Raw genomic sequence first — 288,358 nt, forward strand, 5'->3', positions numbered from 1 at the left:
TTTGAAGTGTCTTGGAGATGAGTATTGGAAGATTACAAAGAATGTCTACAATGTTCCTCAGAATGGACCGGTTACTACTGTTGAGATCAAGGATGTTGAACATAATATAAGAGCTAAGGAAGCATTGTTGAGTGCCTTGACCGATTCAAAGATGACTAATGTGATGGGTTTGAAGACTGCACATGAGATATGGAAGAAGCTAGAGACCTTGTATGAAGGAGATGCGCAAGTTAAAGTTGGTAAGTTACAGAGTTTGGAAGGGAAGTATGAAGCATTGAAGATGGGAGAAGATGAAAATATAACATCCTTTGTGGCTAAGGTGAATGAGCTTATCATTAACATCAGATGTGTCGGTGGAACCCTTGAAGAAGATGAGATTGTTGCAAAGGTGTTGAGATCATTGCCTCCTTCTTACAAGCATAAAGTAGTTGTTATTGATGAAATCCAGAGTGTGACTACAGTGACTAGAGACATGTTGGTTGGAAATCTTGTTGCATTTGAGTTGAGAGAATTTGGAGAATCACATGGTAACTCTGAGACTGCATTCAAAGCCTCTATCTCCGGGAAGCAAAAGTATGATTTGGGAGAAAGTTCATGTTGGGTATCCATATATGAAAGAGAAAAGAGAGAGATGGAAGAGAAAGAAAGAGAATTAGATGAGCTTAAATTCCTTATTGCTCAGAGATTGCCTAAGGGAGCTGGTAAGTATGATGTAAAGTTACCTTTGAAATTTTTCTCTTGTAACAAGATAGGACATTTTGCTTCTAGGTGCCCTTAGAGAATGTCTAGATATGATAAGCATGATAAATTTTAAAGGCATGATAGATATGATAAGTATGATAGGTATGAGAAGCATGATAAGAATGATAATCCCTATAAGCCCTATCAGAAATTCAGAATTCAGAAGAGATTTTATCATGCGGTTGATGAAGGTGTGACAGCTAAAGAATAAGAGAATGGGAATTCAGAAGATGAGTTTGTATTTATTGCTATCAAGGAAGATGATTCGGTGCCAGTGAATCCTACAAGCTGCATTATTAAGGAGAAAACTTTAGATGCTAAGATTGAAGAGAAAGATGAATGGGTAAATGATAGTGGTTGTTTACATCATGTGACAGGTGATAAAAGAAAATTTATGAGCATGGAAAGGTATGATGGTGGAATAGTGAGATTTGGAGATGACAACGCTTGTGTGATTCATGGTAGAGGTTCTATATCTTTCAATGGTAAGCATAATACTGATGATGTCTTGTATGTTAAAAGATTGAAGCATAATCTTTTGAGTGTTGGACAAATGGTTGACAAGGGATATGATTTGCAATTCAAGAATGGTAAATGCAAGATCCTAAATGCCTTCGGTGTAAATATTGCTTCGGGTACCAAGACAAAAGTTAATATCTTTCACTTGAATGTTGGTGAGAAAAGTTGTTTGATTTCTTAGATTGATGAAAGTTGGTTATGGCATAGGAGAATGTGTCATGTTAATTTTGATTGCATGATAAGGATAAGTTCTACTCAAGCTCTTAGAGATTTGCCTAAGATTGTAAAGCCTGCTAATCTGGTATGTAGGGAATGTAAGATGGGAAAGCAAACAAGAACTTCATTTAAGAGTAAGTTGTCTTCATCTAATGGATTGTTAGATCTAGTGCATACTGACTTATGTGGTCATACTAGAGTGAGAAGCATGCAGGGTGACAAATATTTCATGTTTTTGATTGATGATCATTCTAGGATGATGTGGGTTACTTTCTAAGGCAGAAATTAGAAGCATTGGATAAATTCAAGATATTCAAAGCTAGAGTAGAGACTGAAATAGGGTTGAAGCTGAAGTGCCTGAGATCTGATAGAGGAGGAGAATTTACATCAGGAGAGTTTGATACATTCTGTGAGAGGAACGACATTAGAAGATAGTTATTTGTTCCTAGAATAGAACCCCTCAACAGAATGGAGTTGTTGAAAGAAAGAACATAACTATCTTGGATGCTGCCAGGACTATGTTGATTGAAGGAAATGTTGCGTAGACTTTTTGGAGAGAAGTTGTCAGCACTGTTGTTTACACATTCAACCAGGTGCATATTAAAGGTGATTCCAGTAAGATTCCTTATGAGTTATGGTTTGGTCATGTTCCTATAGCTAGATATTTCAGAGTTTTTGGAAGTAAATGTTATATCAAGAGAGATGAGGATATAGGAAAGTTTGATGCAAGATGTGATGAAGGAATCTTCTTGGGATATTCTACTAAGAGCGAGGCCTACCAGTGTTACAAAAAGAGACTGAGAAAGATAGTGGAGAGTGCAAATGTGAAGGTGGATGAATGTCTTGGAAAGCATATCAGAGCATGTGGTTATAATTTTGATCATGAAGATGTTGTTCCTAAGCTTGTACCGATTGAGATCCTAAAGCAAAATGATCTAGTGGAGACAGTCAATTCGGATATTGTTGTTGTCGGTGAAGAAGTGCAAGAGCCTGAGAATCGGAACAATCAAAAGACTCTGAGGTATGTAAGATTGAATCATTCAGAAAATCAAATTATTGGTGATAAGAATAAAGGTGTGATGACTAGGAGAAGGATTGTTGCTGAAGAGATATGCTTGATTTCAAAGATTGAGCCTAAAGATGTTGTAGAAGCATGTAAAGATGAGAATTGGATAAAAGCAATGGAAGAAGAGGCGAATCAGATTGAGAAGAATAATACTTGGGAGCTTGTTCTGAGACCTAAAGGTAAAAATGTGATTGGCACTAAATGGGTGTTCCAGAATAAACTAAATGAAGCTGGTGAAGTGGTCAGAAACAAAGAAAGATTGGTATGTAAAGCATGTTCTCAGATGGAAGGTATTGATTATGAGGAGACTTTTGCTCCTGTAGCTAGAATTGAAGTTGGTAGATTGTTGCTTGCATATGCTGCTTATAAGAATTTCAAGGTATATCAAATGGATGTCAAGTCAACCTTTTTGAATGGAGATTTGGAAGAAGTCTACATTGAGCAACCAGATGGATTTTCATTATCAGATGAAGGAGACATGGTATGCAAATTGAAGAAAGCACTATATAAACTTAAGCAAGCCCCTAGAGCCTGATATGCTAGATTAGGCAAATACTTGATGAAGTTGGGATTTTGTAAACGTACTACTGACAGTAATTTATACTTTAAGGTTGAAAATTATAACATTTTGATTATTGAAGTCTTTGTTGATGATATCATTTTTGGAGGAGATGATGATTCGAGTACGAAGTTTGTTGATGATATGCAAAAGGAATTTGAGATATCTATGATAGGTGAAATGCAATTCTTCTTAGGATTGTAGATTACTTAGACTGGTAAAGGTATTTTCATTTCTCAATCTAAGGATGTGAAGAAATTGTTGAAGAAGTTTGGGTTAGCTGATTCCAAACCTGTTGGAACTCCTATGGTGACTAGATGCAAATTGTCTAAGAATGATGAATCTCAAAAAGTTAATCAGACTTTGTATAGATCTATGGTTGGTGGATTATTGTACTTAACTCAGATTAGACCAGATATTATGCATGTTGTTTTTCTTTGTGCTACATTTCAAGCAGATCCTAAAGAGACTCATGTTACTACTGTGAAGAAGATTTTTCAAATATTTGAAGGGGACTGTTGACTATGGTTTGTGGTATCCGAAGAATGATGATTTCCTGCTATGTGCCTACACTGATGTTAATTGGGCAGGTGATGTTGATGACCGTAAGAGCACTATCGGTGGAGCATTCTTTTTGGGAAAGAAGTTGATTTCATGGTCCAGTAAGAAGCAAGATTTTGTATCTCTATCTATTGTTGAAGATGAATACATTGTTGTTCCTAGCAACTGTACTCAGGTAGTTTGGATGAAGCAGATGTTGAAGGATATCAGAGTGATTTATGATGAGCCTACTATTATTTATTGTGATAATTCAAGTGCTATCAATATTTCAAAGAATTTGGTGTTGCATTCTAGAATAAAGCACGTGTCCATAAAGTATCATTTCTCGAGGGAGAATGTCACTGATGAGGAAGTCAGATTGGAATATGTATCTACAAAGGATCAGATTGCAGGTATTTTCACTAAGCCTTTGCCTATAGATACATTTGTCTATTTGAGAGACAAGCTAGGGGTCTCTGCCCCTCCCGATGAGAACTAGATGCATGAAGTTGCATCAATCTGGTGGATTTCAGAGTCTTATCCTTTTATCCGGGTTAATGAGTCGGTGCTGCTACTTAGCCAGAGTAGTCAGTGTGTGATTTTGATGATTAGTTGTGATTTTATCCTAAGGGGGAGATTGTCCTTCTTAAAGGACGAGTTATTGGGGGAGAGAAGCATAATCTGTATTCAACCTTTGGCATTGTTGTCAAAGGGGGGGAGAGGGATGTGAAAAAATGCTTTATCTTTGAAGCTTTGTGTGCATGATCTTAGGGGGCGTTTGTTGTAGATTGTTGGTGTTGATTCATTCCTTTGCATTAATTATTTTTCACATTTATATGTTGCCATCAATGCCAAAGGGGGATATTGTTGGATATTATTGCTTCTAGGATATGTTGTTGTCATTGATGTCAACATATTCATGTGTTTTGGTGTTCTAGCATTTGAATTGGGTTGATATGGTTGGTTTATCTATTTGGGATGTTGGAATACTTCATTCCTCATTGGTTTCAGTGATCCGAAAGTTTACTTGATCATATTAATTGATCCGATTTGAAGTTTAGTCTTTATGTTCAGTGGTTGGCAGATCTTGGTATTTGATCTATTGTTCTCTGGTATGATCATATCTTTGGTTGCTCATTTGGGAGAACGTTTTTGATTATCATGTGTATCTTCATTTCAAATGGTTCATGATTTGGTGCTTCGCAAGTCATCTTTCTAGTCCGAATTGTTGTTGTTTGGTGTTCCTGAGAGTTAATGTGTTGATCGATGAAGATTTGATTAAGTAGTGTTGGTGTAACTATTATGGATGATTATAATGTGCATGTTGGTGTTTCTTGATTGTGTCCTGTTTGTTTTGTTGGTCCACATTGATCCTTGTGCGCGGTATTGGTGAGTTTGTTGATCCGGTTATATTCTTCGTGTTATGCGGTGTTTTTGGTGGTGTAGCATGTTGTGGTTGATCTTGGCAAGATTTCGGATGGTGATGCGTGTTTGGAGATTTGGTTTAGGTCCATGCTATGTCATCTATGACCTTATATTGCTTCGGTGGTTTGTTTATGTATCGTGTGATGTAATTTTGTAATTAAGGCTTGAGGGTTTGGCCGACCTTGTAGTCAAGGTTGACGAATTGTATAAATAGGTGTTAGATTCATGTAATTTGGGTATGGTGGTTGTGGTGTCTTCATTATCAGAGAGTTGTGTATGTGCACATAAGCGAATTTATCTTTCGGTATGATGTATTGAGCAAAGATTGTTGCAGGGCAGATAAATGAGCTTAACCGAAACTGTCATCAAGCATTAGCATATGCTATTTTTGCAGTTGATGTAATCCTGATTGTAGTCTGATCATTATTGTAAGGTAGTGAACCTTCCCTGAGGGTTGGAGCCTTTTAGGTCATTATATCTTAAGCAGTGAGCTCTAGGTGGTGTGTCTGAATGCATGTGCATTCCCCATTATAATATTTATACATACTACTGCAGAGTATCATCTTATTGTGGGTAGGTTCCCACCGTGGTTTTTTCCTTAACCGGGTTTTCCACGTCAAAATCTTGGTGTTGTTGTCTTTATCTTTATTCTTACTGCAGTTGGTTGAAATTTGAGATTGTACTTAATTGGTTTAATCTGGTGAAAACTGATTCACCCCCCCTGTCAGTTTTCCTTCATTGTTGTTGCCAATAGGGTTTTATGTTTTTTTCTTTGCCTATTAGTTTTTTGTGTTAGCCTTGTGTCATACCACATTTACTATGAGATTTTTTGGGTCTTTAAACCATGGTCGACATCAGTCCAATAGTTGATGCTACTATTGATACGTTGGAAACTGGCGTGAATGGATCCTTCGCATAAGCGACCCCAAAAATTTGTTCTGAAATTTTTTCACGAGGTAAATCTTTTGATACCCCCCCGGATGTCATTTTGCTAGCACAACATTTTGATTCTACATGTCAATGGATTAAGAAACATACACTTATTAGGTTTTTTTTTAGGAGGACCCCCCTTCAAAACATGCTCTAGGACTAGGTTTCCAAGGCATGGGACCCTCATAGGATCTGCCTTGTTGGCATCCAAAACATTACCAAAGGGTTTTTTCTTTTTTCATTTTTTCTGAGATTAACCATGTTTAGATAATTTTTCAAAATGGCCCCTAGTATGTTAGGTCTTTTTACTTGTTTCCTTGCCTTGGTCCTTTGATTTCTCTATCTTTGATGACAAGAAACTCTGGGTCCCAATTTGGGTTGAAGTTTTGGGTCTTCCTCTGCCTTTTGGCATTTTTTATTCTCTATTGTTGCTTCCATAAGGAAGGTTGTTTGTGTTGAACAAGATCGGTTCTATCACACACACCTTCAGAAGAGGGTTTGCGTAGAGGTTGATTTGTCTCAAGATTTAAAAGAGACCATTGATAATCAAATTGGAGGCCTTTTCCATTCTCAACAAGTCCTCTATCTAAATTTGCCTAACACTTGTTTCCATTGCTAGTCGGTGGATCACAAGATTAAGGATTGTCATGTGGCAGCTCCCAAAGCTACTACCTTGCCCAAGGTTGCAGAGCCTTCTTGACCTGTTCTTGAGGTGACAAAAAATGAAGAAAAATTTACTACTGTTACTCGCAAGGGCAAGGTCCCCTTTGCTAGTAACACAACTCATAAAATACAAGAGCCTCCTTCAATGCTACCTCTAGTTTCAAACCCTATGGAGAAGGGGATAGATAATTTTGTTAAGGCTTCTATTCGCCAACCTTTGGTGCGAACCCCTTAGCTATCCTATGTTATTTCAGCTCCAATTAATAAAATTCATCATTCTCACAACCCTCCTAGGCATATAGAGGAAGGCGAGATTGTTCCAAAGTAATGACAGAGTGGGTTGCGTAGCTTTCAATCTGCGACCTCTTTCTTGCATAACCAATTCTTTTCTCTTGAGGATGAGGATGGCATGTGAGAGTGTTATACATGAATTTCCTCTCATGGAATGTCTGAGGTCTCACTAATCTTGCCAGGAAGTATTTTGTGCGAGATACTCATTAGAATTATCCTAGCATTGATGTGTCATGTCTGCAAGAAATTAAAATTTCCTCTTTCACGCTTTTTGTTGCATGGTGTTTTATTTGGCTAGATGGCCTTGTTTTTTCTTTTCAACATGAGGGGGGATGTGGTGGTGTTGTGACTCTCCTTGCTCCATGTTGGCATTCCTACATTGTTGACAATGGATCTGATCCTACTCACCAACTGGTGTGGATCCATGTCAATCAAAAACCATTATTTTGGGATCATTAATGTTTATGCTCCTAATGATGTTGTTGAAGGATCTAGCCTTTGGAAATGGATTGTGGATTCTATGCCTCTTGCCACTTGGGTCTTATGCAGGGACTTTAATATGATTGTAGTGGTGGCTGATAAAGAAGGAATAGTGGCTTTCCATTACACAGTTGGTGAGCGAGATGTGTGGTTTTACATGTGCAATAAATTGGGGCTTTTTGATCCCAACTCTTATTGCCTTCACAAGTAGTTTGGTATACATGGAGTAATTTATAGGTGGGAAATGACAGAGTCCTTGAATGGTTGGATCATTCCATTATTTTGGCTCAATCCTTCTTTTCCTTCATGTCTTGTCAAGATCTTTCAGTTGTTCCTCCCCCTAAGGACACCTTGTTTGACCACTTTCCCATTAAATTTGGTATTGAATGGCATGTGGGCCCAACTCATCCTTTCAAGACTCATTTTTTAATGAATACCTCTTTGCTGAGTCATCAACCTATGGTGGCTCATATCCAAGGGGTGTGGAATCTTGAATGCCATCCATCTCATTAGTTTGGGTAGATTGCATAGTGGAACCGTGCTATCCAACTCATGACATGTTTCTTACACATTTGTGGCACATGGGAGGTCCAAAGTGGTGTCCTCATAAGATCACCAACGAAAGAGAGAAAGTTTCATTCTTTGCGGATCTGCAAAATTAGGTGGCTCGGTTTTGTCAACAAAAGTAGGTTGCTACTACCCACTTTGCTCGTGGTGCCTATATCAAGGCCAAAATTCACTGGTAAAAAGTGTGAGATCATGCTTCTAAAGAATTTTTTTTTTTGCTCTTTGAGCACACCACTCCTCCTTGAGTATCAAGAAAATCAAAGAAGGCTAGATGGTGCTCTCACTAGAAATTCCCCAAGCGTTTGTCTGCCATTATGAGAAAGTTTTCACAACTCAAGATTCTTCCCCTAAGCAAGATCAAGCCCTTCAAGACTGCCTTCGGATGGTTCCCCATCAGCTCTCAAAGGCTCAATATAAATTATATGAGAAGCTACTCACTTTAGATGACCTTGAGGAGACCCTTAGCTCTCTGGTGGTTGATAAGGCTCCCGATTGTGATGGGTTTCCATGTAAATTTTATCAAGCCCTTTGGCGCTGTGAGGGCTCCAATCTTCACAAGGTTTATCATGAAGATTTTCACATTAAATTTATTCCCAAACCTAGTGATTCAGAGGATATTTGCAACTAGCGTCTTATCACTTTGTTGAATGTTTCTTACAAGATTATTGCTAAAGCTTTAGCCTTGAAAATCTGCTATTTTCTCTCACTCATTGTTTGTCCTAAACAAATTGGGTTCATCAAATCCAAATTTATCCTAGATAACATCATTGCGGTCTAGGAAGGAATGGAATGGGCTTCACATTCCAGACAACTTGCTCTTTTTCTAAAGATTTACTTTGCCAAAGCTTATGATCACATAGAGTGGCCCTTTATTCTTATAATGATTGGATCTCCTGGGTTTGGCCCACAATTTATTCAATTTGTTAAGATGTTGTTTGGGGATGCTTCTGCTTGCATCACCAAATTAACAACCGACAATCTTCTACCTTCGAGCTCTTTTGGTCCATTCGTCAAGGGTGTCCTCTTGCACCTTCTCTGTATGTGCTTGCAGTAGAAGGGTTTGGGTATTTGTTGGTAGATGCCATTTGTAAAGGGATTGTTTAAGGCATTGCCCTACTTGAGTCATCACACCAAGTTGCTAATGGTCATTTTGCTAATGACTCTTTTCTCACACTCCTTAAAGAGGAGCAAAATATCAAAGAAGCTCTTAAGCGCTTGGATACCTTTTGCCTGGCTTCAAACTCCACCATATAGTGGATCAAGACTCAATACTACTGTCAATCCTAACTTCCTAAGCCTCTTTGGCTTTGTGATTTTGGGTGGAAGTGGATTGGGCATGGGGAATTTTTTTTTATTCTTGGGCATCTCCTTTGCTTTTCAGGCTTCTCCTGTTGATCTTTGGAATATTGTTCTTGCCAGAATTAAGAAAAAACTTTCATATTGGATAACCAAGGCTATTTATTTGGTTGGTGAATTTCAGGTCTCCTAAATTTTTTAGTAGCCACTCATGTGTATTACTCTTCTTGTTAGGCGCCTTCAAATGCTTCTAATCTCAATTTGGAGAAGCTTCTTCGTGATTTCCTTTGGGTTTATCCTGAGGATCACAAAGGTTTCCACTGAGTTGCTTGGGATTTTTGTTGTCTCCTGTGAGAATATGGCGGGCTTGGTCTCCTCTTAGAGACAAGAATTATCCCTTTGTGCTAAATGGATTGTTCGTGCCATCTCTGGTAATGAAGCCTAGAAAATCTTTCTCAAACATTGTATTTCTTTCGGTTTTCCTGCCCACTAGCCATCTTGGAAGGGGATTGGTTTTCAAACCCTTTTTTTCATGCAAAAGCCCATCCATATCGAAGGAAATTTTGTGGAAAAAAGTATTGGTGTACTTGGGAAGCTATTTAGCCCTAACTTTAGTGGGATGGCTTTGGTTTTAGGGATGGTTTGTCTTTTGATAAACACAATCGCGGTGGTCTCTACTTATCCGTCTTTAAAGGCTTCCTCTAGCTCGCATACCCTGGGTACATGCCTCGCGGTTCCACAAAAAAGGGCATACACACCCCAAGGGACTTGTTTTCCAAAGCCACTATGAATCTTTGCATTTGGGAAGATTTAAGGGTCCAATATCGTCTCATTCGACCAAATCAATAGACATTTGACACGTCCGTGTCTTCTCTGCCTCTGGATATGTTATACAAGTTGAGCATTCATTCTATCAAGCCCAGGTGGAAGGATTGGCCTTGGCATCCCAACACGACCTTCTAATTATAAATTGTGGTTAGGTTACTGTTGGCTTTCTCTACATTTGCCTATGGCTCAGGTCCTCAATTTAAGTTGGCATTTGCAGTCACCTCTATTTGTTTGGCAACACCATTTTTAGACTGTTTGGTCTACCATCACAAAACCTAAGCTGACCCATTTTGCTTGGTGTATTCTTTTCCAAGGCATGCCTTTGGGCTTTCAACTTCAACATATGGGGGGTTTGGACCCTTAATGCCCTTTTTGCGGTCAACTAGAAACTTTGAAACATCTTTTTTGGTTTTGTCGCCATGCTTAACATCTCTGGAATTAGATTCATGATTTTTTCCACCCCTTTCAACTTGAGCCTTTTTCTTGGAACTTGGTGCTCTTGGGGGATTAGCCTCATATTCCCTTCAAGTATACCCAAATTTGACATGCTTTTAGGCTCGAGATCCTCTTTAATTTATGGAAAGATAGAAATGTTATTCTCTTTGCTCACTTTTCTATTAACAGTTCTACTACTATTTGTAATAATGTCATGTTGTAGATCCAGGTCCAAGCAAATAAAGTTGCTTTGGAGATGGCTCACCTCTAGGAGCTACTTGATCACTAGGGTAATTCCCTAGGGCTGCACTATGGCTGGAGTTCCTCTTGATGCCTCCACTTCTCGCACTCATTTACCTTCACATGGTTGACGATGGGGAAGTTTTTCAGCTCGTTGCTCTAGTTCTCCCAAATCATAGGCCCCTCATTTCCACTCTCTAGTGGCAGGGGTGGTATGGTTTGGTGGTGCTCTTCTTCTCCACCCTGCGGTGGCTATGCCTTCGCCTAGCCTTCGCCTAGCCTTCGGGTGGTGCAGGGCCAACTTTTGGAGGTGACAATGGTTGGCTTGATAATTACAAGTGGCTCCCTTGGTTGGATCTGGCCATTTCACTTAAAATGTTTGAAGATAAAAAGGAAGGAGAAGCAAATGTTGACAATAGGTGGTCTTTGCTTGACATCACCTCAGACCCCGCTGATGTATGGGGTAAGTCGGATGACTGGGATCCCCCTCTGCTTTCTGTTGGGTGTGTGTTAGTTGCTTAAGTTTGTTGTTGTTTTTTGGGCTGGACCTTTAGTTAGTTTGTTTATGTTTCATGTTTTTTGGGCTATGCTCTTTTAGACTTTGATTTCCAAGCATTGCCCATGTGATTCTGAGGGTTGACCTTGTGTCCCTCTACCTTTTTTTTGTGGATATGTGTATTATATTTTTATATTAATAGATTTTGACGCATGTATTCTTGAAAATAGGCTGTGAAAAAAACTTAAAAACTAAAAATAAGATGTGACAAAAAGGAGTTATTGGACATAAACAATAACACTTGTTGTCGAGAATGTCATGTAGATGCAAAATTTTCTTTCCCTCTTTTTAAACTTAACCTCTATTTTTTTTTTCAAATTTTAAGTAAAAATATTATTATTGTTTTTATAATACAAATTTAATCAAATATGACCTCTAAAAAAAATAAAAAAATAAAAAATCATATTACAGCTCCACAAATAATACTTAAATATTTATTGGGACATTGGAAATTTGCCTGGGAAAAAATTATGTTGAATAATGACTGTTCACCAAACAAAACTAAGTGGATGTGGACCTTACCTATTCATAAAATAAAATATTCTCTCAAGTTCAAATTTTCGTATCTTTTATCACGATAGGCAGTTTGTCAAATCAGCTGAGTACAAGAGCCTGCGCAGATTTTGTAATCCAAGCCAGCTTGATCGCCGCTTGGGTAGTTTCAAGTGGTCTGTATAGGAGCTCGTTTGCTCTTCTTCCCTGCAACAAATAATACAGACAAACATGACGGATGCTCCTCTTAACACTAATACAGATGCGGTTCGTTTGTTTTTACCACTCACGAATTTTTTCCTTTTAATGTTTTATCTTGAAATTCCTTTCTAGGGTTTTGAAACAACTGGTAATTGTGAGTGCATATTGAATTTTTGACCTAAATATTTCCCAGTGAAGTAAAGGGTTTACACAAGGGACCACCGCTTAGTACTACGTGCATGCAGGATGCTTCACTCTCCGCTTTTCTTCACTATGCGTATGAGGGATGGTTCACTTCGCGGGGCGTACATACCTTACTTCCCTTTGGATTCGAACATGTGACCTACCCCACACTACTCTATATAGGCACGCTGCCTCACCCTGTACTTCTATGCGTAGGCAGGGCGCAGGGGCATTATTGACAATGCAGAACTGTTAGTATGTGTGCATGTTTCTAGGATATGAAAACGAGGCTTCAGGTGCTGCTAGGAATTATTACTACGTGGACCAAACTTTGGCATTAGCTGGAACTAGCAGAAAATTACTATAGCATCAAATTGACTTACTGGGATGCGGGGCATCTATACCCTATCCCACTTGTTGTGGCCATGGAGTAGATATTTTATTACCGTTGTGTTCATTCAGATTGCAATGGAAGGGATTAGGCCTGCAGATGACGGTGCAATGAATCGGTTCATGTAAGACACTCTTTCTATTTCGTTAGAGTTCAAGCTTGTATAATAGATAGTGAATGAAAGAGAACGTTAGGAAGAAATTGTGTATAAAATCAATTTTTAAATCAATGATTCTCACTTAATGTGGTCTAGCACTAATGGAGCACAAAGAGTGGGTGACCGTGATGCAGACGGGTCAGTGGTCTTATCAGACAGTCCGACCTCACAGACAAAAGAACACCAACTCTTAATAAAAAGAATAACAATCTCAACTTTATTCGATTTCAAAAACTACAAACATGCTATTGGGAGTATAAATTTACTCTCTCCCTTCCTTCTTCCTTCCTCAACCGTGCATCCTCTTGGCATCCTATTTTTCCTCTAAACCTTTGCCATTTTCCTTGGCAGTCATGTGTCTCCCACATGCTTCATTACCTGGCCTATATCTCCTATAGTACAGTAGCAACTTGATGTCAGCTTCTTTGCTCCTGCACCCCCTCTCTCTCAACGTTCAAAATCCTTTTAGTCTCCACCTCTCTCTTGGCCAAAAGACTCTTTTTGCAGCATATGATCTTTCTTTTATACTTACATGTGTGGCAGTTCAACTGTCACTGTAACGGTTCAATCAAAGTCTGCCATGTGTCAAGATCTGCCGAATGATCTTCTAGATCAATTGAATGCTCATCAAAGCCTTTCCACCTAATTGGAGCTCTATCGCTTCATTAATTTTAACCCATCAGCTCTTTGTCAAGTATTTGAAACTTGTTCCGGTATTGGGAGTTCTTATTCTGTTAGAAATTGCCTTATCAGCGTTTCCTCTCTTTTTAGAATTGCAAGGTTCCAATTTTGTTTCTCTTATCATCGGACCGTATGGTAGGAGCAGGAACCAATGTTGGGTTTATGGGCTTCTTCAGGAACTCAAGCACCTTTCTCCTCGGTCATCAGGGTTATACGATGAGAATGGGAACCTTACCGGAAGGTTCTGATGTTCTAGGAACTACCCAAGGTTCCTATTTGCTTTATACACAAGCCTTTACGTGGTCTTTTAGTCCATCAGGAACTCCTCAAAGTCTTGTGTGTAGTAAGTTGAACCAATATAAAAAAAAGAAACCTCTTTTCGGCAATTTTCTCAAGTTTTTAGTGCACAGGCATTTCATTAAACAGTTTGCATACCAGCTGTTGTGAGTTTGTTTTCAATTGTTTTGGAAGGATATTGTAAACAATTTTCATAGCAATAAATTTCCAATCTTACATATTGACAACACTTCATTTAGACAAAGAATTATTGCACAATATTGTCATAGAGAATTTCTTTACAATTCTCTTGTATAGCTGTTACAAAAATAAGATATACAGAAATTTCATGCAGCAGTTAAATTTAAATATTATAAACCAAAAAAGAGTGCTGACCTGAAGCTAAATCCAAACACCAATTAACAACTATTTATACATTCCCAAATATTAACAAGTCCTTTCACTACAAGTACAACCCCCAAGGTGAAGTATGAAAGCATTATATTTAGTGCGACTCCATTCAAGAAGGTTGTGCTGACCATAAAAACTCCAAAAAGCTGTGGCTAGTATGCTTTAGGGCTTTTAAGCTTCCTCTCAACCATTCGAATCCATTATGAGGAGTTCTTAAAGTGTACAACGCCTTACTTTGTGAGATTAGAGAGAAAGGGGTAAACTTGGCAAACTCTCAGCAACTTGTAAAATATTAAATATTCAATTAATATCCTCCACAATGCACACACCGGAGTAATTTTTGATTGATATTCATTGGCGCACTCCACACTTATAATCTCTACTGTTTCACCACTTGCACACACCACAATAACAAATTTATTAGTTGCCTGCAAATCTCAATACATTTGTACCTGGGAATCCAAAGATGGCAGTTGTAAATAAATCCCTTGTTCCTCAGTTTAAGCACAATTGTGAATTTTGTGTGAATCCACCATAAATTTGACTAGGAAGAAATATTTCATCTTAGAAGCCAAATACCTTTAAGGTTTTCGTTCTAGGGTTTGATGTTGAACTTCTCTGTCCAAAATTTGTGACGAGAGAAATAAAATGTCCAAGATATGAAAATGATCTCCTTTTTTCCTCTTTTATAACTTCCTCGGGAACTTTCAAGCAGTTATAATTTTGAATTCACTTTTATTAAAATAATACTTTTGGCTCTGTAATGTTATTTTATTATATTATGTAATGTTTCCATTTTCAGGTTCTCTTGTAGTGTGGCTGGTGTTGGCTATCTAGGTTAGTGTCAATATGATCAAAGGAGTATTTCGATGACGCTAGTGTGTTTAGACAGATTGATGCAGATGAATGATACTTTCTGGAGTGATTTTAGATAACTTGTCTGTACTTACTATTTTTAGTAAGTGTTAGTTTGGGCATCGATTAGGGTAGTTGAGAGTTTTGGTTGACTTACTATATTTAGCTATTACAATTTTTAGTAACTTCTAATTTTGCCAACTGGTCATAGCTTCAGTTTCCTCTCAACTTCAACATGCAACATCTTCAATCTTAGGGTTTGGATAGTTTTGGTTATTTTTAGCATATTACTATTTATAGTAAATGCTATTATGGGTGACTGGTCTAAGTGTCGACCTTTCCTCAGTTTTAGAGTGCAGAGTCTTCAGTTTTAGGGCTTGGTAAATTTCCTAGGTTGCCGGTTCGGGTTCGAAGAACCGGTATGCCGGTGCGGCAAATTTTGAAAAGGGGTTTGGGTTCGTTAGTACAAAAACATGTAAATTATATATATATGCAGCCTATAAGCATGAATTAAGATTAGCATGTCACATAGCATCATATAAACAACAAAACCAACATAAACTTGTAATCATAGCATCATGATCATACCATAACAGCATCATATACATCAAGTTTAATATCAAAATGATAAAATATTCAAGTATCATTGTTTCAACTTTCAACAATTTAAAGTTTGATCATCAAATGGATTCTGTAATTCGTCATCCTCATTCTACTCCTCCTCATCATTGACATTGACATTAGATGAATCAATGCCAATGCCAATGACACTTGCACTTGCACTTTAAGTTTGCTCGCTATTTGAGTCATCAAATGTAACAACCTGAGAAGTGAAATCATCTAAATCGGTATGTTTTGGCTCCATATCCCACATCTTCGTTTCCCCTTGCTTGTAGTCATGTTGCTTGTGTGAAATGAGCCAAGTTAATGTTTTAAAACTCACTTTTAGGGTCATACTTTAATTTTTTATGTGGTGGAATTAAAAAAAAAAAAAATTTGGCAAAAAAAAAATCATTTTTTGGGCTATTAGACCCCTGGGTTCGACCTGGGTCCTCTTGGGTTTGACGCTGGGTCCTCTTGGGTTCGACTTGGGTCCTCTTGGGTTCGAACCAGGCCTGTGAATCATGAATCCTGTCCGAACCACAGGCGAACCGGACCCAAACCCCGAACCGGGACCGGACTGGACCAGTACCAGGGGTCTAGGGGGCCGAACCCGGTAACTCAGTAAATTTCCTAAGGTTGGGAAATATTATTCTATTATTTCACTTAAATATTTTATAAAGTGACTATGATTTTAGTGAAATAGTGTCCAATGACCCCCTTGGCTATGCCTAGGCAAATAACAACTTCAAGTTTTTTTTAAAAGGTGCCTAGTTGGGCCCCAATGTTGGATATGGGGACTTTAGTTGGGAAAATTTAAATATTAAAAGTGAAATTGATAAAGGCATAAGTAGATGTTGGGTTTGAGGAGAAAATAAAGGAATTGAAAAGTATTATATTTAATGTGCAAAGTGGATGTCCACTTGAGGTGAGGAAATGAAATATTTTAAAGTGCAAATATTATTATATTTTAATTTGTTGAGTTGCCTTAACTTGTGTTGGCCTATTTTCTCATTGAGTTTCTTTCTATTGGGGTGTGGCCTTCATTTTGATTATGTTAAAGATAATTATTTCTGATATTTTCTCTGATGAGAAGAAAATCTTGCATGGTTTCTGGAGTTGGTTCAACTCAGCCTTCCCGTGGACAAAATCCTTCTTAAGAAGACTAGCTACAATAGTGAGAGACCTACAAGCATTTGACCCAAGCCTTTTGATGACCATCTACATAATTCCTTAAGTATCCTCCAACCCACTTGTGTACTATTTCGTTTTGTCCATTTGTCTGTGGGTGATAACTTGTGCTCAGAGTCAATTCTATACTTGCCAATTTGAAGAGCTCATACCAAAACGCATTGAAGAATTTTCTGTTTTAATCATCGACAATGTTTTTGGGCAATCTATGGAGCCTAAATACCTCTCTAAAAAACAAATCTGCCACTTGTGGTGCCTTATATTTTGATGATATGACAAAGAAATGCATATACTTAATCAACCTATCCACCTCCACATAAATGCAATCTCTACCTTGCACCCTAGGATGTCTTGTGATGAAATTCATTGATATACTATCCCACTTTTGTTTAGGGATCTGTAGGGGTTGCAATAAACTTGCTAAAAAAGTTTTTAAAGCTTTTTTCTACGTTACCCCAAGTTTCCGGGACGGCAAATGTTTTTGCCAAATTTGGGGAGGGGGGGAGGGGGGGACGACAAAGGGGACGGCTATATAAAATATAGGGAAAATTTAAAATATATAGGAAAATTCTAAATGTTCATATGAAAACATGGATAAAACATGCATCTATACATTATATTCATATGAAAACATGGATATAGCATGTGTATGATACTATGAAAACATTTTAGAATGCAAACATCGAACATACAACATTGTCAATAGACTCTATACTCAATATGCACTCATAATTCAGAATTTCAATTCATTCACATTGTCAATATGCATATCATAATAGATATTAAAGAAATAACATACAAAATGCCCAAAGGGTACACTACTGCCATATTGTTTCATTGTCAATTGCGATATGGAAATCAAAATAGTACTAAGTAAATACTAAAAAGCAAAGTATAATGCTGCCCCTAATCTGCATCTCCTAACATTGCATCAAAATCAGAGTCCTCTGAGTCTATGCCACTGTCCTGGTCAACGTCCACCTCGTCCAATGGAATCCCAACCAATCCCTGTGGTGTCTCCTCCTCATCAACCTGGGCCACATCTTCGGGATTAACATCCCATCGTAAAGCTAGAGTCTGTCGATACTCTGGAGTCTGACGATCCTGAAGTTGAAGAGCACTATGCACGGCCACTATCTTCTCCGCTCATTTAGAGGTAAGTCTATTCCTCTTGATAGAGTGGATAAAGCCATATGTGGACCAATTCCTCTCTGCAGTAGAGGAACTAGCAACTTGTGAAAGTAAGTGAGTGGCAAGCAATTTCAATTGTGGTGTATCCCTCCCATGCTATGTCCACCATTCAATGGGGTCTCTCTGGGCTAATATAGCTATGTCCAACCTCGCCTGTGGTTTACTCAATGTAGGACCACGAAGATTTGTGAAGTCAAGGAATTGTGCACGAAGTATGGAAGCTTGCTCCTCTGTATATATCTTATCAATGGCTCGCGTGAACCCATCTAAAACCTCATCATCGTCACATGGAGGCACCCTTCCATCCTTTGGTGCATACCATTTGGGATTCAATGCATAGGCTGCCATATGAAGCGGGGTGTTCATTATGTTCCACCTCCGTGTCACAATGGGCCTAATATGTTGCTCATAGAACCCCAAAGTAGGATCCTTAGCCAAAATTGTTTGCCTGATCTTCTCAAGCATACTGTCAAATGTCTCATATATCTCTCCAAGATTGGGAGAGTCTGTATCAGCATATCTAATGACATCTACAATAGGTGAGATGACAGAGCAAACATATTTGCAAGTGCAAGTTCAAAATATTAAAATTAGAATATGAAAATCAGCAATCTAATATTTAATTTTTAAAACAATCAACAATTTGATAATAAAATCAGTGATGTCTTACCTCACAGTGGACCACCAATTGTCATCAAGAATCTTTTGTTTGGCAGATTTTCCTTCAGTAGAGTTTGATTCCTGCCATCTACCCCACTCAGGATTCACCACCATCAACTGTAGAGGATCATGCGCCTCAAGCATCCTCTCCAACAAGATGAAGTAAGTGGCATACCTACATTCATTAAAATAATAAAAAAATAAAGTGGCATATCTATATTTTATTCAATTTGAATTAAATTAAAAAATTGGAAGTTTGATACAAAATTAAGTGGCATTAGCAATTTAGCATACCTTGTTTCAACGGGCTTAAGGGACTCCTTTGAAAATGATCTAAAGAGAGCAAGTGAGATGTGGTGGTTGCAAATGAACATTTGAATGTCTCTAGCTTCTGCCACCACTTGCTTCACCCACTCTATTTTTCCTATGTCTTTTAATGCATTGTTCAATGCATGAACACAACATGGGGTCCAAAAGATGTATTTGTAAGCACCCTCCACCATCAAACTTGCTGATTTGTACACACCTGCCTGTACAACATTAGCAGCCTCAACCTCCTCTATGGCATCTCTCAAAATGCCAAACTGGAACTCTGCATCCTTACGCTTCCCTGAACAATCCACAACTTTCAAAAAATAAGAACTAGCAAGGCATGTGACAATGACATTGATGAGTGGCCGATGTCTAACATCAGTCCACCCATCCATCACAATAGAGCAACCTGTCCTCATCCAAGTTCGTTTCATATCCTCCATTAACACATTAACCTTGGAATACTCTTTGTCTAAGAGAGTAGTCCGTAGCTTATGATTTCCAGGGGGTGTGAATGTGGGACCAGAAGTGGCTATATCCATAACCATTTGTTTGAAGTAAGAGGAATGTGCCACATGAAATGGGATGGCATTAGCATAATAGAATCTACCAACTGATGACTTTGTAGCTTCACGTCCTTTTATATTAAACAAAGCTTCTACCGACCTTCCCTTATCACTACTCACCTTCCTCTTTCCTCTTGTCTCAGTTTGACTACTGCCAATAGTGGATGTCATAGGCCCAGATGCTTGTGAAGATGCAAAAGAAGGTGTCAGGGCTGCCCCACCTTGTTTCCCCATTTCTACGTCCATATGCAATCTATGACACTCTATCCTCTCCCCTTCTGTTAACTTTGGACAAGCTATGACTCCATGACCTGAAACACCCAAGAAGTGAGACTTTACCCTTGTGTAGCTGCCCCTAAATTCTTTCAAACAAACATGACAATCCCACACCCTACTCCCTCCATATTTTTTTTTCCCTTCATCTCTAGGCCTAGGTGTAGCAAATTGGAGAAGAGGTTTGTCTTTATTAAAAGGGCCCTTTGCATATGTGCTCATAATTTTTGAAGGGCATTTAAATATGTTAGGTTGCTGCCCACTACTTCTCTCAGTCTCAGAACTCCCCATTGTATTTCCACCAACCACTTCCACTTCATTGTCACTACTACTGTCACTCCCACTGCTGCTCATTGTTTTTTATTTTGATTCTTTGAATGAACTGATAAAATAAAAAAAAATCAGACATTTATCTCATACTATATCAGATTCTAAAAGATTCTCAGAAATTTTTGAAGTTTGATTAAAAATTTAAAATAGATAATCATAAAACTTAAAACGATAAATAAAAATAATAAATTTCAACTCTTTATCCACTGGGAATGACAATGGTGAATAAACAGAAAACTTAAAACTAAAAGCCTTAAAAAAAATTACATACCTTGCCAAACGTTGCCGACTTGTAGCAGCCTGAAGACCAAAAAGAACGTTGAAATCCTCCTTAACCCTAGGCGATGCAACCACAAAATCTCAGACTTGCCTTGCCAACATAGAATCTCCGACCAGCTGGAATGTTTTCGGTGCCCTGCAGACTGCAAATCGGCGCCCTGCGTTTTTTTTTTTTTAATCTATTATTTATTTATTTATTCTTTCTTTTATTTATTTCTTTTGTTTTCTGCGGAATCGCCCAATGTTCACAGCGACGAAATAATACACGATATTATGATTATATCATACGATATAATCATATAAGTAATAACTCTAAGTCTTTAAGACTTGTGAATTAAATTTATAAATTATGAATATTTTATTATTTTTATTTTCTATTTATAATTTTAAAATTTAGTATTTATTAATTTTAAATTTTTTAATGTTTGATATGAATTATGAAACAATAAAACATAGATATAAAAATTCAAAACCATTAACATTTAACAATTAATTTAACAATTTATTATTTAATTTATTTTCTATTTATAAATTTTAAAATTTATAATATGAATTAATTTAAAATTATAAATATTTGATATGAATTAATAAATTTAATGTTGTCTTTTAATTTTTGATAGAGGGCCCATGTTAGAAAAATAGAGATAGTTGTATTTTGATTTCATAACTATTCAAATTCAATAATAAAAAAATTGATAGTCATTTTTTATATTTTTTCAATATAGAGGGCCCATGTTAGAAAAATATAGAGTCATATTTTCAATAATTTTTGATAACTATTTTGAAAAATTTGAATTGATAGAGGGCCCATGTTAGAAAAATTAAAACAAAATTTGAAAATACAACTTTTTTTTTATTTTTAAAATATTTTTCCCTAGCCCTAGATGTGGGGGACGTCTAGTCGTCCTCGGGATGGCTGGGACGTCCCCAATTCGTCCCCAGTTGTCCTCGAGACGTACGGACGTCCCCCACAGATTGTCCCCCCGTTTCGGGGACATCCCCTCAAAATTATGATAGTTTGGGGATGGGGGGATGTCCCCTGGTTGTCCCCAAGTCCTCAAAATTTCCTTGGGACTGGGACGGGGGTTTTCAGGTAGGGGACGCGTCCCTGGGTTTTGCAGGCTTTTTTTGTTGGTAGACAAGACACTCTCGAATGTGCTTGACAACATCTTTTAACCGCTTCCAAGCAAACCTCTCTCTATCCTACCTATAAGTTTTGAAGTGTCCTTGATGGCTTGCTAGTGGAGTATCATAAAATTGCACTCCTTAATTGTGAGCCCAACTTCACATTCTCCTTAGCACTTGTTTTAGTTTCCACTCCCCTAGACAATTTTAGGACCATTTCTAGCCTTGAATTTAACCCCCAACTCAACGAGATGTGTCCTATCCCATTTCAAAACCTAATTATCTTATTCCACATTTAATCGTCGTCAAAATAAAAAAATTAGGACCAGATCTAATATCACGGGCCTTGACTCGTTCACTCCGCTTTCAGAAGCCTATTTTGGTGGCACTAAATCACCTTGCTCCAGTGTTCTGCCAAAATCTCTTGAAATTGCAAATTTTAAGTGTCATCTTTGACATTACGGAATCTGGTCTCTATTTTTGTTTATGATTGTTTTATGCCAACTTTTTATCAAAATTTAACTTTATGGCTCATATAAAAGCTAGTAACTTTCCTCTTTTGGATATATAATCACAATGGAAGCTTTATGATAGCGAAGCTCTGCCAAATTGATCACATAGATCTACAAAATCGAGTCTTCATCAATTATTCATCCATCATTATTGCAAAGATTATTGAAGCTTCAAGGAATGATGGAGGATGATAGGGAATTACTAATTGAGGATTTGCTTGTACCTCTTCTCAAGGGTTTGGTTCGATTTTATGTCATTCTTGCATTTCCAAGTCTTAGCTTCATATCTTGTCTTTAGTATTCACTTACAAATATTTTACATGATTAATATATTCTTGAGTTGGTTTGTACACCACCTTTTGATTGCCTCACCTAGGGTTCTCTTTAACTCTCTTGAGTAGGACTCGTGTTTATGTTTATGTACATTATTGCTTGTCACAATCTTAGACACGCTTAAGATTCAGAGCACACACTTTTATCTTAGATCCAACTTGACTATTTGTTGAGGTGCAAGCACCAAAATGGGGGTTTGACTAAGGCAAGCCCCTATATAGCCACAACAACCTTTTTCCCTCTTTGTGCTTGTGTAGGTTCATATTTGAAGAGGGGAAAACAGATTTGAAAGGTAAACTGATCAAAACATAACGAAATAAACATGCAGAATGCTAAAATATCATTAAAAGACCATTTCACCCTGCTATTTTACCTTCTCCTTCGGATTGAGCTTGATGAAGTGAAGGCGCCCCTTGATAATGCTCCACTTGATGTGCTCCTTTGATTGCTGGATGTGGATGACTCTCCAATATTGTGCACAAATGATTAGGATGAATGATAAGGATGAGATGATCAAGTTGCCAAGATGATTTCCTGGGCTCAAAAGGGCAGCATAAGCTTACTAGATTGCAAGATGTTTTGAATGAAGGGATGGAACCTTATTTTATAGGAAGAGGAGAGGAAAACGAATGGCTAGGATGAATTCGAGATGAAGGGCTACGATTTACTTGTGAGCTCACACAAGCTCCAAGAGCGGGTGTGGAGACCAAGAAATATGCCCTAAAGGCATTTTGTATCTCCACACTCTACAAGATGCATTGGAGGAATTAAAAACTCTCCAAAAACGAATATATTGGGGATTAGAAGAATAAAAAGGAATTAAAAATTCCTTGGGAGAGGGAAATGCCTAGAGGAATGTGAGATTTCAAAAATCTTATATTCATCTAGAAAAAGAGCATTTAAAGCTAGTGGCTGGATGAAAGGACAAAGAGTTGACTTTGTGGCTAATCATGATGATTAGCCATTGACGACTCATTAGGAGGGGGATTAGAGGAAATGTTAGGTGGGATTTATATTTGTAGGAGAATTTGACTAGGAGAGAGAATGAGTGGAGGGAATAAAAAATTAGAAGAATAATGTTAAGTGAGTTTAGGGAGTTTCTAGAAGAATTTATTAGGTTAATGATGAATTAAGAAGATGATTTGTAGGAATCATGTAGGTTAACTAATTAATTGAAATTAATTAGCTAAGAGGAAGATTTGTGAGGATTTGATTTTTTAGAAGAATAAAGAAAGGGATTGATTTATTAAATAAATCAATCATATGCTATAGTGACAATATTAATTATATTTAATTAATATTGAGAAGAATTTTAATTAACATAATTAATTAATTAATTATGTGAGGAATTAAAAATAATTAAAATAATTATTTTTAAGTGTCTACAATATTCAACAACAGTGAAGACTACATAGTGTAGAGTAGACTGAGACAAACATTTCTACATTTCGAATGAGCAAAAAAATTGCCCTGCTCCAGTGTTCAAGACTTTTTGGCTGGAATTCTAGGAAACATGCCTACAAGGCCTCTTGGTTGCATTTCTGAAACCCTTTGTCAGTTTGGACACCCTCAAGAATAGGGCACCCTGCTCTAGTATCTTGCAATTTCAAGCTTTGCTCGCTGTCATTGGTGCACCTTTGTAATCCTGTTCCGATTTGTGGCTTTCCGTGTCTCCATAATTTTGTTTCAACAGTTATCTTTTATGCATGCTTTTAGACCCAATTAGCTCATATCAAAATCAATCAATCTATCTTCTATACAACAAAGGAATAGAACCTAGGTTGCTTTGGCTCTCTTTGACTAGAGTTAGTCAAGCATAACACCTTTGGTCTATACATATTCCAATGTTTTGTGGAAGGAAGGTTGGTTCTGGTTAAATTACTAGCTAGATTTGTCTATCTATTTTCTATATCAAACAAATAAACCTTGAGAATCTTTTCCTTCATTTTTAATTTAGGAGCCAAATAAATTGTCTTTCTAATAGATGATGTCATCAATTGCCTTTTATAGATCATCCTGAATATCCCCATCCATATTTTCACATGCAAAAGTGTTCTTAGAGTACTCAATTAAAAGATGAGACTTCCAATCTGCTGAAATCTTAGACATAGCACACAAAGTGGGTTTCCTAGATAAGCTATTTCCTACTACATATTACTTCCCTTTTATATATTTAATATCAAAATCATAAGCATGAAACTTCCTTACCCACTTTTCCACTTTTATTGCCTCTCATTTATGTCCTTTTTCCTGAGGAAGTATTTCAAACTGTTGTGATCAATACTTACCACAAACTTCCCACCAACTAGATACTATCTAAATTCGGCCAAGGTGTGCATGATTGCAAGCATTTCCTTATCATAGGTGGAATAGTGTCTTTCAACATCCTTGAGTTTCTTGTTCTCATAGGCTATAGGGTGCTTATTTTACTTAAGTGCACCTAAGTTTGTGAGAAATCAAGAAGAGCCAAAATAGGATAAGTGCTCATTACCTCTTCAAGATGGTCAAACACCTACTATGCTGAAGTTGACCAAGAGAATGATTCCTTTTTCTTCATGTCTGTGACAGGTGTGGTGAGTTGAGAAAACCCCTTAATGAATCTCTTGTAAAGACTACACAATCCAAGGAAATCTCTTAAGTTTGACACATTCTTAGTAGGGGCCAATCGAGAATAGCCTAAATCTTCCCTTGATTCACCTTAACTCCATTAGCATTAATTACATATGACCTAGATAGAGCACCTTGTCATACCAAATCACACCTAGATGCCTTAGCAAACAAAGATTGAGCTTGCATGATACCCAATACCTCGTCGATGTGCTAAAGGTGGTCTTCTTGACAAGAACACTAGCACAAACTTTCACATTTACCTATTTAACACATGGTTCATGGAGGATTGGATAGTAGGAAGAGCATTAATCAAACCAAATGGCATAACTAGAAATTCATAATGTCCATAGTGGCATCTGAAAGCTGTCTTGTGTATGCCCTCCTATATTCTAATTTCATGATATCCAGATTGAAGATCAATCTTAAAGAAGTAGATTGCCTCATGAAGTTTGTTAATGAGTTTGTTGATCTTGGGAATCAAATACTTGTTCTTAACTGTCTTCTTGTTGAGTGTTTGGTAGTCAATGCACGTCCTCATTGTCCCATCCTTCTTGAATGGCACCACAAAAGAAGTGAAAGGACTCGAGCTAGGCTTAATGTGCCCCATGTCTAGCAGCTCTTGGATGGCTTATTTTATCTCATCTTTGTGCCTCGTAGGATGACATTAAGGAGTAGTAATTACTAGCTTAGCTCCCCCCTCAAGTTCAATCACATGCTCAAATTCTCTCTTTGGTGGCCTATTTGGAGGAATACCCTTGAAAACAACACTGTGCTTATCTAGAATAGATTGAATATCTAAATGGTTTGTCTTCCTTTTATTCGAAGGATCCTTAGAAGAAATGAAGCATTAGGTTGCCCAAGCAACATCGCCATGTCGAAAAATGCTTTCCATCCTCTTTGCTGGAATGATCTTGGGTGCACTATTTGACATGCTACGAAGAACAACTTTCTTCCCATCAACTCTAAATTTTAGCTCTATGGTTTGAAAGTTCTGAGAATACTCGCTCAATGAACTCCCGAAACAACATTGCTCTCCCCAAAACCGACCACATAAAAATCATTTGTCATTGTATAATTACCCAAGACAATGCTCGATTGGGGAAGCCTTTGAAGTCCTCTACCTGCAATCTCCTCTTAGCTACCAAAGTCTCATCTCTAAAGTTGTGAGTTGCCCCATTGTTTACTAGGATTGTAACTCGTTGCCCATTTAGGACACTTCTTCTAACTCTGAAAGAGTTGTACTTGGGAGTATTCGAGAGTGTAGAAAGGGTACCTTCTTTCACTCCCCTTGAAGAGTGCTCCTTTGAATTGATTTATTCCTTCTTTGAGTCACTCTAATCATTGCTTGACCCATTACCAACTTCTTCCTCCTCGCTATCAAAAACCACCTCTATGTAATGAACTTTGCCTTTTCGTAGGCACCTATGACCTGGCTCCCATGGTTCCTTATAGGAAAGGCATAACTTCTTTCTCCTTAACTCATTCTCGGCCTCATTTGACAAGCTTGGCTTTTTAGGACACTCCTCCTTGAAAGGTCTCTCATCTTTCTTAGATGGAGGAAACTTAGACTGAAATTTTGCCTTTGGAGTAGAGAATTCCATGTTTGTAGCCCTCTTAATAGCATCTTGAAGGGAGGCAGGATCATTAGCCTTAACCCAACCCTAGAGAGGTTCTGATTACAAGTGAATGAAGAACACAGTTGATCTCCTCTTTGATACATCTGGAACCATAACAGCAAGCCTGTTGAAGTCTACAATGTATGCATCAATGGTACCACTTTGCTTCAATTGTGCCAACTGCCAACTCCCTGAAGTGTGGCTTTGGATCTTTCTTATTAAATTTGTCTATAAGCCTCTGGCTGAACTTTGCATAGGAATTAATTAAATTATATCCGAGTCACTAATCTGTGATACCACCATTCATGAGCCTCACCATCCAGATGCAAGGTAGTGTACTTGATAGCCTCATTTTTGAACATAGGGTTCAATGAGGAGGTGTCCAATTTTTGAACCCATGATCTAGCAGTGAATTTGCTGGAGCTATCAAACATGGAATTGGAGAGCTTTCCCAACTTCTTCTGTAAATCATGGCTATTAGGGCTCTTGTCTCTCCTAGGTCTGTTCCTTAACTAGAGTTGACAAAACTCCTGTAGAGACATATCAACATGGAACTCACCATGTAATGCCTCATGTAACTAATCTATAAAACGGAAACCTTCTTCTGCAGCTTGTTGGTTTCCTTTGTTGTAGCATTATTTGGCAAAAATGTCAGCATCAACGGTCTAGAATTTGGTCCACGAGTAGCTTTGGAATGGTATTAATAGGTATATTTGTGTTACTAACCTCGCCATTTTTCCTCCATTGTTTTGGTTGCCATTATTATGTCCATCATTTTGATTTGCATTTATGTTCTGCATCATCTGTGTCATCAGTTGTACTAACTACTGTTGCCTCCTTGCAAGATCATTCAAAATTTTCATGGTACTACCCTCGTTGTTGTCTCTTTTGCCCCCATATTACTTTTAGCTCCTTCATTGAACAAATTTGCAGTAGAAACTTCCTCTTCCATCTCCGGTTTCACTGGTGGATTGTTGGGTTTTCTTCTAAAACAATATCTTTGAGAACTCCCTGGCTGCATAAGAAAATTCTGCTGACAAAAAGTGTCTCAAATTCCCACAGGCTGGCAGGATACTTTGCTCTGATACCATTGTAGTTAGCTGGACCAATATTTAAAACCAATTTTTGGCAATTTTCTAATGTTTTAGTGCATAGGCATTTCGTCAAATAGTATGCATACCAGCTGTTTTGAGTCTGTTTTCATTTGTTTTGGAAGGGTATTGTAAATAATTTTCATAGCAATAAATCCCCAGTCTTACATATTGTCAACACTTAATTTACACAAAGAATACCCAGACTTGCATATTGTCAACACTTAATTTACACAAAGAATTGTTGCACACTATTGTCACATAGAATTTCTCTACAATATTTTGTATATTTTATACAAAAATAAGATGTACAAAAATTACATGCTGTAGCTAAATTTAAATGTTAAAAACAAAAAAAAAGTGCTGATAAAAACAAAAAGAAAGTGCTGACCTGAAGCTAACCCCTAGCACCAATCAGCAGCTATTCAAACATTCCCAAATATTAAAATGATTCCTTCCACCACAAGTACGACCCCCAAGGTGAAGTACGACAGCATTATCTACAGTGGTAACTCCCTTTAAGAAGGCTGCATTGATCATTTTGTTTTTTCTACCCTTGCTATTGTGCGAGGTCACAATATTTGTTGTTGTTTTACTCTTGTGATAGAGTAATTTCAATACAACCGGTGTCAAAACTTCAATTTGGGCAAAGATTCCATGGTGTTATCTATCTTCATTGTGAGAGAGTTCAATAGTTTGGGTAAATTTGTTAGTTGTGTGCATTCTTTGTTTCAAATTTATTGTTGTTCAGTTAGGCATTTGCTACAAATTCCTTTCCACTATATGTTTCCAAGACCAAATTGAAAACTTTTCGTTCAAGGAGGAATTAAGGGTTTTTAGTTGCACCAAACAGGCTAGGTTTAGAAAGTCTAGATTTAGGTTTTCTCACATGGTGCAGTATAGTGATTGTTGGGTTTGTCTAAGAGATGTGATCTCAACAGTGTGTGGTCACCAACACCATTTCTGGGATTGTATTTTACCTTGCACATGTATACAGCATAGCAGTCATTAGATTCGTCAGCAACGCAAGCAGAATAAGTGGCTAAAAAGTCTATTTTGATGCCCAACCACCCTGGGGGCCCATTTTAGGTGAGGCAAGTGTAAGTCTGTTACAACACTAGGGAAGAGCCCTTCCAAGGAGGATACCGATTTAGAGGTATAGGTGATCCATTGTTAGGAGGATCGTGTAAATTCTATAGATCAATCTGTGAATGAGCTTCAATAGAAGATGGAGAACATGAATCTGTTAGAGACATAATAATAACCAAGGAGAGTTAGTGATGAATAGATGACAACATATCCTGTCTCAACAAATAGAGAACACCAATGCTACATTAGGACAAATGAACTTCGCTTGGAAGATAATTGCTGCTTCATTGAAGGATTAATCCTGTTTTTAGTAGTAATGGGTTCGATATTTCATTCAGGCTCTAGGAGGTTTGTTTCCGAACTTGATATAACAAATTCAATGGCTATGATTTGATGACATGGACATGTTATATGTAGCATTTTTCGAGTTGAACCAAATACCATTCCAAGAAAAGGTAACATTTGCATCTCTTTGTTTGGAACTTGAGAATTTCTTATGGTATGTTTGGTTGTGCGAACAGATAATGAAATCTATGATCACATGGATTGGTTTTGTAGAAGAACTCAGAGTTGGCCAAGCTTCTACAAAGAGATATGGTCAAGGATTATTCATTATAGTTATCAGTTTTAAACCTTGAGTCAAACCAAAAGTTGCACTCGTTTTTATAAGATTAAAGGTATTACATTTAACATCAATTAAGGCTTTATAATCCCCATTTGAGGGATGTTGTGCATAGGACATGAGGAATGGCATATAGTTATCAGGACGCAGTTATTCACTGGTTTTAAGGACTGGCACTCCGACATCTTCTATTTCTGGACCAACTAGATTGATACCTCAATGAATAGAATAGAAAAGGGTCAAACTACTGTGCTTAAATTGTGACATCAAAGACAGCAAAGGATGTTTAAGTGTGTAGAAAAAAGGTTATTCTACATTGAAGGAGTATCAGACAAGTAGAGGAGGATTTAAAAACTTGTGATGTACAGGAGGAAGTATTAGCTGAGCTGCAAACAACCATTTAATTGTAGCATGTATCATCATGCTACAAACCCTCAAAGTCAGAAGATTTTTGATGAAGCAAAGGGTGACAATTTTAATTGATTCTAGCAATACTCATAACTTTATAAAATACAAACTGAATTGTGCATGAATTTCATTGTATGTCCAGATCCTGCATTTTAAGTCATGATAGTAGATGCTAGTACTGCCAATTGTTCAGGCAAATGCCATAGCATTAAAATAGCTATGGGCGATTATTTGTTATGCTTGCCATTTTCATGGGATGAGCAGATGTGATATTGTGAGTCTAATTGTTCACTACTCTAGGGACAATAGAGATGAACTTCCAGGAGCTTTTCATGAAGTTCCTTTCAGAAGGCAAAACATTTGACCTTTTCAGGTTGCAGATAAAGCCTCTAGAAATTGGGAGTTCCTATGAGATGACAAAATTGTTCAGTAAGGGATCTTTCTGATCCATGGTATGATTGTTTCTATTAAAGGCTCAGTGTCTATGTTCACCACCACCACTGTATCTCCAATCTATTATTGACAAACACTCTAGGGTGTTGACATATTCCCAAGTGCATACTTCCAATGAGGGATCACGATCATGCTGGTCAACTCATTCTGGGTTGGCATTGACCCAATATCAGGACCTATCCATACCTTTGTGTACAATAAATTGAGTTTGACTGCATGGTCAAAGGAATGCTCCAGGTTAGTATCGTTTGTTCTATTCAATTTGCACACACTTCTCCTATGATGACAGCTCCTTCTGATATGTGTGGCATTTCTGCTTGTTTCAAACAAGGAGACAACACAATGACAAGAAATGGTGTCTCTAGTTCTTTGCCATTGATAGGTTCCTTAGTGCATGCCTCCAAAATCTCTATTTGTAAGGCATAAGCATAGTTATAAAACAAGAGAGAGAATTTAGCGAATTCTAGTTCGTCTAAGGAGTAGAGTTGGTTGGTGCAGGAAGAAGCTAAGTGAGTATAGCAGAAGGATTGCTTTATAATATTGTATGTTCTAATTGAGCTCTTTGTAACTGGCTTGGCAAAAGGAAGGAGATTAAACTAAACTTTGCCATTTCCGGCTGGTTTTCTCCACATTGAAATTTCCAGTTTACAAATCTCTATGTCATTTGTTTTGTGGTTGCCGTTCTTTGTTGTTTTATCTTTGTTTTGGGCAACTATAGTACTTTTTTCATAACAATAACTTGAATACACTAACTCCAACACTAAATTAAAGTCTACCTCTTTCAACTTGAAGTTTGATTCAAGTAGGTTTGTTTAAGTACCTGTAAGTTTCCAGTAAACGTTGGAACTTGGAGAGACTACAAATCCAGATGGATATATTAGTAGAAAATAATACACATGTACACTTTCTGTAGTTCATCTCAGTGACAAATAATTGATGCACAATCCATTATTTATTGCACTGATGAATATATTAATAGTACTGAATATCAATTTAATATATAATAAAAGTTTATGGAGGATTATGCAAGAAAGCAAGGGGATGTTTGTAAGCATGGTTAACTGATGGTAAAGGGATTGCATATGTGGATGGTTGAATGGATGGGAGATGGACTCTGTTACTGGTGTGATATGTGTGTCAGTGGGTATGTGTGGTCTGTACTCCAGATGATTTAATGACATCCAAACATAGTGTTTTTCTAATGCTGATTTGCATTTGTTCGGTTGGGTGGGTTCAGTTTTAGTCTCCTACAATCTTATTCTTTATAATTTATTGTTCATTTTTAATCAGTAGTCTTTCTATGGTTGCAGGATGATGGGTTGCATGTGCAGAAGGATTATAATCTTTTGGGAGAAGATAACGGCACAAGAATGAAATATGATGTTGGGTGCAATGTACTCTGTCTCTCAAAATGGGATAATATATATCGTATGTCATTAAATAAGTTTTTATTTTTCAGCGTTTAAACATTTTGCAGTTATACATGATTCTATTTTTATAGACATTGGACCCATTTGGTATCATTCTTATTTTGCAATGTATTCTTGTCTCTCAAAATGGGGTAATGTATATCGTATGTCATTAAATAAGTTTTTATTTTTCAGCATTTAAACATTTTGCAGTTATACATGATCGATGATTCTATTTTTATAGACATTGGACCCATTTGGTATTATTCTTATTTTGCAATGTACTCTTGTCTCTCAAAATGGGGTAATGTATATACTATATCGTATGTCATTAAATTAAGATCACTGTTTAAACATTTTGCAGTTATTCATTATTCTATTTTTATAGACCTGGGACCCATTTGGTATTATTCTTATCTTTTTTTTTATTGGATTATATTATTCTTATCTTACAATGATATTTTTTTAGGGAACTTATCTAAGCACTTTATTTATGTACAGTCATTGCAGGTGTTAGTGTTTATGTAATGCCATTAACAAATTGTTGTCTGGATAACTCCTTGCTGCTAACTATATTTCCAACATTTCATTCTATAGAAAAATGAAGGGTGTGAGTATTGGAGTACAAGAAACACAAAATTACCACCTTGTAGCCCTTTTTTTTGGGCTGCTGGTTTTAACATATTTTCATTTATATTTTATCATATAAATATAATATTGATCATTATCCAGCACTCTTTGTCTCATGTAGACAATTATGGGCTTGATTGTTCTATGCATTCTTTTATGCTCTACAATTTCCACTCTTCTTTCCTGATGTCCTAGTTTCTAGGTTCTGCTTGTGTTAGCATGCCTTTTTGTGATGTGCTTCATTGATGGCCTATTGGCTATCAACGTCTCATCCAATATCACTCACTTATTTGTTAATTTTTGAACCATAGTATATAGAGTCTTGTTGTGACCTTTTCACACATTGCCCCATTGCAAATGGGGAATCCCCTGTTTTTGCTTTCTGGGGTTTTGCCTTGGTGTCACAATTGCAAATCACCAGTCTTTTTGCAATGAGGAGTTAGAGTTAGTTTGAGCAAGCCATGGTCAGAACAGAGTCTTGGCACCCTCAATGTGCTTAGAGGGCCCAAGGGACGAAGATTGCAAATTTGCAATTGATTTGGGTCAATTTGGACAACTTTCTATTTTTGGTCAATTGATGTGTGTTCTGAGCCTTCTAAAACCCGACGTCGCAGTCATCTGAAATCGTGCAAGTATTCACAGTGCCAAAGGAATGTCAAAAGAAAGCAAGAGTTCACGTTTTGACCCTAGACGCTGGAAATATCTTGAGTTGGCCTAGGGTGAATGACGAGGAGTGTGTCTCTAAAATCGCACATTTTCTCTGAAATGCGCGAGGTTAATACCGAGCATAATGTCTCTGTATTAGCCAAATATGCCGAAAAGTGAGAAGTAAAAACACCAAAGCTAAAATCGTTCTAAAAGCCAAAAATATTAGACAAAATTCTCAAATTGGTTTGGTAGGCCGAAATATAAAGTGAAATCAGAACCTTGCAAAATCGGCTTGCAAGCCGAAAATTACAAAAGTGTAAACTCGCAAAGTAATGTTTTTAGGTCGAGAGGCTCTAAACTCCAAAATTGATCATTCTGAGTTGAGCCCGAAGTTGCCTGTGAACTCAAAAATCGCACAATACCTTCAATATCCCCGAGAATTGCGCGATTAAAGCTGAGTACGAAATAAAGGATCGATGTTGGCAAATGTTGGGGGTTTGCAATATAAAGTCGACTCAACCCCGACCTTCCAAAAACGTCTCATTTGGCCGATGAACTTAGAGGACAAAACGAAGTCGCGCGAAATCGGCTTAGGGGCCGAAATTTTCAAAGCAACACAAGCTTGTAGAGTAAGCATTTAAGCCGGGAATAAAGTTGGAAACTCGAAAACGCGCAAAAGGTCTAATTTGGCCAAAAACAACTCAAAAGGTTTAGAATTGGGTTAATAAGCTGAAATAAAGAACAAGCTTGCAAATTTGGTCTTTTAGGCCGAAAAATAGAACAAAGTTTGAACTTACAAATGGATCTTTTTAGCCGAAAATACCTTAAGTTTGTAAAGTCGGCTTCCAGGCCAGAATTGGCTAAGAAACAAAATCGCACAATTCATCTAAGTAGCCTGAAAGTCTTCAAAGGGCGTTTCAAACCAAATTCGTGCAAAAGGCCGAAGTTTGATAAAAGGGGCACTTAAAAGAGAGAAATCAAAAACAAAATCTCACAAAAGGCCTCAAAAGGCCGAATCATGTGAAAGGCATAAGGCATAAAGTTCAAATTCGTGCATTTCACCAATTAGGTCCAAAATCTCACATTTCGACCTGAAGGCCCAAAATTCTAAAGAGCGTTTTTAACAAAAGTCTCTCAAAATGATCCAAAGGGCCGAAAATTTAAAAGGCTCCTTTTTAAACTTAGAACGAAATCTTCTTCAAAGGCTGAGTCACTCAAATGTTCACGTTGTCTCCCCGAAGCCGAAATTTCTTCTCCAAGGACCCGAATTGGACGTATAAAGCAAAGCTCGACATTACTTAAATAGATTTAATTTTTGTTAAATTAATTTATTTAATTTTTCAAAATGATTAATTCGGGTTGAAATTCACTATTTGCAGATTGATGACAACCTGAAGCGCAAAGTGAAGCCTTGATCACAATCAACACCGAGAGGCGAAGATGCAGAAGGGCGGGATCAAAACGACAGCCAGGCGCTGCTAATGAAGAACGTGCTGCGGAGCACAAGGTCGAAGCAATGAAGCATGGAGATGCGCGCCACCATTGGACGACAAAGTCGAAGTCTATCTTCAAGACCAAAAATGAAAGAACACTAAAATGTGCAAAGTTAGAAATGCAAGGCTGGAAGTAATTCCGGAAAATCAGTTTAAATGCTGAAATATATTGTACATGACTGCCTGTGGGTCCTACCTAATGAATTCAAAATGAGGGGACACAGGTCAGTTATTTCCAACTACTGGATTGACGTGAATTAAAGCCAAACAATTGTCGGTAGTTGAGAAAGTGGTTGGAAGGATAACTGAGGATTAAATGGGCATGGGTTAAAGTTGCCAAGTTCTAGAAGGCAGATCAGGGCCCTTGGGTGTAGTCAATCCTGGCCATCGATTCTAATTGTAAAATCTATAAAAGGCAGGATGGTTAGAGTTTTTGTAGAGGGTTAGATTTTCTTAGAGTTAGACAGTTAGAATTTTTGTAGAGGGTTAGATTTTTTAGAGTTTGGTTAGATTCTAGTTAGATTTTTAGAGTTAGATGGTTAGAGTTTTTGTAGAGGGTTAGATTTTCTTAGAGTTAGACAGTTTTCAGATTAGGAGTAGCATAGACATGCTACAAAAATTGTTGTAATAGCAGCTGAAATCAATATATGGACGTTGATTTGATGTTTATCATCTTGGTTTTATTTTGTTTGCATGGTTTCCTTCAGCAGGTTTAGATAGATTCTTTCTGGTGTGCAGGTATTTGATGGATTCGGGTTCATACCATTGGGGATATGCTGATTGTGTATCCCTTTGTATGGTTAGTCTGAGCCTTTAAAATTGTGTTTAGTTCAATTGCAAGTGTCCGTCTGAGCTGTGCCAGAATTGGGTGCTTAGGTATGCACCTGCAATCTGAAAATCTTCGAAGTCCCCTCGAAGATTGCATCGTTCTTGTGAGGTTGTGAGTTATTCTAGCCAAGCAGGGATTGGCTATGTTGTATCCGTCTACTCACACACCAGTCTTGTTAATTTTAGGTCTCCTAAACCCTTCTCCTTTCCTTTTTTTTCCAGTTTGAGAGTCAGATGCAGGCCAACTTGTCGCAAACGTAAGGCCCCTTGTGCTCCCAACAAAACACATCAACCGTTGAGCTATCCCGTAGTCAAGAACTGACATTTGGAACCTTGAGGTTGCCCCCTTTGATCAATAAAAAACAACATTAGGGCTTCCTTATACAAGATAGGATAGGATACTCATCGAGAACATTCTATTCTGCGTTGACGGGATAGAGTTGTAGCAATACGATTTTAGCCACTTCAATAGAGTTTACTTGGGGCTCCCCCTCATTGTTAAAGGTGTTTCCTCCTCCTTTTGGAACTCTGTTGTGGAGCCCCTCTGAAAGAAACTGGCCGGTTGCAAAAGCAAACTCCTGAGTAACTCAGGTAAACTACAACTCCTTGCAGCCTCTCTTGAAGGTACCCCACTCTACTTCCTCTCTCTTTTCAAAATCCCTATCTACATTGAAAAAATTGAAAAACTTCAAGAACTTCTCGTGGTCTGACACTGAGGAAGGGAAAAGATTGGCTTTGGCAAGTTGGGATAAAGTCCGTTTCCCAAGAAAATAGGGTGGACTAAGAATTAGGAGAGTCCACCTAAATAGAGCCCTAATGTCAAAACTAGGTTGGAACCTAATGCTAAACAACAAAGATTGTTGTACTATTATGATTGCTAAATATCTGAATCATACCAGTTTTCACAAGGTTCTTTCTAAAGTAGGCTTCTCGTGTAACTCTTATATTTGGAACAACATTCTCAAAAGTCGTAGTTCGATCTCCTTGGGCCTCAAATGAAAGTTTGGTAATGGCCATCGCATTCGTTTCTAAGAAGACAACAGGTTGATTGACCAACCCCTCATTGTGCACCCAACTTATAAGGATCTTCATGACTTGGCTGTACATTTCTTTGGCCATTTTGGCTTTAGACTACCTATTGCATGACAGTTCTTGGAAGAATCTTTAGATGTGCTGCTCTTGAAAGGTTCTGTCCCTTTCAAAGGGCATAAATAATGAAGAGTTGCACTCTTTCAAAGGGTACTACTAGTGAAAGGGCGTCTTTTGCCAAAGTGATGCAGTCAAGGTAGGGAGATCCAATGAAGGACAGCCCATCCTTGCAACCTAACACAAAAAACATGCAAGATATACCAGTAGCCGATAACACAATGCCAGAAATAGCAGAAAGAACAACCGCTAACAAGACAGAATACATAACCGGTAAACAGTATGAATAAATCTTATTACAGTCTGAAGAATTACACATGCCACATGCTGGATCGCAGTCCAGGATACAAACAATGCTTACAACACAATTACAAGATCCGTAGATCATCCACATATCAGATCGGCCTCTGGAAACAGTCTGCCAGTTCTACCTAATCCGGACCTCAGCCTTTCGGCCTCAATCCACCGGATCAGAATCTTGCCGGATCTACATCTTCGCTCGATCTCTAAACTCTGTCTTCGATCTTCTATCTTCTGTCTTCTTAAATGATTCGCAAACTTCCATTTATACCGTTCGCAAATAATAACAGCTTAATCAAGTCGGCCCAAAGACCAACCGGTTCATGAAACGTGCAACGGTAACATGTCGGCTCAAATCACTAAGAACAACTTCCAAAATGCATAAAACAATGCGTGGTCCTCCAGGAGCATCAGACATGACACAAGGAACATAAATCAACGATCCGCAAGTCACGGAGATCAACCGTAACCCGATCCAACTTCGCTCAACACGCTGCCAGAGTAACCAGTAAGAACATATCAACCGGGCCAATACTGGAATCGATAACTCACCGGGATTAAATCCAAATGCCATGAAACTCGAACATGACAAAGACTGCAAACACAAGGGAATAAACCCAAAACCACAACGCTAGACACTCAAACACGAATAAATGCCACGATCTCCAAGCAATTCCACTGAAAACTGCTCAACTGGTAAGAACTAGACTGGTGCTCTTGCATCTCAAAGGGCATACATGATGAAGAGGTGTGACCTCTCCCTCACATTTGAGGATATAAAAAAGAGAAAGTCTCAATTGAGGAGGACATCCAAGGGAGATCAATTTGGAGAATAATTTATTATTGTCAAAGAGCAGCAATGAAGAGTGATGACTCATTTCTTATAAAGAGGTGTGACTTCCCACAAATGAAGATATAAAGAAGAGATTAATTCAATTGAGAAGGGGGAATTGGAGGAATCATTCATAAGATCAAAGAAGACAAGAAATTCAATGGGTCAATATCTAATATCAGAATTAATAAGGGTGAAAATTAGCAAACTTTGATATTTACAAGGGCAAGATTTAGGGCAATCCCAAAAGGGGATATTACAAAAAAGATTCGTTGCTCCAACAAGATCTTCAAAGGATTAGGTTCCCTCTATTTCCTGACGTGGATCGCTTCTTTTTGGCCCAAGTGTCATAAGGGAAATTTTTCTGTCAAATCTGCTCATAATATGCTGATAAATGGTGACAATTATAGTGCTATCTGGAGGACTCTGGAACAATCAACTTCTCCCCCAAATTAACTTTTTTGGGTGGACAACTATGCATAACAAAATTGTAACGTAGGACAATCTCTCATTCATGGCATTCGGTTATTGAATAGATGTGCCCTTTGTAGAATGAATGAAGAAATGATCCCCCACATTTTGTTACATTGCTCCTTTCTCACAAAATTTGGTGTTTGTGTTGTAGAATCTCGAGATTAGATGGTCCACGAACAATGTGTTGTCTACCTTAATGGATGATTGGGTAAGTCCCTTCCATCACCCCCTCCCTCGACACCTGTGTTGGAGTTTGTAGAAGGATAGAAATAATCGGATCTTTAGGGACAAAGAAAAAATCTTGGAGGAGGTTTTCTTGGCCTTTTCTAAGCTCCTACGGGAAAACATCTTTGTTTGTCATTAATCTTACCCAAATTTCCCCCCCCCCCCCCCTTTGCTTCACTTGTGAAGATAACATAGCTTCACAATGGGGCTTACTTGAGACCTTTTATAAGGTTAATAACACGTAAAAGATTTCTTGCCTGAATACTAAAAGGTTGTCACCCCGTGTTAGTTGGTGCAAGCTTAATTTTGATGGTGTGACCAAAGGTAATCCGGGCATTGCATGTGTGTGGGGGATGTTGAGATCTCCTTCGCGGGTAGTTATGGTTGGTTATGCGGGAGGCCTTGGTGTTAACACTAATAATTTTGTGTAGGGTATGCCCCTACACAAGGGTGTCAAGATTGCCCTTTCCATTGGTTTTAGAACTTGTCATTGAAGGGGACTCCAAATTTATCATTGATGTGGTTAAAGGTTCTATCCACCTGGGTTGGGCTTTGGATGACATTATTAATGACCTCTAGAAACTCCTCTTGGGCTTGGACCTGTTTGAGCTAAAGCACACTTACAAAGAAGGTACAGGGTTGTAGATGCTATGGCTAGCTTGGGAATGGATCAAGGTCTTTTAAGGTGCTGACGAAGCTTCACATGCTTCCTTGAACATATCAAGGGACTCCTTTCTTCAGAGTGGCAATTCCTCCCCTTTTAACGATGTTGGAGGTTGGGATGTTTGGCACCTTTCCCTCTTCATTAGTTTTCTGGTGTCTAGGAGTGGTTGGGGCTGGCCCATTTTAAATCTACATCTGTTGTTTTTTGAATGCTGGCTCGGTTAGTATATGACTTGTATACCGTCTCAAGCTTGGAGTTATGTCATGCTAACTAGGATGCAACATCGTGTTGCACAGTGGACCTTGTTGCTGATTGACATGGTCTTCCTATACTTGTCTCGACAACATGGTGCTCAATCAGATTTGGGCTTCATTACACAAGTCGACTCATCCTTGCGACCCTTTTACTCCCTATATCCCTATCTAGATTCTTGCTATTAACGATCTTTCATTAGGAAAAGCCTTATTTCTCAATGATGTGTTGATTTTGATGGTTGGTGCAAGGATTTTCACCCCCATTTCATGATTTGTACTATTGGCGCAAGGATTACTACGACACACATCTCAATTTATTAATCTCCTTCTGGTTGTCTTTTCAAATGTTCTTGACTTTCTTGTGTTCTAATTCCAAGTATTGCTTGGGGTTTGCTAAGTCTTTCGTAGTATTTGTTGGCTTACTGGTTAAGAGTGGGAGGAGACAAAGTTAGAATTGAGCTTAGATCCTCTGAGGAGGAATTCAGTGTGGATGTCATTGTTTGGCATATATGTAGCGAAGGAGGGGTGTTCCCTTTCTTGGAATGCCTTAAAGGGCATGATGAAAGTCTATTATCCATTCAATTTGCCTACTCCTGGGATAATTGGAGGGTGAGTGTTGGAGGAATTTCTTTTGAAATTGATGATGAAGTCATTGCACAAGTAATAGGGATGAACACCAGAGGAAGGAAATGGAAAAAACATAGTAAAGTGGCTGATAATGAAAGTTTGTCTCTATTTTTCAAAGGCGGCAAAAACACCATCAAGCTCCATGATGGGTTCGACAAAAAGGAGTTACCAAAGGCATATGACAAGGTATTCTTAATGCTCATGAAATTTTTCACACTTGAAAAGGGAGGTTTAAATACTGTTAACTTTTATCACTTTCTCCTCATTAATTGTATTCACAACTCCCTGATTAGCTTTCCCTTTTACCTCCTGACCTCTTTGAAAAGCTCCATCAAGGATGCTATGGAATTGGCCTCAAAAAACCTAGATAAACTTTCCATCCCTCGTCATTAGCGGCTAATCCTTTGCATCTACCAATTCCATCTTGCTCTGTGTCCCCCAAAACAAATCAAAGTTGTTTTTGTTGAAGACACCCCCTGCATACTGACTACCCTCCAGTTGCTACAATCTTGGATGCTCCGGGTAGCTCCAAAGGAAAAAAGGTCATCTAGTATCCGGGCTCTACCCAAGACTCCCCTCTGCTACTAAATTGCTCAGTAAATCTTCCTCCCTGCATGCCCCTCATGGCACCAGTAGACTTCCCAGCTCCCACTGTGGTAAATCCACCCCCAAAACTCCCCCCACTGGCCATAGCATGGTGGTTCAAGGTCTCTATGACCCTAAAAACAAGCCTTCTCCTCAATATCTGGGTAAAAGAGGTCAGTCAAGGAATCATGAAATGCCTCTTGCTAAGAAATTGAAGAAAGCCTCTACTCAACTTATTGAGAACGTTACTCATAAGGGTGAGAATGCGGAGGACATCAGAGAAGAGGAGGTGATGGACGTCACTGGTACTCATCCTAGAAGGTCTAATAGGCTTGCAGGCGGACCGAAGATTGATAACAAGGAGGTTGTGGCTGAAAAGCTCGGAAAATACCATTGACAACCACTGCAAGGGAACCGATATGCAGGACTCTGACAGCACAGAGACAGCTCTGATGGACTTGCTTGGAGATACCCACACCTGCACTAAGTGCGAAACTACAACAACGGAAGTTCTCAAAGAGTAAGTTATGGAAATAAATAAGAATATGGTGAACATTTTAAAATACGGTTCCAACCTTATGCATAGATTGGCCACCACGCTCTGGATGCTGCAAGAAAAGGAGTTCAGCAAATTGCGGCAAAGAAGGAAATCATTTTTTTTTTAAAGGAGGAAATCATAAGGAACTTCACAAGTTCCTCTGTGAAGATTGGGGCCAACTCTTTGCCTAGCTCCCTGCTGTCTGCTTAGCTTTGCTACTGGTTGTTTTTGATTACTATGTGCTGTTAGTGTGCTGCTTCTGGTCTGTTGACTGGCTGCCTCAGGGGTTTTTGTTTAAAGGGCCAGCACCCTGGTTCTGCTGCTTTTATATATCAAAATTAAAAACATTATGGCTCAGAGTGTAATAATAAGTAGGCCCCCTTTCAGCATGTTTCATCACTAAAAACTACAAGAATATGACCCAGGTTGTAATTATTATTAGCATTAGCAGAAGTACGTGCCAGCATTTCACAGATAGGAAGGTGTGCAGACAGGCTTTCATTCTACCCGCTTCGTGTTCAGTTTATCTACTCTACACCTGTCTTCCATGGCGTACATGAAAAGTTTTGGCTGGACAGAAAATGTTTCCCATTTGTCATTCAGCTTATCCTGGGGTTTTAAATTTTATCCTGTAATATATGTGCAGTGTGCATTCTAAATACATAGCACATTTTTGCAGTTATGTTTTTTGTATTTGTAATTATTGTTTGGAGATAACTGGAGAAATCACGAATAAGAAATGCTTTTTGGTCTGTTGTGCATTAAAAATCAATATTTAGCTGCTATGCCTGTGGACTTTATTGCATTTTTTTCCTTTTCTTTCATCCTCTATAAAAATGTAACTCCATATTACTATTCATCTCACTTGAGAAGTTTTGTATGTGTTGTATTAGTCAAAGGAATTTCACTACACTAATATCGTTTTGTCTGGAGATGCCTTGGATTTTTAATGGTAGTATGTGCCATGTGGAAATGTATTCAAACTGGTACTGACATATTATATGCATATGCATTAAACTTGTAACATATGTGGGTCCAAGTTTTTCTTTTTCAAATTACAGTTTAAGCATATTTGATTTCTTTATGAGATGTTTTCCGACTGTTACAGATTCAGCTGAGATTATGGATCGACGAGACAGCAGAGCTGGAATTGAATATTACGTTCATTACTTGGATCGTAAGTAACTTTATCTTTTACTGATTTTTTGGTTTTATAATTTTAATAAATTTCTTCAGAAAAACAAATAACTTTGTATTTTCTTTTCAAGTAAATTGACACCTCCAATTTGCAACATTTATAGACACCTTATAATAAATTAGGAGACCTATGAGCATAATTCAGATCTGTTGTGTGTGATTTCTAACTATGGTGTCATGAAGGCCCCTGCAATATTCTAGTACACCTTCTAGAAGGTTTATGTCTGTACTTTCCAATATGGTATCATGATAAATTTCAAAGAAATTTACACGCTGTGTGCACTGACATTGTGTCTGTATAATTTCCTTGATTGGCATCACAACTACACAATAAACTAGAATAATTTTAAAAAACTTAAAATGGAGAACATAGCCAAGAGTGCCGTTGAAACTGATAATCAGGTAATTTTCCTGGATAAACTTTGAAGTGGAACGTAGCCAAGTGTACCTCATGGCCTAACTGCCAAGAATGCAGGCCCATGTAAGATCATTAAGCAGGTTAGACTTAAACGAATCTTTTGATCATGCTAATGAACCTTTAATTACAGTAAAAACTCCCGCAGAGAATGCAGGTTGAGAGAGAAAGGAAAATGAAGTGATAATAATACCCACATGTAATGAAATTAGGTCAAAGGAATTTTGAAGTATAACTATTTATGATAGCAAGAGTAAGTCAACGTAAATGAATAGGAAGATTATTTTCTGATGACTCAGCAGAAGGCATTGCGCACAGAAGATACTATTGCTGCAGATGTTGTTGCAATAAGAAACAAAGAATCTAAGTTACCGGTTTGTGTTTAGGGTTTGAGTACAGCAGTTTGTGGAATTTTTTTTGCCCCAGCTATTTGTGTGGCCAGATAGTCATAAAATATCTTTTAGTGTATATATAAAAAAATATTAACAACCATAATTTGTACAACATATACAAAATGATTTTCTCAACAGAAGAACACTGATAATTGATATTTCAATGTCAAATGTTAAAGGTGAATGAAAAAGGTTTATATTAAAGCAACTGCATATGTAAAATCAATGCAAATCAGTTTGTCTAGCAAGAAATTGAAGTGCATCATTGAGATATAAAAAATTCTCAACACTCTTACGTACAAATACTGTCCTGATCAATAAGAACCTTTAAGCCAGTCAATAAGAACTTTTGGTTTCATTTGCAATGACTCAACTGCCAAACTATTTTGGAACCTCAGAATATTCAACATACCTCCCTCTGTGAACCTTTAATGTTCAAATGACTTGTCAGAGACCACTTGTATCTACCCAACCCCACAAATTTGTTAATTTTAGCAATCAGATATAACAGAACTCAGAAATAAAGAAATGCAAGAATACATAACACAGTTTACCCTGGGAAAACCTCCCTCTTGGAGAAAAACCCAGCATTAATTCTCAGATCTTATTAAGCAATTTATCAAGTGTATCTTTACAATGAGAAGCAATCAGCAAACTATGCACAGTAGTGTAATGTCTGCAATGATGAACTTATCTGCAATAGGATGTTGCCACAGGGAGAGTTGCAGTCACTGAGATGAAGGTTGCTGATCCTAGGATGAGGTTCGCTGCCCAGAACAGTTCGCTGTCCCTCCAATGATGTTCTCTGTCCTTCCAATGAAGATCTCTGTCACTGGAAACTAGTTCGCAATCCTTAAGTTATTGTTTGCTGACTCAGTGAACAGTCTGCTGAATGAAGGAGATAATTCGCTGATTGAGGACAATTCACTGTGTGTGAATGAATGTGAATAATGCCATACAATTTACTTGTTTATATTGCTTGACTTGAGGTGTCAAGTTAGCAAGTCGGCTTGCTTACATATTTTATACTTTACAATTAACCAATCAATAGGTCCTGCCTCATTACACGTTACATTATGTTTGCTTAACCACCCAATTTGGGTCCTGCCTTAGAACATGTTACATTATGCTTATACGCCCAAAAGGGCCAGCCTTCTATGAGTTTAAGTGTGTGTAATAAAACTTTAATTGCTTTTAGCAATATTAAAGTATGACGATCTGGGTTAGCATAATCCGAGCTAGCTACTAATTTCAACACTCCCTCTTAGCTAGGGAGGATAATACCAAGTAACCATAACACGTCATGGACCTTCCATGACATCCATCTTGCATTGCCCGAAGAGGATGGATCCACCTTGCATTGCCCGCAGAGGGTGGAAGAGATCTTACACCTCAACCTTCTCCTAGAGAAGGACACAATGTCACCTTGCATTGCCCGCAGAGGGTGACTCCACCTTGCATTGCCCGCAGAGGGTGACTCCACCTTGCATTGCATCACTGAGATTGAGACTCCCTCTCAATCAAGGCTGCGTTCTCCACAACTGCAAGCCTCTCTCTGAAGTATTCAAACTTCACTCGAGCTAGAGGTTTGGTGAGAACATCTGCAATCTGCTCATCAGTGTTGACATATTTCAGCTGAATGGCACCTCTGTACCATATCACGAACATAGTGATAATGAGTTTCCACATGTTTGGACCTGTCATGAAACACTGGATTAGCAAACATTTTAATGCAACTCTGATTGTCACAATGAATAATTGTGGGTTCCCAAGGTTGTCCAAACAACCCAGCAAGAAGCTTTCAAAGCCACACTGCTTCTCTCGATGCAACACTCGATGCAATATGCTTAGCTTCTGCAGTACTCAAGGCTACTGAGGACTGTTTTCTGCTAGCCTAGGAAATCACAACAGAACCTAAACTGAAGCAGATACCTGAAGTGCTCTTCCTATCGGTAACACTTCCTGCCTAATCAGAATCTGAGTAACCTTCCAAGGTAACGGTAGTGTTGATTGGATACTTTAGCTCATAGCCAACAGTTCCACGTAAGTATCTCAGAATATGTTTGGCTGCAACAAGGTGAACATGCTTTGGCTTGTTCATAAACTGGCTGAGTGCACTCACTGCATAATAAATGTCTGGTCTAGTGTTAACTAGATACATCAATGATCCAATCAACTGCCTGTACTCAGAATGTTATGCAAAATCAGAGTTAGCTACAGATAAACTCAATTTCTTCAAGTTAGTTTCCATAGGAGTAGACATAGATTTTCAATTCAACATTCCAAATCGTTTCAAAATATCAACAGTATATTTTTCTTGACTTAGAATGATTTCATTAGGTCGTTGCCACACTTCTAACCCTAGAAAGTAATGCATTAGACCTAGATCCTTCATTTCAAATTCAGTAGCTAATTCTTTCTTACACCTAATGATGAGACTATCTTCGCCAGTTAGAAATAAATCAGCCACATATAAAACCAGAATTAACATTTCACCATTAAATACTTTAAAGTAAAGGTCAAGATCAACACCATCCTTACAAAACCCTAAACTAACCAAGTACTTATCAATTCTTTCATACCAAGCTCGATGAGCTTGCTTGAGGCCATAAAGAGCTTTCTTTAATTTGCATACATGAGATTCTCTATTATGAATCTCATATCCTTCTGGTTGCTCAATATAGACTTCTTCCTCAATGACACCATTAAGGAAGGCAGTCTTTACATCCATCTGATGTAACTTCCAACCCTTAGCTGCAGCAATGGCTATGATAGTTCTAATAGAAGTATATCTAGCAACAGGAGCAAATGTTTTTTCATAATCTATGCCTTCCTTTTGAGAAAAAACATGAGCTACAAATCTAGCTTTATATTTTTCTATACTACCATCAACAACATGTTTAATTTTAAACAACCATTTAGAAGAAACAACAGACTTACCTTTAGGTCTAGGCACAATATCCCAGACATCATTTTTGATGATGGATTGGTACTCTTCGTCCATAGCTAGTTTCCATGCTTGCTGGTTCATAGCTTCTTCTATGTTGGATGGTTCAGTCCCAATGATGTTGCACATCATTGCAACATAGTTGGAGAACTTTTGAGGTCTCCTACTTTCTCTGAAAGTACCACTGGGAGCTGCAAACTTTTCTGCTTCTTGAATTGTGCTCCTAAACCAAAGTGGCATTTTCTTCTAACTGCAATATCTCTAGGTCCGTCAATTGCATCCAGAGGCTCAGGAGGATCACCATGCTTAATAGGTTCGAGAGGTTCAATAGATTCCCTTTGAATCTCAGGGTTAGTATCAATATCCATGTTTTGATTATCATTAACTTCTCTATCATCATTGACAAGGGAACCTTTAGATTTCTTAAAAGCAATAGTTTTTTCAAACGTAACATCTCTACTTACCTCAATATACCTTTGTCTTGAAATGTAGATACGAAATGCTTTGGAGGATTCACTGTATCCAACAAGGATACGTTTTTTCTCGGATGGCTCTAGCTTAGTTCTCTTTTCCTTTGGCACATGAATATAGACAGGACTTCCAAAAATCCTTAGGTGGCTGATATCCGGTTTGACTTCAGTGAAGGCTTTTTCAGGAATCATGTTCTTCAAGACACGGTGAGGGCATCTGTTCTAAATGTATACTGCAGTTTTGGATGCTTCGGCCCATAAGAAGGTCTGCAGGTCCTGACCATGAATCATTGCTTTAGCTGCTTTAACAATGGCCCTATTCTTTCGTTCAACCACACCATTTTGTTGAGGATTGTAGGGAACGCAAAACTCTCTCTTAATTCCTGTCTCTACACAGAAGTCATTGAAACTACTTGAGGTGTATTCACCTCCATTGTCAGATCTTAACACTTTGTTGGCGGCAATATTGTACATGAAAATAAAACTAGTTAATTAAGTTTTAATTGTCTTGGTTAGTTGGCAACTGAGGGGTGGTCGTTGCGGTGCGACGGTTGGCGCTCGCACCCCCTTGGTATTTTTATATACTTCGCACCCCCTTGGTATTTTTATATACTTCCGAATGTAACTTGTGAGGGGAAAAAAAACGATTAGGAAGGGAATAACATCTCTTATATTATATCTGATACCTATGGCATTATTATTCTGCATTATGTGTTTTATCTGTGTGCTTTAAGTTATTCACCCGAGAGGGTAAACATTTGGCGCTGTTGCCTAGATGTACTCGGGAACGGAAGACGCGGATGGCGCATGGACATGATGGGCCTACCTGTCGGTGAGATTAACCCAGAGGCCGACGACACGCAAACGGAACAATCATCGTGGGAAGCAGAGCGTGATGGCAAGAGGCGAAGGGGAAATTGAACCCTGTAATAATCCCGACACAATGTTGAGATAAATTGTGGCTGAAAGGAAAAATAATAAATTTTTTTTTTGTACATGGCGTGTGCTTGCTATGTACGGAAGTGATTTATGCCCAATATATTAAATAAAGATAGAAATAAAAAAGCAAAAATGGACGAGTGGGAGGCCGCGCAGAGGGCCTTGATTTTGGAGCAGCAAGTAGAACGTAGACGGAGGCTGAGGCAACTTGCCGAAGGACGACCTACCGAAGGGTGGCCCGAGGGGAACCAAGGAGGTGTCATGGAGGGTGTAGAAGCCGACAGAAATTTCTACGCGTCGCCAGAACACCGTAGCGTGCGGAGCCACAAAGTGTTTCTGGAGGAAACAAAGTTAAGGAGAGATCTAGTCGAAAAGACTTGGGATCGGTTCAGAAACTTATCCCTTACACCACAAAGTGAGGATCACCAAAGGGAGCCAGGAGTGGGCGCGGGTGACAACGAAGGGGAGGATAATCGTACGGTAGGTGCCACACTCGGCAGGCAAAACACCGTACCTCCAGTCACCCACGCAGGACACACCACCGACACCGGAGGGAGCGGCGCAAGGGCCCAGACACAGCCACAACCACCTCCAGGAAGACGACCCCCATCGATGGGGAGTAAACATAAACTGCTGAAGTTCAATGGCGACGGGAAGGAAGATCCCGTCCGCCATTGTCGAACGTGCGAAACCATATGGTTAGCGAACGGTGTTACCGACCAAGAATGGGTAACACAATTCCCAGCAACCTTGAGAGGAGTGGCCATAGACTGGTACTTAGATATGGACAAGGCCAAAGTTGGCACATGGCTCGACCTGAAGGAGTTTGGGATAGAGTTCCGCCTCCTGAGAGATGACAACAAAATAGTTGCGGAGATCTGTGGAACGAAGCAGAACAAGAATGAGACTGTCCGAGCCTACAGTCGGCGGCTGAAGGAACTATTGGGAAAAATGGAGAGTCAACTAGCAGATGGGTTGAAAAAGCGATGGTTCGTGGAGGGACTAAAGCATTCCCTCCGAAAGAAGATGAAAATCATTCCACCTACATCGTACGAAGACGCATACAATAGAGCGATGGATCTCGAGAGTGAGACCAAGACATCGAAGAAAAAGAAGAAGAAGGATAGCTCGTCCGAGGGGGATGACTTGTCATAGGAAAGCAGTAGTGACAGCGAGGCTGGCAAACGGGTGCAAGCGCTCCAGAAAGACATGGAGTGAATGAGGAGGGAATTCAAAACAATGAGAAGTACCGGTCGGACCGAAGGGGACATATGGTGCATTGAGTGCAAAGAGGAGGGGCACACAAAGGGTACTTGCTCGAAGAAGGCATTCTGCGAGATTTGCCAAGTGATGGGACGCTCCACCAAGGAGTGCCCATACAACATGAAAACCTGGAATATGCAAATGAACTAGCTGTTGTTCACGGAGCAGGCCACAACGTCCGCACCAGCGGGTACGGGCCAACAAGCGAACAACAATGCAACCTCAGGAGGCTACCGAGATAACCGGTGGGGAGGACAAAACAACATTAACAACAATAACAACACAAGGAGCCAGATCCAATATGACTCCAAAGGTCGACCGATGGTACAATGCAGAGCGTGCAGCCAGTGGGGGCACTTCGCTCGAGACTGCCCGAAGGGAGAGGCCACACAATATTTGTGCAAATGGTGCAAGCCGGGAGACCACGAAGACACCACCTGCCCGAAGTCCAACGTCTACTTGCTTAATGTCGAGGAAACCAAAGAAGAGGAAGTGCTGGCCGTAACCCACGCCCAAGCCAGACACGCAATGTGCCCAGACCTGAAGATGGAGAAGCGAAGGGCATGGGAAGCACGGGAAGAAATTGAGAAAGAGATACGAGAAAGGGTGAAGGCGAAGGGTACGGCGAGTACTTCCAGCCGACCGGAGGCGGAGGATGCTATACTAAATCAAATTTTAAAATTAAAACTGGAGGTGCCTATGAAGGTACACGACCTCCTCCAGACGATGCCTCAATTACGAACGACGTTGCTGAATAATCTCTCCCAACCACACACCAATACCAACCACCGCATAGATGTTCCTGGGGGGTCTGCAATAGACCCCATGCTGCTAGTAGTTAACACTGGAAGGAACCCGACCATTGTGGAGATGGGTATCCTTGGCACCATTCTAACCGATACCATCGTCAATGGTGGATCAGGAGCGAATGTTCTTCCAGAAGAAACCTGGCAAAAGCTGGGGAAGTCGACGTTGTGGCCATCTACATTCAATATGCTTGGAGCAGATCAACATGGAATCAAACCCATCGGGACATTGATGGGCCAACAAGTTACCATCGGGACGCAACCCTTCATACTGGACTTCGTGGTAATCCCACTAAAGAAAAAAGGGTATGATGCGATCTTAGGGAGAGGCTGGCTGGTGGCAGCCAAGGCCACCCACAATTGGAAGAAGAACACTCTGTCTATGGAGAATGGAGGAAGGAAGTTTATCATAGACCTCGGGACATAGTTGGTTAGTGAGGAATTGGCATCATCTTCGGAATTAGAGGGCGAAGGAGAAGGCAACCTGAGGAACGAAGGACAAGGCTGCAGGGAGCCCAACGACGAAGGGATTTTCAAACTAGGAGAGTGCTCCGAGGATGAGACAGGGTCATTGAACGGGCTCTTCCACTGGCAGATGGAGGATTATGAAATGTTCCAGAGCTACAGGCTCGAAGTAGAGGAACCAGAGCAAGTAACAGAGGAGGTGTACCTGCCAGAATACATAGAATATTGGAAGGGAGACGCCCCAAACCTTGGTGACATAGATAATCCGAAGATCAATTGTGTCGGCAACGATTGGAACCCTGTGTGGAAGGTCGCAGCTTTCAAAATCTTTATTATTCTTCTTCTTCTTATGTATGGGAAGGAGACCGTGGTCCCTGTAGAATTTGTGGTTCTAGGTCTTCGGATGGCCATTGAAAATAGACTTGCCACCAACGGATCCAAATTGAAACCCTACCACGCGAAGCGCGCAGGGGACCCGAGAGGCCCAAAGGACACCCGAGAGGCCGGAGGGGGACCCGAGAGGATGGAAGGGGACTTGAGAGGCCGGAGGGGGACTCGAGAGGATGGAAGGGGACTCGAGAGGCTGGGCAGGCGACTTGAGAGGCATGGGACCAACGCGGGAGACTCTTGGGCGAGGAAAATCGAGAAGGATGAAGGGCGATCCCAGAGACAAGGGACCTAAGCCGAAGACTCTCTAGACAACTAAATTAGGAAATTGAAAAAAATAAAAAAATAAATAAAATTTTTATGGCCTTTTACGGGTACGTACGACTTGAAAAAAAAATTAAAAAAATAAAAAATAAAAAAAAAGGAAAAAAAAAGAGAAGAAAGCCATGGTGGAACCACCGTACGGTAGCACCACCGTGCGGTGGCAACACTGGCGGTGGGACCACCGTACGGTAGCACCACCGTGCGGTGGCAACATCGGCGGAGGAACCACCGTGTGGTGGCAACATCGGCGGAGGAACCACCGTGCGGTGGCAACATCGGCGGTGGCAACATCATACGGTAGCACCACCGTGCGGTGGCAACACCGGCGGTGGAACCATCGTACGGTAGCACCACCGTGCGGTGGAAACCACCGCTGCCGCAAGGAATAAAGGCGCGGAGCGCGGAGACATAAACGCAGCCCCCGCACAAACAAACACAGCCCTACGGTGGAGGGGTGTTGACCGCACGGGAAGGTGGCTGTACGATTGGAGGTGCCAGTGCCGTTGTTGACCGTACGGGGAGGTTGTAAGGCCGGGGGACCATCAGGGACATTACAGGAAGAAGAAAAAAAACAAAAAACGACGACCAGATTTAAAATCATTCGATGGAGTCTGGAGCAATGCTGCCCCAGACCCCTAGTTTATTTTTGAGCTACAATACACTTGTTGGAGTTGGGCGAAGGGCATTAGAGATGTCACGGTAAGTGTTGTGGTTGTCCGTACTGTGAGAAAGAAGCCTGCAGCTAAGCATTGGCGGGGAAGCCATAAGCCGTAGAGGGAGACGGATTTGGAGGTTGCGAACAAATAGAGTCTGAGGGAAGGCATTGCTGACACGCGAAGTCATACGACACCAGAGAGTTATGCAGCTCAGTTATCATCCTTTGGGGAGTGTGATGGAGGATTTGAGGTGTCTCGTAGCCTTTGTGATAGAGGGTTGTGGCCACCTCCAGGCATGAATGGTACGCTTTGAGGAACTCGGAGTATGTCTTGGCTGGACGTGAGGTTGCCTTGGTGGATGCATAGAGGGCTTGGGAGGAGCTGACCACCAGGTTGGAGGCAGTAGTAGCGTGAGACTTAGCTCAGCGTACCCAGGAGTTGGATGCCGAGAGGGCAACGTCGGTGGCTATCGAGGACAAATTGGCTAGGGAGACAGTGTCATTTGAGTAGCAGTTGGTGGAGGCTGAGACCGAAAAGCATGTTTTGCAGACAAGTTTGGTTTAGGCACAGGAGGATTGTGATGTCAAAGGAAGCACTAATGGTGAAATCCTCACTTGAGCATCGGATGGTAGCGGAAAAGGGTTTTCAGGCGAGGACGTAGCAGGTGTATAAGTTCCGGGCTCGACTGGCGTTAGCAGTTCTGTTTAATGTCATCTCTATTTTGTATTAAGTCGTTTGGAGACGACTTCTTTTCTTTTGGGGGGAATGATGTTGGCGGCAATATTGTACATGAAAATAAAACTAGTTAATTAAGTTGTAATTGTCTTCGTTAGTTGGCAACCGAGGGGTGGTCGTTGTGGTGCGACGGTTGGCGCTCGCACCCCCTCGGTATCTTTATATACTTCCGAATGTAACTTGTGAGGGGAAAAAAAGACGATTAGGAACGGAATAACATCTCTTATATTACATCTGATACCTATGGCATTATTATTCTGCATTACGTGTTTTATTTGTGTGCTTTAAGTTATTCACCCGAGAGGGTAAACACACTTTAATCCTTTTACCAGACATGTTTTCAGCTAGGGCTTTAAATTCTTTAAACCTACTTAGCACTTCATCAGATTCTTTAGATTTTAGAAATTAAATCCAATTCTTTCTAGAAAAATCATCTATAAATGTAACTTAGTATAGAAATCCGCTAGGTGAAGGAACAGACATGGGTCCACATAAATGAGAATGAACAAGTGCTAATTTTTCTTTAGCTCTACTTTCACTTTTATGAAATGGACTTTTAGTGTTCTTACCTAATAAACAACCTTAGCAAGTATCATCATGAAAATGACCAAGTTTAGGCATACCTTTAACCATCTTTTCAAGTGAGGGAAGTGCTTGAAAGTGAAGGTGGCCAAGCCTTCTATGCCATAGCTTGCTAGATTCGGGAACTTCATGAATGAGTGCTCGAATAGGATTAGCTGAAAGCTTATACAAACTATCATATCTATTTCCAATAACACGAGCAGATTTAAAACTAGATTTCTTAGGCCAAGCAAGTATTTTACCTTCAGAAAATGCTACTTGATAACCTTTATCTTCTTGGGCAGAAATGGAGATTAAATTTCTTTTAATTCCAAGAACAAATAAAATATCACTAAGATGCAAGGAGATACCAGATTCTAAATTTAAAGAAGTATTGCCAAAACCTCTTACCGAATACTGAGCATCATCACCAATTACCACATGAAGATTGGACTCTTTCTCCATTAAGTCTGAGAGGTGCTCTCGGTATCCCGTGACATGCCTGGATGCACCACTGTCTATCAACCAAGTGTTGCTGTCAGTTGGCACATTGCTGGATAAGGCAGAAATGAAGAGGAAGTCTTCGTTATCCTTCGAATCTGCAACTTCATTCAGGTTCGCTTCTCCTTGCTTGGGCAGATTCTGACATTCTTTAGCATAGTGTCCAAACTTATCACATTTGAAGCAACGGATACGTGAAAGATCCCTTGGCTTCTTCCTTGAATCGTAAGCAGCAGGAGGTCTGAAGTCTCTATCTCTTTTGAAGTTGTTCTTCTTCCAATGATCACCCTTTCTTTTGACATTTAGAGATGCAAGCACATGATGGTCACCTCCATGAGTGCCCTTGAGCATTCCTCTTGCGGCTAGGCGAGATTCCTGTTGAATGCAATCAGACCGAAGGCAATCAAATGAGGGAAATTCAGCTCTTCCACTTATGCTTTGAATGAATGGATCCTAAGAATCAGGGAGACCATTTAATGCAATCATGACAATATCCTTGTCCACTACTTCACTTCCAATGGAGTTGAGTTAGTCCTTCAATTCTGAAATTTTCATGAAGAAGGACATGACTGAATCTCCCTTGCTCATCTTGATTTGAAGAAGTTGCTGCCTCAGAGTAAGTGCTCGGCTGATGTTATTGATTTTGTACATTCCTTCTAGGTTTTTGAACATCTCCTTGGCTGAAGGTAACTTGGAGATGACTGGAACAAGACGATCCTTCACAGAATCAATTAGAAACTTCTTTGCCTTAAGAGCATTCTTCTTGAATTGCTTTAACTCATCTGGATCGGAGGGTTCAGGCAGATCCTTGTCTTCCACAAACTGTAACAGCTCAACCTCTTCAAGGGCAAGAAGAACATGAACTTTCCAAGATGTAAAGTTGAGAGCACCATCAAGTCTATCCTCTACCTTCAGTCCTGTAACCATCTTGCAAAAACTAAAACAACAAACTGAAAGTGAAGGATAACTGATAATCTGATTACTTTATAATGAACCTAAAGCTCTGATACCATGTTAATTTTAGCAATCAGATATAATAGAACTCAGAAATAAAGAAATGCAAGAACACATAACGCAGTTTACCCTGGGAAAACCTCCCTCTTGGAGGAAAAACTCAGCATTAATTCTCAGATCTTATTTAACAATTTATCAAGTGTATCTTTACAATGAGAAGCAATGAGCAAACTATGCACAGTAGTGTAATGTCTGCAATGATGAACTTATCTGCAATAGGATATTGCTGCCACAGGGAGAGTTGCAGTCACTGAGATTAAGGTTGCTGATCCTAGGATGAGGTTCGCTGCCCAGAACAGTTCGCTGTCACTTAAATGATGATCGCTGTCCCTCCAATGATGTTCGCTGTCCTTCCAATGAAGATCGCTGTCACTGGAAATCAGTTCACTATCCATAAGTTATTGTTTGCTGACTCAGTGAACAGTCTGCTGAATGAAGGAGATAATTTGCTGATTGAGGACAATTCGCTGTGTGTGAATGAATGTGAATAATGCCATACAATTTACTTGTTTATATACTTGACTTGAGGTGTCAAGTTAGCAAGTCGGCTTGCTTACATATTTTATATTTTAAAATTAACCGATCAATAGGTCCTGCCTCATTACACGTTACATTATGTTTGCTTAACCACCCAATTTGGGTCCTGCCTTAGAACACGTTACATTATGCTTATACTGCCCAAATAGGGCCAGCCTTATTTAATTGCTTTTAGCCACATTAAAGTTTGACGATCTGGGCTAGCATAATCCGAGCTAGCTACTAATTTCAACAAAATTTGTCTTTCTATGTGAAAAGTTGGCCAACCATTTGGTAATGTTTGCAATGATGATATTTCATTGACTCAGAAATTCTTCTCAGGTCATAAAACCAGTTTCCTTGATATTCTCTTCGCTCAACTCCCTGCAGCATTATCTCATCTTTGATTCAATCGTTTTTCTGCCTTAGTAAACTAATACTCCCACAACTATTTTGTCAGAAAGCAAACATGGAAAACTCTCACTGTTCAGTGTCATCTCACAGTCTGTTTGACATTTTTTTGATTTAGTTTTTTTTTTTTCGGTTTTGTTTTGTTTTATACCACGGATACAGCAAGGTTTGTCAATCTGTGGGTCTGCTGTACCCAGTACTAACCTTGTCTGGGTACACTATGAACCCTGTAACACAGCAAGGAATTTGGTTAATATGGAAAATATTTTTTTTAATGTCTTGCTAAGGTCCGCAATACTTTAGATGGTAAATAACAAGATGACCATTGTGATTGAAGGTACAGAAAGGAGAGACAGTGACATATGTGATAGTTATTACTTTAACTAGTGGTTCTGGAGGATGCAATCGCAGAAAAATCTGAGTCAACAAAGAATGCCACTCACACAAAAACTGTTTGTACATGAGTGACAAATGTTACAGAAGAAACATACCCAAGGGAGTTTCTGTCAGAACTCAACAATGAAGAAAATGTAAACAGTCACGATAATACTCAGTCCTACAATGGCATACCACAAGCTGTTCTGAACCAACAATACGACAGAAAAAAATGTGTTGATGTAAGGGAAATGCCCACATCAACACACTTTCTCTTGAAAGCTTCTCAGATTACAATACAGAATATATGAAATATAACAAGTTGGGAACAATTAAGAAAAAAAATTGATCGGAAATTTAATCCATAACAGATAAATACTGAGAGGTCCATGCCCTCAACTTACCTTAGCTTACAGGAAAGCCAAATTTCAATCTGCTAGAAGGCCAAAGAAAAGAATGCTCCAGTGGTATGCTTGGTGATGACAGACTCTTTCTGTCCTGATTAGAGGATCAAAGCAGTTCATTTTTTTGCAGGAATCACTTCAGCAACACCACTAAGCACTCTTTTGTACAAACTGATGGTGAGTGAGGTTGTCATCATTGATTCGATAGTGATGGACTGACAAAAATGTGTAAAGCGCATTCACTTATGATTTGCAGAGTGGAATAGCTTTCTATAGGCTAGAACTATTTAGAATAAATGCATGGATGGAATAACTGAAATAATAATATTAGAAACAGCCTGAGGTAAATTTTCAAGGATCAAAACTTAGATGTTTGGAGTAAGTGAGACAGGATTTAGGGACTGATTTAATATGATAGAATTAAGTGAAAAGGAGAATTGAAGACAGGACATTTGTGGAGGACTATTTGGAGGAAGCAGATAAAGATCATAACTTTCATCATTATGCTCCCTTTGTATAGTATCTCATTAATGACCATCTTGCAAAACATACTCATTAGCAAAGTTTGTCCTAAGCTCTAACAATTGGAATCAGACAAGAAGTATAAGGAATAATTTAAATAGACTACCGCTGGACAGTTTCAGGGCAGCATGTATATATTCCAGCCGTTTCACCATCCAAGTAATGTTGTTAAGCTAGGAAACCATGAAGCAAAAGTGCATGTTAAGATTTCAGATTCACCAGATCACATGTTTTTGGATTCTTTGGTACATATAAGGGTTCTGTTCCAAATTTTTGGTTGATTTGCATGGACTGGGAAAAAAGGAAAAGGAAGAAATCTTATTTATCTTGGGAGGTGATCAAATTTGATCAGTTGGAGTTGAAACTAAATCCAGGAACAATAGAAAAGTGCTAAAATGACAAGAAGCTTAGGTTCTAGACAGTAACTAATTACAAATCTCATAAATAAAGGGTTTAAACTTTAAGTGGTTAACACACAGATTATATGACCAACATATGAGTACAAATAGTCATATGAGGGAAAGGCCTTTAAATGAAATGAAACAAAGAGACGAAGGAGGAGCTAGAAAGTCCTCTGGATTCAAGAAGCAATATGTCATAATATAAGAAGTCTTGACAATTAGTTACAATAATCTGTTTTTTATGTCATTTTATTACTATCCAAAGATTTTACTAATGCTTTATATTTTTCTGCTTTCCATTTGAGGTAGATCAAATATGGTGGTGATAATCCAAGTTCTTAAATTATGGTGGCAATGCTGAAAGTGTATTGCTTGTGCAATATTGATGTAGAAAACAAGAGACTTGATGAATGGGTTCCATTTACAAGGATCATGGATCCAGTTTCAGAAGATGGGCGTGGAGTTCAGTTAGAAGCTGGAAAAAGGCTTGCCCCAGTGGCTGCCATGGGCATATCAATTACTGGGGGCCCATGTTCAGCTGATTGCAAGCTGGATAATTCAGGTACATTGGATCGAAAGCTGACTCGAAATCTAAAAAGGCGCTATGATGAAATACACAATGTACAAAAGGTATGTGTCCAGAGTATTGGGTTCAAGTATAATTCCATGTAAAATAAATTTATGTATATTTTTTGTAATATTCTGGTGTAGATGGTTGGAGATTAAATTGTTATTATGTGAGTGAAGACAGAGTTTCATATGAATTAGTTTTCTACCTGGTTTGGTATAACCATGCACTAGTTGGCTTGCTGCTCAGAGTACAGAAGAACTCACACCCATGGACCAAACACTTGAAAAAGAGCACGGAGAGAAGACAAAAGTAAAGAACATTCAGGTTTTTTTAATCTTCTCCTATTGAATTCTGAGATAGAGTTGTTTGATATTAGTTTGTGTGATTTTTACATTGCATATGCTTGGGAGAAATGTATTACTAATTATCTCCTAGCTACACATATGCTCTGAATTCATGGCTAATGCTAACTACAGATCTCTTGTTTTGGTTCTACCTATTCTTCGTCCTGTCCGACTCTCTGCATGTTACAGATTTTTTTTGCTTACAGTCGAGAAATGGTGATTACAAAATTGTTGAGATTTATGTAATGATTGACAAGTTACTTCCTGAATGTGTGGTGGGTCTTCCCCATAGAGTTGCATGAGATAGCACAGGTCCTTTTGTGTGGAGCTGTACGGTAGTAACACATATGGTGATGACAAGGCATCTGCAAGTCTAGGTGCAATGTGGCTTTCTGAGGGGCTGCACAACATGTCAAATATCGTGAGGGTGATGGCATGACTTGGTATGGATCACATGGTGCTTATGGTATCCCTTTAAGTGCAAAATATTCCATCTCATGGGTTTTGTTGTTTGATTGGAGGAAAAACAATCAACACTAAAAGAAAAACATGCAACTCTTATATATCTTACTGGTTATTTTGAATTCCAAATGATTGGAAGGCAGCTTACCCTTGTTGGCACAACACCTGAGCCACCCATGGGAGATATGAGCCATAGCAGGTGTGATGTAGACAGTGAAGCAGGATTTATCTCTTTAGGTGTGTATATGCAAAGCTTTCCTAACAAACTACTGGAACAATGGATAATTTTGGATAGGAACTCTCAAATGATGAATCTAACAGGTGGATGTGTAGTGAGTAATGAAAAATTGAGCAAATGAAGGATGAATATATTTTGTGTAGTGTCTCCATAGGGTTGAGGCAATCAATGCCATTGACCTTAAGATAGTGAAGAACTTAGCATGCATGGCCAAGGTGGCTAGGTGATTTTTCATATGGTACTCCACCTTGGTATTATAATAAAATATATTTCCATATATTTGATTTTTACATAATTCAACTTCACCTGATTTATTTTTTAAAATCTCTTTTGTATACCCTGGTCAAGACTTATGGTTTACCCACATTTACTTGATATAAAAGATATGTGATAATGTTAAAATTTTATATATTCATATTTATTTGATATAAAAGATATATGGTAATGTTAAAATATTATATATTTAATTCATATGGACAGGTCAAAAAAGCTTCAATGTATTGGTTTGTACCCTACAAAATGTCTATACGTCCTCTAGATTCTTATTATCGACCTATTTTAATTTATGCTTTGGATGTGGCGAGAGAGACCAATAATCAAGTTAAAGTGACACTGACAACCTTATTAAATTGTCTTCAATTTGCGATATCGAAAGGTTGGAAATAGATAATGATAGAATTTGACATTAGATAATCATTATTCCATTGAAAGTCTTGAAGGCATGAAAGCTTGAATCTATCAATGGTGTAGCTAATTAGTTAGCCAACAAGGTTGAGTCCATCTCTTTCCAGCACATCATGAGGGAAATAAATAAAGTGGTGGATTTCAGAATGAGTAAGGGATTTGCAACGAAGTTATGTTATGGATGCTTCCCCCACTTCATGTAGGTCCTAGTCTATTCCCTCTTCCCTCAACCCTCCTTTTAGGATAGGAGGTCCTCTAAGTGACCCAAGTCTCTAGGGAGTGTTGGCAATGAAGGCAAAACTTTCCCTTTGATAGTTGGTGGTTGCATGAGGAGCCACAATATGGGATTGAATGCTACCAACCACTTGGAGGATTTCGGTGACCTAATCAATCTGATAATTTTTTTTTTATGAGGGAATCATTAAAATTCTATAGAAATCTTAACAAATCTACTATAGAGGAGCATAATATAGTAGGCATCTTTTTAGAGTGAATATCGAAGTTTGGAGTGGATGGTGATTGTTTTTTGATCTACCAATTTTTTTGTAATTCAGAAACGAAATTTTCCTATCAACATATAAATTATGGTGGTACAACTCATCAATTTCTTGCCAAAGGATAACTTGTAAACAAAGACATTAAAATGGTGATGAGTTTAGCAAATAAAACGATAGCCTCTAATAAGTTGGAGTGATTATGGCCCATATTTTTATATAGAATGACATGATTTATATGCATTCAAAACAATTGAAAGTTTAAAGCTGATGTCATTTTGTGTTGAGATCAACAAAAATCCATAAAATATGGGCAAATGCACTTGTGAAGAAACTAAAAGTTGCTAATTTTGGGAGATAGAAATATAAAAAATAACCAAATGGTGACATATAGCCACAAAAAATGTCTGTGGAGGGCATGGACCAACAAATGCATCAATGTGGGGCTGCAAGTAGAGTCTGGTGCAAAGGACTATATATGATATAACCTGCAAAAGCTCTCATGTCTGTAGTTTGAAGTGGTGGTAGATCCTTCCAAACAAACTGCAATGTGTTTGTCCATGATAGCAGCAGTCTCCTCAACCATGGGAAGAGCAGAGGCAAAGTGAATGAGGTGAATATGGGGATTAAGCATCTTAAGTTGTTTGTTGGCAAAGGGTTTGAGCACCCCTCTACCTGCTGCCCCTGCAGTTAGGGCAGATTGTGATGAAGAAGAACCTGATGGTTCAGTTTGAACTGAGCATATAAAGATGGAAAAAGAGCTTGACTGCCTCCTTTTTGAATTGTTTTTTGTTAGTTGCTTTTCTATTTCTCATGGACCCATTTCTAAGATTGATTCTCTAACTTAACCGTAGCAACCTTTTTTGTCAATGATCAATTTGTATGGATCATACACTTTTTTAAAAGGTCAAAAACCTTTTGTGTGTGTGTATATATATCTATATACAGCATGAGTGGGTTTGATAAATTAATTGTGAATTTGTGTGTACGCCATAGAGGAGGCATGTGTTTGAATTTAGAGGAGCATAAGGTATGTGAAGCTGCTTGAACAGTATATAAGGTAAATAGAAAATTAATCTCATTGTGGGCTTGGGAAGGGAGGTTTCATATACCAAATGGATTTCAACTTGGTGGTGATCAGAAAAGCTACCTTTATCATTACCTTCAAGTATAGCATCTATGGATGGTTTTATATACTGTTCGATTGGGACATGACCTTGGGGTCTTGGTGATATATTGGGACTCTGGGAGTCGAAGGGAACATCCCATCTTCATGACTGGACATCCTGCTGCATTTGGTTCATAAGATTGAAAAAAAGTTGAGTGTTTAAGGAAGAAATTGCTAAAACCCCTTAACCTAAAATGGGGAGGAATGTCATTGCAAATACAGCATACTGTATATGCTTTTATAATTTTAGCTGTTTTTAGTTCGTTTAATGTATTTATATAGTTGTTCCCTCTCCCTCTCCTTGCCACCCCAGAAATTTGGGAAAATTTTGTTGTCTTTGATTTTTGCCCCAATGTTCCCCACTCCCAGAAACTTGGAGAAACACTAGTTTTATACTGCATCTTTCAATAAATACTCCCCTACTCTCTGTTTTGAAAAACGGCTTACCTGTACCATTATCCCCTGCACTTGTTTTCATACTAATTTTAATTTTGGTTATGATTGGACCACATTATGTTTAAATGAATTTTTTCCAAAATGTCAGACAAACACTATTAATTTCAACTTTTTGTACACTAAAAGAATAACTCTAGTCATTATATATGCAAAAAGTCAAAATCAATGTTCCAGGGACATGTCCCAGAGGTTTAGTTGATATCTCTGATGTGGACTTGGGGACTTGGAAGGGATCCTCTTTTGGAGCCTGCTTCATTTGGTGCATAAACTTATAAAAATTAACTTTAAGGATAAAATGCTGAAAAATCTTGAAAAGCCAACAAGGGGAGGATTATTATTGTAAATTCAGTTTGTTATATATATATATTTTTAAAATTTCATCTGTTTTAAGCTTCTTTTTTTTTATATTAAAGATTGCAGAACAACAAAATACATCTATTGAGAGTTAGGTCAGCATGATCCCAATACCAGAAGGATAAGTTTCAAAAGTCTGAACTACTATACCACTCAGGGCCGCCAGCTAGACACTCCATACAAATCAGATCTAGACATTAATAACAGTAATCCTTGAGATCTCTTCTTATATACATGCTTCAGCTGATAGAGATCTGCCTATCATACCAAAAACAATATAAATGGTTGTATAACATATACAAAAAAATCTGAGTCTATCATCTGCATCTAAAAGTTTACACTTTCACTTTACTGATCAATATTTCCCGAGCCAATGGAGGGGTCAATAGGTGACCTGTCGCTGTTGGATCTCATAACTTCTACCCCCATGCTGTCTGTTTCGTTTACATGCGTTCTGACTTCACCCTTACCCTTTTTCTTCTTCTTTGTATCTTCTCTGGGTTCATCGTCATTATACCTTTGTAGGAATCAGCCCTTGCAGAAATAGTTTGTTCTCCTCTTCATTAAATGTCCATGTCTGGCCGTATATGACTTCTGAAACATTTACAGCTAATATTCCGTTTTCCAGCAGTTTCATGAATTTGTGTATTGATATTTCCATTGTAACAGTGACCTGCACAGCAATGTTATAAAGAGTGAGTCTTTTGAAAGGCTCTGTAAGAGCCCTTATAATCACTTGGAACTTATCCTTATTTCTTGAGACCCAAATATACCAAAGTATTTCATTTGATAAAACCAGCCAAAGTAAGCTACAACTTTTATCCAATTTATTTACTTGACCAAAGAGAATTTCAGTCCAGATAATGTTAGCTTTCCATCCTTTTAAATCAAAGCAAAAAATGTTCCATGTTTCTTTTGCAAAGAAACATTCAAAGAATATACATTTAATCATTTCTGGCTGTCTGCATATTCTGCACAGATCAATGTCAGTGTGATTCATTTTATAAGGTAATCTTTGTAATTAGTAACCATTTGAAACATGTTTTCTTTGGTTCAGAAACATTAATCCAAATGCCTGTTAAAAATGTCCTGCCATTGCTTATGTGTGAAAGAAAGATTCCAATTTTGGTTAAGATAATCAATTAAAGAATCATTATTACACAAAGTTTTATATACCTTTTTAGCATTTACTTTTTGAATATTAGAGCCATCAGCCCACAAATACTGATTGAAAAAATTATTTTCTTAGAAGTAGTTCTTAGGTAAGTGCAGAATAGTACATGCCTTTCTGAGAATGGAGTAAGTGCGCCAATTGAAAGCAGGGAGGTTAAATTTTACGCTTAAAGCAGCCCAAGACTACTTCAATCTTCTTTAAGTTATAATCATGCAAAAACTTAAAATCAGTGTTCCATGGGAACATGGCCCAGCGGTGTAGGAGATGTGTTTAAGTGGAATTGGGGACATGCAAGAGAAATCCTCCTTTTCATTGCTGGACAGGTTGCTCAATTTGGAACAGAAAAATAGAAAAGGTAAGTTTTAAGGAAAAAATACTAAAAACCCTTAAAAAGCTTACAGGGGGAGGATTATCATTGTAAATTCGGTATATTGTATATATCTCTTAAAATTTCAGCTGCTTTTAGTTTGTTTAAGATATTTTAGTAGCTGCTGCCCCGATCCTCAGAATTGAGAAATGTTTTTTGCTTTCCCCAAAGCCATGCCCCATGTCCTTGTGTTTTTGTGTCCCAGAATCTTAGTGAAAGAATCTTGAAAACTATAAATGGAGAATATGGTAAGCAAAGACAATTTTCAATTACACTAATAATGGATGACTTTCTCTGATAAGGAAATCAATGCAATATACTTTCAATATAATACAATTTAAGATAACATTAATTAGTTAAGAGCCAACAGTGGTATGTTCTACCAGTTGGTACTCATTTATATTTATAGTTACAAATTTACAATCACATGTTTTGAACATTTGTATTTGATATATCTTGTTTTGCTTGGAAATTGCATATTTACTCCCTAGATTATTGCACGGTTCGAGAAATATTTTTGGGATGTAACATTGCTCACTTTGGGCATTAAAAATAGTTTATTTTTTCTGTTGTTCATTTGTTTCTGTGAATATGTTTGGTCACTTTTATCTTTATCTGCTTTAGTGCTCATTCTCTTTGCATGGGTAAGAACAAATAAAACACACTATTTTAGTGACATTAGAATCTTCCATGATTGTTTCAAACTAAGCAATTTTATTGTGCTAAAGAAATGTTTTTTGAAGTTAAAGTAATTATAAGTGTGTTCCAATTACACAGGTTGTGGAGCTTGGCAAATATGAGGTTGATACCTGGTATGTTATTGTTGTGAATACGATTTTTCTATTTAGTTTTTGCTTATTTAGGAATGAAAGCTAAGAGTTGCAATTGAATAAAACAATTCATAAACCATTCTATAAATTTTGAAAAATAATGAATTGATATTATAGTTGGGATTAGGATATTTGTGCTATTTGTTTGACAAAAAGAAAAGAAAACAATTGAATTATTAAGTTTGATATATCTATATTGCCATGTTTCAATTTATGTTCAAGTTCAGCAATGATAAAAAGCAGGAAACTGTAATGTTTGGGATCATGTTTGAAAAAATCGAAATACACATTTTTTAACAAATTATGTTTCTTTATGAACATTGCATTTTTCTCAAAAACTTAAACATTATTTGTAAAATTATGTATTATTTAAATAGCTCTGAAATATAGATATTTAATTTTTGTGTGATATGTTCTTTGTGTGTTTTAAGTTGTTAGAACATATTGTTTGTTAGGGGATCACACTTTTAGAAAGTTGTCCTAATAACATTTATAAGGCTTAACTAGAAGGTAGAGACCTTATAGTATTAAAATGCATATAGCATATTATAAAACTTTAAAAGATATTTAATTTATTAGTTAAATACAAATGTCTGTTTCAAATAGGTATGGTGACTTCCAAACACGTGTTTCTACCTTCTCACCCTATAATTTAGGGAATCTCATTGAAGGATAGAGAGCAATTTTTTTTTGAATGAGTGAATGCCTAAATATTTACTTTGCACAAGAGAGGTTTGTAAATCCATTTGGAAGAAGAGGAAGAAGAATTGTGAAACCCTAGGCCCTTGTGTTTGTAATAGTATAGACAAAATTATATGTTTTTATCATTAATGATGCTTGCATGGTTTTTCTCATTATGTTTTTCCCCACCATAAATTTGTATTTTTTGAATAATGGTTCAGTAATTAATTTATTTCTTGTTTTACATGTTTTATTCACTATATAATTTATAATGTTTTAATTATCATATCGAAATTTCATTGTCAAACACGGTATCGGAGCCACCTTTAGGGTGTTAATTTATATGTAGAGAAATTATGAAACTCAAAAGCATTACATAAAAGAATTTTTTGAAAATAATCTATGTTCCACGGCGTTTTAGGGACGCAAATGGGGAGACAATAGGGGATGTGTTTCAAGGATGACAATCCGAGGGCCATTTTTTGGGGACGATGGGGGGAAGATGATGTATATCAATATGTAAATAAATCTTGAGAGGAGTAGTTAATATCTTAATAAACTTCAATCATGTAGTATAACAATAGTCTCAAACATCAAAGTACCATGTTCTATCAATATCCAAAAGTCTAAAACATCAAAATACAACAATGTTTGAAACTAAGCCTCATTCGGGCTATCTATATACAAAAGAGTAAAAACCATTTGTGTCACTGTCACTCTCTGCCTGAATTGGATCATCCAATTGTAGCCTGACCATTCTTGGTTGCACCTCCTCCTTGTCAATCTGCCTAACTTCTTTAGGATCAATATCCCATTGCGCTATTGGAGTCTGTCGATACTCAGTATTTTGTCGGTCCTGAAGTCTCAAGGCACTATGAACTGCAACTAGTTTTTTAGCTTGTTTTGAGGTAAGCTTGTTTCTCTTAATGGAGTGGATGAAGCTATAGGTGGACCAATTCTTGTGTACAGTAGCAGAACTAGCAATCATATGAGAGCATATGAATGTCAAGTTGTTTCAACTCCGTTGTGTCCTTTGCATGAAATTTCCACCATCCAATGGGTTTTTTTGTGCAATAGTGGCCCTATCCATCCTAGCCTCTAGTTCGCTGAATGTACGCCTTGAAGATTGACAAACTGAGCCACTGCTCTCATAGAATGGTTGCATTCTCATTGCTATACATTTTACTAAAGGCTGCTGTAAGCCCCTCCATCATCTCATCATCCTCAAAAGGAAGCATTCAGCCAGGTCTAGGTGCATACCACTTCAGATTAAGAGCATAGGCAAGCATATGAAGAGGAGTGTTAATTTTGTTCCACCTCTTTGGGACAATAGGTTTAACATGTTCTCATAGAATTGCGATCTAGGATCCTTATTACAAATTTCTTGCTTTGTTTGATCAAACATGCTATCAAAAGTCTCATTAATCTCCAAGGCTAGGAGAGTTTGTATTTTCATACTGGATTGCCCCCACAATTGGTGATATGATAGAGCAAATATACTTGCAATCAACATTTATAATAACTTTTAAATATACAAAGTAAAACCTAGTACAGATTAATTTTAAAAAAAAACATTCTTATCTAATATTGGATCACCAAGTGTCATTAAGTACTCTTTCTCTCACCACCTTCCCTTCTTTTGTCTTTTATTGAGCCCACTTTTTCTAGTTCCCACAAACAACCATGGATTGTAGAGCATCCTGTGTTAATTTAATTGTTTTGTCATTGATGTCAAAGGTCATTTTTATGAGCTTGAGAATTTGTAATGCAATTTGTTTGAGTTGTTTGGTTGTCTTCATGTTCGAGGTGCTTACTTGGCTGTGTGTGCTTTTTGGTCATAGGTTAGCTGCTCTTTTAGATTATTGTGCCACATCATCAGCTAAACACGTGCTCTTCTTTTCTGTGGTTGGTGCTGTTTGACTCGGTGTATGTTCATCGAACTGCTGTTAGTTTGTGGTATTTCAGTGGTTGTTGAATATATCCTAAGGGGAGCGTTTAAATTTTTTTTGGTGTCATATTTGAAAAATATGAATATGAATTGTTTGAAGATGGTGTAATTTGATTTTAGAAAGGGAGCATATGGCAAATTCAATAAAAAGGAAAACACCCGGGTACGTATCTTCAGCAAATTAGGGAATATGTGTTTAAAAAAAAAATGTGTTACATCTCTCTTTGATGCGTTTTTTTTCCAGATGAAAGTATTGGCGGCAAATATTTTGGCATTGACAATCGTTTCTTTTTCATTATGTGTCGACTTGCAATTTTTTTAAAAGTTTGGTGCATGAGCTGCTCGTGTGGGTGTTAGCCCGATAAAATTGAATGCAGTTTGTGTGTCTGGGATAGATGTCCAATTCTGTGTGGGCCTTCTGAAGAATCGTTGCCAAGTGTGTCTACAGGTTGCATTTTGAAGAAATTGTGTGGAGTTATGCTTGTTTTTAAAAATTGATTCGACTGTAAAAAAGACGATCTTTAAACAGTGACAATAAAAAGTCAAATGTAACAGTTTGTATGATTGAAAAATACAGGTGGACCATTGCATGTCGACAAGCTGGATGTGTGCTTGTTTTTCTTCAATATGGTTGAAAAAGTCTTATGGAGTTTTTTGGAGTAACATACTTAAAAAAAATATTGGAACTGTCAGAGTTGATAGCTCAACCCCACAACTCCCGAAGATCACTGCAATCAAACACCTGTCACTAAGAAAAATAGAAGAAAATAGCTATGGAGGTCAAATGACAATTGATCCAAAAAGATAAATCATATTGATTATCTAATGACTGAATGAATATATAACGTACAATGAGGTGCTTATAAAGAAAGCACTGTGTTAAATTTAGGAGAACTAAAGTGCAAGCATGAGGCGCTAAATAAAGCTCAACTGTAGCTAACTAGGTGCACAACTAAAATAAGCACTCCTAAGTGAACTTAAGCAAAAAAGCATAACTAGTTGAACAAAAGCAACTAATAGCTAAATATGCTCTAACACCCCCACTTAAGTGAAACTTAGGTTGAGTATAAAAGCTATGAATGCAGAAATGGGTCCTAGCAACAAAAGGCCTAAGTAGGTACCTGGTGGTGTACGTTTTATCATTCACCGAACATTAGAATAAAATGTCAAGGACACTCTACCCTCTCTTGAACAAAATCACTACGTGTGCCAAGATTGCAAAGAAAGACCACACGACGACTCCAAGGTTTATATGTGTGAACAGGCGACTTTATGTGGGATAGCTTCCTTGGTTATGTATGCTGAATTACAAGGGGGACTTACGCTTGGCTCGTTCAATTCACAATGAAGGTCTAGACAATGAAGCTCTATCGTTTGGGTCTTGGATCATGGACTTCAAGAAAACTGAAAAGGAGATAAGGGTTTAGAAGTTCTAATCTATTCTTAAGAATTCAAGACATGGTATTGATTAGGTGAAACCAATAACCATACTTTGCTTCGCCACGCTGGGACAACTACACAAAGTGGGTGCAATCTTCAAGGAATGTGCTTATTGTTTTCACATCATGAATAACTACCATCAAATTGAACAATAATCATCTAGACAGAAAATAAGCATCCACAAAGTAAGCTCAGACTAACTTTACACAATGAACAAAAATCATCTATTCATCGAAAGTATGAGCGAAAGATTCACCATAAATCAATACTTATCAGATCTTGCATTCATCTAACATACATGAAATAAAATCTAAACTATGATGAGGGATAAGAACCATGCAAACTCCAAAATAAGAGAAGTAATCACCATCAATTTGAACAATGCATTACTTATTACTTTGGTAGTCATAAACAACAATTTGCTTATCTCAACATGTTTTGCAACATGCTCCCATGTTTTACAGATGAGGGGCGAGCTCAATTTATAGGCTCTTCAATTACAATTCAATGGCTAGGATTGATTTCAAATCAACGACCAAGATTACAAAAGAAAACCCTAATTAGGGTTGGTTATAACTAACTATCCCTCGACCAATGAGAAAATTACATTTGGGGACACTTGTCCTTCTAGTAAATATAAAGCAATTATAAAATAGAAAGTTCTTGTATTGTGGTGTATGCCTTCTAGAAGCCTCTGTGGATAAGTCAAGTTCATTGAACCTGGACATGTTGACTCGGAACAATCTGATTGGTTGGAAGATGACGAGGCGCCACCTCAGCGTGTTGGATGCGTTCCTTGGTCACTTTGTTCTTCCTCCACGTACTTGCCTTGGAATATATTTCCTTGCCGATGCTTGCTTCTTCCTAGCTTTGATCTTAGATTCCTTTCGAGATTTTGATCTCTTCTTGCCTGCATTTGAACCTTTGAGGTCTGGAAATCTCCTCTTGGAGCAAATATCTGGACTTGAAGTTATTAAAATTTTCTTTCTTGATTGCTTTGAAATTCCTCTTGCTTGAACTAGACTGACGGTATTCCTTTGAATTCTCCAATGTGTCAATAAATTGCCTAAGTATGGAAATTTGTGTGGAATACTCTTCTTGTCACCATCTGATTCTGATTGGGAGCTTGTCTTCGATTCTTCAGGAGATGAAATCCTTCAAGAAGTTGCTTTGATTGTTTCAATAGGTCTGGGATTGTAGATGAAATCCCTCAAGAAGTCCGAATTTCTCCTATAATTTCACCATGTCTGAGGACTTTTTTTTCTTGATGCCTTGAAATTCTTTCAAGTGCCTTGAATTTGGAGAAGAACTCCCCTGTGCTTTCGCCACAATGGACGAAATTGGAATTTTCTCTCTGAAGTATTTTCCATACTTCGCCAAATTTTGGCTATTCAATTTCATTTTGTAACACCTTCATGTGGACCTTTCAACACTTAGCTAAGATTTTGGCCATCTCTATGCTCGAATGATAATGTTCTGGCAAGTGGATAGAAACTACTTTGCCGCTGTCGCTGCAGGAACAGACACAGGAACTGCTTCCAATGGCTGCAGGAACAGTTGAATCCTGAAACAACAACTATTGCAAGATGGGAAATTTACTGAAAAAAACACAAAGGACTACTCACCAAGTGGGCCCCCTTGAGTGAGTATATCCATAATTCTTAGATTGCAACTGATAAGCTCAAAATAATATTGATCTCTTTATTCCAAATTGATTGTAAAGATACATAAGTCTAAAAGCTGCTTATTACAAATTCTATGGTTGTGCTCTGTCCTCGAGAGGAGATAGAGACCTTTTATTTATATGGAAACTTATAACAGATTCCTAATTGATCAACCCACATTCCAACGAAATAGGTGAACAGGTTTTATTATACTAAAGAAGAAGATAGTGCAGGAAAACAGAACAAATCTGTCGTGCAGCTGAGAAGATATAGCATGACTCGCTTCTTAGATCTAAGCTCCACTAAGAACAACTATAAATGTCTCATAAACCATTCTGTTGAAGAAGCGGTCAAGCGGCTTCGATCTTCTTCAATGCTGCTTTTTTTTGACTGGGTTTGCATCGTGGCGGTATGTTTGATGTTCCTTTAAACCGCCAGCTTAGTCTTTCCTCCTTCTTGGCCGACCCTGCATCATGATGTTAACGTGCACAAAAAGCATATGTATATACCAATGTTAATATGATATAAATTAAACCATACTTAAGATTGATTTAGATATTTTGCATAGATAAACTATTTAGAAACCATTATATGACAACCTTTAAGTATCAGACAAATCAGTTCCATAAACACTTAAAAAGGCATCAACTAGGAGAGTATCCAGATCCAAATATTGTCTAAACACAAGACCTAGGCAAGAATACTATGACAAAAATCTATTAAAACAGAGCCATTATTTAGGCTCGTCATCTCTCCCTAACCTAACTTCTTGCTGATCCTCCAACAACAGGAAAATTCCGAATTTTGGCATTGATTCCAAAATTGCCAGGGGTAACCTGCCCAAAACCTCCTATAGAGAAACTCCAGTAGAATCCTTTCATCTTTTCCAATCGTGTCCACCTGGATTGTTTTGTTGCTTCACTATATGGTGGGTCACTATCTTTGCATCCCATTAGTGGCCATAGGAGGAGTGGAGTGTTCTTCCCAAGTGTATATATTTGGGTGCTCTCTTCACTGCTGCATGATAGTTTGGCAAGGAGTGTGGCTCGGATTGCTTCGACTCATCCGGCAGGCTATTCCAACACTGGACCAAATGTCCTATTGCTACTTCTCCTTCTCCTGTAGCCATTTGCTCATATTCCTTATATATTTCTTAAGGGCAGAATGTCTTTTCCGAAATCTAGCTGATATACAATCTTCTGCCAGTCAAAATAAAGTCTTCTTGGCTCTTTTGATTCAGCCCTTAATGGTAGTGAAACGTCAAGTTCTTCCTTTCTATGTATCTGGAATTGCTCTCTTGCAATTTCATTTTGCACCCATGATATGAGAGCTCTCAGTTGGATATCTCCAATGTAGAGGAGAGGGTTCTAATCAACATCATTAGGAACAACGTAATTATGTAAATAAAATTCACAGAGTAGATCTTGATGGCTGTAGGAGATGTTTGATAAACATGATAGAATTCCTCAGGTGTCTGCAAAGAGGGACTTAGATCCCTGACAATTCTCATCAGCTGGAAACAAATATGTTGTTCCTTTAAATACAGAGAGTAAACCCGAGGAGGTGCTCGGCATTGCATTAGCTGCGGTACAATAGTGGCTACCGTTTCCACCTTAGTTTTAAGTTGAGCAATCTCCTCATCTTTTTGTTCAATGATCTTCTTCTGTTGGTTAATTATCCTCTGCATTTCTGCTTTTTCCAATTACCATTCCTAGTAAAGGGCAAGTGTCACTGCATGACTGGTAAGAGACGTTGGTGGTCTATGAATAAGTGCTTTAGGCTTCGTCTTTTCAACCCTGCTTCCTGCTTCAACAACCTGCTTTGTGGCGGATGCTATATTGTCAAGACCATCAAAACATACTTCTTCCTGCAGCTGCTCATGAAGGTTCTGCAACTCTTCTTCTTCATGTTTTTCTTCTTCCCTTCGGAGTTCCTTAGGTGGAGAAGAAGGAACATCACTTTGGGGTGGACTGTGTGGCTCTTGTTCTTGAGAATCAACCAATATGGTGACATTCTGCTCCTCGGATTGTTCTTGATCTTTAGGCTTTTTTCGGAGCCTACCGCTTCTTCTCCAAGATTTTTCTTTAGTGGCTGCAAGACTGCTTCCTGTAGCTAATTCCTCAGCTATTTTAGCGGTTGCAAGAGAAACCGTTTTTGCGACTTTCCTTTTCTTGGCAACAGGAGAGGGTAAATTCCCACTTTTATTTTTCTCCTCCGTTTCTATGTCAATTTGTTTTCCTTTGCCTTTTTCCCTTTGTGCAGCAGCCCTAGTTTTCATTAGGCTTTGTGAAGGAACCCCTGCTGAGGCTTTTTCTTGTAAGGGTTCCTCTGCTTCTGGAACATTTTGCTCTCGCGATATCCTGGAGGATGAGGGTTCAATAGGGGAACCAGGTCTTTCAAAATTTTCAAAATTTACCCGCTCTTGAGATGGAAGCGGTTCCACTAGACCCACATTATCTACCCTAAATCTTCTAATTTCCACAAATTCATTCCAAGACATCAGAGAGACATCTCTTAAAGATCTTTCAACCAACAACTTAATCAGACAATGATGAGAAACAAAGTGAGGCCTACCTTTTTGCGTTTCTGCTGCGCTTATGGAAAGAAGATTGTACAATATGTTCGGAACATTCATCCTTCTCCCATGGCGTAGATGACGTAGAAGCTTGAAATGATGGGAATGTAGACACGAGAATCTTCCTTCACAAGTTAAATACTTCAAGACATACAATGGTACTGCTCTCCATTCAAGTGGAAGAGATTCTTGTCTAGCTCCCTGTCTATCTATTACCAAAGGTGGGTCTCCCTGTCGTGTAAACTTTGCTCTCACACTATGTGCGTCCTTAGATTCAAGGTATTTTTCTCTGTCTGTTGGCAACCCAATTACTTCCGCAATCCGTTCCTCTGTCACCACAACTCTCAACCCTTTTACCTGGGCTTCTCCATCTAAAAATGTGCGGGTAAATTCGCTTGCAATTTCCTCATTAAACTCAATCAAGTTCAGAAAATAATCTAGCCACCCACTATTGCGGAATACTGGCTCACAATCTTGGTCTTGGAGAAGGATTTCATGAACTGTCGGTTCATGACGAATAGGTGGACCACCCATTGCAACAATAATACTTTCAACTCACCAATGGCATAAATATGCCCAATTCTGCAACTGAAATATGCTCTTGTTTGGTTGGAAACCAACTGCAATTCTAAAATAACTCAAGCCAGACAAAAGGACAGAGTAAATAATATCACATCAAACCAAAAATTTGAAAAATTTAAACTCAATTTGAGATGACATAAGAATTATCTGCTAGAATAATTCACATCGTACTCCTCCCCCCCCAACCTAAGGTTTAACAGGTGTCCACACATGTGGAGGATGACTGAAAAGGACACTATGCAAATATCATGATGATAGAAAATATGGTTTAATTATATATGTAACAAGAATAAATACACACGAGCGTACCTGACATCGTGCTATAATGACTGCAACTGAAGAAATTTATTATGTAGGAAGTAGAATTGCCATGCACAGAAAGCGAGGTGGAAATGAATGAAGGAAGCAGAAGGAAATGAGTGAATGTGGAAATGGAATATTTATTGCGCAGAAATGTACTTCCACTAGATATGGAAGTATTTATTATGAGCATGCAACAAAGATTTAGGATGAAGACATAACGGCAAAGCCGCCGCCTGTTGCTGCAGGAATCTTGGGATTTTCTGGTGTGGAGAACTGCTGCCGGAATTCGTCCTTGGAAAGAGGCTTGTGGTAGAGGCGCAGGCGATGACCATTTACTAACAATTTGAATTTGACAGGATCAATTGTGGATAATCGTACGACACCATTAGAGAATGTTTCAATCACCTCATAAGGCCCTAACCAGCGTGTCTGCAATTTTCCCAAGTTGTCTTTATACCTTGAATCATAGATAAGGGCCCAATCACCTGGTTTTGAATGTTTTGTCTCTTATATATCGATCATGCCACTTCATGCGTTGAATTTGAATTGTTTCTGTGTGCTGCAGGGCTGACTTTCTGATTTCATCTAATGCATTAAGTTGTAGGAGCCTTTCTTGTTGTGCTGCAGAAAGAGTCATATCCAAGCCCATGGCTGTTCTCAGGGTTTAATGCTCAAATTCCACAGGCATCATAGCTTTTGTCCCATACACCATTACAAAGGGCGTAAACTCTGTTGTGGTTTTCCAAGTGGTTCGATAAGCCCATACTGCTTCAAATAACCTGCTAGACCAATCCTTATGATTAATAGCTACTGTCTTGGTCAATATAGATTCAAGTTCCCTATTAGTGATTTCTGCTTGTCCATTCGCTTGAGGATGGTAGGGAGTGGACTTTCTATGCCTTATATTATATTCATTAACCAGGGCGGTGATCAAAGTGGAAGTGAATTGTGCCCCTTGATCTGTCACAATCTCTCTGGGAACTTCATACTGAGTAAAGATCTCTTCATATAAAAATTCTGCTACCTTATTATCCCTGACATGCTTGAATGCCTTGACCTCAACCCACTTTGTGACATAGTCGGTACATACAAGAATGTATGACCGACCATTTGATGATGGATCAATTGGCCCAACAAAGTCTAACCTCCATTTGTCAAATGGTGTAACAACCACTTGTGGATGTAAAGGCATTTCATCAGATCGAGTTGGTCTTCCCATTTGCTGACATCTATCACATTTCCTGGTATATTTGACCGCATCCTTGTGTAAAGTTGGCCAATAATATCCTGTTGTCAGTATCTTGATAGTTGTTCTCTTGGCAGCAAAGTGAGCTCCACAAGGCTCATCATGACAGGCATGAAGGATATCATAAGTTTCATCTTCTGTAACACATCACCTCATAATTTGATTTGGCCCTGTATAGAATAAGCAATCCGCTATCCATGAAAAGTTGAAACTCTTTTCTACCAACAATCTTCTTTCCTTTGGCGAGAAATGAGGAGGGATCTTGTTAGCTGCTAAGTAGTTAGCTCCGTCAGCATACCATGGAATGTTCACATTAATTGAAAACAAATGCTCATCTGGAAAAGAATCATCAATGGCTTCAGGACTATCTTGTGTTTGAATTCTGGACAGAAAGTCTGGCACTACATTTGTTTTACCTGGCTTGTCTATGATAATGATGTCAAATTCCCGCATTAACAACAACCATTGTGCCAACCTACCTGTAATGGAACTTTTATTCATAAGGTACCTGATGGCTGTATGATCAGTATGCACAAAGATTTGGTAACTAGTGATATAGTGTCTGAACTTATTGAGGACATAGATAACAACTAACATTTCCTTTTCAGTGACATTATAATTTAGCTCAGGTCTTTGCAAATTTTTGCTAATATAGTAAATTGCATTCTCCAAAACTCCTTGCTTTTGCCCCAAGACTGCTCCAATTGCAAAATCTGATGCATTTGTATGAATGTGAAAAGGAAGATACCAATCAGGTCCTTTAAGCACAGGGGCTTGGGTTAAGGCTCCCTTGAGTTTAGAAAATGCCTCTTCACATGTTGGTGTCCATTCAAACTCAACATCTTTTGTTAAGAGAATACAAAGGTCCTGCCATCTTACTGAAGTCCTTGATAAATATCCTATAGTACCCTGCATGGCCTGAAAAAACTTCTTACATCCTTTTGTTTTGCAGGGGTAGGAAGGTCAAGTATTACCTCAATTTTGGCTGGATCAACTTGAATACCTGATTGAGAAATACAGCGCCCCAACACTATTCCTTCTTGCATCATCATGAAGCATTTTTCACTGTTTAGGGACAAATTATGATCCTCACACCGCTGCAACACTTTGGCAAGATTTTGCAATGCTTCCTTAAAGGTGGCTCCATAAGCAGTAAAATCATCCATGTAAATTTCCATACAATCATGGGATATATCTGAGAATATACTGAGGACAGCCCTTTGAAATGTTGCAGGAGCATTGCATAGACCAAAAGGGAGAACTGAATAGGCATATGTTCCCCAAGGGCAAGTAAAGGTGGTCTTTTCCTGGTCTTTGAGAGCTATCCTGATCTGATTATAACCACTAAACCCATTCAAAAATGAAAAGTATTGCTTACCTACTAGAGAATCTAATACTTGATCGATGAATGGAAGTGGAAAGTAATCCTTTTTAGTAGCAGTGTTGAGCTCGCTATATTCCCAACAAACTCTCCATTTTCCTCCTTTCTTTGGAACTATAACCAGGGGAGAGACCCATTGACTGTTTGAAATAGGGTAAATGAATCCTATATTAAGCAACTTTTGTAGTTCTTCCTTAACTATTTCCCTTAGTGCAGGATTAATCCTTCGTTGAGGTTGTCTAATTGGTTTACAATTTTCTTTGATATAAATTTTGTGGGTACACAATGTAGGATTTAGTCCCTTTATGTCATGATAATCTCATGCGAAGAGCTTGTTTTTGGGCTTTGAGTAGTTCTATTAATGACAACCTTTGGTCTACTGTAAGTTGACTGTTGACATTTAGATTCCTTCCTAGAGCAACCTCTACTTGAGTGACTGACTTAACATTAGATATTTCAGATAAACAAGAGGTTTGGATTTCCTATGGTAATAAGGTATGAAATATGTTTGTGGCTGCAAGAGAATCTAAAGAACTTGCAGACGGAAGAAGAGTATGCAAAGGACTTGCTAGTATACCAAATGATTGTTGAGCTGTTCCATAATGATTTCCTATGATGTTTGAGAGTACCTTATCATCTTCTTGGAGTTCTATAAATGGTTCCCTAGTTAACATCATTAGTTGCTGAACATAATTAATTTCCTCTGCTTCTCCTATATATGGCCATACTACTTGCTCTTGATCAAGTTGTGGTTGTGCTGGAGAATGAAGTGCAAGAGTTTTAGTAGTGATACCATCTGAAATGGTCATGTCCCCTGATCTCCAACCTATGTATGCATCAGCTGTAGCAAGCCAAGGTCTTCCCAAAATGATTGGATATCCACCCAATGTTGCCTTAGGAGAGAGTATTATAAAATCAGCTGGATATTCCCAAGAATCTAGTGTGACAACAATATCTTCAACCATCCCTTCAGGTCGGACAGTAGAGCTATCAGCAAGCTGCAGGACCGTTGGGGTAGATCTAAGACTAGTAATACTGAGTTGCTGCATGATATCCTTGGTCATCACATTTATGGCTGCTCCTAAGTCTATCAAGGCATTTTTAATTTGAGTTCCATTAATAACTACATTCACAATAGGGCTACTCGTGTCAGAATATTTAGGGACAACAACTTTTCCTAACATAATATTAGCCGATTGCCCTACCGCATCTACTGTTTTTGGGTCTTTTTTCGTTTGTCCAGGTTTTTTAAGACATGCCTCTTTAATAGCTTTTCCATATATGGGAATATCCTTAATATCTTGAAACAGTGGAATCTTTACACATATATGTTTTAATTAATCAATAAGATCAAAAGCTATGTTATCCTGCCTCCTAGACACTTCTACCTGTAATCTTTGAAGAAATGGGGGAGTTCTAACAGGTGTGCTTGGAGTCTTAGATTGATGTACTTGCTCAGGGTTTCCAGGTTGATCAAGTGTAGTATCCTGAGCAATTTCCTCATATGGTAATTCTGTTATAACTGGAGGAGATGGGGTAGGCAAAGTTGTTCCTGACTGTAAGTGAATATCACTTATATCGAGAGAATATGCAAGATACTGATTAGGATCAACTGAATAAACCTGCTGTTGTTGTTGAGGTTTGTTATTTGGATTTGGCACAGGCTGTGTTGGCAGTTGAGTTGGCTTGGGTGGAGTAGCATTAGGAGCTGGTGGCATTAAAGCTAACTATCGGGACTGTTGCTGTGGCTGCAGGAAACCTGATGGTTGGTTTGCCCATTGCTGACCTCCCCTCCATTGTGGTGACTATTGCCAGTTACCTTGAGGAGGTGACCAATTCCCTTGTGGCTGCTGCCACTGAGAGGAAGGACTCTAATAATTGGGCCAAGGGTTTTGAGAGCTATTCCAAGACCGAGGAGTATAATTTCCAAAATTTTCGGTGTATGGAGGTTGCCACTAATTATTTTGTGCATTTGAGTTCATATAAGGACTAGAAAAAGACAATGGATCTTGTGGCATACGTTGTCTTGGAGGCCAATGCCTTCGTTGTGCAACATAAAAGAGTTGTTCATCATCTCCATCGATTGGCTTGAAATCTGGGGGAGCTTGCTGGCTGTCGATTTTAGCTAAGAGTTTACATTTGCAGTCCCTCTTCTTTTGCCGACAGTGAGGACAAAACTCAACAAGCATGGCTTCTGCTTCCTCATGTTTTTTTCTTGCTTGAAGTGTATCCAACTGAGTAGCCATATTGTTAATAATATCCTCTTTAAAGTCCTTTAACAAATGAGTTATCTCCCTCCTTGAAACTGTTGTAGATGCCTTTGCAATTGAAGAACCAGGGCTATAGTGTCTTCCCTTCTTGGCTTAAGCTCTGGAATATTTTTGACAGATTTGCTTGATGTCATCCCATTGAACTTGAGTAATGTCTCCTCCCATGAGGTCTAATGAGTCAACATAGTCTTCATTGATTCCCCTTAGAAAAATCAACTTCATGTATTCTTCACTCAAGGTGCTATGCTTGGATTTTCTGACACTAATCAAAAACCTCTCCAGATAATCTTCTAGACTCTCATCTTCTTTTTGTGTGATCTGAAACAACAACTATTGCAAGATGGAAATTAACTAAAAAAAACACAAAGGACTACTCACCAAGTGGGCCCCCTTGAGTGAGTATATCCAGAATTCTTAGATTGCAACTGATAAGCTCAAAATAACATTGATCTCTTTATTCCAAATTGACTGTAAAAATACATAAGTCTAAAAGCTGGGTATTACAAATTCTATGGTTGTTCTCTGTCCTCGAGAGGAGATAGAGACCTTTTATTTATATGGAAACTTATAACAGATTCCTAACTGATCAATCCACATTCCAACGGAATAGGCGAATAGGTTTTATTATACTAAAGAAGAAATCAGCGCAAGAAAACATAACAACATCTGTCGTGCAGCTGAGAAGAGATAGCATGACTCGCTTCCTAGATCTAAGCTCCACTAAGAACAACTATAAATGTCTCATAAACCATTCTGCTGAAGATGTGGTCAAGTGGCTTCGATCTTCTTCAATGCTGCTTTTCTTTGACTAGGTCTGCATCGTGGCGGTATGTTTGATGTTCCTTTAAACCGCTAGCTTAGTCTTTCCTCCTTCTTGGCCAACCCTGCATCATGATGTTAATGTGCACAAAAAGCATGTGTATATACCAATGTTAACATGATATAAATTAAACCATACTTAAGATTGATTTAGATATTTTGCATAGATAAACCATTATATGACAACCTTAAGTATCAGACAAATCAATTCCAGAAACACTTAAAAAGGCATCAACTAGGAGAGTATCTTGATCCAAATATGGTCTAAACACAAGACCTAGGAAGGAATACTATGACAAAAATCTATCAAAACAGAGCCATTATTTAGGTTCATCACCCTATCTGGAGATTTTCCCTTGCTTTTTGTACTTGGAGACACAAATTTTTGATTTCAAAGATTGGAACCTTGCTGCCAAGGCCTGAGTGACCCAAGCCCAAGTCAATTTTCAAAAAAGCTGAAAAAAGCAAAAAAGCAGGCGAACAAGTTGCTTCCTGGATTGGTCCTAAAGGTCCAAAAATCAAAAAATCAAAAAGCAAAAAACCAAAACAAAATCCCACAGAAATAGGAAGGTGTTAGAATTGACTGTAAGCAATTTTGTTTTTTGTCCTTTGGGCCTTCTAAGGGCTTTGATGGTGTCCAGACAATGTTCTGAGCATGATTTCCTTAACTGACTTAGATGACCATCTAAAAACTCTAACTCATTGCAAAAAGACTGGTGATTTAGCGGTTGCGATGTTAAGGCAAAACCCTAAAAAGCAAAAACAAGGGGTCCCCATTTTCAATGGGGTGATGTGTGAAAAAGGTCACAACAATACCCATGAACAAAGCAATGAAGTCTCTCTAAATGGAGAAAAGGAGAAAAACCACATGGGAAAAAACCCCTCTCCAAAAGCAAGAGATGCAATGAAAAAGGTACTACATGTGACTAAGACGAAGGACTCCAAGTGGTCCCCCAAGTTCAAAATTGTCACATAAGTACAATGAATATCCCTCCCATAAGAGAGAGAATGAGGATAATAATCCCCCCAATGTAGAAGTAGCTCTCATGGCAATGACGGATGCCTGAAGACCGAACATGATCCACTCCCTACAAACAACACGTCTCCCCTTTGGAAGAAACCAATCCATTGGAGATAGGTGAAGCCACTCCCATAAATTGGAAGATATAGGAATCTAAATCCAAACTGTATGTGCCTCTAGAAACTGCTCAAATGCTGCTATGTCCATGATGATGCCACAAACGAATCAAGTACATGCCCAATCACAATAGGAGGTGACAAATCAGGACTCTGCAAAGGCTGATGAAGAACAAGTTCCATGGGCAACAAAGATGAGATGACAACACTGATGTGTCTATCAACAAAGTGCAGATGAATGTCCTCAAAATAGTCCTCCAGATCTGCAATATGAGACTCCACAAACAAGGATGATATGTCTGCTAGATACGAATCCCAAATAGCTGTGTCTAGAAGAATAATGTCTTGCTACACTGAATCAATGGGGGCTATGCATGAGCCAATGCCAATCTGATCAGGAACAACATAAGATGAAGATGATTGAGATGGGATCTCAATGTGAGGAGTAGGAACATGAAGATAGGCCTTTGATCCATCAAAACATGCAAGACCTCTGATATACTCAAGCTCCTCTATAATATCATCATCATAGGGCGTTAAATCTGCACGTGCAAGGGGAAGAAGACAATCTGTTGCAGGATCCTTTGGAAATGGAGAGATATGAGGATCTCCAAAGATCTCCCAAAGGCGAGTCCAAAGTTCACGAGGACACACATAGTGTCATAAGCAACACTAGAACAAATCACTCCTACAACATGGTCTGTAAGCTTACCCCAAGTTGATTTATCTCTGAAGTTGCTGGTTCAGGTATGAGTCCATACAAATAAGGCAACATATCTAGCCATCTGTGATGTGTCAGGATGCCCTGTCGCCAAGACTCATAATTGCCCTTAGCCAGTAAGACAATTGAAGGATGAACAAAAAAACCAAGGATACCTCCTCAAATGAAATTATCAGACCCCAATAATCTCAGCATGTGTGAAGCACATCAAATATAACCCGTTCCAACTAACAAATCCATTCAAAGTGCCAAAATATCCAAGTAATTGAGCATATAGTGAAAACACAAAAATCTCAATAAAATGTACCTGGAGCACAATATGGAAAAATAGACGTAATATATGGATAGAGGACTTGGAGAGATTTCCGACCATGTATAGAAGTCAAAAAACGGAGTCTGAATATGCAAGATGCTTCGGAAGCACGAAATTGAAGGCTGACTTTGGAGGCTTGGTATAGAAAATTGGTCCAGAATCTGATCAAACCACCTATAGAATAAGATCAGCGCTGGAACCAGCTTTCCATTGATATCTCGTTTGCCCGATTTCGACTCTGTATGACAAAGTTATGGACAAAAAACCACACGCTTCTTTTTAAGACTTGGAGGGCTAAAAATAGAAAAATCAACAAAATGTAGTTGAATGCCAAATTTGGAGGGGCCACCAAAAATAGAGGACTGTGATGATGACGTCAGCGCTGAGCATAAAGTACTTTTGCAGGAAAAATCAAGTACGTACAAGCTCTTTTTTTTTCAAATAAAAAATTAATCCTTAAAAAATTTTAACAAAAAGATTTATGCATGAAACTTTTTTTTTTTAATTGTTACCAAATCTGTGATTTTTTTTCGAAAAAATTTCTGATGCAGGTATTGACGCGTGTGCAAGTGGTACGGCTGTACGAAGTTCCGTGCCTTGTAAAGCGTGCCAATAAAAAATCACCAAATTTTTTTTCGACCTTCAATTTTGATAGTTTGACATGTGATTTAGGGGTTTTTGGGCCTTCTAAGTGCGATGGCGACCTGCGTTTTGTGCCAAAGTGCCTAGATTTTTCAGATACCCACAAATTTTGCCTCGCTTTGTGTGCACTCACTAATTGACTTGATTTTTCAACTGCTCAGATTTTGATGAAACAACAGTCAATCTTGGGGTTTTTCAATGCTGCGGATGCAATGGTGACCTCTGTTTGGACCCAATGTGCACAAGAAATTACCTTAGGTTGGATTCCTCGTGCATGCAGATAGGAACTTGTTAGATCTGAAGCTCTGATACCATGTAGAAGTTGATGATCAACCGCAAGCGCCAAGAATCATCTGCAAGAAAAATACCTATCACACAAAAGAGATCAAGCATTGTATGCTCTATAACAACCAAAGAATTCTGTATAATGCACACAAGAACAAAAGAAATAATATTGAAGGTACAATTACAATGAATGAATGACTTGCTTTATAGAGAGCAAGATATGCCCTAATCCAAAATTAGAAGAACTAAAGCAATGCAAAGTAGGTGCATAAAAGCTAAACCAGGTGCACAACTAAAATAAGAACTCCTAAGTGAACTTACGCAAAAAAGTATAACTAGTTCTAAAAAGCAACTAATAGCTAAATATGCTCTAACAGGAACAATGCTGATAAGTTAGAAGTGGTCGTCAAAGTTCCGTGATGGGCGATATAGAGTGAAATTTTTTCAAAGGGCAGAGTATATGGTTCAAATACGTCTTTTTGAAGAGTGTGGGATAGCTGGAATCTTCGGTCACTATTTTGAAGGAATTTGAAGATTAGTGCTTCTATTTACTGTGAGAAATATGTTCAGATTGTGTGAATGGATTTCTTGAAGATGAAGATAGTATTAAGGAATTTTAGAAATTTGTTTGATATTAAATGGAAGGTGCTTTCACGTGGTATGAGCATTGACATTAAATTGTGATGAAGACGATGTTTCTTATGAGAAGTTAGTCAAATTTTCAGAGGGGTTGTATGTTCAAGTTTTTAATTAGAGGTTGGAGCCTTAGTGGTATTTTATTTGCTGGAATTTCTCTTGAAGTTGGAGCCTCTTTTGTCAAGAGTTGGCGCTCTTTGTGTGAGTTGAAGCTTACTTTTGTATTAGGCTTGGTGCCCATTTTATTTATGATAGCCATTTGTACCGTGTTTTTTACCCGAAAGGGTTTTCCATGAGATAATCGCTGTTGTCATCTTGTCATTTGTTTGGTTTGCTTCGTTTATTTGGTTTAATCTGTTTATGTTACTAAAAATACCGATTCACCCGCCCCTTTCAGTATTGTTTGTTTTGGCTTTCATCCTACACCTCCAACATCCTCTCCAATAAAATAAAATAGCTAGCATATCTAGTCTCAAGTGGTTTGAGGAATGTCATGTCCCCTCCCTAACCATTATATATATAAAGCCTAATTGAAATAATTATTTTTAATTAGTATAATAATTATTTGAAATTTATTAAATATTATTATTTAATTAATATTTATTATTAAATATGAATAAATAAGTTTTAATTGAAGTTGAAACTTATAAGCATCCACCGTTTATTCACTTAGTAACGTCTACTGAAATCAAAGACAATCAAGTTGATGAATATAAAAGGAGTTCATTGAGACCTTTTCCGAGCTTGCTCCTCCGTTTGGAATTATGTTAACCATTCAATAGAGGGCAAGTTCGTATAAAACATGATCAAAGAGCAATAAGATATATTACCAGCAATGTAAACAATGATTTGTCAAAGTCCAAAAGAAAGGGCCACATGTCGAGGGAAAAATGTAGAATGATTCAGACTTGATGCATACAAATTCATTAAGAATCACATAAGGTGAAAGACTCATAATCTCTTATTACTATGTGAGACCAAACTAGTATCGAGTGTTCAAAATCAGGCATTCATGCTAACCAAACACTAAAGAAGAATACCAAAAAGGAGATCGCTATAGGCCGAATTCAGTATTCCAATATGGACGATGGTTTTACTCATATTCATCTTTTGGGGCGAATGCGCTAGAGGTGTTTTCGATCATGTCAAACAAATATTATAAGATTGATTTCAAACTAAGTCAATGACATTTCGTAGATTGGGAGCATAACGTGCCATTAGTGCTTAGTACTGTGATGACCTGGCAACAGGAGATTATCGTTTGAGTGAAAACCAATGATTAATTATTCAAAGGGGTGTGATGGAGAGAAGAGACACATCCTTCATACTGTTAGATTAGTCAAACAATTATCAATTCATCTTATAATAAGCAAATAACTAATATTTATGGAGGAGTGTGATTTGGATAACAAGTTAATTAGTATGAGTAATGGAAGGGTGTGATTAGGGAAGGGATTTATCTATTCCAATCAAGTGTTGCAACTATTCCATACCAAAGGTATTTAAGGAGGGGCAACCATCAACAAAAGAAGGGAGGGATTCCAGTTTGGGAAAGAACACATGGACATTATCTGACAACATCGATCAAATCAGGTCAGAACTGTTATTAAGTTACAGGCAGTGACAACCTTGTCCTGAGTGGTATGCATAGGGGATGTGTTTAATAAAGACTGCTTAATATATAGCCCGATAATGTTTGTATGCAGATTTTAATAATAATAATATTAACATAAACTACAATATTTATAATAGTAATACTAATATAAAGGGATTCAAGCTTAATTTCACATACTGTGGCATGCCAGATCTGTCTGCCACTACAGCTACTAGGTGGAATAATGATTGGTGTTTAGTAAATGGGCAGTGTAGTAATTTATATTATAGGGAATATAATCTGTTTTATGCATTTATATATATACATATAAGGGTTGTTCAGTCAAATACAAAGAACTACTCTCCAATAAAATTTATAGTGTAATACTATTTGAACTTAGATAAATAAATATATATAGAAACCGTAATTTGAATGACAAGTAAATGTGAGATTATAAATCTGATTGAATTATCGATTCAATATCAGGAAGAAGATTATGTTATCACTGATTGAATTCCGGTTAAGATGGTTTTGTCTCCTAATCAACGTAGTTTAAGTCATAAGTATGTTGTGATGGATTAATTATGGTTAAAACAGGCCTAAACCTAGTAGGGGACATTACAAGGAATATTTTCTTTGAATAAGACCGGAATAGTGCAGGTGAAGTGTGATGGTTACATACAAACATTTGTATATCTCTAGCCTTCACCATTGCTACCTTCACACAATCTATTTTGCCAATGTCTTTCAAAGCATTATTCAAAACATGTGCTCAACATGGAGTCCAAAAAATATGTTTCTAAGCGCTCTCAATCATCAAACCAGCTAACTTACAAACACCCACAACTTGCACAACGTGAGAAGGCCAACCTCCTCTTTGGCCTCCTTCAATTTGGCAAATTGGAAATTAGTATCCCTAAGTTTTCTAGAACAATCAGTAACTCGAAGAAAGTATGAACCAATAGGGCATATAACAATAACATAAATGAGTGGTCTACATCGAATATTGGTCCACTCATCCATGACATTGGAACAGCCAGTCCTAATCCATGTTTACCTCATCTCCTCCATCAACATGTTCGCTTTTGAATATTGTTTGTCAAGGAGGGAGGTACGTGTCATGCCCTTACGGCAAGAATCAGAGATAACAAAAATATAATAACATAACTAATCACAGCTTTTATATATACTAAAACCAGGAATTAAAAATTAAGAGGGCCAACCTAGGTTAAACCCATGTTTAGGGCAGACTTGAGGAATAAATAGATAAATAAATAATAATATTATAATATGAAGGCCGACCAGATTAAGGGCTGAGCAAGTGATTGAATTTATTTCAACCTATTAAATTAGATAAGGGCCGACCTAACGAAGGGACATGGCTCTCCACCATGGAACATATATAAGGAAGAGAATAGGAATGAAAATGGGAAATAAGAGCATCGGTAATTTAATAAAAGGAAGCAGAATATAATAATGCAGCAAGATGGCCAGGTTAGCAATAAAAAGGGCAGCGATTAGTATATCACAATAAAGCAATGATTAGGAATGAGCAAGGTGGCGATTTCAATTTTGGCAGACTAACTTGTGGACAAGAGGCAGCAATGGGGAATAATTAATAATTGTCTATTAAGCAGCATGAAGGAGTGTAAGCCTTCAAATGTTATTATAGGTGGAAGGGTGTGACACCCTACATAGAAAGGAAGATATAAAGAGGAGGACTCCATTTGGAGGAATGGCATTGAAGGAGATCAGCAGATTCGAGAGTAACAATCAGGCAGAGAGAGATCAGATAAGAAATCCTTACTTGTTACAGGCTGTAGCATAGCTGTGTTATGCATAGATATGTGTGTGATATGTATGCTTGATGTGTGGGCCATAATATATGTATAAGGATGTATTTGATGGATAATCCTTAATAAAATGATATAGGTAATTATATGCATGTAATGTCTTTTTGAACTTGATTCCTGTTTTTAGGCTGTAAATATGTATATATCAAAGTTGCATGGACACAGATACGGATACACATACGGATATCAATACAAATCTGGATATGATATCGGATACGGATATGGCCATTTTTTAAGACCCCCAATATGGATACGGCTAGATACGACATTCATAAAACACACATACACATATAATTAACACAATTTTCTAAGTTATTAGAGGTGATTTTCATTACTTCAAAATCAATTTAGACACATAACTGCTACATAAATAATTATAAGTTGATTTAACAATTTACAATATGCAAAAATAGTAGAGTTGCATTGGAAGATAATCCAAAAAAATGGGTCGTTGAAATAGACAAACATTTCATTTGTCTTTCTCATTTGGTGTAGCTTTTGTTTACACCAATTCTTTTTTTTTTAAATTGCATGAATGAAGTTTTTTTTAAATTAAATTTTGAAAGATTTATGTCAAATTAAAAAAAAAATCAAAACACACAATATGTGGCTTGATTGGAAAATCAAGGGTTTTGGGTACACGTGGGTACAGTAGCCGAGGTGTATCCGGACTGTATCGGATATAGGATATGTGCGCCCAGGGAGGGAGAAAGGAGTATCTGGCTACTGTGGTATATATATTTTTTAATTTTTATATGTTCTTTGTATGGACAAACCCAAAATGAACCCGATTCACTCCAAAAAATTTTTGTACCAGCATTCCTAAACCTATACCTCAATATGAACCTGAAACTGAACCAGTAACTTAGTTCTAAGGTTAACCTTATCTAATAGATCCATGCTATTGGATTATGTCAAAAGCTTACAATTGACATACTCTAGTTGTGCCTTGGGACAAGAGTACATCATTGACCTATTGTCATTTTATCTCATATTCATTGTTGCCTCATGATGACTCTCATATAATTTTTTTTCTGTGGTGATATCGAATTTGCTTCGACCTTCTATATTCCATGAGTCATCATTCCCTATATGAAGTGTTTTTCTGTTGCTTGCAATTTGCAGGTACTACTCACCATATCCTGAAGAATATACTAATATAGACAAGCTTTATATATGTGAATTCTGCTTGAAATATATGAAGAAGAGAATGACATATATGCGACACATGGTAAGTAGGTCCCTATTGACTGTTTTGATTCAGGTTATAGAAGATAAACCTCCATTGTCTTTCTTCCTAAACATTGTATTAAGCACATTGAATAACATATGCATATGTTGATTTTAGAGAAAATGTGGCTACAGACACCCACCTGGGGATGAGATTTACAGGACTGTTGTTGTGGAGCAATCTGTAGTGCCATCAGAGTGTAAACGAGTTGATGAGTCTACAAGTCAGCAAATTAAAGTGTCTGAAAAGGGAGGGATGCAGCAGATTCTTTCTGTATTTGAAGTAGATGGTGAAAAGAACAAATTATACTGTCAAGTATGGTCTTTTTCTTATTTTTATTTGCAAACTTTGTTTCTGCTGATGTTGTCATTCATTCTGAAACTTAGAATCTTTCATTTATACAACTGCTTTTATTTATTTGAAATTTATGGTCATTCTTGCTTAAAGTTCTAAAATGTCAGATTAATATTACTGTAGCAATCCATTTTTGGCATTAAGTTTAAATGTTATATCCATATATAATATTTAATGTTGATTTTAGAGAACAATGGGAAACTGATATCCAATTCCTATTGCATATCCAAATTGTTTGGAATATTTTTATATGGTTTCTTTTGTACTTATTAATTTTTAAAAATTGCTGCAATTTTCCAACACTTGCTGTAGGTTTTGCGAACGGGGTAGCAAGCTAAGTGGGCTTGATCTTGGGGAAAACTCCATGGTAATGGGCGCTTGAGTTGGAGTTGTATTGGGATGGGTGACCTCTTGGGAACTACAGATGCTTCACTCTAACGAGCATCACCTAGATTCTGTGAATGCTAAGAAGAGCATTCATGCTCATGAGAGATGGGAACTTGTGACTGACTACTCATGAAATTTAGGTCAATACATATTGATTCAAAACTGTGTGGCTGAATCCTGATAAAAACATCATGTAAACTGCTGTAATTTTCTATCATGCATTTTTTTATGAAATAATTATTTGTAATAAAATCAGCAACATATTATCTAACACAATGCTAGATGCAAGAAAATGTATACTGACATCATAGATATGGCGAGCCATGTTCTTTATACTTACAGCTTATTTAGGAAAAGTACAGTCAGCAGTACAACAGAAGAAAATAATTACAGACCTAAACAACAAAGAATTGACTATACATGCTAATAGCACAATAGTTGCAACCAAATGATGTATTTGCATTGTCAAAACTTAAACAGTGAATATAAATAGGATTCAAAGGTTTGAAGCTTTGCTGATTCTATTTCAAAATGATTAACTCAATCAAGTAATTTAATTAACTACATAAAATGTCTTTGGTTGCTTCATAACAAGGTTGGTGTTACTTGGACTGAATCCAAGTACCTTCTAAGCTTCTTATACTATCCCTGAACAAAAGAATGTAGTGTTGTAAATTGCACCCCGGGTGATTGTACGCTACATAAGCGCCTTTGTTTTACGCCGATTGAAGAACACCTTCATCTCATTTGTCTTTTTGTCCACTTGGCCTACCTTGTCCACCTTGGTTTTAGCCTCTTCCGGACTTCATTAAGTTATAAGTAAAATGTTCAAGAGAGTGAGAGAAAGCAATTCGAATGCTCTTGACCTTAATGCAAGATCCTAGAGAATGAAAATGAAGCTCTAAGGGCAAAATATGCATCCAGGACATGTAACTGATGTCGGCGAGTGCAGGAAGAGGGGTTACGAGCTTTGCCAATCGCAGGTGTAACGGTCAAATCATTATTTGATATTTAAATTGTTATTGAGAATAGATAGGCGCCTCGAGAGTGATTTTTGTTGGCCAATAAAAAAATTAGCATTTACACTTTCTAATTGAATTAACAAAAAAAAAAGCTAAGAACAATTAGGGTTTGCAGCAAAAAACTTGAGGGGAAAAACTAAAATCAGCTAGGGTTTGATTATTTAATAGCTAGGGTTTCTTGTTTTTTCATTAACCCAAAATGAAATAAAATAAAACAAATGTACAACAAAATGAAAATCTGAAATTAAAAAAACAATAAACAACAAAAAATACTAACTTAGTGGTGACCTCCTCCAAATCCTTCTTTTGATGCTCCTCTAGATAAGTCTCAGGTCCTTGGGGCTTGGCAAGCTTTGCTCGCCTCGGGACTCAATGAGTCAGGGCGAGTCCAAGTGAGTCTTGTAACTATGGTATCTATGATCTGAAAATGGATTGGTTAAACTCAAAATTATAGTGCTTGTTGAAAACTTGCCAAAGATGAGACTTAGCAATATTTGGTTGTCTGAGTGTGTAATATCCCTTGCCAAATCTGATTGAAAATTTCTGATTTAAATGCTCAAGGAATATTGTCAAACACTTGTCATGAAACTTTTGTATTTGCTGATTGTGGTTTCTTTTTGATATTCTGATTTATGAGATGACAATATGCATTCATTGAACTGAAAAGGTCATATATCAAAGTTTGAAACTAAATGAGAATGCAATGTAACACCTACCACTAACCTTTCAATGACAATGTGTGACTGAAATCATATGAAATATGCATCTACAGCTGTGAGACATTTCTACGAACATTTGGCATGCATTCTAAGAGACCAAAATGCACTTACAGCAGATTGTCATTAACACAAACACTTGTCATACATACATGTAATTCCCACGTGCCAATGAGTGGTACTAACAGCAATAAATGTAGCCTCCAACAATCTGAAAACGCTCTTCAAACCCCTTTGAATTTATGTAGATTAACTCTTCTAAAATGCATTAGTACTGTAGAGTTTACTATTCACGGGTACTGTAACGATGTACTATTCATGGGTACTGTAGCGCACTGTTCAGGGGCACTGTACCAGCAAATAAATCTCTGAATATAATCCCTTTCAATCTGCAAACAAACTCTGAAATAAACCCTCCAATCAGCTCAATATTGACTCCTAAATGAAGCCAACTCTCACAAGCATAATCAGATGATATTGCACACCCTCTATATGCTGTTACAATGAAGAAGCCATGCTCTCCAATGCCGACGAGCCTTGAATCCTGCAGAAACCCTTGGTATTCTACACTTCAATGCTCTAGAGAAACTTCAATCAAAAACTCCAATCACATAATGAAGTTTGATTCCTTTTGCACACTTATATTTCCTCAAGGAGTTCGACTTCAAAAACCTCTTAATTAACATTAAAATATTATAATATTTCATTGGCATCAATAATGTAATTAAACCTTGGGTTATGTGCTCATAAATTATTAATAAACTTGGCCCCCTTCTCATGATAAATAGACCCTCATTTAAGTGCTTTATGATATAAAGTCATTTTATAACTTAATAATATAATCTCCGAATAATTAATGTGTAATTGAGCCAATTAAACATTAATGTCTCCATGAATACTCTGTATGTTCGAATGCCGTCTGAGCTAGGAGCTAACATGAGGAGACTGCATATGACCATACCCCCTTTACTAAAAATAGCATGGGTCCATCTCTAACATCCCAAGACTTACTAAAAATAGTAAGTGGAGCAAATGATGTCCGAATGATGCCAAACGAAGACCAAACTGAATTACTTTGAACACTGGGGATGATACCAATCCTCAAAAGACCCTCTAACCAATCCCATTAGCCTAAGAGGGTCAGGCTAATAGGCTAATCCTCACTAAAGAACTGATGTCAACAAAAAGGGGACATCATAGAGTGTAGTGATAAAACAAAAAAAATGATCAACATGTGCATGCTTGACTGCAAATTGCGAATTGGCAATTATTGAAAAATAATTGGATAGATTAATTGAACGATATACAAACGTATATAGAGTTTACAAGATGATGTTCTATAAAAAGAACAAATAGTTAAAGTGAACGACTAAAAAGCTAAATACTAAATAAAACTTAAAAGCTAATTAAATAAAAAGCTAACTACGCGTCTTTAATAAAGAAGCAATAGTTTACACTTAACGAGCTAAAAACTTAAAAGCTAAATGACCATTAAACAAGGAACTAAATATAGGTGACTAAAATACAATTAATTATTCTAATACCCTCCCTTAATGGTCATTCTATCTATCACACCAAGTTGCCCTCTAAACTTGACAAACTTTGCTGGGCTCAGAGACTTGGTGAAGATATTTGCAGTCTGATCTTCCGTCGGAATGTACTGCAATATCATTGATCCATCTTCAACATGCTTGTGGATGAAATGACAATGTAGTTCCACATGTTTGGTCCGCTCATGGAAGATTGGATTCTTGGCTAATTTTAGAACCCCTTGATTATCACAAAACAAGGAAGTAGGTCCTGGTTGAGACATTTGCATGTTTGCAAGCATCGTACATAGCCAAATTGCCTCACATGCTGCCTTAATAGTTCCCCGATACTTTGCTTCAGTCGAGGAAAGAGCTATTGTCTATTGCTTCTTACTGGTCCATGTGATTGCACCTGTACCCAAGCTGAAAACATAACCAAAGGTTGACTTTCTGTCATCAACACAACCTGCCCAATCCGAGTCTATAAAACCAACCAGCCTAGGATCTCTGCTTCTGCTATATAGAATGCCAAAATCAGGAGTGCCCTTCACATATCTTAGCACACGCTTCGGTGCAACCCAATGTTCAGCTTTTGGGGCTGACATGAAGCGAGAAATATAGCTCACAGCATAACTTATGTCAGGTCTAGTGGCGGTGTGATAGATGAGGCTGCCTACTAGTTGCTTGAATGAAGATTCATCTACCACAGGTGAATCTGATTTGGTTGATAATTTCAGCCCTATCTCCATAGGTGTAGATGCAGATTTGCAATCTTGCATTCAAAATTTATCCAGCAGGCTCTTGGCACACTTTGACTGAGAAATGAATATGTGGCTTTAAGTTTGCCAAATCTCTACACCGAAACAATAATGGAGAAGTTCCAAATCTGTCATGTCAAAATTCTTGCAAAAATTTTGTTTGACCTGCTTGATCAAATGTGTTGCACTGTCAGTAATGATGAGATCATCAACATAGATGACTAGAAATAGAATATCATCACCTGTTTGCTTGACATACAAATTGGGATCGGACGGACTCCTCTAAAAGCATTGATCAATCAAGTACTTATCAATTTTTATGTACCATGCATGAGGAGTTTGTTTGAGGCCATAAAGCGCTTTGACTAGTCTACATACCTGGTGTTCTTTACCGACAACCTTGAAACCTAGAGGTTGCGTCAGGTAGACTTCTTCCTGCAAATCACCATTGAGGAAGGCACTCTTGACATCCATTTGATGGACTTTCCATCCAAACTGAGCTAAGAGAGTGAGGACAAGCCGAATGGTACTCATCTTGGCTGTGGGAGCAAATGTCTCCTCATAGTCGATGCCCTCCTTCTATTAAAACCCTTTTGGTACTAACCGAGCCTTGTTCTTATCAAGGGTTCCATCAGCTTTATACTTGACTTTAAACAAGCCATTTGCAGGCAAATGGCTTGTTCCCTAGTGGAAGATCTAACGACACCCAAGTGTTGCTTTTCAGAATACTATGTTGCTCAGCTGCCATAGCTTGTTCCCACTCAAGTACACCTTTAGCCTCTGTATATGTCTAAGGCTCATAAATACTATGAATGTTGGCCATAAGAGAAAAATTAACTGTGTTCTGCTTGCTCTTACCTCTATCTGATCTACCCTCAATGAGCTCATCATCATGAAGATCACCAATGGTCTTGGCCCACCATTTAGGCCAGAGAGTAGAAGTACCAACATCTGTTGTAGGATGAAGAAGAATACCTGGAATATCTGGAGCAAGCTCATCTGGATGTGGATCCGGATGTTCCTGAGGAAAGTCAAGTGGCGCAAGGTCATGCCTGGGAGACCCCACAACTGTAGAGTCAACTTAATCCCTCCCATCTAGTGGAGCTAAGGGAAGGCAAACACCCATACTTGTAGCCTTTGGAGGCTGATCCTCAGTGCTCAAATCAGGAGAAGAAGGCTGAAAAGGCCCTCGTTCTTCATCAAATACTACATCTCGATTGAATATGAGACAATCAGTGTCTACATCAATCAGCCGATAAGCCTTATGGTTGTCACTGTTAATCCATGGTAGCTTATGCAAGATAAGATCTTCCTAACCTTCCTTGTTCTGTTATTTACATGCTTCATGTCAGATTTATATTGCATATGATTATCGGATTGTACAAACATCACTTATCATTATGCTATCGGGCTAACAACCCGATAGCATATTAATGTCAATTATTAATTGGCATTAATATGCTATCGGGGTATTAACCCGATAGCATATTAAATGCTATAAGTCATCGGGTTATTAGCCGATACATACTTGCTATCGGGTGCATAACCATTGGCACCGGTTCACATCTGTTATCAGGCGTAATTATATCGGGCATATTTGTTATCGGGTTTAATGAATACACCGCTTCATTTGGAATTAACATTAGTTAACAACTGCACCGGTTGGATTGCATACATCGTGCACTTTGAATCATCGGTGTTTATATGAACCGATTCATTACATTGATCAGTCATATATATTATGATATTACAATATGCTATCGGGTGTTTTGAACCGATAATCAGCATTGTGTTAATGGTATAATTACAAAGGCACCGATCAATGGGTGCATTGATCGGTCATGCCTAAAAGGCATGACCGGTCAATACACCAATTGACCGGTTGCCTAAATGATATATATGCCAATTGAATTCATTTGGAGTAGACATAGAAAATATTAAATGATCTCTCTCCTTCAGACCTGCAGATAAAATCAGAATTATCAGACATTGACATAATTCCTCATATCCATTTATAGCATACATAGTTCATAACTTGTTCTTTAATTGAAATTGAAATAACTTTACATGGTATCAGAGCCAAGGTAATCGAACCTAAGGCTATTCAATTTTGATAAAATTCAAGGACTAAGTTACAAACTACATCACATTTCCATAATGGCCAACGCTATCAGATTCGAAGATAGACTCGGAGGTAGCGAAGATTTTTCAGCTTGGAAGTTTAGAATCAAAATGATTTTAAGAGAAAACAAAGTTGATTCATATGTCCAAACTGAAAGTGCACAACCAGAAGATGAAACTGAGAAATCCACATGGATCGAGGGAAATGATAAGGCCATTAAAATAATAGTGGATGGGGTAAGAAATAATATAATGCCCATCATTAGAAAGCAGGAGACGGCTTATAAAATGTTCAAGGCACTTGAAAAGACATTTGAGATATCAAATGCAAGTCGTACTCTAGCACTAAAACGAGAAATAAATCATATCACCATGAACAAAGGGGAGACAATCAACGCCTACTTCATGCGGATATCGGTTCTAAAAGATGAACTTGCAACTCTGGACTACGAGATCCGAGGCAAAGAACTAACACTCATTGCTTTAGATGGGTTGCCTAGTGGATGGAGCACATTCGTCCAAGGCATCAGTGCAAGGTCTAAATATCCTAAGTTTGAGAGACTAAGAGATGACTGTCTACAAGAAGAATCCCGATTGAACAAGGTAGGAATGAAGACTTGCAAGTCCTAAATACAAACATCAATAAAAAATACAAAAAGAAGCAATTCAGGAAAAGAAAAGCTAAACAAGGCAAGAACACTTCTAAGAAAGACCTATCACATGTTCAATGTTATAGGTGTGACAAATTCGGACACTATGTTGCAAACTGTCCGGAGAAAGGGAAGCAAGCCACATTTGCAAAAGTGAAGAAATCTAGAAAAGAAAATGACTCCGAGAACTATGTCCTCTACGCAGCACTTACAAGCCATACTTCAAACAAATCTAACTCATGGGTGATCGACAGTGGTTCATCCAGACACATCACCGGCTTTAGAGAAATACTAGACTCCATGATAGAGAAAGATGATGAGGAAGTAACCATCGGAGACGATTCTTCACATCCAGTCAGAGGAATTGGAACCTGCACCATCAAACTGAAGTCAGGCATGTCACTACTACTTGAAGAAGTACTATATGTTCCAGGCATCAAAAGAAATCTAATCTCCATATCAGCACTAGAAGATCAAGGATACAGAGTGACCTTCATGGAAAACAAGGTGTTGGCTTGGCCAAAGAGATCCTCCATCAAAGATGCTAAGGTCATTGGTCGAAGACAAGGTTATTTGTATGAGCTATGTATAGAGCCCAATCTAGCATTGATCCATGAAGCAACTAATGCAAATGAAGTATGGCACAGGAGATTAGGTCATCTGAATTATAGAGCTTTGTCAACCATGGGAAACCTTGTCACAGGTCTACCTAAGTTGAAGCAATATCATTCAGAGGCATGCAAAGGGTGTGCCTTAGGTAAAAATACCAAAAATGCATTTCAAAATAGTACTAGGAAAACTAGCAAAGTTTTGGAGTTAATTCATTCTGATGTATATGGACCTATGTCCGTACCCTCGCTAGGGGGATTTTTGTACTATGTAATTTTTGTTGATGACTACTCTAGGAAGACATGGATCTACTTTCTGAAATATAAAGAATCAGAAGAGATCCTAAGTAGGTTCAAAGAGTTTAAAACATTAACAGAAAATCTCTTTGAAAACAAAATTAAAACCTTAAGAACTGACAATGGGGGGGAATACACATCAGAACTATTTAAAGACTTTTGTAAAAATTCTGGGATTAAGAGGGAGTTGACAATACCTTATAATCCACAACAAAATGGAGTAGCTAAAAGGAAAAATAGGACCATAGTAGAAGCTGCCAAAGCCATGATACTAGATCAAAATCTAAACTTGAACCTTTGGGCAGAAGCAACTAACACTGCTGTGTACATACAAAATAGATGTCCTCATTCACACCTTGAAGATAAAACTCCTGAGGAAGTCTTTACCAAGACAAAACCAGATATCAGCCATCTTAGGATATTTGGGTGTCCGGTCTATATTCATGTACCTAAAGAGAAAAGACTAAAACTAGAACCCTCTGGAAAAAGGGGAATACTTGTAGGATACAGTGAAACTTCTAAAGCCTACAGAATCTATGTACAAGGGCAGAGAAATATTGAACTCAGTAGGGATGTAATCTTCGAAGAAGATTTAGCCTTCAAAAGGGCCCAAAATACAATAGAACCTGAAATTCATAATCCTACTCCTAACCTAGAAGAAGAACCTACTCCTGAGCTTCAGAGGGAGTATCTTGAGGAAACTATAAGTGAAACACAAGACCCACCTATAGATAATTGCAAGAAAAGACCACTATGGGCCACCAAAACTATAGTAGAAGCTCATAAGTTCGCTGCTCCTTCAGGAACCTTCAGGGAGACTTATGAATGATCTATCTAAAGCTGAACCTAACAATGTTTCAGATGCACTCAAACATCAAGTATGGATAGATGCCATGACTGAAGAATATCAGTCCATTATGAAGAATGATGTTTGGGAGATTGTTCCTAGGCCAACCAAGAAGTCTGTCGTGTCTTCTAAATGGTTGTTTAAAATCAAGCATGCTGCAGATGGCAGTATTGAAAAACACAAGGCCAGATTTGTAGCTAGAGGGTTCTCACAGAAGGAAGGAATAGATTACGAAGAAACATTTGCACTTGTTGCCAGGTACACATCAGTAAGGGCTGTCCTAGCCATTGCAGCAGCAAAGGGGTGGAAGGTACATCAGATGGATGTTAAGACAACATTCCTAAATGGCGAGATCGTGGAAGAAGTCTACTTAGAGCAACCTGAAGGGTTTGAAATTCATGATGCAAAGTCTCATGTGTGTAGACTCAAGAAAGCTCTTTATGGGCTCAAACAGGCTCCCAGAGTTTGGTATGAAAGAATTGAGACCTATCTCTCAAAGCTGGGTTTCTCTAAGAATGATGCAGATCCTAATCTCTATCTCAAAAGAAATAAAGGTGATATGTTAATATTAATTTTATATGTTGATGACTTATTAATTACAGGAGATAATCACCTAATAGATCAATGCAAGAAAGATCTATCCACAGAATTTGATATGAAAGACTTGGGGCTTCTTCATTACTTCCTAGGATTGGAAGTATGGCAGAATTCTGATAATATTGTACTGAACCAAGGGAAGTACACCTTGGACATATTGACAAGATTTAGAATGCTAAACTGCAGACCCATGACCTCTCCTATGGAAACCAACTTCCATAAACTTAAAGAAGCAGCAGCAGAATCAAGACCTACTGACCCCACTCAATACAGGCAGATGATTGGGTCCCTGATGTATCTAGTAAATACAAGGCCAGATATCTGCTATGCTATTAATGCCTTAAGTCAGTTCATGTGTGAACCTAAGGAGATACACCTGGTTGCAGTAAAGCATATAATGAGATATCTACAAGGTACCCTAAAGCTTGGTCTTAAATATGAAAAGGTTGACATAGATCTACATGGATTTACAGATTCAGATTGGGCTGGCAGTGTGACTGACAGAAAGAGCACTTCAGGGTGCTGCTTCAGTTTAGGGTCAGCCATGATATCCTGGATCAGCAGAAAACAATCTTCAGTAGCTCAGAGTTCCACAGAGGCTGAATATATTGCAGCTTCAATGGCTGCCCGAGAAGCAGTATGGCTAAGGAAATTGCTCGTGGGATTATTTGGAGAACCTATGAAACCTACAGTCATTCAGTGTGATAATCAAAGCTGTATAAAACTTTCTATAAATCCAGTATTTCATGACAGGTCCAAACATATTGAGATCCCATATCACCATGTACGAGATATGGTTGACAGGAATGTGATAAAGTTAGAATATGTGTGTACAGGAGATCAGACTGTAGATATTCTAACCAAACCACTTTCCAGAGTGAAGGTTGATCACTTCAGAAAGGGTTTAGGTATGATAGAAAGGTAATCTGCTTTGTAATCTATACTTACATATATTTAAGATGTTTAATGTGTAAACTTCTTTGTCATGTCTGGACTATCTCTTGGCTTCTTGCCACCTGTGTTCATATCTAAGAGATGACGATCTCTTAGACACTGAACACTTGTATATAGACATCATAAGGTGACGATCTTATGATAGTCAAACCAGTAATCATGTTGGATCACTGGTAAGTCATGGATGTGTCATGACTATGTTGTGATACAACATTTGTACAAATGTTATTGCATTATCACAATTTGGATATAATGAGAACTTAAACACTTCTCATATGGTTATCCTTGTATTGCGTGTTAAGCAATACTGATATCACGTGTAGGTGATATCTCAACCATTGATCATGATTGGATCTCTGGTAAGTCATGGATTTGCCATGACTATGTTGTGATAAACATTTATAAATGTTATTGCACTTATCACAACTTGGATATGATGAGAAACTAACCTTTCTCATAGACTTATCCTTAAGTATTGCATGTTAGGCAATACTAATGTCACGTGTTAGGTGATATCTTGATGAATCTTACAGATCACATGTTTTGATGATTTCTCACATGATCAGGTGGTGATTCTCTTACTTTTATCACATGTTAAAATAATACTTTATGTCACATGCTCAGGTGATGTTCTTCTATTTTGTATTATATGTCTTGATGGTACTTCTCATGTATAAATGATTTTTTGCTGACTGACATTATCTTAGTTATGAAAAGGAAATGTGATGCATGTTGCCTTATCTATCTTCCAAAGCTAAGAGGGAGTGTTAATGCATGGTAGCTTATGCAAGATAAGATCTTCCTAACCTTCCTTGTTCTGTTATTTACATGCTTCATGTCAGATTTATATTGCATATGATTATCGGATTGTACAAACATCACTTATCATTATGCTATCGGGCTAACAACCCGATAGCATATTAAATGCTATAAGTCATCGGGTTATTAGCCGATACATACTTGCTATCGGGTGCATAACCATTGGCACCGGTTCACATCTGTTATTGGGCGTAATTATATCGGGCATATTTGTTATCGGGTTTAATGAATACACCGCTTCATTTGGAATTAACATTAGTTAACAACTGCACCGGTTGGATTACATACATCGTGCACTTTGAATCATCGGTGTTTATATGAACCGATTCATTACATTGATCAGTCATATATATTATGATATTACAATATGCTATCGGGTGTTTTGAACCGATAATCAGCATTGTGTTAATGGTATAATTACAAAGGCACCGATCAATGGGTGCATTGATCGGTCATGCCTAAAAGGCATGACCGGTCAATACACCAATTGACCGGTTGCCTAAATGATATATATGCCAATTGAATTCATTTGGAGTAGACATAGAAAATATTAAATGATCTCTCTCCTTCAGACCTGCAGATAAAATCAGAATTATCAGACATTGACATTACTCCTCATATCCATTTATAGCATACATAGTTCATAACTTGTTCTTTAATTGAAATTGAAATAACTTTACAGTCACTGTAGCCAGTGAACATCAATTTCTGACTCTTGGAATCCAATTTTGTGCGCTTGGCATCTGGAATCCAAACAAAAGCTGTAGAGCCAAAAAATTTCTAATGACTGATTTTGGGTTTCCTATTAGACCAAGCTTCCTCTGAAGTCATCTTCCTAACGACCTTTGTGGGAGACCGTTTCAGAAGATAAACTGGAGTGAAGACTGCTTCTGCTCAAAACTGCTTTGGAACATTTCTATGTTCTAACATAGACCAAACCATCTTAGTGACTTTACAGTTCCTGCAGTCAACAACACCGTTCTGCTAAGTGGTGTAAGGTGTGGTAAGCTGATGCTTAATACGATGTGATGCACAAAAGTTGATGAGCTCTATAGAACAAAATTTCCCTCCATTATTTGACCGAAGAGTGACTATGTGACAACCAGACTCTTTTTCCATTAAGGCCTGAAACTTCTGAAACATGCTTAACACCTCTGATTTCTGCTTAAGAAAATACACCCACATGTGTCTGCTGAAGTCATCAACAAATAATAGAAAACACCTGTATCCAGTGACTGATGGAGTGTTCATGGGACCACAGATGTCCGCATCAATGAGCTACAAGACCTTGGATGCTCTTCAAGCGTCTCCATCTGAAAACGGAGTCCTATGCTACTTTCGAACTTGACACGCTCCGCAAACTCCATGATTCTGAGTTTGAATCTCAGGTAATCCTACAACTAGATCCTCTTGAACCAACTGAGATTCTGCTCTGTGTCTGCATTATTTCTCTCTTTTATTTCTTCTCAAAAGCTCTTTTAGATCTGCATATTACCTCTGCTGTTGTATTGAAGTATTCCTTATCATTCCACACATGATGATCTCCACAAATCTCACTCACATCTTATATCTTTATGTCTTCATGAAATGGTGCATCCCATTTGAAAGGACATAACCTTAGTGGAACGGATTGCTGCCTTTTCATATATTTAATTGCTGCCCTTTTAACACATTAATCACTACCTTTATTAATCTGCCTTCTCTTCTTCATTGCTGCTTATTAATCCTTTAATTGTTATTCCTCATATTCTTTAATCTCTGCCATCTTCATTGCTGCTTATTAATCCTTTAATCACTGCTCCTTGTATCCTTTAATCTCTACCTTATATTAACCCTTCACACTTGATCATTGTAACATTGATTTAGATATGCTCTTTGTGGATGCCAGATATGGTCGACTAGTATTGGTCAGCCAGCAACATTTCATATGGTGTCTTGTTTTCTAACACAAAAGTGGGAGACTTATTTTTTAAGTAGCACTTGGTGCTTATTTCTTCAACCCATAACTCTTGTCCTAGATCAACACTATTTAACATACTTCTGGCTTGATTCAATGTTCCATTCAACTTCTTAGCTATCTTGTTTGTTATAGTGTATAAGGAGTTGTCCTCTGCTTCTCTATTTCAGCGTGCTTATGAAATATCTGAAATTCCTTTGAGTAGGTTTCACCACCATTATTTGTCTTGATCACTTTCATTTTAATTTGGTTTGATTCTCAACTAGAGATCTAAACTCTTTAAACTTGAGAAATATGTCAGACCTTCTCCTAGGAAAGTACACCTAAGAGTACCTAGGATAATCATAATCATTGCTGAATGATAATATACAGACTTATTAATGGATATGATATCCATAGGACCAAACACTTTACTATATATCACCTTCAAAATCTCCTTTGGTCTTGTGCTTTTAGAGACAAACCCCACTCTATTCTACCTTCCCAATGCACAATTTTCACAAAAGTCAATACCAATAGAACAACCAACAATTCCATCCACCATATGTTTACTCACCGATGTTTACAAACCTTTTTCAGTTGAATGTCCAATTTTGATGTGGGACAAAAATAAATTAGATCTAGTTACATTGGCACACCTTGACAATGTTGATGCATCCAACCTGAACATATATCCTCGAGTGAAGTCATTTTAGACACATACATAAGGTTCCTAGCCAAACTTGGAATGTGCAGAATATCTGAGTGTCCTGACTCTTTGATTGATGAAGGCTACATTTAGCTTTCCTTGACTTGTTATCTTCAAAGAGTTGTTATCTGTAAGAAAAAGTGATCTTAAGTATACTTTGTGTATTCTGAGCTATGGGGTGTCAGATGATAAGGCCCACTTGAGTCAATCAACCAATAGTCATCACCGAGGACACTAGTGCAGATGAAAGCATCACTTCTGTATTCATCATTGTTAGAGGATTGAAAAGAAGAATCATCCTTCTTTTTGGATTTACAGTCCTTAATGTGATCTTTCTTGCCACAATTTGAATTTTGAACATTTAATTTTTGTTTTACTTGGAGATTTTGACCTGTCCTTACCCTTGGACTTCTTATTTCCATTCTTCTTCTTATCATTTTTCTCCTTAGATTTGCCTAACAACTAGGGCATCAGGAGAAGTTTCATCATCCATGGACTTTCTTTCTAATTTCTTCACTTAACAAAATACACATGCAATGCAATTACGTATATTAGATGATGAATATGCCTACATTGGGATTACCCCTCCATTATGTTATTAGGAGGTCTATATAAAAGAAGTTATTATCATTGTAAGGATATGTGTGTATTATACTTTGATTGGGATCTTTTGGAGATATAGTGCGGAGTGGCCTCCTCAAGGAGTATTATATGGTGTTACCCTACTTCAAGGGTTTATTCTATTTCTGCATATTTTGGATATTAGGGCATCTTGGCCCACAAACATCTGTTATGTTATGAACTTATGTGTAATCTGTCTTCTACATTTGTATAATATATATTATTATATTTGTGGATATTATCATACACTACTTTTAAGTTCTTTTGTGGATACTGTTTTTTTTTCCTCCTGCATATCTTTCTGGTATAACTTTAATTTTTTAAAGCATTCAATTGCATAGTTGTGTAGGATTCCTATGACATATTCAAGTTTGGCCTTGACTTCCATCAATCCTTTTCTTTCCAGTGATGTTCCTAATTTGATGAGTCAGTGGTTGGATCTTCATTTGATTGTATTCTCTGTTTTTCAAGGGTTGTTCGGTAAAATCTGCCATTTTTTTGCTTATCCGGACAGTGAACAGTTCCAATTGATTGGTAGTAATTCTTTCAGCAATTATAGAGGTTTATGTCAAAGCCTTTCTAGAAACTGATGTCACGTCTTGGTCTTGTTACAGTTCAACCTGTGAGACTTCAAATTGTCCAATGAGAGTTGAAAATGGATTGTTTTTTGTTTGGATGTGTTGATAATATGGTAGCTATGGTCGGACTTCTTCACGGCCGACATAGATAACTTAATTGTCTCATTGGCCTATCGGCCTGTTGTGACCATTTCACACATCGCCCCATTGCAAATGGGGACCCTTGCTTTTTTTTGCTTTTTAGGGTTTGTTTTTTGGTTTTTGAGGGTTTTGTTAGTTAGCCTTTGCATTTTGAGTGCTGTCGGGGAGATCAATAGGATAGCAGGTCCTGAAAATTTGGCTAAGTCTGAAAGTCCTGATCCTGAAATTTGGCTAAGTCTGGAATGTCCTGAAAATTTGGCTAAGTCTGGAATGTCCTGATCCTAAAATTTGACAAAGTCTAGAAACTGAAAAACCTCAAAAAACTAGATTTTGCTATATAACTCCTGGAGGTCTGAAACCACTCTCAAACATCCTGAAAGTATATATGGAATATAACTTAAAGTATAAGAAATACTTAAATGTTATATTCCATTAAAATTGTCCTGATAGAGAGTTCGAAAAGTCAAATTTCGCTCCTGTCCTTCACTGAGGATCCAGAGCGAATTTCGCTCCTGTCCCTCTCCAAGGGTCCAAGGCGAATCGCTCATGTCCCTCACCAAGGGTCCAGAGCGAAAAAGCTTAGTGGAGTCATTCCTGACCTTGTTTGGACAAATTGAGACATCAAAGGCATGATGGAGGACAAAATGAACGTGATAGAGCATCCAGACTTGATTAAGGACGATGAAATGATGAAGTATTTGTCTAGAAAGGTAAATTCGCTCCTGTCCCTCACCAAGGGACCAGAGCGATTTTATTCATATACACATTTTTAGACCTTGTTTGGACTCGAACTTTTATTCATGGCGTGTAAAGAGATGATATTTTCCTCAGCGAAGGAAATTTGAAGTGAAAAGTAAAAAGATTTGGCCCTGAGAGCAAAAATGGCTCCTGTCCCTCACTGAAGGACCGGAGCTTGAATTCCAATTTCGCATTATCCTTGCAAGATTTAAGTGGTTTTGCGATTTGAGGAGGTCAAGGGAAGTATGTTTTGCCCGTTGAATATAACTTAAGTACGCCACAATGAAGAAAATCGGCCTAAGTAACAAGTTCGCCCCTTTCCCTCTCCAAGGGACCAAGGTGACTGGCTAGGGCGCTCCTGTCCCTCTCCAAGGGACCAGAGCGATTTTCCCTCAAGACAAGATTCGGGCAAGAGAAAAACAAGTTTTACGTTTGAGGTGGGTGAAGGAAGACGCAATCGATCCGTTGAAGATAATTTTCGAAGCTAGCAAAGGACGAATTGGCTTGTAATTGCAAAAGTGCTCCCGTCCCTCACTGAAGGACCGGAGCTTGAATTTCAAATTTGCACTGTTCTTGCAGGATCAAGACAATTTTATGATTTGAAGAGACCAAGGAAAACATGATTTATCCATTGAATATAATTTGGAAGGCTAACAAAGGACGGATAAGCTTGGATTTGCAAAATAGCTCCTGTCCCTCACCAAGGGACCAGGGCGAAAATGCTTTAAAGTGCACTCATTTCAAAGATAGAATAAATTGAGCTCGAAATTCTAAGTAAAAATGCTATCTTGGACGTCAAAAATGAGGTCTTGGACGTAAAAAACAAGAAGTGTGAGGTCCAAAAGGTATAGGCGCTCCTGTCCCTCTCCAAGGGACCAGAGCGATCTTGTTGATATCTATTATTTTCCCATGCTTGGGCGCCAATATCCTTCAAATTGCATTAAATGCCAAATTCAATAAAACCTTGAAATATTTTGAAATTAAATTGACATTTAATGATGGCGCATGGCATTTAATAATTAATTTTGAGCCTTAAAAATCAAAATTTTTAATTATAAAGGCATTTAAAATTAATTATTATTATTTTAAAAAAATAAAATAAAATTGGAGCGCTTGGGGTATTATTTAATGTTTTTATCAAGTCGGCCTCTTCTTTTATTAATTTTTATTTATCTTTTGGCCTATTTTTCCAAGTCGGCCCATGGAAATAAAATGGTGAGCGCTCTATATATTTGAGGCATGTTTTTCATTATTCAAATCATTCACTCATCATTTCAAGTGCGATTTGGAAGAGCAATTTGAGGAGTGAATTTCTACCAGGAGTGGAGACTAAGAAGGGCGAAATTCATCTTGAAGGCTATTGGAGAGGCGTATTTCTTGCTAGATTGGAGGATAAATTCCAGATGTTTTGAAGGTATTTGAAGGCGAATTTCCAGATCTTGAAGAAGCTAGTGGAAGATGGAGTTCTTTTCCAAGCTAAAGGGGGCGCATTTTGCTAAAGGGAGTTTTGATCTACATTTTGCCTAGCGAATTCTCCTATTTTTGCATCATTTTTTAGAATTAATTCCCAAGTGGAGGTATGGCATAATCACCTTGGCACCATTTTTGAAGATTTAAATTTTGCTTTGAAAATCCTAAATTAGGAAATGATAACTCAAGATTTATCATGAAGTTTCCTAATTAAAATCTTGAATCTTCCTTTTAAAGTTTAATTTTTTCAAAGATATATTACTAATTTTGAAATGTTGTGTAGGTACCAAGATGGCGACTCCCAAGCTCGAAAGATCCACAAGTCGGAAGACTCTCCTCAAGGAAAATCAAGCCAGATCAAGGACGGTCAAGCAAGGACAAGGGCGACCTCCTCCAGCCTAGCATCGACAAGGACGGCCTTCTTTGGACTAACGTCATCAAGGGCGACTTCTCCAATCCAGTATTCCAAGGCAAGGTACATCAATCGTCCTGCACATCAAGGACACAAGAAGTTAGAACAAGGGTTCGTTGAAGAAGCAGATAGTTCCAGATGAATTAATTAAAGCTAGCTTCTCAACAACACCAAGTTGAATATTTACCAAGTTACAAGTGTCAGACGAGGTGGCATCCTAGTCATCACTTCTCCAGTCAGTGTGGTCCACCTCAGCATTTCCAGATTCAATGTACCTAACTCATGGAAGGTGGCACAAACTCCGATGTACCTACCCCAGCTATCCATTGGTGGAATTTTCTAGAGAGGACATGTGTCCAAGCAATACAATTTAATCATTGGTCAAGCATTAAATGTTATGTAATGGTTGTAACAAACCCTAATTAGGGTTTTCATTGTTGAATCTTGGCCATTGATCTCGAATTGATCTAAGTCATCGAATTGTATTGAGGGCACTATATAAGCCCTGGCATTTCATTTTGTAAAGGTAATTAGCAATAGTTAGAATAGTTAGGAATAGTTGGAAGCAGTTAGAAGATAGAGAGAGAATAGCAATTAGAGTAGAGTAGAGAGAGAAGGCAAAGATTGTTGCCAAGATGTTGTTGTAAAAGACTTGTAACTTCATTGAAGAAATGGTGAAATTTATGGGTCGATTCGACAATTTGCATGGTCTTTATACTTCTCATGTTTGATTTTATGATTAGATGAGTGGAAGAAATGTGCTTGATTGATGGTGAAATTCGTATATCCATACTACTAGCAGTTTGTTGATTGCAGACTTGCCTTGCGTAGTCAACTGGAATCATTCAACTTAAGCTTAACTTCAATTGTCGCTTCTTCATCGATATGTATCAACCTAATGGTGTCTATGCCTGCAGTGATGATTTGAACATCATAAAGCTCTCCTTTGAAGATCGCAGTAACCTTGTGGAGATGTTCCTATGATGTCAAAACAAGACTTAGTTAGAATTTCATCAAAGATCATTCATTGCTCTTACATTCTTAGTGTTAGGATTAGATCCTCTCCTCGCCCTCGTCTTTTTTCCTTTTTTCAAATCTAAGCTAGTGAAAATCCTGTGTTCCAGCAATATTCAAAGCAAATCAGAAGTTCAGGCATCAAATGTAAGTCCCCTTGTGATTCCAGCAAATCACATCATACCACAAAGAGCTTATCCACACGTAGAGACCCTACATACAAGAACCTTGAAGTCATCCTGATTGATCCTTTTTCGCGATATCTTCAGCAATCAGAGGCTTTACTCAAGAGAGGATAAGGTACCTTTAGGTATTTTATTCTGTGTTTGATAGTGTACAAAATACACGTCAACACGGCCTTAGAAAATTACACACACCGATTTAATAGAGAATTAAAATGACAAATGAACAAATACGATTTGTGTATATTAATAATTTGCCGACTTTGTACTAACCCGCCAACCTTAAGACGTGTTGATTCAATGTAAATGATCTAATGGAGAGACGTGATGTTTAATATGATGGCCAACTCTTTGAGAAATCGTGCTGGTTGAGGGATCATATGATCGGGTATATATATGGTTTGTCTCTCTCTGTCAAAGGCATCAAATTATTCATACAACAAGCAGATCGAATATACATTATCCTACAGTGGTTCAATAATCAGCAGTTGGTGTTCTTCTCCAGCAGATTGATTTCATTCCTTAGTTGTGTGCTCTCATCTACAAGGCGAATCATTCATACAGAAGTCAGATGGAACAAGTATAGATCATCATTAAGAAGTTCACATTCCTACAGCAGTTCAGATTGCATACAGCAGTCGAGGGTGAATCTATTGCTTCAAATTGTGAAGTAATTCTTTGTAAAGTTACTTGTCATATTTGAAATAATAAAGATATACTTCATTGCTGGGTTTTTCATATTCAAGAGGAAAGTTTTCCTAGGGTACACTCTGTGCAATTGTGTTTGATTTACTGTCTATCTAATCTGATCATAAAATTAACATGGTATCAGAGCAAAGTTAAGTAGATCGTGATCAGATTGTCTGGTAGCAGCGAAGCTCTCCCTCCTTCTTCACCTTCAAGAAGCAATCTCCAGCATCAAAATTGTGTACGGGTTGAAGGTTGAAGATAGACTCGAAGGTGCTTCGAATTTCACTTCATGGAAGTTCAGAGTTCTTGTTACTCTTGAGGAAAATGATCTTCTTCAGTTTGTGGAATGAAAAGATCAGTTTGAGCCTGAAGATCAAGAAGAATGTTGTCAAAGCAAAGAAGATCCTGATTGACTCCAAGAAGGATCACCTTGTGCCCATCATTTCCAAGATGTCAAATGCAAGAGACATGTTCAGAACCTTGGAAGGAATGTATTAGATCAACAACACAAGAAGGGCACTTGCATTGATCCAACAACTTCATCAAGTCAAGATGGCGAAGGGAGAATCAGTCATATCCTTCTTCATGAAGATTTCAGAATTGATAGATCAGCTAAGAGCCATTGGAGATGAAGTTGTGGACAAGGATCTTGTCATGCTAGCATTGAATGGCCCCCCTCATTCTTGGGAGCCCTTTATTCAAGGTATAAGTGGGAGATCCAAATTCCCCAAGTTCGATTGTCTTCGTGTTGACTACATCCAAGAAGAATCAAGACTGGCTGCTAGGGGAATTGTCAAAAGTTCTCAAAATGAAGACACTCATGTTCTTGCCACCCAATCTACTAAGAAGAAAGGGAGAAATTGGAAGAAAGACAACTTCAAGAGGAATAGAGATCAAAGGTCAGACTTTGCACCTGATTCAAAGAAGAAGAAAGATCTCTCCACATCCAATGCTTTAGATGTGACAAGTTTGGTCACTTCGCAAGAGATTGTTTCACAAGGCTTAAGCAACAAGAGGCAAACATTAATGAAGTCTCTACTCAAAATGAAGCTGAAGACAATTCTAATGGATTCCTCTTCATATCAGCCTTATCAAGTAATGTTCCCACGGATAGTGACACCTGGCTAATTGATAGTGGGGCCTGTTATCACATAAGCTTGCACCCTTGCTGAGCTATCAACTTAGCAACCTTGTGAAACATGGAAACAACCCCGAAGTGTGGGACCTTGCGCAAGGAGTTGAATCGTCAGAGAAGGCCGACTTCCTTCTCTATCTCGGTGCAGGTGTTTTACCAAATCAACACTTCAAAGCTAATTCTTGAGCCTACCCTAACAACTTGTAGAGGAAAAGAGAAAAGAGAAATTGCTTGAAATAAGGGAGGTGATGCACCAAGAAGAGATAGTTCCTCTCCCTACCTAAATGACACTAATTAACTGAAACACCCTGAAGATGCACAACTTTCAGTTATATGAGTAACCCCAATGCATAGATGAAGGTTAGAATCCATTGAATGCCAAGAGGGGAGAATAATTCCCACAAGTCACACTCAGAAAGCCAATTAACACAGCATATATGAAGAGAAAGAGCCACAACATGCACCTATGATGAAGGTAAGAAAGCATACACAACATACATAGGTTGAAAGAAGGCAAGAATAGTGTTCTTCAATCAATCATAAGGCCAAATGCCAATCTTACAGTTGCAGAAATTCAAAGATTACAAGTCTTCAAGAGAAGAGGAGAGCATAAGAAAACTCCAGGCAGCAGGGAGAGAACCCTTTACAATGAGGCTTAATAGCCTTTATATAGAAAAAATGGTTACAATGGTGATCATGACCCCTGCATGTCAGTCTGGAAGTGCATGCACTTGGCTTGTACATGCAAGCAACCTAGCCATACCCACAAAGGGCAATCCTTGAGAAGGTGGATTGATTGACCTTCCAAAGTTAGAGTATGCAGTCATGACACAAGTCACCAAGCATGGCCCCGTACCTCTCTTGATGGAAATCCTGCCAAAAACATTAAATATACCCTTGTGGCTCCACAAAAGAAAGTGCATAAGTCGCCAAGTTGTCGGAGCATTAAAAGCCTTGAGTGTCGATCACGCCATCCGGAAGTGTCGCATGTCGGAAGGAAGCCCGGAGACTTCGGAAGTTCGGACTCCCGAAGTGAAGAAGACAAGGGAAGAACCTCGGAACCTCGGGGTTTTGGAGTTCCGGGATAGGAGGAAGGAGGGCTAGGAAAGGAACTAGAGATGGAAAGCAAAAGAGGAAGGAACCTCGGGGTTCTGGAGTTCTGGGATAGGAAGGAAGAAAGGGGAGGAGGGAACGTTGGAACCTCGGGGTTCCGGGAAAGGCAAGGAAGGGAACTTAGGAACCCCAGGGTTTCGGAGTTTCGGAGAACTGCTCAAAGGAATTTTGGAACCTCGGGGTGCCGGAGTTCCGGGAAAGAGAGGAAAAGGAAAAAGAGAGAGAAGGGGAAATTTGTAACCTCGAGGTTCCGGAGTTCCGGGCAAAGGAGAAGCTTAGGAGAAAAGGCGAAGGAAAGGAAGGCTAGGAACTTTAGAACCTCGCGGTTTCGGAGTTCCAGAGAGGGAAAGGGAAAAGAGACAAGGTACTTTGGAACCTCGGGGTTCCGAAGTTTCGGAGAAAAAGAGAGAAAGGCTAAGGGGAGGAGACGGACTTCGGAACCTCGAGGTTCTGGAGTTTTGGAGCAGGAAAGAAAGCGGCTAAGGCAAAGAACTTCGGAATCTTGGGGTTCTGAAGCAGGAAGAAGGAAGAAGACAAGGGCAAAGAACCTCGGAACCTCGAGGTTCTGGAGTTCCGAGAAAAGGGGAAAGAGAGGGCCAAGGGAGGAACTTCCTCCAGACAAGGCAACACTTCACACCTTATGATTCTTCTCTCCTTGATCAACTGGGGCAGCGATGGTCCATGGAACATGCCTCTGATCGGTTCTCACTGATGGACCAAGGGTGTCATAAAATGACAACATTTTTGGCGATTTCTATGGGATGTTTGCCTGCTAAGCACGAAGTCCAGAAGCCTTAAGCATCCATTGGGCACTGAGTCATGGAAGACCCAAACATGTGTGTGCCATCACTTGGAGGAAAACTGAAAACTAGAGCGTACACCCTCTTAAGGAGAACGTGGCATGTGCATAAGCACTTATGAAAGCAAAACAACCTCTAGTCTAATATTTACATAGTCATCAACACCCTCTTTTGAAGCAAGGCTTGAGATGAATTCCATTCACTGGGATTGGAAGAACTTCGCCATCAAGCTTGGAGAGATAAAATGCATTGGCCTCCTTGCAACTAGTGATGACATATGGACCACTCCAGATAGCATCAAATTTGGAGTGTTGCCCAGCTTTTGGCTCTGTCTGCATCCCACTTGAGAACTAGATTCCCTCTTTGAAGACCCTATTAGTAGCCTTTTTGTCAAAAATCTTCTTAACTTGCTCTTGATGAGTCTTAAGTGTATGCATAGCCTGGCTTCTAACCTCCTCCAGCTCCATCAACTCAGCTAGTCTTACTGTCATGGCATCATTCTCTTTTAATTCCAGCTGATGTGCAAGTTCAAGAGAGGGTAACTCTAGGGAAGTTGGGACTCTTGCTTCCTTCCCATATACTAGCATGAAAGGGGACTTACCAATCGCCCTCTTGGGTGTGATCCTGTCATACCATAAGGCTGTCCTCAACTTAGTGTGCCATTCCCTCTGATTGTCTTCAATTGTCATTTTAATTATCCTGATGAGGTTCTTGTTGGAAGATTTAGCTAAGCCGTTACCCGGAGGGTAATAGTTGGATGATGTCTTCAAGTATACACCATGCTTAACTGCCCAAGAACTGATTTGGGTTCCAACAAATGCCTTGGCATTGTCTAATATGATGGTGGAGGGGACACCGAATCTTGTAACAATTCCCTCAAGGAATTCCAACACTGAGGCCTCAGTGGCATCCCTCAATGCGACTGCCTCCATCCACCTAGTGAAGTAATGTGTTGCGGCCAAGATCCACTTATGGCCAGTAGTGAAAGGTGGATTTATCATGCCAATGAAGTCTAATCCCCATTGGGCGAACGGTTGATCTGCTTGGATGGGATGAAGAGGTAGGGCAGCTAGTCTTTGCTTCCCAGAGAAGAGAGCACATTTTTTGCAATTCCTCACCCATGTATGTGAGTCACTGAATAAGGATGGCCAGTAATAACCAGCCCTCATTATTTTGATAGCCGTAGTCTTTGCAGAGAAGTGGCCCTCTAAAAAGCTATCATGAAATTCCTCTAACAATTTGCTTCTTTGGTTTTGCTTGATACATCTTAGTAAGACTCCATTGGAGTCTTTTCGAAAAAGAGTGCCATTCACTAAGACATAGGGAATGGACTGCAACCTGAAATGTCTTCTTTTGGTTAGGTTCAGACCTTGGGGGTATCCACCTTCCATTAAGAAGGTGGTCATGTCACCTACCCACCTGAATTGAGTGTTGTTGACAGTTGGTTGATCTTCTTGTAACACAAGGGCGACCTCTGAAGTAGTCTCAAAAGATGAGACAAGTTGTTCACATAGGCCCCTGCCTCTTACAAGCTTGGTGATCTTGATGTTGATGTCATACTCCATGACCTTGGTTATCCACCCAACCCTCTTCTCACTGATATCCTTGTTTAGAAGGAAATCTTAGACACTTGCATGCGGAACCAAGAGCTGGATCCTTTTGTTGGACAACATGTGCTTGAACTTTTTTAATGCCCTTACAATAGTGTGGACTTGCTTCTCTACATAGCTATATCTAAGTTCATAGTCCTTTAGCCCTTCACTAAAGAAAGCAATAGGTTGCTCCAACTTGTCATCGTTTGGCTGTGTTAGGACAACTGAAATGCTGGATTCTCCTTCGAAGGTATAGAGGATAAAATCCCTTTCATAATTAGGATTGACGAGGGTAGGGGCCTGAGCGATTACTTGTTTGATCTCTTCGAAACCGACCTTTCCTTGGTCCAACTGAAAACAAAGTTTTTCTTCAACATGGAAGTGAGGGGTTTTACCATGGTGGCAAGGTTGGGAATGAACCTCCTCACAAAGTTGATCCTACCAAGGAAACTTTGCAATCCTTTCTTGTGACTAAGGAGTGGAAGAGAAAGAGTAACCTCCACTCGCTCTGGATCAATGGTCAAACCCTCCTTGCATACGATGTGTCCTAGCAATCTTCCTTGATCAGTAGCAAATACACACTTGCTAGGGTTCAAGGACACACCATACTCACTGCATTTCATTAACACTTGCTCAAGATGACCAAGATGGTCAGCTGCATGCTTCGAATAAATAGTTATGTCATCAAGGCATACAAGCACAAACCTTGCTAATACACCCTTGAAAGCCATGTCCATTGCTCTTTGGAACGTGGCACTTGCATTGGTTAGCCCAAAGGGCATTTTACAATAAGCATAGGTGCCCCACTTAGTAGTAAATGCAGTCTTGTATTGGTCTGATTCCTGGACTAAGATCTGATTGTAGCCTGAATACCCATCCAAGAATGAAAATCTTTCTGAGCCACTGACCTTTTGGAGAATCTGCTCCATAGAGGGAAGGGGATAGTGATCCTCGAGGGAGGCTCTATTGAGATCCCTAAAGTCTACACATAGTTTGATTTCCCCATTCTTCTTCCTTACAGAGACAAGGTTGGCCACCTAGGAGGAGTGCTTGATGGGGAAGATGATATTGGCTTCTATTAGCTTGGTCAACTCCTTCCTCATTAGTGGCTCAATCTTGGGGTTTATTGGCCTTTGTTTCTGTCTTACTAGCTTTGCATCCGGGTTTAGCTCTATGGTATGCTGGGCTAAGCTAGGATCAAACCCCTTCAAATCTTCATAGGTCCAAGGAACTATGTCATCATATTCTGGGCAAAGCTCAACGAAGGCGTCTTGCTTGGCTGAGGAACACACCTTGTCCAAGTTCAAGGACCTACCCTCAACAACAACAACTGGCTTGTAATCACCCCTCTTTGCAGCCAGGTTCATCTTCTTCTTCGACTGATCATTTGAGTTGAAAATGCCTTCCAAGGTAACTAGACCTTTAGGCAACTTGTTGGAGTTGAGCTGCATGATTTGATCTCCATACTGGTCTTGCAGCTTGGACTGATTTTTAGCAGAAAACTCTGCTTCATTTTGCAAGAAATTGACGATCTGCTGATCGCTTTCAAACACTTGCCAATTCACTTGGTTCTCCGGGATAGCAGGCCTCACAACAAGTTTGATGTGTTGCTCCCTCTCACTCGTAACATGCGCTGGAATGTCAAATTGAGCGCCAATTGCTGCAAGCCTATCAACATGTTTGTTTTGACCCCTAGGAACGCTCTAGATATTGAAGGCCTCAAATCCTTCATTCAAATCCCAAACCCTGTGCTTGTATGACTTGAGTAGGTTGTTTTTTGCTATACTTTGGGCTCGGATGTGTTTAACAACAAACTCGCTATCTCCAAATACTTGCAAAGATCTGATCTTTCTGCTTTGTGCAAGTTGGAGACCTTGGATCGAGGCTTCATACTCAGCGACATTGTTAGTGCAACCAAACTGAAGCCTAAAGGAAAATAAATATTTCTTCTGCTCAAGAGAAACAAGCATCACCCCGACACCTGCACCATTCTTGTTTCTTGAACCGTCAAAAAATATGTTCCATAACCCCTGTGAATCTCCTTGTGTCTTGATGAGGTTAGGAATAGGAGTATCCTCTTCATGGATACAATAGGTGCCAAGCCCAGTCTCTTCAGTCTCACCTAATGGATCAAATTGAAAAGCATTTGCCCATTCGTCCAGCAAGCAATCAGGAACCTCTTGCAAGAGAGTAGCAAGATCACGGACAACACACTCCTCCCCCTCTTCATGCAAAGTGCAATCCATGTTTATAGGGCTAGGGGTGTAGGGCTCAATGTGGTTTTGGGCAATGGGCTCTGCCCTTATGGTGAACTTGTTACCATACCTTGTTCGAAATAGCATATGGGACCAGTCATAAGTCAGGTACCCACCTATCTTGGCTGTGAAGTCTCTAGACAGGTAGATGGCAAAGAAGGCAGGAAGGTCTATGATTGATATGTTTTGCAAGATAGTGCAACCAGGGCACGCATGCAAGGTTAACTTCAAATTTTCTACCACCCCTACTGTCTTAGTAGAAGTGCCATCTAACTGGACCACCCCTTTGGTCACAGGTTCGTATTCTATGCCAAGAAGATCAGCCACCTTCTTAGGCATGACTGAGCTACTAGCTCCCGAATCTATCATGTAGTTGTGAACCAAGTTGTCTCCTATGATTAAGGAGAGATAGAAAGGGGGAGGCTTTCTGATCTTGCTTGAACCTTCCTCCTCCTTGGGTTGCACCAAACTAGTGGAGATTGCCTTTTCTCTGACTACTACCTCCTCACCTGACTGATTGACTTCCTTCAGTGCCTCCTTAAGCAAATCCCTTTGAGATGGGATTGAAAGGGCCTCCCACATAGTGGCGTTGAGGTTGGCCTTCTTCATTTGATCAACTATATTGAAAGGGACACTAGCTGGTTTTAGAGGCCCCTTTGGGGCTACAAGGTTTACTTTTGCTCTTTGGACGACTTGGGCTTCTTCCTGCCTCTTGCTCGCTTGCATGGTACTTTGGCTTGTATCATGGGCGCCTACATTGGGTGTTGGAGCTTGGGCTGAAGTTGAAGGTGAGGCAGCCTCCATGGCTCTCTTCTTTGACCTTGCATACTGCAGCATGGACTCACCATTTGTTTGGTTCAAACCACAAAATTCTGCCTCTTGCCAATTGACAAAGGTGGAATCCCCTTGCAAGTGAGCCTAAGTGCCAACACTAGGCTGATTTGGGTCATATTGCTAGCCAGAGGTGGTCGGCTTATCTTGCACTACTAAAGTTTGGACAAACCCTCCATTTTGGCATATATCTTGGTTGTGTGGCTAATTATATGGTTGACACCAAACTTGCTCTTGGGCGAGGTTATTTTGCATTGGAACTATCGCCTTTGAGCTGCTTCCGGTTGTGGGGTTCACACTATTGAAAGGCTTGGCATTGCTCCATTGGTTTTGCCCTTGAAAGGGTGGCCTGTTTTGCTGATAATTCTGACCTTGTGCTTGGTAAGGTCTGTTATACTGAGTTTGCTGTCTTTTTAGTGCCACCAATTCATTGTGAAAGTTTTGTAATAGAACCTTGACCTCATGGAGCTCATTCGAGGATATAGATGGTATGGATGGTTGACTTGCAGGTGCCATGGGAATAGGGGCCAAGGTTGGTTGTTGAGTAGGAGCTTCTGGGAAGAGAGGCATTGGAGGCCTTGGAGCTATCTTCCCAGCCTGGATCAAACAATTTTCTGCTCTTATGGCTATGTCGTATGCACCCGGTAGAGAGGCTCCACCCATCGATTGTACCATGACAGCTATATCGTTGTTGAGAGCTCTAAGATAATACATGAAGGCATGATTTGGGGATGGTTTCACTAGAGCAGGAATCCTATTCCATGTCTTATGGAATCTAAAGTTGAAGTCTTCCATGAACTCGTCGGGTGCCCTATTGATTGTAGTCAACTGCTCTACAAGTGATAGGTGATCACTTTTGTCTTCAAAATGGTTGCACAATTTCTCCCCTAATTTGTCCCAATTGTGAATGGAGCTAGACGACAACCCTCTATACCGTTGCAAAGCTTTGCCTTTCAAAGATGTGGCTAAGAGTCTGACAACAACATCATCTTGAGTGATATTATGGACGAAGCAGATGTTTGCAATGTCTTGAATGTGCTCAATGGGTGTTGTAGCTGTTTCACTAGTGAAGTATGGTATACTCTTCAACGCAGCCACCGGTATGTCATTCCATTGAGTCAAAACAAGGGGACTCCCCCCATTGAAGGTAACAAAGACTTGATTTCTTGCCATGTGAAACAATGGTCTATTGATATGAGTGGTGGGAGCCCTTGATAGAAAAGGTCTTGTAAATGGAGGAGTAGAATGAGACCTATGAGATGGAGTGTTTACAACCTCGTCACCCCTGACTGGTGATAATGAAAGTCTACCTCTCCTCCTTCTAGAGCCTGCAGATGGAAGCTCTATGAATTGGAAATCGCCCCTAAAAGATGCCCTTGTATGAATTCTGGGCATGAAATCTGCAACCGCCCTTAGGAGCTCGGAGGTCCGGAGTTGGGGAGTGCGGCCACTTCGGTACCCCGAGAGCTCGGATGTCCGGAGTGAGGAAGTTCAGGAGTTCGGAACCTGGGGGTTCCGAGATTCCGAGCCTAAGCACCTCGAAACTTGGGGGTTTCGGGGTTCCGGTGTAAGCAGAGTTACGATGACTTGGGAACCTAGGGGTTCCGGGGTCCCAGAGTTATGAACTTTGTGTGAGCACGAACTGGTCCTTGAGCAGAGTCGCCAAGTGCTTGAGAGATGACTGCCTCTATAGGCCAAAACACTAAGAATAGCACTAAATCCTTAGCATGTGAATTCAATAAGTCCCACTGGGCGTGCCAAAAAATATTATCACATAAGCTTGCACCCTTACTGAGCTATCAACTCAGCAACCTTGTGAAACATGGAAACAACCCCGAAGTGTGGGACCTTGCGCAAGGGGTTGAATCTCTGGAGAAGGCCAACTTCCTTCTCTATCTAGGTGCAGGTGTTGAACCAACTCAACACTTCAAAGCTAATTCTTGAGCCTACCCTAACAACTTGTAGAGGAAAAGAGAAGAGAGAAATTGCTTGAAACAAGGGAGGTGATGCATCGAGAAGAGATAGTTCCTCTCCCTACCTAAATGACACAAGTAATTAACTGAAACACCCTGAAGATGCAGAACTTTCAGTTTTATGAGTAACCCCAATGCATAGATGAAGGTTAGAATCCATTGAATGCCAAGAGGGGAGAAGGATTCCCACAAGTCACACTCAGAAAACCAGTTAACACAACATATATGAAGAGAAAGAGCCACAACATGCACCTATGATGAAGGTAAGAAAGCATACACACCATACATAGGTTGAAAGAAGGCAAGAATAGTGTTCTTCAATTAATCATAAGGCCAAACGTCAATCTTACAGTTGCAGAAATGCAAAGATTACAAGTCTTCAAGTGAAGAGGAGAGCATAAGAAAACTCCAGGCAGCAGGGAGAGAATCTTTTACAATGAGGCTTAACAACCTTTATATAGAAAAAATGGTTACAATGGTGATCATGACCCCTGCATGTCAGTCTGGAAGTGCAGGGAAGTGCATGCACTTGGCTTGTGCATGCAAGCAACCTAGCCATACCCACAAAGGGCAATCCTTGAAAAGGTGGATTGATTGACCTTTCAAAGTCAGAGTATGCAGTCATGAGACAAGTCACCAAGCATGGCCCTGTACCTCTCTTGATGGAAATCCTGCCAAAAACATTAAATGCATCCCTGTGGCTCCACAAAAGAAGGTGCATAAGTCAACAAGCTGTCGGAGCATTAAAAGCCTTGAGTGGCGATCACGCCATCCGGAAGTGTCGCCTGTCGGAAGGAAGCCCAGAGACTTCGGAAGCTCAAACTCTCGAAGTGAGGAAGACAAGGGAAGAACCTTGGAACCTTGGAGTTCCGAAGGAACTAGAGATGGAAAGCAAAAGGGGAAGGAACTTTGGAACCTCAAGGTTCCGCAATTGCGGGATAGGAAGGAAGAAAGGGGAGGAGGGAACTTCGGAACCTCAGGGTTCTGGAGTTCCGAGAAAGAAAGGAAAAGGAAAAGGAGAGAGAAGGGGAACTTCAGAACCTCGAGGTTCCGGAGTTCCGGGCAAAGGAGAAGCTTAGGAGAAAAGGCGAAGGAAAGGAAGGCTAGGAACTTCGTAACGTCGGGGTTCCGGAGAGGGAAAGGGCAAAGGGACAAGGTACTTCGGAACCTTGGGGTTCCAGAGTTCCGGAGAAAAAGAGAGAAAGGCTAAGGGGAGGAGACGAACTTCAGAACCTTGAGGTTCCGAAGTTCTGGAGCAGGAAAGAAAGCGGTTAAGGCAAAGAACTTCGTAACCTCGGGGTTCCAGAGTTCTGGAGCAGGAAGAAGGAAGAAGACAAGGGCAAATAACCTCAGAACTTCTTGGGTTCCGGAGTTCAGAGAAAAGGGGAAAGAGAGGGCCAAGGGAGGAACTTCCTCCAAACAAGGCAACACTTCACACCTTATGATTCTTCTCTCCTTGATCAACTGGGGCAGTGCTGGTCCATGGAACATGTCTCTAATCGGTTTCTCATTGATGGACCAAGGGTGTCATAAAATGACAACAGGGCCTCTTGACACATCACAAGCTATCGAGATCATCTTTCTGATTTGGTGGAAAGGGAGTCTAACCTTCAAGTAATCATTGGAGATGATGCATGCTATTCAGTAAAAGGATTTGGTGCTACATTACTCAATCTAGAATCTGAATTTTTTTTTCATCTAAGTGATGTTCTATTCGTACGAGGAATCAAGAGGAATCTAATATGTATTTCAGCCTTGGAGGATAAAGGTTATCAAGTAGTATTTTCAGAATGGAGAGTTCTTGCATGGCCAAAGAACTCTAGCATCAAGACTGCTCGTGTGATTGGGAATCGATATGAGAGTTTGTACAAGCTTTCCACTTGTCCAGTTCAAGGTCTTCTACATGACTCTTCAAAATCCAACGAACTATGGTATAGAAGACTTGGACATCTACATTTCAAGGCTCTTCCATCATTGGAGAAGATGCTGAAAGCTTTTCCTAAACTTAGTCATGTTCATGATAATACATGTAAAGGTTGTGCTATGGGTAAAAACACTAAGAGTCTATTTCATGGTAGTCAAAGTAGGTCTAAAGAAATTCTAGATCTTGTACATTCTAATTTATGTAGGCCAATGTCGATGGCATCCCCAAGTGGATTTTTGTATTATAATAACTTTCATAGATGACTACTCTAGCAAGACTTGGATTTATTTCTTAAGGTGTAAAGAGTCTGATGAAGTCCTAGGTAGATTTAAAGAGTTTAAGGTTCAAGTAGAGAACTTATCTAGGAAAAGAATTAAAATTTTAAGATCTGATAATGGAGGTGAATACACCTCGGGTAGCTTTCTTGATTTTTGTATGGAGGCAGGGATCAAGAGTGAGTTTTGTGTCCCTTACAACCCTTAGCAAAATGGGGTTGTACAAAGAAAGAACATATCTATTGTTGAAGCTGCAATAGCCATGATCCATGATCAAGACCTTCCAACCTTTCTCTGGGTAGAAGCTTCTAGAACAACAGTGTATGATCAAAATAGATGTCCTCATTTGATATTGTAGAATGACTGTAGAAGAAGCCTTTTAAGGGATTAAGCCCGATGTCAGTCACTTGAGGATCATTGGGTGTCCAGTATATGTCCATGTACCCAATGACAAAAGGACCAAGTTGGAACCTTCTGGCAAGAGAGGAATATTTGTGGGCTACAGTGAAACCTCTAAAGCCTACCGAATTTACATTCCCGGTCAGAAACAGATAGAAGTGAGTAGAGATGTTACATTTGAGGAAGATGTTGCATTCAGAAAATCCAAAGGTTCATGCATGGAGGCACATTCAAAGATATTAAAAGACCACATAGATTCTCTAGCTATGTTGCATTGATGTGTAATCTTATTGAGACTGGACCTTTCAGTGTTGAGGAAGCATCAAAACAACAAGTATGGAAAGATGCTATGGATGAAGAGTATGAATCCATAATTAAGAATGACATTTGGGATATTGTTCCTGGACCTAAGGGGAAGTCAGTTGTATCTTCCAAGTGGTTGTACAAGATTAAGCATGCAGCTAATGGAAGCGTTGAGAAATACAAGGCTAGATTTGTGGCTCCTAGTTTCTCTCAAAAAGAAGGAATAGACTATGAAGAAACATTTGCTCCTGATGCTCGGAATACTTCCAGCAGGACCATCATTGCCATTGCAGCAGCTAAAGGATGGAAGCTACACCAAATGGATGTGAAGACAACTTTTCTCAATGGTGTGATTGAGGAAGAGGTCTACATTGAGCAACCTAAGGATTTCGTGATTCATGGAAAAGAGTCTCATGTATGTGTTGTGACGTATTCACAAATCGCCCCATTGCAAGTGGGGACCCCCTACTTTTTTTTTTGCTTTCTAGGTTTTTAGGGTTTGTCTGTTAGCCTTTGCATGCTGAGTGTTGCCAGAGGGATCACTAGGATGGCAGACTCTGCTTGAGCCAGGGTGAGTCCACTGGGCCCCAGAATTGGGGTTTCTTTGAGTGTCTTCCTTAGGGCCTGGTTTTGCTCTTGTTGCTAATTGTGTCTTGTTTGGTGAGTGAGTATCATCCTTGAAGGTCTGAGCTAGGTCAAGTTGGTGAGTGATGAAGTCTGGAATGTCATCCTGATCTTCAAATGCCCTGAAATTTGGCTAAGTCTGGAATGTCTTCCAGATCCTGAAATTTGACTAAGTCTGGAAAACTGAAGAATCCTCCAAAAACTAGATTTTGCATTATAACTCCTGGAGGTCCGAAACCACTCTCAAACATCCTGACACACTATATATGGAATATAACTTAAAGTATAAGTCTTATACTTGAATGTTATATTCCCTACATGGATCCTGACGGAGAGACCAAAATGCCAAATTTCGCTCTTGACCCTTCCAAAGGGTCCAGAGCGAAATTCTCCATAAGACATTCTAGTTTGATCCAAACTTAGAACTAACTCATTCCCAGGCATTATTGAGGGCAAAACACTGGTTTGGATGAAGAGATGTGAGAAATGAAATCAAGATTTGAGCCTAAATGTGAATTTCCCTCCTGATCCAGAGCGAAATTCTCCCTAGACACCTTTTTTCTCCTTGTTTGAACTGGAAACCTTGATTCCTTGGGCATAGTAAGGGCAAATTGACATATTCTTGCCTTAGGAAGTGATTTGAGGTGTTTGAAAGTGTGGATTTTGTCTAAAGCATGAATTTCACTCCTAACCCTTCCAAAGGGTTCAGAGCGAAATTCACCTTTTCCTCTATTTTGCTCTTTTATATGGCCAAGTTTTGGATTTTTGAGGCATAGTTGAGGAGGCTTGGATGCATGTTTGCCTTGGAGAGGAGGTTTAAGACTACAAAATGATGGAAATTAGCCTAAAGTAGGAATTTTGCTCTTGACCCTTCTAAAGGATCCAGAGCAAAATCCTCCATTTAGCCTTCTTTTGGCCTTAAAATCCTAGTTTAACCTTGCCTGGTGCCAGTTGGGTGGTGGATTGTCTTGATTGCGAAAGGAGGAAGTTGATTTGATCAAGTTTGAAAGGGAATGAGATGAAAGAAAGTGAGAAACTAGCCAAGAGTGAGGATTTCGCTCCTGACCCTTCCAAAGGGTCCAAAGCGAAAATCCTTATGCACCTCAATTTCTTCTTTGTCCAAACCAATTTCCTAGTTTTTAAGGCATGTTTGGAGGTGTTTTTGAATGTTCTAGCCTTAGGGAGTGAGTAAAGTTAGAAAAGATGAAGGATTCTAGCCTAAAAGGTGAATTTCGCTCCCAACCCTTCCAAAGGGTCCAGAGCGAAATTCTTGAAAACACTCATTTTTTTTTTCCTAGCCAAAGTTAGGATATTGGTGGAGATGCAAGAAGAATGATCTATGTTTGCCTCCCAAGGAGGATTGGAGTTGGAAAAATCAAGAATCAAGCTCAAAACATGATTTTCGCTCCTGACCCTTCCAAAGGGTCTAGAGCGAAAATCCTTATAGCTCTTATTTTCTTCCTTGTTTTGGCTAGGCGTTGGCATGTTGGAGGGTGAATTGGTATGTTCTATCTTTGAGAGGGAGTTGGACGCTTCGAAAGATGAAGATTTTGCCCAAAGTATGAATTTCGCTCGACCCTTCCAAAGGGTCCAGAGCGAAATTCATTATAAACCTCATTTGCTCCCTTGTTTAGGCTTCAAACCTTGTACCTTAGGTGGAGAATGATCTATGTTTGTCTCCCAGAGAAGATTGAAGTTGGAAAAATGAACAATCAAGCCTAGAACATGATTTTTGCTCCTGACCCTTCCAAAGGGTCCAGAGCGAAAATCTACCTAGAACTCATTTCCTTCTTTGTTTGACCAAATTTTGATATCCAAGGCATGTTGAAAGGAAGAATGGACATGTTGTTGCCTTTAGGAATGTTTGAAAGTGATGAAAGGTAGAGATTTTGTCCTAGAAATGGAAATTCGCTCCTGACCCTTCCAAAGGGTCCAGGGCGAAATTTTACTAAACCCCCTTTTTCCCCAATTTTGTGCCAAGTCTAGTGTAGACTAAGGTGAGTTCAAGTTCAAGAAAGAGAAGTCCGTAGGAATGATTTCAAATTGCTAATGATTATCAAATTTGAAGGAATTGAGCCAAATAGTGAATTTCGCTCCTCACCCTTCCAAAGGGTCCAAAGCGAAATTCCTAAACTCACTTATTTTCCTAGCAAAATCAAGTCAAACTTAGGTTTTTATAGCTTCGATGAGTGAGGAGAAGTGTTTTCTTGCCTTTTGAGGTTGATTCAAGATGAAATGATGGAGGAAGAAGCCTAAAACAAGATTTTCGCTCCTGACCCTTCCAAAGGGTCCAGAGCGAAATTCACAAAAAGTCATGTTTTCCTCCAATATAACGTTGAGCCAAGCCAGTGATCAAGGTGAATGGACCTTAGAGATTGCCTTAAAGAAGGTTGTCAATCAAGCAAAGGTGAGTTTTGACCTAAAAAAGGAATTTCGCTCCTGACCCTTCCAAAGGGTCTAGAGCGAAATTCTCATTATCACCTAATTTTGCTCATGATGAAGGTCATTTTGTGGATTCCTAGGCTTTAGAGGAGAGAGGACTAGTGTATGCTTGCATTGGAAGGCATTTTGGAGTGGAAACATGATAGATTTTGTCCTAAAAGGTGAATTTCGCTCCTGACCCTTCCAAAGGGTCCAGGGCGAAATTCTTATAGAGCCTGTCCCTTAAAAGAATCTCGAGCAAATTTCATTTTGATATCTTCTTGTTGATGATTTAAGGTAGAAAATGCTATGTTAGAATAAATGTATTATGTGTCCTTAATCATCTTATGGTTTGTTTTGCAGATGAAAGAAGACCAGTCCAGCATCATCAAGGACGACCTTCTCCAGTCCAGCATCATCAAGGATGACCTCTTCCAGTCCAACATTTCAAGGAAAGGTACACCATCCATCCTGCACATCAAAGACAAAGGAAGTTAAAGCAAGGGTTCGTTGGAGAAGCCAATAGTTTTAGAAGAGTTAATTAAAGTTATCTTCTCAGCATCATCAAATTGAACATCAACCAAGTTGTAAGTGTCAAACAGGGTGGCGTCCCAGTCATTATTCCTCTAGTTGGATTGGTCCACCTCAGCGTGTCCAGATTCAATGTACCTGACTCATCGGGGATGACACAAACTTCAATGTACCTACCCCGGTTATCCATTGGTCGAATATTCCAGAGCAGACATGTGTCCAAATAATGCAATTATTTCATTGGCTAGAATTGAGTTTGTTGTAACAAACCCTAATTAGGGTTTTCATTGTAAAATCTCAGCGATTGATCTCAAATTGATCTGAGCCATTGAAGTATTGAGAGCACTATATAAGCCTTGGCTCCTCATTTGTAATGGCTAATAGCTAGGAGATTAGTAGTTAGTTCATAGAGGTTAGAATAACTAATGATCGATAGTGAATAGAATAGAAATTAGAGTAAAGTAGGAAGAGAAGGCAAGAAATTGTTGCCTTGATTGTAAATGAACCCCTTTTTTATTGAAGATATGGTGAAAAATGTCGTTTCTTTACAATGCGCATGGTCTCTTGTTGAATCTTCATTGTAGATGGTAAATAATTAGATTGAATGAAGAAAATTGTTGAATGCACTTGTGTGGAATCCGTCTAGCCCATACCACTAGCCTCTTATTGATTGTAAGTGTGCCGTGCGTGGTCAACTGGCATAAAATGAGTTTAATCTTAAGTCATTACACGTCTATTGTTCATGCATTATCTTGAATGGTGATCAGTGTCTGGTGGTGTACGATTTGAACGTATTGGAAGCATCCCTTAGAAGATCACACTGAGTTGGTGTCTGATTGTTCAAGCTTGATGGTGAGACCCAGCCCAGTAGGACTCCACCTAGTCATTCATCCATCTTCTCACATTCCAGGTAGTAGAGTAGACTTCCTGAACCCTGCATCTTTTGCCATTTGTTTGTCTTCCAGTTAGTAAATAGGATTTGTGACTCCAGCAAATCAGACGTTCAGGTCATCGAATGTAAGTCCCCTTGTGATTCCAGCAAAATCACATCATACCACGAAGAGCTTATCCACACGTAGAGATCCTACATAACAGAACCTTGAAGCTTCTCCAATTGATCCTTTTGCGACATCTTCAGCATTTCGGAGCTTTATTCAAGAGAGGATAAGGTACCTTTAGGTATTTTATTCTGTGTTTGGTCGTGTACAAAAGACACGTCAACAGTATGCAAATTGAAGAAAGCATTATATGGTCTTAAGTAGGCTCCTCGTGCGTGGTTTGAAAGAATTGACAAATACTTGGTGAGCTTGGGTTTCTGCAAAAATGATGCTGATATGAATCTTTACCTCAAGGTATTCAATGGTGAAATGTTAATCTTGGTACTATATGTTGATGACCTATTTGTTATCGGGGAAGATCATCTCATCCTTAGATGCAAGAAGGAGTTGACTTCAGAATTTGAGATGAAGGACCTAGGACTCATGCATTTCTTTCTAGGTTTGAAAGTATGGCAAAGGCCTAATGAGATAATCCTGAGTCAAGGAAAATACACCATTGACATCTTGAAGAGATTTGGAATGTTAGGTTGCAAGTTTATGTCTACACCGATGGAAACTAAGTTGAAGAAATTGAGGGAATTTGCAGCTAGTTCAAAACTTGTGGATCCTATTATGTACAGGCAGTTGATCGGATCCTTGATGTATCTAGTTAACACTAGACCGGATATTTGCTATGCAATGAGTGCACTTAGTCAGTTTATGTGTGAACCAAAACAGATACATCTAGTTGCAGCCAAGCATATCCTCAGATACTTGCGTGGCACAGTTGGATATGGCTTGAAATACTCTTCCAGTGTGGACCTGAATCTAGAAGGCTATTCTGATTCTAATTGGGCAGGGAGTGTTACTGATCGGAAAAACACCTCTAGTTGTTGCTTCAGCTTGGGATCTGCTATGATTTCTTAGTGTAGCAAGAAGCAGTCTTCAGTGGCACTAAGCACTACAAAAGCAGAATACATTGCAGCTTGTGTGGCAACTCGCGAAGCAGTGTGGCTTCAGGAACTCCTTGCAAGATTGTTTGGACAATCGTTGGAGCCTACCACTATTCATTGTGATAACCAAAGTTGTGTGAAGCTATTGGTTAATCCAGTGTTCCATGACAGAACAAAACATGTTGAGATCCAGCAGCACTACATCAGAGATATGGTATAGAGGAATGTTGTTCAATTAAGATACATTTGTACTGAGGAGCAGACGACTAACATTCTCACCAAGCCCCTTGCCAAAGTGAAGTTTGTGCATTTTCAAGACAAGCTTGGAGTTGTGGAGAATGAAGCCCTTGCTGAGAGGGAGTCTCAGCATCAGTGATTTCTTGAGATGTACTTTAATGCATTCTTTTCTGTGAGAGAGAAGTTTGAGGTGCAAGCCCCTGTTCCACCCTCCGGGAGTAGCCATGGTGGATGTCATGTGAGAGACTCCATGACTTAATACTTGTGTTTATTCACCCTCTGGGAGTAGCCATGGTGAACGTCATGATGAGATGACGACATCACGTTGAGTGATCCGTGATGAGTACTTGTGTTCACTTGCATTTCCATTCATGGGAGTAGCCATGGTGGATGTCACTATGTGACTCAGAGATCGAGAAGAATGCCTCCCTAGCTAAAAGGGATTGTTGATAATATGGTAGCTATGGTTGGACTCCTTCAGGGCCGACACAGATAACTTAATTGTCTAATTGGCCTATCGGCCTTAGACAATTACATATACCGATTTAATAGAGACAATTAAAATGACAAATGAGCAAATACGATTTGTGTATATTAATAATGTGCCGACTTTGTATTAACCCACCAACTTTAAGACGTGTTGATTCAATGTAAATGATCTAATGAAGAGACGTGATGTTTAATATGATGGCCGACTCTTGGAGAAGTCGTGCTGGTTGAGGGATCATATGATCGGGTATATATATGGTTTGTCTCTCTCTCTCAAAGGCATCGAATTATTCATACAACAAGCAGATCGAATATACATTATCCTACAGCGGTTCAATAATTAGCAGTTCGTGTTCTTCTCCAGCAGATCGATTTCATTCGTTAGTTGTGTGCTCTCATCTACAAGGCGAATCATTCATACAGAAGTCAGATCGAACAAGTATAGATCACCATTAAGCAGTCCACATTCCAACAGCAGTTCGGATTGCATACAGTAGTCGAGAGTGAATCTATTGCTTCAAAGTGTGAAGTAATTCTCTATAAAGTTACTTGTCATATTTGAAATAATAAAGATATACTTCATTGCTGGGTTTTTCACCTTCAAGAGGAAGGTTTTTCCCAGGGTACACTCTGTGCAATTGTGTTTGATTTACTGTCTATCTAATCTGATCATAAAATTAACAGGATGTAGGAATTTGACTAGCATTAATATCTGTTAAATGATGTTGGCTCCACAAACAAGTAGGTTGAATTATCTCCCTTACATTTTTCCTTAGTTTACTTGCACTGCAATGCATTATTACATTTTGACACTCAAAATTGCGGTTTACAAACAGTGACAAACTTCTTTACTTGTACTTATTTTGGGGTTACCATGGTAGGTTTACCCCCACTTGTCAGTTTCATTGTTTTCTTGCTTTTCTTTGCTTTATTTAATTTCTTGTGAAGATCAATTCAAGGGCATTTTTTGACATAGCACTTGAGTATTCTAACAATTGTACAGTCCAGTCCCATTGACGTATACATGGTCATTAATGGACATAACACAATTTATTTCTTTCTTATGTTGCTTTGTTGGTCTCATCAACTGTAAGATACACACAGCTTGATTTGTTGTTACTGCTGTGTAAGGGAATGTTCAGTAAGCAATATAATAGCAGGACAATGACAGATATGAAAGCAATGAAAAATTATCCATTTGTGTACATAACAGCAGCAAAAAGCTAGTGAATTTATGTTTCTCTATTATCAAAAGAATGGATACAAATATGAGCCTAACGTTATTAAAAAGGATATGAGCTTTGTTAATACCTTTTCAAAATGATAATACTAATGTTATTAACAGAATAAAATACGTTTGGCAGCTTAATCTAAACAAGATGACATGGTGTTAACTACGTGAAACCCAAGTACCCACTAAGCAGCGTACATACATTATTTTCTAGTCACCATTCTAAACTTTGAATAGTAAAACATGAAAATTATGATTTATGTTGCAATTAAATGTATTCATAGTAAGATTCATAAATCAAATTTTTTATTTTGAATCTTTCACACTGCAATGGAAGAAGTTATGACAAAAATTTATTTCTATTGCAGAATTTGTGCCTTCTTGCAAAACTTTTCCTTGATCACAAGACACTTTATTATGATGTAGATTCTTTCTTATTCTACATTTTGACTGAGAAAGATGAATATGGACATAAGTTGGTTGGATACTTCTCCAAGGTAACTTATTTATATTGAAGGTAGTTCATATTTGTGTATTAACTTTTCTATGTATTTTGTGTTGCCCCTAGCTGAAGGTAAGCTGTATTTTACAGAGTTGTGAACATATGGATTGTGCTTTATGTGCTGTTTTGTAATTGATGGTTGATTTGATTTTGAAATTGATGTGAATATGTTATAATAATTTATGTTTAGCTTTACAGGAAAAATATTCTGTTGAATCTTACAATTTGGCATGTATATTGACACTACCGCCATTTCAGCGAAAAGGATACGGACGATTTCTTATAGCACTTGGTAATTTCTATTTTCTTTTCTAATGGAAGAGTGCATACCATTTTATATTAAGTCTTGAAAGATGTCTTTTTCCTTCCATTGCCATTTTTAGGATCATTCAATCCCTTTAAAAATGGAGAGGGAGTTTTGGAAGTATATCATCTATTTGGGTAGAGTCTTTCTGGGAATTCACAATAAATGACCACTACGAAAGGTGTTTCGGAAGTGTATCATCTATTTGGGTGGCGTCTTTCTGGGAATTCACTATAAATGATCACTACAAAAGGTGTCTTTTTTGTTTTGATCTTTTCACTATAAATGTTTCTGCATATTTAGCAGTTTTTCTTCAAGAATCAAAACAATTTCTCTTGTGGTTCTTGCATTTTTGTAGGTTACAGTTCAACCCAGTGTGCTGTGTGATATTTTATCCATCTCCAAAGAAGGGAATGATTTGGGGTATAGCAGGGGCAAAATGCCCTTTCGCCAGTCTGCCAAAAAAGGGAAAAAGGGGGACTTACTGTTATGTTCCCCCAATTTGGGGGACACCTCTAGGGATGCTTGCTATGCCATATGCATCTTGGTAGGTTAGTTAAATCTAGTGCACCTTGTGTTTTCTTACCCATCTCTGGAAATGAGGATGTTTTGGGGTATGGTGATGACAAAATGCTCTTGCCCCACTCAATCAAAAAGGAAAAAATTGGTGACTTCATATTTGGTTCTCTTAATTTGGGGAACATCTCTTGGTATGTTTGCTATACCATATACATTTAAATTTTTATTTTTAAAAAATACCCTTAAAGTTAAATGGGGGGCCACCAACAACTCACAACCCTTGAATTGTAAACTGGTATGGTCATGCACATAGTGTTCAATTAAGAACCATCCAACCATCGATCCTTAACATAGAACACTCATAAGCCTCACATAGTGGAATGAAAACACACAAGGAATATGTGGAACAATAATTTTATTTGATTCACAGTTTGAAATATATTAATACTCTTTTTCACAAAGGCCTACATAAGACCTTAGTCTTGAATTACAATGGAATACAATCACAACTTGTGTGTGGCTTCTCCGATTACTATTTTCTAAATTGATATGTAATATATTCGTATCTCTTGTCTACTAACCTATTGATGTACTACCAAACTCAGATTACTCTCTTGAGTAATCTTTTTATAGCAAACAAGGATTATATGGCTTTGTGTTGACCAGAAAAGTGGAAATATTGCTGCATGAACATAATATAAGGATCATGGGTCCAGTATTGAATGATTTGACTTTTGAAAATGTGTAGATGATCCCTCTTAAGATGGGTTTGGCAAGATATATGATATACAATTCAATGCAGCCTTAACCATGAACCTCCTTGGGATCAATGATGTTTTATATGTCATTACAAGTTGGCATGGACACGGTTTAATTAGGTTGCATGATAGAGATATTGGCAGAAACTTTGTGTGCTTAAAATGATGACTGTGACAAAACTGGACCTTGCAGTATGAATTAACCTCTCTGGTAAGAATAAGATGATTACAACATTCCTAGGTACTTGCAAAACAAAGAAAAGGTGAAAGAAATTATTTTTGGTTGATGGAAGATTGCTCTTATACCCTGAATGTGCTTGCATCATAAAGCCATTTATGAAGACACACACTCACCAAGGGCTGCTTTTTCCAATAGACATACAACGTAAGGAGACATATATATACTACTCTTCTTGGTTATGAGACACACACTCACGAAGGGCTGCTTTCAAAAATGGGGAATGAACCCCAACAACAATACTTTAAGATGACTCATTCCCACAACACTAATGGCATTTAGAGATAGAGGAACAAATAAACTCCCAAAGGCCAGATTTCAAATAGACACATCTAAAGGAATTCCCTTAGCCAAGAAGAGTAAACTGCATATCACTCAAAATGACAACTTTTTCCTTTTTCTTAATCACACTTGGCCTACTTTTTCCTCTCCGATCTAGTACTACTGTAGGGTTTTTCTTTCAAACCTAGGATGCTGTTGCCTCTTGATACTCAAGGATGGAGCATTCACATCTAATTTCAGCTTTAAAACATTTCAACTATTGTGATCCTCAAATTTTGGAAGCTTTGTAGACTATTTTCATGTTCAAGTGTTATTGGTATTTCTAGAGTTTGGTTGAGTTTCTGTCAGGTCAGATTTTAGAAGTAATTAGCTAAGGTCAATTAGGTTGCCCAGTTACATAATAATGGTATGGTTATCTGTATAGTTTAGTTATAAAGGGTTTTATAGTTTATACCTTAACTGGATTGGTAAATGGAATGCAATTGGCTGAATCTACTTCGTTTTTGTTATATTTGAATTCTGGTTGAGAGAAATCTTGTATCATTACAATAGTCATATAATTGATTGATAACTGATAGCGGCCATTTGTTTATTGGTGCTACATATACGGTCTGCTAAATAAGGTCTACCCTGCTGATTATGGTTTTGCAAATCTTGAGAGTTGTTTTTTCTGTAACAATTTCTGGTTCTAGTTAAAATGATTTTGATTGTCCTCTACTTGAAATGATTGATAGAAGTAATTACATGCTCATGCATAATTTAGTCTAACACAGACAATTACTCTGTCAATTATCTGGTTCATTGACGCAGCTTATGAGCTCTCTAAGAAGGAAGGAACAGTGGGTACCCCAGAGCGTCCACTTTCTGACCTTGGTCAGGTAGCATTTATTCTCCAAATAAATTTTAATATAATATAATCTTTTTATAATGTCATGCTCTTGTTTTCTCTAGGAAGAGTATGCTGTTTGTAAAGGAAAGTGAATTTTAAGGAAATTCAATAGGAATTTAATTTTAGCAATTACATGTAATAAATAATTTATACATTTTAGAAATGCCTATATATTTTAAGGCTTGACAACATTATCATCTCTTAGAATTGAAACATTATATGTCTGTCTAGTGTTTGCTTGCTTATCAATTTTAAAGTATAGTTTAAATGTATTTTGTCATGGTCGTGTAATGAGATAAGCTGTTTGTTTCCTAGTAGTAAATTATGTTTTTCCTCTTAATAATTTTCTATCATGTAAGCATATAATCATATTATTATTACATGAATGATGAAAGACTCTCTAAATTATAGAGATACCTTGGTGGCATTTCACATGTTCTGTATTGAAATTAATTCAGAATGCTTTACAAGTGTCACATGAGTCTTCCATAGGGGTAGTGCCCCAATACTCCCCTTTCCTCTCATTTCAGTACTCATCACTTTGTCCCTTGGGTTTTTGTATGTTGGGTTTTTCTTATTTTTATTAGCCATATAAAGTATTTATCTTTATTAGTAGGTCAAAGTGTAAGGTGGCAACCTCTTTTGTCTTATTCTTCTAGTGAAAATTGTCTATGCTATTATGTTTTTGGATTTTGCTTTATTAGCCACTCTTTATTGCTATATTTGATAATTTAAATACATGAAGTAATAATAAAGATGCAATTCATACCGGATATAGAAGTAAAATATATCTTTATATTATAGAGAAGACCAGAGATGGTTAGCAAAGGATTATAGTTAATCTGTCTCCCTCATACTACTTTCCTTGATGATACACAATATATTTAAATGACCCAACTAGATTAACAAGAGGAACACCACTGCCAACCAACGCTTATAACTACTCGAGAATGACAAACAAACAATTAAGACATAGTTGGATAACCAATATTATTGAAACATAATAATAACATATTTTGTATGTTGACTATATCATCCCCCCAAAAGAAAAAGTCATCTTCCAGATGACAAGCATCAAGTAATATTTGGGAAGATTAATTACAATAGTGTAGACAATGACCTGTATGGTGCACACCCAAACTTGTGTATTTGCAAAATAAAATGGGGGTCTAGGAGCAATGCCCCCAGGGGGGTTTGCAGGTAGCACCCCTTGCGGGGGTCTAGGGGCAATGCCCCTAGCTGGGTCAACGGGCAGTGCCCCTAGCAAGGTCAAGGGGCAGTGCTCCTAGCGGTGTCGAGGGGTAGAGCCCCCGTTGTGAAGCCCAAATTAAGACCTTCAGAACCACACAAATCATCATGGCACACTTTATTTTCATGATATTTTAAGAGGCTAAAAACAATGCTGACGAAGCCAAAAAATAGAAATTTTAGTGTGTTTAGCCCACGTATGCAATAGGTAAGCCAGTTTCTTTGTGAAGAATCCACTTTGTCGTACTATTAAGTAAGGAGGTTGCGAATTTGTTTGCTACCGGATGATGGAATTGGTGTGATTGGAAGTGGTTTGCCATCATGCCAAAAAGCATTTTTTTGTCATAAAGTGCCAAAGGCAACTTACCATATGGTGTGCAATGATATTGGTAGAGGAAGTTGTCTGATATTGCTGAATCGTACGATGGTGATTAATTGTAAATGTTGTACATCCAACCACTCTAGCCAGTTGCGACACCACACTTGCCATATGATGTGATGTCGTACCCTCGACTGCAAAGTCTTTTGTACACTGCCACTCTAGTTTGTTGTATGGTGATGAAAAAGCTTGCCAACTATCATACCATGAGAATGAGTCTATTGATCAAATTGTACGATTCGTACGCTTTGAGGTAGAATGCATTGATGATGTCAATGCTTGGAGGCAGAGATTATACGCTTAGAACAAGTTGCTGTATGGTATAAGTGTGGGTCCAAGGACATTGTACGTTCGGAACTAGGAACAGTCCGTTCTGTGTGGGGACAACGAATTGCCAAGAGTGAAATGTTTGTACGGTACATCGTCATGTGGGCAGTAATAGTAAAGTTCGTACAATGTGGTAATGTTGTTGAATAAGTTAAGATGGTTGTCGTACTGTGATTTGAATGAATGAAAGTGGTCTCTGATAGTGTTGTACAATGTGGTTGGCCAAGTGAAGCTTTATTTTATATTGCCTACAACTTGATATTTTTTGCCTTTTCCGCTTAATTCCATCATCATTTTCTAAGTTTCTTTTCCTTTATAATATTTTTGTGAAGTTGTTCTCCCTTCCGCATTAAATATTTTTCTCTTCGTACTCTCAGATGTGTTGTCTAGGTGCACTTCACTGAGAGTTACAACTCTCAAGAAAATTACAAGTCTATGGAAATACTTCATAATCCTCCATTTGCTAGTGAAATAGACCACATAGAGAATTTGTTTCATCCTCTATCCATGACCATAGCTCCAAAATGCTTTTGTCGTTCAGTTCTAACTAGCTTTGACTCTATCCATTCTTCTCCAGAGTCTGATACTGAAGAATCATAGAAAGCTGCTTCCTTACAAATGGCTTGGTTCTTTAAATCGATTACATACTCTTTACAAAGCATCTAAATATAGAATTCGATTGTGGAGTCTAAACTCTTGACTATAGTAGAATTGCTATAGCTACATATTTGTACAATATATATTGCATGAAGGCTTGAAAAGGATCTCTTCATTCAAATAGATACTGTAACAAAATGAATGACAATTTTTTAGTCCATTCTCATAAATAATGTAAGCTAATAGGAAACCTGCTATTGTAACATTAGCTTCACTTTTAACTAGATTGGCTACATGGGAATTTCCCATTTTTCTTTTCGTTTTATAGATCTATCTTTTTGTTGAAAGGAGATACATTATAGAGAAGGAAAGGCATAGTATGGAGTTGTGATATTTTTCAAAGGAACATGCAATATGTGTTTAATAAATGAAAACTAAAAGATATATAGGTGAAGGCTTGAAAGTAATCTGTTCGTTCAATCAGATGTTGTAACAAAATGGATGGCTATTTTTCAGTCCATACTCATATATAATCTATGTCAATGGGAAACATGCTGTCATGACATTAACTTCATTTTTTAACTAGATTGGCAACTTGGGAATTTCTTGTTTTGCCGGTTCATGATTTCCTTTTATAAATCTATTTTGTGGTTCAAAATAGTTACAATACACAAAAGGCAAGGCACAATTTGGAATTGCTAGAGTTTTTTACTTTGTTTCAATTACAAAGATGTTTCAAGAGAGATTCTGATTCCAAGGGTTTTGTATTATTTTTTTCGAAACAATATTTCCAAATAGTTTCTGTACCCGTGCAATATTGTCTATGACGCTTCAATTCTAGGTGTCTTTTTAAAAAATAAAATTAAAAGCAGCAAAACCCTAAAACGGAACATTTACGAAATGCAAATAGGGTGGGTTTTTTCTTTGCAAACAACAAATATTTCAGCTACAGAATTTGCAGCAATGAAATTTTTGTTTCCTTGTGAACAACGAATGGATGTCAACATATTTTGAATTTATATGGTCCACACTCTTCTTCATCACCAATCGTTTGGCTCGAGTTGCAGTATAACATTTGATAAATGAGGATAGTCTTTATCTTCGTTTTCATTTTGTTCTGATAAATGAGAATGGGCTGGAAAAAGGGGCAAGTAGCTGATAAAAGGCAATAGAGTGGGAGACATGAGTGCTATTTGTGGGCCAAGTGATGTGTGGGCTTGAAGACAATGCTTGACAAAAAAGAGGTAAGTCCCTATTTGCCTCCATCCTTCAATGATAGGTCTTATCAACAATTTGGCTTTTTTTCCTTATTTTCAGAACATACCAAACTCTAGCAACAATAAAGCAATCTCTGTTGATAATTTTTTCATTGATGTCAATTGCATGCCTTTGAGTTTCATATCGTGTAATTCTTCAGTCAGCTGCTTGATGTGTTTATGATCAGTTATCGGTCAGCTGCTTCATTGTAATAACTTGCCATATTGTCAATGTATGTTCAAGAGTTTTTGTTTCGTGGCATATCCAGTTGCAATATTTCAGCAGATGTTGTCATTTGCGGGAGTTATGTGTTTCAGGAAGAATTGTTTTTTTTTCTTCTCTGTTTAGTTGTCTTTATGTGGCTGATTTGGAGCCAATCAAATGCAAACTTGAACTGTGATATATATCCAATGTCACGTATTGGTGTTGGATATTTTCTTGGCACTGTGGCTGCATATGTGTAAAGCATTTGCAGAAGAGGAGTCAGAATCGTTTCTTGCATCGAACTAATATTCTCTCAAGTTGGTGGCTTGATCTTAACTTTTTTTTTTTTAAGCTTGGCAGATAGTCATCTTCTGATTCGAATAAGAGTATCTGCGTGTCGTTTTTTTTTAAAAACGAAAATGGATTAATGATTTGAGCCATGTGGTGTAGCTGCATCAGAGTTTGATGGTCACCATTTCAGCTTCTTGAAATTTTGATATGATGTATTTGTGTGCTCTTTTGTAAAAAGAGTGAATTCGCTTCTTAAAAAATACGAAGATATACGATATCTGCTGAAGTTTTGATAGTGGTTTTCAATATGTCGGGTTTGGGTGTATATGAGAATTGAAGTGCGTCACACATTTTTCTGTGCGTAAAAATCCATTGTTTATGTGTGATGTTGTAATCGAATTTTTAGATGAAGCCGGTTTTTGTGAAGCGGGAATTTATCATTGAGATGAGTCGTGCCAAGATATTAAGCTGAAGACGTATATTTTTGGTGTGTGTGGAATTTGTAGCAAAAGAGTTCAATGCCAATGAATTTCTGGGTCAGTTCGTGGTGTTCTTAAAAAACATATATAAAGCAAAGTTGTGATAGAACTCTTTTGAATCTGTTCTGATATTTAAGATGTGTTATGATAGAGAGATTATTCAGAAATTTGAGGGGCTGCGTTCATAGAAGATAACATTTTTACAGGTCTGAGAGCACACTGCAGATATACTGTGTCTTTGTTTAACTGAAAGACTGGAGATAATCGATCTTCTGATTATTAAAGATGTCAAAGCCTTCTGCAGATGATAATTTACTGGTTTTGTTGCAATTTGACAGAGTTGTATAAGTCAGATATTTCTTTTTGATTTATGCTTTCAATTTGTTAATTGTATCAATAGAGATGGTGCTCAGAAAGAGGTTGGAGCCTCTGGTGTTTTGAGTCGGTGCTCTATTTTGTAATTGGGTTGGTGCCCAATTTTCGGAGATATTGTAAGCCATGGTTTTTTAACCCGAAAGGGTTTTCCACGTGATAAAACTTGTGTCTCTGTCTTTGTTTTAAGGTCTTAAGCTGTTTTATCATTTAAAATACTGATTCACCCCTCCCCCCCTCTCAGTATTTTCTGGTTTCTTTTCAAACTCTTGAAATAGTAAAACAAATGGTTTATCAATAGATCATTCGAAACACAAAGAGGATACACATGCTATTTCGCTAGGAGAACTTGGGGGAAAGAACGAGAAAGGGAACAAAAAGGAACATGAAATTTTATCTTAGATAGACATGCTAGTACCATGTACCCCATCTTATTCCACAAGGAATTAGGACCCTGTTGACGTGTATTTTGTACACTATCAAACACAGAATAAAATACCCAAGGGTACCTTATCCTCTCTTGAGTAAAGTCTCTGAATGCTGAAGATATCGCGAAAAGGATCAATCAGGGTGACTTCAAGGTTCTTTGTTGTAGGATCTCTACGTGTGGATAAGCTCTCTGTGGTATGATGTGATTTGCTGGAATCACAAGGGGACTTACACTTGATGACTGAACTTCTGATTTGCTTTGAATATTGCTAGAACATAGGCTCTTACTAGCTTTGATTTGAAAAAGGGATAAAGACGAGGGCGAGGAGAGGATCTAATCCTAATACTAAGAATGTAGGAGCAATGAATGATTTTTGACGAAATTCTAACTAAGTCTTGTTTTGACATCGCTGGACCATCTCCACAAGGTTAGTGCGATCTTTGAAGGAAAGCTTTATGATGTTCAAATCATCACTACAGGCATAGACACCATCAGGTTGATGCATATCAATGAAGAAGCGACAATTGAAGTTAAGCTTAAGCTGAATGATTCCAGTTGACTACACAAGGCAAGTCTACAATCAACAAACTGCTAGTAGTATGGATATACGAATTCCACCATCAATCAAGCACATTTCTTCCACTCATCTAATAACATGAAATCAAATATGAGAAGTATAGAGACCATGCAAATTGTCGAATCGACCCATAAATTTCACCATTTCTTCAATGAAGTTTTACAAGTCTCTTGCAACAACATCTTGGCAACAACCTTTGCCTTCTCTCTCTACTCTACTCTAATTGCTATTCTAATCACCTTCTAACTACTCTCTATTCACTAACTCTATTCTATTTCTTTCTATCTATTCTAACTCACTGCTTCCAACTTACTATTCTATTGCTTTCTATCTATCTCCTTTACAAATGAAATGTCAGGGCTTATATAGTGCCCTTAATACAATTCGATGGCTGAGATCAATTTGAGATCAATGGCCAAGATTCAACAATGAAAACCCTAATTAGGGTTTGTTACAACCATTACATAACATTTAATACTCAACCAATGAAATAATTGTATTAATTGGACACATGTCTTCTTTGAAAAAATCGACCAATGGATAGCTGGGGTAGGTACATCGGAGTTTGTGCCACCTTCCATAAGTTAGGTACATTGAATCTGGACACGCTGAGGTGGACCACACTGACTGGAGAAGTGATGATTAGGATGCCACCTCGTCTGACACTTGTAACTTGGTAGATATTCAACTTGATGTTGTTGAGAAGCTAGCTTTAATTAATTCATCTGGAACTATCTGCTTCTTCAACGAACCCTTGCTCTAACTTTTTTTGTCTCTGATGTGCAGGATGATGATGTACCTTGCCTTGGAATGCTGGATTGGAGAAGTCATTTCTGATGATGCTTGATCTTCTTGGAGGAGACCGTCCTTGATCTGGCTTGACTTTCCAACTCCGGGACCTCCATTTGATACCTACACAAAATATTAAAGTTAGTCTTTTGAGCATCAAACCTCAAAGCATGAAATTTAAGACCTTTCAAAGGTAAAACTTAAGATATTAACTTGAAAAAAGTCATGATAAATCAAGAATTATACATTTTCAAATTAATGATGAATGGAATTTGGATCTTCAAAATTGCAATGGGATCACAATAAGTCTTGAATAAGAACTTCAAAAATGTAATTCTTCATACCTTCCTTTGAGTATTTAAGTACAAAACCTTGAAAAATGAAGGAAGAGGACCGGATTTTGATGGGCAAGCTTTGATTATAGTCCTCCCTTGGATGAATTACGCCTCCATTAGTCTTCAAAAGAGCTCCATCTTCCACTAGCCTCCAACACTCAGCAAAATTTCGCCTTCAAATACCTTCCAAAATCTGGAAATTATCCTCCAATCTAGCAAGAAATTCGCCTCTCCAATAGCCTTCAAGATGAATTTCGCCCTCCTTAGTCTCCAGACTCTCCACACTTAGTAGAAATTCGCTCCACTCCAACTAGATTTCGCACCTTCAATTAGCTCTCCAAATTTGCACTTGAAAGAATGATTGAATGATTTAAATTGTGAAAAAGAACACCTCCAATATATAGAGCACTCACCTTCCACTTACCCATGAGGCCGACCTAGCAAATAAAAGGTGAAATAATACATAAAACCTCAAAAGGAGTAGGCCGACTTGATAAATAAAGATAAAATAATGCCTTGTGCGCTCAACCTTTAATATTTTAATTATTTAAATCCAAAATTAATTTTAAATGCCTTTATAATAAAAATTCGATTTTTTTGAGGCCCAAAATTAATTTATTAAATGCCAATTTAATTAATTTTTTCAAATATTCCAAAGTTAGCTATTTGGCATCTAATGCAATTTGGAGGATATTAACGCCCAAATATGGTAAAAAATAATGAATGCCATTAACTTCGCTCTGGTCCCTTGTAGAGGGACAGGAGCGAACTCTCAATCTAGGCCTTGCATTCCTCATTTTCTTGTCCAAGACTTCATCTAGGCATCTAAAATGGCATTTTTAATTGGAGCTTTGAGTTTAATTTCACTTGATTTTTAGAAGGAACGTGCCTTAGGACATTTTCGCCCTGGACCCTGGGTGAGGGACAGGAGTGCCTTTTCACTTTTGTCCTTAATCCTTCATCTTTAAATTTGCCAACTTTCAATGCGGAGTAAGCAATGATCCCCTTCATCCATTCTATGCATGCTTAACTTGTTTCTGCAAGGCAAAATAGGCTCTCCCAAGATTTTCGCCCTGGTCCTCCAGTGAAGGACAGGAGCGCTTTTTGTATTTTAGGCTAGGATTCTCAAATTTTGAAGTCAAATCTTTGTTCACCATGCTTTAGAAGATCCTTCCCATCTCGCACAACCTTGCCTTAGCATAATCTTGGAGGGAAATTGTTGATTTCATAAAAATCACCCTGGTTCTTCAGTGAGGGACAGGAGCGCTTTTGAGTCCATTGCACAAATTCTTGATCACATCAACTTCAAATTACCCTCAAGGCGTAGAACATCATTCCCCACTCCTTCTTGAGTCCTGGAAACAAAAATAGCATTTCAAAATGTAAGATAAATGGGCATATTTGGAAATTTTGCCCTGGTCCCTTGGAGAGGGACAGGAGCGCTTTTGCCAATTGTCATCAAAATTTGCAACTCTTGCATCTCAATTCCTACTCGAAGCTTTTTAAACATCCTTTCAAACTTGTGCCTTGGCCTAGATTTGTCCCAATTTGGAGAGAAGAGCTAGATAATATGTTTTTCGCCCTGGTCCCTTGGAGAGGGACAGGAGCGCTTTTGTAAATTCAAGCTTGTCTGTCCTTTGCTAGCCTTCCAAATTATCTTCAATGGGCTAATCATGCCTTATTCCATTCATTTCAATCACAAACTTGCCTTGTCTTTTGCAAGAAATTTGCACTTATTAGAAAATCGCTCTGGACCCTTGGAGAGGGACAGGAGCGCCTTTTTACATCTTGGTGTATTTCTTTGTTCTTTAAACCCTCAATCGCATCTAAGGCATAAAACATCATTGCTCCCTCCTATCCAAGTCAGGTTTTGCCTCAAAATCTTAAACAAAGAGGAGAATTTTGGAAAAGACGCCATGGTCCTTCAGTGAGGGACAGGAGCGTTTTTTGTCATTTGGGTTGATTTCCTCCTATGTGGACCACTTAAATTATATTCAATGGATAAATCATGTTTTCTTTGGTCTCTTCAAATCATAAAATTGTCTTGATCCTGCAAAAATAGTGCAAATTTGAAAATCAAGCTCCAGTCCTTCAATGAGGGACAGGAGCGCTTTTTGCCCTCTAGGCCAAAATGCTTCATCTTTCGTCATGAAATGCCTTGGCTAGGAAAGATTTCACCTTACTTCACGCTATGAATAAAAGCTAATGTCCAAGAAAGGTCTAAAATTGTGCATATAAAGAAAATCGCTCTGGTCCTTCAGTGAGGGACAGGAGCGCTTTTGACCTTGTAGGCAAAAACTTCATCATTTCATTGTTTTTAATCACGTCTGGATGCTCTATCACGTTCATTTCGTCCTCCACCATGCCTTTGATGTCTCAATTTGACCAAACAAGGTCAGGAATGACTCAAATAAGCTTTTTTGCCCTGGACCCTTGGTGAGGGACAGGAGCGATTCGCCTTGGACCTCCTGAGAGGGTTAGGAGCGAAATTCACTCTGGATCCTCAGTGAAGGACAGGAGCAAAATTTGACTTTTTCAACTCTCTATGAGGATAATTTTTATGGAATATAACATTTAAGTATAAGTGATCAGGATGTTTGAGAGTGGTTTCAGACCTCCAGGAGTTATATTGCAAAATCTAGTTTTTGGAGGTTTTTCAGTTTCCAGACTTAGTCAAATTTCAGGATCAGGACATTCCAGACATAGCCAATTTTCAGGATCAGGACTTTCAGACTCAGCCAAAATTTCAGGATTAGGACATCACTCAAGCCGGACTTGCTATCCATGTGATCCCCTGGGCGACACTCAAAATGCAAAGGCTAACGGACAAAACCCTAAAAGACCTAAAAACAAACCCTAAAAAGCAAAAAAAAAGCAGGGGTCCCCATTTGCAATGGGGCGATGTGTGAAAACGTCACAACAGACCCTCACTCCTCCATGATAGTAGAGGCTCCGACAACTCTTTTGCACTCTCAAAAACAAAAAATTTACACAAGTCAAAGTTTCAGATACAATAGAAAGGCCAACATTCGTAAATGCCAAGTAGTACAAGAGGATCTTACAACGAAGGAAGGCCAAAATAATCAGAAAGTTAAGGTGGCTAGGGCATAATAAGTTTGTACAATGTTACCAAAACTAATGAGCTTTAATTGAACAACAGTAATCCATGAGGCAAACCAAGAGCAAGTAAACATAGAGATAGAAAGACAAGAAAATCTGGGTAAAGAGGTATATTCATAGAATCACCACTTTAAGTGCATTGAGGGAGTGAAGCAGCAGGAGGTGGCAACAAAGGTAGAGGTCAAGGGCAAAGGCATACGTAACCAATATAGCCCTAATTCAACACCATTAACTTGGTCTTCAGTTTTGCATGTAAATGAGTTAATGGGTCTAAAGAGGAGACTTGAAGGATTAGTGTTATCGAAATGGATGAACTACAACAAATGGCAAGAGATCATGGATATCAATTGTAAATTTACGCAAGAAAACAAGCTCTTTAAAGAGGAAATAGTTAAACTACATGTCAATTTGAAAACAGGTCAGCAAGAAATCTCATCCATGAAGAAGGAACTAAAATAGATTAAAAATGGAAATATTCGTAAGGCAGCAAAGGAAGGAGACATTTCACATTTACAAGAATTTCAATCAGCAATAGCAAACATAGAGAGCAAGGAACTAAGCTAAAGAATCGAATAGAAGAGGCAAGATCATGGTCACAAGTGACAAAGGGGCCAACAAAGAGTTAAAAAGAACTGATAGAGAAGCAGATTAAACTGCAAATGGAGGAAGAATGACACCTACACGATAGGGCAGCAAATATAATAATAAAAGGACTGAAAGGCCTCGGGGAAGGTGAGCATACTGACAAGGTATTAAAAGAATTTTTAGTAGACAAGTTGGAGAAGATAGGGCACATCCATCAAGCTAGAATAATTACGAAAGGTTTACTCAAAACACTCACAATTTTACATAGATGAAGATTTAACCCCATTACAATTAGAAGAGAGAAGAAAGGAATGGGATAAATTTGTGGTGACAAGAAATGCAGGTAATGAAGCATGGATGTATTGAGGGAAAGCCCAAGTCAGCAATTAAAAAGTACATGATAAATAGGAAGGCAGGGTCCCCCAAGAAACACCTCTCAATTGTAAGTTGGAATTGTAGATGTTACCCTTGGAGGAGAGATCCTGGCGTGGGCCCAATAGCAAAGGGGAAGGACATTATTGTCCTCATTGAAATGCATGGGCATGAGGGATGTAAGGTTCTGAACTTTGAGGGTTACACGAAGATATCAGTATGGAATCAACTAACCTAAAGCAGAAAGGGCCATGGGGGGGTAACAATTTTAGTAAGAGTTTCTTGGGAAAGAATCATATAAGTTGAGAAGGAATACCCAAATAAGCAGTACATATGGATAAAAATAGAGGTTAGAGAATTCATAATTTATCTTGCAGCATGTTACTTTGCTTCTCATGGCTCAAAATTTAATAAGTAGAAACTAGACAAAGAGGATCCACATGCAGCGTGGAAAAAGGACCTATCAGCATACAACCACTTAGGAGTATCTTAATTGGAGACTTTAATGCTAGAACTGAAATAACTAGGCTCTTTGCCTTAGTAATGAAGAGGGAATAAGAGACAACCCTTTATGGTAGGAGGAAGAGAATTAAAAATTTAAAAGTCGGGAAGAGTCTCGCAAGATGAAAAAAAGAGCTATCACGCAGTATGGGTAAGAATTGCTGGGAGTTTGCAGCTTGTATGATCTGATTATATGCAATAGTTTAAAAGCTTGGCCAAGCTTAGGGAACATTACGTGCCACACTTACAATGGACAAAGTGTGATGGATTATGTTATCAGCTCAAAGAAACTTATTATAGGATTAATAGGTGTAGAGGTGAAGGATTGCCCCATAGAAATGAAGTCAGATCACAATCCAATATATGTAAGATTAGTATGAAAAAAGATAATCAGCACTAAGAGAAGATACAAGAAAATGAAAATAGAGGCTACTCAAGGTGCAATCCTTTTGATGCATGAAAAGCAAGAAACTTTGTGAACAATGCTTTAATTAAAAGCAATTGCATGAAGTGGGAGCCAATGGGATGGTCAATATAAACAATAAAACAAGAAGCAACATCAAGTTGACCACAATAATCTAGAAAGCTATCAATTCATGCAAAAGGTCTTAGGGAACAATAATAGCTCTCCTGCAAACCTGTGGTACGATGAAGATTGTTAAGCAACAAAGAAAATGGCCAAAATATGGAGTAATAACAGGGAATATACAAAGCTAGTAAGATCGAAAAAAGGTGATTATATGCAAACAAGAAGGAAAGAGTTGATTTCATTTGGGAGGCACAACCCAAGAGGGTTTTGGAAAGAATTGGAACTAGAAAATACAAATAAACAAACAATATCACAAATTTTCAATGGGTAGAGTATGCAAAGCATATGTATGAGAGAGGGAAAGATTAAGACATTCACTCGATAAAAAATTCAAGGACTAAACTCCTCTTCAAAAGACAGTAAAGAAGGAATTAAAAAGCTTGTAGTGGGTAAAGCATGAAACATAAATGGTTTACAAGCAGAATATTTAAAATGGGGCTTGGAAATCCTCACACCACCCATCAAAAGAAGATTTAATGGGACCGTTCATAACGAGTTTCCAACAAATTGGACTACTAGTGTTGTCATCTCTTTGCCCAAAAGTTACACATCAACAACCCTTCAAGCAATTCTACTATAATGAACAATCCGCTTTTTGGTAAACTTTTTGGGAGCATGACAGAAAGACAAATCAATATTTGGGCTGAAAAGGAAAGATAGAGGGGAAAGCGCAAGCGGGTTTTAGGCCAAGACATTCTAGCATTGAGTATTTCATTAGACTCAGACACTTGATTGAGAAGGTTTGGGAGAAATAGAGAGGAGATGTCTTCTACTACTTCGTTGACTTCAAGAAATCTTTTGACATGGTACCTAGAAGCAAATTGTGGAGTAGAATGAAAGAATTGAGAATACAAGAACAATATAGAGCTGTTGTACATACGATCAAGTTTGGGCCAAAATTCAAACCAGGCAATGATTATTAGAATGTTTCTAAAGTGACATTGGGGTCAAGCAGGGTTGCCCATTATCTCCTACATTATTTGGGATGTACATTGAGAAATTAGAGGAATGGATAGCAAGTTTGGTGGTATGGGGGGGAGAAGCGGGGGGGGGGGGGGGGGGGGTGAGGTTCACTTGACTAGTTGTGTAATAATGTTTCTTCTGTATGCAAATGATCTTAGTTTAATGGCAAAAACAATGCATCATTGGAGGGAACACTTGAAAGCTCTAGATTTATTTTTCGAAGGGGTGGGGATGAAGGTGAACACTAGCAAAACTAAAGTCGCGATCTTTACCTTGTGGAGAAAGAAGGTTCACAAGGAATTTGTTTTCGAAGGTAGCCCCTTGCAAGTGATCAATAATCAAAGTACGTTGGCCTCAATTTTCATAATAAACGCAATTTCGAAGGGGTGGGGATGAAAGTGAACACTAGCAAAACTAAAGTCGTGATCTTTACCTTGTGGAGAAAGAAGGTTCACAAGGAATTTGTTTTCAAAGGTAGCCCCTTGCAAGTGGTCAATAATCGACGTATGTTGACCTCAATTTTCATAATAAACACAATTGGGAATCATGCAGAGCAAAAAGGATACTAGGGGGATGGAAAGCCTTATACTCGTTACAAAATAGTTGTTGAAGAATTGAATTATGGGACTAGAAAACTAAGAAAACTCTTTTTGGGCTGCTAGTGGTTTGAGTGGTAGTATATGGGTGTGAAGTCTAGGGTAGCAATGCATCAATAAGAAAGTGGAGATTGATAGAGAGATTACAAAAACATTTAATCACACATAGCCTCAAGATAAAATCATTTTTCCATATGAGATTGTCTTGGCTTAGGCTAGGGCCTTTCTTGTTGAGGTGTCAACTATGATCTAGTTGCTAAGTTATCTATGAATATTAGAGAACATGGAGCTGCATCATTGGCCCAAAATGGCAGTAGAAGAGAAATTAGACAAAAGGAAGAGCATGTGAATGAAACAAATTGAGAAGTGAATGAATAAGTTGGGTATCAAAATAAAAGAGTTCCCAAATAACAAAGGGGAAATAAAAAAGTACATGCAAGAAAAATTCAAAGTTAGGATGTGGACAAGACAACTTGGGAGGAAAAGAGCATATTATATGAAATATTTGAATTCCACATGACCATACACAAAAGAACTACATAGGAGCAAAAATAAAATGGAAAGGAAAAATGTTAATGGCTCAGCTAAGAACTAGTTGGCATCAACTTAAATGTGAAACCGAAAGATGGATGATACCTAAAGAAGAGTGGGTGAATAGAAGGTGTTGCTATTGCACTCAAGATGTGGTGATGTAATGGCATTACATCATTGAGTGTTCCGCTTACAAGGATATTCAGATCAATTACATTGAGACACTAAACATGAGCACCCTGAGTATCCTATTTGAAGAGGAAAAAGAAACAAAAGTTGCAAATTTCCTAATCATGTTGCATAGTAGAAAATCCAAGATACAAAAGGAAAAATAAATTAAGTAGACATCGTGTCATTAGGCTTTTCTAGTTGTGGGTTCTTTGTGCTTATTTATTTGTCCAGCTATCCATTGGTCCCAAAGGCTGTTTGGCCTTGTGGATGTTATTAAAAACATTCATTCATTCATTGCCGAGTAGTTCAACATATCCAACCTTTGTTTGATAATGAGCATTATTTTTCTTTGCCTTGTCAATCTTATTGGCATATTTGTCTTTAAAGAAATATATTTAGAAGATTTTAAATATCCTTCTTAAAATACATTTTTTTCAAAAGTTGTATAATATCTCTAAAATTAAATGATCTCTAGCTCAACTTATTTTTTTAATCGGTGAAAGCACTAGGATTTTTAGCCTGGCCTTAGCTCCAGGTGAGGCCACAAATGGGGGGCCTCATCCTTGGCATTAACGCATGGCCGCCCATTTCTCCTCTTCCCTCTCCTCCACCACTAGCATGTCCTCCAACACTTTCTCCTCCGACAACACGTCCACCATATGTCTTTTGCCTCCGACAACACGTCCATAATGATAGCCCACAACCAGCATGAACGCTGTGTGAGCCAAGAAGGGATTTGAAACTTGGTTGCACCATTAACAATGCAATTTACTTAACCATCACATTACAGGATGAAGCCCCTTTGGCTCAACTTTGTTTTTAATAAGTAATTTATAAACAATTATAAATCAATGGCTCGACTTAGCTGTTAATAATTAAAATTTGTGAAAAAGATAAATTATCAAAATTTAAATTTGCATTCAGATTCAACACACAGACTATTAATATATTATCATTTATTAAAAAAATTATTTATTATTTAATATTATCATTTATAGTATTGATTACATTATTATTTTTATACTTATAAAATAGTATGAGTAAATATTATATTCAATATTTGTTGTCGGGAATAATCATTATGTTATGTTGTCGTCGGTAATTGTGCGTTACGGCAGTCAGTTAGTCTTCCTGAAGGGCAGTTGGACGCGACGGTTGGTTGCACCCCTTCGGGTATTATATATTGCATACCTTTCCTTCAAAGTAGCAGCATGATGGTCGTATCTTGGTGTGATGTTATAAGCACTTGATGTACATGGACTGTTGAATTAATACACGGACTGGTTCTTTAATATATTCCCATTATGTTTTGTGCATTTACTTTCTGCATTATGTCCAACTGCCCTTCGGGAAGACTAACTGACTGTCATAACCCACAATTACCGACGACAACATAACATAATGATTATTCCCGACAACAATATTATTAGATTCTTAAATATAATTATATATATATAAATATACCTATTAAATTAAAATATTATTGAATATGAATATATGTAATTTTCCTAAATTAATTTAATAAATGTATTAAAGAGTATATTTATTATTTAAATATTAAATAATTTTAAATTTATTTTTAATATTTTATTCCTGTGACTAAATTAAAATAACAAAATTAAATCTAGCATAATATATACCATATTATTAAATAATAGATATGATTATATAAATAGTCTATATGAATATATAATCTATATATTATATTCATTTTTTGTAAGTATGTCTCCAGAATGTACCCAATCCCCCGGCCCCTGACCCATGGCAAAAAAATTAAATAAAAATCTACTGTAGCAACATATTGAACCCACCGTACCTGATTGGGCAACATAAATTTTATAGAGGAACATGCAATATATGTTCCGTAAATGAGAACTGAAGATTTACAGGGACACTTAGAATATTTGAGTTCATTTCAGGTGCTTCCATATTCTAGATTAGCTTTCAGAGTCATAATTGATTTAATCTGGGAATATGTCCATATTCTATAAAACATTAGTTTATACTTCATAGTAGAAAATGTTGCTATTTTGATGTCTTTCATAGAGATTAGACTCTAAGTGAAAAGCTAGTAGGAATATCCAAGTGCTCTATTATTTGTTTAAAAGGCTTAGGCTTACCTGCTTGGTTCTTAGATAACTCTATTTTTGCCTGTGATGATTTATTAAGTGAAAATTTCGTTCCAATGTTTGTGTACTAATATTTCATATGTTAATATTAATGAATCATGCTTGTTGTAAATTGACACCTGGTTATTTCTAGCACACATTGTATTGAGTGATCTTAAGTTATTGAAAACATGCATTTCCGATGGAGGATTATCATCCCTTCTAGGAAGTGTAAGAGGCTTTTGGCTACACTTAAACCAGGAAAGAAATGAGAAAGAACTTGCAGGCTTTGGTATACACCGGCCTTTTGTGTTTTGACATTGGAACATTGCTGGGGAACCATTATTCTCTTTGGATATCTTCCCTTAGAAAGATATTTTGATTCCCATTGTCGATAGAAACTGTTTTATCATATACCCTTCCTGATTGGATAGAAACTTCATTGTGTTTTACAGGTGAGCTTCAAAAGTTATTGGACACAAGCCCTTTTGGAAGTTCTCCGTGGTCACGGGGGGAATTTATCAATTAAGGTGAATACTTCATTTAACGTTTTAAAGCTTCTTCTGCTTCTGCAAATGTTTAGCAAGTCCATTAAAAAAAATTGGTAATGAAAAGCTTTCTTTTCCAGGATCTAAGTTCCATGACCGCCATCCGCAGTGATGACATTATCAACACTCTGCAGCCATTGAATTTGATCAGGTCAGTGTCTGTACTGCCTCTCTGTTGGTGTTTTTTGTGTGGGTCATTGGGTGATACACTTATCTACTACCTACACAGGAAAATATAGACACAAAAATAGAAGTACACACATGTAGCGTGTATAAAAGAAGAGAATAGAGTCAAATATAATGATGCATATGTATTGATGGCAGATGAATGAAAAATTGGTAAACCACAATAAAATAATTAAAAAGGTTGCATAGATGGGGACACGACTATCCAGTACGACATATAATTAGTAACAGGACAGCAAACCTGACAACATTCAAGCACCCTAGCTTCCTCTCTCATCGGAAGGCTTGCCACAATGGATCCCACGGATAACCATTTGTAAGAAGTCAAGAGATAAAAGATCTTAAACAACTCACCAACATGAACCTGCAAAACAAAAAGAGTAGAACATAAGTGCCAGAATAAATTAATATCTCTGGTTTTGCTTTTCATTGATTATTTCTGCAATGGTGGGATCAAGAAGAAGCTGATCAACTTCGACCATTGCAGCATCCCTGGATTCCTACCTAGTGGATTCGGCTAGTTCTTTAGCTACTTTCTTTATAGCATGATCAATTAGAAACTGATTGCAGAGAGCCATGAATTCTTTTAAGCCTTCATAGTACCATTCTTTAGAAGAAACAATATAAAGACCTAAAAGAGGAACGTTCTTAAGGGCTTCCCATGTGGATTTAAGAGAAGAATCAAAGTCCTCAATAGCCTTGGAGATCTTATCTTCATGATTGGATGAGGCTTTTGAAATAGCCTCAATATAGGCACCAAGAAAAAACCTTTTTGCATCAGCTGACATAGATTCCAACTTTCAAGAAAGTAAAGACTTACCTTCAAGGTCCTTGATGAAAATCTTCAGAGGTTTGACTTGCAGATTCTTAGGAAGAGTGCAAGAAGCTTTAAAGCTTCAAGTTTATTGAGGTACTCCTTGGAGTGTTTGACATTGAGACATAGGCTTTCGTATTCAGAGAAAGCTTCATTGACCAAAGAATGAATTTGATCACGATACTTGCGAGTGCTCTTATTTGGAGAAGTCTCAGGAGGAGCAACAGGAGAGATAGGAACATCAGGAGCAACCAATTGCCTGGAAAGAAGAGTCTCTAAGCAAGCCTCTAGGGCTTCTTGGTGTTAAGATGATGTCTCCATAAATTGTTGAAACATAGAGACTAATTGAGAAATATTGCAAGAAGAAGAGAAGTTTCCATGGGTTTCACGCAACAAAGTAGCAATTTCCTTAGTGGGAATTTTGGCTTGAGCATCTACATGTTCAGCAGTGCGGCAGTGACATTGTCCTCAGCCATAGTTTAGGCTCTCCATGCTCTTGAAAGTAATGGCATCAAAATTCGTCTTTCCAAGCTTATTAAGAAATGTGTTGTGAACCTCAACAAAATTTCCACAAATTCTTTTTGTTGATGAAGAGAAATGTTGATAAATTCAAACCATATCCTTCTACATATTTTTTGCCAAAAAACGAAAATGTTTGTTGACTTCAAGAGGAGGGGAAGGAGGAGCCTCATGGGTAGACTCTTCTTGAAAAACCATTTGACGATCACACGCAACCTAACATCACTTTCTGTCCAAGCTAGTGTTAGTACCTTCTTGATTGGATGCAAGGCCAAAAAAAGGTGAAGCGTTTTCCGTAGTGAACACCTAACAATCTCATTTTCGGAGGACATCATGAAATATCTGGAAATTTAGTGTTATAAAAATTTACAAAGTTGCTGCACAAGAAAATGAGAATTTGAACAGAAAGGAAGGAAGGATGAATTATAGAGATATTCCTGGTAAATACATGAGAAATTCCATGAAAAAATACCACAATATTATTCCTTGAAAAGCCACAAATTATTTTTACAAATAATATTACATCAGATTTTGAAGAGGATCCAAAATTAGTTTTGGGGCTTAACCCCTCGTCAATTGGATTTACAAAAGAAGTCCTTAATGTTTTAGGAAAAAATGTGTCAAGGGTGGGCATATAAATATCCCACCTTTACCCCTTAAAGAGGGGTCACAACTTTTAAGGGAGGGTTGCGGCCCTCTTAAGCAAGTCACACCTATTAAGGTACAACCTGCTTAAGGGGGGCGATTACTTAAATAAAAGGGGCCATCACTTAAAAATTAAATAAAATTTAAATAATATATTATATTTAAGAAATATTTAAATAATATTATAAATAAAATTTGAATAATATTAAATAATATTTAAACATAATTATAAACTTTTTTAAAAAGTTCTTTAAAATTATAAAAATATTAAATAACATTATAAAAAATATAAAAAGTGGGGAACCTAAAAGCCGTAAAATCTGGGAAAAAACCCGAATAACCCAAAAAGTAGGTAAGAAAAATGCCCAAGGGATCAAGAAGCTATGGCCGACAGAGGAATCTTTTTTGAAGGAGAAAAGATCCTAATTTCCTTGGATTGTACTAACAAATTCTCGGGAATGGGATATGCTACAGTGTGGGGACTTCTTGGTAGAGCCAATGAAGTATGGGGCTTAGGGAGGCCCCCAAGTTTGAATCTCTAGCAAAAGGGTAGTAGTCAAGCTTAAGAACAAGGGTGGGCCCTTTACTCTTTGAAATAACATCATGGAGATGGTTGAGAAGCACTAACTTATCATTCCGAGAAACTTTTTTGAAATAGGAAATTAGGAACCTCTTCAGATATTCACAAGGACGTAATTTGGAATAGAACTGTCTCCTAAGATTGGTGAAGCCAAAAGGATTTTTTTGGTGAGGAGGATGATGCCATGTGTAAAAGACAATGTACTGGTAGGCATGAAGAGGTTTCTTAAAGTACTTGGTATCAAGGACTCCACAAGCTCGAAAATGATCCCCTTTGAAGAAGGTGATATCAAGAAGGTTCATTGAATTAGAAGAAATTGAAGGAGTAATCCTAATCGCTAGATAGAAAGTCGGATATTGCTTAAAAAAATCAAGCACTGAAGTTCGTTTGTAGTGCAAATATGCAAAGCATCGTCAATGTATCTCTTGTAGAAGACAAGATTAGAACAATTAAATTGAGCAATTGTCTTTCGAAATGACAAAGAAAGAGACAAGCATAAACCATTGCAAAATTACTGCCCATAGAAATTATTTGTTTGTAGAAGATGCCATAAAACTATACATGCAAAAAACCTAACCCTTTACAATGAAAATTGAATGCCCTTACATATATTTGTGATTAGGGCATGAAAGGCATGATCGACTCATACCAAATACAATTTTGGAGGGAAATCCTAACTTTAAACTCTAATGCGATGCACATATGAAGTTATTGGGTAGTGGAGTTTTATGGAATATTGGAATGAGTATAGGGTAGAAGGATGTGCGAAAGTTCGACTCCGAAGAAGTGACTAAAGAAATTGATGGGTTTAGGTGTAGTTAGTGTATAATTTCTAATCTTATGTTTTGATAATATCGGTTATCCAACTATGTAATAATTGTTCATATTAAGTGTTAGTTGGATTCGGGTAGATGTTAGTGTTGGGTATTTATAAGCATCGATTGACGGTTGTGTTCCCCTTAGCAACCGTTGGGTCCTTTAAATAGATTGTGGATCGTCAAGGAAAGTAGTTTGATCTAGTTGGAGCAACTACAATACCTAGCTGACCATCTCGTCTTCTTTTGTAATAATTTCATGTGCGAATAAAGATATATTTTAGTATCGTATCTTGTATGCATTGTTAGCTTTGTTGTTGATTCATGTATTTATTTTATTAGGTAGAGCAATTTGCCGGCGTTGTTGCTAAAAGAAATCAGGTCAGATTTGAGCGATTCATGCCCTAAGATCCCAATTAGGGCAAGAAGAGGCCACAAGGTGGTCAAGACCAGGAGATTAGACTATCTTTAAAGATCATCAAGCAAAGGGAATGAAGCAGAAGATTATGAGAAACACATGAGGAAAATACAATCGAACAATTCCCAAGTTGGAGCCCTTCCTGAGAACATAGCCAAGTTGAAAAGTCAAGATAAGTTTTTGTAGATTAGAGAAATTGGGTGACGAAGGCACACTCCATAGAATTGTATGAGAGTAGCCTTTGCGGTGTTGAAATTTTGTCAATTGGAGGAGAAATTGAGCCAAGGGTGTATACAAGAAAATTTGAAGGTGAAACAAGTGCATGGAGGGTGAAGATGGGGGAAGAACTGAGGATAGCTACGTAGTCGAGAGTGCAGAGAAGCACTGAAACATTTGAATCAGAACTCTCGAGCAAGTAGATTTCATTTGATAGGTTTGCATTAGAATAAAACCATGACAAGCCCTAGTGGAGAAAAGCAAAAGTTGCTCTAGTTTACAAGCAATGGATTGAAGGATCCCATTAGGCATTGTAAGACTTGTAAAAAAGACAACAGGTGGGTAAGATGAGAAAGCAATTTGGCTACAATCTGTTTTAGCCACCATGCAAGGTTTAGCAATTGGTTGGTACACGAAAATTGATGAAGCCTCGATAAATACATGGGAGAGATTAAACAAGGCCTTTGAAGAAGAGTTTAAATTGGTTCATGATGATAATGAAATAGTAGCTTAAATTGGATCATGATGATAAGCACAAAAATCTATTATCTTTTAACCGTAAACTTAAAGATTGCTAGTAAAATTGGAAACATAATAAACTAATGGTCTAAAAAAGTGATGGTTCGTTGAAGGTTTACTTCCAACATTAAGAAAAAAATTAATGTAGTACCGCCCTCTTCCTATTTTGAAGCCTAAAATCAGGCAATGGACATAATAATTGAAGATAAAATGCCCTTTGCAGTAAAAGAAAATTAGAGGAAGATGGAAGATTGAATGACAACAGTGACAATGAATCGAGAATGGTACAAGCACTCCAGAGGAACATGCTTTGAATGATGAAAGAATTGAAGGCAAAGAAAGAAACCAACAAAGAAATTAATGAACTATGGTGTATTGAGCAAAGAAACGGGACTCGGACTTGGCAAGGCCAACCCAGTCTCGGACTCGGACTCAAGACTCGAAGTCAAACTCGGCTGGACTCAGGAAAGTGAAAAACTCAAGAAATTTAGAGATTTTTAAAGATTTAAAACTTGTTTCATGCACCCTTTATTGAATACACCTTAAAGACACAATAACAATATCAAACTCGGCTCATTTGATTACATACACAAGTATACATCAATCACATAAGCATAAACCCAAATTGTAGCTGAAGGAAGATATATAAATATTGTCAAATGTATACAATATTAGAAAACTGATGGAATAAAAAATCCATGTCATCGTATGATCATCATCAAATGCTCCATACAAATACCAAAGGTAAATACAACTACAAGCCTATGGCTCAGAGGAGCGTGGACCCTCCAGCCCCGACCCCCATGAAGGCATCTAAGGTAAGTCCTAGATGATTCGGCAGCCATAGTTGCTCCCCGTGACACCATGCCATGCTCACCAACATCAGGAACATCTGTGTCACTATTTGCCTCTGAATCTCCTGTCTTTGCTCTTGCTCTCCGCTCCTCCTCTGCCATGGCTACAGCTTCAGCCTCTATATCTACCTGGTTGATCCAATCAATGTCATCATCACTAAAGACAGCCACAGGATCTGTCTCAGTGGCCCACTCTGCATCAAGATCAACCTCATCTAGAATGATAGGAGAGATGTCAGCTAATGCATACTTTCTCATTCTCAGGCGGAGGTTGTAGTGAACAAAGACAAGATAATTCATCTTCTCCATGGATAATCTATTGCGCCTCTTGGAGTGTATGTGCTCAAACATACTCCAATTGTGCTCACAACTAGATGCGTTGCATGGTTGGCTCAAGATGCGAATGGCCAACTTCTGAAGATTTGGTGTCATTGGGCCAAAAAAGCTCCACCAATTTTATGAGTTTGAAATGAGAAAAATAAATAAGATCAGTCACTCATAAACTCATTTAACAATATACAATAAAACTAAAATTAAGCCTTACAACTTATTTTTCCCTAGCATCATAGTTGTCCTACTTTCTTTGGCGATAGGATGTGAGAAGGTCTCCCCTTGTGCATTTGAGAACAACTGTAATTCTCGAATAAGCTCTGTTTGAGTAGTACCAACAGGTGCCATCTTCTCCATGATCAAGTATAGCCCATTAAGGACCTCCACGTCAGCCTTGAAAGTAGGGATAAAATGGAATGTCGGATTCAAATAATAGGCTGCTGCATGGATGGGCCTATGAAGCTGATGATGCCTTCTCCTATCAATGATCTCCCAAATGGGACCATACTTGCTCTCATCTCCTTCATAGACGAATTTGATGCCCTCCTTCGCCCTATCCATGCCCTCATATATGTAGCCCATTGCGGTCTTTTATCCATCCGCAACTCGCAACAAAACTACCAAGGGCTTAACAAACTGCAAAATTGAAAATATTGTGTAATCTAGAAAAATGAGCAAATAAGAGAATATGATGAATAGGTTATAAAACAAAAAGTTAAATTGTAGAATTTATAAAAAATTTACCTTCACTATCTCATCACAAGGGATCCAAAAGTCTCTCTCATCAAAAATGCAGTCTCCCATATCTTTCCTTGCAGGGGTGGCAGCATAGGATGAGGAAGACCACTCCTCACCAACAATCATACGTCTCAAGGCCGACTTACAGCAAATCATGGACTGCAATGTGATTGAAGTTTGTGGCAAATCTTGTGATTCCTAGACGAGCTAACTCCTTCTGCTCTGTGTATTGTCTCATAAGAGCCAATACCCATGAATGATTATATACAAATTTGCACACTTTTCTCGCCCTTTCTACACATCTCTTCGCCCATGGGAGTTTTCCAATATCCTCCAATATGAGGTCAATGGAGTCCAAACTATAGATAGGTGCCTCTCCATCAATAGTCTACCTAGAGCAATATAATTTGTTGCATTGTAATTAATGAAGTTACAAAATAGTAATTAATTTGCAAACAAAATTAGTTTGTAATCAAAAATTTACCTACAGCAACATAATTTGCTGCATTGTCGGTCACCACCTGTACCACGTTCTCCTCACCCACCTCATCAATCACCTCCTCTATCTGCTCACATAGGTAGGTGGCATTCTTGCAATGGGCGGAGGCATCAATGGACTTGATGAAAATGGTGCCACCTGAAATAAAAAAGTAAAGCAAGATCAATGATCATTCAATAAATCATTAAATGAAAAATAAAAAATTAATGACTAAATGAAAGTAAAATTAATCAATCACCTACGGAAGAAACAAGAAAATTAAGGAGAGTTCTATTTCTCCTATCCGTCGAACCATCAGTCATGATGGTGCAACCTTTATTGCTCCATACTTGGCGTTGATCAGCCAATTCCTTCTTCACATCATTCACCAATTCAGTCAAAATGGTTCCCCTCAAATCAGACTCAGAAGGGGCTTTGAACCCCGCCCCACATATGGTAAGGGCATCAACCATTTCTTGCCAATAAGGAGGCCTGTCACAAATAATTTAAATGAGATAAGTATGTAGTAATGAACTATGTACTATGTACTATGTACGACAAAAAATAAAACGAATAATCAAACATAAAACATTCACCTGGCTATGAAGAATGGAACACTATCGTAGACCCAAAACCTTCCAACTGCCATTTTAGCGGCATCATGGACCTCCTTGTTCCAACCCATGCTCTTAAGCGACTGTTGGGACCTAGGAGTAGTGCGAGGTGCAAAGAAGGTATCCAACCTAGATTTACGAATTCTAGGTCCAATGCTAACACTCCCACTACCAATGGCAATGCTAGGAACATGAGAAGTGGCACTTGCAGAAGCAAAAGCGAAAGCACCAGCAGTAGCAAAGTGAGTGGGACAATGTGGAGCTAAGGAAGAAGGCCCTCCAACACAACCTAAAGGTGTCCCTAAAGCTGCCCCTCTTCCAATGGCCGCAAGATCCTCCTTTTGCTTCTTTTTCTTTTCAATTTCTTCAATCATTACATAGCACTCGCATATGGCCTCAGTGGTTGCTTATGTGCATGGGTCGGCATCATGCCCACGCACACCAGCAGTATATATGCCTCCATAGAATATTGTTTTGCAAAAAAAAACAATTTGTCTAACCCTTTTTTTGCTCTGGAAAATCCTCATGAAATATCCAAGCAGGGTCCTTTCTATTAGAATATTTAATTATATTTTAGTCACCTATATTTAGTTCCTTGTTTAATGGTCATTTAGCATTTAGCTTTTTCTTTTTAATTAATTAGCTTTTAAGCTTTATTTAGCATTTAGCTTTTTCTTTTTAGTTAGTTTTTAAGCTTAATTTAGCTTTTAGCTCTTTAATCTTTTACTTTAATGTTATGTTCTAATTATAGAACATCGTCTTGTAACCTCTATATATACGTGTGTATATCGTTCAATGTAATCATCCGATTATTGAATCATTCATTCAATTTATTTTTCATGGTATCAGAGTGGGTCGATGGGATTCTTTAAAGTTTGGCGAATTTTTTAATAAAACTTCATGGCCTTCTTTCTGGAATATTTTCCAGATTTTTTTTTTATTGTTTTTCTATAAAAAACCGATTTTTCTTTTTAGAAGGCTTTTTGAGGGTTTCTGCCCTTTTTTTTTTGCGTTTTTTTTAGAAAAAAAATCATCAATATTTTTCTATTTTCAGAGGTATTTTTTTATTTTCTGCAAATTATTTTTTTCTGATTATTTTCAGGAAAATTTTCAGGTTTTAAGTTTGCAGAAAATTTTAATTTTTGGGTTTCTTCCAAACCTCGAAATTTGTGCCAGAATTCTCCTCCAAGGTTTCATATTTTTTGTGCAGCTGCTCCTATTCTGATTTTTGAATCAGATTCTTTTGTCTCGTGCCTTCACTAGGTTGACCACGTTCAACCTCAGTTTCTGTGATGGCATCTTTGACCAACATCATGTTGGAACACAGATAGAAGTTCAACAGCTGCCACAACACCTGGAAACAGTGCATGTTCACGATATTTGAATATCGTTTTCTTGATCAGATTGATTTAGGCCAGACCTCGTCTTACAAGTCCCAGGGTTTTCACGATTTTTTCCTGAAAAATTGTCTGTAGGTTTTCGGATTTTTTCCACAAAAAATCATGGGAGGGTTTTCACGATTTTTTTTCTCAAAAATTGTTCGCAGGGTTTATAATATTCCCTTAAAAAAAATTCATCTGCAATTCGCGATATTCGCGTAAGATTTTAGTTATCTGTGTTTTACCCTTTTTTTTCCACAAAAACGATGATTTGTAACCTCAAATTTCTTGGTTTTTCGATTTTCTCCTCAAAATCGTAAATTCTCTTTTCAAGGATTCCCATTTCAAGATTTGATGGTTTTTTCTTCAAAAATCGTGCTTTGTTGCAGTCTGTTTGGGTCGCACCTGCCAGGGCGAACATCTGTAACAGTGGTATCTTGCAGTCAGTTTTGGAGTTGGTACTCTTTTGCAAAAGGGTTTGCTGATTTTTTCCTCAAAATCATTGTTTCAGGCTTCAGTAATTCGTGTGCCAGATCTCTAATTCGCGTGTGAAGGCTACATTAGCTTGGATGGCTTTTGGTATTCTTGGTCATTAACACTTTTCAGATCCAGCGAGGGTCTCCACCACAGCAGAGTGTTCTTTTCATTTGTGATCAAAAGACCTGCAATGTCTTCTGTAGGGTAGTTAGTAGATATAATGACCATTAAGGGAGGGTATTAGAATATTTAATTATGTTTTAGTCACCTATATTTAGTTCCTTGTTTAATGGTCATTTAGCTTTTTAGTTAATTAGCTTTTAAGCTTTATTTAGCATTTAGCTTTTTCTTTTTAGTTAATTAGCTTTTAAGCTTTATTTAGCGTTTAGCTTTTTAGTAGTTCACTTTAAACGACTTGTTCTTAATTTAGAACGTCATCTTGTAATCTCTATATATACGCTCGTGTATTGTTGAATACATTACTTGGTGAGGATATCTGCAGTCTGATCTGTAGGAATGTATTGCAATATCACTGATCCATCTTCAACATGCTGGCGGATGAAATGACAATGAAGCTCCACATGCTTTGTCCGCTCATGGAAGACTGGATTTTTGGCTAATTTTAGAACCCCTTGATTATCACAAAACAAGGGAGTAGGTCCTGGTTGAGACATTTGCATGTCTGCAAGCATCCTACGTAGCCACATTGCCTCACATGCTGCCTTAACAGTTGCTCGATACTCTGCTTCGGTCGAGGAAAGAGCTATTGCCCGTTGCTTCTTGCTGGTCCATGTGGCTGCACCTGTAGCCAAGCTGAAAACATACCCAGAAGTTGACTTTCTGTCATCAACACAACCTGCCCAATCTGAGTCTGTAAAACCAACCAGCCTAGGATCTTTGCTTCTGTTGTACAGAATGCCAAAATCAGGAGTGCCCTTCACATATCTAAGCACATGCTTCGCTGCAACCCAATGTTCAACTTTTGGGGCTGACATGAAGCGAGAAATATAGCTCACAATATAACTGATGTCAAGTCTAGTGGCGGTGAGATAGATGAGGTTGCCCACTAGTTGCCTAAATGAAGACTCGTCCACTACAGGTGAATCTGATTTGGCTAATAATTTGAGCCCTATCTCCAAAGGTGTAGATGCAAGTTTACAATCTTGCATTCGAAACTTATCTAGTAGGCTCTTGGCATACTTTGACTGAGAAATGAATATGTGGCTATCAGTCTGCCAAACCTCTACACCGAGACAATAATGGAGAAGTCCCAAATCTATCATATCAAAATGCTGACACAAATTTTGTTTGACCTACATGATCAGATGTGCTACATTGCCAGTAATGATGAGATCATCAACATAGACGAATAGAATATCATCACTAGTATGTTTGACATACAAATTGGGATTTGAAAGACTCCTCTGAAGCCTTGATCAATCAAGTACTTATCAATTTTGATGTACCATGCACGAGGAGCCTGTTTGAGGCCATAGAGTGCTTTGACTAGTCTACATACCTGGTGTTCCTTGTTTAATGGTCATTTAGCATTTAGCTTTTTCTTTTTAATTAATTAGCTTTTAAGCTTTATTTAGCATTTAGCTTTTTCTTTTTAGTTAATTAGCTTTTAGGCTTAATTTAGCTTTTAGCTCTTTAATCTTTTACTTTATCGTTATGTTCTAATTATAGAACATCGTCTTGTAACGTCTATATATATGTGTGTATATGGTTCAATGTAATCATCCAATTATTGAATCATTCATTCAATTTATTTTTCACTTTCTAATGGGGGGTCTAGAAGAACTAGAAGACATTGTATGATAGTTTTGTGAAACTTGAGGCAAATAAGAAAGTGAAGGTTGCTGCAATAAAACATTACAAATACAAAAAGAAATAAATACATCCATTCTTTGTTGTGCATTCATTCTCATTGAACATTTTTTTCAAAAAAACTAAAGGTAGGGTTTGTAAATTTAAAAAAAAATAAAAAAAATTGTAGGGTTTGTCAAACCCTACTTTTAAAAAAAAAAATTACAAATCCTACATACAACCCTACATAGTAACATACAAAAGATTTTGGAAGAAAATGTAAAACTTTCAAAATAAATGAATAGAAAATGGAATTTTTGCATACAAGAAACAAAAAAATCTCAAAAAAAACGATCTTACCTTTTACAACAAGCTTGAAATGAGCTGCAAACTCTTCGTATCCAACTATTGATGCACCAAATCCAAACACAATGCAGCCCCAATGTGATAAATGGAAGAAATCTTGAGCTTCCTCCTTGCTGGTTTTTCTTCAATGCACCCTTGTTTTTCTTCACAACTCACTTTACTCCTATTTTTGCAAGTGAATGAAATGAAGTTCACTTTTAGGGGCTAAGGATAAATAACAAAACAAAAAGAAGTTAAAAAAACTTTTTAAAATGTTTTTTTTGTCATTTTATTTAACCCAGTTGGCGGTTGAGTTTCAGGCACGGGACTCGCCGAGTTTGGCGATTTTAGGCCAAACTCACCAACTCGTCGAGTTTGGCGATTTTGCGTCTTGGACTCGGCCGAGTCCGAGTCCGAGTCCGAGCTCTACAGACTTAGGAGGCATGACTTAGACCCAGACTCGCCGAGTTTGGGCGATTCTTGTTTCTTTGGAATTGAGTCCATGCTTCAAGATAGGAAGACTTATTTAAACCAAAAGTGTCATAATTGAAAATCTAATTATTGTTATTGAAGGATCTATTACGAAAATAATGAGAGAGAATGATTATTAAGATGATTGATATTCAATATGATCTTTGTTATTAAACAAAGTGGCAAAAGATTCCTTAAAGACGCCTTTATAAAAGATCTATTTGATAAGGATAAGATCGACAACTAAGAAAAGCATAAGACAACTGAAGAGAATAATTAAAGTTTCTAAAGACTATACTAACAACTTAATTGACCATTATTACTAAATATTACAATATTATTTTAATACCTCCCCTTAATGGTCAATATATTAACTATACTAAATTGAACCCAAAAACTTGAAATAATCTGCTGGTCAAAAAGCATAGAAGGATGACGTTCTGCTCCCAATGTTTTGCAACATGAGCCTTTGCTGGAGGCCCTCCTTGGTTGGATTGCTGATCAACCGATCTCTTTTTGTAGAACCTCTTCATGTGACCAAGTTTATCACAATAATGACATGTGATAGACTGCAAATTCCGTGAAATTTCTTTGTTCTATCCTTGAACTTTCTTTTGAGGCCACTTGCCTTTGTCCTTGGCTACAAAGCCCTATTCTGCAATTGGTGATTCACTATTGGTACCAAAATGTTGCTTCCATTTGTCTTGTTGTAAGAGTTTGTTGCATATGTCATCGAAATTTAGATCAACATTGGTAGATGTAATGTTGACTGTTTCTATGAAATGCTTATAAAACTGTGGTAAGCTTTTCAGCATGATAACTACCATGTCTTCTTCCATCTTCGACTTATAAAAGCTAACTAATCATGTATGTCTCTGATTTTCATCAAGTGATCCTGTAAAGACACCCTCTCATCCATCATGATCGAGAACAACATGTTCTTCAGGAAGAATGCCCTACCTTTATTTGATGTCTCATGCAGATCTCACGGGTGTTTTAAAATCTCTATAGAAGACTTTCTTAAAGGAATCTTCCAAAGCATTTCATCTATGACAGATAACTTAATGTGCGTAACTGCTTCACTATTACACTCCTCGTACTTGTCTTGATCTTTACCTACAATTGTTGGTCGAGTATCAAAACCAAGGATAATCCAATCAAGGCACCTATACTAAAAAATAGTGAGCATCCTTTGTTTCCAAGTATTGGAATTTTTTTCAGTGAACTTTTGGTTGCCTTCCAACATGATGTTGGTCAAAGAAGCAATCCCTTGTGTACTCTAGAAACAAGGAAAATGAGAAACTCGAGAAAACTTTTTAAAAAATTGCTAAAACCCCAACAGCTAGGTACAATCCTTGAGTTTATCAAAAAATCGGAAAAATCTGCAATAACAATTACGGGAAAATTGCAAAAAATCAGAATACCCACATTTTTTTTGAAAAACATCAACCATGATTTGCTGGAAAACCCCAGTTAAAACCCTAGCTGCATAGAAAACAATAGTTGCCAAAAATCACCAAAAAAACACACTCTAAAAATGTGACAATTTTGTGGAAAAACCCTAGGGGGCCACAAAAAACACATTCAAAAATGCCTGTAAATCTCGTCATAGGAATATCTGGAATCATTTCATCTATGACAGATACCTTAATCACAATTATGCTCACTGTACTTCTAGTCTTTACCTACATCTGTTGGTCAGATATCAATACTGAGGACAATTCAATCAAGGCACCTATACTCAAAAATAGTGAGCATCCTTTGTTTCTAGGCATTGTAATTTTTTCTAGGGAACTTTTGGCCACCTTCCAACAGGATGGTGGTCAAAGAAGCCATCCCTCCTATACTCCAAAAACATGGAAAATGAGAAACCCAAAAAGATAACAAAAAAATTTAGGAAAAAAATTGCTAAAACCCCAACTGCCAGATACAATCCTCGAGTTAATAAAAAAAATTAGAAAAATATGCAATAAAAATTAGGGAAAAATTGCAAAAACTTCGAAATACCCACGTTTCTTGAAAAGAGTCAAAAACCACCATGATTTGCTGGAAAAAACCAGTCAAAACCCTAGCTTCCTAGAAAACCATAGGTGCCAAAAATCACCAAAAACAGTCTGCAAATGTCACGATTTTCTTGACCAAATTGGAAAACCTTCCGTGGCCACAAAAAACACAAACTCACCAAAAACAACAACAAATTTGCTAAAAATTGATCAAAAATGCCTGTAAATCTCATCACAGCAGTAAACTACTGATTGCAAGCCAAAAACTGTAAAAAACAAGTAGTCAAAATGTTTTTAAAAACCACAGTAAACACGTCACCCAACTAAATAAACCCACCATGTTGGAAAGAATCCACGTAAAAAATCGTGCAAAAATGTCCGCTGAAATTCTACCCAGAAAACCAATCGCTCAGTTAAGGGCCAGAGAAACCCTATCGTGTCTGTAAAAATGCTAGAAAATTGAAGAAATCACCTCCAAAATAGAATAAACAGGCTCACGAATTGAATCATGATTTTGATGCAAAAAAAAAAGCATGAATTCATCACAAAACTTCATGTGATTTGCACAACTCTCACATTTTGTCAAGAAAAAAACTTGCAAACTATAAACAAAACCTGGCACGCAAAATCCTTTAGAAAGACCGTTGAATCCACCTCAGGAACAGTTTGCGAATTCACAAAAAAACAGGGGCCATGATTTTACAAAAAATTCCCACGATTTTGTGCAAAAGATCATTTGAAAATTTCTGAAAAATCTTAAGAAATATCAGTTATGAAATTCCACAGATTCTTTTATAGAAAAAACTGTCAAAAACTTTGCCCACAAACTTTATTTAAAAATTCATCAAAACTTAAAAGGAAAAATACCTAAGCTATGATACCATATTACAAAAAGTAATGACAGAATAATTATCAAGATATTCAATATTCGAATATCTTCGTTACTAAACAAAGGAGCAAAAGATTCCTTAAATAAGCTTTTACAAAAGATCTATCCGATAAGGATAAGATCGGCAACTAAGAAAAGCAGGGGACAACTGAAGAGAATAAGAAAAGTTCCTAGAGACTATACTAATGACTTAAATTGACTATTATTACTAATCTAGAATAATCAAGCCAATTTTTTTGTCTAATTCATTTGAACAACAATATTAACCCAAGTTCCTTACATGCACCCATAGTCTTCTCTTGTGCAATTTTTTTCCCTTGCATTTACAAGAGCCTTTCTTTGAATGCATATTTCTTAGGTTAATAAATGTGTGTTTGATTTTTCAATAACGACTATCAATGGTGATGCCTTTGTCAATTATCTATAGACTATTACTCTACAGATTTATTTTATTATTCGTATCAATCTTTCTTCCATGTAAAATTTAGTAATGGTGTAGAGTGAGAAAATGATAACGTTTTGTTTGTAAGCTGAGATCATCATGTTAATCGTTGTTGGCATTTGGTTGTTGGCAGTTGTAAGGATCAATAACTGTTAAGTCTTAAATTTGAAATAGAGAGTTTGATGTTAGGGAAGATGTGATGTTTTGGGCCCTTCATATGTTGAACAATTATGAAGACACTACCTATGTGTAAATATTTGCTTATTTAATATTCATCGTGTTTTTCGTTACTAATGTTATCATTTATGTTGCTGCAATCTTGGTAATGTAGAATTAGTAGCAAACATTTTGGTATTATTGCCTTGATAAACATGGGTCATCAAAAGTGATTTCAAGGAAACATTAGCCACTAATACCTATCAACAACGACATTGAAACGATTGCAACATAAATGGGTTAGATAGGTGAAGAAGAAATTGAAAGATGTTGTGAGGACCGACACTATACCGAAAGGATTTAAGTGCCATTGATCCCAAACAAAGTCAAGAAAAAGAGACAACTTGATGAAGGGTGGACTAAAATATTTGACAGTCTATCTGATTAATTGAACAAGAAGAAAGAAGACAAGGGCTGTGAGAGGTGGTCTACTCTAGGAAGTCAAGGTCATAAGTATAGAATGTAAGCAAAATCTGAAGTGGTAGGGAAAGAATTAGTTGAAACCAAAGTGTGAGTACAAGCCAAACTGAATCTGAAATGAAGGGTTCCACCTAGAAGTGCTGGGTGAGTGAAGATCATGTGGCAACTGCCCCTTGAGAAAGGAAGTGTCGATCTTGCAGATTGGGTGAGGTAAGCATGCCTGAGATATTACGCAAACACCATAGAACTGATGGAGACCTCCACATCAGAGAAAAATCTTGATTTCAAAGCAGAGTGAAATATCGGTTTTTTCACTTATGAAGCAAGTTTACAAGGGATAGAGGGCAGGCCGAACCAATAGTAGGAGTGAGTGATACTAATGTGAAACCTGAAGTTGACCAGGAAAACATAGACATCAATGCTAAGGGAAGGGTCAAGTATAGAGATGTGTCCGACAGTGGTGAGGAATATCCAGCACAAAATTTCCATGGAAAGATTGTATTTGGAGGGTCATCTTATAAAAATCCCATTAGTTGTACATCTACTTCATCTCCTGAGAAGCAGAAGTTACCATAGTTTACTGGTGATTGATTTGAAGATCCTGTCTGACATTGTAAGACATGCATTTGCATGTTGTCTGAAAGTTTTGGTGTTGGTTCTGCTTCCATACATCCTGCTGCTGCATCAGAGTGTCTTGCAATAAGAGCAGATTGTATGAATCATGAACCAAACCATATAGTCTACTACATGTTTTCTGTTGTGAGAAATTTGTCTGCTGGATAGCTCCAATTCTTGAACTATATACAGCTCTTGATCTACTGGTTGAAAAGAGTGGCTATTTACACTTGTAATAAGGTCTGCCAATGGCTTAAAGATCTAGAGTATAATTTTTTTTAATTGAAGCAGCCTCCGCCAAAGCATGCAGATTCATTGGCTTCGCCACCTTTTAGAGCTCGAAGGACGTCCTCTTGTCCATTGGAAAGGGACTTGAACTTTTCTAATCAGAGGGATACCATTGACTGTGAAAATGAATAATATTTTGTTTGTAAGCTGACATTGTCATGTTAATCTTTGTTGGTAATGGGTAGTTATGTAATGACTTGAGGTTTGGTTATCGGCATTTGTGATAACCAATAACTGTAAGTCTTGTAGTTCAAGTAGAGATTCTAATGTTAGGGAAAGTATGTTGTTTTGTGTCTCCCTGTACTGAACAATTGTAAAGATACTACCTATGTTTAAAGATCTGCTGATCTGATTGTGTTTGTTGTTACTTCTGTTATCATCTATATTGTTGTAATCTTGCTTGTGTAAATCCAGTTGCAAACAACTGATACATATAAAGTAGTACTGCTTATGCCTTGATGTCTTGTTTGAAAATATATAATGTAGTATTTAACATAACCATAGGGTGGTTGAGCTTTCCTTTATGAGATAACAAATTACTCTTTATTATTCTCATCTATGAACACCAAGTCGATCTTCTGTGACTTATGTAGATACTATAAAGGACAGCACATTATCTCTATTTCAGCAAAGGTCATTGATGAACACTTGAAGGTATGCATCCAATGGCACATGCCTAGAATATTAAGTGATTTTTTTTTCTACTTTTGAATCAGATGGGTGTAAATATGTAATTTTTTTGCACCCCTGGACTCAGTGACTGAATGTGAAGAGAATCTTTTTTTTGAGGGCAAAAAAGTCAAAAGTAGAATTTAAGTGACTAATGTGATTTAGTTTTATGCGTACATCAACCTATCTCCTTTATGAGATATGATTAATCATGCAGTTTAGTTAACAAATTGAAATTTTCAAAAGTATACCTTTATGTTTAGGTTGTAGTTCGTTGGCTGATACTGATTACCTATGGCATATTTACCTGACTCTTAACATAGAGACTTGGCAAGGAACTCATGAAAACAGAAAAATGCGGACAATAATGAATTGAAGATTTTAAGCTTTCATTGCCCAAAACTTATTAATTTGTACAAGAGGTTTTCTGGATTAAAGCTGCTAAAAAGTTTTGAATTTAACTCTTTGAATTACACTCTGTGATCTCATTAAGATGAGTGCTGTATTGGGATTGTAAATAGATTTCCTTATATCTAAATCCATTGCAAGCACACAGTATTGGATAGACTCCACCCAAAATGATATTGTAGTCTTCAAATTTAGATAAATACAAGTTGAACCACGTCTTGGACCAAAAAGCTCAACAAATAATAATGCAAGAGTTTATTTTTTTAATTCCAGAAAAGGATTCTGTTAATTTTCTCCCCCATCAATCAGCTACATATGCTTTAACATAGAAATATTGACAATGATCATGATTCTAATGTCTTTTAGATATATCTATAATATGATGATTTTTAATGTCTTTTAGATATATCTATAACATGTACATCCTATATATTCAGGCAGTCCAAAATCCGTTGAAAGTGTTTTCTGTGGACAATAGCATGAGATACCTCAAATATGCTTGAATAATTGAACTAGAAATGTTTGTCAAGCTCATTACTATAGATGAAAATTTATTTTGACTGCAATACCCATAACAAACACTGCCCATTGCTAATTTTTTTAAGAAGTTGATACTTTCAGAAACCTGCCTCTTCTCAAAATCTTAATTAAGAATATGAAATAAAGAACTTTAATGAATGAAAATGCAATCCAGGTGTCCTTTCAAACTCTTGGCTGGGCTTCAGACCATGCTGGCTGTCTTTTAAGTTGTACACTATATCTTAATTATGCTCAATTATAGTCCTTATGCACCTAGCCATAGAAATTACTAATGTTAGGGAAGATCTATGAAACATGCTTGGCTAACTAGTTCAATTGAGTTTACTCATTTCAATTGCCCTTCTTTGAGAAATTTGGCATGGGTCGTTTTGATAAGAAGGCTCCTTTAAGACAATTTGCTTCTAAAATACAAGCAAAGAAATCTAGCACATTACGGAGCACTAGGCTATGGGAATGCCATTTCTGTGGCCTTGAATTCCAAGGCAGCATTATCATACTTCATATTCATCTACTTCACATCTCGACACAAGGTGTTGGGGTATTTGACTAATTGTCACTTATATAGATGAAAGAGATACAAAGATTGTTTAGTACTAATGAAGACTATGAAACACCGCCTAGTGCTATGCCAATGAATACTAGCAGTTTCCAAGAGCCACAATTTTCTCTTTTTCTGTCTAATACAATAGAGCCCAAGGAGAAACATGGGGTGAGAAGTTCTTCTCCCAACCTGATGACCAAGATGTTTAAAGTTCAAATGATGCCAATTGCATTCCATTCAATATTATTCACTCTCCTTATTGTAAGGAGGTTGTGTTTAAGATTATAAGTGCAATGCATTCATATGTGTCATTGGGGCAGACAAAATTGAGGTCTAGATTCTTGGATAAGAATTGTCCAAGATTAGCATTGTTATGGAAAAAATAAATGCTACATGGGGGTAAGTGCACCAAAATGGTGAACAAAAAGGGGGGTATAAGTGGACACCTTTTTTCTAAAATCAGCTAAATCTGAACTTGGAGGAGCAATTTGAGACTTGTCCACTCAAAATTTGAAGATATCCAAAGAACAAAGATTGTAGTAGTCTGAATCTAGTTTCCAAACTACTAAAGTTTTTTAAAATTGGATAAGATTAAGTGGGTCAAATCTTCAGCACACACAAAAGTGTTCCTATTTTTTTCAGCAAAACATAACATAGTGACTGACGTGCGCATCAAAAAAGTTATAGTTGCATTTAGAATTTTGAAAAACCCTTTGGTAGAAAAATAGTTAAGAGAGAGCACTAGAAGTTGTGTATTTTTTTGTAACTTTTTGTTGAGTATTTTTTTAATATAATTTTTCAAAGTGGACGCATCTTAAAAATCAGGTACATGTTCGTGCGCATCACATAACTTGCACTAAAATAATCAAAAAGTTAATTTTTTTTAGAAGTGTAAACAATGAAGTGTAGAACAATATTTTATTTTATTTTTCAAATCTAGACAAGTACTTCAAAGGTTATTAAAAAAATGGTACACGTCTGCCTCTAAAAACTCTGGAGACATTGGTAAAAGAAATTCAAGATTAATATGTCAATGTTGTTCAAATTTTAAAAAAATTATATCGCTAGAAAGCTCAGAAGATGGGTGAAATTATGGTGGCAATTTTACAAATATCCACACTTGATAACGTGTAAACCAGATGGCGATGAAGTTGAGAAACCAAATTGGAAGAAGAGAATGTGTAAAAAGGAGGGAAATAAGGCTCCCAAGACTAAGTACAAGCCAAAATGCATACGGGCTTTTACTTTTTAAATAACGCGAACAGGTTATTATTTTGTATAGTAACGCGTACGGGATTTCTTTTTTAATAATAACGCGTACACGGGTTCGTTTCTATAATAATGCGTACGTGTTATGTTCTTTAAAATTCACATATGTTAACATAGATATTTTCATATATATTAGTTTTATATCAGTGCACATACATATATTCATATATCTAGTAGTGCATATATTCATATATATATAGAAATACATATATTCATCTCTCTCTCTCTCTCTCTCTCTCTCTCTCTCTCTCTCTCTCTCTCTCTCTCTCTCTTTTTGTATCTCTCTCTCAACCTCCCCCCTCTCTCTCTCTCCTTATCCCTCTCTTTCTCTATCTCTCTCCCTCTTTCTCTATTTCTAATTCCCATTCTCTTCTCAACCCCCCTCTCTCTCTCTCTCTCCTTATCCCCCTCTTTCTCTATCTCTCTCCCTCTTTCTCTATTTCTAATTCCCATTCTCTTATCAACCCCTGTCTCTCTCTCTCCCTCTCTCTCTCTCTCTATGTGCCCCTCCCCCTCTCTCTTTCTCTTTGTCACTCTTCGTCTATCTCTCTTCCTCGCTCTCCCTCTCCCCCTCTTTCTCTACCTCTCTACCTTCTTTCCCCCTCTTTCCCTTCCTCTCTCCCTCTCTCTTCCTCTCTCCCTTTTTCTCTATCTATAATCCCCTTTCTCTTCACAACCTCTCTCTCTCTCTCTCTCTCTCTCTCTCTCTCTCTCTCTCTCTCAACCTCCCTCCCCCCTCTCTCCCTCCCTCTCCCTCTCTCCCTCTCCCTCTCAACCTCCCTTCCCCCTCTTTCTCAACTTAGGGCACTCAAGAGATGGCGCTACGACGGTAGGGCATTGAATGTTCGAACGACCTGGGGTCCCAACTAGGACCATGCCTAGCATAAAATGCCCACCTGGGCACACTCGTGCTAACTGTTCATGGATACAACAAACAAAATGAGATTTACCCTATCTTGTAAATTTGCATTGCTCGTGACTGACAATATTTGCATCAATAGAAAAATCGCTGCCCTAAAGCAATGGCTTTGTCTCTTCAAAATTTGATATAGGTTATTGTAGAGGGGCCTAATGTTACTCTATGGGTTCAAACGGATCACACGTACGTGCCTCGAATTCCGAGAAACAACCTGTCAAAGTTCGAAAAAATTTTGAACTTAGTGTACTCAAGAGATGTTGTCATGGCAGTAGTTGAATGTTTTGGGGATCCAACCAAAACCATGCATAGCATAAAAATGCCCACTTGGACTCGCTCGCGATGACGGTTCGTGGATACAACAAATAGAACGAGATTTACCCTATCCTACAACTTTGCATTGCATGCGATTAACAATAATTGCATCAACAGAAAAATCATTGCCCTAAGAAAATGGCTTTGCCTCTTCAAAAATTTAGAGAGGTTATTGTAGAGGGGCCTAACGTGACCCTATGGGTTCAAACGGATCACTCGTACGTGCCCTGAATTTCAAGAAACAAACCATCAAATTTTGACAGTTGTTTGAACTTAGGGCACTCAAGAGATGGCATCTCAACAACAGGTCGTCGAATGTTTGAGCGACTTGGGGACCCAACCAAGACCATGCCTAGCATAAAAATGCTCACCCAGACACACTCGTGTTGACAGTTCATGGATACGACAAACATAACGATTTACCCTATCTTGCAACTTTGCATTGCATTTATTGACAATATTTTACAACTATTGACAACTTTTGATTTCAATGATAATAAAATTTGGTGAAGTTGTCCAAGACAACCAAATTCAACACTTGGAGTTTAGATAATACCAATTGTCATTCATAAGTTTCATTGAATTTCAATATCATTAATCCATAACAGCCTAATTGTTCATAACTTAACCATTCATTATTGAATATACATTGTTCATAACCTATTGAAATCAATATACATTGTTTATAACTTCACAATTCTCTAGATGTTAATAAATTGTTCAAAGTATGAAGATATGCATACAACGAACAAATTAGATTGAATATCATCTTTTATATATATCCAAATGTAGAATAAAAGTTTTACAAAATTGTGGCATTTGTGCCAACTCAACAAAATGTGCAAAAGTGGCATGTGCCAACTCAATAAAATGTACAAAAATTACTTATGTGTCATCTCAAGATCAATACACAATGGTCACAACTAACAGCATATAACAATAAAAAATTCTATAGTTGTGGTGGATCATCAAAATCGAGCCTATTTAAAGTATTGTGTGGCTCTGTAGATGCCTGCAGAACAACAATTCAAACAAGAAGTTAGATTACTTATGTCAATAATAATTTACAATTGTCAAATTAACATCAAAATAACTATAATGTACTATTATTTCTCTAGAATTGAATTGTTGATTACCTCATGTTGTGGTTTTTCTGCTGAAATTTGTTTTGCAAATGATGGTCCCCTTTAATCCCTTTGAGTAACAGAAGTCCTATCAAATCGGTGAGGTAGAGGATCCGTGTTATGCTCATGTCACGAAGGGGACTACACAAGTTAAAATACAATTCATACAAGTCAATATAAACTATAAATATATCTACTTCTATTTAAATGAATATTTATAATATAGAATAAATGTGTATTGGAGGCTCAGATGGTTCTCCTATTGTCCTAGGAGGGGTCATCACTGATGAAATTGACATCAATATTCCCTATATGTAAAATGATAAGACTGTAATACAATGAATGTACATGTGCATATAATCATGAAATTGAGAAAATTTAAAAAACATATACCTCTTGCATCTCTTCTTCCAATGCATCATCAAGTGCATTCATCGTTGCTATAAACAATCCTAGTCATCGTTGTACATGTACAAGACAAAAGATGTTAAACTCGATCAATCTAGATCAACGTGTACATAATCATAGTAATTTGAAAAAACAAAATCTAAATCATGCTACGATAACACGTGTAAGCTCTTAACCTAAAAGAGTAACATAATTAATATACACAAACATATAATGTTAGCATAAAGCTTACTAATTAAAATAAATGAGATGCATATTCAATACAAACTATAAACAAGATGTGTACAAAGAAGAATCGTATAGCTCTCTAGGCCAAATGAAATGATCGTAATTGTGGCATCATGAACCTGCGAAAGCTGGTCCACAGTCAACACCTGTTAAACCCCACACAAAGATGCATTAAACAAATAATATGCATTATAACACATTAATTTGAGTTCAAGGTATTATTCTATTTTCACATGAATTGTACATTTTTTAACTCTGATAAAGATACAGGTGCAATAGTTGTGATAGGTGTGGTAGATGACGCACCCAAATTAGCTACATCTTGAAATGCATTATGTTTGCACTAGTTTGGTTTGAACTATAATTAAAAATCTATTTCCACTTGAAAATTTAAAGTATTTAATAAATAAAACATTATAAATTCAAATCAACATACTTGACTACTAAAGACTTGTTGCATTAGGTCATCTATGAGGGCCACGTCACCTAGTCCACCAACCTCACAACTAGCCCCACAACATGTGCAATGATGGTAGCTCAAACCATCTGCACGTGCAATGTCATCTACCCCATAACATACCTCGTAGTAGGTGATGCACAGGTGATCATTGGGCATGCTATCGATAGGTGGTATAGCTGCAGCACCATCGTTTGGGCCAAGAGGATGTGACAATTGTGTTCCATGCTGGATAATGGTGTCGGTCAGTGAGGTAGTTGCCTAAAGAGTCTCCATCTCCATAGACTCCTTCAGGGCTACAGGGATCATCATGTGCACCAAGGGTTTTGAAGCATGTGGAACACGATTTTGAGTATTCTGTATGCGTCGAGCCCTTGGTCTATCTTGGGAAGAGCCTCCACCTCTGCCCTTGAACTCCCTCATATCAAAATAATTAGGGATCTCATTCAAAATGAACTCATAGTATAGTTTCCAAAAAAAAAAAAACGACACCTAAAAGTTATAGCAAGGAGGTTGGTCAAAAAGACCATCCACCACCTATACCAAAATTGTGTTTTCATGGCATTGTGATTACACCAATGTATATGAAACCTCTTTGAATCAAGAGGTAGGGTCTCTTGGATTTGGGGATCAGTGAAAAGAGCATATATTTGTGTTTTGCTTATCTCTCTACTCTTTACAACATCATATGAGAGACCTTGTGCATAAAAGTTGCGACATGAGTTTCTATATGAACCCCATTCAATGGCTTGTTTTGAAACTTTGTCAACACTATCTACCATTGTTCCTAGGGCTTGGGCAAGGTCTGCATGGTGTTAATGTTCTAATGTCTTCAATCTAGCCAATAGGTTGGAAATGGTTACCCTGTTTTGTGCTAAACGACCTAGTAAATCCCCCTATGTGGTTTGGGAAGGGTTTATTGTTGGATTAGGAGGATTGCGGGGCATATTTTGTTGACGGGGAATGTTTCCTTGAGGGGGGTTGTTTTGTTGAGCATCTAATATCAAATTTACAAAATAAAATAAAATAAATCAAAAACTAAAAAGCTTTAGTGAAATTCTGAGAGAAAACAAAAAAAAATGCATAGATAAACTGTAATCTTACCTCTTCGACGACGTGGCTTTTTTTTTTTGGCCTATAGGACTCAAATCACGATCGGGTTTTTTTGTAGTATAAACTTGGTCGTCGTGGGTAAAATGGACCCAATCATGTCAAAAAATAATAATTTATAATCAAAAAAATGCGTACGAGGTTTTATTACCAAAAACACCACGTATGTGTTACTATTCTTACTAGTAACGTGTATGCAGTGTTTTTAATAATAAAAATTTGTACGCATTATGGTTCGGATTTTCCTAACTGTAACGTGTACGTGTTACTATTCTTACTAGTAACGTGTATGTGGTGTTTTTAATAATTAAACCCTGTACGCATTATGGTTCGGATTTTCCTAACTGTAACGTGTAGGGGTTTTGTTTTTTTCAAATAACTTGTATGCGTTATGTTCATTTTGGGGTTTTTTTGGAGGGTGTCCAATTTTTTGTTTACCATCTTGGTGCAGTTACCCATGGGTCTCAAGTGGATGGTTTGACAACCATTAGACATTGTTCACTCATCATGATTATGGCGATGTGTACAAAGGGACATTACTTCATTGGGGCCATTGATTGTTAAGGGAACCACAAGGCTTTCAGCTATCAATATCAAATCCCTATTGTTGTTATTGAAGAGGTTGGCCTTGAGAATGTGGTGTAAGGTGTGATAGATGTGGCATATGTGTGTAGCACAACAAGGAAGTTGATTGAGGTGGCCTACAAACATATACGATGGGCTCCTTGTCAACAATTTCTTCAAGGACATGATGAAAATAGATTGAATCAAACTTTTGGTTCTTGATAAGAGAGATGTGTAGAGGTTTATGTGTAGATTGAATCAAATTTTGGTTCTTGATTACGCTAGGTAATTATGAGGGCACTCCTATATGTTGTATGGGAGTCGAGCTACAAATAGAGGAAACTCTATATAATGGCATTGGACTCGGAAAGGAGGTGAATGAACTCTTGGACTCTCCATTCTATCTTTGTATAGCTGAGTTAGGCAATGTCAATAGTTATGTAGAGCTTGAGTAACTCTCTATAGAGTATTGAGTTGTGTAGGTTTAGACTATGTTACATAAGTTGTGTTGAGGATTGGAATGGTTCTATGCACTGGTCTTGTTGTGCTTACAATAATTTGGTGGTCGAGGTGGGTTTGCAACCTTGTGTGAAGGACTCCACAAGTATGGCGTGTTTTGTCCTTAGGATTACAAAGTGTTTGATTGTAAGTTTTGTGTTTTCGACATTTTCAATTGAGCCTGACTTGTGGAGCATGTAGGGTTTGCTTTGTATGTTCAGTACACAATTGTTGTCTTAGTGAATCAAGTATGGGACCTTTGTTGCTTGCAACCAACCATGTATTGTCGAGAGAGTGGTAAAGTACTTTTGCTTTGTAGTTAAATATCAAAGAGTTTCACTCAGTGTTATCTTAAAGAGGCCCCAATTTGACTAGTAGCTTTTGGGCAGAGTTTTTCATGCTCATGGGCACCAAGATTTTGATGTTTACCAGTTATCATCCTTGAACGAAAGGATGAATGTGATTCTAGAAGACTACCTTAGGCATTGTCATTATAGATCAGGCTAATTGGCTATCTCTATTAGATAGTGCAATTTATCCACAATATCTAGAAGTTGGTGTCAAGCCATTTTTCACCATTTCAACTGGCATATGGGTAGACAATATACTGGGTAGACGGAGGGGGGGTTGAAATAGTATATCAAATTTTCACTCTATGTTCATTGATTACCACAAATAATTTCTCCAATCAATAAACATGAATCAACAAATCTACTTATCCTAAGTTCTTTAATGATGTAGCAACTAAAGCATGTAAAACAACACACATCCACACAATGAACACCAAATATATATGAAAACCTTGGATGGGAAAAACTACAACGAAAATAGTTGCTTGGATCAATTGCCCAAATCCAGGCTCATAAAATAATGAATTGCTTACAAAGATAAAGTAGGCACCAACCTAGTAGAGACACCAATCTCATATGCCTAGGTCTGAGCAACAACTTAGTAGTTAGGACCTCAATCTCAACAATATGAATGATATGATTCTAGGACCTTCAAAACTCTACTTGTCTCTAATCAAATCAATCTATTGTCACTCTCCTTTGTAGTTTATGATATTTCGATAATAGTGCTTGAAATTGAGAAACCTCACTCTGTCTCATTCTCCAATATAGATGATATGAAGTTTTATCCTCAAAAGTACATACGCATCATCACAAAGAACACACTTGGAATGAAGTTGGGACGCGCATATATATGTCTCACAATTACATTTACAATTACAAGTTGGCCACACTACAATTCTTCTTCAAACATGTAGTAGGCTAAGTCTGAATTAGCCCATACACAAATCAATACAAGGGAACATGCCACACGGTTCACAAGGTAGACAAAGCAGGTCCCAAAGCTTGTCCACACACAATACACTTTCATGTTAAACATGTAATAGATCTGGCCTTAGAAGCTCGCGCATGGTTCCACACAAGGAAACATGTCATACAGATCATATTGAGGATCCATCTGATCTCAAGGAACATCCACCCTTAATTTTCGGCAGCACACACACAAAACAATTGCCACATCACTCTAGAACACAAAGAAGGTATGTCAACAACAAAGTGGCCAAATTGGTGAAAAAAACATTGTGTTCCACTGCACTTGAATTTTGGAAACACCAAATATTGATAGAACATGTGTAGGCATGCCATCCTTACAAACCGCATGTCACAACTAAGCATTAGCAAATGTGAACCTCTACAAGCTACCATGTAGGCATATTGCTTGGATAATTGCAGCCAACTATTTAATAATAGGCTTCCAAAATACTTTTATCACCTTGAGTAGTTGCACCATGATAATATAGACATGTGTCAACCAATTTTATAGTCATATCAATCAATGGGACTACCGAAACTCAAAATGTTGTGACATGTCATGACAAGTAACATAAATTCTCCAAACTTCCAGATGCAACAAAAGTAAGAAACATGACCCAAACTCCACTAAAGACATGTCCAACAATCTCTCTCGTCGACAACTTCATTTTGACATCAATAACAACTTTTGGTCAACTACACAAAATATTGCAGGGATGCCACAACTACAACAGTCTTGGTGCAAGTCAATTTTTGAAGGATTGGAACAATATAGTAGACTTGGTGAGGTACTACCCCACCAAAGTGGGAGACAAGATGAAGAGGAGATGAATTCATTAGATAAGGTTAGTGGAGTTCCACATAGGTGATAAGGTCTTACTAAGGATGGATTTGAATCAATTCGAGTCCCTTAAGGAATGAATGCATCCCTGGTACGTCAATATAGCTACCCCTTTGAAGTGCTCGCTAGGGTTGGGAAGGTCGCCTACAAGTTAAGGTTTCCTTTGCATCGAAATTTTCACCTCATTTTTTATGTTAGTCAATTGTGTCCTTGTCATGCAGAAAATGAGGACCCACTAAAGAATATCCATACACAAGGGCCAACCAACATAGTTGACAAACCCAAGTTGGAAGTATAGGTGATAGTGAACTTGTGACAACGAGGTATTGAAAAGTGTCGCTTGCAATAGTTGTTGGTGCTTTAGAAGAACAATCCACACCACGAGGTCATTTAGGAGTGAGGAGAGGCACTATGGTGTTACTAGAATAACTAAATGCCATGGAGTTCCTCGAAAAGAACTTGGGTAGGCCTTCAAACTAAAGAGTTTGTGGTGTGCTCCCACATAAGCTTGGGGGACTTGTGCCAATGTTGAGGACGTTGTTGATTTTATGTGGGGGAGAATGTAGTGTTCACAAATGGACTTGCCCACTATGTACCTTGTCCCACCCTGGATTTGTGCCCATGAACAAAAGGTTCCTCAACCTTTAGTCTTAAGCTAAGTGTTACAGTTGGATGCCTAAATCAAATTTGTGCCCCAAGCAAAATAACTAAGCTCGAGATGAGTGTGTATAATAATCGAAATGTTGAAGTCCCTTCTATGAGGCATTGGAATTGGTGCCACAAGTTGGTTACACAAGTAGGTTATGATGCACATGGGGCATCGAATTAGTTACAACAATGCACATGGGGTCTCAAGTTAGTTATGACGACACACATGGGGTGTCGAGTAGTTACTATGCACTTGGGTGCCCTTGGTCCATTTTATATCCTAACACATCTTTGACTAAGCTCCATGATTGCTTCTAAGGATCCCATAGAGCATGTTAGCATAAGCATGCTCATTGGGAAAGCTTAGAATTTTGAGTTCCCTAATTGGTCAACGTGATTTCCACTTGTGTACTTAAGTTCAAGCGTATTGGAGTTGTCTGATGGAGCTTGATGGTCATTAAGTAGGTAATTCTAAGGGCACTCTTGTAACTATTGGTGTTGAGCTATGAATAGAGGAAACTCTATATAGTGGTGTTGAAATTAAAAATGAGGTGAATGAATTCTTGGACTCTCAATTTTATCTTTGTATAACTGAGTTAGGCAATGTAAATAGCTAAGAAGAGCTCAAGTAATTGTCTGTAAAATATTGAGCGGTGTAGGCTTAGACGATGTTGGCATAAGTTGTACCAAGCACTGGAATGGTTCTATGCATTTTTTCTATGGTGCTTATAATAATTTGGTGGCTGAGTTGGGTTTGCAACCTTGCATGAAGGACTCCACAAGTCTAGAGAGTGGGTGTTTTGTCGTTAGGACTAGTGTAAGTGTTTGATTGTAAGTTCTATGTCAACATTTTCAGTTGAGTCCAACGTAACAAGTGTGCATTGTTTGCTTTGTATGTTTTGTACATGACTGTTGTCTTTGTGAATAAAGAAAAGTTTTGTCCCTACGATTGTGTTGTTTATTTTATAGTTATATCTGCATTATTGTCGTGGTATTAGCTTGGAATTTTAAGGTTAAAGCATAGTCTGTGTTATGGAGTTACTTGAACTTCAAGAACAAGTGTGTGAAATAAAGACAGTGCCACAAAGGCTTGAAGTTGGGTCCCTAACAATGTGGCCATTGATATGCAACACTTCGAACTCAATACAATTAAGAATTTATCTAGATAGGACAGGTTGCGATCATCTCTCACATGAGTTGCCTCTTGACCTTGGACCGATGCCAAGTTTGTTTGGTGAAGGCAGTCAAGCCCCTAGCAGCAACGCAAGCTCTATTAGCTCTCTATCTTAGTAGGGTAGTCCAAAAGAATGGACACAAGCTGATGTTATTACATTGTGTCAATTATATCTCCAATTTTCACATTTATCAAGCATGGGGGTGTTAATGCTTGAAACCTTGGAGAGGTATGAATGCATTTACAACATGCTTGGCCAAATGTAGGTACTTATACAAGTGAAAAAAATCTGCCTTGTTATTTTGTAATTGTAAAGACCTAGCATAGTTTCCCTTATGATAGATGTTGAGGTGAAAGTAGTGTTCATAAAGGCAATTTAGAAGATGTGTAGCGTTGATGATGTTTTCACCATGTGTTTTCAGATTTTGAAAATTAATTTTAGTACTAGTGTAAGAAACTACTATAAATAAAGTAAAGCATACATGTCTAATATAAAGAATAATAAATTAAATGTTATTAAAATAATAAGTCAAAAATCAAATCAAACTCAAAGATATCTAAAAATGTTCTTATATGCTCGTAAAAGATATACACTTGAAGCCATTTTAATAAAATATTATACTCTGTTATATGATGAACATACTCTATAATTGATAAATAATATTTGTTATAGATTCTTTTCATTGGCCTCTTATGTCATATTTTTGCTTTTAATGTTTTCCTATATTATTTTGTTGAAGAACTTGTTTTGATTGTAAATTGGTTTTTTTCTTTTCTTAAAATTCTTGTAAACCTCTTCTACTTAGATATGTTAGCCTATTTGATATTGCAATGAGAAACTAATTACAAGATTGCTCTTTTCTTGGAGAACACATCTTTGAGAATGTGTAAGTTTGTATAAATATAGAAGGGAACATAGTTGACTGAGAAAGCTATTAATGTTATAATCGTTATTGCAGAGCACTAGTTCACGATGGAAATGGTTGATTGACCCTACAAAGCTTCATTGGATGCCACACACCAATCCATTCACAAGGAGGCCAAAATAATGCATTTTATGAAAATAAATTGATCTTCAAGGGCAATACTTATGATAAATGGTTGATTGATGCACAAATGATCCATTACACCTATTCATGGATAAGGCTGGTGAAACAAGTCATCTTGTAGGCCCCAATTTTGGATGTTGATTCGACAAAGATATTGAAATTGTAATATGCTTAGGAAATTAAAGTTGTTTTGGTAGTTGAAAAATATCTATTTTTTCATAGTAAGGGATTATTTTTAAAATACAATTTTTGAATGGTAAAAGATAATTCAAAAAGGGAGTTTTAAGGAATTGTATATGTGATATAATTTTGGTTAGGAAATTATTCAAAACTCTTAAGGAAATATGTATTTTAAGTGAAGGAAAAGAATAAATGGTAAAAGAGTTTGTAAAAGGAAATTGCTAAAAGTTATATGGTTTGAAAATTGTTCAAATCTTTAAGTTGATAAAAATAATATGTTTTGTGTTCATATTAAACTTAAAATTTTGGCATCAATTTAAGTAAAGATTGGGAAATGTAACATCTATATCTCTACATGTTATTTACAATCACATAATAATACTTGTATCATTATGTAATGAAATATAGATTGCAATGGTCACAAGGATCATTTCAATGATATATTCTACATAATTGAAAAATATATTGTATGTACAGCTTGAGGGACAAGAGAATGTACACCCAACGACGTACCCCTAGAAGCAAGATCTACCAAATACACAAGAGGGGTAGGTAGAGGAGCTGCATAGCCAATGCTATGCAAGTCAACATGTTTTGAAAAATTAGTGTGTAGGAGAACCATTGTATAGTGGGGAGTGTCTTCCATTGTTTCAATATAACATGTTGAATAACCCATGTCATCTAAACATAATAATAGTCATTATACACTATCTATTTATTTAACTAAATATTTCCCACATTTTATGTGTATGCATACATATACAAATAAACACACACATTTGTATGCACACATAAATGTATATGAATATGTTACATGTGTTTGAGTATATATGATGGTTAGGAATTGTAATGTCCCAACATTATTTTTTGGGAAATTTAATTAAATTGTATAATATTCACCAACTTATGCAAATAAAATTATTCTACAAGCCCTTTTGAATTGGAAAAAAAAGAAGTTTCCATAAAATGCACAAAGGTTAACAATTTCAACACCAAAAATATTGTCTGATATGATTAACTTGCACAAATAAACTCTAATTTTTTTTTGCCATTAATAACTTACGTTTTTTAACTTGGAAAATTGCTACTACAACATAAAATAGTTAAGCATTAACAACAATAACTTTTCGGATTTATTCAAAACAAACCACCCAAAACTACAACTTCCAATAGCCTCCTCTTGAAGATTTTCCAAGTTGGATGTCACATTTAGGAAATGAAAGTTGTCATTTGTGTGATAATCTTTCTTACAACTTGTCATAGATGCTAATTTTAAAAAATTAACTCCCATTATCGACTCTTGGAGCACACAACCCACTTGTGTTGCCACAACTAAAGAAAGTAAATTTGTAGAAGTCGTTGATACAACCACAAGAGCGAATAATCATGTGCAAGAAAAACATTTATCACACAAAGGAGATCAAGCAAAGATAATATGCTCCATAACAACCTAAGAATTTTGTATTATTGCATAAAAGAATAGTGGAGATACAATTACAATGAAGGCTTGCTTTTATAGAAAGCAAGAGATGCCCTAATCCTAAAATTATGAGAAATAAAGAAAAGTAAAGAGGAGCTAAATAAAGCTCAACTATAACTAACTAAAGTATCACTAAGTAAACTAAAGCTAGAAAAGCATAACTCTAGATAAAAGTACCTAAGTTTAGCTTAAGTGAAAAAAGTAAAAAGGACCTAATTAATAATTAATTAGATAGTGTCCTAATTAGCCCCAATCGCCTCCCGCCTCTCCCCCTTTTGTCCCACCCCCTCTTTTAAGATTAACTTATGGATTAAGTAAAAAGCTAAGATGAATTCATGCATGAATGAGTCTCGACAACAAATGCCTAATCAAGTACTCATGTACAAACCAAAGCAACTCTCACAAATAGAGAGAAGGAGAAAAAATCAGTTGAAGAAAACTCCTATCCAAATGAGAGAAAAAAAAATGAAAATAAAGTACATGTGGCAAGCATGGAGTCAATATGTCCCACCAAATACTGAATTGGTCACAAAAGTACAATCAAGATCCCTCCCCCTATAGGAGAGGAAGGAAGAGACAATGCATCCCCTTTCATAATGAAGAAGCTTCAATGTTGAAGATGAAGACTCGAGGAAGAACATTGATGAAGATCGAAGAGCAACAAATCATGTTCCTCCCCTTGGGAAGAGACAAATCCAATGGCCAAGGGAGAAGCAACTCCTTGAAAGGAGATGAAAGGAATAGTGTTATGATGGGCGCCATGGAAGATTGCTCAACTATCCAACTATTTGAATCAAAAGGTGCCAAATCAATTGAAGCAAATCTAAACAGCTATAAAGATACCTAATGAACAACCTCTGAAGGCACTAAATATGGGATAATAGGAATACTCAAGATGCCATCAAAGAGGAATGAAATATCCTTAATCATGTCCCCAATGTCTGGAGTGTGTGATGTACCAAACAACCCTACAATATCTAGCAAGTACTCATCCCACTTTGTTGAAAATGGAAGGGAACAATCAACCTACTAAATTGAACTGATTTCTGAAGAAGTGGGAGGTGGAGGCTCAAAAAAGTCTTAGGAACCACTTATTGAGAACATAGTTATAATCAGAGGGGAGGAAACAGTATAACAAAACTTTTACTTTTTTAACTTAATAACAAAAGTACATAACTTAATCCCAAAGCATATTCATTTCATATAAACATTCAGATGAAACTTAACTACCATGTAACACAAGTAGAACACAATATATATATGTGGAAACCCTTACAGGAGAAAACCATCGTAAAATAGCTTCCTTATATATGGAAAACTTCTTTAGAAATCCATAGGTATCAACCTACTACAGGCACCAACCCCTCATTCAGTTCATGAGTGCTTTACCCGCTAGAGGCACCAACCCCTCATTCTAATTTCCATCTCAATGTTGCTTCTCCAACGGATGATGGAAAATCTTCTTCTTCACAAATTATGTTGTAACTCTTTTCTCCAATTTGCTATGACAATAAATTTGTGACAAAAGTCTCTTCAAAAATCTACTATGATGTTGCTCTCATATCTCCTTCAAATTTGATTCTACAACCTCACACAATCTCCTTGTATAATCTACAACTAATTGTCTTAATACCTTCTCTTTATTTGCATTTGGACCTCTTTAATTTTTGCATAAGACTGCTCCAAAATCACATGAAGATCATTGCGCACACTTTATCAAATACTCTCTATAATATGCTTTATAATTCTACTTCTTGTTCTTCTTTATCCTTGCATGAAATCTGCTCATAAATTTTTCATGATTTTCTTCACAAGATCATCATAAATCTGCTAATGATTTCCTCGTTAATTGGCTTTCAATCTGGTGTATAAATGTGTCTTATTGTCTTCTTACAAAACTACACACTTATCTCTTTTCTCCACTTATCTCTCTTCTCCTCATATACAACTTCAACATACCTCTTCACCAAGAGAGGTAACCTTTCACAAATTTGTTTCATATTTATTTATCCTTCGCAGTAATAAATCTGAATTATATATTTCTTTTATATCTTACAGACCAAACTCCGGACAATTCTTATTTCATTTTACATCTTCATATAGAAGAAAGGCATCCCTTGTGAAGGAGGATTTCCCAAATGGACATGACACATCATAAACCTTATTTGTTTCCTTAATCACAACTTCTAGTTTTCCTTTATTAATAAAGATTGGCCTTCATAATAAGTCACACCCTTTGAATAAAGTAATTTCTTTAACAAACCAAATATGACTATTCTTAATCGCACATTTTCAAAATAACTTTTAACATATGTGATTCGTTTAATGTATCATTGCTTTTTATTGTCTTTTATAATAGTTGTCCACTTTTTTTTTGTCTTTGTTCATTTACTTTGTCTTATCCCTATTTTGTCATTTTGTGCTATTTTGTTCTTTCTATTTATTTTTTGTCTTACATAGTTTTCTTTTAATTATTTTGTGTTGTAATCAAATTGTTGTCTAATGCCTGCATTTATTTAACACTTGAAATCACTGCCTATTGTGATCAAAGCAATTATCTCTACTCTAATCTTCAATTGCTCCTTCCAAATATTGATTTTTGCTTATCCATTTAGACCCTGCACCCTTGCATTTCTTTGCTTTATCAATATTTTGTGGATGTAATTACATTGTAACCAACACCCTCTCTGAGCTCTTGCCTTGTGATCTTTGTAATGTTATATATTTGATTCATATTAAAAACAACATCCATCAATTGTATCTAGTTTATTCATAAATATGATTCATGGTTGGTGATACTATGTAAAGCCAAACATTTCTTTAATCAACCTTGCATTTTCACTAATATATTTATGACCATATTCCCACTTTTAGCAAAGGTGATTAAGTTACCTTCTACCTCAGTCGTCAACCTTACAAGAGTGTGTAATCACTTGATTCGGTGATACAACATAGACTTGATTTCATTTCTAGTCCTTCTGGATCTTGGGTATTTCCTTTGACATCAATGATTAACATTTCTCTTTATATTTTTAACATCAATGGCAACTTGTCTATGACATTATCTTCTTACCTGCTTGACATCAGTGTCAACATTTCCAACATCACTGTGGATGTTTGAAGCACACATAGGTCCAAGTGACCAAACCTCTCCTCGGATACTTGATCTACTCTCGACACATGAGATATCGAACTAGTCAATGGAATTGAAACTCAATGAGAACAAAATGATCAACCTTGACAACTTCGACAAGCTCTCTACTATGCATATCTCTGATGAGCTCTGAATTAAAGGTCAACTCAACTATCTTGCTTGTCCCACTGTGAGTAATCTGGTAGATGGAAAGAAGGTTGGAAGATAATGAAGGGACACAAAGAACATTATTGAATATGCCACCATCAACCTCAATAGAAATAGTACCAGTAACACTCATGTAAATGATATTACCCATTAATATCTATGGAAATTTGTGATGCTCAATAGAAGAGAACATACCCTCTGATGATGCCATATGATGTGAGACTCTTGAATCAAGAAGCCACTTGGAGGACTGAAGATGTGACGATGCAAAGAGAGCATGGCCCTTCATCTTGTCTTCACCACATGCCATAGAAGATGACCCAAAATGTTTAGGTCCTAAAGTAGTAGAAGAAGATGTACTAGATGAAGGTAGCTGAATATTGTGCTTTTGGAGAAGATGTTTCAACTCATCAATCTTCTTTGCATAACATTTATGCTCATCATGTCCTATCTTAGTGCAATATGCACACTTCAACTTATCCTTATTTGATGATGACCTCTTAGAAGAGGAAGAATCTAAAGAATCATGTGATTGTGTGTCCTTGGGCTACTCATGGGACTTGGATTCCTTATGTTTTGGTTTCTTACCTTTGCCATGTGAAGCCTTCTAATTTGTGGAGCCATGGGATGCAAGGAGAACCTGTAATTTGGAAGACTTCAATTGACCCATCTAAACCAACTTGGTTTGCTCTCGACTGAGTTGAGAAACAAACTCATCAAGTGAAGACATGGTGAAACAAGCACCAAGTGCATCTCTAGTGGCATAAAAGGTAGAAACAAAAACTAAATAATCAAGAGCAAGCTTGGCAAGAATAGAAAGAATCAATTGAGAGCCCTCTTTAATACTACATTGTTGCAACTATAATTTGAGAGACTTGAGTTTGGTGAAGAAGTCTTGGATGTTATCAAAATCTTTAGGATTTAAGCAAATAAGCTCATTCTCCAACTGAAATCCCCTCAATGCACCTTGCTTCCCAAACAAATAGTTCGATGTAGTCCATTTCTAATTGGGTGTGGTGCAAGAATCAACATGAAAGTGGAGATTTGGAGACATAGACATGCATAATGTCCAAAAAGCCTCATCCCGCTTATTGAAGCACTTTCTATTCTTAGTAGCAACTATAGGCTCCAGTTTTATACCCATGGTTACTCTATATAACTCCAAGTCCTTCAGGTGGATCTCTGTTTATTTTTTCCAACCATAGTAATTGAATGGAGTGGGGGGAGGAATATGATTTGGATCCATGATAAATTGTGAAAAAAAATTAAGAAAATGATTGATAGAACAATATATATCCTCTTAATTGCAAAAGAAAATCACTTGAATCTCTTATATAGATTTGTAAAATGTGGAAATACACTCCTAGCATGTATCAATGACAAGTCCTCTTTTTTGACTTAGCAAAAACTTACAAAACTCTATATTTTCCTTTAATAAATTTAGATATAATTAATTATTTCATTTATTAAACCAACATAAAGTAAAACACAAAAGAAAGATAATACGATGCAAAGTGAGAAAACAAAGTAATTGAAATAGCTTGTTTACCATAGAGAAATCTTGAAAAGGGGAACCTTCAACAAGAGTAAGCATCTTGCTCCTCATTTCTCTATTAAAATCCAATTACAAATGTATTTCAATACCTCTAGGTTAATTTGGAATGAACATTGTCTAAGAAACTTTAAACTTACACCATGCCTTTGCACCCTAAAAATCTCTTGTTTTGTCTTTTCCACTTGTTAATTGAACATGAAAAATGAAGGATACATGAAGTGTGTAATGTTATAAATTGCACCCTATACAATTTCACATCACATATGCCTTCCCCTTTAGTTACAATTAGGACAATTATGTTTTTCAACCTTAATCTTAATCTGGAGCATCCCTTGCCACCTTGCATGCCTGATTCCTCGACCGATAGGTCTAGTTTTCATTTTGATGTATACATGTTGTGTAGACGTACATACTATATATTAGTTTCCCGTGAAAATTTGTGATTGTATTAATCGTTGGGACATTACACTTGTCATGCTTGTACAATGTAACACCTCTACCAACTGGCACCAACGTTAGGGGTTGTTTGTTGTTTCTTAAACCACTCCATTTTCCCTCCAAAATCATCTTTGAACATATATTGAACATTCTTCTTTCTTGCTATCACTTTCTCTGGCATTCTACAACATGTTTCTTGCTTTCATTTCACTCGCAACACTTTGCCTACGTCATTATCATGGCATTGTTGATACTACAATGACATCGTAATATTGCCTTGTTACTACTTTAAGAAGATCAGTATTGCTTCAGAGCTCATTGCTACTTCTATGCACTTGCAAGTTGTTGGACTCTTGTGCTTGAGGTTGGTAAACTCTGCGATTTGTCTAGCATATTGTCTTCATTTTGTAAACACATTATTCTTTCCTTTGTTCTAAGTCTATTTCTATCATTTTTTCTAAGGTTGTCCATGGAGCTTGGAACACCGAAATGGAATTTTGATTGTGGCAAGGTCCTACATAGTCGCCCAACCTTTCTCTTTAGTCTTATGTGTGTAGGTATAGGTGAAGAAGTTGTTTGGAGGGAGTTTGTGATCTTCTTGGACATCTTTGGTGATATTCAGAGCTCTCCACATTCTTTAGTATTTGAAACACTATATAGATAACTTTTTGTTTCTTTGTGGTATACTTTTTTGTCTATTCATACAGGACACTAGTGCATCCCACTATCATCCATGAGCCACATGCTCGTCTTGGACAAAGAGCTTGTCAAGTTGCCCGAGAGACCTTAGTGATCGATATTTTTTTTGTTTTTGAAGCCAAAAATTTTAGATGATTTATATGCTTGATTAAAACACATTTAGTTAACCAGTAAGTAAAATTTAAGGTCGTAGTTACCTAAAAGTCTACTTGAGAAGAGGTTTGAAACCTGAATCCTTGAAGGGGTTGATTATCCTTCACAATTGCTCTCTTTTCATACTCTACATATGGTGAACTCATTGTGAACTCGCCTTAATTCAAAAAAAACCAAACAAACAATTTATTCAAGCAAAAATATTTATCATGTCCTCTTCTTTGGTTTTCCAAGGCTTGTGGGACGATGTGTTGCGATACTCTTCTATGAACTTCACAACCCAACCTACAACTTCTAGAAACGTAGTTAGAAGGATCTTGAGAGCTAGCATACCTCCAAATCAATATAGTCCTACTAAACTTGGTCCGATGTTTTTTGGAAATCTTGATCCTTTTAATTCTTAGTTGGTCTTTGGAAATCCAATCTTAATTCCCATAGGGGTATGTGGCTATAGTTTCTTATTGAATATGACTTTTGGATTGAGTACATCAAGGGGAAGGAGAAAAGGGTATCTAATGCCATTAGAAGGAGAAGACAACTAGCAACCATGACAACTATGAAGTCAAATTTGAGACAACAAATGCTACAAAATATTGGTTATTATGAGCACTACTCCAGAGTGAGGCAAGCTATAGAAAAGGATCCCACTAATCAATGATTTGATGGGTATGCATTTAAGGTAGATGGAACTTTGAGATATCAAGACAATGTATATTACAAACATCCAAAAGATTTGAGGAAATTTATCTTAGAGGAGATCTACAACGTATCATATTCAGGACATCCCATCGTAACTGAGATGGTAGTAGAATTGAGATCCTTGAATTTTTGGCCAAGACTCAAGATATATGTGACTCAGTATGTGGCTTGATGCTTGGAGTGTCAGGGAATCAAGGCTGAGAATGTACATCTAGTAAGACTTTTATACTAGCATGGCATTCCTAAGTATAAGTGGTAGGTGAGTATCATGAAATTTTTTTAGGGGTTGTCAATGTCCAAAAATATGCATGATGTTGTGAACGAAGCAAGGAGGTTTAACTAGTATCTCACACATGCATATGGATTTTAGGAGATTTATTAACAACAATTATCTAAAAGATATGGTGTCAAAGAATGGAACCTTCACATGGACTGATATAAGGAGAGGCTTAACCTAAATCATTAAAAGGTTGGATAGGCACCTCTTGACTAGAGATTGGGATAGTATCAATGCATCAGTTTAGGCAAATATCTTGAATCTAACAAGATCAAACTATTTTCCTCTCACCCTTACATTCACTCCAGATGCAATGCCAAGTATATGTCCCTTAAAATTAATGAAAACATGTGGTTGAGAGACAAATGAATGAAGAGTAAGATGGAGGAATGGTGGTCAAGAGAACCATATGGTATTGGTTCACACATATACCAATTATCAATAAAATTAATCTTTGTTGAAAGACTTAGAGAGTGGAACAAAAACAACTAGAAGAACATCTTTATTGAAAAGAGTAGATATAAGAACAAATAAAGGATATCAATGACAGAGTGATATAATCTAGGATGAACTCAAAATACATTAATAAAGAAAAAAATCTCTTAAAGCAATACATCAAGGTGCTGACAAGGGAATAAGATTGTTGGAGATAGAATTCCAAAGAAACATGGTTGAAGTAAGGGGATAGAAGCATAAAAAAAATCTGCAACTTGACAAAAACCAATAGAAGGTCGAATCAAATTATAGAAATCTCTTGGCAGGATGGGATGAAGCTTGCTATGGAGATTGAGATTGAGGAAGAAGCTACAAGCTTCCTAAAGAAGTAGTTGAATAAAGCACAAAATGTGGAATGGCGAGAAAGAGAGGAAATCCTTGAGTGTAGACCTTGTCTAATCTTGGAAGATCAAAATAGGAAATTGTATAATGATGTCACTAAGGAAGAGATTAAAAAATTAACTTTTCAACTAGGGAAAGATAAGGCCGCAAGCCCTGATGGTTTCCCTACAAGCTTCTTTTTGTTCTTTTGGGATATTGTTGGGGATGACCTCACCAAGGTTGTGGAAGAGCCCAAAAGGAATAAAAGTATGCTAAATGACCTTAACAACACCTTCATGACCTTGATTCCCAAAAAATAAAAAAATCAAGACTATGGATGACTTCAGACCAATTTTCCTTTGCAATACAATTTAAAATATCATCACGAAGCTCATTGACAATAAACTAAAGGGAGTTCCCAATGATATCAATCATGAGGAACATAGTGGGTTCTCTCCTATTAGATCTATCTTGGAATGTATAATAATAGCACATGAGGCAATCCACTCTATTTGAAGGGCCAAAATTGAGATAATGATTCTTGAGTTAGACATCCAGAAACCCTATGGTCAAGTAGACAGACCCTTCCTCACTCATATTCTTCACAAATTTGGATTTAGCAGAGAATGGATGCAATGGATTGGAAGTTGTATTTCAAACCCAATATTTTCAATCCTATTTATTAGTACCCCTTATGGTTATTTCCAATCCTTAAGTGGCTTGAGGTAGGATAAACCCCTGTCGTCTTTATCATTCATCATGGTTGAAGTGTTAGAGAAGAGCACCAAAGATGTTGTTGTTAAGGGAAGATGGCAAGGTCTTAGATTTGCTCCAAACATGTATCCAATTACACACCAACATTTTGTTGATGATACTATGTTGTTTGGGATCGCCAACCAAAAAGAAGAATTGGAGATTAAAAAGATCTTGGAAAGATATTGTTAGGCCTCAAGGCAAAGTATTTATTGGAATAAATTTGATGTGTTGTTTTTTAAAACAACACCAAGAAAGCAACTTAGAGACATTATGAAGATATTGAATTTGAAGATGGCTAAGATGCCTAGAAAATTCTTAGGCCTTCCCATATTTGTTGGCATTAATTTCTCTAACTTGTGGAATCAAGTTATATGTAATTGCACAATCAAGACGAGGACTTGAAAAGGGAGGCAATTGACAACCCAATTGGAAAAATCATTATGCTCTGTGCAATTTTAATTGAACTTCTAAACTATGTGATGTATTGCATGAGGTTTCCTAAGAAGGTAAACGCGACATTAGATTATATTATGAGATAATTCATTTAGAGTATAGGTAAGGATCAAAAGAGATACCTCTAGTAGATTGGGATAAAATCTACCAAACTAAGGAGACGAGAGGTGGGGATGGGGAAGTTGAATTGCATGAACTTCACCCTGGGGGTAAAAATTGTTTGGAATTTATATAGCAATAGCCAACAAAAAATAGTTTGAAGTCCTCCAAAATAAATATTTGGATTGGGCATGTCCCTTTAGGATCCTAATAGTCTAGGGGCCCCTAAGGATTTGGCATTATGGAACTTCATTGTTTCATGTAGAGAAATCATCAATAAACAATTGACATGGAATATCAAATATTGAAAGAAGACATCCTTTTGGAAGGATTCATGGAATGAGTATGAAGTCGTCAATGGTGTGCAAAATTTGGAAGAGTTAAAACCTATGCTCATGGAGCAATGTGGCTCCAAAATTAGGGACTTTCTTGTGTATGGGTTGGTCAAAGGGTAATTTGTCTAGAAGTGGAAATATCTATGGAATTTGGTGATCTCGACTGACCAAAATGAAAAATTAGAATAGATTCTAAGGAACTTACCAATATGGTCATCAAGAGAAGAGGACAAAATTATATGGTGTGGAGGGAAATTCGGTAGATATTTAGTTAAATTAGGATATAGTATCCAAGAAATTGACTCCCATAAAGAAGATTGGCCCATACACTTTATGTGGAGCAACAAATGTCTATCGAAGGCTGGAATATTTGCATGGACTACCCTAAAAAATAAGATCCTAATTAGGGACAGGTTGAAGAAGATCGGGATTGCAGGACCAAACAAATGTAGCTTGTGTAAATCTAAAGATGAAGCAACTAGTCATTTGCTACTTAGTTGTGAGATGGTATAATATTGTTGAAATAGTGTGATGGAGAAACTGGATGGTAGTGCCCATATCCAAGAGAGGTGAGGACCATGTTGAACATGTGGCCCAAGCTTTACAAAGGATCGGTCTTCAACAACTTATGAATTTGCTTGCTTGCAATCATTATATGGGAGTTATGGAAGGAGCAAAATTAAAGGATATTCCAAGGTAAATAAATGTCAAGAGTGTGATTGATGTCTAAAATAAAAGCCAACATTATAGAAGCAACAAATAATATAGCATGAATCAAAGCTTTAAAAGAGAAAATTCACTACATGGGATGATCTCATGACTAAAAGATGGCTTGACCAAAGTATTCCCCCCTTATGGGGCTAGCTAGGCTAATATGTCCTCCAGCAATTGAAATGATGTCAAGTGGAAACCATCTAAAGTGGGGAAAATCAAGGTCAACTTTGACAAGGCGACATGAGAAAACCCAAGACCTGCAGGAGCCACGTGTGTAGTGAGAAACCATAAAGGGCGAATCATATGGATGGTCAAAAGCTAGTATGGGGAGTGCAACCAACAATGAAGAAAAGTTTCATGAGGCATTATTAGGCTTATGAGAAAGAAGGTAAAATCATAGCGATAAAATTCACTTGGTGACTCTCAAATAGTATTTAATGTGCATTTGACTAAGTTGACCTACACCATAGATCACACTTTAGGATAGTGGTCATAGGCCTTAGAGTTTAACCAACAACTCTGATACCATAATGTAAGGTGTATATGGTGAAAATGGATAACAATAATAACAATATTGAAAGACTAAATGGATTCAACCACCAAACCCTAGCCTAACAACAACAAAGATCCACCATAACATATGAAGATTACCTAAGACAATGCAAATCAAATGAAATCACAAAGATTATACCATCACATGTCCAATAGGGTTTTGATCTCCATTCTTCCTATCTCCATTGATCTTGCTTGATATATTTGCTCTCAGATTTTTGTATGCACAAGAGCTCAACAAAGAACAGAATGTGGTTGCAAGTAGGATCGTAGTGTAGCAAATTGCATGAAAGATCATTAGCATCAGTGATTAGGATCTGACAATGAAGAAAGCATCTTCTTAAATAGAAGACACAATATGAAATGGAGGGTTAAGATTGAGAGGTGTAAAAAGAGAGGTCGGCTAGGATTAGAGGGTAGGTAAAAGAAATACCAAAATAATGAAAGAGGTAGGTAGTGTAGGAATTAAGAGATGAATGACATGTGTCATGTGTAGAAAAGGTTAATGAATTAATTAAATAAATAAAGATTTATTTAATTAATAGAAGAAGTGGGATCAATTAAATAAATAAAAATATTTATTTAATTTAGAAAAAGGATAATTTAAATAAATAAATGTATTTATTTAAATGAGAAATAAGGCTAGAAGAGGATAAATGAATTAATTAAATAAATAAGGATTTATTTAATTAATAGAAGAATTAGGCTTGGATAATTAAATAAATAAAATATTTATTTAATTAGACATGACAATTTTGGGTGTCTATATTTTGCCCCTCTTTGAGACAATGCGGCTTGTCGCGTTGTTTCAAAGAAGATAAGATGAACTGATACAGAGTTGCCCCAGAATGGGAATAATATGCCCCCTCGAGAGATTGGATGAAAATGTCTGAAAAGATTGCAGACAATCTCTCGATAAGAAAGAAAGGCTAGAATGGAATGGTCGGATAAAGTGACAAAGTCACGGGATAATGAAGACTGACTCGGGAAATGAAGGCGAGGGCTAGGGTAGGCTATAAGATAGACCACGGGCAAAAGACATCCTCATTGTCATCTACACCCTCACAAGATCACAGTGCAGAGCGAAAAAAGAGCAGCAGCAATCAGCAGCGATGGCTTTCGTACACAGATTCGACCGCGTTCGCCGATTTCAGAGGCCAGCAGAGGCAGGAGAGCCGGTAAGTACCACCAAACCTCCTCGTACTTTGACGTATTTCAATTTTGTCATTAATGCATGGTAGTTTAGCAATAAATGCGCTTAGGAATAGGGCACAAAAAAGTGCAAAAATGTGCAACCGCGTCTGTGTTGTGTAAGCGTGCTTGTGCAGTCAAGAGGTGCGTTTGTGAGTTAGAAACGCGTTTATGTCAGAAAATGCAAGTTTTTAGTCTTCTAGGTCAAATCAGCAGTTCTGTGATGAACATACGCTGTCGATTGGATAAGCTGCTGAGAGGATACACTCAAGCAGGTCCTCTAGGAAGACTAGGATAGATCAAGGCACTTTGTGATGAACAGGGAGCACCAAGATAGAGTACTTTGTGATGAACAGGGAGTACCCAAAGGATGAGCAGCACTTTGTGATGAACAGGGAGTGCAAATGTGAGTAACACTTTGTGATGAACAGGGAATGTCACACACGTAGTACTTTGTGATGAACAGGGAGCACTACTAGGATAGATAGCAACACTTTGTGATGAACAGTGAGTGTCACTAGAATAGATAACCATATGCATTTAGATAGCGAGTAGCATTTTGTGATGAACAGTGAATGCTACGATAACTGACATGATTGATTGTTTGACTGCAGGAGTATCTACCTATGCTAGAGTCACAGGAGAGATTCCCGTCCACACAGAGGTTGCGACCAGAGTTATCATTTGAGGACAGAGCTGCCATTGAGAAGATGGGATTGAGACACGTATTATATGTGCTTGAGTTTCGGGTAAACATGGGTTTGCTGACTGCGCTGGCGGAGAGATGGCACTCCGAGACATGCACATTTCATTTGCCGATGGGGGAGATGACAGTGACCCTCGAGGATGTCTACAGGATATTGCATATACCGATCGATGGAGAGTTGATCCCATACGATCGTGACGAAGACAGGGAGGCTTTGAGACGGGTGTTCCAGGATCCCGGGCTAGAGATGAGAGCAGGGCACGTGGCATGGGATACCATGACTGCGACAGGGTTAGCCTTGCCAGCTGTGATCGGAGGAGCCATCAGTGGGTTCTTGTGTCCGGACAGGGCGACACGGGGGTTGGCAGTGGGCTGGGGAGGAGCACTGAAGATATTGGTGACTGAGCACACCAGGTATGCATGGGATCCATGTGTCTTGGCACATCTGTATTATGAGCTTCACCAGTTCGTCTACCATGGATCAGTGGGACTGGGTTGTGGAGTGACACTGCTATAGGTGTGGGCATACGAGCATCTGCCTATCACACGCCTGATACACTTCAGGGGCAAAGGTCAGGGGCGGAGCTTTGTGCATCTTTATGATATGATTACTTCACAGCCTCGGATTGGCAGGTTAGAGCACTGGAGGCGTGTGATAGATGACATTGATGTAGTCATCTGGAGGCCGTACCTGGGGTGCGAGGAGTGGGAGGATGACGCAGTGGAGCTGCCTTATACCTTCAGGAGCAGATATTTGATTGGGCGGACGCCTTACATACTGGAGAGACAGCTGGTGGATAGGGTTGGCAGACAGTTTGGCAGGATCCAGAGGATGCCACGAGGCTCGGGTATGTATGCCCGCACAGTGAGGGATCAGGCGCAGTTCAGGCCATTATTATCATATGATCAGGCAGTCACACAGCTGGCAGAGATGATACCCCTTCCCTGGGACATGTGGCCTGAGATTGAGGACGCCGGGATGGATGCCGAGTATACAGCGTATTGGGCCGAGCATCCATTCCCCCGACTGACAGATCCAGGAGAGCTACTGGATGGAGATGGAGGAGGAGATGATGATGATGATGGTGGGGGTGATGGGGGTAGAGGCCGACGATGGCGGAGGGGAGTAGTTGGGGAGAGGAGGGTGGTACCTCGGAGGGATGGGGGACAGGAGGGACAGGCCCAGGTGGTGAGGGGTCGCGGTGGAGTGCCCCTGCAGGTACCAGCAGTACAGGGTCCTAGAGCACAGGGACAGAGACAGGGACAGGTGCAGGGACAGGTGCCAGTACAGGCACCGAGATAGAGACAGGTATAGGGACCTAGGCATGTACCGAGACAGGTACCCGTTCAGGCACCAGGACAGGTACAGGGAGAGGTACAGGGGCAGGCACCCGCAGAGGGAGAGCCACGGGCAGAGGCAGAGGCAGAGGGGATTGACCCAGTGGAGGCTGAGCTGCTGGATCTGAGGGAGATCTGCCAGGGCCAGGCAGATGAGATTCAGGATCTAGAGAGGGAGAGGGATCGGCTCAGGACCAGGCTCAGGGATACTGAGCGAGAGAGGGATCAGGCTATCCAGCACTATACTGAGGCTGAGACAGCGCTGAGAGCAGGGAGGCAGGCGGCGGAGGATGCAGGAGCAGGCTACGCATATGTGCTGCGAGCCGGAGAGGAGATCGCCTACTGGAGGGACCTGTATTATGGTGTCGTGCCAGCAGATCAGCGGGCGAGGAGCTTCCATAGACCATCGTGGACAGCGACGGCTACGGGAGGGAGCCGGAGGAGACATGCATCGAGTGGTGGGGTCATGGGTCCTCCACCACCACCAGACAGGCAGGGTGATCCTGGAGCGGGTCCTTCTAGGGCTCAGATTCCGTCGAGGCCAGGCGGCTCCGAGGGAGGGAGTTCATCATAGCCATAGAGGGCTCCCCTGTATCAATATTTGTACCATTTTTTTGTATTGTAGACACCTGCGGGTGATTGTAGCCATATGATTTTTTGACATCATTGTATCATGACATTTTTGATTATATATGAGATGATTCATCTTTGCGGCAGCTATATGCATGTGTACCTATGTGATGAGATGTTTCTATGTGATGCTTATGATATGGATGCAAATATTTACATGATGCAATGCAATATTTTTGTTCTTTTATGATGCTATATGTTATGCTAATGCAAATGTGAATGTATGTAATGCAGATGAATATGATAATGCAAATGTAAATTGTGCTAACAGGTGTTGTGTGCAGGATGTGATGCAATTGTGATATCTATATGTATGTATGAGATGCTTATATGTGGAAATGTAGGTGCAACTACATGAAATGCAAATGTTTTTGGTGTGTCATTATACTCAGTCATGTGATAGCAGGCTACGCGGACTCAAGAAGGACGCTGGAAGTCAATCAAGAAAGGGGGATGGAAGACTGAAGATATGAAAGTGAAAGAGCTTCTTGTGCGTTATCATCATTGAGCTTATTATGGCAAAATAGGTTATGACCATCGAGGCATATGTTCGACCCAGAAAGTCATTGTACCTGTTTGCATGGAGATAAGACAGTCACAAACAAGGAATGTCCCAGTTCATACTAGACTCACAGTGTCCTCATATCCTTGGACAAGTCATAGCATTACTAAGAGACAATCCACAGACAGCAAATGCAAATAGGTGACGATACCCCATCCTCGCCTTTCTAGTCAGAGACATCCTGGAGATAGAATCTCTAGTCAGAGACATCCTGGAAAAGCTAAAAGACATGTCACCAAAAAGATGAAATCAAAAGAAAACCAAGACTCAACACCAACATCCACTGTAGTCCTCAAGTTTAGTGTCTCTTGTCACTTGTATAAGTCATGTTTGATTGTGGTCACAATGTTCACTTTCACAAAAGGGATAGATTAACACTGAACCATAATGTTGTCTGAGTCTGTTGAAAGATTTGATTTTGTTGAAGCCCATTGTTGCTGCTGTGTCTCATCGGAAACTGACTGAATCCATGAAACTGATACTTTATTGCGAAGAAGACGAAACTTTATTGCGGATCTGTGATGCAAATGTTGCTTTATTGCGGATTGTGCGTGAATAGACTGAAGGAAGCTGGAAGAAACTGTACTCCTCGAAACATGTGATGTCCTCAGTTCCACACCCATCACTAGACGTAGGAATTGCCTTAGCCACAGATAGGATCTGATTTATTATGGATGGAAAGGGATGAAAAGGAATGTTTATTATGAATGGCTAACCAATCTTAGGTAGATCAATTGACAAGCCATGATGGGAATGGGTAAGTTTATTATGAACGAATAGGTTGTGAGTGTGTGCAAAGTGAAATGATGAAGAGAATCCTGAAGGAGGGAGGAGCAATGTCTCTACGCATGGTGTTGGTGACCCAGTTTTCACCATGGTACTTGCCCAGGGCGCCACCGAAGTGGTTTTCACCGTTGGACGAAATTATTTCTCTTTACTTTTTTCGATTTTTCAATTTTTTTTGTGTCACAAGGCGCCTGTTTGCCAGGTTTTCACCAAGTAACGATTTTTTTGTTTTATAATTTTTTTTTGTATTTTTGAAATTAGGATACTCTGATGAGCTATGTGTAGAACCGGCGAAGGTGCATGTTGTTGATAGGATCCTCCAAAGGTTCACCTTCTGTAGTTGAGAGCTGATATGCCCCAGATCCATATACCGCTGTGATGATGTAAGGACCAAGCCAGTTTGGTTCGAACTTGCCCTTCTTATCTCTGTCTTGCTGATTCTTGGGGTTTTCTCTGAGGACTAAGTCACCTACCTCAAATGTGCGAGGCTTGACTTTGTGATTGTAGCTGCGACTCATTCGCTGTTGGTAAGCCTTAAGATGATTAAAAGCAGTTTGTCTCCGTTCATCCAGCAGTTCTAGTTCTTGTAAGCGAGAGACCCTGTAATCTTCATCGTTGATGATGTTTCGCAAAGAGACCCGTAAAGAAGGTAACTCGACCTCAATAGGCAAGATGGCTTCAGTGCCGTAGACAAGTGAGTAGGGTGTAGCTCCTGTAGGTGTGCGGACACTTGTGCGGTAGGCCCAAAGTGCAGGATTGAGTTGGATATGCCAGTTACGGCCAGCGTCATCGACTGTCTTTTTGAGGATTTTAAGAATTGTTTTATTAGACGCCTCAGCTTGGCCATTACCTTGGGGGTAATATGGTGTGGAGAAACGATGGGAAATATGGAAGCGGTCACAGAGTTCACGAACATCTTGATTTTTGAAGGGACGCCCGTTATCAGTGATAATGGAATTGGGAATACCATATCGGCAAATGATGTAGTTCAGGATGAAGGTAGCAATTTGTTTCCCAGTGACTTGTGTGAGAGGCACGGCTTCAATCCATTTTGTGAAATACTCTGTGGCTGTGATAATGAATTTATGACCATTGGAAGAAGGAGGGTGAATCTTGCCTATGAGATCGAGTCCCCACTGACAAAAGGGCCAAGGAGACGCAAGTGGTTGTAGTTCTTGTGCTGGTGCATGTATGAGATCTCCATGAATTTGACATTGCTTACATTTCTTGACAAACTGATATGAGTCTTTTTCCATATTGGGCCAGTAATATCCAGTCTTAATGAGTTTCTTGGCCAAGGTAGGACCACTAGCATGTGGACCACATATCCCTTCATGCACTTCACGTAACGCAATCTGAGCTTCGTCGCTTTCTAAACATCTAAGAAGAGTGCCATCTAGACCTCGTCGGTATAGGATATCGGCTAGAATGACGTATCGAGAGGATTGGCGAATGAAAGTGCGGCGTTGGTTGTTTGATAGATCAGGAGGTAAGGTATTGTCGCGAAGATATGTGAATATGGAACCATATAACTGGGATTTGGGACCAACAACGCATATAATTTCAGTAGGAGTGATCTCATATGACGGAACCAACAGGTTGTCTACCAAGAACTCATAGCAGGTCTCATTTCGAGGTAGATCAATTAGTGAAGCAATTGTAGCCATAGCATCTGCGGCGCGATTCTGCTCTCTTGGTATCTGCTCAAAGTCTATCCTTGTAAAGTGTTGTTTCAGATTATCCACCATTTGTTTATAAGGCAGTAATTTTTCATCTTTTGTTTGGTAATCATCAGTTGCTTGACGGATAACAAGTTGAGAATCCCCAAAAACACGAAGTTCTTGGATCTTCCACTGAACTGCAATTCGTAATCCTGTTGTTAATGCCTCATATTCCGCTATATTGTTGGTGCAAGGAAATGATAAGCGGTATGATTTTGGTATAGAATCACCTTGAGGAGTTATAAAGAGAATACCAGCTCCTGCCCCATGCTGTGTGTATGAGCCGTCAAAGTATAATTGTCATGGCTTTGCATGTGATATTGTTAGAATGGATTCATCTGGAAATTCTGAATTTAGAGGAACATCATCTATCATGGGAGCATCTGCTAGTTGATCTGCGATGGCTTGTCCTTTTATTGCTTTTCTATCCACATACTCAATGTCAAACTCAGTCAGGATCATTACCCATTTGGCCAGTCGCACAGTAAGTGTAGCTTTGTTGAGAAGATATTTTAGTGGATCAATTCTTGCAATCAACTTAGTCTTGTGAGTGAGCATATAATGGCGTAATTTCTGTGAAGCAAAGACCACAGCGAGACATGCACGCTCGATTGGTGTGTAGTTTAGCTCATATCCCACCAATGTGCAACTGATATAGTATACTGCTTTTTCCTTGCCATCAGCAATTTGTTGTGCTAAGAGTGCCCCCAGTGCTGTTGGAGTAGCTGAAATGTATAATAACAGTGGTTGATCTGGAACTGGTGGCATCAGAACTGGCGGATTTAGAAGATAATCTTTGAGCGTCTGGAAAGCCTGTTGACAGTTATCATCCCATTTGAACTTGATGTTTTTATGTAGCAGGTGTTGGAAAGGGTTACACTTATCTGCAAGTTGTGCTATGAATCTTCGTATAGACTGGAGTCTCCCTTGTAAGGATCGAAGTTGACTGATATTTCTGGGTGGCGGCATGTCCAAGATAGCCTTGACTTTTGCTGGATCGGCTTCGATTCCTCTTTTAGACACAATGAATCCTAGGAGCTTCCCGGAGGTTACTCCAAAGACACATTTCTTGGGGTTTAATCTTACCTTGTATTTTTCCAACCGATCAAAGACGACTGAAAGTATGTCCAAATGTGTATCTCTGTCTATTGATTTTCCCAAGAGATCATCAACATAATCTTCCACGGTTATGTGCATGAGATCATTAAAGATAGTGGTCATTGCTCTTTGATATGTAGCTCCTGCATTTTTCAGCCCAAAGGGCATGACATTCCAACAGAAAGTTCCCCACGGACAAGTGAATGATGTTTTGTGTTGATCCTCAGGTGCAATCCTGATTTGATTATAACCAGAAAATCCATCCATTAATGATAACATTTCGTGACCTGCTGTGAGATCAACGATCAAGTCAATATTTGGTAATGGGAAGTCATCTTTCAGACAAGCTTTGTTGATGTCTCTGAAATCTGTACATATTCTGATGCTGCGGTCTGGTTTACTGACAGGTACTAAATTGGAGATCCATTCGGGGTAATCAATTGGGCGTATGAATCCGACATCGAATAATTTCTCAAGCTCTACTTTGACTAGTAATGCCACTTGTGGATGCATTTTCCTTAATTTCTGTTTCACTAGCTTTGCCCCCGGTTTGACTGTCAAATGATGCATTACCAAATCCGGATCTAGTCCAGGCATATCAGTGTATGACCATGCAAAGTTGATTTGTCGTTCTTTGAAGAAGCTTATGAATTTTGATCTTTCGGACTCTGTTAAGGATTGAGCCAGGAATATGTTGTGTGGAACCTCTTCTGTACCAATGTTTGTTTTGATAGTCTCCTCTACCAACATGGATGATTTTTCCTCATATGATGCTGGGAGAATGTCGAGCCTTCCATCTTCGGGCGCCTCAGAGAGGTTTTCACCCTCAAATACGTCCTTTCTTTTTACTTTTTTGGGGTCAGATAGCGCCACAGTGTGGTTTTCACCATAAGACCCTTGATTTGTTCTTATTTTCACATTTTTGCGACTGGAAGGTCCGACACCCTCACCAAAATATGCCATGTTGTTGAGTTCTATGGTGTATCCTACTTTGTGGTCCCCAGGGGGAAGATCATCTCGTATGCCAAGATAGTCAATAATAGCTTCGTCATTCTGAAATGTGTCAAATTGTGCTGGTCCTTCATAATCCCAGTCAATGAGTTGGTGGTGAACAAGGGGAAGGCCTTTAATGTTTTCAGAGTTTGCGGGGCTAAGAGTGAAGATGTGGTTATATTCGGGTATATCGAAGCAATCGTCGAGGTCATCGATGGCACTCTCCTCATCAGTCTCGATCACGAGCGAGTCCAAATTATCATTACTAGTAGCGCATTCCAGAACAGGTGTTCTCATCCTATGTGATTTCAACCTAGAACCTCGAGACAAGGACTGTGTAGACTCCTCATGGGTTGTTTCTTGACCAACTCTGAATTTGTTATAAAACTCCTCCTCTTCTGTGGGTTCATCTGGCTCTCTGAATGTCTCGGTGAGCTCGTAGTCACTGGAGGATTTGTCTGAACCCCATTCCCATTCGTTGGAATCTATGGAATAGCAATCTTCTTGTTGAACTTTGGCAACTTTGATTTGTGATGCCTCTTCTGTCCTTTTTGTGTGGATCTTGGAAGTCAAAAAACCAAGTCCCTTTGAGCGTTCTCTTCTTATAGTCAATTCAGGTTGTAGGGGTTCCATGACGCCTTCTTTGCGTAGCCCAAGAGGGCTTTTTCCATCATACCCAAATTTTTGTAGAATCTTGAAGCCTTTGCCATATTTCTCACAAGGTATATTGATCTGATCATGTGTGTCATCTTCAATGTCTTTATAGAGCATTTTGTATAAATCTTCCTCTTCCAGTTCGCCCCATCTTTGAAAGGTAGTAGGATCCCATTTGAGCGTCATGATGAATGTTTGCTTGTTAGGATGTGGCCTTCCAAATTCTTTTGGAGAGCTCATGACTTGTCGTAAATACATGGTCCGATTTAAAGTGTATTCTCCCATGCCTTTGTCCTGAAATCTGCCTTTAAGTTCACCTTGTTTTGATGTCGAAGGTTTTAATGACTCAGGGTCAATGTATGCCGAAGAAGGAACAGCTTCACGATTACTGGGAATGATGGTCTCCATATGTGATCTCAGGTTATTGCAGTATATGAACGGATTAGGATTGCCGTTAACTGTTACCTCGACTCCATTATGGGGAAACTTAATGCATTGGTGATATGTCGATGGGACTGCCCTCATTTCATGAATCCAAGGACATCCTAGCAATATATTATAAGTGAGATCTAAATCCAGGACTTGACAAACCACATCCTTTGTAACTGGCCCAATTCTTAGAGGTAAGGTGACCGTGCCCTTGGATGAGCGTTCTTCATCATCATATGCCTTGATGGTAATTTGGTTCTTTGAATTCACAGCTTTATCGGAATATCCCAATTGTTTAATGGTGCTCAATGTACAAATGTTTAGACCAGCTCCTCCATCTATCAGGACTCGCTTTATTCGATGCTTGTGTATGAAGGCTTCAATATGTAATGGTGCATTATGTGGCTGACTTATGGAGGCGTCATCAGCTTCTGTAAATGTAAGGGAATGTGGAATGGATAGGTATCCCACCATGGCTTGAAACTGGTCCACGTTCATATCAGTAGGAACGGCGGTGTCTCTCAAGATTTTGTCCAGAATAGCTTTATGAGCGGGGGATATGCTTAAGAGCTCAAGGATGGAGATGAGCACGGGTGTCTTCCCTAACTGTTCTACAAGGTCATACTCAGGTTTAGTAGATGAAGAAGAGGTGTTTTTAGTGGAGGCACCTGGCAAAGTAATTTTACCTCGACGAGTTGTAACATGACATTCAGAGGTAGGCTCGGAAGAAGATCCAACACCTCTTAGGACAATCTTGGGTCTCTGAGGAGGATTCTCAGGATTTTTGTTCTTGATAGTGATAGTAGAGATATGATTGTCCATCGAGATGTGGTTGATAGTTGAGTCATAGTTGTAAGGTGCTCTAGTATAGTTGGCTTGATCATCTGTGGCTTGGGCTTTTCCTTTGTCATGCTTTGGGAATGGTTCCTTAAACATCTCATGTTCTTGATTAGACGAATGTCCCTCAATCTCAATGTCACCTCTATCAATGAGATCTTGCACAATATTCTTCAGTCGATGGCAATTTCCTGTCTTATGACCCTTGCTCTTATGAAACTCACAATACTCATCATCATTCCACCAATTTGGTTTGACCTTTGGTTCATATGGAGGAAAATTTGGAACTGTGATCACTTTGTTTGCCACTAGCTTTTTGAAGACTGATTCAAGTGGTTCTCCCAATGGAGTGTACTTCCTTCGTGATCTGGAAGTTGTTTGAGTATTCACTTGATTGTTTGTAGAACTTGATCCTGAAAAGATGAACTTGGGTCTCACTGTATTGGCATCAACAACGCCATCGTTTACTGTGTTCTTGTTTTTATTCCAAAATCTTGGCTTGTCTTTTCTTTTAAAGTCATCTTTGTTTTCCTTGAATAGCTTGATGACTCCTTGTTCGATTAAGACCTTTTATGTTGCTAGGCCCTTTTCAATAACATCCTTGAAGGTGGACAAACAAGCTTTCCTTAGTTCATAGCCAATATCCTTGTTAACGTTTTGAGTGAACATTTCTACCATTTGTTTTTGGGGAATTTCACAAGAGCATCTGCTGGCTAGATTTCTCCATCTTTGTAAAAATGACGCAAAAGATTCTCCCTCCTTTTGCTTAGTATTGCATAAAGTAGTGACTGAGATATTTGTTTCTATGTTGTAGGAGAAATGCTGAATAAATGCCTTTGCTAAGTCACCCCATGACTTAATACCGGGAGGTAATTGAGAAAACCATTCCATAGCTTGATCGCCTAAGCTCTGCGGGAACAACCTCATCAAATATGTTTCTTCTGCCACTACCTCAATGCAGGCTGTGAAAAATTGTCGTATGTGTGCCTTGGGGTCTCCTTTTCCTCTGTACTTGTCAAATTTTGGCATCACAAAGTGTGCCGGAAATGGAGGCATTGGAATGCTCTTGTCAAATGGATAAGGACATATGTCTCTCATTGTGTAAGTTGGCTTTGGTGTACTCATGTCCTCCATTTTCTTTTGTAAATCTCTGATTTGTTGCTCCAAATTATTCTTAGGTGGCGATCGATTTCTTGTAGCATACCCCATGTTTGGGACACCAATTTGAGGAGGAGCTTGTTGCATGTAAGGATGATATTGATCATAGACATGTTCATATGGAGGAGGTCTATATTGATGCGGCATATAGGGAGCACTTGGTATAGCTTCATGTTGAGGAACCCCATATCTATTTTGTGCATATATACCATATTCAATAGGCATTTCATTTTCCATTGTGTTGCCCCCAAATTTGACATGAGGTTTCCTTATGTCCAAATTTTGAGGATGCCTTTGAGTATCCACTTGTTTTGATTGATCCATAGCTGGAGCATGTGATTGAGCATATCTATCTGCATAAGGCTTCCATAATGGTCTTCGAAGGTAAGTATCATATGTTTGAGCTTGTGTATGTGGGATTTCTGGTTTTTTAAGCAAAACTGATGGTGACTCAGGCATCATATTCAGTCCTCTATTTCCCCCACTATTGGGTTTCCTTTGATCCATGTTGGATTGAGTTTGTTGCGAGGGTCGGTTTTCCATAAGTTGAGACATGTCAAAGTCATGAGGTATTTTAGCTCCACTTTGTGCCATCATGTGTAAGAAGTATTGTCGATCTCTCCTCACTATCTCTTCAACCAATCTATTGAAATGAGGATTCATTATGGATTCTTCTATGTCTGCTGATTGTATTGAAAGGTTGTCCACATTGTCATTGTGTGTAGCATTGTTGTTTGTAGTGTCTGTGTTTTCCACGTTTGGATTGTTTCTATAAACCTCCATGTCAGGTAATGTAGTGTGCTCAGGATTGAAGAATAAATCATTGTCATACTCATAAGAACTCATGTTTGCGGATTCTTGAGCTTCTTTAGCTATTCTCCTAGATTTTTGAAGGCGGGTTTCAACCATGAACTAGGTGTTCGACCAAGATGTGAGAGACTAGATGAAAAAATGAAAAGAGTATGGAAGACCAAGAGTTGAATGGAATGTAAATGAGTCTGAAGTGTACTTGTAATGTCCAAAGTGTAAGACCAAGTATGTAAGTAGTAGAGTAGGTGTGACTTCCAAAGAGAGGATAGTTTCTCTTGATGAGGTAAGCTGACCTTGACCCTAAGTAAGACCAAATGAGACCCAAAGGTAAGAAACCTTGATGAGGGACCACTTAGCAAAGTGTAGTTGTAGTATGTAGTATGTTGACAAAGTATGATGAGGACAAGCAAGTGACCTTTTGACTCAAGTTTAGACAAGTATGAATGTAAAATGAGATGTGAAGCAATGATGGACTGTATGAGACCCAGAGACAGGTTGAATGCTAGATGAAACCTGAAGAAACAACCTAGGAAGCTCAAGTATTCCGAAACTGATTTCTCTTGTTTGTTGGACTCTGAAATTTTCTTGCAATTTTGAACACAGACGCGACTGTATCCTTCACAGACACGGTTTCCGGACACAGACGCTACTCTGTTTAACCCAGACGCGCTTCTGCGATTTTCTTGTTTATGTTTGCTGGACTGTAAAAATTTTCAATCCTGGACACAGACACTTCTGTATACTTCACAGACGCGATTCCCAGACACAGACGTGTCTCTGTTCGACACAGACGCTTCTAGACACACAGACGCTATTATGCCCTTCACAAACGCCCTTATACAACACAGACGCGGTTAAAACAGACACAGACGCGTTTCTGTAAACTTCGTGCAATTTTTCCAATCTGTGAAATTGTTTTGATATGACCAAATCTGACTGTTTGACTATTTTTCATGACAAGAGGACACAATGTTGATGAGGACTCAATGTTTGCTAGTGTTTAGACTCCAAAATGACTCCAAGAAAAGTGTGTTGTTTGATGTAAAATGTTTTGCATACACTTGAAGACACAAAAGACACAATGTTTTGTTGTTTGGTCTTGAATGTTTGAATGTTTAACATAAGTCAAGCACAATTCTTATGGCTGGCCAAGACAATAGTTGTTGATCCCACATAGGGTTTTACCCCCGAGGCTACGCTATTCAGAGCGGATACTTAGATGCTTGACCTCATTGGCTCCACCCTCGGCACTCACTTCTCAGGTCAGCCAAGCATCAGTCCCCATGAAAACTCCCCATGGCGAACTTTGTATCTCTACTAAGAACCGTATGTGTGTGGGCCACTACCAGAGGTCCGACCTCCTGCCCCAACAACTAGAAGGATTTGGGCCTCTAAAACAAAATGGTGCTAGTAAGGGCATCCGCTCGTGTGGCCATACATGCGGCACTTTCAGCTCTGTAAATACAGAAGGCTCCCAGCCGGTAGGGGTTACGCCCTACAAATGATCAAATAAATTTGATCAAACGGGTTTATGGGGAGACATAGTGTCGGTATGAACTAATCAGCACACGTTATTCATAGTTTTCACCATGAATACATTTGATTATAGTGGCTTGGAAGAAGATGGCTTTTCTTTTGCTACCACTTGGGTCGTCCTCTTCTCACTAGTAGTCCTAATGACCACACGGGAAGACAGGCCCTCTAAAGATTAAACAAAAAGAGCCTATTGCTCAAGACACAAAAGACAATGGTTCAATTTTAGTGCACCAATGGAAGTGTTTGCTAATCTATGAAAACAAGGCACACAACAAAATTTCAAAACCCTAGCCAAGGACCTGCAACAAAATTTGTTAGTAGTTTGGGTTGTCTCAAATGATCACCCCTTCCTGCAAGCACACAAGTTAGGTAAATTTTAGAAACCCAAAAGACTTTGTGAAAGAGGGGCCTTCAACAAAAACGTTTTTGCTTCCAAAACAAGCTGCACAAACTTGGTTAGCTAGATTTGCAAGGGTTAGTCCAAAAATAAATCAGATCTGAAACCCTAGGTACGAAATCCGAAAACCGAATCAAAGAAATTTTGAAATTCCGAAACAGTAAAAAAACACAGACGCAGTTATACCAGACACAAACGCGTCTTTATGTCACAGACGCGGTTCTGTGATGCACAGACGCGCTCAGAACACACAGACGCCCTTCCAGGACACAGACGCGATCAGATGTAACATAGACGCGTTTCGGAAACGCAGACGCCCCTTTCAGAAACCTGCAAAATAAATTTTGGCAAAAACACAGGCGCGATTCCCGATCCCGCAGACGCTTCTGAAACTCAGAGACGCGATCCGAACGCTCGCAGACGCGAAAATACCTAAAATGTCGTCGAAAAAATGTTCGATCTGCAACTTCAAAAACGCAAAATCTGCAACAAAAAGGTTAAATGCAAAGGGACAAGAGTCCCACCGGGCGTGCCAAAATGTATATGGTGAAAATGGATAACAATAATAACAATATTGAAAGACTAAATGGATTCAACCACCAAACCCTAGCCTAACAACAACAAAGATCCACCATAACATATGAAGATTACCTAAGACAATGCAAATCAAATGAAATCACAAAGATTATACCATCACATGTCCAATAGGGTTTTGATCTTCATTCTTCCTATCTCCATTGATCTTGCTTGATATATTTGCTCTCAGATTTTTGTATGCACAAGAGCTCAACAAAGAACGGAATGTGGTTGCAAGTAGGATCGTAGTGTAGCAAATTGCATGAAAGATCATTAGCATAAGTGATTAGGATCTGACAATGAAGAAAGCATCTTCTTAAATAGAAGACACAATATGAAATGGAGGGTTAAGATTGAGAGGTGTAAAAAGAGAGGTCGGCTAGGATTAGAGGGTAGGTAAAAGAAATAACAAAATAATGAAAGAGGTAGGTAGTGTAGGAATTAAGAGATGAATGACATGTGTCATGTGTAGAAAAGGTTAATGAATTAATTAAATAAATAAAGATTTATTTAATTAATAGAAGAAGTGGGATCAATTAAATAAATAAAAATATTTATTTAATTTAGAAAAAGGATAATTTAAATAAATAAATGTATTTATTTAAATGAGAAATAAGGCTAGAAGAGGATAAATGAATTAATTAAATAAATAAGGATTTATTTAATTAATAGAAGAATTAGGCTTGGATAATTAAATAAATAAAATATTTATTTAATTAGACATGACAATTTTGGGTGTCTACATAAGGTATCCAACCTTAATATCTAACATATTAAACTAATTACTCATTTAACACGTAATCAAATAATAAATAAGGAACAATAGCCCCATAAATCAATAAAGAATGTAATATAATTTTGGAGTTCTAGTGCTTGTTCTAGGTGAAGCACATATACATAAAATATACAAATTTAGAATCACGTGATTACAATGATGGCTTCCATTTCATGATGATATCAGTACAATAAGAAATACATTTTACAATAAATGCAATATAAATAATCATCCTTGCTTGCCACCAAGCATGAGATCATTTACAAGTCGAGGACGAGAACATGGCCCAAGTGCTTTTCCACACAACCACAAAGCAATTATGCTTCCCCAGAGTTTTTCATGACATGAAGAACCACTGACTCTATATGAAGAGCCTAGCTACCTAGAAACAATGACAAGATGGAAACCATGGTGCAACCTAATATACATCTACATGCACATCCAATATATGATAATGCATTGCCTTATTTTCAAGATATGGCAGAATTTTTTTAAGAAATTTGATAGGCAATTCATCTATTTCAATGAACAAGGCTTTGGCCAAAGCACTTTAAAACATAGATTTTCTCGAAAAAATGATCATTCTTCTCTGTTTACGCATATTTGGCACCCCTTCCCAAAAACATAGCTTAACATACACTTAATGCAATAAATCATACATATGCCAATGTATCTTTCCTACGATAAGTTTGTAAACACATTTCACTACATGGTTGTTCTAGTTATTCAAAATGATGTAATTCACTACATGGTTGTTATCATGCAAATAACAGTACATTTGTCTGTATGGTTGTTCATATGCATTATTTGATACATTTTTCTTTTTTTTGGAAAATAGGTGTTGTACACCTTGCATAATAATGTTTATACTTGTAGTATTTTATTTATTATGTGAGTTGCACATGGACGTGTAAAATGTAGAAATTCCCTTGGAATATTCTTGGGACCACTTGATGAGTTGTATTTTAATATTGGGATATTATATTGTAATTATTTAATATTGAGGAAAGATATTTAAAAAGAAAAAAATCTAGTACCCAATATTAAATGTGGGGTCAATGGTTAGGTATCCCATGGTTTTAGCACATGGTTTTGACGTAATACCACTTGGTGGTTTTGTGGGAGATTGACTCTATAAAAGCAACTTCAAGGTAGTTGTTTAAGGTTAGCAAGTTAGTCAGGTTAGCATTTGTGAAGGTTGGAAACATGGCATGGGATGTGTGGTTATGTGCTTGTTCACATGGAGTGTTTGTTGATGGTTGAGGTTTCAAAGGCTTTCATGGATGTCTTGTAATGTTACATTGCGGATAATACATGGTGAATGGATGCCTTTGAAGGCTAGGTTTTTCCCTCATGAGAGTTTTCTAAAGATATATCTTGTGTCACTCTTTGATGGGTATGTTGTCTATTATTTGCATATGGATTCTAAGTGTTTATTTACTTTGGTTTCTCATTTAGATTATGTGGAAATTGTCATTTGTATGGCTAGAAGTTTCTTTTCATTTGGTATTAGAGTCATGGTTGTGGTGTTATAACTTTAGGAGTTGAAGCTATGAAATGCATGAAAGAATGAAAGACATGGCAAGATCTGAGGGTTTTGCGGGTTGTTTATTGCAGATTTGAGAGTTTTGAGTTTGATTTTATGATGGGTTGTTAGTAGATTTGGGGTTAGAAAAATGATGGGTCAAATGGGTTTTCTTGGTTTTGCATTCACATGAGGGTTTTGTAGGGGAAGTGTGGTAGATGACCTCTTGAGACAAAATGGACCTCATGGTTGGATTTAGGTTGGTTGGAAGACGAAGATTGATATTAAATTTATCTATGTCTAGAAAAGTTAAAAAATGTAAAAAAAAAATTAGCCCAAGCCTAGTTGTACAACTGAACTAGCATGTCAAATTTGGAGTCACAAAAAAAAAATAGAAATTATTATGCCTTGTTGAAATTTTTATTAAACCTTCAAAACAAAATAAAAAATTTATCTTGTGGGGGATGGGAAAAGTTTGAAAAAAAAAAAAAATTGGTTTTTTTCTTTTTTTTTTTTTGGCCTAGTGGGCGAGTCTGAAGACCCTAGGGTACTGCTGCTAGCAGGGGTGGTCCCCTGTCAACCCCTTTGGAGCTGAGGCTCCTGTCCCATGTGGAGGTGGGGTGAACCCCACAAAATATAAAACAAAAAAAATGTTTGTTTTAAAATAAAACAAAACAATAAATTTGTCTGCCATAAATTAAAATAAAATAAATTTAAATTGGTATGTCCACCCTTTTTGTATATGCATTAAATCAAAATTTAAAGTGTCTTGGGGTCCGGGACCCATAAAAAATATTATTTTATTCTTAAAAATTACAAAAATGATTTTAGGGCATATCAACAAAAAAATTGAAGTCCTTATTTGCAAATGTAGCCTAATGGGCAAAAACATTTCATGGAGCATAACTTGGGCACATGGTGTTGGATTGTTGAGTTCTTATAGCCTTTGGAAAGGTGACACGGAGAACTATGCATTGATGTGATCATTTTTTTCTAGATTTTATTGTTTGGACAATGAAAAATTAGTTGGAAGTTAGAAGTACCTTTATGGCTTTGAGAGGTCATAACTTGAGGAAACAAAGTTCGTTTTGAGACTTCCAATAGTCAATGAAAAGATCATTATAGACACTACACAGTGGATTGGGATCAGAGTTGATTTGGTATGATTTATCTGTTGATATTTTGATATGAGTTGTTTATGGTTTATTTTGGCTTTGGTTACATTATGAGTTTATGACATGTTACTAATGCTCTGCAAAAAAGATTAGAAAATCTGTTTGATGGCAACACGCACAAGAGCACAAGAAACAAACGTTAGTGTTAGCAACAAAAGATTATCCTAAACAAGCATATCAAGAGAGATATTAAGCATGAAATAGAAAGCATACAAACATAGAATAGATAAACTATACTCATCTGAATGCTAATCAAGATGCTCATAGTTGCTCCTCCCTTGTTCCTCTCCTCTCCAAGTTCCACATGAGTGTAGCTCTCAGCTTTTAGCACTAGCCATGGATGCCATATGGAGATTCAAGATGGTTGCATATGATAAGAAAATGCTATGCAAGTGTAGATAGTGATGCTATGAAAAAGCTCTATGCTAATACCAGTATAACAACAATACTCTAATGCTTCCTTATTTGCTTGAGGAGAAGGGTTCTATTTATAGAAGAAATGGGGAAATGAAGGGTTAAGATTGAGCAATCTTAACAAGGGTTAGGATTGAAAGATATTCAATCCATGTGAGACTTTCAACCCAATCCTATGTTGACAAGTGTCACCATGAGGAGGCTTGAGAGGAGAGATAATGAGCATTAAATGCTTGAGGGGACATGATGGTTACCCTAGGGGGTTGGGTTAGGGTTAGGTTAATGGATATTCCTTTTATCCAAGGGATAAATGAAGGTGCAAGGGTTAAATGGTTGCCTTAGTCAAAGAAATAAATGCTTTGAAGAGACCCATGAGTCAAAAGGATGGTTAAGTTAGAGGAAAGTCTCTAACCAAAGGTAAAAGGTGAGTTAACCATAAATGGTTATGTAAGAGCCTTTAATGGTTTGGAAGACTTTAGAGGTTAACCATTTGAAGACTTAAAGCCTTAAATGCCTTTCAAAGACTTTGAGGGCTTTGAGAAGTGACTCCAAGTTGCTTAGGAATGTGACAATATTTAGGGGACGGATTAAGCTAATTAGGAAGGGGTTAGAAGAATCTAGAAGGGGGTTAGGATTGCAAGTGGGTTTTGTAGGAGAATGCAAGTGGGAGGAATTTTGGGATTTTCAATTAAAATAAAATCATTTATTTCAATTAAATGGTGTAATTTGCATTTGGATAGATATTTAAACAAATATTAATTTATTTAAATGTGAATGTGAATTTTGGATTTAAATAAATCTTAATTTATTTACATGAGAAAAAGGAAGATAAAGCATTTAAATGCTTGAAGACTTTGAGGGAAACCATTAAAGGCTTAAGAAGACTCTAGAAATAAGCCATTAAGTTTGAAGACTTTAAGGGAAACCATTAAAGGTTTCAAGTGGGTGAGGATAAATGGGATTTTAAATAAATAATTTATTTATTTAAAATAGTTGTGCAACTTGCATTTGTAGGAAAATGCAAGTGGGTGGAGGATAAAGGTGATTTAAATAAATGTTAATTTATTTAAATGTGAGAGATGGGATTTTGGGGGATTTAAATAAATATTAATTTATTTAAATGTGAGAGAAGATTTAATTAAACAAATATGATTTATTTATTTAATTAATGGTCTGAATTTGGTTAAGTGAATTAAATTAAATAAATTGAATAATTTATTTAATTAATAGGAGAAGAGGGTTAAGATGAATTAATTAAATATTAATTTAATTAATTATTGATTGATGGTTAAATAATCAAATAAATACTAAATATTCATTTAATTAAGTGGACAGATTTATGTGACTACAGTTACATATTGGAGAATTGGAGTCTATGTCATTGTTTACTTAGTTATGTGTCTCATATTTCTTTCATGTTGACATGGTTATTAGTATTTGGTTTGGGTATGTATGTTGCATTGTTGGATCTACAAGTTGTGAAGTGTTGTATGTGGTATATACTTATAGGTTGCACATATGACTTGGATATAGGTTGTCTATGCCCATAAACCTTTCATTGTTGATACATATTCAGATTAGTGGCTTGGTTTAGTCACTTGGTTTGATGATTTTTTTGTCATGTTTAGAAGGAGAGATGTTGTTACGAGGTATAGTCATGATGGAGGACCTATGGTGTTGACTTTGTGATGCTTGTAGGTGTGACACATTGAAAGTTAGATGCTTGTTTCAATGGAGGCGATCATGGTGCCATTGATGTTCCTTATGTTTAGGGACTTTGGCATGACATGATTGGATTTGCAGGTGCTTTGATTGGTGATGCTTTGATTGGGCTTCAAATTGGTTATGGTGGTATATCTTCTTGGTTGAGGATCATGTTACTTTAACTTTTGGGAGGTCAGAATGTACAGTTTTGAGTTATTTGATTGTGTGAGGGCCTAGTTGACTCTCATGTAGAGAATGATTTATCATGATGTCATGGATAGATTGTTTACACTTTCGGTGGGAGCTTTTGATAGTGATGATGTGGTAGTGTAGGATTGCATCCTAATGTTTTTTTTGGAGGTTTTGTATCTTCTTGGCTTGGAGATCCTAGTTTACCTGATGTTATTGATATTTCAGTTGTATGTGTGTAGACCTAGATGATTTTAATTTAGGATATGGTTACCACGATGCTAGGGAGAGCTTGGCATCATGGTTCAGTGGGAGCTTGAGGCAATGATGTGGATTTACAATTGGATGGTGGATGATCTTCTTAGTGTGCAAATGTTAGAGGAGTCTTTAGGTCCTGTTGTTGCATAAGATTCTCTCATGTTTGCAGGTACACTTGTACAAGATGGTTATCTTCATGATATTTGACGGTGTGGACATCGTGGAGGATCCATGGAGTTCTTGGTTGAGGTGTCGTTTATGCTTTCATTTGATATGTAATCCTTGTTAAATAAGATGGTTATTATTATGTCATGGTTTACTATTGATACATGTTTAGAGTTTTGGTATGGTACATTTATTTTATATGTTCATATGGAGCTTGTTATCTTCTAGGAGGGGATGGTTAGGTTATGTTTATGTTCCTAATTCTATGGTTGGAGCTTTGGTATTGGTCTTGGTAGTTCTCTTTGTATTAAGTTCATGATCATTTGTTTGGTTACTTCATGATGGTGCTATATTGCATTTGGGGTTTAGCACAGATTGATTGGTTACAGGTTCTCATTGATACATTGAGACATAGGTGATGTTGGTATTCTCTTGTTATTAGAGACACGTGATGAGATGATTGATGTTTTCGGCATGAAAACCAAGGAGTGCTCACTTGGTATGGACTTGAGAGGAGATTGTTCTTAGTGTGAGTCATGATGAATTGGATAGCTTGATGAGCATTCTCATTCCCCACTCTTGGTCTACTCAGTAGTTCACTACTTGAGAGGTATTGCTCATTGTTCCTTTTAGGTGCATTCAGTTTATGCTTATCTTTCATAGATATGGATCTTGAGCTACGAATAGATGTTTAGATCTATAGGATTCAATTTGAGAGATGTATGTCATGTTTATCTCCTTATGGATTATGAGTTGTTATTATTGTGGCATTCATTGATTTTGAGTTTAGGAGATGATTTATTGTGCTTACATCCATGTTGGTTACATGATATATATTTGTTTGTTTGGTCTAAGAGATTGAATGGATTTCTATGTTGTTATGGATTTTCATTTGGTTTTTTTGTGGAGGAGATCATACTTGACATAGTTGGCATTTATATAGGTGTATGCAAAAGGACATGCTACAGATTTTAATTTGTAGTTTTTCTCTTTGGTCTTGGTTATCTTACTGGATGTCCGGTTTTGCATTACATTGGATTTGAGATTGTTTGGATCACACTATCTTGTGTTCATGTGTTGTCATATGGGAGATGACATAGAGGTTCCTTTATTTCTTTCCTTTGTTGGTTGTTGAGAAGTATTCTAGACTTGTTGTGAGAGTTGTACTTGCAAGTTATTGATTTACATGTTATGCATTCTACTGTGGATGTTCCTTGATACTAAATGGTTATATGGTGACACATTCTATATGTTACTATTAGTGGATTCATTTTAGATTTGACATTATCTATGTAGTGGTAGTTTCTAGGTGTGTATGTGACAAGTATTGCACTTGGAGCTTATGATTGTTGTATATGTTGATGACTTGAGATTCACTTGATATTTTTTGTATACCTTGTAGGTATGGATAGTTGGATGTGTTAGTACTTTTTGTGGGTGTTATTACAGCTATGGTTATTGGTTCTTGGTAGCTACTGATGCATATTTGATACCTTTGGATTGAGTGTTTGTGTTTGGGATATTAGTTGAGGCAAGATTTGTGAGTCGTTATGATAGATTGTGTGGCTTTCTCTTTGGATGATTTTCTATGTTCAGTGACAATGGTATGGTGGAGGGTGAGAACATTTATGTATGAAATGGTAGTCACTTTGTTTCTTGTTACAAGTATCTTGATGGAGCACATACAACACTTTGATTCCTTGATGGTATATGTAGCTAGAGGGATTATTATCTTGTTCATATTTGTGGTTACTTATTGCCCCTTATGCAATGTATACAATGAGTGGGAGAATTTTGAGAAAATTAAGTGTTGCACCTTGCATAATAATGTTTATAATCATAATATTTTATTTATTATGTGATTTTCACATGGACGTGTAAAGTGTAGAGATTCCCTTGGAATATTCCCAAGACTCCTTAATGAGTTATATTGTAACGTTGGGGTGTTACATTATAATTATTTAATATTGGGGAAAGATATTCAAAAAGAGAACTTAATATCCAATATTAAATGTGGGGTCAATTTTTAGGTAGGCCATGGTTTAGCACATGGTTTTAAAGTAATAACATTTGGTAGTTTTGTGGGAGCTTGACCCTAGAAAAGCAACCATAAGGTAGTTGTTAAAGTTAGAAGGTTAGCTAGGTTAGCACTTATGGAGGCTGGAATCATGGCATGAGATGTGTGGTTACATGCTTATTCACATGGAGTGCTTATTAATGGCTAGGGTTTCAAAGGATTTCATGGATGCATTGCAATGTTGCATTGCAAATAATACATGGTGGATGGATATTTTTGGAGGTTGGATTTTTCCCTCACTGGGGTTTTTATGGGGAATATCTTGTGTCACACTTTGATGGGTATATGTTGTCTATTATTTGCATGTGGATTCTAAGTGTTTATTTGTTTTGATTTCACATCTGGGTTATGTGGAAATTGTCATTTGTATGACTGCAAGTTTCCTTTCATCTATATGGCTATTCATATGCAATTTTCGATACATTTTCCTATATAGTTGTTCATATGTAATTTTAGATATATTTATATATATGATCATTTGTACGCATGATAAGACATATTGCAATTTTCAATTAAAGATACTAATGCATTTTGTTAAGAAGGTATGACACATGTATGTGTATATATAATATACATATATATGTGCATATGTTCTTAAATAAAATAATAATAAAAATAGAGCAATCAGTATCAAAATATAGTCAAGTTTTACATAATGAAGTTGTCTATTATGTTTAATCATTCTAGATTTCCATTTGTGTATGACTATAACAATGACTTCCTATTCTTTTTTAGGTTACCGTAAAGCTAAAAACAAATTTTCAATTGAAAACTAACTACCTAATGTGCATAAATTTCAGTTTTAGAGAAGATAAAATTGATTTTTTTTTCATTCATTTGTTCTATCTTCTTCTCCTTCTTATGTTTTCTATAATGAAGAGAGAATTTTATTTTAAATTTTTGAAGTTCATAATAACAATATGGATTTACCTACATTTAGATTTGTTTCAGTAATTATCTACATATAAGTATATACAAAGATGTGTATATAAATGACAAAGTATTTGTATATACGTATTTGCATATATTTATGAATTCATTTTAGTATAAAAATCATTCTTACAAATAGAATTGCAAATAGAGGTACATTCATATAGTAGCAATTAGATTTTAATAAAAAATTTATGACTTATCAATGGAAAAATAGAGAAATAAATAGTTAAACCCTACTTTGACAATATAGGCAATTTGATGAAATTTTTTGTAACATATCAATTCAATATTGATGAAATCTTCAGCCAAACTTGTTGTCACAAAAGTTTGCATCCTTGTTGAACACTAATGTTCAACAACCCTATGAAACATTGAAACAACCTCCAAGTGTGGGACCTTGCGCATGTGAGGTTGAATCTCTGGAGAAGGCCAACTTCCTTTTCAATCAGGGTGCAATGTTAGACCAACCCAACACTTGTAAAACCTACTCCTAAGCATATTCTACCACTTGTAGAGGAAAAGGGAGAAGGAATGTTGAAAGGGAAATGAGATATGATACACCGAGATTGAAGGTTGATCCTCCATGCCCATAATTGTACAAGGCACCGGTAGAAACTACCCAAAGATATGCATAATTTCCTATTCTGATTAGCTCCCAAAGAACATGCAAAGGTTAGAATCCTGTAAGATGATGAGAGGAATTAAGGCAATTCACAAATAGTGTCTACAAGGGTATTAACACAATCATACAATTTGAGAACATAAAAAGAATGTATTAAGACATAGAGGTAAGATATATTGCATAAAATGTTTGGACTAGAAAAAGGAAAAATAGACAATTTTATTGATGTAAAGGCAAGGCAATGTTTACAATTACAGAAAGTATGAATTTCCATAAGAGAAATGGGAAGAGGACCCTTATAATATGTTACAAAGTTGACTTTATAGGTCAGACGTAATTGTGATTTACATTGAGTTTAGAAACCCCAACCAATTAGGGTTAGGTTACAGAGGAAAGGAAATCAGATTAGATCCATTTGTTGCGTGTTTGAAAATATCCTACAAAGCTAGGGAGGAGCCCTGAGACGTGACTGCACCTAGGAAAAAAGAACAATCTCTTGAAAATCAGGGAGGCCTTGCATTTGGATGGTGTCTAAGGTCCTCTATCAAACCAAAAAGTCTTTCGCATGCCATAAATATGCATGGTAGACCTTGGGAAGCATCTACAAAGTATGGGAAGAGTAATGACAATCATTCTGCACTGACTAGGGTTGGTTGGAACACAATTAGATCAGATTTGGTGTATCGGTGGAACCTGCATTCAATTTTGACTTGGTAGGTCACCAACAACCATAACAATGTTTGAATTTTAACATTCATCCACAAAATTTGAATCTTGGCCGCTAGATCTTCCCTTCGCGTGCGGATGAATGACTGAGATGCGCCTAGAAGACCCCTCAAAGGCCCTAATGATAAAATAAAACACAATCGTCGATCCCACCCCTGAGCAAAATCGGACGACCATCGTTGGTCTATGAGATTTTGTAGGCCCCACCAACTAAGTCGAACCCCTCAATCACAAGCTCGCATCTTAGCCCAAAATAGTTACAAAGAAGTCATGATGATGTGACTTGACATCCACCTAATTGTCAGCGGTGAATCGCAACATCATAAGTAAAAATGACACTTGTTCCTGATCGTTGTGATAATATAGCCTAGCATCCATAGTAACCCTTAGCAGTCCATCGCAACTGCGTAAGGCTAACTGACGATTTACCTTAACCAAGTCGCGAACCAAGGATTTTATCTCCCGATAATTACCAACTGTTCATCGCAACATTGCAACATGAAATAGCATAGTTCCTTGACCGTTGTGATGATGCAGGTAATAACCAATGGTAACCGCAACAGGTCCATCGCAACATCGCAAGGCCAAGTGGCAATGACCGCCAACAAATGTGAACCCACGATCAAGTGATCACGGTAACAATTAACTTCTCGCCTACCGGTAGTGGGTAAAACGGGGCCTGTTCTCGAACGCATAAGGAACACTTTAGTTGGTTGATTAAAGTGAAATGGTTGCATGCGTTGGTCAACATAGGAAAATAAAAAGGCTGAGAAAAAACTAAAGCAAGAAGCCTTAAGGGTTTATGGTTTAGGGCTTAGGGAAAAAATGCAATGTTTAGCCATTGATGATTTCTCAGATCGGTTATTTGTATGGCTAAGGTTGACACGTAAAATGTCAACAAAGCCAACTAATCAAACTAGCTCCTCTCTTTATTCTTATCTCTGGTCGTCTTAATTTTGAGAAGATAAGTCCCTTTTTCTATTTCTTAATTCCTATCATACTTCCATGACTAATTTTATTACTCATTCGCGACAAGCTCATATATTCTTGGTAAGAATTTTTGTCTTTGAAAGATGAACTAATCTATTCAAATTTGCTCAACTATAAGGTTGTGTAAGAACAAAATGAGTCATCAATTATGATTTTCAGCTTTCTCTCAAAAAGAATCGACCTTTTTCATTATGTAGGGTATGATACCTAGAATAAGAAACAAAATGTTACTACCGTTTTGATTATCGAATGACATATACATTTGTATTGAGAAATTGATTGTATGGAAATAATGCATTTTATTTGTAGACGAACTTAAGTTGCTTGTGGGAGACATTTTCCAGCTAGCTAAATCAGTGGTAAAATTAAGGCTATTTTGATACACTATGATTCCACCATACCTTGGCTAGAATTTTGAACCATTAACTTGTGTTTATAATAGCTAGCATATCAGTTGTTATGTCAACTATCAAAATATAAAAGTGGGTTTAAAAGAGTGCCCAATAAACTCATAAATTTTATAACATTATGGTGCCTATAACATTGGGTTGGAGAGGCATAATATTTCAATGCCAAATAGATATGTTTCACATTCTCACCATTGATAGATATGCATAAGAAACATAACATTTAGTTTGACAACATGTTGAAGTGGAAAAGAATATAACATTTGATTTTAAATGCACAATTCATATGCTTTAAGGTAAGATTTATTAAAAAAAATGGCCTCTATAGCTATATTGACTTACATTCATATAAACATTATTACTTGTATCGATATGTGCATCTATGGCCAAAATAATATATCGTTCATAAGATACACACACACACACATATACACATATATGTATATATGTGTGTGCGTGTGCGTGTGTGTGTGCATGTGTGTGTGTGTGTGTGTGTGTGTGTGTGTGTGTGTGTGTGTGTGTGTGTGTGTGTGTGTGTGTGTGTGTGTGTGTGTGTGTGTGTGTGTGTGTGTGTTGATAGGGTTATATATACATATATTCATCACAAGTATATATAAGGAATTATTATTCATTGACATCAAGCATTCATTTCTCAAGAATGTGCATATGAAGTGCAAACATTTCAACATAGTCAAAACAATAATATCCATATCCAAGGGGGTCGACATATTCTTATCATCAAAGAATAAGTATACATATTTACGAACATGGTATGCAAGTTTAACCTCATTTTAATTAAAACAACACGATAGTTATTATATGCAAACATCATCAATCACTCATAAAATGTCCATTATACCATTCAAATGCAATAGTTGCATGAAACTACATGGTGTGTGTGATAAGTTTCCATCATGCCCATTCTTTACCAAATGGTTAGACTCCTCTCCTCAACCATGGTCACATATTCAACTAAACCCACACTCATTCAAACTCAGTTGCACGTCAATAGGTTAGTCCTTAAAATAATAATTGATATATGTACATAGTAGGAAAAAACCCAACACTATCACTCTTTTTTCGTGCAACAAAGTGTCAATAGGTTTTTTTAATGGGTTAAAATCAATTTTAGTGGATCAAAAGAAACATAGATGGTCAATTTACTTAGTACTCCTTTAGATTCAAAATTCCCATTTTGAAATTTAACCACAATTTTATTTTGCTTCATATTATGTAGGGGATACATAGCTCCAAAATATGCCATTCATGGTGAACTCTTACGCAAAGATGATATATATAGTTATGTGGTGTTAGTAGTAGAGATTGTGATTTGTAGGAAGAAAACAAACCTTACTTTACCCTCAAAAAATCAATATCTCCCAAAACTATTCCTTATACTTTTCTTAGAAAAATAGAGCACTGAAATTGGAACATATGTTGATCATTTTCTTTCTTTCTTTTAGGCTTGGAAGCTATATAAAGAAGGGAAAATGTTAGATCTTATTGATGAGAATTTAAGAGATTTATTGAAACATTTGTTCCTCAAAATCTATCATTTTTTCCATCTGAATAATGGTCCACTGTTCTCACAACTTGAGTAATCAAGAGGTCAACTACATAAGAGGATGGATTTAACTTCTTGTGCCAAGTTTTTTGAACAACAATTCATGAAACTATCACTCTGATTTGAACATTTCTTACTCTTATTAAAATGGGGTGTAAGGAAAACTTGAAGCATAATGGTAATAAGGTATGCAATGTAAGTTACAATGATTACCCAATATATTCAATTTTTTAATGACAAGTTAACGAAGGTAATGTCACACATTTTCATAGATTGAATTCCTATAGCTAACATAAGCTCTAGAATTATTTGTGCTTGCTTATTTATTTGAGTAGGTAGCTAGGGAACCGTTAAGCTAATTAAGGTCTCTCCATTTCTCCCTTGAAAGCAAGAGGAAATAAAAATGTTATTATTTTTGCACTTCTTTGTAAGAAAGAACCATCAAATTTTGGACAAACATTAAGGCACGAGTAAGTTCTTTGCTTTGTTGTAATATCTACTAGAAACACAACAAATCTTACACAAAAATGTAAGCAATGTTGAGACTTATAAACAATTGTTTCCAACAACTATTCCAATCTTGCTATCTAAAACAAGCATCCATTGAGCACACTTTTCATCTTGAAATGTTATAAATCCATAACATATTCCTTAAAAAAAATTGAAGAGAGCCATTATTAAAGAAATTATACATACTTGTAAATAAATCATTAAACAAAAAGCAACAATTCCAAACGAACTTTAGGTTTCAATAAATATTTTTTGCAATTCTCATAAGCACCCAATGAACTCAATTTTGTCTTGAAATATTGAGGAATTAAAGATACTTCCAGTCCATCGTAGAATTTAAAGAAGTCTATTTTCAACATGTTTTTAAAGTTTTAACATCAAGATTCAAGATCCAATTATTCATTTGACAAATCAAATTCCATCATAAAATGCTTAAAAAACTCAAACATCCAACCCACAAAAAAATCTAATGAAGATCCCTCCATCGTAATCCATCGTTGAAAAATATCTTTGATTGCACAAAAAAAAGGGGTTTGAATACTAAAAACTTAGGACACAAATCCAAGGGACACAGTTTTCATCTTAAAACATTATGGATCTCAAATGGTCATTGATCATCCAATGCATAATACAATATTTTGTAGACAACCATAAAATTATAGAATGTGTTCTTCTATTGAAAATTTTGAATAACAATTTGTTTACAACATCCTTTTGGGGTTTATAAAACCGAAGAAAAAAAGTGCAACTATCAAATACACTTTTTTCAAGTTGTAAACTTAAATCGGTTGAATCTCATCCACAACAAATTCAATCTAAAGCATCCATAAATATTAGAATGCACACTGTATTATTGATCAAAATCATCTACTAACAAAATAATTGTAGGGTTCAGAGACAAATAAAAATGGCATCCACTACACGTAATTTCAAAGTAGGTATCTATAAAATTCTAGATGCCCACACTATCATTGCCATTGAATAATTTTTCATACACACAAAAACTTTAAACATAATTTTATCTTCAAATTGTCATCCATTAAATTGTAGAGCCTACTCCAGCATTGAAAATTACCGTCTATGTGCAACAATTTTGACATTTGAAAAATAAATTCCAAAATGAAATATTCGATATAAAGTAGGACTCTAAAATTTGTGGTTGTTGTCGAAGTTCTCTCTAAGATTGTTTGTTGCTTATTAATTCATGCATTCAAATAATCTATTCCAATTGGTTAGGGTTTACAACTTCGAAACTTGCGTGAGTGACAAGAAATGTTAATGGTATAACATCACCCACTAGGTGCATATGCAGAGGAGGCGGGTGGGGCACACCATGCATTAGTAGCTACATAATGACAATAAATGCTAGCTAGATGAGCACATAACTCCAAACACTGGGGAAAACCACACAGCCAAACAGGCTGACAATTTTTTGAGAGAAATTTCTTTTTTGGGGCTTAAAAGCCCACACTTGAAGCCTATCAACTAATTAGATAATCATCTTCTCACTTACATTTTAAATACATAATTATTCTCATATATTTAACCATTTAAAATGAATCAAAATTAACTAATTATATCCAAATCAAGTTTATTTCATTATTTTAATCAATCCAAAAGATGAGACATGACAAAATCTTTGCCTAAAATAATATTTTGCCCTTGCAATGTGTGGATGATGTTAAATAGATTCTCCCATAACTCTTTCTTTTCTATTTTTGTTGGGTCATAAATATTTATCAAAAAAATATCATCTTGCAACCAATGAGTATTAGCTTTCACTACTTGCCAGTGTTGATCATTGATGATTGTGTCCACTTTAATTTCTTTGGTTTCCATAACATATTGATTCCCCCGATGCCCCATGAGCTTCAACAAAAAGACCCCTTATGTTGCCTCCAATTTTTCATTAGTTAGTTGATTCATGCTTGGTCAATTTGTTCTTTTGAATCATTATACAATCTACCATCATTTGATCAACTTGGCACTTTATCATAAGCCTTTTGTTAGGGACTTTAATGCCCCTAGAATTCCACATTATGAGTCATATTGTGACTTAGGAAGGGTGAATCTCTTCCTGGATCTCAACTACACCTTGGTTTTCCCTTTTGCATTGTATGTGATTTCTAGTTTTTCCTTAATTGATTTCCTACCCCTCTTACCCTTCTCCCCCATTCTGGGTTTATTGATCTTTGATTGTGTTTGCTCATTCTCTCTTCCAAGATTCCCTCTTCTTCTTCCTTAAATTCACTTCCCCCATTGGGATTTGTCCTTCTTCTCTTCCTCACCTACGATCTCTTTGCCTCTATGTCAAGGTTTTCTTCCAGTCGAAAGCCTTTGTCAAATATTTCAACCAAATTTCTATCCCTATTCACCTTTTCTTCTAATGTTTCTTATTGTAGAATTTGGTTTGATAATTTTGTCTAATCTCAAGGCTCCTCCCCTTGTTTTGTATTAGTTAGAGGATTGCAAACAAGGCTCAAAGAGATTTCCCCTTCTCCTTCTGCCAATTGCTCCTTGCATCTTTTTTTATGTGAATTTTCTATATTCTCTCCTACTTGAAGCCATCATTATTGATTACTCCTAGATTGGGTGCTTTAACACCTTGAGTCTATTTTGGGTTCTTCATTATCTATTTTTTCATCTATTCGTGAATTGTAATAGTTTGAATTAAAAAAATGTGAATAATTTATTACTTTTAAATTTGTTTATCTTAAAGATGTCAATCTCATCCCATATTTTAGATAAATGTATTCAACACATATAATATCTTTATATACGTGAATTGCAATCTAGGGGTCTACTCCCATTATATTGAAATTATATTGCAAATTCACATCTTGTATTATTTGGATCATGACCCATATTCAAAACCAAATGTACTATATGCCTATATTCTTCGTCATAGGTATATTATATAATTTATTATCAAAGTCAGTCCCTTATGTTAAGGATTACAAAATTTAGGAGAAACAAGAAAACCTGTGTCTAATTATAGTAAATCCTTAAAAGATATTCAGTCCATTTCAGTCCTTAACTCCTTTATTAATAAACTAGAAAAACCACTCAATCCCATACATTGGCTCCAGGTTTGTTATCTCCTTGAGAAAAGAGTAGCCCTTAGTTGCCTTTGAATGGTACTGAAAACAATTCCAGTGTAATAAAAAATTGCCAAAAAGGCAATGCCATACCACAAAATTATAGTCTTCTCGTGCCCTGAAAATTCATTGGCAACAATATCCGTACACTAGGCCTAGTAACATTTAGAACCTCCTCTAAATCCCTAAGAAAATATTTATTCACTAGAACTTGAGAAAAAACCTTCACCATCTCCTTCTCTTCTTTGAGGTCTAGAAGGGATGCCATGAAGCAAGATGAAATATTTGTGTTGACTCTGTGATGATTATCAACGACCAAAATTTTCTCCCCAATAACCCACTTTCACAACCATTATGATGAGGCCAAGATGGGTCTTGAATACCACCTCGAGTGTTTTATTTGTCACCTCTCCAAGAAAAGCCATTTGATGCTTGGGAGAAATTGGGTCTATCAAAGTGTCTATTATTGTTGTACGACAAAGTAAGAATAAAATTATAGAGGACCATTCCAAAAACAAAATATAAGGGCAATCCACCACCTCCCACATTAAATGTGAATTGTTTTGCAAGTGTGTTCAGCTAGTAGTTCAGATTTAATTTGCTACCATACATGAAGTGCTTGAATACTATCACCATCATTTATGGATGTTTCTTGTAGGTAGCACAACTTAGATGGAAGGAGTGTGTGATGTGGTTGTTTTGACATATTTCCTCCCTATCAATTGCCTTATTGGAAAGTGATTTGATCATTCCACTAGCTTCCCTGTAGACATAGTTCATCATAAACTCATCAAAAGATGCTTACAAATTACCTTGCTTTTGTGAATAATGCCTCAAATTTCCAATTATGTAGAGTGTTGGTTCCTATTATGTTTATTGCCAAAGTTGAGTCGCCCTCTACTTTTATCTTATGAATTGGAGCTTTAGACCTGATTGGAGCCCTAAGATTAGGGCTTACATATTGGCCTCATTATTGGTCCCTTTCGACAAGAGTCTTGAGGCTTCACTTAGAGTTTATCCCTTCTAGATTCTAATTACACATGTAGCCTTCTAAAAACTCCTACATTGTCATGTACTACTCCATAGAAATTTAATTTATACCATCCAAGTTGAGGTTTAGTTCACTTGGCTTCTCTTCATTTGATACTTGTCTCAATGCCTCTAGACCCTTTAACAGGGGACATATCTATAAGAAATTTTATTAATTATTTTATTTACTTAAAACAACTCTTTATCAAATAAAATATGAATACAAATTATTAAAAACATTTAATTCTCTAAAACATTAACATACACACATGTACCCTTAAAACAAATAAATATTGACTTCCATGTATATTGGAGATGTACACATACTTTTAAAAATAGCGCAAAATTTGTAGACTTCCTAAATCATTCAATTCAATCAATTGAAGGCAAAAATCCAATTATATCAACCCACAAACTAATTAGTGCTAATGGTTTAAATGGTTTCATTTTTTTATCTTTAAAATATTCTGGCAAATCGTTGCCAAGGGGGCGACTCTCATTATATTATCATAGAAAAAAGATCATTACATTGCACTTTCTAATCTAGAACAAAGAATTAAATGCATAAACCCTTGATGATTTCTTCTAAGCGTGCAATATATTGAGGGGTAAAGAGATTCTCATTATATCACATCAAGAAGGCCTAAGTCTCCTAATTGTTTCTACCAAAGTCATCTCAGATCAGTTCATTGCTTCATTCATGTCTTCATTCTTCCTAGTTGTGGCATATTGGATCACCCAACAATCCTTCCTTTAGTTCTCTTTTTAGTATTGATACGATATTAGTAGCTTTTTCTCGATACTTCAGGATGATGCATCTATTGATCATTTTGGCTCCCCAACTGAAGTCCTTTGAGGTTCATATGATGCTATACAAAAAAAGCTCCACTAGTGTGGCATTGTGAACATGGACATGAGCCAAGTATTTTTCCTTGATTATTGTTTAGACAACTCGTTCCATTACATCAAACTGAATAACAAGGACCCTTTCAAAGTTGTTCCTCCAAAATCTTGTTTGCACAATCGCATTTGCAACTTGGGAAGATTAGTCTTTTTTCTATGTTTTTGCTTGACAATGTTGTCCCCGATGACTTTTATCCAAGCGTGCGGTTGTTCCCACACTAGATTTTGTCATAAGATGAGGAACTCTTGTGTGCATAGTTGCATTTGCAGCTTGAGAAGATTAGTGTTTTTGCCATGTTTGTGCTTGATACTACTCCCCCCCCCCCACCCCAACCCAAATCACTTTTATTCAAGCTTGTGGTCATTCCTAGGTTGAATTGTGGCATGAAATAAACAATTATACATAGGTATGTATATATGTATATAACTAACATATATATCTTAAAATTAATCTAGATAGAATACATGATATATATCTTTTACTTAAAAAAATTAGAAAGTTGTAGTCATGAAAATTATTTGCAACTAAAAGGCAACAAAAATAGAAAGTCACAGTCATTAAAATCAAATCATATCTAATATGAAATAATTAAATCTTTTAATGGAAACGTGCCCATGTTTTCTACTTTAAATGGTGGACATAAAAAAAACAAATACAAATCAAATCTTCTGAATGGAAACATGCATGTGTTGTTTGTTTTGTTTACTATTGTTTTTTTAATTTTCTTACATGAACATGTTAAATACTATTCATTAAAATATGGCTACAATTTTATTTCTTTCCTTTGAAATTTTACTTATGATAGTACAAAATAATCACTATTAGAAACAACAAAGAATTGAAGACAACAAACCAATCACAATTTATTTATTAAAATTAAAATCTATATACATTCTATTAAAGTTAGCAATTAGTTCGACTCTCCTAAATTATAAATCATAACAATTAACTATGTATTTTATTATTTTAAATATTATAATAATATTTTCTTCTCATTTATATGAATTTTGATAGAACATCTTTTGATATAATCATCATTTTGAAACTTCCACAATATAATATAATATAATATAATATATAAATTAAAAAATATAATTGATAAATAAATTTGATTAGCGTTTACAACTTCAAAACTTGCATGAGCGACAAGAAATGTTGATGATATAACATCACCCACTAGGTGCACACACAAAGGAGGCAGGTGGGGCATACTATGCGTTGGTAGCTACACAATGACAAGAAAATGCTATCTAGATGTGTTCATAACTCCAGAACACTGGGGAAAACCACACGACCAAACATGGTGACAATTTTTTGAGAGAAATTTCTTTTTTTGGGCTTAAAAGCCCACACTTAAAGCCTATCAGTTAATTAGATCATCTTCTTGCTTTTTAAATACATCATTATTCTAATATATTTAACCATTTAAAATGAATCACAACTAACTAATTATATCCAAATCAAGTTTATTTCATTATTTTAATCAATCGAAAAGATGAGACATGACAAAATCTTTGCCTTTGCAATGTGTGGATGACATTGAATAGATTCTCCCACAACTCCTTTGCTATTTTTGTTGGGTCATAAATATTTATCCAAAAAATATGTTCTTGCAACCAATGAGTATTAGCTTTCACTAGTTGCCAATGTTGATCATTAATGATTGTGCTCAGTTTAATCTGACTTGGTTTCAATAACATATTGATTCCCTTGATGCCCTATGAGCTTCAACAAAAACACCCCTTCTGTTGTCTCCACTTTTCCATTAGTTTAGTTGATTCATGCTTGGTCAATTTGGTCTTTTGAATCATTATAACATCTACCATCATTTGATCAATTTGGCACTTGATCATATGCGTTTTGTTAGGGACTTTAATGCCCTTAGAATTCCACATTATGAGCCACATTGTGACTCAAGAAGGGTGAATCCCCTCCTAGATCTCAACTGCACCTTGGTTTTCCCTTTTGCATTGCATGTGATTTCTATCTTTTCCTTAATTGATCTCCCACCTCTCTTACCCTTCTCCCCTATCCTGGATTTATTGATCTTTGATTGTATTTTCTCATTCTCTCTTCCAAGATTCCCTCTTCTTCTTCCTTAAATTCACTTCCCCCATTGGGATTTGTCCTTCTTCTCGTCCTCACCTACGATCTCTTTGCCTCTATGTCAAGGTTTTCTTCCAGTTGAAAACCTTTGTCAATTATTTCAGCCAATTTTCTATCCCTTTTCACATTTTCTTCTAATGTTTCTTATTGTAGAATTTGGTTTGATATTGTTGTCTAATCTCAAGGCTCCTCCCCTTATTTTGTATTAGTTAGAGGATTGCAAACAGGGCTTAAAGACATTCCCCCTTCTCCTTCTACCAATTGCTCCTTGCATCTTTCTTGATGTGAATTTTCTATATTCTCTCATGCTTGAAGCCATCATTATTGATTGCTCCTAGATTGGGTGCTTCAACATCTTGAGTCAATTTTGGGTGCTTCATTATCTATTTTTTCATCTATTTGTGAATTGTAATAGTTTGAATTAAAAACAAATGAATAATATATTAATACTTTTAAATTCATTTATCTTAAAAATACCAATCTCATTTCATATTTTAGATAAATGTATTCAACATATATATAATATCTTTATATACATGAATTGCAATCTAGAGGACTATTCCCATTATATTGAAATTATATTGCAAATTCACATCTTTTATTGTTTGAATCATGACCCATATTCAAAACCAAATGTATTATATGCCTATATCCTTCTTCCTAGCTATATTATATAATTTATTATCAAAGTGAGTCCCTTTATCAAGGATTACAAAATTTAGGAGAAACTAGCAAACCTATGTCTAATTATAGTAAATCCTTAAAATATATTCAGTTCATTTTAGTCCTTGACTCCCTTGTTAATAAATTAGAACAACCACTCAATCCCATACATTGGCTCTAGGTTTGTTATCTCCCTAAGAAAAGAGTAGCCCTTAGTTGCTTTCGAATGGTACTGAAAATAATTCTAGTGTAATAAAAAAATGCCAAAAAGGCATGCCATACCAAAAAATCATAGTCTTCTCATGCCCTCTAGAAATCCATTGGCAATAATATATGTACACTATACCTAGTAACATTTGGAATCTCCTCTAAATCCCTAAGCAAATGTTTATTCACTATCACTTGAGAGAAAAGCCTTCACCATCTCCTTCTCTTCTTTGAGCTATAGAAGGGATGTCGTGAAGCAAGATGAAATATTTGTGTTGACTTTGTGATGATTATCAATGACCAAAATTTTCTCCCCAATAACCCACTTTCACAACCACTATAATGAGGCCATGGTGGGTCTTGAATACCACCTCGAGTGTTTTATTTGTCACCTCTTTGAAGAAAAGCCTTGATGCTTGGGATAAATTGGGTGTATCAAGGTGTCCATTGTTGTTGCATGACAAAGTAAGAATAAAACTGTAGAGGACTCTCCCAAAAACAAAATATAAGGGCGATCCACCACCTCCCGCATTAAATGTGAATTATTTTGCAAGCGTGAAGCTATGATTGTATTAGTTCGGATTTAATTTGCAACCATACACGAAGTGCTTGAATCCAATCACCATCATTTATGGACCTTTCCTCTAGGTAGCACAACTTAGATGGAAGGAGTGTGTGACATGGCTATTTTGACATATTTCCTCCCTATTAATTGCCTTATTGGAAAAGTGATTTGATCATTCCACTAGCCTCCCTATAAACACAATTCATCATAAACTCATCAAAAGATGCTGACAATCACCTTGCTTTTGTGAATAATACCTCAAATTTCTAATTATGTAGAATGTTGGTTCTTATTGTGTTTATTGCCAAGGTTGAGTCCCCCTCTACTTTCATCTAATGAATTTGTGCTTTAGACGTGATTGGAGCCCTAAGATTAGGGCTTAAATTTTGGCCTTGTTATTGGTTCCTTTCGACAATAGTCTTGAGGCTTCACTTAAAGTTTATCCCTTCCAATTTCTAATTACACATGTAGCCTTGTAAAAACCCCTATATTGCCATGTGCCACTCCATAGAAATTAAATTTATACCATCTAAGTTGAGGTTTAGTTCATTTGACTTATCTTCATTTGATACTTGTCTCAACACCACTAGACCCTTTAATAGGGAACATATCTATAATAATTTTATTAATTATTTTATGTACTTAAAATAACTCTTTATCAAATAAAATATGAATAAAAATTTACAAAACATTTAATTCTCTAAAACATTGGCATACACACATGTACCCTTAAAACAATTAAATATTGACTTCCATTTATATTGGAGATGTACACATACTTTTAAAAATAACGAAAAAAATTGTAGAGACTCCCTAAATCATTCAATTCAATCTATCTAAATTGAAGGCAAACATCCAATCCTATCAACCCACAAACTAATTGGTGTTAATGGTTTAAGTGGTTTCATTTTTTGGCAAATTGTTGCCAAGGGGAGGACTCTCATTATATTACCACAAAAAAAAGAGCATTACATTACTTTTCTTACATTGCACTTTCTAATCTAGAACAAATAATAAAATGCATAAACGCTTGATAATTTCTTGTAAGCGTGCAATCTATTGAGGGATAAAGAGGCTCTCATTATATCACATCAAGAAGGCTTAAGTCTCCTAATTGTTTCTACCAAAGTCATCTCATATTAGTTTATTGCTTTATTCATGTATTCATTCTTCCTAGTTGTGACATGTTGCGTCACCCAACAATCCTTCCTTTAGTTCTTTGTTTAGTATTGATACAACATTAGTAGTTTTTTCTTGATACTTCAGGATGATGCATCTATTGAACATTTTGGCTCCCCAACTGAAGTCCTCTGAGGTTCATATGATGTTATACACAAAAAGCTCCACTAGTGTGGCATTGTGAACAATGAACATGAGCCAAGTGTTTTTCCTTGATTATTGTTTAGGCAACTCCTTCCATTACATCTGACTAAATAACAAGGACCCTTCAAAGTTGTTCCTCCAAAATCTTGCGTGCACAATCGCATTTGCAACTTGGGAAGATTAGTCTTTTTTCTATGTTTGTGCTTGACAATGCTGTCCTTGATGACTTTTATCCAAGCTTGCGATTGTTCCCATGTCAAATTTTGTCATAAGATGAGGAACTCTCGTGTGCATAGTTGCATTTGCAGCTTGAGAAGATTAGTCTTTTTGCCATGTTTGTGCTTGACACTATTGGCCCCCAATAACTTTTATTCAAGATTGTGGTCATTCCTAGGTCGAATTTTGTCATGAGATGAACAATTATATGTAGGTAGGTATGTATGTATATAACTAGCATATATATCTTAAGATTAATCTATATAGAATACATGATATATCTTTTACTTCAAAATTTAGAAAGTTGCACTCATGAAAAATTGTTTGCAACTAAAATGCAACAAAAATAGAAAGTCACAGTCATTAAAATCAAATCATATCCAATATGAAATAATTAAATCTTTTAATGGAAACACGCCCATGTCTTCTACTTTAAATGGTGGACATAAAAAACAAATCAAATACAAATTAAATCTTCTAAATGGACACATGCCTTGTTTTGTTTACTGTTTGTTTTTTAATTTTCTTTCATGGACATGCTAAGCTCCTATGGCGATGCCATTGTAGGTTACACCTATCAACGTAATTAAATACTTTTCATTAAAATATGACTACAACTTTATTTCTTTCCTTTAAAATTTTACTTATGATAGTACAAAATAATCACTATTAGAAATAACAAAGAATTAAAGACAACAAACCAATCATAATCTATTTTTCTTTTTACTAAAATTAGAATTTATATACATTCTATTAAAATAAGCAATTAGTTCGACTCTCCTAAATTATAAATCATAACAATTAACTGTCTATTTTATTATAAATATTATAATAATATTTTGTTTTCATTTATATGAATTTTGATAGAACATCTTTTGATATAATCATCATTTTGAAACTTGCACAATATAATATAATATATAATTTTAAAAATATAATTGATAAATAAATGTGATTATTATTGTTTAGTCTTTTATCCAATACAGCTCAATTTATCTCAATCTCAATTTCAAAAAATTTCTAAAAATCCTCTCCAAAACTTGCACAATATAATATAATATATAATTTAAAAAAATATAATTGATAAATAAATGTGATTATTATTGTTTTGTCTTTTATCCAATACAGCTCAATTTACCTCGATCTCAATTTCTAAAAATCCTCTCCAAAACTGTAGGCACGCCCATTGAACCTTTGGGTACAGTTCCTAGTCTTAATATTGGAAGCAATAAGGTCGTTGTAGCGCGTAAAAGAAAGGCAGGCACAGGAGAAATTCCCATATTCCCTGTTGGTCCCTGCTCTTCTCTTGGCATCCTCTCCTCTCAGCCATTTCAACATTTTCAGGAGGAAAAAAGGACAAGGAAAACAAAGGATCCAAGAGTAAACAAGTAATCATATATAATCATCACCCAACAATCTGGGACCACAGAGCTTGTGAAACAAATCACCAATACTGAATAACATGGTGGACTTGAACAAGCAACCGAGTTCGGATGGAGAGTCGAACCCTGAACCCATACGTAACAGCAGCAATGCTAACATTACTAATAGTTATGGTCCTTCTTCCTCTAATGGGCTTGTGAGACCAGCCGATCCCTCAGAGAGATACAAAAAGGGTATCACTTTGGGACAGGGTACATATGGTACTGTCTACAAGGCCTTTGATACTCTGGTAAGTCATTCTTATCGTTCATTTTTCAACTACTGTTTTGTTTTGATTCGTTTGCAGTTAAACTGTTAATGGTACTGCACATTCATTTGCTTTTAAGAGTTTTTGATTGTTTGCAATTCTGCTGTTTCATGGTGATTCGGAAGGAGGAATTCTAGGTCAGTAAATCTTTTTTCGAGGGTGTTTTGCTGGGCTCTTTTTTTTTCAAATAATGATTTTAGGGTTTAGGATTTAGGATTATATTGATTTAGTTTGTTGTGGGAGTGGTGTAAACATGTCAAACCAAGCCATTCTACGAAAAAAAGAAGTACAGTTGTGTCTAGTGCCCAAAAATTTTGGATTAGTTTTTACCCCCTTTTGAAATGCTAAATGACTTTGCTTAGAGACGAGGTCCTGTGCGGTGAGCGTTGCGTGAAACCTTTCTTGATTGCGTTTTCGATATAGCGGGTCATTTAGATTTAGTAAGCCATTTCGATCGTGTTTTTACAATGTCCATAACAATACTGAAATTGTTTCTGGTCAAGAAACTAGCCGCTTTATCGTATGCTAACTCTTCTACCATGCCTGTCAGGCTACATTAAGCTGGAGATCACTTTGGGGGGCATGCCTGCCGGGTGTTTAACCTGTGCCATCATTAGCATAATGGGTTAGTGCCCCACTAATTTTGATTCTTTGGGAACAGGTCTCTATCCAACAAGTCTTTATGCTATGTTCATCACAGCATGGAAATTTCCTTTAGTCAATAAGTCATCTGCTTTGGCATATGTAGATCAAGAATTCAGTGAAAGCCATTTCTTCCACCACAATTATCAAGCAGTGTTAACTCGATGACTGCTTAAGCATGAGTAGTGCCTGCCAGGTGTTACAACCTGGGTCACTATTTGTATAAATGCCCCATCTAAATGCTTGAGCATAGACTGAGCAAATAATTTTGAAATTTCATTTTTTTGCATCAGTTGGTTGAAGCATATAATTTTTAAGTCATTCATGTAGCGATTCATTTTAAACGAGCTTGAATATTTCACTTGGCACTGATTGCTCATTGGGGTGGAGAGGTTGGATTTAATTATTGAAACAAGTGAAATGAATTATTGTATGGCATTGGGTGGTACTACTGTCGGGACTTTTATGTAGTAACTGGGATTGATTGGGAGTTCATTCATCCTAATATTAAACTGGCTCAAGCACACCTATCCACAGACTTGTAACCACAATCAAGCCCACTTAACTTGCTATCCTATTTGCAATATGCCTGTGTTATATCGGCATTTTTAATTCTTTTCTGCAGCATTATTAGGTCATGTTTAATGGTTGATTTGTAATTGTATCCAATAGTAATATAGGACATTGAAATAGCAACTACATTTTAATTTTGATTGGTTCACTATGAAATGGCAATTCTTCCCAAGCCCCTAAATCACTTAGTTACTCATCTTTGCTATTTAGTTTATGTCATTTGACTTTTTTTATTTCCATGTTACCAGTGTCATTGGACCATGTTTGAGTTGTTTATACTTTATCTAGAGAAGCTCTCCATGACATCACCTTGTCCATGCAAGAATGACAGCCCTTGAGGGATGAGTCTGGCATTACATTCAGCTGGCCTGGCAAGTGTGGGATTCTATATTATTCTAGCAATGCACCAGAAGCCATGAGATCTATTTTTCACGATCCAACAAACTCTTGTTTGGCTAACCTACTGCATAAAGGAGCTTTTTTCTGATAAATTCACAGTACTTGTACTTGGCCTAAACCATGCATGCAGGAATCGGAACCATGTGGGTGGCCTAAGACTCCCACTATACTCCACTATCCTTGCCATCACATTGTGACCCCATTTTAACTTTGTTAAAATTGTCACTTGTGAGGAAGTCATGATTGTTTTCATTTTAGTGAAATAAGTTCCTATGAAATTGTTTTACAATAGGACAAATTGGGAAAACTAATTCATTGTGGGGGATTGCTTTGAAACTCTGATTTGCGAGTATGGGAAGTGCTTAATTGCACAGATGTTTCCAATGATTCATTAATTCCAAAATGTCTTGCATATTTTATTAGTTAGCGGTTGATTCTGATCTGAGTTGCATAAATTTGTTGTACTTTTGAATTTGTGTCTCTTCTTGGTGCTTGTTAGTCGTTGCTTCAATCTTGGTGAAATCCAAAATATGTATGCGAATGATCTGTTAGTTGTCAATTGTGGAGTTACTGTGTTGTTCTCAGTGTGTTTCCCCAAATGGCAGTGAAAGTTTACCAACATGGTATTGTGGATAGAAACATCCTTGCAAACTCTATATAGCATGCTAATTTTTTTTTTTCCAATTTGTCTGTTTAGTCAATATAAGTTTGGATTTGTGATATTATAGCTTGTAATTTGAGCATATTGTGGCAGCATCCCAACATCAACCTTGGTTCGTCTTTGTAAAAATGTTGCTAAAGTTGGAATCCTTGTATGCAATAGATTTGTGATTTATCCTGTCGAGTCTGGTAGTATTCTTTAGCCAATAACTGATACAACTGTGCCATCCGTTGGTTGAATAGACTTCTTCCTCCATCCAATTTGAACTTCAGATATTGTCATCCTGCAACTATGGCACATAAAACGAGATTTCATTTGAGATTAGTCTAGAAATTTCTTTCAGCAGGGCAACAGTTAGAACTTAGAAGTATATTAATATGTTTCCCTGTAGAATCATAAGAATAAAGTTGAGTCTGTTTAAGAAGGTTGTCATGTTGCGGTGAGATGAAATATTTTCTTGCCTTCTGCAATATTATGAGAATTGATTATTATTTATTGTGGTTGCCAGCAAGTCAAAAGAGGACAAGATGCTGCCTGTATGTGCTGCCATAAGAAGGCACTTTACAATCTTTATGCTGTGATAGAATTTTATTCCACATTAATATTCTCCTTGTATAGAAATTATTGTTGCCGTCTAAGAAGAAATTTGTTTGCATTGGTTAGCAACTTCTACATCATGTCTTTTCTGTTTTGGTCTTTATTTGTAGTACTCCTGATAACCTTTTTTACCCTCCCGCATTTTGCAGATAAGTTATTGACAAGTTTGTAGCTATCTTGCTTGGCCTAAGTTTCATACATACCTTTTTTAGTGTTTTCTTTATTTATTTCTATGTAGGGGATTGTTTTGTTCAGTATTTGTTTTTATTTCTCAGAGCTTTAAAGGTATAGGTGTTGGTGTAAGTTCAGCAGTTCTGTGAGTTCTAGATGTGCATTTTCAGTTTTAGGAATTGTTCATTCCCTAGTGATTTTGTTAGATTCATCAATATGTTTGAAATTTGTGCTGGTTTGTGCCAGGTGTATTGCTACCTTTGTTTGCTTCTGTATTTTTATTTCAAATTCTAATAGATTATGATATGCTATACAGACAAACAAAACTGTTGCAGTGAAGAAAATCCATCTTGGGGATGCCAAGGAAGGAGTTCATGTGACTGCCTTGCGAGAAATAAAATTGTTGAAGGAGCTAAAGGATCCAAACATAATACAGCTGATAGATGCTTATCCGCACAAACGGAATTTACATATTGTTTTTGAGTTTATGGAGAGTGATCTTGAGACAGTCATAAAAGACCGAAACATACATCTCTCTCCAGCTGATATAAAATCATATATGCAGATGACATTAAAAGGCCTTGCTGTTTGCCATAGAAAGTGGGTTTTACACAGGTAACTCTTGGCACTTGGCACACTAAGTTGTTGCCTCAATTATTTGGAACAATTTTGCTTCTCAGTTTGTTAAATTTGTTAGTGACAATTTCTAGTATGTCAGAGGCATGTCCAAGCCATTTAGAAGTTTGTAATGCATGCTTTGAATTATACAGGGATATGAAACCAAACAACTTGTTGATAGCACCTGATGGCCAACTAAAGTTAGGTGACTTTGGACTTGCCCGTTTATTTGGTAGTCCAAATCGCAGATTTACTCATCAGGTTTGTTTTACAGCTTAAGCTCAAAAGATAGCTGGAACATTTTGGGGATTTACAGGCCTGTTTTACAGATTTATCTAATGTGATAGTAAGAATATTTTTTTGGAGATTAATTTCCTGGGCTTCTCTTGGTATCTTTCTTTCTAATGTATGGGAAAATGAATTTAGTAAAGTTAAAGATTTGTTATAGGTTACTTGTCATGGAATAGGCTACAAAGGATTCTTGGCACTGGTTTTGTGAAAATAAGCAAACTACAAAATAAACCACCTGAAGGTATAATGTCAAAATGGGATTATAATAATAATAAATTAAAATATCAAAACATAAAATATAAAATAGAATACAATTATAAAATATAAAATAAAAAATTAATTTTATGAAAAGTCAAGGGGCATGTGAATAATCATGACTACTGAAGGGGAAAATGATATATAAGAGACACCAAACAAAGAGAAGTAACCACCATATGAAGAATACATCTTTGATTATCTGATTATTACTCCTTTGGAGCATGGAACTCCAGTTCATTTAACCTGAGGATGTTGTGTCCCCTCTTTGAATTTAAACTTTGACTGAAAACATCCAAATTGATTTGATAATTCTTATATGGGAATTACAAGTTTGCTTATTGAATTCATTTTTGAGATTAAAATATTCAGAAATATTAATATTTTATTAAGGCAGAGTGTGAAGGATTAAAAACATTTGAGAAGGGATGCACCTGTGAGTAGTCAGTGCAAGACGGAGAAGAATTACGCTTTAAACAGCCACTGATTTCAGATTCTGAATCAGACAAAACCGCATCACCAAGTAATACAAGAGACAAGAGTCGTAGGTTTTTATCTTAAGTATAACAAGACAAAAGTATATCAAAAGGAGAAAGGAATTGTAAAAAATAAAAGGCAGTCCCTAGAGGACAAAAGTTTAAAGGCAGCCATTTGCATTAAATGATATCACCAAATGAAATTGTAATTAAGTTTTTAATCAAGAGACATTTGAAGAGTAGTGACTTTTGTAGGAATACTCTATTTAAAAGAGTAAGCAAGGAGAAGAGGGTATCATGGAAAAATATATTTTATATCTGATTTTCATCCCTTTGTGGAATGTGAAACATGGTTCAGCAAACAGAGGATAAAACCCCTCAAAGACCAGAGATTTAAGGATGAAAACCATTAATTTTTCTTGTCCAGTTGTGGATGAAAACCCCTAACTTTAGACAGAAATTTAGGAAACATTTCAAGACAATTATACGAGTAAAGAAGCTGCAGATTGGAGGAAAGATTACACCAGAATATAAGTTCAATATTTTCAAATTGGTATTAAGCTTTTAATTTAAAGTTAAAAGTTATCAAAATTATAAGCTTGAAGTTAAATTAATATTTATAATTAATTATGCAAGTATTATTGTGAGTGTGGAATATTTATTTAAGGCAAAAATAAGGAATTTCTAGAATGTTACATTACAGAGGATGAAAGCTCTCATGGCAAGAATTGAAGGACAGAATCCCACAGTTTTTCTAGAGCAATTTCACATGGAAATCACCATTGTGCTAAGCTGGTTGATCTTCAACTGGACATTATTAAAATTTCAATCTAATAGCACTTGTTGTTTATCAACAAATTTGATTCCTATCTTTAAAAGAGATATATAGATATGGAAATTCAATTAACTATCAGAAGTATTAATTAGAAAAAATATAGTTTCTGCCCACTTTATAAATTATTGTATAGAAAGTAAAAATTAAACTTCATTGGATATTACGAAATGTTCTGTCTGAGTTTAATAAAAATTCAAACGAGATATTACAAATGGTATCAGAGCTGGACTTTGCTAGCCTGTAAGTATTCTTTATATGCAATTTAAAAATACAGCCAGTAGATATTATTGAATAGAACTTATATCATCTAAATGACAAAAGAAGTGATTATGCTAGATAGGGAGGGAAAACCTCCTTTAGGGAAAGTTCTTATAGAGAAATTTGAAAAGAGATTGATAAAATGATAGATATGCTGGGTCAAATGTTCCACTATTAACCAGGGAATGAAAGCCAAAATCAACAATTTAGATTGCAAGCACTAGTCATAGAATAATAGATACATCCAATATTAACACTAGTTGTTTTTGAAGTTAGTAGATTACCTTTTCTAGCATCAAATTACATAAAAAGTTAAAAGATGTGACGATTGAAGATGCAATGCCCAAATTACATAAAAAGTTAAAAGAGATGAATGTCCAAGATGATCTACATGTTATCATGCCAAATTATCTTCTAGTTTTTGAAATTGAGTATATAGGTCTTAGTTTTGGATCGAGCATTGGGAATTACAAATTTCCAAGATTGATTTGGTATTCTAGTATCTTCAAAATGACTTAATCAAGTGAAGAAGAAATTCTAAGAGTATCCTAGTCTGTAATTCATCGAGGACAAACAATCTTGGGAAGGGTGGATTGTAATGCCCCTGTTTTGAATTGGGATTATAATAATTTAATTTGTGATTGCTTGAGGACAAGCAATATTGGGAAGGGTGGATTATGATGCCCCCTTTCTAAATGGGACTATAATAATAAAAAATTAAAATTTCAAAAAATAAAATATAAAATTAAATTTTAATTATCAAAGTGAAGGGGCATGAAAAGAATCATGGCTATTGAAGGAAAATGATATAGAAGAGACACCAAACAAGGAGAAGTGACTACTATATGAAGAATACATCTTTTAATATCTGATTATTACTCCTTTGGAGCATGGAACTACAACCCAAGGATGAACCCCTCATGGTAGGAATTGAAGGACAAAAACCCACAATTTCTCAAGAGTGATTAGCACGGAAATCACCATTGTGCTAAGTTAACTGATCTTCTAGTAGACATTATTAAAATTTCAAGTTAATAGCATTTGCTCTTTATCAACAAATCTGATTGCTATCTTTTAAAGAATCAAAGATATATTAAAATTAGACTAATTATCAGAAATACCAATTGGAAAAAGTATAGTTTCCATCTTACATAATATTGTATAGAAATTAAAAACTAAACTTGATTGGATATTATAAAATATTCTTGCTGGGATAATAAAAATTCGAACATGACACTATACAAGGTATGTATTGGGCATTGAACAAGTATTTTCGTGAGACATAAAAGGGCTTTGTAATTAAAATGCTGTTATTGTCATTGAGTAGACTACAAGTATTCTTGTTATTGGTTTTTTTTGGGTTGGTGGACACTTTTGACTGAAGCTTTGAACTAGTGGGGCCACAGTGGGGGATCCCATCCTTAAAGAACACCACGCTTCCATCTCTTTGAGGCATTAACACCTCCTCCAACTTTTGTGGGTCTCTATCTCTTCTTCCTTTCTATCTCCCTACTTCATCCTCCTTTCCCTCCTGCACTGTTCGTCCTCTTCCCTTCCAGCCCCTCTCTCCATCCTTCTCTCCTCCTTCTCTCCGTCCTTCTCGTCCTCTCCATCCTCCTCGTCTACTTCGGCCTCTCTCTCTATCCTACTCTCCTTGTCCTAACCTCCTGCTTTGATTCCTTCCTTTCCTCCGCCAGTCGCCTACTTCGCGGCTGTTTCTTCCATCCTCCTTCGTCTTCGATGCTCCCTCACTTGCTGCACTATCTAACTCTGCCTCCAAGCCCCAACATTGAGGCCATCTCCTCCTTCTCTGCACCATTGCTCTACCACCATGGCAATCTGCACCATCTCTTTGCATCCTCCTTCGGTCACCCATTTTCACCCTACTGCCTTCAACTACCGCCTGCATTTTCTTGCTACTAGGTGGTGACTCCAACTTTGTCTCCATTTTTGTTGACCGCTGGCTTCCTTGTCTTTACTGCCGCATTCATGCCTATAGCAACCATCTCAACTTCCTTTTTTTTCTCCAGGTGATCACCATCTGCCGCTGACTATTCTCCTTCCATCCTTTGTCCCTCCGGGGGTTCAACCTTGCATGGAATCATTAACACTCCATGCTCTCTATTAGTGCACCATAGGGTCAACCCCCCTTGTTATTGGCTTTTTGAAAATAAACAAACTATAAAATAAAATTTCCAAGCCTCAATGTGTATTGAGCACTAGATTTCTAAATAGAAAATACATTCCCTAAAGGTTTGAAGGTCTAGTTCCTCTTTTAGGGAATCTCTCTTAGGACTCATCTCTTCTCTCACATTGGGAGAGATTTTCTGTAATGCCCCTTTTGAGAGGACACTAAATCTTGCCCACTATACTTGTAGAATTATTGCAGGTTATGTATTTTCAGTCTGCTGAGGTAATTTGGACAGATTCAATTTGACGTTGTTTCCCTCTTTGAAAGCTGAACGCTGCTTTCTTGGATGAGTGCTATTGCTGAATGGTTCGATCTGTAGTTGATTGCTGAAGATTTTTTTCTTTCTTAGGAGAATTGATGTTAATTGTATTGATTTCCTCCATTGATTGAAAAGTTCCCTTCAATGCTTGGAATGAATTCTCCTTTATACTTCATTGGTGGAAGGGTCACCACCTTTCATAAGAATTGAGACACCACTTTTCATTATTGCCCTTGATAATGATATATTATTCCCCAAAATGATCTCTTTTTTTCTCTCCTCCTCTAATGAAAACTTCTCCCCTTTATATCCTCCAATGTGAGGGAGAGTCACACCTCTTCATGATGGTCATAACCTTTCACAATTACTACCCTTCGAAAGGGTCACAACTCACAACCCTTCATCATTTCTGCCCCTTTGAAAGAGTCACTTCCTTATCTTCTTCCCATTAATGATTCCTTAATTCCTTTGCTCCTTTCTTCCTTCATCTCTTTTCTCCCCAAATGAATTTCTCTTCTCTCCCTTTTATATTGTTAGAATAATATTTAATATTATTACTGTTAATGGTCAATAATGTAACTAGCTGTTAGACATCTTAAATGTCTACAGTAACAAGTAGTTAGAAGTAGGTAGTTAATTATTAGCTACAGTATTTTGTAACTTCTATATAATGTAATCCTTCCTCAATTAAGATGAATGAAGTTTTTACCAGTGAATCATCTCTAATTTTCACATGGTATTAGAGCAGGATTAAAATTTTTTGGAGCAATTTAATAATTCTAAAATTTTTAGTGAAGATTGCATCCAAAATTTTTCCTGCATCGTGGGTCTGCCTTGGAAATTTTTTCCTACCCACGTCTGTTTTCGTCAAGGGTTTTTTTGAATTCGCGATTTTGCTGGGCCGTTTTTTTCAGCAAGGTCGCATTTTTCATTTTTTGCGTTTTTCTGCTCTCATCCCGCGTGATTTTTTCAGAAAATCGAGATTTATCCCACGACTTTCGTGCCTTGTTTGTCGTTTTACCCGCGTGACGACATTCTGCAATTTTTCTGAGCTTTAATGGCCTGGCCGCCTAGGATTTCTAAAAATTTGTCTAGGGTTTTAACCTTCTGTTTCAACTCGAATTTTTTTTCGATTATAGATTCTTGGTGGGTTTTTCGAGAGCTCAACTAGGCTGTCGGATTTTTTTGGTGCATTGTTTTCCGTGCCTCGTTTTTCGAGCTTGCAGATTTGACCCTTCATTTTCAGAAAAATATTTTGATTGCAGATTCTTTCTGGGTTTTTCGCAAGGATTTTTGGGTCTTCGTCGGATTTTTCTGGGTCAATTGAAAATAATACCTCATAAACTGTGCTAGGGTTTTGAGATTATATTCTTCTTTCAAGTTTGAAAAAAATTATATTTGCAGAATCTTTGTGGGTTTTTTGAGATCTGAATGGGGTTGTCATATTTTTCTAGGTCCCTTGAAAATAGCTGCCTCGAAAACCATGCTAGGGTTTCAATATCTGCCTTAAAAATTTGTCTTGCAATTTTTTTGGATAAAACCCTTTGTTTTCATCTGTTGGTTTTCGTGCATTGGAATTTGTGTCTTCACCAGTTCGACCTCAGGGTACGTGATGGCATCTCTGACAAGCATTATGCTTGAAAGCAGCCAAAAGTTCAACGGCCGCAACTACAACAACTGGAAGCAGTGTATGTTGACAATTTTTGAGTACTGATGTCTTGATGCAGTTGTTTTGGCCATGTCTCAACGTCCAACCACTGTTGGAAAAGATCAGGACAAATGGGATGAGCGCAACTGCGAAGCAGTCATGCTCATCAAACTCTCTGTCACAGACGAGCAGCTACCTCAAGTACCGTTCGACAAAACAACGAAGGAGATATGGGATCATTTGAAGAGTCTCAATGAAACCTCTAACAAGAGCAAAGCATTCTTTCTGAAGAATATGCTTTTTTCGATTATGATGGACGAGAGGACACCTTTGCAGGATCACTTGACCAAGATCAAGGACATCTGTGACCAACTTGAGGCGATTGATCGCACAATGGAGGAAGAGGACATGGTCGTCATCACTTTGAAGAGTTTGCCCAAATCTTATGAGCATTTCATCGAAACGCTGAATATCACTTCCACTGACGTCGATTTGAAGTTTTCCAATCTTTGTAACAAGTTTTTACATCAAGATTGGTGGCGCCAGTAGTTTGGAAGCAGTACTAGTTCCATCTCCACCGAGCAAGCGTTCTCTGCCAAATCTTTTGCTAAGAACAAAGGGAAGGCTCAATCTTCTCAGCCGAAAGGCTTTGATTCTTCTCAGGACAGCAAGAAGAAGAAGAACGTTTAGTGCAATTATTGTCATAAGCTTGGTCACATGAAGGCCGAGTGCCGAATTTGTTTGGCTTCTGAACAAAAGAAGCAGGGAGGGTCTCAACAAAAAGCAAATGTCGCCGAACACTTCGAGCAAAAAGAATCTGCTTTCTACGCTTTTATGGCTAAGAGAACATCAGATTAAGTACACTCTTATGCCTGGTATATTGATTCAGGAGCTTCGCGGCATTTTACTCATCGTCGAGATTGGTTCACGAAATTTGAACCATTCTCAGATTCAGTAATCTTTGGAGGAGGAGAAGAGTACACAGTTGCTAGTAAGGGCACTGTCCAGATTCACTCAGGAGCTAGAAATTTAATTTTTCTTGATGTCTACTATGTTCCATGCATGGAACATAATCTCCTTTCCGTCAGCCAGATCATGAGGCATTCTCCTCAATTAGATGTTATCTTCAGTTCGTCCACCTACAACTTTGTTGATAGGGAGACTCATACTACAATCGCTATGGGATTTGAGGATCATGGTTTGTATAGACTTGCTGATTCCGGTGATTCTCAGGAGCCTGCTTTGGTTGCTAGGAGTACATACATCAGAACACTTTGGCATCAACGTTATGGGCACTTAAACGTGCACTATCTCTCTCAGTTATTTCGGGAGGGTTTGGTTGCTGGTCTACCTGAGATCCAACCTCAAAATCATGGAGTTTGTGAAGCATGTCAGGCTGGGAAGTAGCACAGGACACCGTTCAAGGATGGTGACTCATGGCGAGCCTCCAAGGTACTTCAATTGGTTCACGTTGATGTATGTGGGCCAATGAATACACCTTCTGTTACTAGTTGCAGGTACTTCTTGTTATTTGTTGATGATTTCAGTCATAAAATGTGAGTATTTTTTGAAGAATAAATCAGATGTGTTCAGTACATCTTAGTAGTATAAGGCCTTAGTTGAGAAAGAATCCAGTTCTCAGATTGTCACTCTAAGGTTAGATAATGGGGGGGAGTTTTGGTCAACTGACTTCTCTACATTTTGTGGTACACATGGCATTAAGCGCCAACTCACCACACCCTACACCCCTCAGCAGAATGGTGTCGTTGAAAGTAGGAATTGCACCATTATTGGAATGGCTCGTTCTATGATCGAGCATAGAAATGTTCCTAAGAAAATACTGGGCTGAAGTAGTTTACACTGCAGTCTACCTTTTGAATTGGTCACCTACACATGCCGTCAAGAAGATGACTCCTGAAGAAGCTTGGTCAGGATGCAAGCCTAAAGTGGGCCATTTGAAAGTCTTCGGTTCTACGGCTCATATATGGATTCCAGATGCTAAGCGTGCTAAGCGAGGTTCAAAGAGCCAAACACTTATGTTTACTGGTTACAACGACAACCACATGGCCTACAGGTTGATTGATGTGGAGACAGATCGTCTCATTTTCAATTGTGATGTCGTGGTTGATGAGACTGCTGTTCCATTTATGCCTTCTACTACTCCTAGTCCCGTGACTCCGTCTGTGAAGACTTCTAATGTTGGTGTTCGTCTACCTCTTGGTTCCCATGATGGGAGGGCTTCAGAGCATTCTGACTCTGAAGATGAGGAATCTATTGATCCAACACCACTTGATTTGTCACAGGATTTGCATCCAGATGACTTTGTTCCGGAAACTCCAGGGAATGTTGTTTCTCCAATGCCAGATGTTGGTACTTCTACCCTTAGGCCTAAATGGTGGGCCAAGACAATAGGAGATCTTCGTGATGATGAGCTTCTTGAGGATAGATCAGTTCGCCGCAAGAGAAAGCAACAAAATACAATCAACTTTGCACTTATGGCCAACATCCACAGCATCCATGAGCCCCAGACATATTCCGAGGCTAAAGGCATTCCTGAGTGGGAAAAGGCTATGGAGACAGAATACCATAGTTTTATGAAGAATAACACTTGGGTTCTTTTTGATTTGCCTCCTGGGAAGAAACCTATCAGCTGTAAATGGGTTTACAAAGTCAAGTATCATGTAGATGGTACTTTGGATAAGTACAAGGCCAAATTGGTTGCTCGGGGTTTTACACAGCGGGAGGGCATTGACTACGAGGAGACTTTTGCTCCTATTGCCAAGATGAGCATTCGTCTTCTTCTCGCCATTGTAGCTCAGTTTGGATGGAAACTTCACCAGATGGACGTTAAGAGTGCATTCCTCAATGGGGAGTTGTAGGAAGAAGTTTATATGACTCAACCTCTTGGCTTCAAGGTTCCTGGTAAGGAACTTTAGGTTTACAGATTGGTAAAAGCCCTCTATGGCTTGAAGCAAGCCCCTCGGACTTGGTTCTTCAAGATTGATCAGTATTTGGTTGAACATGGTTTTCAGCGCAGTCCCTCTAACACTAATCTGTATGTCAAACTCTTCGGTGATGATATCCTTTTTCTTGTTGTCTACGTGGATGACTTGATCATTACTGGCAATTCAAACACATTTGATTATAGCCATCAAACAAGACTTGTGCCAAGCTTTTGACATGACAGATTCGGGGCTTCTCCATTATTGCTTAGGTGTCGAAGTGTGGCAGACTGATGACAGTATCTTTATTTCACAGTCCAAGTATGCCCGTAGTTTGCTTGACAAGTTTCGAATGCAAGATTGTAAACCTGCTTTCACACCTATGGAGAAAGGGCTGAAGTTATCAGCCAAGTCTGATTCACCTGCAGTAGATGAGACCGAATTTAGGCAACTAGTAGGCAGCCTCATCTACCTCATTGCCACTAGACCTGACATCTGTTTTGCTGTCAGCTACATCTCTCGCTACATGACAGCCTCAAAAGTTGATCATTGGATTGCAGCGAAGCTAGTGCTGTGATATGTGAAAGGCAATTCAGACTATGGCATTCTATATAGCAGGTGCAACGATCCAAAGCTGATTGGTTATATTGACTTAGATTGGGCAGGATCAGTGGATGACAAAAAATCCACTTCTAGGTACCTATTTAGTTTGGGTACAGGTGCCGTCACTTGGAGCAGCAAGAAACAACAGGCCGTGGCTCTTTCCTCGACTGAAGCCGAATACCGGGGAACAATCAAGGCCGCATGTGAGGTAGTTTAGCTCCGAAGGATGCTTTTTGACATGCAAATGCCACAAGCAGGCCCTTCTCCCTTGTATATTGATAATCAAGGAGTGCTCAAACTGGCCAAAAATACAGTATGAACGTACTAAGCATGTCGAGCTTCATTGTCACTACATCCGCTAGTTGGTAGAAGACGGATCAATTCAGTTGCAGTATGTTTCGACAGCGGATCAATTGCCTATATTCTCACCAAGTCTTTAAGCCCAGATAAGTTTGTAAAATTCAGGGGACAACTTGGTGTTTTTGATAGATTGACCATCAAGGGAGGGTGTTAGAATAATATGTAATATTATTACCGTTAATGGTCAATAATGTAAATGGCTGTTAGACATTTTCAATGTGTACACTAACAAGTAGTTAGAAGTAGGTAGTTAATTAATAGCTATAGTATTTTGTAACTTCTATATTATGTAATCCTTCCTCAGTTAAGATGAATGAAGTTTTTACCAGTGAATCTTCTCCGATTTTCACATATATCTCATGTTTGAGGGAGTCACAACTTTTCATGTCATGCCTTTTGACCATTAATTAAACTTAACTAAATTTTAATTATATTAAATTTTATTTCTATTCTTTTATATATTAATTCATTATTATTATTTATAAATAAATCCTATTTCAACAAGGGGACATTACATTTTCTCAAAGTAAAGTGATGCGGGATTGTCCATGGTCTAGGAGCAATCCTCATCAACCAATTTTTTTTCAATTTTTTTTACAATTTTTAGCATAGTTGATTTTTTTGTTATAGGTTGAATAATGTATGAAATAAGGCCAAATATTTTAATAAATATTTTGACAGGCATTGTAATAAACATTATTTGTATTTTTGGTGGCATTTGGATGACATTTCAAATGTCATTAGTGGTTTTGAGCAAACTTGGGTGTTGGATTTTGAGGGACCCAGCTTGCCCTCCATGTGGATCCAAATAAAGTGAAATGACATATTCCGGGAGTTATGACAAGTTAGGCATCCAAGATGAAGTTTCTAGCTTTTCCCATTCTGGGAGTCAATCGGCAGAGTTAGTGGCACAAATGGACAATTATTCTTGGCAAATTGTAAGAGGAGTTGTAAGAGCATCAAATAGACATATTGAATGCTCATTTAAACATAGAATTGGAGGGAGACTAAGTTGGGTGTAATATTTCTGGGAGGCTAATTTTAGCAGTGTTCCACGGGGATGCGTGTAATGTCCCCTACTAGGTTTAGACATGTTATAACCGTAATTAATCTATTTTTATATACTTATGACTCAAACTAAATATATTAGGAGGCATTTACACCTTAACCAGAATCCAATCAGTGATATTCCACTGCTCAATTAATTAACTATTATTAAATAAATTGTTCCTCTATCATACATCCAAAATTCTTAGTGCAAGTGTCAAACCCATTGTAATGTTCCTACATGGAAACATCAACTTCTTAAACACAGTCAGTAGTAACAAGAATTATACATATTCTCCTTACCGTTTATTATCCTATGAGCTTTTTCTGAATTACAATCTAATATATTATCCTATTATCATTATTGATATTACATCATTACTATATATATTTATCCTTATTCTGATTTGAATATATACACATTAATAAGTATATTAATTAAATAATATAAGCAATTATTGAAGTATTTGCTAATTACCTATTATATACATTATTGAAACTACCACTACCCAAAAGATTAGTTATGGATATTTTTAGTGGCTGGTAAAAAGGGCAGACATATCCGACGCATGACAGATCTGGTCTTACACTGTTATAAATGCAGTATTACTATTGTACATGTTGCAGTCTATATAATATTATTATTAAATTCTGCATACAAACATTCTCGGGCTACATATATTAAGCTTACTTATTAAACACATCCCCTATGCATACCACTCAGAACAAGGATGTTACTGCCTGTAACTCAACAGTTCTGATCTGATCTGATTGACTATTCTACATTATTAATATCTCCTTCTTTCCCCTTTTTCTACACTCTCTTACATATGCCACTTATATGCATATACACCCTTTCATAAGAGGTGTGTACTCTTTCCAAAGAGTCACCCTTATTTATAAACAAATTAAGCTTTATTTACTGCTCTGCCTTGACTATTCATTAATCACACCTAACCCTCCATAAATCTTAATCATTCCAATAAACATGTCGTATTTAAAAATGCACCTTTAAAATCGCTGATGTGTATTGTTCAAACAAGGAGATTAATATGTCTGCTCTTAAATCGTGTTATATTAATATAGCACCTTTTGAATAATCACTTGTTTATTTCCTTAAGGCAATTGCACCACTTCACAATGAATGGTTACTTTCTATTGAAGATCGCTTAGCAAGCTAATTGGGTCACCACATATTAACTATATTTCTTGTCTTAGTGACATGCGCCTCCTTAACATTAATCATTGTTTACTTAATGAAATCGCACCTTTTGACTTATGCGATTAATAACATGTCTTCTAAGCTTTACTCATGATCATTGTCTTTTGTAACTTGATCGTTGCTGCTGACATAGCTTAATCACTGTATAGAAACTTTCGTAATGAATCACTGCTGTTTTGCCTGATTGCCACTTTCCTCTTATCGGAGTTAATTATGCTGGCTTCTTTTGTAGTTGTTATTGCTTCATATAAACAATTTAAATTACTGCTCCAAATCAAAAATTATTCCCATCAACCTTAATTGATGTTCTTTCAGCTTGATCGCTGTATATTTATTCCATTTTCACCATATAAACAATGCCTTATGAAGTTGCTACTTTCATCATACAGATCGTTGTAATAAATATTAATTAAATAATAATATTTAAAATAAATAAATATTAATTAAATAATAATATTTAAAATAAATAAATATTAATGTACATTAATTAAATAATAATATTTAATAAATAAATAAATTTCAAATAATCATTCGTTGTTAATTAGTATATTAATTATTAATACGATCAAGGAGGGGACATGACAACGCGTTTTGCACCCCGCCCTTCCCCAAGGCCCATGTCCCCCTATCCCCGAAACCCGTCCCCAAAACTTAGGCCCTTTGCCCCCCTGTCCCCAATGGCTGTGGAACATTAAATTTTAGTCAAATTAAATTTGTTGAATTGCATTTTCATGTTTCTTCTTTCATTTTAAAGTTATGGTTTACAGGTTGAAGTGTGGGAGAGCTTGGGAGAAGGTTTTGGAAGATATTTTGCTGTAGTATCATCTTCTTGCAGGTCTTATATCAGTTGTAATCAGATTTGAATGTCTGAAATGGAAGCTATTAGGCTCGCTTTATTGTATTTAGTTTATGCTTAAATATTTGAATTGATAATCCTCTATTTTTCTTGCATATTTTTGTGAGCTATTTGCTTTGAGTTTGCTGCTGTAAATCAAATTTCTTAAAGGGAGAGGATCCCTTTACATCATAAAGTTTCTCACAATTACATGGAGCTTGGTTCTTCCTATACAGGTTTTATTGGTAAAGCCACCTTGATTAGGTCTTGACTTGTATTTAGTATTATATGCAGCAGAATCTGTTTGTAACTACAGTGAGATGATATACTGCTAAGTAAAATTAAACAGCAAATACCTATTTGAAAAAGAAGTTTTGGATTTGCACCCAAGATGTATTAATTAAATTATAAATTTTCAAGTGATATGTCACTGCAGGGAGCACCTTCGGCACCTAATAACTGTGCCTAGGTTTTGATAGTCACAATGTTGTATTGCAAATTGGAACCTTCTATCATTGTTTTGAAAACTCTGCACTTACGTCTGAACTTGGCAACTCTGATGCCATGTTTATGAGTTCAATCAGAAAACTGCAAAATTTACTGAAGATGCCTGCACAGAAATCTGGAGATCTGAAACTGCCATTAAAATGTAGAAATAATGTTAATAGGGACATGATTTCTTATAGTAACAAACTGATAGCTCTATAATCATAATTATCAAGTTTGCAGCTAATTATATCTAATGGAAATTTAGAGTCCTTATTGTGCTTGAAAAGAATAATCTTCTCAGCTATGCGAAGTCTGTTGTAGATGAACCTTCTGATGATTCTGAGAAAGCACAATGGAGAAAGAATAATTTCATGGCAAGAAAGATACTAATTGATTTTGTCAAGGATCATCTGGTACCTGTTATATCCATGTTGGATTCAGCCAAATAGATGTTCGAGTGCCTTCAAAGTTTGTATGAATTCAACAACACTAGTAGAGCTCTAGCCTTGAGACATCAACTTCTTCATATCAAAATGGCTAGAGGTGAATCTGTTGTTTCTTTCTTTATGAAGATTACAGAATTGAAGGATCAACTCAATGCTATTGGAGATTCTATTGAGGATAAAGACCTGGTTATTCTGGCCATGAATGGCCTTCCTCACTCTTGGGAATCTTTCATTCAAGGTATTAGTGGAAGAAATGAACTACCCAAGTTTGATCAATTGAGAGCTGATTGCATTCAAGAGGAATGCAAATTGGAGGCAAGAGGAATTGGTCGAAAATCTCACCATGAAGAAGATCATGTTCTTGCTGCCCATACTTCTTGAAGAAAAGGAAGGAAAGGAAACTTCAAAAGGAACATAGATAGGAATTCTGATTTAGCTCCTGAATCTAAGAAGAGAAAGGATCTCTCTAGGGTTCAATGTTTCAGATGTGACAAATTTGGTCACTTTGCTAGAGAATGTCCTTCAAGGCCCAAGCATCAAGCTGCTGCAACAAATGTTGAACATGCTTCTCCTCATCGAGAATGAAGTGAAAATTCAGAGAGTTTCTTATTTATTTTTGTTCTTTCAAGTAATGTTCCCTCCGATAGTAATACTTGGCTGATTGACAGTGGAGCTTCTCGTCATATTACTGGATATCGTGAACATCTCTCTAATCTGATTGAAAAAGATTCTCCCTTGCATGTTATCATTGGTGATGATCTTTGTTACTCTGTAAAAGGAGCTGGAACCACATCTTTTCATTTAGATTCTGGAATTCCTCTTCATTTGGGTGATGTGCTATTTGTTCCTGGTATTAAGAGAAATCTGATTTCTATTTCAGCATTGGAAGATAAAGGATACCAAGTTGCATTTGTTGAAAGCAAAGTTCTTGCATGGAAGAAAAACTCTAGCTTCAAGATAGCTCGAGAAATTGGTGTTCGTCATGATAATCTGTATAGACTTTCAGCTCGTCCTATTCATGTCTTAGCTCATGATTCCATGACTTCTAATGAGCTGTGGCATAAAAGATTTGCTCATCTAAATTTTAGAACTCTTTCCTCCATGGAGAAGATGGTCATTGGTCTTCCGAAGCTTAATAAAGATCGTGATGGTGTCTGCAAAGGATGTGCTCTAGGTAAGAACATTAAAAGTCCTTTTCACTCTCGTGAAAGTAGAGCAAAAGAAATTCTAGAGCTGATTCACCCTGACTTGTGTGGTCCTATGTCTGTTGCTTCTTTAAGTGGTTTTTGGTTATGCTACTTTTATTGATGACTTCTCTCTTAAGACATGGATTTATTTTTTGAAATCTAAAGAATTTGATGAAATGCTGTCTAGATTTAAAGAGTTCAAAGCTCAAGTAGAAAAAGTTGTTTGATAAGAGGATTAAAGTTCTAAGATCTGACAATGGGAGTGAATATACTTCTGGGTTGTTTCAAAGTTTTTGTATTGAAGCTGGGATTAAGAGGGAGTTTTGTGTCCCTTATAATCCTCAACAAAATGGAACTGTTGTTAGAAAGAACAGGTCTATTGTTGAGGCAGCGAAAGCCATGATCCATGATCAAGGCCTTCAAATATTTCTTTGGGCAGAAGCTTGCAGGATAGCTGTTTATGTTCAAAATCGTAGTCCACATCAAATTCTAGATAATATGACTCCTGAAGAAGCATTCTCTGGTATTAAACCAAAAGTTAGTCATCTTAGAATTTTTGGGTGTCCAGTTTACATTCATGTACCTAAGGATAAGAGGTCTAAGTTAGAACCTTCAGGTAAGAAGGGAATTTTTGTTGGTTACAGTGAATCTTCTAAAGCTTACAGAGTCTATGTTTCGGGTCAAAAGCAGATTGAAATCAGCAAAGATGTTTATTTGAAGAAGATGTAGATTGCAAAAGATCTAAAGGGACTTCTATGGAAATTGATAGTGAAGATCATGAGATTTCTCAAGATATGGATACTGCTGCTCCTGATTCCCCTTATGAGGTTCAGAGGGAGACTCCTGAATTAGAAGATCCTATTGATCCTGTTGATCCTATTGATACCTCTGCTGAACCAAGTAATGGTTCTTGTGACAAGAAGAGACCTTTGTGGGCCATGCATACTATGCAAGAGGTTGAAAAGTATTCAGCTCCTGGTGGTACTTTCATAGAAAGTAAGAGACCTCATAAATCTGTAGGATATGTTGCTTTAATGAGTCATATTGTTGAATCTGAGCCTTCAAGTTTTGAAGTGGCTTCAAATCGAAACAACAAGTATGGAGAGATGCAATGTTAGAAGAATATCAATCCATCATCAAGAATGAGGTTTGTGATATTGTTTCTAGACCTCAAGGTAAATCTGTTGTTTCTTCCAAGTGGTTGTTCAAAATTAAACATGCAGCTGATGGGAGTGTTGAAAAATATAAAGCTAGATTCGTAGCAGATGATAAAACCTTAATTCTAGTTCTTTATGTTGATGATTTATTTCTTACTGGAGAGGATGATCTCATTGCTAGATGTAAGAAAGAGTTAGCTTTTGAATTCGAGATGAAAGATCTTGGTCTTATGCATTATTTTCTTGGTTTAGAAGTATGGCAAAGATTAAATGAAGTCATATTGAGTCAAGGGAAATATGCCATTGACATTTTGAAAAGGTTTGGTATGTTAGATTGCAAGTCTATGGCAACTCCCATGGAAGCAAATCTGAAAAAGTTACATGAGGTTGCAGCTAGTTCAGATTTAGTTGATCCCACTATGTATAGGCAATTGATTGGATCATTGATGTATTTAGTCAATACAAGGCCTGATATATGTTACGCTGTCAACACTCTCAGTTCATGTGTGAGCCTAGACAGATTCATTTTGTTGCAGCTAAACATATATTGAGATATGTGTGTGGTACAATGGGATATGGTCTGAAATATACTTCTTGTGAAGGTCTGAACTTGCAAGATTTTTCTGATTTAGATTGGGCAGTATGTGTACCTGACAGGAAGAGCACTTCCGGTTGTTGTTTCAGCTTAGGTTCAGCTATGATTTTGGTGTAGTAGGAAGCAATCATGTGTGGCCCAAAGTACAACAGAAGCTGAATATGTTGCAACTTGTGTAGGAGCACGTGAAGCAATGTGGCTTCGAAAGCTTCTTGCAGGATTGATTTGGTAGCCTTTGGAACCAATTGTTATTTTTCGTGACAACCAAAGTTGTATAAAGCTTTCAGTTAGTCCTGTTTTCCATGATAGATCCAAGCATGTGGAGATCAAGTTTCATTATTTGAGAGATATGGTTCAAAGGAAAGCTGTTGAGCTCAAGTACATTTGCACAAATGAGCAGATAGCTGACATTCTCATCAAGCCACTTCCTGGAGTGAAGTTTTCTTATTTTCGAGATAAGCTTGGTATTGTGGAGAATGATGCTCTTTCTGAGAGAGAGTCTTAGCTTCAGTGATTCTTATTTCATGTTGTAATGCATTTTTCTCTGTGATGGAGAAATTTGAGGTGAAAGCCCTTGTAATGCATTTTTATCTGTGATGGAGAAATTTAAGGTGAAAGCCGTTGGTGCTTTTTCCACTCATGGGAGTAGCCATGGTGGATGTCATGTTGAGAGACTCCATGACAACATCACGTTGAGTGACTCCGTGATGAGAGCTTGTGTTTATTTCACACATGGGAGTAGCCATGGTGAACATCATGTTGAGTGAATCCATGATGCTATCACGTTGAGAGAATCCGTGATAAAGTTTTGTTATTTACACATATGGGTGTAGCCATTGTGTTTGTCATGTTGAGAGATTGCATGACTTGGAAATCTGTAAATGATATCTCCTTTGCTAAGAGGGAGTGTTAATGCAAGTAGCTTCAAGAGACTTCATTTTCTACCTGCGTTGGATGTAATTCTTCTTTCTGTTATTTCTCCCTCAGTTCGTATCTTCTGTTCATTCATTTTGGACTGTGTGGTTGTCTCTATGGGTTTCTTTCTTGCTCCAATGAAAGTTTTTTATGTTTCGTATTCCTATGCTTGCTGTCATCGACCTTCATTTCCGACTTGTGCCTTGTCCATGCTGGCATGACTACTGTCGTTATTGATTTCATCTGTTGTGATGCGGTCATGTCTCACCTTCAGTTCCCGTCGGTGGTCTAGTAAGGAACGACATATTTTTTGCAACTGCCGATGAGCTGTTTGGTGTCTCTTGGTCTTTCGCCTCCACCGTAAAGAGATTCTTGGAGCCTTGCGAATTTGATATTTTTCACTAGCTGTTTGATTTGCGGGTGGTGAAAAATTCTAAAAGGAAGACAATCTATTTCTTTCGTATCTGTCATCTTCCGTGTTGTGTTCGAAGAAGGATTTCTCGGCAGCTACCTTGGCCTGTTTGAGTTTTTCTAATATAATCTTCATGTGTTTGATTGGTGTGTAATATCTACATATGGTAAAAGGTGTATATGCTGTATGAATGGTAGAAGCCATTTTTCAGAAGTTTTTATTTATCATACTGTCGATTGTTAAAGTGATAACAATCATTGCTTGTTAAGTGTGAAAGCAGTGTATCAGATTTGTGTTGATAATAAAGTTCAATTTTGGTGTGGCTGGGTTTTTCACCCTTAGGTGGAGGGTTTTCTCAGGATAAGATTTTGTGTTTTGTGTTCTTGTGAGAATTCTTGTATCAGATTTCTAAGTTTTATCTTTCTGGTTCTAAATTTAACAAAGACAAAGGTGAATAGTAATAGAATGAGGTGCCACATATAAAGATTGAGTTGCTTGTAGGTTATGGCAAAAAAATGAAGCAATAGATTAGACAATAGGGACATAGGTGGCAGATGACAGCAATGATGCTACAGATTGTAGTAAAGGTTGCAATAGACAATTGTGTGTAATGTGGTGAAGAAAGGAAACTAATGTATGGCAATGAATTAAGATGGAATTGTTGCTTGGGAATAAAGCACGTGGGAATTGATTGCAGAATGAGTAAAGAGAAATGGCTAAATGTTGACAAAGATGAGAGAAATAGCAAGGAATGATTTAATTGTGAAGATACAACTGAACAAAATATTGATCATTCAATGGAGGAATGTGGTAGAAATGGAATGGCTTTTTGAGGAAGCACGGTTGGTTGCAGGTTTTGATACTACCTGTAATTGACCATAGGTCTCAAAAATTGAATCTGAACTCCAGTCCCCACTTGGAGAAAAAAATTATGACTAAAGGCTTTCTGAACTTTAGAAAGGTAGCTAATTTCTTACTGATTATCTGCCTTAGAGCTAATTCTAAAGGCATTGGGGAATTGAAGATTGTTTAGAAGTTGATTAGATGTGCTGTGTACTGCCTATTGCATGATTGTGCTGTAACATCTGCAACATGATGCACTGCTCTATTCTTATTCTTTTTTTTTTAATCTCTTATGTAGGGGTCTATTTGCACTTGTTTTCAGAGACTGCATAATTTTATCTAGAAGATTGTATTTTTCATATCCGCACATAGATTGCAATGCATATCTGATTGTCTGGATGTATGTTACAATGCTTTTATTAAAATAGGCAGATAGCAGGGTCCTGTTTGTATCTGGAGTGTATCCATTAATAAGTCATATACACTTTCTCACAGCTATGACTTGTGATTAGAAAGTGTATAATTTCCTGCTTGTAAGTTGTGTAATCATCTAAGAATTGTTTTTTGCATGCTTTGCGTGGGTTATAGAATTGAAGTTGAAAAGCATCTTAGTTAAAGTTAAAAAAATGAAAGAACTCAGACACCTGAGGTTCTTTGTTCCCTGCCCGGTGGTCATCTTCTTCTTCTATTGCTCTGCAGGGTCGTCCCCTCTCACATATGTTAATACTTGTACTAGTTTGGGGTTTCATTTTAGGTTAACCCTTGCTTGTCTATTTCTTTATTTTTCCTGCTTTTCTTGTTTATTGTATTTTCTTCAAGTCTAGGGCTCCTTTGATCTTAATCCTTAGCTATTGTATTTTCTCCAGTCCCTTTGACAAATTCTTGGTCATTCATGTACATCGGTTTAATTTTTTTTTCTTTATGGTCTTAGCATTTTCTTTTAACAAAATGGGAGATATGGAAATAGAATTTGCTGGGGCATAAGGTACAAGCTATTCTGAAGGTGTTGATAGCGTAGGATTTTAGAATGTTTGAATAATTTTGGCATAGATATTGATTATTTTTGGTCATACAACTCCTGTATATTGTAAATACTATATGGGTCTTGTTGATTATTTGCAGGTTTTTGCATTATGGTACAGGGCACCTGAACTATTATATGGAGCAAAGCATTATGGTTCTGGTGTAGATATCTGGGCAGCTGGCTGTATCTTTGCAGAACTTATACTCCGTAGACCATTTCTTCAGGTCTGTGTTTTTACCCTAGATGTTTTAAGATCTCAGGGCATTGATAATTCAGAAATATTTTATGTTTTTTGTTACTATAGATTAATTCAATGTATCATACAGGGCATTATTTATTAAATCTAGATAATCAAAACAAGGATCAAGCTGACTCATCAATATCACATAATATTTTGAATAATAATCCCAGTCATATTAAAATTTAGAGTATTGATGTTCAGCATAAATATTATATCAGACAAATGCATACCTGAGTGAAGATTGTAGGTTACCAGTTTAATGAGATCTGGATTTTTAAATTTTTTTTTTGAATAAAAGGGGTAAAAACTTTATTGAAGATCAGACACAAAAATTACAAGGATGACCAGAGCCCCAAGGCCCCCCCAAAAAGAGCCCTAGGCCCAGACCAAGCTCAGCCCACATCATAACTCTCCATGTCCTCAGCAAGAATCTTCCGCAAGACTTGACAATAATCCGGGGAGAGAAGCTCCCAACCTTCAAATTTCCAATAACTGTCATGTTCTGAGGCCCACTTAGCCAAACAATCTGCCGCTCTATTCCATTCACGGGGAATGTGGATGAAAGACACCTGCTCCATTAATTAACTAATCTGAAGGATCTGATGCACAATCCTTGCCAGCTGCCAATGAGTCCCACTCATCTTCTGCTCAGTCGACAAATTAACAATAATTTGTGAATCCGATTCACAGATAACCTTCCTACAACCCAACTCCCAAGCCCGCTCCAGGGCATAGAGAATAGCAAGACCCTCCATATAATTATTGGATTGCCTCTCTTTATGCACTGAAAAGAGGAAGACCACCTCTCCCATACAGTTCCGCCCTATCCCACCCACCCCTGCTGAGCCTGGGTTACCCCTGGAGGAGTCGTCGGTGTTAATCTTAGTAATCTCATCCTGAGGGGGGCTCCACTTTCCAACCCTTTGGACCTTCTTCATAGCACATCTACCTCTTCTGACACAAGCGGAGGCAGGAGATAGCTCATGCCAACCCAACCTGCTCACAATGTCCTCCTCATCTCTGTTCAAAGGAAGATTAACCTCACACTTAGCTTCCACCGTCTCCCGAATCATAACCATGGTTCTATTCCATACTTGCTGCAATAACAGTCTGGCCTCACGAAAGATCCTTCTGTTCCTCTCAAGCCAAATCTGCTAGAGTATGAAGATGGGCCCAATGTACCAGACCGTCTGAAGGAAGGAGGACAGGATAGGAGGTCTGCCCCAACTGCTCCAAAATTCCACCAAAGAATCAGCATGTACACACGGACACTTCCACACCCCCCACCAGTAGTGCCAAATAAGCATAGAGAAGGGACATCTGAAGAACAGATGTGAGGAGTCTTCTTCCCCGTTACCACACAAAGCACAAATAAAAGGCCCCAAGAATCCCCTCTTGCGAATATTATCTCAAGTTAGGCATCTATTCAAGGCCAGAGTCCAAGCGAAGCAATTGGACTTTGGCCAAGAGAAACTGTTCCAAACCTGTTTCCACCAATGCACCTCTCTACCCTCCAAACTCCGATTCAAAAGTACCCGGTAACCACTAGCAACAGTAAAGATGCCCTTAGGATTCGGAGACCGGGCAAGTCCATCCCTACCCTTGAGAGCACTATAGTGTCTACTCGCCAGAATGCCTTGCAGCTCAGCACACTCTTCCTCCATCCCAACAACCAGCCACTCACTAGAAGCCTTCCACCTCTCCATCTCCAGCCGCTCACACCGGTAAACCGCCTTGAAGTCACTCACCCTTGACCACCCTGCCTCCAAAAATCTCTGGCTAAGGTTCCCAAGATTAGGAAACTGAACAAGGATGGGGGGGTACCCATCCCAAGAGTCGTTCCAGAAAAGGACCTCCTCCCCCCTCCTACAGATCCAAAAGAGTCCCTCCTTAATGAGAGATGCCCCCTTCTTGAGAGTATACCAAATCGTTGAGCCTTTCCCCTCAAGCAGATATCTTGGAACCTCCTGAACAGGGATCCTCTGCATATATTTGTAAGCCAAAAGCTTAGCCCAACCATGATCCTGCTCGACGCACCACCTCCAATACAATTTAGCCGCCAGAGCCTCCTCGAATAAAATAGCCTGCCGTAAACCAAGCCCCCCCGACTGTTTCGGGCTACACACTAGGTCCCAATTAACCAGACTCCATTTGGAGGAGGATAGATTGCCTGCCCATAAGAATTTCCTTGTCAAAGAGTCCAAGCCCTTTAAGAACCACATAGGAGCCACTTGAAGCATACAACGATAAATCGGAAGACCCTGAACCACCGACTAAATCAGTTGCACCCTCCCAGCGAAAGATAACCATCTGTGCGTCCAATGTTCCACCTTCGAGTGAAGTTTATCCAAGATACCCTGCCATGACTCTCGAGGAGGATTACCAGGAGAGATAGGAATACCCAGATAAGTCATGTGTAGAGTACCCACTTGGAACCTTAAGATAAGAGCAATCCTTCTTTGAATAGCTCCAGGAGTGTTGAAGAAAAGAACAGAAGACTTATCTTCATTGATCAACTGACTTGAGGTCGCCAGATAAACATCCAAAACCTTCCGCAGATTAGTAGCTTCTCTGATTCGAGCAAGACCCATCAAGGTCGTGTCATCAACAAACTACAAATGAGATTGAGGCCGCAAATCATTACCCCAACTCCAGCCCTGAATATTACCCAGACCCACATTATGCTTGATCAGCCTCCCCAGACCCTCAACCAGGAGAATGAATAAGTAAGGGGAGAGGGGGTCCCCCTGCCGAAGGCCCCTAGACGCACCAAACAACTCAGTGTGGTCACCATTAATAAGCACTGAGAAAGAGGTGGATGTGACAACTCATAACCCATTGGCTCCATTCCTCAGCAAAGCCAAAAGACCTGAGGATCTTCAGAAGGAAGGACCAATGAACTCTATCGTAAGCCTTAGCCATATCCAACTTGATAAACATAGCTTTTTCCTTGGAGGATGCCATAGAATGAATGGTCTCCGTAGCAATGACCACACCATCCAAAATTTGACGCCCTTCCACAAACCCGCTCTGTTCCTCTGAGATAACAACCCCCAAACACTTCTTCAGCCTCTCTGCTACCAACTTAGAAATGATCTTGTATATCACATTGCAGAGAGATATAGGGCGGAACTGGCCTAACTTGTCGGCTCCATCACACTTAGGGATTAGCGCAATGAAGGTCGCATTCAAGGCCCGAAGCATCTGTTTGTTCCTCTGGGACTCTTGGACTACTTCGAGTAAGTCTAGTTTGATGATATCCCAGAACTCTTGAAAGAATTCAACCGGAAACCCATCTGGTCCTGGAGCTTTTCCTTTCCTCATGTGAAAAACAATCCGCTCGAGTTCTTCCAACAAAATAGGACCCATAAGCTGCTCATTCATCTCCCTAGACACAAGAGGAGGAATGCAAGCGAGGACCTAGTTCTCCTCCACCAATTCTCCCTGAGAATCCTCACTGAAGAGGGATAGGAAATACTGAAGAGCCTCCCTAGAAATCTCCTGCAAGGATAATAAAATCTCACCTCTATCATTGACCAGAGCAAAAATGGAGTTTCCATGGCGTCTCGCTTTCACAGAGTTGAAAAAGAAAGCAGTGTTCTTATCGGCCGCTTGAAGCCAATCAATGCGAGCTCTCTGTTTCCAGTAAATTTCTTCCTTGAGTTCCCATTCCTCTAAAACCTTGAGAGCCTGTCCTCCTCCCTAAGCAAGGCATCAGACAAACCCTGCTCTCTAATTTCGCTGGTAATGCCATTTAACACTGTTTGGGCAGCTTTCTTAGCGTGAAAAATGTTCCTGAAACCCTGCCTATTCCACTGTTTAAGCTGAAACTTAACAAACTGCAGCTGCTTGGCAAAAGTATACATGACAGTGCCAAAGGCTGGCCTCCCCTTCCTCCACCACTGCTCAACAAGAGCTTGCAGAGCGGGATCCCGAAGCCACACAAGTTGGAATTTGAAGGAAGGAGAGCGAGCAACCCGGGCTGAAGAAGAGACCAGCTTGATAGGCCAGTGGTCAGACCCTCTCCAGTCAAGAATCTTAGAACTTGTGGACCACCCCCCACCAACCCAAGAACTGGAAACCAGAAATCTATCCAGCCTTTCAGCAACCACTCTCCTATTGTTCCAAGTGAACAAACCGTTGCTAGGCTTAATGTCAACCAGATGCAGGGAAGATATACTATCCCGAAAGAGATAAGAAGAGGGATCCAATCGCATGACACCCCCCTTCTTCTCACTCAACTCAATGATAGCATTAAAGTCTCCCCCCATAATCCAAGGATGAAAAGGGACCAACCTTCGCATACAAGAAATATAAGACCATAAGTTTTGCTTGCCTAGAAAATCGGTGGGTGAATAGATATTAGTAAACAAGATATGGTCTCCGGTCTCAAGACTCGAGGCAACCCCGGATAACGATGATTTGGAAGCCACCCACCAGACAGGGCAAATCTTTGAAGGATTCCACAGACATGCCACTCCTCCAGATGACCCAGCAGCCCCAATACACTGACACTCGCCTCGCCCCCATAGCTTCGGCACCAACCCCATCATACTCTCCACCGAAAGTTTAGTTTCTTGCAAGAACAGGACATTAGGTGAATGATTCCTAATCAATTCCTGAACAACTTTTTGTCTAGGGCCGCTGTTCAAGCCCCTCACATTCTATGAAAGCACAATCATTTAGGAGGATTGGAAAAGTGAGAATCCAAAGTCTTTACTGACCCTGACTCAACCAAATTCTCTCCCATCAATTTGATTTTATCCAAATCCTTCTTTCTGCCGACCTTTGAGATTTTCTCCGAAGCACTTTTCTTAATATCTTTCTGATGAAGACCCAAGTGAACATAAGACTTATTAGTTTTAGCTCCAGCCTGTTCCACTTTCAGAGCTATCGGGGAGCCCTCCCCCCCCCACCAAATTCACCTCCGAAACAGGAGTGAGTCCCACCTCGGCCCCTGCAATCTGCCCCATCTGCATTTGTTGGCTTCCAGTCACTAGCAAGGCCTGGGTAAAATCCTCCATAACTTTTTCCGCCCCCCCCCTTGAAGCACCTTGGTCCAAAGGGGTTAACCCCGGATTCACTTCCTGTTGACTGAGGTCGTCCAATGCTTCAAATTTGTTAAAGGTATCCTCCTCCTCTCTCTCCTGAAGGGACCTCTTCTGGCCACGATTTTTGTTCCTTGTCTTAACTGAAACAAAACCATCAGCACCCACAACCTCGGCCGACATAGTAGCTTTTCCTTTATCAGCCCTATCTTGGCTCTGGGCCGGTTGTTGAGGTTGGCGCACCACTGGTTTATATCTAGGGCACTTATGTTGTAAATGACCATACTCATGGCACAGACGACAACAGAAAGGTAAGGTCTCATAATCTAACTGCTGAACCCATGAGTAAGAACCCGCACACATATCTATAGCATCTGGCAAAGGTTTACTAAGATCAATTTCAACATAGATGCACGCAAAGGTCATTACCTTTCTCCCTAGGGTTTGTGATGAAGATCCCACTGCTTTCCCAAGCAGTGCGGCCAGCATCCGTAACACATCCTCTCGATAGCACTCCACTGGAAAACGTGGTAAACGAACCCACACAGGAACCCTGTTTGGGAGCTCCTCCGAAGGGTTAAACCCTGCATGCCAAGGTTTGATAAACAACCCCACCTGGTTGTAAATACGGGCCTCCTTCAAAGACCCTATTGCGATCCTCCATACAGTTGAAATTAACCATGAAATAGTTGTTCGCTAGCAGCATAATCTCCATTTCCCCATCCGGTGCCCAAGTCCTCTGCGCCCATTTTTCCAAGAACTGCAGGGAGACCCTCATTCCCAAAAATTTGTAGTATAGCGAGTGTTTTGAAAAGTACTCAACGTCTTCAGCTTTCATCTCAAGAGGAATAACCAGCTTCGACCTTTCACTGCATCTCTCGAGACACCCATTAATCTTCATGAGGCGGGAACTACCAGCACTTCCAGACCCCAGTTCTGAGGAGAAAAGGTTATTGGAAAATGTCTTCATACTCTGAAGTGGGGGTTTTGAGCCCACCACAGCACGGAGGTCCATGGCTGGAGCCACCTATGAGGCCTCACCACCAAAACCCGACATCGGGACGCAAAAAGAGCTAAAAAGCGACAAAAGACAGCCAAGGATCCCAACCCGAAGAGCCCCTTGAGAAAGCGCGGCCCCCCAAGACTCATCCCCTTCCAAGCTCCTCCGAAGGAAGAGGCCAAACAAACCCCCCAACCCCACGGGAGACCCACGGGGTACCCACTGCCCGCAGCAGACCGTAACCCAATACCTGCACAGCCCAACCTTCCCCCCGACGACCAGCGTAGCAGCCCTTACACCCCCGGCCGCACCCAGCCCTCCGCTCTCCCCCGACTCCCTGCACTTCCCTCCCCCTCTGCACCTGCTGCAACTCCTCCCGCGAGCTAGGGCTTTGAAACCCTAGCTCGGCCGCTCGCTAACCACTGCACGCGCGCCATTCCGCTTCCATGAGATCTGGATTTAATTCTTGCTCTCTTTGGGGATTTTATTCTCACAAAACTTACATTTTTGGAATCTTAGAAGATAACTATTTTTAATGCACATAAAGCTTCCACCGGATCTATAGAGCTTCCATTAGGAGCTTCAATTTCTCTTTTCTAAATGCCATTTAAAAACAGATACAGTATATCAAACTTCTATTGTGAGGGCTGACAGAGCTTATGCACTGAATAAAGATTACAAAAGCGAGCAGTGGCATCTAATTATGTCTGCAAACCATCAGACAAATGAGAAATAAGTTCATAATTAGAAGTAGGCGATTAGAGATCAGAACATGATGCAGTAAACATCCATCAGCAAAATGGTTATGGTGTCAAAGGAAGTCCCCAGGTTTATCAATGAAAATGCCAAAGAGTCAGCAATAGGGCATCCCTGTAGATCCTGTTGATTTTACCAGAAGTTAAAAAGAATTTGTCATTAAGTCAAGTATGTTGGAATTATTTTAAACATTAACTTAGACGTTGAATTTGAGTTGAATTGAAGTTGAGTTCTATATGTTTCTAGAGTTGTTGGAACTTGAAAAAGAGAAGCTTATGATTATGTTGTGTTGCATCAAGAAAATTAAAAAGTGGTTGTTGGGTTGTCTATTTTGAGCTGAAGTTTGGTGTTTGATCTGTTAAGGTAATGGGGTGATTGATCTGAGTCAAGAATCACACAACCTTTACTCAAGAATCACTTGACAAGATTGAGAGTAAGAGTGGGCTCAACAAATCTGTAAAATGGACAGAATCATTGGTAAAGATTTGATTAATGACAATACCATTGATCACCTTATGTGTTGAACAGTCTACCATCAAATGGAGTTTTGCATTTCTCCATACTCAGAATAACATGTGAAGATTTGATTGAGTTGAAGGTTTGAGAATTAGTGTGAGAAGATCCAATGCTTGTTTTTTAATTGATGACATATGATTATTGATTAGTAATCTTGTTGATTTTGAAGATTTCTGATCACAGACATGTGGCTGATTGAGGATTCATGGAGGAGCCATTGATTGGTTGATTATTCTTATGGCATTTGATAATGCAATGTTGAGACCAGAGCTGTAATATGGTACCAGAGCTGTATTGTTTCTTGTGTCTGCTCTTTAGTGATTAGATGGATTCAACCTGAGAGGAGAGGCAATGAACAGGTGCAAAAATCTTGCTATTCAAATTACCAATTTCTTGGTCATAGAATCTAGTTGCTCGGTTTGAATCAAGTTTTGGATTGCTCCAGAACAGATCATGGCTGTGAATGTTTCATTGAGTCTATTTTGATTTCTGTACGTGTACGTGGATTTCTTCATCTTCTACAACTCGAGGTTGACCCCTCACATCAGGAGGCTAGTTCAAGATCTTGCCTCAATATTCTAATCATCCTCGCCACTGGCTGCTGAGAGGGGCACCATCCTGTGAATGATATACTCTTTGTGCACTTGGTGATGCTGGAAGGTACGATTTCGACTGGCTAAGATAATGAGTAATTGGTTTTCCTAGATGAAGATTGCAAACCACTAGATTAGCAAGAGTATCAGCATCCTTGGCATCTTTATGTAAAGCCTCTGGCAGTGCTATATCAGCTTCATCAAGCTTTCCCATATGCAGATAGCTTTCCTGTTTAGAATAGTAACAGTTTGTTGATAAGTCTTGGAAAATAAAATATGCTTCTTGGACCTTTGAACCACCCATTTGCAAGCTGTGTTAGAATCATTGGATTCTCAAGCTGTTGCGACAAAGTTTTCTGCTATGGACAAGTAACCTTTTGATCTGGTGATTCTCTCTGGCTTTTGCTACTGCCTAAAACGAGTCACCAACAAGGACAGAGAACGATGTGTGTCGTGATTTGTGATATGGTGCAGCATGTGGGAGATTGCGGCTTATTTACCAGGACCTCTAGAAACTATGCCATCGACATCAGTTAAAACTCTGATAATGAAACCACCATCATTCAGAGCTGGTTCTAGTGTAGTAGGTTGGATGTTGTTTCATCTTTCTAGTCATTTCAAGCTATTTTTAGTTTTTAATTAGAGCATCATTTTTTTATAATGGTATTTGGGGGGTAGTTGATGTTGTAGCGACAGGAGATATCTTTCTCCTGACTGCTGTCACAACTCTTATTAGGAGAGTTCTTTTTGTTAATATGCATTTTTTGTTATTGATAACTAATATCAATTTACACATTGATTGCTTTATGTATCGGGTGTTTGCTCCTAACAAATCACACCCTTTCTTAGTGACTCCCTGATTGGGGACATGTCAGTCCTCGTTCCTCCTATCAGGTATTTTACCACCAAGTCGTGGGCATTAGAAAACTTAACAAGAAAGAATATTTGCTGTGATCTGCGTAAATCATCTGCAAGATGATGATCCGGACATAATGCCTTTGGTGGCAGGTGTGATACGATTAAGAGATATATGTTGTTCTTGGAAATGCGATACCTGTGTCAAAACAACATGGTATCAAAGTAGGTTTGTAACATGGATTAGCATGGCGGAGCAGTGCAGAGTACAAGGCTTGTGCGGGCCTTATCCTGTGTGTATATATTCACCACAGGCCCAGTGTGTGTCCCCCGGGTTTCGAAATGGTAGATTCAACAGACTCGTTCCAAGGTTGCCAATTGATAAAGGAGCTCTCTTGTGAAAAAGATAGTGTTCAACTTCCTTAGCTTCCTTATATGGATTATTATGGGTTCGGTAAGAATGGGTACAATTCAGGGCGGTCGTTCGAAGAGTGTAGAACAATTTGCATGGATGATTGCTACTGCATAGGCTTTGCATATAGAGAAAGCGGTAGTGGGCAATGCTTTCCAAAGTCTTTGCTCATCAGTGGGTATCGGTCTCCTGGGATTAACAACACTGAGTATGTCAAAGTTACTATCAATGATTCATCCATGACTAACGTTTCATCTCTGTTGGGGAGTTCGAGTCCTCTGCCATGCTTGTTGCGGATGGAAGTTGAGTTGCAAGCTATGAATGTTTCGTCAAAGAAGGGCACACGAAATGATGTGATTGTCCCCATATTATCTGTTGTTTCAGCGATTGGTGTCGCAGAGATTGTTTGCGTGGTATTGGGATTCTGGTTTTTTTTTTGGCCACTATGTCTCGCGAGGCTCATGTCTATGATCAAGAGAGCTACTTTTCTGTTCCAGAGGGAGTTTTTCAGGGAGAAGAAGAATTCTAGGCAGAGAAGTGCGATTAGGAGAGTGAATCACATGAATTTGGTTCGAATGCTTGGCTACTGTGCAGAGGGGAAGAAGAAGCTCTTGGTTTATGAGTATGTAGAGAATGGGTCTTTGGATAAATATCTATTCATTCGAGAGCCCTCAAAAGTGTTGGATTGGAGTAAAAGATTTCAAGTCGCAGTCGGTACGGCCAGGGGGCTTGCTTATTTGCATGAGGAATGTTTGGAATGGATTCTTCATTGTGACATCAAACCACAAGATATTCTCCTGGATGAGAACTTCAGTGCCAAGGTTGTAGACTTTGGAATGGCCAAGCTTGTTGATAGGGATCAAGCTTTTGAATTCTCTAGAATTCGAGGAACGCGGGGATATTTGGCATCCGAGTGAACAACGAATCTGCCCATCACGGCCAAGGCAGATGTTTACAGTTTCGGGATTCTTCTGTTGAGAATGTGAACAAGGGAAGGACAATGGATGGAGACTGTGGTGGATTTGTTACCATCGCATTGTTCACACTGTTATTGCTTGGCCGAAGATATTGCTGTGATAGAGCAAGCCGCTAGATTTGTGGTGGAGCCCGACACGCTACCATGAACTAAGGTTGAAGGCAGGGATAACAAAATGGATTCCTAATTGGAGTTCGTAAGGAAGTTTTTTCGGCAGATAATGCTCTGTACTTGTCATGGTTTACGACAACTTCAAATAAGGCTCACCTCTCTGATTGCACTCATGTGACTTCATGCTTCATGTCACACTGTAATGACATTTGATACTCAACGAACTGTTTTGTTGGCAATTTTGACATTGTTGTTGAAGAGGTGTTGTGCACACTCGCTCAAACAACGTGTTTCAAGTTTGAACCAGATCTTTTGCTCAAAATTCTTGCCGACTATAAAAAATGGTGCTTTCTACTGGTAATTGCCCACTCAGCGCTTGACAAAGACTTTGTGCAAGCTGAATACCATTGGTGGCTGAGTTCATTCTCAAACCAGCCCGTAGTGAAGTGTTTGTTGCGGTTTCTTGAAAGCAAAGGTTTTTGAAGATTCATGCTTGTTCTTTCATCCAACATTGGTCGATCAGGCTATGTTGATTTGCTTTGCGGAGTGCATGATCAACGAAAGCAGCTCCGAGGTTAAGCTTTACGGAGACTTAGTGCTACACTATTCTGTGCCCTTGTCCTACAGGCTCGTGAGACTGGACCATGCTGTAGGCAATGTGGAGTGTGAGGAATTGGGGATTTTGGTTGATAGGGACGATCAAGGTGTGCTGCTTTATGGTCCCCTTTGGCACTGGTAAAACACTCATGGCATGTGCATGTGCCATGTAGACTAATGCAACCTTTCTAAAGCTTGCAGGTCTACAACTTGTCCAAAACGGACCAAGAAGCAATAAGAGACTGCATTCAAGGAAGGAAGAACTCGATGCTTGCAGTCATGAGACCAAGTTGATGACTGGGGACATCTCTCAAAGAGGGTTCTTGTCATTGCGATCAGTTTATTCAAAGAGAAGGAAATAATATTCAGGGGGAGTCTGACAAACTAGCAGAGGCAACCTTAGACGAGGAGGTCAGAAGGTTGATACTAGTACTTGAAGCCCTTGCTAAGAGGGAGGCTCAACATCAGTGATTTGTGTTATCTCTTGTTAATGCATCTTTCTCTTTCTCTGAGACGGAGAAATTTAAGGTGAAAGCCCTTGTTAATGCATCTTTCTCTGTGATAGAGAAATTTGAGGTGAAAGCCCTTGTCCATCTCTGAGACATGTTGAGTGACTCCATGACAACATCACGTTGAGAGACTCCGTGATGATTCTCTTGTACTTGTGTTTATCCACCCTTTGGGAGTAGCCATGGGCACTTGTGCACTTGTTCCTTTCCACACATGGGAGTAGCCATGGTGGACATCACGTTGAGTGACTTCGTGATGAACTCTTTTCCACAAATGGGAGTAGCCATTGTGGATGTCATGTTGAGAGACTCCATGACAAGTATATATGGAAAGATACTCCCTAGCTAAGAGGGAGTGTTGATGTTGTAGCGACAAGAGATATCTTTCTCCTGATTGTTGTGGCAACTCTTATTAGGAGAGTTCTTTTTGTTAATATGCATTTTTTGTTATTGATAACTAATATCAATTTACACATTGATTGCTTTATGTATCGGGTGTTTGCTCCTAACAAATCACACCCTTTCTTAGTGACTCTCTGATTGGGGGCATGTCAGTCCTCGTCCCTCCTATCGAGTATTTTACCACCAAGTCGTGGGCATTAGAATAGTTAACAAGAAAGAATATTTGCTGTGATCTACGTGAATCATCTACAAGATGATGATCCGAGCATAATGCCTTTGGTGGCAGGTGTGATACGATTAAGAGATATATGTTGTTCCTGGAAATGTGATACTTGTGTCAAAACAAAATTTGTGAGATGTAGGAATTGAAATCTATTTTTAGAGAGAACAATGTTAAACTATGGCTTTCTCTTTCAGATAATTTGAGGGAAAAAGAAAAAGAAAAAATACATTTTTTTAAATAAATTTTTTTGGGGAGAGATGACTCTTTTGTCTAGAATATTGTGTAAATGTGCCTTAAGGCATTATTTTTATTCTTATTTATTGTCTACCCTCGGCATAGTCTTGACTTGAGTGTCATGATATAATACAACTTAGCCTCTATATCTAGCTAAATGGCAGAAAGTTCTCCAAATTTTCTTCTTGCAAATTCTTAGCTATTGCGTGGAAACTTATTCTGCATGGAAAACCAAACTCAAAACTCAAACTCGAGTTTGAGGAAGTTTTGGACATGGTCAGTGGAACCACAACAAGACACAAGAGAGATGTTGATGAACATAAGAAATTTGATCAATTTGACAAAGGCAAAATTGATCATTTTGTTGAGTGCGTTTGATGAAGTTCAGCCTTTCATCGGAAACTCATCCACAACCAAAGATGCATGGGACAAACTCAACACGATGTATGAGGCGAATAATTAGAATCTGATCCTGAATTTGCAGAGTTAGCTACACAACTTGAAGGTGAAGAATGGAGAACAGTTAGAATCATTCCTCAAAAGGATTGTAGAGCTAAGAGCTTCCCTATAAACATTGGGAAAAGCAATTGATGATGCATTTTTGGTGCCTATTGTTCTACAGGCCCTACCTCCTAGATATAAAGTCTTTGTGACAATTTTGAATGTCACTGAGACAACACCCACTTTTGAGAAGTTGGTTAATCTACTCCTGAAAGAAGAGTCTATAAGCCAAGAACATGATTAGGATGATCATGCCATGACTACTCGTCATAAAGGCAAGAAGCCTATGAAGCAATTCAGTGGACCTATCAAATCTAGTAACTCATCCAGACCTTAGAAGAAGTGTCCAATATGTGAACAAGTTGGACATGATGTGAAAAATTGTTGGTACAACTCCTTCAACAAAGGATCATCCAGCAAACCACCTCCAAAGAAGCCATTTCAAAGTTGCAAACCACCTTGGGAGAAGAAGAACAAACAACAACAACAAAGCGATGTTGTTGAAGCCGAAGATTCTCCAGATGAGGAATACGTGCTTTCAGGCCACATTTTTGAAGATGGTTCACAATCAAACTCAATATGGTATGTGGACTCTGGTACTACAAAGCACATGATTGGATAGAAGGAGTGGTTTCTCACATTGAAACCCCATCATGGTACAATCACTCTTGGAGATGATACCACCCATGAAATCAAAGGTATTGGTGACATCTCTTTGAAGTTTGGCATCAATCGTTGTAGGCTTACTAATGTCTTGTACGAGCCAGGTTTGCCAAAAATCTTCTTTCTTTATTCAATTTCTTGACCACAACCTTAGGATTGAGTTTGATAGCAATTTGGATAAAAAGATTTGTCTTATCAAAGGTTAAGTCTAACAATGAAAAGGTCGTTGCCATTGCTATTGAGATTGGCAAAATGTTTTGGCTTGATACCAGTGTTAATAATCAAGCCTTAGTGGCTAAGGACAATGATCTTAATCTGCTTTGGCATCATAGATTTGGTCATTTGAGCACTAGTTACTTGCTAAAACTTTGTAAGCAAAGCATGGCCAAAGGGCTTCCGTCACTTGAGAAGACAAGCGTTGTTTGTTCCAGCTGTCTCGTTGGAAAACAACATAGAGCACCCTTCTATCGAAGTGAGCATCATGCTAGTCAACCTTTGCAGTTGGTGCATACCGATCTATGTGGCCCTATGCGACCTAGTCACAATGGATAGAGGTACTTTCAGATTTTTGTTGATGATTGCACAAGGAAAATGTAGGTATTTTGCTTGTAGTATAAAGATGAAGCTTTTTCCTATTTCAAAGAGTTTCGTTACGAATCGCTGTATTCGTGCCCTCTGCTTAGATCAAGGGGGGGAAATACACCAACACAGAATTCGCCACATATCTGAAGGAACATGGAATTCAATGTCAATTGATTGCAGCATACACACCTCAGCAAAATGGTGTTGTCGAACAAAGAAATCGCATCATTGTGGAGATGGTCTGAAGTATGTTGTAAGATTCTCAACTAGAGCATGCATATTGGGCTGAAGCTGTTCACATAACCATTTATCTTTTGAATTATGCACCAACCAAGGCCCTTGATGGCATCACTCCAGAAGAAGCGTGGACAGGGGTAAAGCCTTCTATCTCACATCTTCGTGTGTTTGGATGCACTGTCTATATGCATATACCTAAATAAAAAAAGAAGAAGCTAGATGAAAAGTCAATGCAATGTATTCTTCTTGGATATAGTAATGAATCTAATAAGGCATATCACCTTATGGATCCTAAGACAAAAGAAGATATACATTAGTAGAGATGTAATTTTTGATGAGAAGAGTGAGTCTCCTCCCACATCATCATCTACTTCAGATAGTGCTCCTATATTCAACATGGATGGTAAAAATGATGGGAACATTGATAGTCAATGAACACCCACCAATGTCACAAAAGCTTTACCAAAGTGGTATGCTAGTACCATTCGAGATGCAAAGCTAGATGGAGTCCTAGACACTTCCACTTTAGGTCCAGGGACATGCAACATTGCTCGCAATGAGGTAAATTTAGCTTTAATGACTTTAGTTGTAGATTTTTGAGCCATCTAATGTTCAGGAAGCACAAGAATCAAAGCCTTGGAAAGAGGCTATGGATGCAAAATATCAATCTCTGATGAAAAACAACACTTGGGAGCTTGTTGATCTACCACCTGGTAAGAAAGCTATTGGATGTAAATGGATATTGAAAACTAAGTATAAATCAGATGGTAGTATAGATAAACACAAGGATAGACTTGTAGCCAAGGGTTATGCCTGGAAAGAAGGGATAGACTATGAAGAAACATTCGCTCCCACAACAAAATTTAAAACAATTAGAGTGATTTTTGCTTTAGCTGCCCAATTAAGTTGGGAACTATACCAAATGGATGCGAAAAGTGCATTTCTTAATGGAGACCTTAAGGAAGAGGTCTATATGACTCAACCAGAGGGATATGCCACACCTGGTAAATAAGAAAAGGTATGCAAACTTGTTAAGTCCTTATGTGGTCTCAAGCAGGCTCCTAGAGCTCGGTATATCAAAATTGATGAACATTTGCTACAACATGGTTTCACTAGGCATCCATATGATCCAAATCTCTACCTCAAGGATCAATGGGGGGATATTGTGATAATTAGTGTATATGTTGATGACTTAGTTATCATAGGCAGCTTAGAAGCAATGGTTGAGACAACCAAGAATGATCTCAAGAAGTCTTTTGATATGACCGATCTCGGGCTACTACACTATTGTCTCGGCTTAGAGGTATGGCATATTAATCACCATATCTTTGTATCACAAAGAAAATATGCTAAGACCTTGCTTGAGAAATTCAGAATGATGGATTCTAAACCTATGTCTACACCTATGGAATTAGGTTTGCAGTTATCTACATCTGATACATCTTCTCAAGTGAATGCAACTCTCTATCGTCAGATGATTGGAGGTTTGATTTACCTGACTTATAATAGACTAGACATTAGTTTGGCTGTTAATTATCTATCACAAGGAACTAGACTAGACATTAGTTTGGCTGTTAATTATCTATCACAAGGAAGCAATAATCGTTTGGGGAATTAATCGGCAAATCAAAAGTATAAGATTTTTTCAAAAAATCGGGAAAAAATCGGATTTACAAAAAGACGTAAAAATTGTAGAAAAACAATCAAAAACTACTTTTTTTTATATATATTAAGGCATTTCCATAGCATAGAGATATTGTAGGCAAATAAAATAGACACTTGAACATATGAATTGCAGGAAATAGATTTCCGTTGTTTATATTCTTATCACCGATTACGTTGCACAAAATATACTACACCATAAATAATATCTAGATGGTGATAGTTGTCAAAATGTAAACTAAGTAATAGTTTGTGACTTTGAACAAAGTCAACTTGTAAACTAAGTACAAAATTCCAAAATATCAAATGTAGGCAATGACATGTTAGAGGGCAAGAGGCTCTATTGATGAAGCTCTCGAGTGAGAGCCTGTCCTAATTCGATCAATCCATTGAGGACCAAAGTTGGCTTGCCTCATGATATCAAAATCTTCAGTCTCAAGTGGACGATCAACAACATCATCATCATCATCATAAACATCATCATCATCATCAACATCATCATCAACAATCAACTCACACTTTGGATATATCTCATCGAGGTCAATTGGCAAGCTATCCTCAATAGTTCCTGATTTTGCCCATGTAGAAATTAGTGTTTCCCTTACAAGTGAAAAACACAATAAATAGTGAATACACTTTAAAAAACTGCAACAATATATTCTCACCTTGAGCTTTCCTTATCTTCAAGCGGAGGTTGTTATGAACAAATACCAAGTCATTCATCCGTTTTTGTGATAGGCGGTTGCGTTTCTTGGAATGTATGTGTTCAAAAACACTCCAATTACGCTCACAAGCCAATGAGCTGCATGGTTGGCTCAAAATGCGCACTGCCATTCACCTTAAATTTGGTACTTCGTCTCCAAAAGAAACCCACCATGCAGCTGAAAAACACATTACATGGAGATGATATTGTAAGATTGAGAATATCTTATAATCTTGTCAGCCTTATTGAGCATGTTGGCAAAATAAAGAGATTGTCAAAAGTTTATAGAGTCTACTTGGTTGAATGGTCTTCCTGCTTTGTATAGCACCCCTAGAAGAGAGAAAACCCTTAGAATGCTTGTACACTTCCAACTCTATCGTAGCCCCATCAAATTTTTCCAAGTCAGGAAACATTTTTTCCATGCACTTGAAGAAGCCTTGTTTGATCTTAGCATCAATTTCCATGAAGTCAGTCTTATAGAATAACAAGGGATTAAGCAAGTGTCCCACAACATGGAGAGGAGTGTGCATTTGTCCATCCCATCTCCTATCAATTATGTCCCACAACGACATATACCTATCCCTGTTATTTTCCATCTTACTCCTTATCACCTCCTTGGCCCTATCCATGGCCTCATACACATATCCCATGGGGGGTTTTTCCCCATCCACTAGTCTCAAGACTTTTACTAAAGGCTCTGAAAATTCTACAATCTGTTCAATAGATTCCCAAAAGGTGGTAGAATACATATACTCTGCCACTGCTATGCCATTTGCTTGAGTTGTGAAGCCAGACTCCATCCACTTAGCTGAAACAAACATTCGCCTCAAATTACCTTTTTGTTCACATAATGTTTGTAATGCAAGGAAATATGTTGCAAATCTTGTCACCCCTGGTCGAACTAGCTCCTTGCCTCTTGTGAAAGAGTGCATTATAGCCAAAACCCTCGTGTGATTATAAACAAATTTGGTAACCTTGTGAGCCTTCTGAAATGCCGCCTTAACCCATTCAATTTTTCCAATGTCCTCTAGGGTTAGATCAAGGCAATGTGCTGCACATGGTGTAAAAAACATGTAAGGGTATTTATCTGTCAGAAGTCTCCCTGTAGCAACACAAGTAGTAGCATTGTCTGTGATAAATTGAACCACATTTTGTGGCCCTATATCTGTAACTACCACGTCATACATCTCAAACAACGCATTTGTGGATTTCATCATATCAGATGCATCCACAAATTTCAGAAAAACAGTGTCAATCTCACAAGAGACAAGGAAGTTAATGAGAGTTCGGTTCCTTCTATCTGTCCAACCATCTGACATGATACTGCAACCAGTCCTAGCCCACTGTAACCGATGTTGTTTAACAACATCTTGAACATCCTCTACTGCATCTTTCAACATACCAACCCTCAATGACTCGTAAGATGGGACTTGAAACCCAGGTCCTACAACTGCAATAGCATCTACCATGGGTTGCCAATTTGGATTTTTGGAAGCATGGAATGCCATGTGAGAGGAGTACCAAAAATTACCAATTGCCTTCTTTGCCTGTTCAGTGACAGTTTTCTTCCATCCTGTACTCTCCAAAGTGGTTTGTGATCCTGGTGTAGTACGAGGTTGGAAGAAAGTATTGATGTTTCCTCCACCTGTGTTTGGTCTACGTGCTATAGAGTTAGGTGTTGACCCACATTCCCTAAAACTCCCATCTTCACCATCCTCCTCACCCAAATGGTTCGTCCTGGGATCTGCAGAACTAGAGCCTAGTTCAACCCCAATTCTTGCCTTTTTGGCCTTACTCTCAGCAATCTCGTCAAGAGATTGTTTTGCTTGATACGAGACATCTGCAGGGCATGCTTTGCATATCATGGTGTTATTTCCTCGTTCTTTGGACAAATGCCATTTGAAACGATAAATTCCACCACTGATCTCTTCTAGACACCAATTGCACTTGACCTTCGTGCTACCAGGAACTGCTGTGCAATGTGTCCACGCAAAGTCTTTTTGATGTGGCATTGTGATCAAGAATCAGTTCTGCAAAAACATTTTAGTTCAGTCTTTCAACAATTTCAATTGATACTTTTAAAGATATGAGTTTTTATGACTACAATCAAATGTTATGACTTGACCTAAAAGACAATTGTGAAGGCTTTTAGACTACATAAAAGAAAGAAAGCTTCAAATGCTTATGTTTCTTGTAAGCATGAATATACCCATTTAAGTCATGTACAAGTAATTCAATTTGTTGAATCATCAATTCCTGCATCGGTGACATGTAGAAGATGACTGTTGCAGCAGTCAAGCATGAGGATTAAGCAAGTCTTCCTCAGAATGCAAGCTGGTAAGCTGTGGAAGTTCTACAGAAGATCCACAATGCGTTTGAAGGGTCCTTAAGTAATTGGCTTGTAAAACTTCCAAGATGATAATGGAATCATAAACCCACTTTGCTGGTCTTTTCCCATATGCAAAAAATATCGATTTTGGCCTTAGGAGTGTTGACTTCAGTAGTATATTAGTATATTGCATTTGATCAGCACACAAGTAAAAAAGGTAAAAATCAGTGTTGGTGAGTTTATACAAGAATATTTAAGTTGATTACTGATCAGTTGGTATTGGAGCAAACTTTTTCATATGACTTGTTTAAGGGTGTTGCTAAAACATTTTGGATAAGTGTATGTATTTATTCCATATTTGATAGTTGACAACTTGACAAGGAAGTGCAGGCCATTTGGTGGCATAGTTAAGCTATGAGCAAAATTTTGAAGAGAGATATTTTAAAATATTGAAGATACAATTCCAATTTGACGTAAACTAAACTGCAAATAAAATATCATATACTAAACTAAACTGTAAATAAAATTTCATAAACTAAACGAAGCTAAATACCATATATATTATATACTCCTATGAGATGGTATTACATGATAAGATGTATAGTCCAAAGGGAAAGCCAGGGTAGTGGGTTCATAGTCGCTCCTAATAGAGAACTATAATATGGAAGTTCATAAATAGAGACAGACATTGAAAAAAACAAATGGAAATAAACAAAAACTTTGATAAAAAAAAAACGTAAAAACCTGATAATGCTGCTCCGGGGAAATTTCTCAAAAGACTTGCTCTTGCTCTCGACTTACAGGTTTCTTAGAAGACCAAAGCCACCTAAATATCTTCGACTTGCTGCCCCCGTTGACTTGTATGGATCGATGTGTGCTCTCCGCAGACTTTAAAGAAAACGCGGGCAAAAATATCGCCGTTTTTTTCACGCGGTTTAGGGTTGCTTTTTCCGTTGCGATTTTTCGCCCTTTTTTGCCTTTAGAATCGGGTTTTAATCATGATTTTTTGGTGATTTTCAACGAAAAAATCGTTGACTGCAGTTGACTGATTTTTACCAATTTTTTGGGGGAAAAAATCGGGCATGTCCTCAATTCCTGATTAATCGCGATTTTTTCCAGATGTTTGCTTCTATGATCTATCAAGATTCGTGCAAGAACCAAAAATGCCCCATTGGAATGCAACAAAAAGGGTCTTAAGGTATATACATGGTACAATGGATCATGGTTTGGAATATAAAAGGAATGATCGATTCTTCTTGACGAGGTACAGAGATGCAGACTATGCAGGTTCATTTGATGATAGAAAATCCAATTCTGGATTTGTTTTCTTCCTAGGTTCAGGATCTATTTCTTGGGGGAGTAAGAAGCAAGCCACAGTGACTCGTTCTTTAGCCAAGGCAGAATATCGTGTAGCAAGTGCAGCAGTTTGTGAAGCAGTTTGACTACGTCACATACTAGAAGGATTGGGGGTACCACAAGACCAACCTACGGTCCTCTATTGTGCTAATCAGAGTGTTCTCAAGATTGTTCGTGATCTAGTGTTACATGAACGGACCAAGCATATTGAAGTTGAGTGTCGCTTCATTCGAGAACATATTCACCAAAACAACATTCAGCTTCAATTCTGCTCCACACAGGAACGACATGCTGATATCTTCACCAAGCCTCTTGCATGTGTGAAGTTTGAAAGTTTTGAAGACTCTTATTAGTGCTTTAAATAAATGATGTAATAAGGGGCGAATGTTGGCATAGTCCATCATTTTATCCGTGAGTTTGATTTGTTATTGTCTGCTAGTATAACGTAGGGTATGGTTTGTTTGATTGTTTTAATTTTGTTGTTGTTTCATAACATATTTTTGGAATTTATTGAACCTGTCAATATTGGAATGTATACAGGTTCTCTCCATATTATTGTGTATATACTATATATATATACATGAGTCCAATGCAATGGAATATAATCCGATTGCTCTGCAAATTGTAATATTTTTCCAGCATGGTCATTAATGCAGAGAATGTAGAGTTTTCGAGCTCTGATTTTCAGCGTAGGAATAAGGAGATATTTTGAATCTGTGTTTGTTTGTTTTTCTTTTGATTGTAAATTTTCTTGTGTGTGAATTAACAATCTTCCTTTGGTGCTTCTGTTATATCTGGTTATGATTATATCTATTATGGTATCTGTGAATTCTAAATATCTCATTTGGAAAAGTATTGTTGTTCATTCTCCTGATTATCATTTGTGGGTATGGAGTGAATGATCTGTGCGTCATTTGTCTTCATACCCTTTATTTTAAGTTTACCACCGCATTTGTGTCATGGCTATGCACAGATGTTAGCTTTCACTTTCATTATATCATATGATGGAGCTGCTCCTCTCAAATGTAGAGGAAGATCACCAATGAAGTGGTGATCTCTCCAACTTTTGGGGGTGTTTAAATGTCTTTATCAATTGGGCAAATAGAGTTAAAAATTAATTAATTTTCATAAAGACAAATCTGTTTACCGACACTAAAAATTATAATTTATGTTTGTAAGTGGTGTAAATGTTGTATGCAAATTCAACAAATTGTGAGTTCTTTAGTTTACTGAATATTGATTGTGTTCTTCATTTTGTATTGACATTTGACAAATCACTGATGCAGCCAAGGGAAAAAGTTGTTGTATTGGCAATTCAAACCCATACCCATCCCTGTACTAGGACCAACAACTTAGCTTTAAAGGGAGCCTTTGCAAGTTGAATGTCAACTTATTAGCTTAAAAATACTGCAAAAATGGGATTTATCACTTTTGGAAACAGTAATAAGCTTATTCTCTCCTCTTAGTCTACCATGGGTTTCTGGAATAAGTTGATGCTTGGTTGGAAAAAATTACATTGCTACTATGGGAAAAATAAAGCATGAGATAGAAGATGTGTGAAGTCCCATGAATAGCATCTAATAAAATCCAAAGGCCTCTTAGGAAAGGGTCTTGAGAATGCTCCCTCATAGAGTGAATTGATAGTCACGAAACATAAGATAAGATGCCTTCAGAGCGTTGCTGCTCAAGGGGCCAAGAATAGAGCCAAGATGAACTAGTTTTTAAAGGCAAAATTTGCTAGAGAGTTGATTGGTTATATTGAGATTAGGAGTTGTCTATCCAACAATCTTGATGAGATTAAGAAGTTTTTCAGATGCTTCTATAGAGATATATTTTCTGTTGAGTATGACAATAGAGAAGGTGCAGGGGCTTGATAGTTTTGTTTGAATTGTTTTCAAGAAATTGAGCAGGGAGGATGCTAGTGACCTTGAGAAGGAAATGACTATTGAAGAGTTTTGTAGGGTCTTTAATTTATGTCGAAATTGAAAATCTCTTGGTGTTGATGGTCTACCTCTTTAGTTCTACAATTCTAATCTTGATTGGGTTGTTTCTGATTTTGTGGAAGTATATAAGAAGCCCTACAGAAGGGGTCTCTTGGAAAACAATAAAAATAAGGGGGTTATAAAAGTAACTCTTAAGGATGGGGACAAAATTTATATCAAAGAATTGAGGTTCGTCACCCTTCTCAGTGTCTCATACAAGATATTGACCAAACTACTAGCAATGAGGCTCTTTACTATGCTCTCTCAATCTCTCCAACCCAAACATGGTTTGTTGAAGATGATATGTTCAGGAAAATCTCGTGACCAACTAGGAGGGTTTAGATTGGGCAAGGTCCACTAATTAGGATGTATGCATGATCCTTATGGACTTTGAAATTGCATATGATAGGATTGAGCGGCCTTTCGTTGTCATGGTAATGGAAGCTTTAGGCTTTATTGAAATCTTTTAGAGTATGGTAGAAATGCTTTTGCGTGGATTGAAATCAATGAACTTACTTAACCCTTTCCCTTCGCCCTTTAGAGGTCCATAAGATAGGTATCCATTGGCTCTTGCTCTGTTTGTCATTGCTTTTGAGGCACTGCATTATCTATTAAGAGAGACCTCTTTAGGTCCACTTGTCAAAGCTATTTCACTCTTGATATAGTGAAGTGAGAAACATTCGATTTGCAGATGTTAGACCGCTATTTCCTAAACTAGAGGAAGAGAACTTTGGTAATGCAATCAATCGACTTAGTAAATACTACTTTCTTAGGACCAATGAGTTCTAATATTAAATCCATGGTATTAACCTAGAAGTATTCTCCTTCTAATTGGTTTGATCAATGGAGTGGGGTCAAATAAGATTGTAAGATACTTGTGATTCCCTTTGTTGTGGACACCTCCCTCAAAGATGTGGGAATGGATTTTCCAAAAAATTGAAAAATAAAGATATGAAATGGTGAGGAAACTTTCTTTCATTATTCAGCAGAGTACAAGTTTGTCAAAATTTTCTCTCCTCTTTCCATATTTGTTATAGGCCCATTTCAATCTTTTGGAATTGTTAAGTTGATACAATATAGAAGATAATTTAAGGCTTTTCATGGTAAGATGAGAAAGGTAATAAAAAGAGGTACGCTGTTGATAGGAAATGGTACTGTTATCAATAGAGAATGGGTGCTTGGGCCTAAAAGATCTTAAACTTCAAGGTATTACCTTGGCAGCTAAGTTGATCCTTAAATCTTTGGAGGGTGTTGGAAAGAAAGTAGCTGAGCAGATACAGTTGCCACAGGTTCTACTGCACTTATCACAAAGATCTTGCAGAGCTCAAACTGAAGGGACATCATCTAGATTATGAGTGTTATGAATGGGTCATGTCCCATTATATATATATTTGTATAGCAGAAGATGTAATGTAACAGAGTATGAGGATGTATGAAGTAGATATGAGATAATAGGAGATACATGAGAAAGAGATGTAATATATGATATGTAAAGGATAGATAATGTAATAAGGAGGTATAAGGATACTATGAATGTACATGAATAATCTTTGGTAATACAAATATACCGGAGTTTCATATGCAACCTGTATGTCTTATGAATGTTTTATGTTTCAGTGTTCTATTAACTAGGTGAGACACTGTTCGGATTAACTCCTTGCTCCCTTTGTATAACTGAGTCTGGGGTATAAATATGATATACAGAAATTGCTCAGGGATCAGAACTTTGGTCTGTGTTCCCCCTTTTTCTTGCTAACATTTGTTTCATTGCTGGGATCCTAGTTAGGACTAGTTTGTGAGTCTCCCCTTTTAGGGACCACCCAATCTCTGTAGTAATGTTTGGGTGAACGTTAGGGTAGAGCTTGAAGTGCGCGAGGGTGGGCTTGTGCTTAAATATGAACATCAGAAGGAGATGTGACCTTCAGGGTTTTAGTTGATTTTTTCTTTTTATGCTGGATTTTTGAATGTTAATTTAGGGTATTTGGCTCTTAGTTGTCAGAAATTGCCTTTGTAATTTGGAATTTACCTTCAAAATTCTGCAAAAATGACTTTAGCTTAACGAACATAGTATAACAGGTTGCAAATTTGGTTCTAACTTTGGAAGCGGTACAAGGAGTAATGTATTGTTATTTTCTGCTTATTTATCTGTAATATTTTCAGGTATCAAACTTGATTTTCATTCATGTTATTACTCTCTATCTATTTTACGTGTGTTGATGTAGCTTTATTTCTGATTTGACTATCTGTATGCACAGAGATTAAAGAGCTATTGACTTGTATTATTGGGCTTTCACAATTTTCTGATTAAAGTGTGCCTACAGGGTAATGGTGATCTTGACCAGCTAGGTAAGATTTTTGCAGCCTTTGGAACTCCTAAACCATCACAATGGCCGGACGTGCATGCTCTTCCAGATTTTGTTGAATTCCAACAGGTTCCTGCACAACCTCTACGTTCCTTATTTCCTATGGCCACTGAAGATGCCTTGGACCTGTTGTCAAAGATGTTTGCCTTCGATCCAAAACAGAGGATTTCTGCGCAGCAAGCATTAGAGCACAGGTCTTTGCTTTATATTGTGGTGCTGAATTTCCATGGAAGGAGAAACACAGACCTCATTGCTTGATTTAAATATGCAAAATTTCAAAGTTTTGAACTAATCTTGAGCATTTGCCTATGCAGATATTTTTCTTCAGCACCAGTTTCCACAAGACCTGATTTGCTTCCAAAGCCATCCAAGGCTGTAAACCAATCTATGCCTCCAGTGCCGGCATCTCCTAATGCTCCGGTATTGCTTTCTCCTTCTAAGGTAAGACGAGTTATGCTCTTTCCAGGAGAGTCGACTGGAAAAGAGTCAATGCAAATTTCTGAATCTGCAAGTGGAGCAACAACAAATCCATTTGACATACCAGCAGATAAACTTCGTGAAGCGTACCCTCCCAAGTCAAGAATAACCGAGTATGTATTGTAGTATTATCTGTAGCTTCTATCCTCATATTCCATTTTTCCTGCTGTCCTGTTTAGATGATTCATTAGAAAATGGATGCTATATATATTTGTCATGTTTTCCCAAGGATTTACTCTTTTTTTCCTGGGATTTTTGTGTCACTCTCCTCTGTTTTAACAGCTATATTTTTGACTCTTTAGGTCTGGTAAGAAACATTTAAAGAGGAAAACAATGGATGTGGCTGCTGCATTGGATGAGTGTGCACGAGAGAATGAAAGTGGATTCGATTTGGATCCACATCCACATAGTACCAAAAGAGGGAGGTATTCATAACTGTCAGTTGATTTGTTGTTGGACAGAGAACAAGTTCTACGCCACCTTTTTCATGAGGATATCTGAGATCCCAATGTGAGATTGACCCAAATCCAATCTAATCATGTATATTATCTTAAATTACAAGCACCTTTAACCTTTTATAAGTGGGGGCGAGAAATGATGAATGTAATCCATTGCGTTGGACTTTTCATCCGCAAATCTCTGTTCAAGAGTTTTTGAAGCATGCAATACCTTGTAAGTCATCTTGTCTTACAATTTTTTAGGATTAATCCGATCACAACACAGTTGTGAATTTATGTCAAAATTACAAGAGAAGGGGACGTGCTTAGCATAGAATTATAAGCGTTTGTTAGAAGGGCAAAGGATAGTGATTGTAATCCACCGGTTTGGGCTTTTCACCTTCCAGCCTCTCTCATTAGAAAGGCTTCTGGACCATGTAATTTTGGAAAGTGGAAAAGTAAAATAATAAACAGAGCTCATTAGTTGAATGACAATTGAAATAACAATTTTCCATCTTATATTTTTTTATTAGCATAAATCTGTCATTGTAACATGTTACAGTTGGACTGGTCAAAGGTTCATTGTTCATACTGTAACCCTAAATCAAGCCTGACTTGTGCATTGGATTTGCAACCTACATTAAATAAAAATTGCTACCTTTTAATTAATTGAACAAGATGGAATATTTAGTTCCCCTCCTTGATGGGCTCATCTCTGAATTCTTGTGCCTTATGGAAAGGGTATGAAAGCGGAATGGTTACTGTTTTGTTTTTGGCTGTCATCCATTGATTGTTGTGCATATACTGAGTTGTTAAATGTCTTGAATAAAAGAAAGAATACCTTGGTATGCAAGGTATCCACATGCAAATAAATGCTCACTTCCTTTTAAGTGCATCCTTGGAAACTCGTGTATGGAGGACACTCATTTGTCACAGAGGATTTTGACTTGTTTAAGAACCCTATGTTGTTTAGGGATGTACAAGCAAATATTTGGTTCATACAAAAGTGGTACAAGGAAGGTCACCCACACAAATACTTGACGCATTTGCAAGTTGCGGGGAGAAAAAAGGAATGTGAACTAGCTCATTGATCTTATCAGCGTTGTGTCTTTAATCATTGACGAAACATTTGTAACATGTAATGCCTTCATAAGTCAGCATTATTTTACAGTTCTAACTAAATATATGATGAAAACAAATGCCATCTAATCATCTATTGTATGTTAAAATCACCAAGGGACCTACATAACACAAGCATTTTAAAACATTTATCAGGGGAATTTTCAACCTCCAGCCTCTCTGTCCTTTGTCATAGTTTTTGAAATAGTGAAATATCTTGCAAGTAATTATTGTCAGACAATTCTTACCAATGCAACTTCATTTTAATTAAATCATGTGTATACTTTTAATCTTTTTATTAGTAGGGGTAAGAAGTATAAATGTAATCCGTCATTGTGGACTTTTCACTAAAATCTCATTCCTTATTACCAAAGCTTTTGAAGCATGTAATGTGTTATAACACAACTGTGTATCTATGTAAGAGTTTTTTGGATTAATCCAATCATAACACAACTGTGTATCTATGTAAGAGTTTTTTGGATTAATCCAATCATAACACAACTGTGTATTTATGTTACAATCACATAAAAATGAAACCTACTTATCATACAACTATAAATATTTGATAGAAGGTTTGAAAATTGATTAATATAATTTCTTGCTTTGGGCTTTTCACCTTTTAGTGCCCTTTCATTGAATTTTTTAAGGAATTCTAAATGTTAAAATTTAGAATAAACAAAGAAATTGAAATACTATAAAGCTCTTCATTCTAAACCTACCTATCCGTCGATGGATCATATAAAGAAGACCTTATCAAATGATTTTACTTTCACGTACCAAGTGAATCATTCCTTCGTTGAGTAGATTTGCTCATGGATTGTGGTTGCTCAAATTTCGTGCAAGATTTCAACATCATGTACTTATCAAGCTTGTGGTTGATGATTTGTTGAAGGATGGAGGGTACATTTATAGATTTTCAAAGGAGGACGTGAATGATTGAGATTCATTGTTAAATAAATGGTTGAGATGATTTTGGATGCTTTTATTTAGTAATTGTGAATGACTAGTTGAATTTATGACAAAAATGAATCAATTAATTAATTTTTAATTTTATTTTGAATAAATGAAGAGAATAGATGTAATTAACTAGTTGAATTTCTTTATTTATTTTAAATAAATGACAAAATGAATCAATTAACTAATTTTTAAATTTATTTTGAATAAATTAAGAGAATAGATTTGATTAATTAGGCGGGTTTTAAGGTCACATTTTATGAATGGGTGAGATTTATTGTTGGATGGACGGTTGAGATGCAAGTGATTTGATTCTTATTTAATAATTGTGGATGATCATGTGAATAATTGAATTTATTTCTTTATTTTAAATAAACGGAGAAAATGAAAAATTAATTAATTTTTAATTTATTATTTTGAATAAATGGGGAGAATGGATTAATTCACTAAATAAAAAATAATTTTGTCAATTAGTGATGTTTTTTTTTTGCTTAGTAATGGACACTTTTTAAGGTGCCAAGTACTATTGTTGTTCAAATCCGCGAGCTGACCAGCCCAGCGAAAGCACAAAGTTTGCAAGCATAGTAGCCCAATGGGGACTTGAACCTTGGTGTTGGTTTTACCAAGCAAATGCTTTAACTGCTATATTACATGTATTGGATTGGTGTGATAAATTTTAGGTGCCTATTATGTTGCTACTCTTTGAAACATCGTTGATATTTAAAGAAGCAATGGTATTTCAAAAAAAGTAAATGAAGATCCCCTAACTGATGCGAATGGATTAGGGATGCCTCCTTAAGAGAGGATTTTATTACAAATACAAGTGGGTTCTTGAAAGGTGGAACACAATTAGTTAGCTGAAATATGAAGGGATTAAATCAATGGTAGAAGTGATGGTGTAAAATGTATATGGACGTGCATATTGAATAGATGATAAATATAAATTTTGATGATGAATGGATGTGATGAATGGTTTGGAAATGATAATAAATTGTTTGTTTGTTGTACAAGCTATGGATTTCGCACCCAGTTCTAACTATTTGGAGCAACTCGATGTTTTCTTTAATATAGGACAAGGTGCACCATGATATGAAAAACTATGATGACAATGTTGCCACATGTTGTAAAGAATATCTCAATAAAGAAAAACAAAGTGTAGAAGTTGAAGATTAGCTAACACACCCCAGGATCATGTGTGAAACAAAAAGAAAGTATGGTTGCAAAATAGTTTGCAAAGATTAAGGATGCCAATAATGTACAATGATCAACAATGTATCAATGATAGTACACACCCATGAGATTGCTTGGATCATCATTTGTCTTCAAGCATTTACCATTTTTGTAAAAAAATACACATTATGGGAGGCTTACACAGTCTCCATTTCCCTCATTTGGGGGTAATCAATTGTATCTTTATGATGGATGTAGTCCTTAGGGGTATTGATGAGTCCTCCATTCATCACATATACATGACCGTTTCTTGTATTCTCTCTTTTCTCCCAAAGTTTTCTCCCAGAGTTTTTCTCCCTTTTTCAATTTGTGAGAGATCATTTGTAAATCTTAGCTTAAAAATGGCCTCACACTAGAGACCCATCCTTGCATCCATACATTATTTGCATCATTTGCATTGGCTTATTCCTCCCTAAGTTGCACTTGTGAGGGAAGAAACAAAACCAAGTACAAATGCAAAAATTCTTCCTACTCTGGATAATAATTGGTAGATAGAAGCATGAAGATGTCTTTGAAATTTGTTTGTATTGCCTTGTCCAAGAAAGATGATGATGCATAATCAATGTAGAAGGTGACAAACCGGGACTATGTAAAATTTGATGTCGAACAAGCTTGAAAGACAATGATGATTTGACAATAGTAGTGTAATGATTGTCATCAAAGAGGAGAGATGACCCCTCAAATGTGTCATCCAAATTTCTAATTTAATAATCCCCGAACAAGTCTAAAATACCCATCAAGTAATCATCCAACAAGGATATATCTTAAAGACCGATTTATCTATTGCAAAGAATCACTAGAAGCTCTCAAAGAAGCGACTCTAAACTTTGATGGAGCAACAAAAGATTGATGGTCCTACTAATTAGAAATGATGGGAGCCTCATTCAATGACTTTTCACAAGGAACCATTGAAGGTGAAGGAACCAAAACCATCTCTAAAGGAGGAGCATTTGAAGAAACCTTGTCCCTCATCTAGATTCAAAGCATCCAAAGAATCAAACTTTCAAATAGTCTCAGTCATATGGTATCCTTTTTAAAAAATGAATAGGCACAAGACTATCTGAAATATGATCATTTGGGAATGGATGAGTATTGAGATCTCCATAAATCTCCCATATTTAGTTTAAAGAGCATGAGGACACTTAAAGTGAATAATATACTTCAAGAAGGCAAAATCAACATGCATAGTAATTACTCATAGGACATGATTCCTTTTGCAATTCCAAACAAATTTCTTACTAGGTGTACTAAAAGGGGGAACAAGACCATACAAATCTACCAAAATAGATGTTTTATGATGTCATCTCTCTATTGTTTATAGTTTCTCCTTTTCAAATTTATCAAAGGATGAAATGAAAAACCCATAACGACCAAGATAAATCTCCAAATTTACAAAGACGAAAAACTCTCAACCACAAATAAAAACTCCCAAATATGCTAGATACTATAAATGGAGCCTTTCCAAAAGGGAAAAAGCCTCTACAAGAGTCAAGATGATTAAGTAATTAGTCACAATGTGATATATGCAAAACATAGAATACAATGTATTTGGGGCCGAATTTGGAAAAAGTGCATGCACACAATGATAGAGATTCTTAATACCTTTCCAATGCCAAAGGAATCATGAAAATTGGATAAACTAGCAAAACATTATAAGCTCAAAGATTCAAAATAGAGATCTAACTTCAAACAACAATTAAATTCATCGATAGTAAAATATGATAATGAAACCTGCACGATTAGAAAGAGCTCAAAACTAACTTTTCAATGATATCTCATTCACCAAAATCCAATACCTAAGTCAAAATTTATGGCCCAAAACAAAATTGCCCAATTAGTGCTTGAGGACAAAGAGGGGCCACACACTAATACTTGGTGGGCAACGTTGATGGTGCTAAATAAGTGGCATCCGAGTGACACTATTGTGACAATCAATCAACCATCAAATTTAAATGTCATGTGGCATAGAGAAAAACTACACCAACATCGTGCAGTGAATATTCTAACTTTTCTATTGATTGTTGTTTCAGACTGGATACTGTATGGTATGATTTGTATGGATTGTATGAATTGCCAACCAACAAAGTTTGTCAACCTAAAAAATGCCTATTTTTTTGGTTTTCAAAATGATTTAAAAAAAAAATTCTTTTGGACTCAATGGTGAGGTTCGTTTTGTACCAAAATGCACTAAAATAATTTCATT

General features: G+C 37.6%; 2 protein-coding genes across 4 annotated transcripts; both read left to right on the top strand.

Annotated features, from left to right (window-relative positions):
- The first annotated feature begins 11,895 nt into the window (after window positions 1–11,895).
- LOC131046202 (histone acetyltransferase of the MYST family 1) lies at window positions 11,896–179,662 on the top strand. 2 transcript variants are annotated; one of them, XM_057979880.2, is made up of 15 exons: window positions 11,897–12,111; window positions 31,571–31,688; window positions 42,022–42,090; window positions 57,006–57,244; window positions 57,432–57,509; window positions 63,704–63,738; window positions 86,972–87,077; window positions 87,195–87,392; window positions 127,719–127,847; window positions 128,051–128,144; window positions 130,764–130,831; window positions 148,119–148,193; window positions 148,292–148,362; window positions 165,885–165,945; window positions 179,283–179,662. In XM_057979880.2, the coding sequence occupies exons 1-15, from the start codon at window positions 12,076–12,078 to the stop codon at window positions 179,370–179,372; spliced, it is 1,467 nt and encodes a 488-aa protein (XP_057835863.1). In that variant the 5' UTR covers window positions 11,897–12,075; the 3' UTR covers window positions 179,373–179,662. The 2 variants fall into 2 exon arrangements, with proteins under 2 accessions (XP_057835864.1, XP_057835863.1); XM_057979881.2 differs by lacking the exon at window positions 165,885–165,945 and having other exon boundaries at window positions 11,896–12,111.
- A 52,933-nt stretch (window positions 179,663–232,595) lies between these two features.
- LOC131046193 (cyclin-dependent kinase D-2) lies at window positions 232,596–283,371 on the top strand. 2 transcript variants are annotated; one of them, XM_057979868.2, is made up of 7 exons: window positions 232,596–233,118; window positions 236,496–236,794; window positions 236,950–237,058; window positions 257,186–257,311; window positions 281,897–282,132; window positions 282,253–282,528; window positions 282,718–283,371. In XM_057979868.2, exons 1-7 carry the CDS (start codon window positions 232,909–232,911, stop codon window positions 282,848–282,850), a joined length of 1,389 nt encoding a protein of 462 aa, XP_057835851.2. In that variant the 5' UTR covers window positions 232,596–232,908; the 3' UTR covers window positions 282,851–283,371. The 2 variants fall into 2 exon arrangements, with proteins under 2 accessions (XP_057835851.2, XP_057835852.2); XM_057979869.2 differs by lacking the exon at window positions 257,186–257,311.
- The last annotated feature ends 4,987 nt before the right edge of the window (window positions 283,372–288,358 follow it).

This window comes from Cryptomeria japonica, chromosome 2 (genome assembly GCF_030272615.1).
Source record: "Cryptomeria japonica chromosome 2, Sugi_1.0, whole genome shotgun sequence".
Lineage (NCBI taxonomy): Eukaryota > Viridiplantae > Streptophyta > Pinopsida > Cupressales > Cupressaceae > Cryptomeria > Cryptomeria japonica.

Coding starts and splice junctions, on each gene's coding strand:
- LOC131046202 (XM_057979880.2), top strand. CDS start 12,076: ATGACGGATGCTCCTCTTAACACTAATACAGATGCG. Junction 12,112..31,570: donor TTAACACTAATACAGATGCG/GTTCGTTTGTTT, acceptor CTATGGTTGCAG/GATGATGGGTTGCATGTGCA. Junction 63,739..86,971: donor AAATATGAGGTTGATACCTG/GTATGTTATTGT, acceptor TGCAATTTGCAG/GTACTACTCACCATATCCTG.
- LOC131046193 (XM_057979868.2), top strand. CDS start 232,909: ATGGTGGACTTGAACAAGCAACCGAGTTCGGATGGAGAGTCGAACCCT. Junction 282,133..282,252: donor CAGCAAGCATTAGAGCACAG/GTCTTTGCTTTA, acceptor TTGCCTATGCAG/ATATTTTTCTTCAGCACCAG. Junction 282,529..282,717: donor CCCAAGTCAAGAATAACCGA/GTATGTATTGTA, acceptor TTGACTCTTTAG/GTCTGGTAAGAAACATTTAA.